Genomic DNA, 288,358 nt, shown 5'->3' with positions numbered 1-288,358 from the left:
TATGTATGTATGTATAACTTTTTTGTTTAAAGCAAAAGTCTTAAAAGGATAATGGATCCGATTTTAGTGCCTTGAGTAGACTGTCATTTTTATATGATAAACTTTCTTGGTCAGGTTAGATTACTTCTTTGTTTTGGCCTGGGCCTAAAATATTTTAAACGATTCATACCTTTTTTTCTCTTCTCTTTCTCTGCAAAACTGGAACCACGAAGTCCATTCAGGAATGATGGTTTTCTTCTGTCTTCTTGATTTTGTACCCTTCTTTCAAATATCTTCAGTCTTATCCCCACTTTCTTCTATGCCTGTCTGCTATTTTTAATTTTACTTCAACTTTAAAATCTTCTTGCCATTATTTCTTGACATTCTTTATGAAACAACTCATGTTAAGGTAAATTTAACTCCTTATATTAACAATTTTAAGTTAAAAAAAAAAATGATTAGCCCTAAAATCTGTACCTAGAATTTTATCACCTTCTTGGAAGCCACTAAGGCAGTGTCAGCTTAGAAGTGATACTACTGTTTCATGTACAGTATTAAGAAGCTTTAAGATTTCTTGGCTAGATATTCTTATAATCAGAATTACCAAGCTGAATAGTATTGCTAATTCTGTAGACACATAATTTAGCTTTTAATTTGTGCAAAAATACCCCCAAACCAAACCAACCAAACAGAAAAAGGCAATTTTTTTTTTTCCCCAGTATTAACCAGTGTGCATTCTTCAGGTATCTATAAACATTCCTGAGGTAATCACTGTGGGGTTTTAATAAACTTTTGGTTTTGTTTGTTGCTCTCCCTTCCCAATTCTGCAAAGCCAACATAATTTTGTTCTGTTTGTCTGTGATGTATTGTTTGATACAGTACTTCGTTTTGCAGACCAGCAATCCATGTACCTGTAGCACTGGTTATTTACAGACATTGACCAACAAGTCTCAGAAATATTGGCGCTTTATTCAGCCAACAATGTGTAACACTGAACCCATATAGTAAGCAATAACTGAAGTGTTGACATCAGTCCTTCAATTTATCATCATTTATCCATTGTCACTTTGAGCTCTTGGGATGACTGAAGTAACAAATGAGTTGTCTCTTCTCAAGCCGATTTTGTTCCTTAGGGAAGAACTTGTCCTTTAGCCCCACTTAAAACATCTTGATCTGGTGCCAAGCTAAGGTTTAAGTACCCAGTTTTGCTCTTGGCAGATTCTTTTTGCTCTTTTGTTCAAAGCCTAATACAGAACTCTGTAACTAAATTTTGACTGATGTATCTGCGCTGTATTTTTCGCTGAATTCCAAATATTTGTCCCATTGAAATTCCCTTGGACATTTTATTCTGAATGAAAGAACTTATTCCCACAGCAGAAGAAAAACTTAAAATGAAGTGCAAAACCATGTATCAGTTTTGTCAGGTGGTCAGTAGAACTGTTCACCAGTAGGAAAGAATGACCCCTTGTTGCCAATAAGATTTTGTTACCTGGCTTTGATTTAGTAGCAATTTAGTATTTATTAATATTTTTGAGATAGATCACAATATTAGGTTGTATAATTATTAACAGCACTTAATCATCAGCCATTTTAACAGAGCAATTCAATAGAATTTGTTACAATCAAAATAGCAACTTAGTTAAAGAGTCGAGAATGGCAAGGGTTGCCCAAAACTTATAGCAGTGCTGCACACAGATGGACGTTAAATCAAATCACATGTACAGACAGGCAGGCAAACAATTCTGAACCAAACTGCGCGTACACACACACACACAGGCTAACCTATGATTAAAATTTCCCTTTTCAAGAGTTGCATGCGTTACTCATTTTTATGTGCTGGCATTCATCAATGGGTGGTTGGTGAACCTTGTGAAATCAGGCCTTTGAGTCGTCACCAAATTGTCGATGGATGACCTTTGAATTCTGGTGAAATCTACGCTGAGAGGCATCCCAGCTCAGGGGAGATACTGGGTCACACAGCCTGCTGCAGTCCTGGAGAGCTCTAAAGCTCTCACTTTTGGATTGCTACTTATAGGATCTTGAGATGATCGGCTTTGGTCAGTATTCTCCATTCTGGCCAGAATTTGTGCTGCGTCAATCTGGTAGACAATTCAGACAACAGGTGGCCCAGGTGTGGCCAGAGAGTGCCTGATGCCCAAGTCACTGCACTTGTATCCAAGATAACAGCACAATGGGGTTTATCCTGAGATCTCAGAGTGGCCCTGGGGGGCCACGAAGCGGGGACTGATGGACAACGACAGGACACCTGCACCACCACGTCCCTCTCTAACTGCTTTTGGAAAGGCATGGCTTTTGACAGAACTGAGTACCACCAATTCTGGCTGACAACCTTTGGAACTAAACAAATTAGTCGTCTAGTTCTTGCTGCATCTAGCTTGGAGGTGAGAGAGCAGAGTCATATCCTTCCAAGAACATCACGTTTGGAAGGTTATGGAAACCAGGGGAGGTCTGCAGTGCCTGAAGACAGGCAAATGATTTACTCATCTTCAAAAAGAGACAAAAAGCCAAGCCAGAGAATGCAGTCTGGATAGATTCAGTTTGGGCCCTGGGGAAATCATGGAGTGAGTCATTTTGAAATGTTTCTGGCCATGTGGAGGAGAAGAAGGTTACCGGAAACAGTCAGCATGTGTTTACCGAGGGTGAATCATATCTGACATACCTGACTGCCTTGTAAATATTCTTGTATTCAGGTTAGGACAATACGGTCTGGAGGGGTGGAAAATTGGTAAAAAGTCAGTTGGTTAGTCAGCCCCAAAGGGTCATGGTTAATGGGTCATGCTTTACCTAGAGGTCCGTAGAAGGGGAGGACTGCTGGGGTCTGTACTAGGACCTATCCTTATGGTTTTATTGTTTAACACCTGACCTGGAGGAGGTAACGGAGCACACACTGATGAGTCAAGTGTGCAGATGACACCAAATTGGGGAGATAACTCAATATACTCCAGGACAGGATCTCCTCCAGAGGCATCTGGATAGGCTAGAGGAATGAGCCAACAGGGACCATGTGAACTGAGCAAGGATAAATGCCAAGTGCTGCCCCTGGGACAGAGGAGCCCCTATAACAGCACAGGCTGGGGACAGACAGGCTGGGAGCAGCCCTGCAGGAAAGGCCCTGGGGTTTGGTGGGCACTGTGCTCAGTGAGCAAAGGAGGCCAGCAGCTTTGGCTTGAAAAGGAGCATGGCCAGCCGATAAAAGCAGCCATTATCTCCCTCTGCTCAGCGCTCATTAGACCATATTTGCAGTATTGTCTCCCTCATGGGGAGAGGCTGAAGGACAAGGGTTGCTTCAGCTCAGAAGAGGGGGCACCTAACAGCAGCCCACTAGTGCCTGTGGGAAGGTTATCAAGGGGATGGAGCCATGCTCTTCACAGCTGTGCATGATGAGAGGATAAGAGGCAACTTGAAAAAATTGAAATGAGAGATTTAGACTGTATATGAGGAATAACTTCTTCCCCACGAGGACAGCTGATCAGTGAAACAAGCTGACTGGAGAGACTGTTCAGTCTCTGTCCTTGGACGTTTTCAAGGTCTGACTAGACAAAGTCCTGAGTAACCAGGTCTGAACTCAGAGATGGCTCTATTATGAGCAGGAGGCTGAACTTGATGACATGCTGAGGTCCCTTCCAACCTGAATTGTCTATGATTCTGTGAATCACTTTTTCAACATTTTTTTCTTATTTGGGTTTAACATTGCAACAAACTCCTCCCCTTGCCCCTGCTCTGGCTTGGACCTACCAACAGACTGCAGGCCCTTAGGGGAGTAACTGCTCCAAGTGGAGCTTTATGATCCACAGTCTCTCCAGGGATATACCTGCTGCAGCATAGACTTATCCACAGCCACAGTTGCTTTAAGGTGCACCTGTTGCAGCGTGGCCTTCTCCAGGGGCACCAATGCCTTCAGAGATATACCTGCTCCAGAGCCACAGTCACAGTCCCTTTAGAAATAAACCTGCTCCAGCATGGCCTGCATGTCCCTACAGGGGAGTACCTGATCTGTTGTGGCCTTATCCATGGCCACACACTTTGAAGTGCTCCAGCATGACCTCATGCACAGCCACCAATGCTTCAAGGTGTACCTTCTGCTGCATGGACTTATCCACAGCCACAGATGCTTCGAGGTGTACCTTCTCCAGTGTGGACTTATCCCTGGGCCATAATCCCTGCAGAGGTATATTTGCTGCAGCACAGACATAACCACGGCCACAGATGCTTTGAGATGTACCTGCTCTGGCATGGCCTTATCCACAGCCACAGATGCTTTGGGGTGTCCTGCTCCCACGTGGACTCATCCACAGGTCACAGTCCCTTCGACTCAAGTTCCCACTGGGGTTCCAGCGGGTCCAGTCCAGCAGCACAGAAACAGCAGCGATGCCCTGGCCGTCGGCCAGCCCAGGCGCATCACCATTGCTGTTATCAGAATGTTCCCAGGCCCAGCACAGTCAGATGATCAGCAGTACAGCAGTGCAGAGAGCAACGAAAGCAAAAAGCAGCCACTAACGAGCACTGGACTCGCATATACAGTAAGGCAAGCAAGGCCCATGGCAAGCACAGGAGCCTGCCAATTAATAGCTAAACAGCAATAACAGCTAAAAATTTGTTCTAGCACATTCCAATCAAACCTGTCATTATCTCGAACCCTTCAAGCACCATGCTGGGTGCCAGAAAGGACCGTTATGGTTTAACCCCAGCTGGCAACTAAGCCCCACGCAGCCACTTGCACATTGCTCCTCCCCTCCTCCCCTCTCCTCCCCCCCCCCCCCGCATTGGGATGGGGGAGAGAATCGGAAGAGTTAAAGTGAGAAAACTTGTGGGTTGAGATAAAGACAGTTTAACAGGTAAAGCAAAAGGCGCCCATGCAAGCAAAGAAAAATGAGGAATTCATTCACCACTTCCCATGGGCAGGCAGGTGTTCAGCCATCTCCAGGAAAGCAGGGCTCCATCAAGCGTAACGGTGACTTGGGAAGACAAATGCCATCTCTTTGAATGTCCCCGCCTTCCTTCTTCTTCTCCCAGCTTTATATGCTGAGCATGACGTCATATGGTATGGGATATGAATATCTCTTTGGTCAGTTTGGGTCACCTGTCCTGGGTGTGTCTCCTCCCAACTCCTTGTGCACCCCCAGCCTACTCACTGGTGGGGTGGGGTGAGAAGCAGCAAAGCCCTTGGCTCTGTGTAAGCACTGCTCAGCAGTGACGAAAACATCCCTATGTCATCAACACTGTTTTCAGCACAAATCCAAAACACAGCCCCGTACGAGCTACTATGAATAAAATTAACTCTATCCCAGCCAAAACCAGCACATAATCATGAAGATCAATACTAGCCATACAGATGCAAATCTTTTGTTTGGCTAAAGTAATTAGCTGTGTTCTTATGTTGTACAGACACTCACAAGAGAGTATTTAAAATGGAGATAGATATATATAAAATTAATTAATGTATTGGGATCTTGGAATAACATTACAGTTTCATGTGGAAACAGGAAGGTCCGTGCTGTGTAGTGACAGGAGCCTCCATTATAAGTGTCCCTGTATCGGCAGCATCTTTAGCTGAATCAGGTTAGACTCCCCAAACTGCTCTTCCGATCAGTTCTTATTGTTCAGCTGCCCACGGTTGTGACCACCTCAGCAAAACATGTAATTCATTGCTATTGATTATCTTAACCACTTAGAAGAACTGACCTCTGTTACCATTTCTGCAGGAACAGTTTCTCTTGACTACTTACAAATATTATTATATATAGTGTGACCATTTCTACAGCAGCAACCACCCAGGGGAGACTTTGGACACTTCATCCAGGATGTCAGTCAACATGTTTAAGCATACAAATCAAACGAGACAGAGTGGGAGCTGCCTTGGGGAATTATAAGAACTGTACAAAATTTCCATCTGGAGAAATCCTGTAACAATCAGTCAAATACTTGATACTGAAGGTTCAACCAATCACCTTGTTTCCAATTGATCTCAAACCTGTCCCTTATTTCATCTGTGCAGTTCCCAGATCCCAAGGATTTAATGACCTAGGTGCACTCACTGGGTGTACTGACTAGCCCAGCCCTGATACCCCGCTACAAAGTTGTAACTAAAGAACAAATGTGATCTGCATACTTATAATTTAAGCCTGATAGCTGTTGCCACACTTACTATATTAAGATATAAGAAGGGTAGGATACTGAGGATACAGTGCTACAGTGAAGACGATTGTTTTGCTCTGTATGCTGCTGAAGACTTTTTCCCTGTTATGTTATGGATGCTGCCGATTTTGAAGTGAGGCGAGGGGGTGTGCCTTTACACTCCTCTCCTTTCTGATATCAGAGTATATAAATGTCCTGCTTTTCAGCTAGGATAGATTTAATTTTCACAAGGGGCTGGGAGGGGACACAGCTGGGACAGGTGACCCAAACTGGCCAAGGAGGTATTCCATGCCATATGACATCATGCTCAGCATATAAAGGGGGCTGACTAGGTGTCCGGTCAGTGATCAAGTTGCATTGTGTATCATCTGTTTTGTATATTCTGTTGTAAGCATTGCTGTTGTTATTTTCTTCTTCCTTTGCTGTCCCAGTAAACTGTCTTTATCCCAACACACGAGTTTTACCTGTTTTCTTCCCATTCTCCTCCCCATCCCGCTACGGGGGGAGGGGTGGGGGAGCGGCCGTGTAGTGGTCAGCTGGGGCTGGGGCTCAGCCACGACGATAAACAAGAAATGGTGTCCCAGGTTCTCCATCACGTATGCATGCTTTGCTAAATGAGTTCTGAACAATTTGTATGTTATCGTACAATAAATGTAAGAAAGAAAACTTTTTATTGCTGCTCATTCAAGCACTTAGCATCCTCTTTGGAAGAACCAATATCCTTTCAACTGATTCCAAAGAGGTACCACATCATCACTCAAACCCCTCACTTTTTCTTCTGAAAACAGATAGTGATTATCATCTTACAAAGAGCTAACTAGACAGAAAGTCTGCACCATAAATAATGGTTGTTTGAGTTTGAGATCACAAACTTTCCCCATATTTCTGATGATATATCTATTTAGCTGTAACATACCAAATAACTATCTACTCTAGCTTTTGTTTGTTGTAGTTCCATAGAAACACCCATCTGGGAGTATTTCTTTGTCTTGTTGTTTCAGGGTTGGTTTTGTTTTTTTTTTTTAAATCTTACATATTCTGTGGTAGTAGATACTTACTAATCTTCTCAAAAGTAGACCTGCCTTAATATTCTAAAATTTGTATAGAGATTAATTTAAGGCTTTGCAGGTAAATATTATAAATAAATTTTATTTTAGCTAAATACTTTTATAATTTAATCTGATTCCTTTATGTATTTAACACCAGCTTAACTCAAAAAACCCTCTCCCAACTCTAACTGGGTCTGCATCTTTAAAAATGCAGCTATGTCCCTAGAACTATTTTCCATTTTCCTTTCATGCAATATGTGCATTCTGCTTTTGATAGCTTTTAGATGTTCAGCACTAAGCATGCGTTTGAAGAAAAGTTGTACAAGACTATAACGAAAAGAAGTCCATGCTACAGTTCTGTAAATCCTTGCTGGTTCTTTTTCTTTTTGATCTACACCAGCATACCAATAGAACAGATTGCACCTTCATACTCTTCATATAGTGCAATGGTAAAGCTAATTTCTGCTGCTTCATTTGCATTTTTTAAATTTTGCTTTCCTGCTCTTTTAAAGTGAAATGTAGGTCAAGAACTCTTAGCATAATTCCATCTTGAGAAGATTCAGTCTCTTCCCAAACACATTTTTTTTTTTTACTGTTTTATTACAAAGTCTGCTGCTCAATTCAGTTATATAAAAATAATATATATCTGTTGCTTTTGTTGTTTTTCTGCTACAATCTCTAAGCTGTCATTGCGAAAGGCTGTGTTGATTCACCCACGTTACATGGATAACCTTAGGATGTCTAGAACCTAATAGCCAGTGACTTAAGGCTTTGAATAAGACTTACAGAATAAAGAGGTATTGGTCATGACTGCTCCCTCTGGGTGCACAAAACATTTACACACAGCTGATTTCAATTGTACCGGGATTTTTTCCCTCTTGTTTGCAATTTTCAGCACAGTTATAGTGCTTCAAATATTTTACATTTTTCTAAAACATATCACACAATTTTAATGTTTTGTATGTACACTTTAGAAAGCTTGTTTAATTATTCTGGACCAAACTTTGTTACTTGTGTGGAGAGCATTTACTACTGCAGGTAGTTTTGCTGACTCAGGAAAAGGTGGTGTCAATAAATAAGGAAAACGCAGGACTACAATCCCCTAGCCCTTGTTGTTAGATGGGAATTTTTTAAAAATTATTTTCTGTGCTCACAGATCATCCTGGCTGATTGATGAAATAGTTTTACTCTGGTCTTGGTCTCCAGAGGTAAGTTATGAAATACTAAACCAGCTTTTTTTTTTAAATGTATTTAAGGAATGGCGGGTGTTCTTGCTTTCCCATTCCCATGGTGACCGTGTACGGTGCACAACAGAGAGCAGGTTCTGGCACATTGTGGATTTCAGAGACTATTTCTGTCAGAGTATCTCTTGTCAGCCAGTTCCCCAGGACTGTACAAATATTAGTTCAAAGAAACTAGCTTCATTTTCTTGACTTAGTGGGATGATAGGAAAATGTTTGAAAAGAAGAAAGCAGCAATACAACAAAGGTAAACTGGCAGTGAGACACAGTCTATGAAAACAGTGGGCATTCCAAACTTAAATATAATAAACTAAATGCTCTTTTTTGTTAAAATACATACTGTCGGTCACATATCTTTCATGGTTTTTTGGGATTTTTTTTTTTCCAGGTGAGTCAGGGTATGCAGTCTATGAATAATCCATGAAGAAGAATATCCATGTTTATTTTTGTCTCTGATTCAAGGGGTTTCGTGGTGCTCAGGACGTGAAGGTACCAGATGTCATGACCTATGCAAGCTGATAATCAAAAGAAGGCTGAAAATTAACTGGTTGAGTGAGATGTAAGGCACAGTCCTATGAGGTAAATACCTCCCTTCTGTTTCTCTGAGCATGCCCAAATTCCTGGGATGTCGGGGAAGATGATACAGTCAAAGATGAATGCACTTTAAATCCACACCATTTGTAGACTTTTTTTTTCACTACAACAATTACTTTTTTTAAAATTTTAAACAGTGTCAGAAATAAATTAATCATTAGGAAACAGGACTCCCTGAGATGACCACTCACTTCAAAAATGTTTGAAAGTAAGTTAAAAATGATTTTGTTCAACAAACTAACTTACTGTTATGGCTAGAGCCTTCCGGGATAGTATGACAGCTCATTTTCTGCAATGAGTAGATCCCTTTAGCTTCCTTTCATAGAAAGGAAATCACCTGAATTTCAGACACCTTAGAAGCAAATCTTAATACGTGCCCCCACTGGCTTGCAAGCACACAAATTCATCTCTGATTGATTAGGCCAGGGCAAAGGAAGCTGAGAAAGGAGGTCCTCTGAGGGCTGGGAAGATCTGATGTGGCCTTCTTTAGCTTGCAGTTGTGAAGCGGAGCAAATCTTTGCATCAGGTTTTCCCTCAGTAGAGCAGGAGACAAGGGATGCTTTGAGGACCTCAGCATAGATGAAAAGTGATGAATTCAGGTAATTGAAGCCAAGTTAACAGCAGAGAGATAGATGAAGTAGTGCTGGGGAGTAATTGACAATCCAAGAGCTTCTCTGTTGCGTATGTTTTTCCCTGCTTTAACATGATCTTTCAGAATTGCAATGCTGATTACTGTTCCCTATCACCGTCTCTGGAGATAAGTTTACTTCTGGTATATCTTTACAGGAAAATTATTTCCTCAGGTCCAATAGATGGATCTCAACTTTGATATTCCATTAGATGAGATTCCCTGTGGTGAAAGGGAGGACAATTTTGCTTTTTTCTCTTCTGCTATTAGAATTCCTTTCTTCCCCAAAAGAATATGTCTAGTACATGGTAAAAAATAAGAATGAATGTCATAGATTATAGACTGTGGAGTTAAAATACCTTTTAGTTGTTATACGAACTTTCAATTCCTAAAATAAGATAAAAGTTTCATCAATATATATTTCTATCATTTTAATAAAAAAAAGTTTTGATACTTTCAGTTTACTCTAGTTGTTACTAACTTTATTTACAATTTTTATTTATTCAAAACCACATACCACTCAGACCTCACCCAAGTGCAGGCAGATGGAAGAGAGTCTTGAATTTCCATCTTTTGTTTTATTTACAGTTTGAGCACAGAGTTGGAAATGATCTAAAGCAACTGCTCCTATTCTATTCCTTCTGTTTTAACCAATTTCATTTAAAAGAATAAATGTAAAAATCCTGACCATCAACCTGTAATTAAATTATGAACGTGCCATGAAATCAAGAATAACATAAAATTATTGATTTTTGTATTTGACTAACGTTTGAATGTACAGGTAAATCCTAGTGCTTTGTGCAGCTGATGAGACAATTCCACTTTACAGTTGGAAAAGTAATGAAAGGTGATGATGTGCCAAAATAATTGTGTCAGAGGATAAATGCCAGTCTCAAGCTTGAGCTGGTAAGGTACAATGAATTATTGAAGTAAACTATGCTGTAGGAATATTCATACTCTGAAAAACAATGTTGTAATTTTGAGTCTCTTCTGTATTTTTAGATGCCCAATGTAAAAAATGATGCTTCTCCAATGGAAGAATACAATATCTTTACGCACAATGTACAAAGCCCTATAATGAGTTAATAGGAACCCAGGATTGTAAGCCCTGTATTTTGTCATATAATTGTTTATTATTGGTACACTATATTTTCCTTGGACTTCATGGAGTTGAAAAACTTAATAACTGTTACAAACCTTAGCTTGACAGCTATATACTGAATGTTATTGCTACTACTGTTTATACTTCAAGGAATAAACTTTATGTGTTCAAAGCTACTGTAATGTACTTCAGGGAATGAGCTTTGTGTGGTCAAATCTGCCATAATACTACACCTTTCTAGAGACATGCACTTCAAATCCCTGGAGGGTCCCTTTAATTTCTGTTAACAGAGTATGTTCCAATACTCCATGCCATGAAACTTTATAATGATATATTTTCATAGCAATGAAATTTTTGCAGGTGTTACCTCTCAGCTGACTTTTCTATTTCTGCTGACTGAGGACATTTGACTACCACTGTTAATTTTCAGTAGTTTGTGATCACTAGAGAAAGAAACAAATATATCTTCAGATATCCTATTGATTTGTGCATGTGTGAAATTCTAGGAATAGACAAAAATACATTAAGTCTTTGAATGTTATTGCTGAAGGAATTGTATAATTAGAAATTGAACATTCAAGAAACTACTCTGAGCAGTAAAACTTAAAATATCATAGCAAGTACATGACGCTACTAGGAAATATTATTTTAACACGATATACCAAATTTTGATGGCATCCTAACCCTGAGGCATGGAGAGGGGGAAGATAAAAACTTCATTAAGCAAAAAGTTAATTTTTATGTGAAATGATATATACCCTTGTAAACTTTGAAAAGCTAAGGATCAAGCAAGATATTTCATTACGTAGTGTAGTCATAGCAAAGCTGCTCAGACGAGCCCTTTGCAACCTGGGTTCACATGCACTAGATATCTTCTTTGTGTATGTCTCAAAAACCCAACTGGATTCTAATAGTGGACAACAGATGTAAAACATGTCCATATGTATGTACGTATGGTCCTATCAGCCATCTGACATAGTACCAGTGAACGACTGTGGAGTCTTCAAAGCAAGCAGAAAGACACTCCTTTAATCCAAGTTTAATCTCATGAGAATACCTTTCTCATTATTGTAACAACAGTAGTCTTTTAGTTGTATGCTTCAGTGATTTCTGAGAGTAGAAAACAATTCTTGGCCAAGCTGGAGGTGAACAACATGAAATCCATAAGGAGTTTATGCAACACTATTTGAAAAATCGCGTATATGGCTGTTTCTACTCTGCCAGTTATTTTGCTATCTAGATGATATTAATCAGTGCAGTAATCCGTATTAATTATCCCAAGTACTGCCAAGTTAGGAAACTCTTGGTGTTATTGCAAAGAAAGATGAAACATGAAAACAAATTTAAAAACAAAAAAGTCCTCAGAACAGAGCACTTTTTTTTTTTTCTTCCTCCAGCTCCTTTTCTACTTCTCACATGTATAAGTCACTAATTAGTGTATCTCATTAATGGGAGACTTGTGCTTAGTAAATCTTTCTACATTGCGTAGGGGCTTGAGAAAAATTCATGTCAGAGAAAAGATTGCCTTTTCTTCCAAAAAAAATGTTAATGTATTCTATCTGCATGTTATAAAGTCCTGCTTATAGGTAACAAAAGTGACTTCAGTTTTTAAGACTGAAACAATATGTATCTTCAAGAAATAGGAAGAAAAAACACAGACATGACAAACCTACAGGCAAAGCTACCTTAAAAATCTTGTAAAATAGGAAGCTAGGTGGCCTATGATAAAATAGGGGCTCTGCTGCTCCATTGGGAGATAGAATTTGATGAAAAACTCTGGATGTTCTTGAATTCTTCAACGATAAGGTGTTGGCCCTGAGCAGTACTTTCCCCTGTGTTTAGTCATTGTTTAGGGAATTACTGGTCATTTAACAAGTTGTTGATTAAAGATATAAATAATAGAAAAGGACAACCCTGAAAACTAGCTGCAACTTCCTACTTGGAAACTGTTTAAAGTCAGCTAGGCAATTGCTCAGTTAAAAGCTTTTGATATGTAGTGCCTGTAAACAGGAAGTGAGATGAAATTTTCCAAGGAGTGTGGACTGAGTCAGATGTCATAACTAACATCAGTTAAAATAAAACAATTGCAATTTTCTTCAGTTTGTTTTTTATTCTCCCCACCCTTTAATGGATTTCTGGTGCTGAGGCAAGAAAGCTCAACCTGTATTGTCCTTTGCAAGCTGCAAACCATCTTTAATTAAGATCCTTTCTTATATCTTCTCTGTAGTATTTTGGCTATGACCAGAAATCTGGTTCAAATGATTTCCTCCGTTTCTTGTGTTGAAAGAGTCAGATTGAGGATGTTATTGTTCCAAGGATATGAAAACTTCCATTGCGTGGATTTTTGATACACTTCCGCTGTAATGTCAGATTTTAGGTCACCATTCCTCATAGCCCCATGACACTGATGTTAGCACAGACACATGCTGGTGCCACTCCGGTCTTGACATCAGTTTTTCAGCAGGTCCTGAACTGCTGATACAGAGTTTTTCCACCACTCTGAAGCTGAGAAGCCATCTGATGGTTGCAGCCACTTGGGAGCAACTTTTTCAAAACAAGCCAGCACAGAAAGGATGTGGGATGGAATGAAAAAGGTAAATTTGTGAAAACATCTCATTTGGCAGCATTTGTCTCTCAGTCTCTCTGGTTTCTAGTTCAGGGCTCTTCACTTACTTCTACTATGGAAGATGAGGTCTGGCACGAGGGAGCAGATGCAGTCCGTTGGCCTCTGCTCCCAAGCCCTTCATGCAGCACTCATGCCTGGGAAATGGGCCAGCATGTTACAGCTGCTTCCCAACGCTGGGAGACCAAGGTCAGCATCTACAGAGGACAGGAGGATGGTGAAAGCAATAGTTACCTCTATAAAGGGGATATCCTACAGGTTCAAGAGGCATCATGTGCCCAGATCTTAGTAAAGATCCAGGCAAAATTTGCCATCAAAAAGCCCTCAATTGTTAGCTATCTCCACTAAGGTTGTACTTCTTTAAATAAAAATAAATAAAAACCCAAACCAACACCCAACACCCCCCCCCCCCCACCCCCCCACCCCCCTAACCTTCTCATTTAAAATACAAGGGAAATGTTGAGCAGCAGACAGCGTACAACACTGGAAGGAATACTTTGGTCGTAGGTGGAGCTGGTCTTCCATTTGATTGCTAGACTAAATCCATGTAATCTGGGACGAGGGTGTCCAAAGTGACAGAAACTAAGGTCTGGATACCATGTTTTTGTCCTAGTAGTTTGAAAATCAAAACAGGGTAGTGTATCGATTCTTTTCAGGATCCTACTTTATTCTTTATAGTGCTAATAAACTTGGCATTTTGGAGAATTTTAATTGATGATTCTCCTTTTTTTACTCAATGGTGAGATATCTTTTTCTTTCTTATTTTCTAGGTACATTTTTGTATTAAAAAAAGTAGTTCCTTGGCCCGTATTCATCAAATAAGTGTCTAAAACAGATTATGAAAGAGAAACAGCCACAGAAGTGACCTAATGTGCTACAGTCACATACACAGATGACTGGTTTTAAATCTGGGAAATGCAGTCTGTTATTCTCATTCCTAGTTGAGTATTTTGTCACTTTAGTTCTCTGAGTGTTTCTTCCTGTATCATAATTATTGCTCCAAAGGTTTTTTTTGTGTTCTCCATTTTGTTCTGCAACAGTAATTATCACTTCACAGGGATGGTGGGGGTGGGGGAGGATGGTGAGAAATGCACAATTCATTCTCAAGAATAATTCTCACTAAGTGTAAACTACACTAAGCAGTTTCTATCAACTATTACAAAATTAAAAGTGACAGATTTCTAGCTCAATGGTTTATATTTTGGAATTTTTTTACCTTTGTATTCTAATTATGCTCCTCTTGCTTTGTTTTACAAGATTACTTTCATTTTATAACATTTAACTTCCCAGAACTCCAGCTAAGACGACAAGCAGTTTCTTAGGGGTGGTCTTTGCCTCCAAGTTAATTTGGTTTTATGCAGTCTGAGAATTTTAAAGCACACTAATTTTTAGAATGTATTTAAAAAGTCAAAAGTGACATCATCTGTCATCTGGAATCTGTGTTCATAGAGCTTTTCAGAAAAACTCTGGATTAACGCATGGAGGAATGGTTCTCTGGTGCCATGCAAATGAACTCTAAGGCACCCTGCACTGCAATAAACTATTGAACTAATTGAAGGATCAAATCCATATTTAATCTTTTTTATCTTGTTTATCTTTCACATATATATTGTAATCAACTCTCTGTTATAAGTTTATGTTATGCTGTGTATATAGGCAAATCCTACAGTAGGATAAAGGTTCTATGTTAAGCTTTTGAATAGGAAGCTACTCACTCCACATCAGTATCAATTTTATAGCCATATTAATCTACAGGTAAAGAGAAGCCATAAAAACTTAAATAGCAAGCACAAAAAATTCAGTAAAACACAAATATTTTTGCCAGTGTATGTCATGTTTCCCATGTGTTATGCTGGTGATGTTGGGGAAACTGTCATTTCACAGGTCAACACAGAGATGGATGTTTGTAAGCATGTATTAGACTTTGGGGGAAAAGCGTAATTATTTTTGAATTGCAACTATTCACTCTGTCTTTACGTGAATTTCTGAATTTATATTTTAACTTGATGATACTTCTTACAGAATTAGCTGTCATGGCTGTAGAACCATGAGGATTGTATTCATTTCCTGCAAATTATCACAAGGTGACAGGCAAATGTCCCAGGTATTTTCCCATTTGGTCCACAGCCATCAAGAGACAATGCAGGTGTGTAACCACACACAAGAGGAGCTGGATTTCCCTTAGAAGGTTCTTCAAGGCATCATACTAGCTATGAAAAACCCTATACATGCAGCATGACTTTCTTCCTATAATAATCTTTTAACATCACTGTGAATACTTACAATGGAGCTTTGTATTGTAGGGTTAAGAATCAGCACATCAAAGCATTAATTAGGAGGCTATACCACTGCAGGGACTCCAAAGTGAAAGGGTTTGACTCTGTCTTTGGTTTAAGTCTGTGTTATTCAATATGTACTCTTTGTTCAGTACTTTTTAATGCCTTAATTCCTCTAGGCTTCTGTGTTTCTCCCTGCACTTCATTACCACTGCTTGAGTTTGTTAGAGAAGAAACCTGTCTCCGTGTAAATAATACACCAAACCATTCATGAGTCAAATTTTCTATGCCACATCTTAAATAATCGCTGAAATGGGGTAGTGCTTTATATAGCTGGCTGGATAGTTTGCCTTTTTAGTTATTGTTTTATTGATTTCTTTCTTAAAAGGTAATGTAGAAAGCCATAACTTAATGTGTTGGAGCAATTTTGGCTAAAAAAAGGAAGAAGAAGTAGTTAGAAATAAAGTGGTAATTCAATGGAGATGTTTTATACATATTTAAATCATTTTAACATGATTAGAAAGTTCAGCTTTATTATAAAAAATAACTGCTTACCCCACAAGCATTTTCTTTTTAATTATTCATACATCCTCCCTCTTTGCTCTTTTCTATTTGTGTGGGAAGTTGGGTGTTTGTTGGATTTTCTGATACTCAGAATAATTTTCTGGATTCCTGTAACATATATTATGCATTAGCTGAAAATGCAGCTTCTGTGGCTAGTCAAGGTCTCTTAAGAATAAATTCAACTACTCTTAAGACTCAAGATAAGCAGTCTGGCTATGAATAGTCTCAAATGTTTTGGGCTGCTTTGATTTTGGTTAGACCCATCTGTATTATGAGATTCTGAGTACTGAAGTTGTTTGGCACTGAGATAGCAAAGTTTGGCTTGTGTCAGTTCTATCATTGCTTTATGCCAAATTGCCATCTCTCAGATAGGGAGAAGCTCTTAGTATTCTATCCAGCTTGACTGAAGGGATCGTCTGAATACTTCAGATGTTCCTTGGTTTTTATACTGTGATAAATCACCTGTTGTGATCTAAAAAACACTTGCAAGTGAAATCACTTCACCTCTTGTATGTGCCATATCAGATCAAAGTATTTGATCTGAAAGAGGATCAGCACTTATAGATATTTTAAGTATTCAAACTGATATTTAATTTCATTCCCCATGAAGTCCTATTAGTATAACTTTTTTCTTTTTTTTTTCTTTTCTTTTTTTCCCTTGAATAAAACTATATCTGTGTATGTGCAGCTGTGAAACTAAACTCTTTGCCAACATGTGGTACTGGAAAGTAGCACTGACTTCCTGAGACTGGTTCCACAGTGAGAAGCATCTATGCATTAGGTGCTTAGTACACAAAGATCCATAAAGCACATTTCTCCATTTAGCCCAGGCATCAAAAGCCACAAAACACCCCCAATATTTCATTATGAGATTGACATAGTTCAAAAAAAGAAAAATCATCAACTATAATAAGCCACAGGAAAAGAAAAGGTGAAGGTCATTTCATTGTTAAACCAAGAAGTTCACTTGGTATGATACTAGGAGGAAACCATGTTCTTTGCTATAAATTAAGGTAAAAAAAAATCTAATCCAGTGAAGCTCTTTTTTTGTGGTTCCCCCCCAAAAAAAACCAGCTCTCATGATCATTTGAGAACTGATGGAGTGAGCAAGATGGCCCAGCTAAGGACTAGGGAGGAAGAGCAGTACCACTGGGAGTTTCCTGTGCAGTATCTTGTCCATAACTGAGGTAAGTTTCTATTCCTGCAGAGAAAAGAAACCTCCACCTGAAAAGTCAAATTATGCTTGAAGGAAAAGTGGTTCTTTAGGGTGTGAAAATCCCATTCTGGTCCATGTAACCACAAGCAGAAGCTCTGAAGCCTCTGGTTAGTGCAGTATAAATATGGCGCAATAAAGTAAGATCAACAAAAAGAGACAAAGTTTCATTTTTACAACAGCTAATAAAGAACTGGAGACTCTAGGATGCAGACTTTGATTCTAAGATAAGGACTAAGAAATCCATAACTCTCATTCCAGGCTTAATCTTTCACTTTGCCATTGTACTTATATTTATTAAAGGGCAAAAAATCAATGCTTCTAGCAGTGTAGAGACGGTTGTACATCTGCACCTTGCTGGCTGAACAGGAGGGTATTTTTTTATTATGGAAGGATAGAAAGGAAGGCATAGGGAAGTTGCTCTGAGATCTTCCAATGCTTTGGAACTAAATATGGATCAGCCTAAAATTTTATTATATTGTCTGCAAGTCATCCAGCACAGTAAAATTATAATATTTGAATATATATATGTATGTGTCTCTGTATGTGTGGGTTTAAATAATTTTTTCATGCAGCATAGTAAATAAGGGATAACTATCAGAAACATTAGCAGTTACAGCTTGATATTTCATGTATAAAAATGTAATTATATAATAAATTTATATTCCAAGAACTTTTATTTTAGGAAAGAAATTTTGTTTCTGCCCTGAGCATTTCATTATTTTATAATTGGTTTTGCATATCTAGTAATTGCAATATTAGAACAAAACCTCATTTGAGAGGAGATTATTATTTTTCTTCTAAAAAGCAGGTTACTCTGTTTCAACTCCTTAAATACTTCAGCAAATTATATGGAATTGTAAACATAAATGTTATATGTCACTTTCAATTTTAAGAAGATCAATTTGAGTACCGGCAGTTTATGTTCCGTGGTAGGCTGCTCACAAAAACTTTTGCACAGATAAATGTGTAATTGGTTATTGAAGTAGGCTGAAATAGAAGGCACCCTTCCCTAGTTTGGACCCAGTAGTAGCATCATGTTCTTATATCTGCAGATATTACCTGCATGCTCTGTGGAAACCATACCGCTGGGATAGGAAAGCAGTGAAAGATATTGATGCAGATCCAAGTTATTCAATTGCATAAAACAGGAACGTGACATGATTTTGCTGATTGGTACAAGAGACAGGAGCAGGTCAGTTTAATTTATTTTTCAAAAGTTACTTTCTTGAAATCTTAGGTAATTGGAACTGCAAACTCCCCATTTTGTCTGCCTAGCTGTTCTTGTCTTTATTTCCCCATAGAGGTATGCCAATATCTCCTTAGAGTGCCATAAAATGCTTCCAGCTCCAGGGAGGATTCAGGGACTTCCCAAGGTGTCCTGAAATGGCAGGGGGTCAAGCTGCCATGGCACCTGAAAATCCTCGAGGACAAACTCACTTTTAGTTTCCTACTTTTATGTGTGCTTCTTTTGGGGTTTTCTGATATTAGAAGAGTTGGTCTTTTTCTTCTCTTTTTTTTTTGGGGGGGGGGGGGAATGAGCAAAGACAATTCTTTATTATTTTCTGCATGGGAAAGAGCAAGGTTGTAATGATTTTAGTTAGTATATTTGAATTAGAAGTTGCAGAAAATGTTGGACTTTTTTTCAGGCTCCTTAACATATTCTGAAGACACCCCAAAATAAATAACTCTGTGTGTGTGTGTATATATATATTTCATTCATGTATTACTGAGGAAGGGAAATCCAAGGCCTGGGTAGTTCTAATGTTGAGTTTCATCGAGAAACTGAGTCATGGGTTGCAATAGCATCAATAGGTGAGAAGATTTTCTCTGTAGAAGCTCTGTGCTTTTCCTTTCTTTACAAGCTGGTGGACTTCTGTGGATTCACCACAGCCCTTTTGAAGCTGTATGATCAGTGCTTGGCAAGTTAATAGATTGTATTAGCTTTCATAAGGATTATCCACAGTACTGGTGGGAGACTGCCAAGACACATCTCCATCTCTGTCAACTGCACGTAGTCTTTGTCTGCCATCTTAGCACTGAGAGATATGTTATGATTCTTGAGCATCTGGAACCAATATTTTCTATTTTAAATGTTTTCAGAAAAAAAGATGTTGAACTCAATTGACTGTTCACTGACTAGTCGCTTTAGCCTTTTTCAGCTTAGAACATCCTCTTCTGTTCAAATGAGACAACTACTTTTCCTTTCCTCAGTACAGTCTATTATCTTATTTTTATTTCCATCAAATTTCTCTGATTTCTTCATGTTCTCATAGAAACTTGGGCCATATCATCACTATGGTACAAGCTATACTGTTGACCTTATACAGTTTTACTCATATATTCATATATATATACACACATACATATGTATATGTAAAAATAGATAAAATAGATTAGTCTATGACATATCTACACTGTCTTGTTTCTGATTTTATGTTTGGGAATATTGTTTATATTACCTTTTAGTACAACAGTGTTTTGGGGCACTGGGGTTAGGCGTTCTAAATATAACACATTTACAGATTGTAGATCTGTAAACATAGACTATTCACTGACTCCCATATGTATGTTACGCCATAATGACTAAGCAAAACGATACGGTGTCATCACCATATACATACCAGTCTGTTTACTAAATTTTTCAGCCAACTTCTACATGTTGACTGCTGTTGATTCATCACACTAATGTATTAATTAGTGTTCTTCAAGCAAAAGGAAGAAAAAAAAAATTGCTGGTGACAACAGCTTTCAGGTACCAAGTGGCAAGCAGTGTGATAAACAGGTCATTGAGTGCTTTTATATGATCAGTGCACTCGTGACACAAGCTAACTTGGCAACATCGACTGAATAATTTAATCTTGTCATTTTATGAAGTAGTTTCCAAAATAATAAATTGCTGCAGCTCAGTAAGTTATTGAGCACTCTTCCCTCAGGAGATCGGTGGGTTTAAAAGAGTCTCCTACCTCCCCATGCCTCAGCAGTGACAGACAGTAGTGTCTTCATGAAAGCCTGCCGCTCTGTGCAGCATGCTCATGTTTTTCAGTTTACTGATTGTACAGTAGAGGCTTTTAGTATAATCCTACCTTTCAAAATCCATAAGCATATAGCAAAAAAAAAAAAAAAATTCTGTTATAAAGTCTATTAACATCAATGTTACCCAGTTGCCATTACAGCTCTTTGTGACATTTCTTAAATACTGGTAAGTAACTTCACTTCAGCTATCGGGAAAAAAGACCTGGTGTTGTGTAATGATGACGCTTGTGGAAACTGTTAGAGGAGAATTGCAATGCCAGCTCACCTGTGTGAAGGAACAGGGCTGCATTCTTAACAGGCAAGGATTTTTCAACACATGCTTGAAGCTTTTGCGCTCTGCTTAATGACAGCTTCTGCCAGATCAGCATGTGGAGGGGTACGTGCCCCAACACTCCTGCTCTTGGGTAAAAGAGTATCTAGGAAGTAGTAATGACAGTCAGCAACAGGCCACGGGCTAACTTCTTTCTCATGCCTTCTGAACGTCTACTTTTTCAGGTTTGAAAGAGAGGGCAAAGATGATAAATGTTGGATTCATTATTTTGATAATTCAGAAATCCCAGCGTATTCACTGTGAATAGTGTTTGAGGAAAGACTGCAACATTCCACTCAGCATGCAGAATTGGGAGCGGAATGGAACAGAGGTTTTCACTGAGTTTTCATCCCCTCATGTCCTCCCACTCTTCTCCGTGGGCTATGGCAGGAACCGACATAAGCCTGGACCTTGTGGACAAAAGCATCTTATGCTCATCATCATGACAACTGAGGCAGTGCAGGCTCTTTTGCAAGGAGCTTGAAAGGGCTGCCACATTACATTGGCTCCGATATGACACAGCCCATTTTAGCTGTAGAAATGGAAGTTCTCCTTCTTCCCTCCCTGCCACCGACCTGTCACACCCCCAAATGTCAAAGGGTTTGGGGTATTCTAGTGAGAGGGTATGGTAGTCACTTGTTTTGCTTGAAGATATCATGGTAGCTCAGCATGCTTGATATTCTGGTTTTGGAGAAATGATAAGAGACTATGTTGATCAGAACAACGGAAGTGTCTCATATAAAGGTAGTTTTCCAAGTAAAGTAAATAGGTCAATGCTGCTTTCTAGCTATATAACTTATTTTAAAAATTTTCCTGGAAGCAAGAAAGTTGCTGCTTAACAAAGAAAACATTTCCTAAGTGGTCAGGAGAGCTGATTTTTTTTTTTGATTTTTTTTTTTTTTATTCTTCTCTGAACAAGGAAATGACTGCTAGAAAAGAGAGAGACTAAAAATAACAGTTTTTATTTTCTCATTTGAACAGTCCTTTCTAGATTCTTTATGGACTATCACAGATTGCTGGAAGGAGATCTTCTGGTTATTCAAACTTAAAACTGTGTTAGTAATAGATGAGTATAAAGAACCAAGAGGGCTATCTAAAGAAATCTGTGCAGTGAATTTTGACTGCAAGAAAATGTTAACTGCCAAGACTTGGATTTTACTAGACTGGCCTAGGGTCACTGTCAGCAGGAACTGTAATGAGCAAGTTTGCTCCAGTAGAAGCCAGAAAAATATGGATTTATATTTATGCTTGTCCGGCATCAGCCATTAAGAGAAAGAGATGAACCTTACACTCTGAAAACATGGTGAGCCTTCACAACAAATTGAAATGGATACTAAATTGAGTCTGCAGAGCTTATTATTTGTTTAGCGCTAGAGGTGTTCATGGCACATTACGGACGTGTAAGAAGACGAGGTCCTTGCCCTAAGGAACTTGCAATCTAAGTTAGATAGCAACAGATAATAAATATAGAGCCTGATAGTGAATGAGCGAAAAGGAAGGACAGGATGCCAGATAAGAAAACGGGATAGTGCTCTCAGGGGAACATTCTTTTTACAGAGCTTTTTTGGGGGGGGGTTTTGGTTTGGTTTTTTTTGGGGGTGGTGGAGTGGGATGTGTGTATGTGTGGGTCTTTCATATATTTCTTGCAGGTTTATTAGCTGATTTGGTTTACCTTTTTATTTTAGGCTTTTTATAAAAGGTCCAGATCTGAGTATCTGAGTTAAATTATTTTATAGAAAAATACGTATTCAGGAGCAGAAGAACAAGACAAAATAAAAGCCACTTAGGAGGGAAAAAATCTTTTAATCATATACCTAAATTCCTTTTTTCCCCCTGAAAATACAGAAACATGACATTCTTTTTCTGTTTGGGCTATTTTGTAAATTCTTTGAGCTACAGAGGATCTTGTGTCTTACTTGCAATGAGATGCCTCTCCCTAATCCCTTTTTGAGTTTTATCTGGCTTTTATGTTTGCAACTTTCAAAGAAGAAAAGGAAAGGAAATGTAAGTTTATATTAGCTTGTGGAACAATAGGCTAAATCAGTATTAACCAAATTTGTTATTACAATTTAAGGAAGGGTGGAGAACATGCTATGATATAGAAGCTGAAAGACCAGTTCAAAAGCAGCAAAGATTTGGTCCTGTGTCCTGCCCGGGACTTATCCCGTGCCCAGCAGGAGCTTCAGGAGTACAAGCTGTTTCCACCACGCCTGCGTGTTTCTGTCACATCGGCAGAGGCAGGCTCAGCTCTGGGTCGAAAAGAGGGGCTGGCAGCTGCACAAGTGCCTGCTGCCTCTGCCCGGTGGAGGGTCTTTCCCCCTTCAGTAACTCTGCCTAGTCACAGGGCACGTAGGCATCAACCTGCTTGCTGTTGAGGCAACATAAACCTCTGCAGGAGAAGAATCACCGGAACGTTTTACAGGTTTCAAAGTTATTCTTGCAAGAATCTGTGATGCATTTCCACTATCAGTTGCGGTTTTGTTATTGTATGCTGCAATGAGTCATTAACCAGTATTTTTCCATGTAATGTTTACGATGGCTAACTGCAGGCTCAGGAGTTAACAATGCCTTGACCAATGTCACAAAAGCTGTCTTTGTAGACATAGAATCACAAGCTTTAGGCCAAAGACTTATGGTCTGACTTTTGGAATAATGCGGGCTCTAGAATTTATCATTGTCTGAAATAGAATATAGCACTTATGAAAAAAAACCTCCCCCCAAATTAATCACTTTCCACTTTTAATTTTAAAATTGTTAGTGACAGGAAGAGTCCGACAGTAGCTTTAATAAGTTATTTGATGGTAAATTTCCCACTATTTTGGTTATTGACTTTTTACTTTAAATTCCAACTAATTTTGAATCTAAATTTATCTATTTTCGATTTTAAATGCAAGCTGAATGAATCACATAATCTTTACCAATAAGTTTGTCAGATATATTTAACAAGTGCATATCAAGACATATACAGGAATTTGTACGACTGAATGGATTCATAGTCATGAAAATTAGGTAAGTGGGCAAAGCTGCTAAATTCTGTGATGTTGACTAATAACAGGAAAGTACCAAAACTGACTGCAAAACCTTGCACGCCAGGCTCAGACTCCTGAATCATCTGCTGATCTATCAACCAAAGGGAATGTAAAGTGGTATACATGGGAGAGAGGGTGGAATAATACCAACGCTTCACACATAAATATAGACCCTAAAGAGTCTCTTTTTCTCAGGAAAGAGATCTTGAGGTGACCAGGAAAATTATCTGAAAACATTTACTCAGTTTAACAAGTCAAAACTAACGCTAGATTTTCAGGAGAAGAAATTGGGACCAGAATGTAATTATTATGCCAGTATATCTATGGTGTTCCACATCTTGAAGCTGTACCATTTCCGTCACCCTTCTCAAAAGGATATAGCAGACAGAGGAAAGTAGGGAAAAGAGCAATTCATATCACAGAACAGCAACTGGCTTTCTTAAAAGCAGAGGTTACAAAGCTCAGGACTCTCTATTCTGCGAAAAGTTGGTGAATGTCTTTAAAAGGATGACTGTCACAGCAAACTTGGAACAAGTAACAAGCACTGCTTCTCAGCGCAGGTGAACTATTGGCAGCCGATAGTTTGCTCTGAAGTATTAAGTTTTAAAACAAGCAAAACACAGTGTAAAAGATTTTGTGAACATCCGTGGGACCCTTTGTCATGGGATCCCATTGAGAAGTCACAACCTGGCAGATGTAGGAAAACTAAGGTGGGTGATTGCTGCAGCAGGGGAGGAGGCAGAGAGGGAAAGGGAGGTTTTTTTCTCCTGGCAGTGGGGGAGTGGGGTACTTGCTGGCACTGTTTTGGGCTGACTGCAACGCAGAGAGACCTGGCAGGATGAAGAGGAAGGGCTAGGTTACTGCTGGGGTTGGAGATAACTCAAAATCCAGTTTTGCGTTACCTGAAGTCACACCACCTGCTACTGAATGTTCCACCCACACTGGACAATGAATGTGATAACAATATGTTTATTGTGGAAAAGCGCTACATGCTGTTCTGAATGGTTTCATATATATTATGTATATACACACACACAAATCTATCTATCTATCTATCTATCTATCTATCTATCTATCTATCTTGGGTTTTTTGGGTTTTGTTTTGGTTTGCTTTGGTTTGGTTTGTTTTTTTTTCCTGCAAGAAGCCTATTCATCTAGTTGTTTCCCTGTGAGTGGAAGGTGCACCTGGATTTTCTCCAAGGTAGAGAATATAGAAAGCAAACTTTGAAAATGAAACCTCCTCAGTCTGGTGTTGCTAAACTGTACCAATGAGATTTAGTGATGTCTTCAGACTAGCCACATGGACAAAGTGACACACTAGGTAAAGTTGATCAGGTTTATATTTGGAAGGCAGACTTTCAGAAATCATGGTCAAGGTCAAAAGTTTCTCTTTGGGAAGAGAGCAGAAGAGGTGGATTTGGAAAATGTTGCAGAGGGATTGCCAGCAGGATTTAATACAGTGTCAAAATGAAGGGATAAGAAGAGAATAAAAAAAAAAAATGACTCATGCTTACCCTCTTATCTGACATATCCTGCAATCTCACTCTGCTCTAAGGGGTGTGCGCTTCCTCCTGATAACTTCTCTTCCAAAGGACAAATCCTACCATCTGATTATAGGTTAGGTCTAAAGTAATTGACTTAATTGAAGCAATCCAGAGGCAGAAGTACAGAGTTGATGTTAATGGGATTCTTTCACACTTATGATATGATTTGGGATAGGAATTGTTCCCTATAGCAGGGACTACATGTGACAATACACAAAGACCGCCTAAGGTAATGTAAATCCATACAAAACCAGACGATTCCAGAGGCATGCTGTGCTATAAGGAAAGCTGTTTTCTCTAGCCTATGTTTCTCTATGTCTGCCTAGTACACCTTTTCTTTTTTTGCCAGATGTGGTAAGCACACTGACTTTGGAGTGGGGGGTTGTTATAGGTATGTGAACAAAACATGAACATCTGCACATCATACCTCCTGCATGTCGAAGTCAGTAGCTGCAAAAACAAGTGAAAACACAAGATACTATTACCTTGCTATTTCAGTTGAGGAGAGATGTGCGAGTGAGAGAATAGATGTGCACAATTTCCGGCTCATAACGCTTCTGTCTGTCCAACACAGCATGACCAGTGCTATGCTCCTTTTAGTGGGGATTGTTTTCTGACAGGCAGGGTCCACTTCTTCTTCTTCCTCTCCCCAGCTTTGTACTCCCCAGCCTTGTAAAATATCTAAGGTAGCTTGTACCACACCATGTGAGCTGTGATTAAAACCAGGAGGGGAATGATGTGACTAACAAGCTTTTAATTATGGAACCATCAAGTAGTCCTACAAGAGATTTAGATTATCTGGTATAATGACGATGACGATGATGAGTTTGATATGTAAATTACACTGTTTCACTAAATCTTGTCCTTAATAAAGCTGTGGTCTCTCCCCAAAGATTGCAGTCTGTAATTTAATGAATGGTTGGCATGCTTCTTGGGGCAATACACAAGACTGGAAAATGCATTGTATTTTAATATAATACAAGGCAATATAGATGTTGTAATCTGGCATTACTTGTTGTTGACAATTATCAACCTCATTTAATTTACATAATAAAAGTATGCTAAATGACTTTGAAATAGCAGTGCTTTCTGTGCAAAAGACTAGATAGTAGTTTTTTGATAAAAATAACCTAATTACTTATAGAAACAGTCTTTTAAGGATATTTACCAGTACACTTGCATTACACAAGGTTATACATCATTCATTTCTTACATTTATCACTTTGTTGTTGGTGTATGAAAAGAATTGTTTAATTTTGAAATAAAAGTCAGGAAATTATTATATTAATCTACCAGTTCTTCACTTTATTATTATTCTTTGTTATTTTTGCTGTGCTTATATCATCTGAAAAATGAAGAGACATTGGATCCTGAGGCTTGCCATGCTGGCAAAATTTATTGCTGTGAGTGATCTGGGATTTCTCAGTCTTTGACACAGGCGAGAAGAAGATTTTTACAGTGCAAAACTTAGGTATTGAATATTATGGAAAATATTTTGCCTTTTTGTGGTGGGGTTTTTTTTTCGGTTGGTTGGGTTTTTTTAATATATACTTTGAAACATATATACTCCTCTATATTGCATACATTCACCTATTTGCTGCATTGCAGTGTGGAAGATGGTAGCCCTAGCTGGTCTGTTCTCTGATGAATTACGGGACCAGGCCAAGGACCTCATGTGGCTTTACTCAGCTTGTGGATAAAGTTGCAGAGATCTTGCTGAGGTTTTTTATTTGTTTAAGTTATTGACATGATACTCACGAGTTTGAGCAACGATAATTTGAAACAAAATTTGCTGAGAGTGAACGTCTTTCCTTTAAGCTTGCCATAATGGTTGCTTTTATTAATCTTGTCACTTGGCTTCTCATCATTAACTTCACCCATACCAATACCTAGAAAGACTAGTGATCTAGGAGGCATTATTACCCCATATGTCAAACACTTTCCATCCCATCCTTTTCTTTCTTTTCCAAATAGTCCTCTTTTCATTGTTCTTCTTAGTTTAATTTTTAAAAGTAAATTTATTCTAAGAAATTGCACTTGTCTACTAAAGCACAGCTGTTTTTCTGAGAAAAAAAAAAAAAAAGGAATCACTGACATTTTTCCTGTAAATGGACCTCATTACACCTGCTCTATGAATACTTTGGAGGCATTGTTTGGTACTGTGTAATTTTTTCTGTGCAGTTAAAATTGTTAATGCTGAAATTATTATCCCTAGAAAATCACTATGGGCTAGCAGGTCCAGATTTTATTATACTATTGTGTATGCAAATCTAGGCTTAGTTTTATAGCAAGCATTATGTCCAGTGTCCACAAAACCCATTAACTATTAAAAATAAGGTTTGTAATAAACATCTTAGGTTATTTCAATAAAAGAAGATTTGCAGGAAACTATATCTTACAATATCTTTCTGCTGCTTAAGGTATGTTGTTGCTCAGCAACGGCATTTATTTGGACTATAGAATTAGATGGTAAATTAAAGGATTCAAAGGAATTAAACTGTTGTTTTCATGCCAATAAGTGAATCATACTAGACTAGTCTTTAAAAGTACCCCAAAGGATGCTGTATATGAGTGCTCCTTCAAAAGTTGAAAACTTAAGCACAGGAACAACATTTGCAATATAAAATAGAAGAAAGATGATTCTGGTGATTAGGTGTATAAATCTTGCCTTATTGTGGTAGACCTGACTGACAGAAGACATAAGTTTAGTGCTCCATACTGTCTCATTGAATTCTATGGCAATATTCCTATAAATAAGGGTTGCTAAGTCTGATCTTTACGTTTTTAGAAATTTATACAGTATTGATAACATAATAATAGTTATAATCAAGGCTATGAAAATTTCTTTTATATTTTAAAAATTATGAATTGAACTTGAAATATAATTTTAAGAGTCCTTATTGATACCTTCCATCTTAAAAAACCTGGCAGAGTAAACTAGTGGTTATTAATAAATTAATTTACTGGAATGTTGAGAATATTGGGTGTTACTAATAATTGTGCTTCCTGAGCGCAACGGCACTGAGCATACACAAAATTGAAAATATGATTCATGCCCCAAAAAACTTGCAATCTAAGCATATTTCAGGGCTGGAGACATTGCATGAAAAATAAAAATAACTTTGGCATCTATTTTCCAGTGATCTACCACTGAGTTCTGAAAGCTGAAATAACACTGAAATAACACAATGTGTGCACGCTTTCCTGTTTTTCTTCACACAAGTTAACTGAGATGTTTGGATGTCTGCTTGTTCAAAAAATTTTCCATACTGTGAAATATCTTGTTAAGATTGGTCTCCAATAATTGCAGAAAGAAAAAAAAAACATACCTCTAATGTTTCAAAGGCTAATAAGTTCAGTAACTGAATCTTTTTTGCATTTATGTGAAGAACATAATCTATTTTGATTAAAATCTAGGGAAGGATTATTTGTTTAATGTCTTGATTGTTTTTTGGAGTCAGAGGACAAGTGAACTATACTTCATTCTCCTGGAATTACTTATGGAGAGGCAGCAGATGCATGAGATTTGAGTCAGATTATCACCACTAGAAAATCAGTAACTTTCAATAATCAATACAGCTGAGCTTTCAAGTGAATATCTAAAGTAAGCTTTCAATTTCTATTAAAAATTTTAGCATGCATATGAGTTTTTATTAGCTTAAGTTATTGGGATGAACAGGATGTTAAAATAGTATTGCCCATTATTATATAAAAATTATGAAATCTCTAATAATCATGTCAAAAGGCAAAGGTTTCTGATAATTTTCTCTTTATTTGAATAAAAAGAAGGCTATGTAATCATATGATGAAGACACACTTCAAACTTTAAAATTACTTCTGAAGATTGTTTAGTAGTCATACTTACATAGATGTGCTCTATTATGCAGGCTCAAATAATATGCAGTGGGGTGGTAACCAGTATTTCCTAAAGATAATCTCCATAATCTAAGTACTTACAATTCTTTCATAGCAATACAAAGGAAAATAATATTGGATGCTAATTTAGATACTAATGAGGTTGGTATTATTACCAACCATCAAGGATTTATGAAAATATAGTCTGTCAAACTACCTTGATGTAGTTTTTTTTAGGAGGTTATGCTGCTTGACAAAAGTAATATTGATGTATTTGTCTTAGATTTATATAAGCAATTGACCCTGTGCTACCATGTATTTTGTTTAAGGAAGCTGATTGATTCCAAATCGACCTGGCACATAATCAGTGGATTAAAAGCTGGCTGACTGACAGGTCATAAACCAAAATTGTTAATGGGATATTAAGACAGTGCACTGTTATTGAGATTGTGCAGATAGAGCTTTCTGACACTATACTATAAATTGTTCTTATTAGTTATGCTGAGCTGGCAAAAAAGTAGAAGGTATGTAAAAGATGTAGTAGTAACTAATCTGATCTGTTTATTTGGAAAGAGGACTACAAACAAGCAATTAACACATACAAGTGCCAAGCAAAACTGTGTCTCAGTGAACAAAAAGTGGAGGCCATCAGTAGTACGAAAGGCTGCTCTGAGACACGGTGGCTCTGTGGGGTTCTTGGTCCTGACTTGGCTGATGAGCACCGTTCTAGCCTGTGGATGATATAATCAAACCTGCAGATTTATGGGTATCCATGACACAGGGACTCTTGAAGAGAGATGCAGTAGGTTGTATCCCTCATGTAATTGGAGAGAACATCACCAATGCGTATAGGACACAGATTTTAATGTAAAATCTGGAAAAACATAGAGGTTTTGTTGTAAATACACCTGTTAAGAAGCACGATAATCATGATTTCCAAACCACATATCCCACAGACAGTGCTGTGGAATATATCAGTGCAGTCCTCTTACAGCAGCATCATAAAATTAGAGTTCTTTGTGACCTTGAAACCGTTGAGGTGGACATTGTTTATTAAGTTGTTTACTTGTATTTAAAATTTGTTATGCTGTTATTGAATGTAACTGTAATTTTTGGTTGGAATAAGTAGATATTTAAGTGTGCTCTTTTAAGAAGCATTCACATGATGCAGCTGAAACTTGTGTTTTGTGGAAAGAATCTTACAGAGAGCAATGCTGGCTGAAACTCAGCCACTGTGTGAAGTAGGCTCCTTTTGAAGTCCATTGGTCGTAGTGTCCAGGGAAGAACATCTTCACAATAGTTTCCTCAGAGACATTTTTCTTCGTTTCTTTCTTTAACTTCACTCTTTCACAATATTTTGAGTTAAGCTAATAGCTCTGTTTTTTTTTTTTTTTAATAATAATAGTAATTACATCCTTACTAATACAGCCATGGATTTTGTCTCTTAATTTTGGAGTAGGCATTAAAAACCCTCTAATCTCTTATATGGTAATGCTTGTAATCGACACATTAAACTTGACTTGATGACTATGACTACTGAACATTAGGATGAGGATTACATGAGTAGTAATGGCATAACAGTAATTTTTATGCATCAGGAAACAATTTAAAATTTGCTTAAGAGTGGCTTCGCTTGTATTTTCCTTAAAGCATAAGCACACTTGCTCTAGCTGCTTTACTTGCAAGATCACATGCTAAAACTCCCTTGCTAATCACCATAAGCCCCCTTTTTAGACTAAATTCTAAACATTCTTTGATATTTTCTCTATATTTTGACTTTAATTTGTATAGAGCATGTCAGTAATACTTTGAGAGATTTCTGGGAGCAATGTGGTTTTATTTTAAACACTAATTTTATTTTGACCAGACCAAGGAGAAACTAATATATAGCTTAGAAATAAACAGTCTTTTTTTTTTTTTTCCCCCCCTTGAAGTAGGCATAAAACAGGCTTAAAGTTCTCTTGAGACACACTCTAGATCTTAGTGTGAGGGAAAATGTTTGTTTTCCTAAAGTTTTTAATTTTTTAAAAAATTAATAACGTTTCTCTATAGATCCAGACTGCATCTGTTCCAGTTCAACAGGTAGGAGAGAGACAATTATGCCTTGATTTGGCAAATACCATTGCAGTTTTTAACCTTTTGATCGTGCCTAGTGTTCATGACCACCATGGAATCCATATACTAGCATCTTTTGTGCTAGCGAAAAACATAAATGTAACAATTATGAGAGATACTATTCATTAAAAGATGGAACTATGTTGCTCGCCTAATATCAACATTGTGGGTAATACTAAAATATCATGGAAGAATAGTTTTTAATCTCATTTCAAAGCATCACGTACCATTTCTTAAGACAGTCCACGGATCTCAGCAGGCCAATTCTGAATCCATCTGATGCAAGAGGAAAGAATCCATAACTTCTTTTGCTCTTTGACCATGTGTTTTAAGCATCCTCTGTTTTAACCTTTTGTGTAACTCTGTGTGGCTGTAAGTAGATGGAAGACCTACCAAGGTACCATCACATTACTGATCTTTAAATTCTTTGTTGTTTTAGGAGATACAGCAGTGCTTATATACACAGGCTCAGATATACGCAAGCGAAGTTGCTGCTGTTCTCAAAATTTTGCTATTAAGAAAGTAAATTATTCCTGTGCAACAAATTCTTTGTCAAGTGTCTGTTGCTTAAAATAACCACTAGTAAACTTAACGCATCACTCTTGATTTAAGCAAGCCACAGCACTAGGGAGTGAAAATGGCATGAAAGTGACACTTCAGGTTTAAAAGGTTGATGTATTCATTCTAGTGCTGTGCTACATAGACAGCAGAGTAAATTAATCTCAGATGTAACTCAGATAGGATAACACTGAAGATAAAATTTGGCCTATTGTATCCAACAGTCTGACCTATTGTCTTCAATAGTCTGTAGTCTTTCTTTTATCAGATGTCTTTTAGTACAGACTGAATTTGGAAAGGTGAATTTTCTTTGGCAAAGTGCTATAGCTCTTAATTTGCATTGTTCTGCATTAATTTAACCTCCATATCCATGCACATGAATCTTTTGTGAAATGGTTTCTGTAAGCATCACAGTTAAGCATCTACTGAATAATTTGTATGCTCACGTGTCTATCTGCAAAGCGTTCACTTTTTTGCTGTATTTCATGTATCGGTGATATGTGACACAAATACTTAAGATTCTCTCCTCTGACTGAGTAGTTACAGCATTAATTTTCTAATGGAAAAGCGAGTGAAAAGTGAACACTGGCTATCACTGTGCGCGAATGCCACATTTCACTTTCAAAGAAGGCATTTTCATGGCTACCTGCCATCCCCAGATGCTTTTTCAGAAAAGCTGTTGTTGGTGATTTAAATCCCTTCACTAAATATCAGTTGATGCAGTGTTCTACAACAGAGGGAGACAATGGGGGTTTTCCAATGCCACTTTTTTTACCACTGATTACCAGAATACATTGACTTTTAAAATCAATATTGGATCAAATTCTCTTCTACCTAATTGTGTGTGTGCCTGTATGTATGGTATGAGGACAGGTCACAGTTGTTGTAAGTATTAGATGGAAATAGAAGAATCTCTCTCTTTTATTTCTTAGTGGTTGAAGCAAAATGTGCAGACTTTGGGGTATTCCACTACTGAGATACCGGCTTTTTATTTATTTCTTTTATGTGACACCAGAAAGAGTTGTTAGATTGCCAACCAGTAAATATAGCAAAGGGTAACATAAGCATAAACTGCTAAGTGTTTTGCTGAATTGGTCCTATTACCTGTGGTTCTCTAAAAGTAACCTTTTTCGTCTTTTAAATATTAACCTTTTAAATATTGATCATACCATGTAGTTCTGTGGTAAATATACATCTATCTTGTCTAAGGATTTAGTTTCTCTTACTGTATCCCATTATTTCTAGTATTAAAGACAACCATTGAAGAGCTGGTGTGGAGTAATACCTCTGTCCTCACAGAGATATGGTGCTTCTCCCCCTTTCCCTGTCCCTACCTTTATTGCCTGGACTTCCAGTAACCCCACCTGGCAGTTTCCGAAGGGCTTATCAAGTGATATGCAGCTAAAGCATCCAGGCAGCAGTACTAGAAGTATTCATACATACAAACATATAGATATAAGCCTGTAATTCCTTAATATATAAGCATATGCAAGTTAGTCTTTTAAACTAGCCACTGCCCACCAGGAGCCGGTCGCAGCGGGGGCTGGCAGGGCGGCAGCCGCAGCACCCAGACCCCCGGCAGCCGCTGCGGAGGGGAGCTCTGGGCTGCTGCAGTTACACCCCCCTCAGGTAGTGTTTGTTGTTCCAAGTATGCTGTAAAAGCTGATGGCTTAATCGGGATGAAGCACTCGTTTAACTTGCATATTTGTGATCCATAAAGCTAATGCTTCAAGTTTTAACTCTAAAAGAATGGAGGCTATACACTGAATGACACTAGCCATTGGAAGATGGCTGCTGGTACCTTGCTTAAATCTTCTCGAGCAGCATCTCTATGCAGCCCTTTAACTTTCCTTTGAAGTAAAGGTCAAGTATACAGTTTGCTTTAAGCCAGAAGACTCTGCACACACACATGAAGCTGTACTCATTTGTTAGAAGCATTTGTACAGTACTTTGAAATTAGAGTACTGCATAAGTGATTTGTTAAAAGTATTCACTGGCGTTAGTGCTCCCTCTTGAAAGGTGGTGGGTCCTTTGATGTCACGTGTAACTTCTAATGTGATTGTTGATACCATAAATGATCACAAGTGAAGAAGCTGAAGATGAAATTTCCTTTTCGGTGAAGTAGTTTAATTTTCTAGATGTGCCAGTAGTTACTTGAAAGCCAATTTTGTAGCAGAAGGTGAAAGAGCCTATAGTAAAAATCAATAAAGATCATGGCCTAGAGGTCTTCCTTCTCCCCCCAGGTTACAGACACCTTTTACATTTGCTCATGAGCTATCACTAAATGGCTAATCACTAAATGGAGGGATACTATTTTTACTTTGTTAATAAATCAGCAGAAAAATTGAGTATGTTTTTTCTGGAAACAAGAACAAGACCAATAATATATTAATTCTAAAATGGATTGCTCTTTCACACTGTAGTCCCTCATTCAGAATTTGATGTCATGTGACACTTTGAACGCCATTACACTCAGCCTGTGCTTGTTTACAGAATGCAAAATGCACTGTAAAATCTTCCTTAACATGGTACATATTAGCTGGGCATCACAGTAAATCAGGCTTTCCTACTTGAGTTTTCCTGGGAAGACAAAAGCAATTTCTCTGGCTATATGCATGAGACAGGAGTAAACAGATTTCAATTATAGAGTTTAAGTCCAGATCTGAACTTTTTTTTCAGTGGGAATAAAGATTACCAATATTTAAAATGGGGTTTTCAAGTCTCAGGCTAATTGGAGTGGTGTAGAGATGGGCCTCAACTAGAACACTCTAACACGATTAAGCTACATGAAAAGAAACATGTTAAGTTTGCAAAGCAGTAACTAAGTGATGAAAGAGGCTCAAGTGATGCATAGAACTGTCCTTTGGATTCTGCTTGAATTAGTACTTTGACTGACTGTATAATACTATAATAATCCTTTTTCCCTCTGACAGGAGTCCATCCTCATTCATTGCAAAAAATTTGCATGATACCCACTTGGTAGGAAGCTGTAAGAATTTTATCATCATAGTTCAAAATGTGGCCAAGTGCTTTATTTCCTGTAAATCCTGTTCTGATAGCAGGATGAATTAATTTTCTTATGGTCTTTGCTATTGTATTGATCATGGTTTTATCTGAGTGATCCACAAAAGTCAATAATTACCCTTGCAGAAGTGGACTGTGCTAGAAAAAAAGATAAGAGATTAACAATTGTTCGCTAAAGTGGACAAACCCTGATTTTTGTACATGTAAACTATGGTTTGATTGGCATCAAACTAGTGAGTAGAACTGAATGAAACTTTCTGTTCCAAAGAAAACATCAATATTTGGAAAATAATTGTTATTCTAGTTTAGAATGGAATACAGATTTGTCTATTAAAAAAGAAATAAAAATCTTGCAAGAAAAGAAAATTTTTATTAGTAAAATGTTCTGGAAAAATTGTCCTGTTGGATTTTCCCAAAGCTAAAGGGAACAGCCAGCTGCCCCAGCTCAAGAACGCTCCTTGAGTTGCCTTGCCTCCAGTCACTGAGCCAGAGATCCTGCGAGGCGTCAGCGCTGGTGCTGCAGCTGGGGGTTCCTGGGTTCCCCAGCCTGGTTCGGGTGGTAGAGCCCTGGCCTCACCCGGGACTCTCCCTGCCCCGATGCTGCACTCAGGCCGGCACCGAGCATCCTCAGGAGCCAGGATCTCCCTGGTTAGCCAGGCTAGGAGCTTGCTGAAATACGCCTCATCCCCTGCCTTGCTCTTTCTCTTGGGATTCCTTTCTTTGGAAACCAAGGCATTCAGGAGGTGTAGAAAGGAGATCCAGACCTTGGCCTGATCTGGTGTCCCCAGCTCCTGATATGTATGTTTAAACGTAGCTTGAGGGTTTCTTACCATATTTCACTGGCTTTGGAGGTGCACACAATGGTCAACCTAAGCCTGAATATCTCTGGGTACAGGGAAGTTTTCTGGCAATTACAGTTCCCAGACAATGCATAAAATGACATGGCAGTGAAACAAGAAAAAAATACTTTTATCAGGAGTACTCTTGTGTAATACTGATTTCCTTTACTGAATAAATTCTGTGAAAATTCAGACAGATATTTTAGCATTTTATATGTCAGTATTTCCACAGGCTTCATTACAATGTCTCTTATTGTCTAAGTATGAGGTAAGAGGTAATGATACTGTATATTGCTTCAAAGAATGGTCCTTCCAGCTGTGATTGAAATGTCTGTTGTGAAAAGTGCAGAGAAACAGCTGCACACTGAAGTGAGGATCCTCGGTTCTGCAGGAGGCGAATGCATTGGAACCACTAGTGGTGTGGGCTGATGGGCATTTCTGATAACTGCAAACTGTTTTTCAAGTACTGGTACAATTACTGAGTAGAAATCAAGGGTAAATTTGGTGTCTGTGGAGGGGAACATTCACCACTCAAGAGCTCTTACAAAATATTTAAATACCCTTAGTTTTTATCTGCCGCTTTAATTCCCCATAAAATACATTCTATCAGTACTTACCTGCCAAATATTGAGATGCCTTAGCTTTGTATTTTATATTAAGTTTTTATTTCTGTCAATTTGTATTTTAGATTGCAAATCAAGAAGCTTTCAAGATAGGTTTGATTAATTGTGGGCACAACGTGGCTTCATTTCTTTTTTATGTTTTGATGGTAATTTACCATGGCATAAAATTGCTTTGCATTAAACTACACTCATGAATCAAGAGTCTTTTCCATTAACAAGATCCATTTAAAGACTAAGCCCACCTACAAATCAACTATTTTGTGTCAGTTTCAGTAATTATTGTTTAGCAAGAACTGGTACAATGGCACCATGAATTACTTCAGTGCATGGATGATTTAGATAAATAGAATGGGAATATTAATACAACTGGTACTGTGCTAAATTACCTGGAAGAGGCCATGGTTTAGGGTCTGTTATTCTCCAAAGTGGAAAAAAAAAAAAAAGAACTTTAGTTTATGCTGCTTTAGATTGCAACAGTATTTCTTAAAAGGAGCTCTATTCATTAGGAAATAATCCAGGGCTACCTTAGCTTTATAGCTGGGAAGTAAAGTAATATCTAATGACTGGAGCCCCAAGGTGCTTTAGCTGCAATTTATGTGTTTTTGAAAAATATATATTTATAAAATATTTATTAAGTGTATATATATGTATATGTAGATATATGTGTCTATGTATATATACATATACATAAAATGTTCAAAGAAGCATTGTCTTGCTTATAAAGTTGTTTAGAAAGGCTGGCACATTAAAAGGAGATCAGGTAGCATCCATTGAGTTGATGACAGCTGTAAATAATGTATCTGTAACACATTTGATTTGAACAGCCTCGTTGAGATTATTGCAGTTGATTTCGATGTCAAAGATTTTTTGTACTATATTCAATAGTTGTGCATTATTTACAGTAGTTTGCTATGTCACATAACTGTAAATAAGAAAATTACCACATTAGTCCTCTTGTAATTTCCAAAATTTCTATCTGTCTTTGTCTCTGATTTCAGCAGATATAGTCAATATAACAGATGAAATAATCTGAAAGCATGGATGAAAATCAGACAGTAAATTTTTGGCTTTCATCAAGTACCCGAAAATCAGTGGCTGAGGCACTGGAAGTACTATTTTTGTTCCTCTCCTTCTTGCAAACTGCTGTTTTTTACTATCCATCTCTTAAGTTGCTCTAATGTATTAATGAATATGATTATAAAACATTTTACATTTGATGATTCAGAGCATATATGGCAAAATTCTGACAACAGAATTTGTCTTCCATCATAAATAATGGTAAAGATAGGACTGCTTTTTCAGACTGTTTTATCTCTGAATCTAACCTAAGCTTCTGTTCCACCTGTTGGATACTTTAGGAGGGTGGGCGCAAACATCACTGTTAGTTGCTTGGTTCACTTTCAAGCTCTTATCTGGAAGAACACTGGGAGGTTTCTTTTTGCTTTGCTTTGCTTCACTCAATTTCTTGTGTAGTTTCTGATGTCTTCATTCTCTGAGTGGAGGTCCAAGATCTAAAATCTATAATTTTCTGGCTTGCCTACAGTTGTTTCCAAATCACCAGAACCGAGATCCCAAGACTGAGGAACACTAAGGCCATATGTCCTGGCTGTCTGCTCAATATGCTTTATATATATATATGTGTGTATATATATATTCCTTGTCAGTAGACTTTGGAACAGCCTGATATGAGACCTGTCAGTCATCACATGAAAAATTGTGAGCTCAACCTTACCTTGCAATCTTTGTGAAATTAGAGACTTCCTTCTTGTGGATATACACATTTTGCTTATGAACTATTGGTGAGGCTCACAGATTGACACCTCCACAAAGCCTGCTTAATGCTGAAGGACGACATTGCCATTCTATTTTTTTTAAATTGGCCTCTTTGATGGCTACAAGAATTTCTTGGTAGGAGAAGCACATTGCTTTAGTATATGTCTCAATTAGGTTACCCTTACTGCTCTCAAAGGATTAACTGGGGCTCCCCTACCACTTGAAGTGGTTAATAAAACATATATCTGACAAGGAAATCAAGTCAACCAATCCCCCCCACCTAGGTAAAAGCTGTTAAGCACAAATTCTAAAAATTTTAGGAAACCCTCAAAAAACAACCGATCTCAGTGCCATCTCACTGTAAAATGAGATTCCTGAAGTGTATGACAATTAGCTATAAAAAAAATGTTCTCCAAAGCCTAATACAGAGCTGTGGGGTTTTTTTCCCTGAAAATGTTTAGCTGCAGTTAAATATGCCAAGTTGACATTTGCCTGCAATTACCATGGAGCCATATTGAGATCTTCACCCTCTGAAGAGAATTTGAATGACTACAGCATCTTCAAGGATAACAAGTCTTGTGCTCATCAATCTTTGTAGTGACTTTTGCTGTTGGCAACCCATGACTGGACCCAGCTCTCATAACATCTTCTGTCTTGCTTTGGGAGCTTGCATATCTTTTTCTGTGAAATAAAAAAAGTACAAAGTCCTGAATGAAGTTTCAATGAAGCATTATTAAATCGTAATGCCATTTAAGATCCTCACATAGTAGGTCCTAGTTTCATTCAAAGTTATTATTCTATGTCCTTTGTGGCAGTGTGACCTAATAAACTGTATGCATATCTAAATATTACCTAATGTAAACCACCTGAAAACTCTAAATCTGTGCATATTCTGACTATAACTGAATTCAGGACTGATCTTATACTCGCAAATTATGAGAGGGATGTGGGGAGAGAGCAACACAATTAGAAATTTTCTATTTTCTCTTCTGCCCAGGCATGCACAGAATTTTGAATCATGGAAATGACTTTTTCATTTACTGAAAAGTCAGACTACCTCTGTGGCAAAACTTGTTCAGCCCTTGTAATGCCTGCCAATAAACGTTTTGTCTGAAAGCAGAATTAGAAATATTAGTGGAATATCACTATCCAAGGAAACCTTTAACATTGGATTTGTATTGAAAAAAATAATGTCTTGGACTTTCCTAATAGATGATTGTCCATAGTGCTTGTCCATAACTTTACAATTCTATTTGAAGGGTAAAATACACGACAGCTGTTTCTAACCAAGGATGTTCAGCAGAAAGCTAGCAAACCTGCTAAAAACCTGCAGACATAGAAATGAGCTACGTAACAGAAAGATGACACACACTTGAGTAGGCAGGGGGTTACATTTTTAGAAAGGAAGGAAAACACAGTGGTACTAATTGCCAGTGTATAGTTATATCACCTATGTTAGTATATCTGCCAGGAAAAAATTTAGGAAGCATGCCTCCACTCTGCAGCCACATTCGTTGATCTGGAGATCACTAATAACTTCCTTCCCCTTGTCCTGATTAGTCGACATGAAACAGCAAAGCTAAATTCCTTACAATGTTTCTTGACCTCTACTTAAGAGAATATCCAGGCTTTACAGAAGCAAGCTGATAAGTGGTAGAATCAGTTGGTTTATGTACTACAGACTATGCATGATTTGGATTTCTTATTTTCCTCATCATAGAAATAGGAAGTACACCATAGTGATCCTCTACCTCGCTTCAAGAAGTTGTAGATAATATGTTAAAGATGGTAAACTGCTCAGGTGGTGATACACAAGCTGTACAAGTAACACAGAGAGATAATGCTCCTCATTTCTGAGCAGCACTTTCAGCACAGCCATCACACACTGAGACATTGACTTTTTTCCTAACGAGGTGTGACAAGACCCCAATTTGGCCAGATCCTTGAAGTGGAACCGTCTGCAACTTTTCCTTAAAGTGGGAGTGTTGAAAACCACTAATAGCTTTCCAATTACTAAAGCTCTGTCTTATTACAGCACAAGGAACAAGGAAACTTTTGAAATAGAGAGAAGTCAGATTTTCTGGGTGAGACATTAAAAGGTCTGACAAAAAAAAAAAAAATTACCCAGCCCCTACTTCTTGTATTCTTCTAGGATGAGTTCTTTCCTCAAGTCCTGATCTCAATCTAGCAATTTCCAACCAATTGTTGTTGTTGTTGTTGTTGTTGTTGTTATTATTATTATTATTATTAATTTTTCCTGTGCCAGGCAGTTGGTTATGTTTTTGCACCCCACTGTTTTAGGCAGACTTTATATCTCTGTTTGTCAGTAGGCTCTGTCTCCTACAGTCCAGAAGTTTTCCCCTAGCAGATCATGCTCAGTGGCTTCCAGCGACAGCTCCATCTTTCCTTCATGCAATTCTGCAGCTTCCACTGCTCTGGAACAAAACAGTGAGCAGAAAGCTTTCATTGCTGCTGGTGAGCACTATTTAAAAAAATAATATACCGTAAACTGTAATCAATTAAGGCCATGATGTACACTATATATGTCATTGTCAGAGAAGCTTTTATGGAATTTATAACTTCGTCTTGACTCTTGAATCAGCCAACACTAGTAGCACTAAGCTTCTTGTAAGCAGCATTTCATGCAGGTACACAGAGAAACTGCTGGAGCTACACCTGGCCTGCAGTGGGTTTATCACATCAGGCAGTGCAAATTTAGTGTATGTAGAGCATATGTGTTAAGTATTAAGAATATGCAAACATTACAGGACTTTTTTTTTTTTTTTAATTATTAAAAGAAAAATTCTTTTAGGAGCTAGTTATCCTGTGTTTTGGTTGGCTCTTCTGAAAAAGCTGTTGTGCGGTCATGTATTTTACCGAAATGTATTTATAAGGTCATAAACTAAAGGCATTGGACAACTGTAGTGGGAACAGTTTTTTCTTGACATTTGAGGGCTTGGCTTTGCAGCCTGCAGGACTTCACAATATTGTACTCATATCGTGCCTTCCGTGCATGAAGATAGTAGTTGAGACTTTTGACGCCATGTAAATTAATCAAAAAACATTGGTGCATGCAGAGTTTAAAGCTGAGGATGGAAGAAAGGAGGTATTAAAAGGCAAAGTGAGCTGCCTAAAGTGGCACATGAGGCTGGAGACAGTAGGTAGAATAAGAATCCATTTTTAATGTCATATATGATGAAGTTATCTCGGGAGAGAAAGTCCACTTGAGTCTTATTGCTAGCCTAGCTATTTCACCATAAAAATGTTTGCTATTTTCTATTTCTTCAATCCCCAAGAAACCTGAAATTTCAAAAAGTCCAGTATTGACACAGTCTCTCATTTTAGAGGAATACCTTTGCTGGTGAAATCATTCACTTAGTGAGGCTGTGTGACTTCAATGGCAAAATGGCTGGGGATCTTGTAGATTCACCCCTGCTGGTAGAGCCTGTTACAGACCTTACATACTGATGAGTATGGTGATTATTAGCTCGTGGGGCAAGAGCTGCCTGGGCATTGATTATCAGTCATAATGGGCTCCTGACCACTGTGTGCACTCTGCAGAAGGGGATAGAATTGGAGAAATACAGGGAAAAAAAAAAGAAAAAAAGAAAAAAAAAGGAGGTCTTTTGTTTATGTGCCTTTGTTGGTATGGGAATAGTTTTTTTGTTGTTGTTTGTGGGGTGGAGGGCTGTTTGTTTATCTGTTCTCAAAGCAGGGATTGTTCAGTGGATGTGACAGAAAGCCTCTCAGAAGCAGAGACAGAATTAATTTTTTTCTGTCCCAAGAATGAGGTCTGGGGCTGGTTCATTCCTGTCACAGAAAGGAGTGAGAAAGGTGGGGAAAAGGTACAGGACTAGGATCAAAAACTTTTGGGAGGGCCCTGCAGAGCAGGCTTTATCTCTTGCCTGTGGAGAGAAGGGAGAGGTGGCTGCCTTACATTTCCCTGCCTTTCCTTTCCCGCGCTGTGTGAGGGCAGCAGGGGGAGCTTTTTTTTTTTTTTTCCTTAACACCATGATATAGGCAAAGCAGAAAGAGGAATAATAATGCTCCTAGCAACTGTCTGATTTTGCTGTATTTAAAACTAATCCTAAGCAACTTAAATTTGAATGCATAACAGCAGAAGGTTTAAAATGATGGTGTGCCATTAGCGTAGGATAGGATAGGATAGGATAGGATAGGATAGGATAGGATAGGATAGGATAGGATAGGTACCAGGCTGTCCAGAGCTGCTGGTTCCCCAGCTGGCAATCTCAGCAGGGACACCAAGTACAGAATAAACCTCTCACCCCTAGATGTCTCCCCAGGTCAGACTTAAGAAACGGTGGCAGAATAATGTATAAAAGTTTATATCTGACATTAACCATTCTTACCCGTCCTACAGAGAAATATTATCATCAGCCACTTTCAGATGTTTGATGTAAACAAACGTTTTCCAAAGATACCTAGCTTAAGCTTAACTACATTCTCTCTATTATGACTTTGAGGGTCATCTGTGGTCACAGCTTTTCAGAGAACATTACATTTTAAACTTCTTGGGATCCTTGGCTTTCCTATGTAGCATAATTAGTTATACTTTATCTGTTGAGGATTTGTTTTCAGTAAATCGTTAAGATCATTCATTTCAAGTGTAAATGTGAAGCATGTTTCAACTTCTTTTCCTGTAAAAGGGACATATAGCCTGATAGCTCATTAAAATAAAACAAAAAATGCCACTGAGAACCTTAAAATTCATACTTTCTTTCTTCTCAGTGTGTGTGAAGAATGTTAAGAATCCACATTAAATCAGAAATTAAATGAGGAGAAAAATGTTTAATTCTGGAAAGGACTTGGATGTTGTCATTGCTGTAAGAACCTGAAAAGAATAGAATATCTGTCACTTTTCCCAACCAGTAAGTGTGTGGGGGAAACAATTTATATTTTTTAGCAGGAAGATCGATTTTTTGATGGCACATTGCAGAAGAATAAAGTTTAAGAATAGTGTTAGAATGTTAAAAACAAAGCAATAATACTGATGTCTGTTTCAACATATCAAATAATACAGAATTCTATTCAATTTACTTTTCCCTGTCTAATTAAGTCCAAACCCACAGCTTTCAAAAACATATCTGTTAAGTTAACTCTATAGTCAAATCTGAAAGAAATTTTCTTTCATGTTCTGCATGGTTCTCCACTTGCAGCAGGGTTAAAAATATGATTCTGCTTAATTAAGTGAGACCCCTCATCTAGGTTATTTATTCAATTGATTTCTCTTTGTGTGTAGCATTAATGGTCAGAATTTCAGATGCAGGAAAAGCCCTATACCTTATATTTCTCAAGGTTTAAAAAAAAGGGGGAGTAGAGGAGGGACTCCCAGTGCTTGTGAACCTTGATATTTTAGCCCAACTTTGCAATCAATATCTTAATAGCAACTACTGCAGCCTCGAGATCCCAAAGTGAGAGTTGGCATTTAACTAATCTAATCAGTTGAGAACATTTAGATCCGTGGAGTCAGAGCTATTACACTTTCTGAAAAACAGGATATAGAGTTGGAACAAGGGACACATCTATCATCAACAGCTGTGTCTGAGGTAGGGCTTTGGGTCTTGCAGATGCATTATTGCTTTACATGGTAAACTTTACGGCTAAATAAAGACAAGTTTATTCTATCATGAATTTTACTTACTGAGTGCTTCTTTGTAAGATGAAGGAAGCATTTATTTTTTTGGGGGGAGAGCCTTTTACTTCATTTCAGAGTTTTCCCAACAAACAGGAAAGTACATCATTACTGTTGTCTTAAACACAACTGGGGTTTAGAGGCTTATAGGTGAAGTGTTACTTTCCACATTTTAAGTAGTTTTCACTGATTAATTTTGATTTTATACTGTGTGCAGGAAAAGGATATCTTTTGTTTTATTTCTCTCTGCTCCCTTTCCCCTCAGGGTGGAGGGGGGACGGACAGGGTGGGAAGAGAAGTAAACCAGTTGTGTTTTAGTCAATCTTCCCTCTCAATGACTAGAAAAGTGCAGAGGAAAAGTGAAAAACTTCCTTTAATGGTACCTAAAATGAAGCTACAAATCTTTTGGATTTTAATCTGGCTCTAGGAAGACCAATATAAGGATCTCAGCATCAGTCTTCTGTTAGTATTTGACTGAAACAAACTATTCTGTGTATTCCACAGTGCACCTTTCCACTTTTTATTGCTTTTGTTTTTTGGGACCTGAAAAAGTTTGTCTAGGCCGTCTCTCTTTGTGTGCGTACGTGTCTGTGGTCATGTAGGCTTTTTGTTTGTTTGGATTTTTTGTGGGTATTTTTAGGATAGTCACAAGAAAATCCTGGCAGGCATCAGACAGTCTTGCCTGTCATTATCCAAATTTATTAATTTTCCATTTCTCTGTTCATTCTCTCTATAATTTGTCAGGTTAAAGATGTAAAAGGTTTTCAGAACCTTGTTATCTAGACTTCATTGTGATGTTGTATTATACCTCCCTCCTTCTGCTAAACTCATGGGGAAAAGTATTAACCAAAAAGGAGTAGAAGGACTAAAATACATATCTATTTTTTTCAATCAAACTCATTGTGCAGATGTGTATAAGATGTGCCCATTTGTGAAATATTCTAATTTACTCAACTGAAATAGGCTTGATTTCTGAGCAAGCAGAGTTAACACTTTCTTAAGCTGTACCTAAGAAAGAGAAAGGATATAAGTTTTAAAAGAGTTAGTAAAATGTAGAACAACAAAAAGTCCTTTAACAACTCCTCAAAGCTGTATTTTTATATGTCATTTCATGTCAAATTACAGTTAACATTTTCCCATGCACAAAATAAATATATGCAAAGTTGCATACTAGCTTTCAATATAGACCGGGGTTCTTCTAATTCAAAATCAAACAGCATTTGACATGCTGGCATTGTGTTTTGTTGCTCTGAGGCAATAATTACTCTACTGTCCTTTGTGGCTCAGGAAAATGTTATAACCCAAGAATTAACAGACTACATGTTGATTATAATTTCCTGGTTAGCAATGCCCATGCTGGTAAGAAGAATAGAAATGTAATGAAATTCTCCTTCTCCTGTTGCAGCATGCCAATTGGAGGTCTCATTTTCCAATTCTCAATGATAGACTGCTTTCACCTTTTGTGTCCTGTTCTCAACAGGACACAGTCCTTGTCCCATTTATAAGCTTTCTCATTCAGCGCTACTTTATTTCCAGGGATTTTAGGTCAATATGTCTTTACCTGTGATCTACAAAGTCAGAGTAGTCAGCAGATAGGGTCAAATGAGGAAGCCAGTCAGTTTAGCCAGTTCTAAGGTGCAGGTAAGGGAATTTGATTACCAGCAGCAAAGCCTTATCTTCCACCAGCTATTCTCCTTCAGCATTTTATATCTGTGTGTGCACATGTGTATGTATTAAATAATCTTTTTCCTTGGTCTCTTTAACATTTTTTTGTGTCAGGTGAATGATCCAGTCTTTCTCCCTTCAGCATGTCATAGATCATAGACTCATAGAATCACAGAATGGTTTGGGTTGGAAGGGACCTCAAAGACCATCTAGTTCCAACCCCCCTGCCATGGGCAGGGACACACTCCACTAGACTAGGTTGCCTGGAAGAGTTATCAGAAAACAACCCGTCCTGTCTAGTTTTGCCAACACTGTTCTGTTTACCACTGCTTTGTGGAGATATACGTCACCTAGAAGGCTTAACAAGTCTTTCCAAAAAGCTTTTTGATGTTGTTATTGTATTTGTCTAAAGCATAGGCATTTTTTGTGTGAATATGAAGACATCATAGTCATCTTCCTTAGCTTATTATAGTAATTAAAAATTAATAAAGGAAAATTCATTTGCATATGTAATCATAATTAATGAACACTTCTACAACATGTTCTCATCCATATACCTTTTAACCCAACAGACTACTTCCTCATTTTCTTGGGCAAGTGAGGTGTTGTTTTGTGGGTTTTCTTTTTTATTATTATTATTATTTACTTTTTTTTTTCTGTTCTACAAGATTCATTTGATTCTTGTAAGCAAACATCAATGCCACTGTTAGGTATCAGGAACTGATTTTGATTAATTGATTACTCCAAATGATTAATTTTTCATTTGAAACAGTCTATGTTATTTGTTAGCCTTTATCATTAGATGATCTCACAATTAAAGCTCAAACCAAATTTATCGTGTAAGTTCTGCTATATATTAAGATCCATGCAGAGTTTAGAGGCAGGTTTTACTTTTCTACAGCAATTAATCAAAAATGCTGCAACCTTTGGACTTTTTCTCCGTAGTCCCAAGTCACACAGTGATTTTTGCAGCTTCTTCTGGTGTGACTGCATGATTCTTGAGTCTGATTCCTGAAATGTAAAGTTTCTGTTACTTCCTGCTGATAAATCTACTGGAAGCATACCTAATGGAAATAATTATATTAATGGTTAAATAATAAAATTCATTAGAGAAAAACCATGCTAACTAGTAGCAAAAATCAACCAACAAGGAAAGTTTAAAACGTGTAAACTGCTTCTAGATTTAAGCTTGGAATCTGTCTGCCAATTGTCCTAGGGCTGACCTCTCTGGGAAGACCATCAGCATGGATTTCCTAATGCTGGTACTGAAGAGTGGCACTCGCCTGACATGAAATCATGCCCTTGAGCTGATATAAAAGGCAACTGGAGCATGATCCATTGCTCCGGAGACTTTGCACACACATGGGTGAGGTGAAACGCAGCAGGCTAAAGACTGTGCCATGGCCCTGGAAAGAAATGAGGAAGGAAGAAAGGAGCAATTGGCTCCAGCTCTATAAAAGCAGTTTAAAGTCGAGACAAGGAGGGAACACCCACTCTGTGCCCGCGTCCCCGTTGCTACTGAGGGGACATATGCGTGCTGTGGGGCTGCAGCAGGTTTTGGCACTGGGCGTTTGGAGCATGGGGACTGCGGGGTGCAGCACAGCTCCCTGTCCTGAGGGTGACGGCACCCTGAGAGCGATGATAAACGCTGGACCTGACACGGGGCTCTTCCGCTGTGTTTTGGTGTGGTTATATAAAAAGAGACCTAATAGACCTTATAAGAATGCATAGCGTATATTTTATTTCCTCAGGACAGGGACAGTAAAAAGTCGTGAAAGTGAATATTTGAAGTCTTTGTATAAATATTTTCAAAGTGTTAGTGGAAAGAAATTAAAACCCAACAACAACAAATAGTATAATTAGAGAGGACTTTGTGATGCTGCTTTTCTGCGGTGGGGTAAAGCGCACTGGCAATAGTTTGAAACTGTGTATGTATTTTGAAACCCCTAGAGGGTAGGGCATACCAACGTTAATGAGAAGTTGAGCTATACCAGAACAGGTTGATACACTTATGAATTGTTTTGATGTGTAACTGAAGTTTCACAAAGTCAAAATGGGAATGTGTTCTTCCATTTGTATTAGGATTTACAAACTGGAAGGAGAGGGCTAATGAAAAAAAAAGAGGAAAAAAAAAAGTGGTATTGCAGGAAAGTACAGCTCATGTGTAGTTCTTACCTGCTGCAATTTTGGCATGAAGCCTATTGAAAAGTATGGCCTAAGAATTATGTTGTACCCAAAAGTGAAAGCTACTGTAATTCATAGCCCTTTCAGTGATAAGAACATCAGTCTGTGAGCAGATGCCCACCATGCTTTGCCTTTTGCTATAAATATTTATCACTTAAATGTTGCCTGTATAATTTAAAAGGCCAGTATAAAAGGCAGTAAATGAATGTGCACAGCTTCAGCATCAAGAAGGTTAGTAAACAATATAATCCTCAATTTACAGATGTGGAAACTGAGGTGTTACAACCTTGCTCAAGCCACAGTCAGAATCAAGGAACCCACCGGGGCCAAAGCTGTTAATTTATATACGTATATTTTTCCAGCAGACTCAATGCACACATAAAAATACCATCAGATTTGACATAGTAGAGCTTTCATCTTTCTCCTGTTTTGGCTGTCGGGCTGCATTGCAGTCAGGGATGCATTTTATGCATGATGTCAAGGAGCTGCATATGACACAAAGTGAGTTGGATGATGCATATGTAAAAAAAATAGTTATTCTGGAATTGCTCCCTACATAACAGCACTTTTTTTCTGAAGTTTAGCATCTAGAGAGGAGAACTGCTTCCAGACAGCTGTGATGGTCAGCAGATTGGGAGGGTTTGTTTGTTTGGGGTTTTGTTGTTGTTGTTGTTATTGTGGTTGGTTGGTTGGTTGGTTGGTTGGTTGGTTGGTTGGTTGGTTGGTTTTTTTGAGCCAACAAGCCCTAGGAGGCAGGAGAGTGCAATAAATGTAAAAACAGACAGATAAAGTGGAATTCTTAGTTTCTTGGAGAATTTTATTCCCATCTTTAAGATTAGTTTAACACCCTGCTTTGTACTTAATTTATTTATCATAAGAAAATGATGAAAGACAGTTAGCAGTCATCCCTCCTTTTTTCACCTTTTTTATTTTACCTTACTACTTCAACTATCATTTCAAAATGATGTATAATAAAAAGACCTCTATGGTTGATAGATGAATTTTTTAGCCAGTGAAAAGTAATGAAATTCCTTTTTACCTTAAAACTTGCAGGAAAATGTTTAAATAATTCAATTTATTTAATTGAGATCTAAATAATTAATATGTTCTTGTTGTTCACCTTTATACGCATTTCTATTACTGCAGCAATTTATAGGGTGGAAATTCTACTCTCATCTTTTAATTTTTTTTTCCTCTCTCTTTATTTGGCTGGATTCTTTTAACTGAAAGACAATCCCTTCAACAATAAATTATGAAAACTTTAATAAAGAGGAAAGCTAGTTAGATATTTAAATGTATAAATCTCACTCATCTGACATCTATTGTGTCATTTTATTTGTGACATCAGGTTTGCCTGTTTGGAATTTCATATTTCCAAACAGAAGAGAATGTAAGAGTTCTAATTCAAAGCATCAATCACAGAAAATGAACATAACCTAATGTCACTGCTGAATCAGGCCATCAATTTATTGCTTTGTAAAAGCAATCAGCAAGCTATCAAGCAATAAAGTGTATGAGATAAGTGCTTCTTTTGAGACAGCACAGCCATTGACAATGATATACTGATGGAGAATAGCAACTATTTTCCAGCCTAGTATGCCTATTACTTGTTAAAAGCTCTGAACTGTTCAACAGATGTGAAATATGTTTCTTATTATTATGGACCAATCTAGTTTGTTTAATAGCCTTGTATGCCACTTAGATTTGCTGTCTTATTTAATGAGGTTATATTTGCACTCTCTGGCTCTTTTGTTTTAGCTGAGGAAAGTATGACTTCAGTTTTTCACTCGATTTCCTGAGGAACAACGAATACCTGGACAATGTTTTGTTTGCTTATTATGGAAAGTGCTACAGAGCAAATTGCAGAGCCGTTCAAAACCTGTCACCATACTACAAGGACAAATATTTTACACTGCGCTAACAAGATGCAATTGAGTTTTTCATAGACATCTAAAATGCACACCTTCTGCTTTACTCCCATCTCCTGTTTGCTTGTGATAAAAGAGGGAGCTAGAAAAAGAGTAGGATAGCATATAGTCAGCTCACCTGATCTGTGCTGATGAGGGGCATATGTTATATAGGCATAGTGAACGCTGCAACCGTTATCTGCTCTAGGCAGGAGGTCTAGAACTAACAATCTCATCTGTGTCATCGATGCTGGGAAAAGATGATGTGGCCTCAGGGACAATGAACTGTTAGAAATAAAGCATTAAAAAAGTCTTTGCTACTCTTGATAGGTCCTAAAGGATTGCTGTAGTAGTTGGTACCACATAGTTAAATTTACTAGCCTGCTATCAGAAGGTCTGATGAGATTTCCAGCAGAATTTTTAATCACTTAACCTTTCCCATTGCATTAAGATCAGCTGTCAGGGGCCTCCTTTCTTAATGATTAATAAAAACCTCCATTGTCTCCACATTTTCTTTACCTTTTAAACTCCAGTATATTTCTAGAACAGTTTTGTATCCCAGGGAATTCATAGTCACATATTAAGACCATATATTATTTGCCTAAATGCACAATTTTAAAAAACTCAGTGACTGGATTAACCCACTATTTTATACTATCGTTTGGTAGGATTTAAGTTGGGGGTTCTAGATAAAGAAAGTTTAAGTTTCTCAGTTATAAATAAATGAAGGATTTTCCCATATAATCAATTGATATATGGATTTGTTGACTTTGAAATCAGATGGGGGTTTTTATTTTTTCCTGTATATTCAACTCCCATTTACAAATACAAAGTAATTAAGCATCACAAATTTCCTTTGAGGATAAACAGTATGTTTATTAAATTGATTAAAAAAAAGAAAACTGAAGAATAGATAGTTCTTATAGTAGTATAGTGAAGGGTGGCAGACTAGGAATAGGAATCACTGATCCCCACTCCAAGTCCTTTTTCTCCATTGGCAAGAGTTCTTAAAATACACTTTTTACTGTATCATTCAAGCACTGTCTTATGGTACATAAGGTGACATGGCCAACAGCTTTCTCATACTGTTCTTTCTCTCTCTCTCTCAGGAAGCTCCAGAAATTTTACATTGAAATGTGCAGTGTTCATACTGTTCATTTTCTCTTTTTAAAATAGAAGTGCATAATGCTATATATCTATTCTAGGGAAAGTAAGGTCAGATATATGCATTTTGAGATTCTGCTGGAAGTGATGGTTGCCTTTGCTTTCCATATGATGTCATTCATCAGTTTTTCGCCACCTCTCAAGGAAATTTTATGTCTTGTACAAATGACTTTATGGTTATTGTCCACAACTCTTATCCCTCAGTGCTGAATCTCCTGTTTTGAGTTTCTTTACCATCCTGCAAAGATACTGCTAATGAACACAGGAGTAGAAAATACTTCTATTGTTATAACTCTGGGAATGAAAGTTCAATAAATAAAGGTAATTAAAATGACATTTCCTTCCACCTATTTAAAATTTCTATTATACATGTGCAATTAAATAGCATTGCATTACTTGAATATCTGCTTTATAAAACTGATCAAGAGACTGAAAAAATAGAAAGCCAAACACTAGGCAATTTTAAAAGCAAGGTGTTTTTCCTTTCTAACCCATTCTAACCAAAAGCACCTCTCTTTCTCCCACCATTTAGCTTCTCCTCTATAATTTCCCTGTTTTAGGAAGAACTTACTTTTGAAACATAAAAAAACAGGACCATTTCATAGGTGACTACCAAGTACAGATTTTAGAAAACACTTGTCATTGAATAGGTTCTCTGTTTTCACAATGCCTCTGATTCAGATTTAAATTTCTAATTGTTAACTAGGTAACAATGTTAGGTAAATGACAGTTAGCTAAGACAGGCTTTGAAAAGCTTTAAATACTTTAAATACAGGACACTTTGAGGTCTTGAACAGCTGAGTCTGTCTTTGCCAACAACTTGGGCATTTTTCGAAGTTATTGCTCCATTCACCCATGACTTTCTGGAGGTAAATGGTTTTATCAAGAGGTTGACTGGCTGAAGCAAGTACATTAAATACTGTGGCTTGATGTCAGTTACCTTCCTGGAATAGAGAGGAAGTTATCCAGGAGTCTTTAAGTAGTATCTTTTAAAATGTTCTTTCTAAACCTCTAGATACAAATCTGAGCTGTGATTCTGTGACCCTAAGTACACTTTGCAGTCAATTATACTGTAATCCATTTGTCAAAAAAAAAAAAAAAAGAGAGAAAAAGAAAAAATTTTAAAAAAATCTATTTTTAAGTATCCTCTATGGGATATCACTACTTTTATTCCATTTCTTATGTTTAACTGTATCATTTATGTTTCTGCTTGATGGCACAGGGTCAGCTAAATTCACACTGTACACCTTTTTAGCTTGTTATGTGTTAAGAAATCTTATTAAAAACTTAAGTATGCTTTTGCTATATTATTGTTTGAAACTTCAATAATGAACATGCTTGTGACCCTAGGACTAGGAAGAAGATTTTGGAGAAAGAAGTGGGAAAAAGTATTGCATATATTCTTTGACTCCAATGCTATATTTTCAAAATACTCATTTTCCAGTTTTGTCTGTTTTCAAAAGGTTTACAGGGCATACAAAAGTCATTCTCTTTCAAGAATTGCAATGCCTACACAAAGATATCACATATTGGCTTAGCTTCACTGATAATTTAATACTTGCAATTATTTCTTCTGTAGACATCTCCTGATGTTACTTGTCTTTTCAACTTTACATTAAACACTAAAATCTAATGGGATATGTAAACTGGTAATGCTTATCTTTGTACTGTCAAGATTTGGGAATTTTTGCCTTTTCCATGGAGAGGCCAAGTCTTTGGAGTCTACTTGTCCACTTCACAAAAGAAAACCAGTTTGATGGCCTGATGGTTGGTGCACCAGTAGATTTATTTATTTACTTATTTTTAACTACTTCTGCATATGTGCTTGAGGAAATTAGGCTTATAATGAAAATAAGAAAATAAACATATCTCTTGCAAAACAAGTATTACTGAGCACCAAATGAGTGGCTTCTGGCTATTTTTTTGCTTGTGTTACATATTTAATGATCTCTTCTGGCCTTAAATCTACAATGTCTACAAAAATGCTTTAAAAAACCCTTGATTTCTTTAGTTTAAATATCTTCAAAATAAATTGAAAGTCCTACCGCAGAAAATTAAAGAATGATGTTATTAAAACCAGCAGAGTATCTTACTTCATAGGAAAACTTAAATTAGTAATCTCTTAAAGCTTTTAAGGAAGGTTTCCATTTGTTGCTCAATGGAGTCATGTTTTTGAGACAAACTAAGTGAATCCACTGTCAGACATGCTATGAAGAACTAGATGAGGGAAGAATGCTTTCAGCTTATGCAATGATCCATTAAAAAGTATAAATGCTTGCAAACAGGAGATACAGAAGAGCTAGGGAAATTAAGTTTCACTTCAGCTATAATTTTAGGAGGCACATAGGAAAAAAGGGAACTTGATGTGGGAAATGGTGCACAGATTGAGAAGAATTATTAACAAGAAAACAGAAGAAACTTCTAATTTATGAATATTCTGCCTGTCCCTGCATGAGAACTGAAAATATAATTGGTTGTCAGTAATACATGCCCCTGTGCTATTCATTATAAGAATGTATGGTTCATATGCCTCATCTATAAGGTTCTGCAAAGAATATGCCCTCAGCACAGAGCTTCGCCTCATTTTATTGTTCAGATTACAGATAGCTATGCTGTAAACTTTGGAGGTTTCTGATTCAGTTCACTGTGCTCCAGCCTCCAGAATAATCCTTTCAAAACCACCTGAATATATGCTTCTAATTTGTATAATGCAATTGTGTACTACAGCTTTCGCCTGTTTTCCTGGGAAATTTTTGATGCCTCTTTGTTTAACTACTCAGCTTTGCAATAAAATAGCAGAAGAATTAGGTTAAACAGTTCTACAGTTTTAGCAATAGGCATTAGTTGCTCACAAATGATGAGGCCTTCACTTTGTGAAATGGCTTTCCTGGGAGCTAGCTTTTGCAGAAAAAACGTCACCTACTCTATTCCTCTGTAAACCTGGTCTTGTGTATGTTTCAGAAAGCCCATACTGATGCAATCAGAGGCCTCATTGTAATATGGTCTGTAACAAATTTAGGTTAAAAATGATGGATAGTTGTACCTCTGGGCAAAACAGCAGAGTGAGCACTTATGATTCCTTTCGGGCAGTGGGGCTTTTTTTTTTTTTTTTTTTTAAATAATGATTCTAAGACAATGGAGTTATTTACTCCCTATCAGTCTTACGAAATCTCTTTGCTTATCCTTAATGATCAGTGTAAGTGCATCATTCATGTAATATTGCTCAATAGTCACAGAAGCCCTGCACAAAGGGAATAATTTCAAATGATTTTGAGTAATATAAAACCTAACTTGGAATTCCGCAGCCTGTTCGCTCACCCCTGCTAAGAGTACTGAATCAGCGAACTAGTTAAGAGTTAAAGTAGAGGTACAAGCAACCACATAGCCTGTTAAACAGACTCCTTTTAAACACTTGCTTTCTTGACCATAAGTGCCACTAAAACCAAAGGAGTGAGGATAAATTAGGTTGTTCTCCATCCTGATGAGGTCATCTAGAGCACTTGTAACTCAGGGGTTTCTTTAAAAAGTGCTCTTACTCAACACCTGCACTTTCCCAAGGAGACGCCAGCCAAGTTCATGTATTTGTCCAAAGCTTCTTCTGCTTATTACACTTTTGTCCTAAGATTTCAAGACTGTAATTTCTTATCTTGTATACCCATTTCATAAGTGTCATAGAAATCTTAATCACCTCTATTAAAATTAGATAAAAAGGTTTGTAACTTGGGATATTCTTACAATTTGGAAATCTATTTTTAAAGAGGGATTCTTTTCCTGTAGTCATGGATACTCCTCAGCAAATGCTTGACACCCTATTCACTTTGTCCTCTTTTTGAGGACAGTCAATGCATTACTATTATACCTGATACCCTTGCAACTGGTAGAGGAAAAATCACTTTAAATAGCCATTTTCTACTCTGAAGAAAACTATTATTCTATGAATAGACTTAAAAAAATCAGAACCCTGCTCTATAAGTACTTTTAACACAAAAAGAGAGAGACTGTATATAACATGGAAGTTGTTCAAGAATTACTTGCTGATATAGATGCTCAGCAGTCTGAAATTTGTACGGTATTTGTATATTTTTTATCAACTTTTAACAGAGATTCACAGGGTTTATTCTGCAGCACTAAAGCATGCTAAACACAGTTCTCATCAACTGTATGAGCAGGTGATTTTCATCATGTCTTGTAGAACTTGTGGTTGGATCTCAATAAAACCTCCTTTATGCCCTTGATTACCTTTTTTCAGGTTTTTTTTCCTGACTGAAATTTTTGAGAGATGTGTTAGTGGCGATTAGATTCTCATGCCTTACCCACATTGTACTTGCATACAGAATTTTTCAGATTTATTGACAGATATCCCATTTTGAAGATAATTTATATTTGCAGTAAAGGTAAAGTACCCTGTTGTATAACAGCAGACTTAAGTGATTTTGAAAAATGTAATATGATGCCACAGCTGTCACATCTCTAAACAGCTTCTATGCCTCATAATAAATGACTGCTACTATATTTAAAGTCAAAATAATTATGCGCCTGAGAAAATGGCCTGTGGTAAACAAACTTCTATGGCATAAGGAGAAAAGCAGACGTCTAGTTAGAAAATTAAAATTTCATAATACCTAGTATGCTAGATAGTCACAATTCTATATTCACCACTTCACCAGAAAATTATAATGTACTTATCTTAAGATATTTTTTCATAGATTTATGAGTCAATGTATTTTTCCTGGGAAGGTTCAGTTAAGTTCAGGGAAAGGGGAAAATGATTTTTCACCTTTTCCTTAATCATTTATACTTGTGATTCACTTGTGATCGAAATGTCTGCATCGTTTATTTGATATGTATCTATATTTTACTGAATCATGTCTAGAGCCTAACCAACAAGACATTAAAAAGTATTGTGGTGGTCACCTCTAGATTCCTGTTTAAGGTTTATCTTTTTTGATAGTACCTCTGTAATAAAGCATTAGAAGTGATATTTTTGTTCTTCCCCCCGCCATTCCTCTCCTGAGTAAGAAACCTTGCTCAGAATAACTGCTTTTTAATAGCTATCAACTAAGAGCCTAAGTAACCAATTATCAGAGATTAGGACTGACAGAGACAGGTAAACCAAGACTAGGAGATCTATTTGTGAGTTGAGTTTATTTGCTAGAGGTCTAATTATAATTGAAGATAGATACAGCTTTAGTAGTTACAGGTTTTTGTAACATATCTAAAGTAATTACTTCTTTGAAACAAATGTGCAGGAGTGAAATTTGTGCTACTGCAAGGTCTTTCTTCATTGATGTATCCACTTTATTCTACAAGGATTTCTTATCTGTTCACAAGATTGATTTGAAGACCAACATCTGCTTAAACACTTTGCTCAAGAGAGAAGACAAGTGTTCACTTAAAACTATTTGGAGAAATAGCTGAAGTTTAGCAAATTTAATATACAGGAGATATTAGAGGAAAAGTTGGTGTTTGGGTTTTTTTTGGGGGGGGGTTGGGGTTTTTTGGGGTTTTTTTTTTTACAAAATGCAGGAACAAATACTTTTTCTATAAGAAAGTCATGTTGGAGATGTGCTTTGGTGTTTACAGCAGGAATATTATCTCCTTGACAGGGTGTCTATATTGACCTGGCCCTTAAGAATTATGAGATGCAGATTTTATTATTCAGTGGAAGGCAGATCCCTTTCGTAGATGTTTTTTGCTTCCTCTTAGATGTGTTGCGTGCAGAATTTCTGATTCTCAAAAGACCAAACAGGGCTGTGGAGCTGGCCCTGCTCTTCTTCCGCTGAGATCTCACGGGTTGAGGGTGTAAGAATCAACAACTCTTTGTTATGCACAGGTGCACTAGCTGATTTAAAAAGACCTGAAGATGTGTGTTAGAGCTTTTATAAGAGATAGACACAATTATAAATATTATGTCAGAAAACTTTTCCGAGGATCTGGGTCTTACTCAAACCCAGTTAAAGGGAATAGCACTCAGAGAGCAAATTTGATAATATTCAAAATAACTACATGTGACACAATGAAACTTCACTTCTAATAGAGCATCAAAACAGGCAAGGGTTGTTTTTTTTCTGCCATAGCTTGCTCTTGTATTGCTTGCAGATGAATTCCTATTTATTTATTTATTTATAGTCACAAAGATCCAGTACTGAAATACTGAATGATCACTGCAAATATTAACCATCAAGAACATTCCCAGATACAGATTTCTCGTGGTCCTGACACCTTAAAATTGAGCCATGTAGGTGCTGTTATGAACATATACTATTTCCAGCTGTTGAGGATTAATTCTGGTAGGCAGCTAAGCCCCACACAGCCAGTCCCTGAGCACTGGCAGCCCTGGCCAACCACCATCACCACCTGCCTCTCTGTTTTATTGCTGAGCATGGCATCGTATCATATGGAATATCCCTTTGGTCAGTTGGGGTCAGCTGTCCTGGCTGTGTCCCCTCCCAACTCCTTGTGCACCCCCAGCCTACTCGCTGGTGGGGTGGGGTGAGAAGCAGCAAAGCCCTTGGCTCTGTGTAAGCACTGCTCAGCAGTGACGAAAACATCCCTGTGTTATCAACACTTTTAATCACAAATTCAAAATATAGCCCATACAAGATACTATGAAGAAAATTAACTCTTATCTTGACAAAAACCAGTACACTGGAGTTTCCTTTAGGTGCATTTCCTTATAGTTTGGGGGTTTTTTTTTCAGAAAGTAGCTACCAATTAACACTGTTGTGGTTTAACCCCAAATCGTAACTAAGTACCATGCAGCCACTCGCTCACCCCTCCCTACCATAGTGGGATGGGGAGGAGAATTAAAAAAAAAACCTCATAGGCTGAGATAAAGACAGTTAAATAAGATAACAAAGGAAGATAATAATAATAATAACAACAGCAGTAATAACAGTAATAACAATAATAACAATAATGCAAGTGATGCACAAATGCAATTGCTCACTGCATGTAAAAGGAAAATAAAACAATCCAATGCCCAGTCTGTTTCCAAGCACTGATCCCACCTCCCAGCTAGCTTCCCCAGGTATGTAGGAAACATGATGTTCTATGGCAGGGAATGTCCCTTTGGCCAGCCTGGGCCAGCTGTCCTGGCTGTGCTCTCCCAGCTTCTTCTGCATCTGGCAGGGCGTGAGAAGCTGAAAAGTCCTTGGCTTAGTGTAGGCACTGCACCTACCCAGCAACAACTAAAACATCAGTGTGTTATCAACATCATTCTCATACTAAATCTACACCACAGCACTATATCGGCTACTAGAAAGAAAATTAACTTTATCTCTGCTGAAATTCTTAGAATGCTCAGGAAGTAGTGGATATACAGAAATATTAGAGCCCTGGGAGCAGTGTCTCCTTTCAATCTTCACCATTTCCCAGAATTTACACAAGAAACTCAGCTGTATTTCAGATGCAAACCTGAAAAAAATTTGTCTCATTTTGAATTTTTTCTGCTTAATCTTGTGATTCTTCAAGGCAGTGGGACTTCCAGAGTGCTCTTTCAGGTAATTCATGAGGCAATTGCAAAGCTCTAGTTACTCAGGCAAAGTACCAGCTTCCTCTTAGCTTGATTAAAAATAACTGAGCTTTAGAATCTGATTAAATGGTCCTTTGATATACTTCTTTTCCTGAAACCTTAATACCACCTTTCCCACCTTTTCACTTCCAACATACCCCAAGAATTTCCGTACATGATGAGTGACAGAATCAAATTTTATTTCAAAATGGAGAATAAATGAGACCTGTGAAAGCAGACTGTAACATCTCTTGACCTTGCAAAAAACGTGAAACTTATCACAGGATCATACAGTGGCAGAGATTAAAGGTACTTCTAATTCTCTAAATCAGTTCTGAATCAAATCACTTTTAGATTAGGATCTTATGTATATATGGTAGAGCATTAGTCTGATGATGGTTAGTCCTGATGATCCTGATCTCGTCTGTGCGTGGGAGCAGCAGCACACTGACCAGGGAAAGGAGCTGACGTTTAGCCATTGGGATGGCCGGTGGCAACGTGGTTCCCATTTGACTAGATGGCATTGCTCCTATTCTAAGCCAATTGCCGTTAGAAATCACTCTTGATTGCACGATGCTCATCAAATTTATTAGAATTCAGAATGTTCATGATATTATGGCTTTTGTTGTTAATATTTAAATTCAAATCAACAGTGACCCTAATGAAGCTTGGATTTCTAACAAATTATATGTCATTCATCTTCCCCCATTTCCCAGCCCCCATCAGGAAAAGCACCTCTTTTCCTTCTGTCCCTTATTATTCTGCCAGGGAATAACCTCAAATCCTCTGACCAAATAAATTCCATTATATAACCAATTTTGGCCTCATTCTCTTGGTATCCAGTATTCTAAACAGTTAGCAGAAGTTCAGCATAAGTACATGTGGAAAAAAATTTCCTACAAAATTTGAAACAAATGGGATCAAAAGACTACAATACCTCTATTGAACAGTCTTATAAACTTCTTATTTTGATGTTCAATATTGCTTTAGTATTTCTGAACTTGTTTTTATCTCTTTTATGAAATGAGCATTTTTAATTATGATTTTTCTGCTGTTTATTGGTGTTGTTCAAAACATTTATTAACTGGAAGCAAACTGAGTAGTAGAAATGATCATGAAAAAAAGGAATTGCAAAGAGCTTCAAATTCATTTTAAAACTTAAAAACATAGTAAGGAAGTTTGCTGAGACATTGTGAAAATGTAGGAAGGATTTGTGAGGAAAGTAACCTGCCTTGGAAAACCAAAGTAGGTGTTTAAAAAATGTGGGAAAATTCAAAGAGGGAATTCAAATTAAGTTCTATTATACAAAAGGGCTTCAAATGCAGACTCAAGAGCCCGAGAGTGTGTGGTCAAGAAACAACATTCAGCTGAACACAGAAATGCCCAAGTTAACAAAATTTGCTTTTGCAGAACAATGAATGTTTTTTGATAACTTTGAAAAAAATAAAATAAATATGGCTAGCAGGATAGATATTTTTAAATTTAATACTGTCTTAATAACTTTTAAACCTGGTTCTCATTACTCAAAATTTTATAAATACTTTAGGGCAAAGCTTGATACGTAGTGGAAATTTTCTTAATGCAGACATTAAATACTTGTATTTATGAATATTAATAGTGTCTGAGTAGCATCAAAGCTTGCTTTCTTTTAAAGTCTGTTTGATAATAGGTTTGTAGTGAATAGTTCCTTATTTTCTTAACCACCCACTCCCTCAACACATGCAGAACCTCTCAATCTTTCTTTTTGTCATGTTTGCCTCCATCACAGACAAATACAGGCTCTGTTAGTTTTTGTCATGAAACGAAAACGGTCATATTTGCTGAAGCAGAGTTTAACCAGTGATATTTATCTTAAACTATTGAAAGCCATGCAAAACTTCCCATATCATTAGTTTTGCAGCTTTGTGTATAGACATAGAAATTCTTATACACAATAGAAGAACTGCATTTTGGAGCCTTTCGACAGGTGTTAACAGTAGACAATAACCATGTTTTTACCATCTACCCTGCAAATAATGCCTAAGAGTAATCTTAAAGTATGATCATGCCTCAAGTATTTTAAATAAATAAATAAATAACCCAGAGGAAAAAAAGGATAAGTGTGTTTGAATGTTATTGTTACCTAATGTCTTTGGGTAAAGGAAGATACTCACTTTCTTTTCAGGTTGTTGTAGGAGAGATCTATCACGACCCTGTGGAAACCACAGAATTGCTGGGAATGAAGGGCTAATGGTCTTCACTTTAAAGGTCCTTGTCTACCTTGCGACCTTCTCTGGTCGCACAGATAACGTGTCATAATATAATGAAACACACAGTAGTAATATAAGGTTAGCGAATGATCATTAAAGTCTTTGCAGCACTGTTATTGTTATTGTTTGTGTCTGTATCTTCATGATCTACATGGCTGTTTGTTTTGGTTTTTTTTTTTTTTTAAAATGCTATATCGTTACAGCGTTAGAAATGTTCATTGCACAGTCATAAGATAAACATTAATCAAACAGTCCTTATGAAATGTTATGTCATTATGTTCTGATTTACATAATGGCAAGTCAAAGAAATGACAAACTGTCTAATTAACAGTCTTGTTTTAATACTAGCTGGTACTGGAAGAAAGGCCATTACATCAGTTTCGTCAACATTTGAAGTTTTCAGGAAACAAAAGTCATCTTTTCCTGTTGCTCAAACTTTTGAGACCATCATCCTGACTTCAACCTGCTGTTAGGCATTGCACAAGTTCTACTGGGAAGACTGTTGAAGTGTTATATTCTGCTGTCCTTTCCCTCTATACTGTAAAATGGAATGTTTCCTACCATGAAGCTATTGTCTGTTTCCGTACAGCGCATGTTCCATGCGTGGACATTACTTTATCGGTTGTTCAGGTAGGATCCAGCGAATGGGTCACTGAACTTGTACTCTCTATTAAACTATAAATAACTGAACAGGTTAAAAAAGTCTGTAATGCAGCACTGTCTAAAATGGAATGAAAGACAACAGCATAGATTATTCATGCTGCTTTTTTTACCTGGAGGATTTTATTTTTTTTACAGTCACTTTCCAACAAATTGAGAGCCTAGAGGAGGAGGACATCTTGCATTAGATTTTTAGATTATTAGCATAGTTTACTTTGATGGCTGTTTCTCTTCTTCTTCCCTTTTCTCTTGAGTTGGAATTGCCCACTGTGAAAAGCATCTTAGTTCTGGCTGCAAGAGAGCTATGCTATTTCCTGGCCTTTTAGTCAATCATCTACCATTCAGGGGAATCAGTGCTATTAAGAACTGCTCTGGTGCTTTGACATTCAGCTCTAAAATGATGGGGTTTTTTGGTTGTTGTTTTGAGGGGGGTGGTTAACCCTCACTGATTTTGTAGCTCTTCACCTGACTGTAGATTTGGCCTTGAAAGCCAGTGTGACAAATTATTAAGGTGTGTTAGACACGGTAGGAAAATAGCACTTATTGGATGAATGCTGGAGAAGGTAAATCTGGTCCTGGGGGGTATAAGCTGAGACAAAACATGAACCTAATGGTAAGTATATTCAAGGGAATATATTCCTTCCTTCCTTAGGCTGAGGTAATGTGGCATCTGTGACTACCTTTCTTCTTATAGTTCAGATTCCAGTGGTGCATGCTCTGGCATGCAGAACAACCAGTAAGTATATTTACTTTGTAACAGTGTTGGATATAAACAACACTTTTCTCCTACTTGGTCTTTCTCTTTGAGCATGCTACAAAAACTCCAGAGGAAGTGTTTTTAAAATTTGCTGTCTCAAAACTGTAGAAGTAAAAGGCAATGTTTTTTCCTGCACTGAAAGTCTACTTTCCTTGAACTTTACTTTTTTTTTTTTTTTTTTAGAAAAACCATCATATTTTAAAAAGGAAAAAATCCTTATGTAGGTACCTGTGTGCTATTTGTACTACTGCAGCTGCCTGTATGCTCTGCGTGTTTTTTTCAGTTAAGTGTCTTCTGATCTATGTTCAGAGGGCAGCATAGTTTTAAGTTCAGTGAAGTTTTGATAAAGTTCAGGTGAATGTGGAACTTTTTTTTGGTGTTATCCCCTGTTTTTTCTTTGCATATCAAACCTCTTCCAAACACAGCTCTAACTGATGAGTTTTCATGGCAGTGAATGGAATGTAATGGAAACAGGAAACCTGTTGCAGAATTTATCTTCTCAGTCAATGCAAACTCTTGCTCCCAAGAATAAAGACTCTTCCTTCATGCTAGAATGCTCATAGTAGTTAACATGGCTCCTTTTACTGACTTGATCAATTTAACCTGGCTATAAAGACGATGATGACTTTAGTGGGCATTTATTCCTCAAGCATTTCTCCAAACCCAGGTCAAAACCTGCAGGTCATAAGACTGTAATAATCTATCGTGCCTGCAGGATTGTGCAAGTAGGCACCAACTGAACGCAGTCACTAGGGAAAGCAGAGTATCTCTTCCTCTATATGGTCATGTTTCTTCCACTTAAAATCAAAATACTTGATGAAAATGTATATTACACTTAAATTCAGACACTCTCTAACATTTTAATGTCTGAGGAGGACACAAAACTTTCTGCTCTCTGTCTCTCATGAATGAATGAACAAAACTCTCAGTTTTTTTGTTTTTTCTTTTTCTTTTTCTTCCAAAAAATATTTATAGCTCAAGGCTGGCCTTGTGTCCAAGTGACTAGAGTAAGACTCCAATATATTGTGCATGTAATGGCACAAAATGATGAGCTGCCAACATATACTATTTCTAATGTAAGTTTCAGAGGAAATCTTTCTTATTAAAAGAAAGAAAGAAAGAAAGAAAGAAAGAAAGAAAGAAAGAAAGAAAGAAAGAAGAAACAAAATACCAAAACCCCCTGTTCTTTACATCTTTAAGAAACACTGCTGATCCCTATTTAGATTCCAACCCACTACATACATTTCCTGGCAATTTCTTTGTCTTACTAAGACAGATACAGAAAGCCATAGCTACAGATGCTGGAGAAGGAGGACAAGAACAGACTTTGCAGCTTAAACATCTTTAGGTTTTTTTCCTCCTTCCTGCTAATGTACCCTCAAACAATGCCAGGTCCTTGGAAAGGAAGCTGAACTTGAAAGAAATGTATTCTTAAACCATTTGATGCTGTTGAACCTTTTTGTTTGCCAGTAGTGAGTCAAGTGGACAAATGCGAGTTGTTTTCTGAATTAAATTCAGAGGTCTGTCATATGGTCCGTAGAACCTCTCATTTTCACTGCTAATATATATAAATTGTTGCATAGTGAGTAATAGGCATCTTCAAGTTTCACATGAGCAGATAAAAGCTTTTAGTTCTCATTTTTAAACTTTACAAATGTTTTCTATGGTCCTATGAACTTTATAATAATTTTCAGCATGCTAACTTGATTCATCATGATTCATTTACCCAGGCAATTGTGTTTGTAATGAGCCTGTGTTTATATATTTCCTGTAAACACAGAAATCAGTTTCTCATAATATTTATGCAAAATATTCTCAGCATCCGCACATCAAGACACTTCAGTGAACTGCCTCTTTCTCCAATTACAGGGCTTTCAGCTATATTTGTTGGAAATGCTGTGCAGTTTATCACCTGCTATGCAGGATCACCATGTAGTAGAAAAAAAGAAACCTCTTCTTTTCCCACTGTAGATCCTTTTTTATTTGGATTGAATTTCACACTATAGAAGAATATTGCTTTTTTCTTTCTTCAGTTTTGCTTTTTTTTTTTTTTAACTCAAGTTCTGAAAACAGTGGAAAAAGTGGATGTTCTGGTTTAAACTGTCCAAGGAACTACAGATAAAGGTTTATATTCACAGCAGGAAATGAGAGGATATATTTTAATGGATCTGTCCAGATCACTGTTAGAAGTCAACAAAACAAACCTGTATGGAACAAAGCTTTTTGGCCTTTTTAACAAAATGGTTCTACTGTTGTCTTGAATGAGATACATGAATAAGATTTGATCTATGGCTTGTATGTGTGGGTATTTTTCTGGCGTTTGGTTGGTTGGTTGGTTGGTTGGTTTTGTTTTAACTGACCGTGTTCCTGAACAGTTATCTCATTGTCTAACAGATCTAGGAAGTCACTAAACCCTGGTTTACTGGATCTGGCAGCAAGAGGAAAGTCTAGACTCTAAACAGTTCCAGGTAGCACCTGTCAGAGGAAGAGGATGGTCAGGCTCCTACTTACTGTAGATAACATTTTAATGGAAAATATATCCTGGATCAGACCAGTCAGCACTGCAATATGAACTTGGTTCCTTTTCCTTTACAAGACAGTAAGGATATAATGGAGTTGAAGTTTTGAGAAAAAATTCTCCTTTCTTTGCTCAGGACTATGTGAGGCCATGTACAGATTTTGGAGAAGGGAAAGTTTATTTCAGCCACAAGTTTTACAAGCTAGGAAAACTGAACTTGAATATTCTTTCCTGGCTGTCTGTTAGGTTTCTTAGTCTCTATAGGCTCTTGCTTTTATGAGACTAGGATAAGAAAATTGATTATAGTCAGTTTAATTATCTATATAAAGAAGTATTTTGGATTTTATCTCTTTCATCTTCCTGATGGTAGAAGAAAACCAGTTCTCTTGCACAGAGAAAAAAAACAACCATATTTTTACTTTTAAGAACTTAATCTGGTGTTGCTTCTTGTTAGGAAAGTTGTATAACTTGCACTGTGCAACAGCCTATGAAAATGAAAAATGAACAGAGGGAACTGGAAAATGTCCTGCTGAAGTAAAATCACTTGCAGCACCATGAGCAAGTCTTCACATGCAGATTACTTGTTTCAAGCTGCTTCTCCTACCCATCCTGTTCTCTCTGAAGGAAAAATATGTTGAAGCTGGAACTGTTGATGTCCTCATTCTCTCCTCTCCTCTCCTCTCCTCTCCTCTCCTCTCCTCTCCTCTCCTCTCCTCTCCTCTCCTCTCCTCTCCTCTCCTCTCCTCTCCTCTCCTCTCCTCTCCACTTTTCTTGTATTTGCAAGAACTTGGTCTTTATTAAACCATTAAGGACTATTGGAACAGAACTCTTTAAGGTCTTTTGGACCTCAGCTCACATTACCTTCTTTTCAGTCATTGGATTTTCATGACTTCACTTAAGCCCAGGTTTCCTGCCTGCCTTGTACTAGTGTGTTTAGCTCTGCTCGCCTGGCTATACCCATGTTGCTTTACCTAAACAGCCCACGGGATGTTCTTCATTTAGACCTGTTGTAGGTTTAGGCTGACCTAAGCAAAATCAGAGTGCAGCTGAGGTACAAAACTGGGATCCGTACTCTTCCTAATGCTCAAAATGTTTTCCCCTCTCCTTCAAGAGACAATCCTTATTTCTACCTTCCCTTGGGTTATTTTGTTTGGGTTTGTGCACATGGATGCATTCTTTTCCTTCTGGTGGGAAGTGTTTATTTCAGTACCGTTCTGTTTCTTTCTTCACTTCTGCTTTGATCATGTAAGATGTAAGTATGATAATACATTTCCGTAGCTGTACCTGCAATGCACCAGATGGACTCCTTGTGCTGAACTGTTTGTTAGTCCTGCACTCTGGTTGTTGGAAAAAAATGCCCATATTTATCTTGTTTATTTTGGAATCTCACAGAAATGTATTATCTATTTCCTTTGTGTATTTTTTAACCTGTAATTTATAATCTAAGCATAAACTTCTCCAGACTCAATGCTTTCAGAATGCAGGGTCAAATATTTTTTTTTTTTTTTTTTTTGGTGAGCAAAATACTAATTTGGAGACACTGAAATGTTTCTCTCAAGAAAAAAAAATGATCATGAATTCATTTCAGAAAACAATTCTGAAAATAATACTTTGAATTTTCATATTTCCTATGTACTGAGTTTTCTAATGAAAATAACATTTTTCTTCAGTAAAAAAAAAATTAAACATCTTCAAATCTTGAAATTAACATGTGGAGGGGGACTCTAATTACAAAGTTCTACAATTAATTGCTTGCAGCTCGCTCTTTCTTTCTTTCTTTCTCTTTCTTTCTTTCTCTGTTTCTCTCTTTTTCTTCTTTTCTCGCTCTTTCTTTCTTGCTGTCTTGCTTTCTTGTTTTCTCGCTTTCTTGCTTTCTCTCTTGCTTTCTTTCTTGCTTTCCTGCTCTCCTAGCAGGATCTTTTCTTTTCACTCTGTGTGTGTGTATGTGCATGTATATTTGATTTGACTGAAATTTCTAGTTAACTGAGAACTTCCTTACTTGCCCAGCACTGCCTAGGACTGGAAGAGATCTTGAGGACTGTAAATTCTCCTGCTAACGTGAGATGCTACATTATATAATAATGGAAATATCCTGTGCTAAGGATGATTCCTTAAGACCAATTTCCCTCTTTTTGTGGTTTCTCAAAAACTATTGCTGCTGAAGACCTCAGAATCCAGGTGGTGTTAAAGTTAAAGTTGGTCAAAGTTTGCAATTCACATAAAGACTGTAAAATATTACTTGAATTCTGTTATTTTTTACTACCTCATTGTGTTTTCAAAACTCAGAACAGAAATATTTTCTTTAGCCACTTGATGGTTCAGAGTAATTTTAATGGATGCATTACATCATTGCCTTTTTACTAGCATTTTCCCACTATATTTCATTCCTAATTTTTAATTTTATTTCTCTCTCTTCTGGGATGAGCGTCCTTTAGTTTTGTTCTCCTCTTTCAGTCATCACACCTTCAGTTATGTCATTCCTCTGTCTTTGGCCAGGCTAATTCACGTCTGGTCTGGAGACAGTCATACTTAGCACCTTGCAGCGTGTGGTTTTTTTCCCCTTTTTCTTTGCGGAAGTGTTTGGGTTTTTTACATTTCTCTTTTGACTCTCATTCTCATACTCGTGCCCTGTGTTCTGCTGTAACATTCAGCCCTGAAGATTATATCCTTACTGTTCAGACTATAATAAATGTGAAAACTTTAACCTGAAAGTTAACCTGAAAATTTTAGACTGAAGAAGGGACAACTATGCTGTTTATTACGATCTCTGTAATGCAGGGTATCTGCTCTGAAGAGCTTACAGGTGATGTCAGTTCTGGAAGCTGTGACTGATGGACAATGCTGTTGTGTTCATGCACTGCCTCCTCTTCAAAGGATATTTCAGCACAAGTAAGACAAAGTCAGTATTAATGGAACAAAAATTTGTGGTGTAATATAAAATGGTTGCACTAGTCATCTGCATAATGATGGGATGTTTGTATTTCATATCTGACACATTCACATCTTTCTTCAAGACAGAGAGAAAATGCATGAAAATTGCATCCAAGCGTAAGCAAGCTAGGGACTTGCCCATACATTTGAGAAATGAATAACTCATCAGTCAGAAAACAGCTTAAATTCCAAAAAGGTCAATATCGTATTTTCACACTTTGTCAATACTTTTAGCAAGAGGAAACCAATCATAACTGTGTTCCAGTTAACGATACTTTCAATTGCTTCACTGATACTGTCTGAAGAAGGACAGAAAAGTTTACAAGCAGTACTTCCTGAATAGAAAGCAACTCATCAAAGATTTTAAATGAGTGGTCAGAAAGTGTGAGCAAATGTATATGCAAAAATTTATTCTATTGTTAATTTCATTCAATTTACTCTCAATAGGTTTAATCATATAATGCTTTTTATTCATAGCATTTATTTAACCTTACTATAGCTGGAAGGATTTCCTCTTCTCTAATAAAGTAAATGAAGACTGAAAATAGAAATGCTCATCTAAAGTGATCTGAGCTAGATGTGTGTCAGAATAGCAACACTTAATGAAGTTTTCTCCCTGTGCCAAGGAGAGGATCTTTCTAATTATGTTGGAATTTTTCTGTAATAATCAAAAGATGACTGTCTACTATTCTGATGTCGTATTGTCATTACTGTCAAGAAAGTAATTTCTAGATGAGTATTCAAATGTTGCAGATAAGACAGCTTAGTTTGCAGATTAAACTGTGTGGAACATGCCCTGTGTTTAGGAAGTTGTGACACTGATGTTAGGTGATCTTCTTCTTCATAGAAAATATGAGTAGTTCATAAGTAATCATTAAAACAACCACATTTCTGATAGTCTGTGATTTGACCTATGTTTCACCATCTCAGGGTATTTTTTTAAGTACTGATTGCTATTTGTTCTGGTGCTAGGACGATGTGGGAGAAAAGGATATGCTGAATTAGGTGTTCTGAAACCATTTGGATTAGGTCTAATCCTGTGCAGTTAAAGTCTGAAGAATGGACTGATTTGATCTTATTGATCTCACTGATGATCTTTACATTCATCTTTGTTGTGTAATGAAGATATTTATTAATGCCTCTCTCTCTAGTTCACCAAATAACTCTCTGTGGCTTGCACTTTCCCCCTACCCTGTATTGCTCATTGCTGAAATGCTGCGTGTATTCTGGCAAAACAGCATGCACAGTTGCAGCTCAGTAGTCTTGTTATGCTACAAGTTGTTTTGAAGAAAGAAAAAAATGCCAGTATAAGTCAAAATACTGCCTATATAGCTATAGTATGTTGAACTATTAAACATTTCTCATCCTTACTTTCTACAAGGCAGAGCATCTGTAATGCAGTTTCTGAACCTGCCAGTATTAAGGAAGGTGGTGCATGGTTGATCACAGGACAGAAAGCAATTGCTGCAGACCCTGTAGTCTTTGTGTCAACTTTTTAAATTGATGTCAGGTAGCCTCTCTGACATGCTGCGTGCTCCTTACTGTAACTGTTTGAATGGAATAGGATCTGCAGTTTTGGCATGCAGTTGTTGGTACACTTCACAGTTACATAAGCAAGATGTAGCTTTTCAGATAAAAATTAATTAGGACTACATAAACATCTTTGAATGAGACAGTGCTGAAATTAAAAAAAAAAAAAATCAGTCTCTCTCCCTGCAATTCCCTGTCTGTACTTCAACTAAATATTTAACATTGCTATTTGACTTCTTTAGGACATCAATTGATTTTAAAATCATAAACCTCTAGTTGGCTGATTGAGCTCCATGACACTAAAGAGTATTTCAGTATGGCTTATAACGTTGACCATGCTAACAAGGTATGGTCCTTTAAGAAAGAAAGGCCTCAGAGAATGTTTGAATCTGTCCTGGTTTTGGCTGTGGTAGTGTTATTTTTTTTTTTTTTTTTCTCTAGTATAGTGTTGCATTTTGGATTTAGTATGAGAATGATGTTGATAACACACTGATGTTTTTAGTTATTGCTAGGTAGTTGCAGTGCCTACACTAAGCCAAGGACTTTTCAGCTTCTCACGCCCTGCCAGGTGCAGAAGAAGCTGGGAGAGCACAGCCAGGACAGCTGGCCCAGGCTGGCCAAAGGGACATTCCCTGCCATAGAACGCCATGCTCCCTATATACCTGGGGAAGCTAGCCGGGAGGTGGGATCACTGCTCAGAAACAGCCTGGGCATCAGATTGTTTTATTTTCCTTTTGCATGTGGTGAGCAATTGTATTATTGTTATTGTTATTATTATTGTTGTTATTACTATTATTACAATTATTATTATCTTCCCTTGTTATCCTGTTAAACTGTCTTTACCTCAACCCACAAGTGTTACTTTTTTTCTTTTCTATTCTCTCCCCCATCCCACGGAGGGGGAGTGAGCAAACAGCTGTGTGGTTCTTTTAGCTGCCTACCGGGTTAAGCCATGACAGAATTAGACTAAGGGAAAAGGACAATGGTAGCTGAATGGCGCTGTCCCCAAAACAAATGCTTTAACAGGAATAGCAACATAAAAGATCTCATGTGTTGAGGGCCATATAAAGCAAATGTACCATCTAGACATTATTCAGCCTGCCTATATTGATAAGATGGTACATAAAAAAAAAAAAAAAATTCATTGTTATGACTTTCATACCAACAGAAAATAGCAACAACAGTAACTTAAATATTTTATACCATTGGAGGGAACTTGATGAGTGTCTTTTTCATGTTTTGTCCTTATTTTTTATTTGTAGTTTTATTATGTTAACATATAATTTTTCATCTCTGACCTAAACCACACTTTTTGAAGTGATATTGTCTCTACTTTAGATATTTATTAAAGAAAAAATAATTAAGCCATTTATTCAAGCTAATATAATGAATTAGTGGCAGAGTCATGAGAGGAAAAAGAAAACTAACCCCCAAAACCGGGTAAATTGATTCTCCATCCAGAATACTGTTCATTTTAGGCTGAACCCAATCCTTGCCAAAGTTTGCCACCTTGAGCCAAATCATCTATCACATTGAGTTGGTGAGAAGGAAAAACATGTATATAGAAAATGCCACTGGGATCTGCAATATATATTGCAAGAGTCCGTTGAAGTCAGTAGGTCTTTCATAATCATCTAGAGAGAAATGAAGAGTTCAGTTTATACAGAAACCAACACATTTTTATCCAGTATGGTAATTCACAAAATTTGTTCTTGAAAACATGAGTCTATGTCACAAGAATGAATAATGGCCATTTTGCTACCCACCGCTGTCTTCAGGCCCATCTGCCTTCTATCTCTTATTTGTAGGCCACTCTGAGGAGAGCAAATTTTTTTAACAACTATTGTTTTTTTCCATCAACTTCTGTTCACATTATCTCTAAAGTCCCAGATATTTATTTCTCTCATATAAACAGTTTCACAGAGAAATATGTGGAGAACCTATTGTCAACAAAAAATGAATAGTGGTGGGGTTTTAAATTTTTTTTGCCTTCAGAAATATCCTTTTAATTGTTAAAATGAATAAAATACTCCTAAGAAATGAACTGAGCATTGGCTGTGAAATCTAGGAAGATTTTGGGCATGAGGGAAGATGTATAGTGTATGCGTGCGAGGAACAATTAATGAATTAACAAACACGTTGGTTTTATTTACATGCAAAATATTGGAAAAGTACTAGAAGCTCTATTCTGACTTGATATCGTATAGTGCCTTGGTTTACTAATATGATTTAATGTGACACTGCACAATATGATTAATCACCTTGCAAGTTAAGCCAGGCAGTTGTCAAAGGAAACAATCTCCCTTTAAAGATATATAAATGCAAAAGGATGGCTGCCACCTATAACAAACAGATTTGAATATCTTGTTTTTCTTCCTGTTTCTTGCTAATGATGAACACTAGTTGCTCACAAATGAGCAATTTTTCCTGCTACTTTCAAAAAGAAGCAGATAGCGAATAATTGGTCTTGGGACCAGGGCACATCTATAGAGCTGGCAAAGTTTCAAAGGAATTGATTCACAGCTATTATTAAGGAGAATAAAAGAAAAATAAAAGTCTTTTGCATGATCACTCTGTTTCTGTGCTATACGAATAGAACGCAGATTCAGTGTTGATAAACTCCACTATGAATGGCAAAAACAGGCAATCTCAGTAAAGTGAATTACAGGAGCCCAATGTCTCTCAGGATATTTTCCATATGTGAAAATTAATGAACCATTATCGATCAAAAGATTGTTAGTTTCAATGTTGAAAAAAGGATATATTTAGTTCTATTTAAGTCATTGAGAGAGCTCATGAGACGGCATTACCTAGGAAGGTGATGGGACACATCTCTCAGCCTCTGTGAGACTATATGTAACAGTCTAGTGCTAGAGCCATCTCTAGATGCACTCACTACAGCCCGTGCAGGCAGTGTTGCCCAACTGAAGTGTGCTTCTTCACACAAGCAGTACATCTGCCTTCACTTGGAAGCCGGGGTTTTTCAAACAATAAGGAAGGATGTACAAATTCTCTGTTTTCACATTACAGCAGCTGCATGTGTCTGCTGTTGTATGAGAGCAATTAAAGCCTGGCACAGTTGCCTTTTTTCCTGATGTTTATGCATTTGCCTTATTGTTCCCTGTATTTAATATTACACTTAACTCTGTAGTATCATAGTTCCTGTTTTGCCAAACTTGAAGCAATTAACTGATTTTACAGACCTTTAACCTATCAAAGTACAGTTTTCACATAATCACAATTCTACCTAATAAGTAAAAAGTGATCTATTGTAAGTTACCTTGTAAGCTTCTTCTAGCTAATCCTGTTCTTTTACTCCTCACACTTCATGGATACCCTTGTGCGTCAGACACCTTAACAGAATTGTAAGCTGTAGTAAGGACAGCAAGTAACATTCAGTTAAGTGTATCTGTAGGGTATTCCAAGAATATGTTTGCTACATTTTTTCTCTTTTCTATAGTCTCTTTTGCTAAATGAGCAAAATGGGCATTTCATGTCACCCTACTGATGAACTGTATATTTAGCCCATCATAGACAGGCTTTAATTACTACTAGCTCAATGGACTTTATTTTGTCAACCTAAATGGGTAAGTTACATTGCAAGTACTTTTCTGAAGCAGGCTGATTACAATTATTTTAGTCAAATTATCCTGGACTCCTGATGATGTTGAGGATGACTGAATGGCAAGGAAGTCTTGAAGAGCAGACATGTGGAGGATGTTGCGGGTTAACCCCGGCTGGCAACTAAGCATCACTTAGCCAGGTATTCACTCTGCTCCCCCCACCCAGTGGGATGGGAGGAGAGAATACAAAGAAAAAACCCAAGAAAACTCATGAGTTAAGGATAACTTAATAAGCAAAAGGAAGAAGAAGAAAGAAAGCAAGTGATGCAAAGTCAACCCCTTACCACCTCCCACAAGCGGACCAATGCCCAGCCAGTCTCCAAGCAATGGCCACCTACCCAAATTGTCCCCATCCCTCCAGGTTTATTGTTGAGCATGATGTTATATGGCGTGGAATATCCCTTTGGTCAATTTGGGTCAGCTGTCCTGGTTGTGTCCCCTCCCAGCTTACACATCCTCAAAGTACTTGCTTCAGGGGCAGAGTGGGAAAAAGATAAAACCTCGATGTTATGTAAGAACTGCGCACCAATAGTCAAAACACTGGTACATTATCAACACAGTTTTAGTCACAAATCCAAAACATAGCACCATATGGGATGGTATGAAGAAAATTAACTCCACCCCAGCTAGACCCAGTACAGAGGAGAAGAGCAAATTTTATTTGCAATTGTGGCGCATACAATAGGATAGTCCACTGTACTTAGTGGAATGTTAAATATGTTGGTAGATTTGCAGAGAAATCACAAGAGAAGATGCAATCTTTATACAGCAACTAAATATATAGGTGATTATTACTTGCACTATGACTTATTTTTCACTCTTGCTCATTTTGAATATACAGTTTTTCTTGGGCCTACCTTTCCTCCTCCCCCAGCCCTTTTCAATGTTTTTCTTTCTGATCTTTGCAAAATTTTCCTACATTTCTTTCTCTGAATTGTTTCTTATTACTTATTCCTAACCCCTCCAATGAACTCAAGCTATTGAAATTACCCTAATGAGCTATTTTTTCTATTACAGGTCTTCTAAGATTCAATTAGCTCAGTTTGTGTGCGTATGCATATATCTCTTTCAGTCAGTGTTTCAGGCTACTTACTTCAGCAACTACCTTAGAAATTCTCTTACACATTTGAAGAAGCTATGAGAAAAGAAGTTTACCTTTTAAAATATCACATATATTTTAATATTACCATTAGTAAATCATTCCTTGTCCTCATGTCTTCATTATGAATACATTTTATAGGGTAATCTGTACATGGCTGATTGATTACTTTTTTTTCTTCCTGCTCCAGAGTTATGTATCAGAGCTTTTTATATTTAAAAAAATACAATACTAACTTAACTGTAAATATTTTGCAAACACTAATTTTTATGAATTTATGGAGCAAATGGATTTGTACCCACCTGAGTGTGCATAGCATTTGTAAATCCATTAAAAATGAGCTAAAACTACTTTCAGATGAATTTGCATCTCATGATTTTAAGATCTAAGATTTTATGAGCTACTAGAGCTAGAAATTAAAGCTGTAATTCATTAGAAAGCTAAAATATCAGTTGATCAATATGATAAAGAACGCATTAGTTGTTCTGATACACATATTGGACCTTCAATGAAGAACTGATCAACAAGCTATAACTAAATCTGGTATGCAGACTGTTGTAACTGGAATTCATTTTAACATGTTTAAGGTGAAAAGAAGTATTCCATTGACCTAGAATAGGTTTCCAAATGTGGTAGCTTCTCAATGTGAACAAACGTTAACCTCTAGATAATAGATTGCAGCATGAGGAGGTCAACTTTCAAACAAATGCAGCTATCTCTTCACCATGTATATACTCAAAAAGGAATTGAGCAGGCTGATAGTTTTCTTATGCTGTAGTGAGCACCCATGGGGCAGAAGCACTGACTTTTAAAAGCTAATGTGGTAAAGCAGTAGCAAGATTACGTTTTAAGCTAAAAAGTTTTACATGTCTACAAACCTTAATTTCTTCCAGTTCCTTCTAACTCTCTTTCCTTGGGCGGTAATGATTTCAAATCTGATCTGCCTTGGATGTCAGACTTACGCAGCCCATTGCGTCAGAAGGGGTCTCTGTTCCTGTGAAGTAGTCCATACTTTTTTGCAGATAACCATGAAACATTACTGGGAACAAGCAGGAATGGCTTTGGGACTAAAGTTGTGATGGATGGTTCAGAGTCTGTAACAGATAAGTGGACAACTGAGGAAACACTGATTTTGGTTTTGATATTTTCTTCTGCTTTCAGGAGTAAAGGCTGCTTTCTGTTGAAAGGCTTCAGCCAGAAAATGAGAGAAATAATTTGTTTCTTCATTCACATCATCTCTTTTGTGGCATGGAGTCCAGTACTGGGACACTTTTTCCTCTGTACATATTTTGCTTTCTGTCAGTGAGAGGAATCTGTTTCACTTCTAATCTTTGAGTGTGAAGTGCTATAGAAGGTACAGTTTGTGTATCTAATTCAGAAGATGATACAATTAAAAAATATGGAAATCAAGCTTTTCAATTCAAATTGTTTGATCCCTTTTGGATGTTGACAAAAGTCATCTGAGAGCCATAGGCACAGCTTGTCACTTTTTATCTTGAAGTTCCTTCTCATTAAACAGTGGTAAACTAAATATAATATGCAAATAATATTTTAATCAGGGATTAGAATCCAGGATTTTTCATCCCTAATGAGTTTATTCTCATGATTTCTCTCCAGTCTAGCAAACCTGGATTTTCATTTTCCTTTAACAAGAGCAGAGTTCTCTCAGGGAAGTCACATCTGTGACTAGGACAGTGCATCCTCTCCGAAAAGAGTGCTCTATCTGTTCGGTTGACCCCAGTGCAGATCTCTGAATAAAAGGGCCTATGTTTAGGAGAAAAAAAAGAGCGAGGAAAAAAAAAAAGTGTGATCCCTAATAGCTAGTATTATCCCTTTAAGAAGGATATCTGTGTGGAAAGAATTGAGTTTCTTTTTTCCTGTGAGTATTCTTTTTCCTGTACACTGTATATGCCTCATTGACTGCATATACAAATAGGGAGCAAGAGTGGACTGCGGATAGATGTTTATGTCACCTGAAGCTCTATAGTGAGTGGAAAGAGACAGGTCCCCATAGAGCACAGTTCATCTTTTCCTAAGATGGTTAACTAAATCTAGCAAACTGTGTTCTAGAAATGCCTGATTTGCTGCACCGACTATAGAGAAATCTGGACGAGCAGCTTAGAAGTAGATATATATACTGTGAATGCCTACTGCTAGGTGAGATGCATCTAGCCCGCTGAAAGGTTGGCACCAGGCAGTTCCCTGCCCAGGATGCTGGCTGCCATGAGCCAGAAAAAAACGAAAAACAACAACAACAAAAGAGCATAATAAAAAAAAGGAGGGGAGGGGAGAACCATTTCTTTATTTTAGAGTGAAAGTTTACTAGACATATCACACTTCCTCAGAAATTTCAGACATCAGTGAAAAATAAGTTACAATGTTTTTCTGCTCAAGGAAAATAATTTGGAGCATAATTCACAGCTGTGTAGGACAATTACTGAGATCGATTGCATACTATAGATGCCTTGCTATAGTTTGCGCTAGTCTTTCCTACTGTGCTGATTCCAAGTGAATTTGCTCAGCTGAAGGATACATGCAATGCAGAAAGATTCATCTCATTATTAAGAGCTTCATTCCTGATTTAATTTAACCACGATAATGATATATAGCTTGAACCTGCACACTAAAATTGTCTGGCATGAAAGAGAGAGTGGGCTGAAAGAGAAGTCATAGCTGTGTGAGTGAGAAGATAAAGGAGGTAATGGCAGTGTTGGCAGATTTTATTTAATCAGTGTGAGGAGAGGGAATACGGAGTTAGACGAGCCCTGGTTAGTGTTGACAAGAAAAAGGAAGGAGGGTGAATGGATCATCCATCCATAAAGAAGATTAGTGTGGGGCTGTACTTTCAGAAATTAAACTTCTGTCCTGGGTGAGCAGGGGCCCTTTCCCTGGACTGAGTTTGGGCTGCAAGCAGGGAAAGAGAGATTGCTGCATCAGGGGGCCCTACTCTTTCTTTGGTACCTGCACTGTGCCACCTCTACCCCCTTTTTTCCCCTGCATTTGGATGTCTGGCATAAGGTGGGAACATAAGAGGTCACTGAAATGGAGTTGTATTATAAATGAGTCCTTGGCAGGAAAATTTGGGGAACCAGAGATGACCTGTGTCTGCAAAGAAATAGAGAGGGAACGGGTATTGGAAATGAAACTGGGTGGGATCAATGATGAGTGGTTCAAAAACTTTGGATCAAATACTTTAAAATTATTTAAAACTTATGTTTTAATAAGCAATTTAATATTTTATGTATAATAATGTTAATAATGACTAATTCCTGTCTATTTTTTCCGGTAACGAGTTAGGTACTATAAGCCATCCTTTCCTTCTAGGATAGAAAAAAAAATTGGAACAATGCTGAGTGCTGGGCAACATCCTCAGTTTGCTGAAATTTTGGAAGGGATTCAGAAAAATAAAATAGCAAAAAGATCAATGGGAAGAACAGGTTAGGAAGGCAGAGGAATTTCACAAGCATATGCCCGAGTTGTTCACAATCTGGAATTTCCCACAGAACAGCAATTCCAGCAACATGGAATAAATATTTGAGCTAGAGTAAAAATGGAAAATATTCAGACCGAACAATGGATTCTAAGCAATAGATCTCTCTTATCAAAGAACTATGTGGCCTGTTTGTCACATTCAGACTCCGATGACTTTTGAATTTCAGCTGTTGTATATTTGATACAGATTGCTGTGGCTACGCTGTAGATCAGAAGTAATTCACAGACCTCTGAACAGATTTAGATAATGTTTGAATTCAATAAAACAATGGTATTTCAAGGAAAAGTATCAAAACAATGTATTCAGAGTTTCATTTGATCACACATATGCATTATTATTTGCCCAGCTTTAATAGCTAGAACATTCAATTTATTTCTCTAGCTGTTTTGTGATTTTGTAATACTATTTAGTTCTTTTTCAAGATAATGGCTTGCAACATCTTCAATCCATGTGTAATGAACATTTATTTTTAATACTGTAAATGAGTCTTCAAGGCAGTGATCAGCATATATTATGTCAGTAAACATTCTAATTTTCCTTAAAAACATTTGAGTCACTATTTTTAAGAGGGAGAATAATGTCGTATATATAGAAAGTGAACAGTCCTCCCCTACTCTTGCATGCATCTGTCTGGACATAATACTTTGTATGTCTAATGTTGTGTTACTGACGTTTGATATGAAGCAAATTATTATGCAGTAAAATTAGAACAAATTGTGTCATTGTTTAAATGTAGATATGTTCTAAATTATGCAATTGCATCTGCATCATAGGACACCTGCTTGCTAATTTCAGATGCAAAGTATTTAATGAATTTCTATGTAAACTTAGCACAAGTTAGCACTCTCTCAATGCATTATAAATTGCATGTATTATTTAACAAGGTCCAGTATGAAATGTTTACTAAAACATATATGTGGAAAATATTGTGCTCAGTCAAATTAGATGTGAATGGTTGAGTTGATTCACGCAAATTGTAGGATAGGAACTGTGTCCTTTAAAAACCAGTACGCAGTATTTTTTCTAGCGATTACTCTTCACGCTGGAATATCTTTGCTGATCTAAAGCTTCTTTGTAATGATATGTTTGCATCCTTATAAGAACTATGCCTAGCAAAAACTGTTTTAATTTATTGTGATTTACCAAAAAAATACAATTGTGTGGTGGGTTGAGCCTGGCTGGGGGCCAGGTGCCCACCAGAGCCACTCTCTCACTCCCCTCATTCACTAAACAGGGGAGAAAAGGCACAACGAAATGCTTGTGGGTCGAGATAAGGACAGGGAGAGATCACTCACTAATTATCGTCACGAGCAAAACAGACCGAACTTAGAGAGGGAATTCATCTAATTTATTACTAAGCAAAACAGAGTAGAGGAATGAGAAAATAAAATCAACTCTTAAAACACCTCCCCCCACCCCTCCCATCTTCCCGGGCTCAACTTCACTCCCGGTTTCAACCTCTGCCCCCCCTCAGCGGCACAGGGGGACGGGGAGTGGGGGTTACGGTCAGTTCATCTCACGGTGTTTCTGCCGCTTCTTCATCCTCAGGGGGAGGACTCCTCTCATCGTTCCCCTGCTCCAGCATGGAGTCCCTCTCACGGGGTGCAGACCTTCAGGAGCAGACTGCTCCAGCGTGGGGTCCCCCACGGGGTCACAAGTCCTGCCAGCAAACCTGCCCTGGCGTGGGCTCCCCTCTTCACGGGTCCACGGTCCGGCCAGGAACTTGCTCCAGCGTGGGCTTCCCACGGGCCGCAGCCTCCTTCAGGTGCCTCCACCTGCTCCAGCGTGGGGTCCTCCACGGGCTGCAGGTGGAATCTCTACACCCCCTCATCCTTCCTCCATGGGCTGCAGGGGGACAGCCTGCTTCACCATGGCTTTCACCACGGGCTGCAGGGGGATCTCTGCTCCGGCGCCTGGAGCTCCTCCTCCCCCTCCATCTGCACTGACCTTGGTGTCTGCAGAGTTTCTTACATCTTCTCACTCCTCTCTCTGGCTGCAAAAGCTCCCCCCCTCTAAGTGTTTTTCTACTTCTTAAATATGTTATCACAGAGGCGCTGATTGGCTTGGCCTTGGCCAGCGGCAGGCCCGTCTTAGAGCCGGCTGGCATTGGCTCTGTCAGACACAGGGGGAGCTTCTAGCAGCTTCTCACAGAAGCCACCCCTGTAGCCCCCCCGCCACCAAAACCCTGCCACGCAAACCCAACACAAATTGGTATCATCAAAATGAAGAATTAGTCTGGAAATAAAAAATGTGTTTTTTAAAATAAATTGATCAGAGCAGAACTTTAATTAGTTGTAAATGTAGATTGCCTTAAGATGGCAGGTTGATGGAAAGCTTTGCAGTATGATGTTTAGACAGTATTTTGAAGACTGTTTCTTATCTTAGCATTGGACATTCACTTTGCATAAAATCATTTTACATTAGGACCTTGATTAATCCATTGATTTAATTCTTGATCGCAGACTCTTTTTTTCATTCTTGAAGCAGTTGGTTGCTGTTTTCACTATGTATAATTTACTTTTCTTGGAACTGAACTTGGCCTGATAAATAGGCTGTGGAAGAAATCAGTGGTGTTATCGAAATAAAGTATTAGTATTTGGCTGATTTCTTTTGACAAATTTATAGAACAATAGACTTTTTACAATAGACTTTAGATGCAGCCATGCTGAGGATGGAAAATGTGATTACCATTTTAATGTATAATAAAAACAATAAACAAATCAGATGTGTGAATTTTGATTGCAGTGGGCAGTAGAAGAAGAATGCATCTTGGGGCTTTGGAACTGTGTAGGGAAAACAATAACTAATTACTGATTAGGTAGTAAAGACCTGTACTTACCTGTACTGGGATCTCAATTATATGGTACAGGGAAGCAAATGATGAGTCATTCTTCCCAAAAATGTTCATGCTTAGATTTAATAGCTATAATCATCTCCTTTCCCTCCTTTAATACTTCTGTGGTCAGAGGCTATTCAGGGCTCAAACTGCCTTTCACCCTACTCTAATCTGTAGGTGATAGCACTGATCTTTCATCAGTGAGGCCAAACAGAACCAATGGAGGGAAAAACAGGTCTCCAGATGTTACTTTTTTATATAATTTTGATTGTCAAGGTAATGTATTTCTTGACAACACAATGCGGTATTTATCTTTATCAGAGCTCTTATTTCTCCTTGAGACTCCTGCTAACAAATTTTAAATTAACAAATTTATAATGCCCCTGAATAGTTTGGATACTTACCTCTACATCCAAATGCCCTTTTCCTCTTTAGCTGTGTGAAAATGCATAAACTGCCAATTAAATTAGCTCCTTCAAGTTTTCTGGGAAAAAAACAAAACCGAACAAAACAAAACAAAACAAAAACCCCAAAACCCAAACCAAACCAACAACCAAACAGCAAAACATCTGCTGTTATAAATAAGAATCAGTATGCACCTTTCTGAAATTGGACTTTACAACTGATATGTTCCAGTAAGAACAATGGCATCAGGAGGAGTTAGTGTCAGATATCCACTCATTTCACCATAGAGACTCTAGCTGTTGTCATACATTATTGCTGCTGTGTTTAAAAGTTTTGTATGTTCACCTAATTTATGTTATTACAATGTATGCTACCTCTGAGGTTAAGGTGGCATGGGTCAGAACAAGAATTTCTTACTATGTGACTGACAACTCCTTAGTAATAGTATTTATTTTACTTATATTATGGTAAGACTGAGATATTTGTGACTTCTGGATTTCCATCTGTTTACTTAGGAACATGTTATGCTGCAGCGTTTAGCAGCCATGTGTTATTCTTCTAGGTTGCTTATTAGATGGAAAAATATTGGGTCCTCGCTGGTGAATATTCTAAATATTCTTGTGTATGCTAGCATTAATATAATAACTGTGCATGTTGCAGAACATAAATTGCCCTTCAGTTACATTAGAATGCATACTAGATCAGTGTTAAAAGTCTGCATAGTGTTCAGGTAATGTGTGCAGATATAAGATGCATGTTGAGGAGCATGTTTTGGCAGATCAGAATTACCAGTCCAATTATCATTTATTTTATGAGGCTTTCCTTTGTTTTCAGCTAATTTATAAATGGGTTCCTGTAGTCCTAAAACACAGGACTAGAGCTCAAAGAGTATTTTAAGGCATTACTTGATTTGTATAGCTAGGGTTTATGAAAACATATATTGTCTTTGCAACTACTGTGCACGGTATCTCATTATGTAGCAGTGCTTTTTAACATATATTGTGATTGCAAGTACAGGATATGGTTTTACAACAGCAACGCCCACTAAGAATTTGAAAATTTTCATGTGAACTTTCACGTCAAAAATGGCCGAAGCAAATATATGCTCTCACAGGTACAATCCACTTGGTAGTAGAAACAAGTCTGACATCTCTCTGGGGGTAAACACACGGAGTTGGTAAGAAATATAGATGTAGATGAGCGTTTCCTAGTTTCCAATTTTTTTTTACTTAAGTATTATTATTCCTTTAGTACAGGCTCAGCATTAATACTTATACTGCATCACTTAAACCCTCATGCACACAGCTTCATAATAAAATCCTTAAGTCAGTCAAGTAATGAAATAAAACATGACAAAACATGGTTACTTATTCTGATAGTAATAAGCTGGATTTTTTTTTTTTTTAAAGGCATGTAACAAAACTGTTTCGTGAAGTCCTACTTTTGATTGAAAACCTAATTGTTTAAATATATTTCAGTTTCAGTTCTAGTATGCCTGTTATTTAGCACCATAGAAAGCTACCAGGCATCCAGAAGAAAAAATAAAAGCACATTTGCCTCCTCTCAGATATTTTTTTTTGCCAACAACAAAAGGAAAATCTTATATTAAAAAAAAAAAAAGAAAATAGATCATTCTAAAAGAATGGCTTTTCATGTTTTCATGAAGAAGTATTTATGCATTTTAAAGAGGAGAGCAAATATTTTCTTACATGAGGGCATGCAATTTTTTACTTTTTAAAAGGATTTTCTCTGTCTTACAGCTATACTGACCCATGTTTACATAGCCTTCATTACATTTTAAACCTTTCTTTTTACCTTAAAATGCATTTATTTAGGATCTTTAGAATTCTTCTGTCATATTCTTGTTCATTAGTTTCCATGTGGCTTCATAGTTATGTCAAGTTTTCACCACACAAATTGTTTGCCCAAAAATACCTAAGAAGCTCTAATTCCCAGATGTTCTTTTCCCTTTTGAGAGGAAACTGGAAAGGTTGTAGTCTTATTTTCCTTTTCCTTTCCTTCTACTGCAAATAATAAGCATGCCTGAATCGCTACAGCAATTAAGCACTCAAGTTTTTTTCGGGGACTGGTTTTATACACTTCTCCATGGCATTGTGTACTAAATTAAGTACATACTTTCTCATCCCTGTGGGTTTTTTTTTAGACATCACACTCATTTTTGTAGCTCTTTGGGTCATCCTGTGCAGTCCATCGCTTCATCCTGATCAAATATTCTTCTATTAGTCATAGTTCTAACAGAATGCTAGAGACACGCTTGGTTCTTGGCAGGACTGGGTCATCATGGAAGGAAGGCTTAGTTATCTTCTTCCCAAAGAGTTCCTGGGATTGTGAGTCTCAAGTACAGGGAAGTGTTTAAAGCTCTGAGAAGAACAATTTTTAATGCAGATTTCTTTCTTGACTTTTTCTACTGAATAGCATATTGCTGATACTGCTTTTATTTTCTTCGGAGGTACTAAACTACCTGAATTTTTCTTAACTTTACCACACCTTAACCTGTAGAAGATAGTACGTACATATTGAGTAATAGAGGGTGATAGAAGTAAAGTAATATTAATGGAACTGAAATGATGACTGTATATTGTAAGAGCACTATTAGGTATGTATGCACCAGGAATTTAGACTTGCACTTCTGACAAGGTGCAAAACAACATATATAAAGCTAACACAATATACAAGGCATGTGTCAGTCAGATGCCTTTCCAATAGTCATGAAAGTGAATGTGTTTGCCTGCATGAGATAAAATGGCAGGAATTAAATGTAAAGCTCAAAACCACAGAAACCCTTAACATATCCCTGTGTGCAAATGCTCAGTATTAGTAGTACTTCAAGTAAAGAAAAAGATGCTAAGTTTCAGAGCAAGGTGAAGAGAACCGACTACTGGATTAATCCTTCAGAACGAAAGCAGTAAAGTTATTACTTTATTGAGCAGTGAAACTTTTAATTGCAGTACCGCAGAACACATTTTATATCATTAGCATTCCTTATCGCTGATGTTTAATTTAGACAGATTTATGTAATTGTGTGGTGCATTGGATTGTCTGGATTCTGTCAGATCCAGCCATAGATGAATATTATGACAGTCCAACAAATTTGGGCTCTTTCCTGTCATTTTAGGTAGTAAAGTGAAAAGATCTGCTGACTTTTAGTGAATTCACTTCTCTGCTAATTGCCCCCTGAGGAGTAGAGTGTCAGCAACAAATCCTACCAAATCTTGCATAATGATTAAAAATGGAGAAACCAAGGCAGCTGAAGTAAAGGTCACTGTATAATCTCCATTTATTGAAACAAATAGAGTTAATCTCAGCACTCCATCTCTTGTAGATATCTTGGTGTGAGGTTTTTGGGGGTTTGGTTTGTTTTCATTTTTTTTTCTTCTGTTCTCAAGAACTGAAACTTTCAAATTTTTTTAACATTGGGCTTAATGTTGTGTTTATGAGCTTTCTGCATTGATAATAATGAGATGTTCATGCCCTTTTCCTTACATGAAAATGAACTTTTAAGCAAGGCTTAATTATACTTTTATTTATCAATCACTAGGGAAACAGTGATTTAGAGAAAAGAAATCTCAGTGGGATCTAGTGCACCCTCAGCAAGTTTGCCGACGACACCAAGCTGTGTGGTGTGGTCGACATGCTGGAGGGAAGGGATGCCATCCAGAGGGACCTTGACAGGCTGGACGGGTGGGCCCGTGTGAACCACATGAAGTTCAACAAGGCCAAGTGCAAGGTCCTGCACACAGGTCAGTGCAATCCCAAGCACAACTACAAGCTGGGCAAGGAATGGATTGAAAGCAGCCCCAAGGAGAAGGACGTGGGGGTATTGATTGATGAGAAGCTCAACATGAGCCAGCAGTGTGCGCTTGCAGCCCAGAAAGCCAACCGTGTCCTGGGCTGCATCAAAAGAAGCGTGACCAGCAGGTCGAGGGAGGTGATCCTGCCCCTCTACTCCGCTCTTGTGAGACCCCACCTGGAGTACTGCATCCAGCTCTGGGGTCCCCAGTACAGGAGAGGCATGGAGCTGCTGGAGCGAGTCCAGAGGAGGCCACAAAGCTGATCAGAGGGCTGGAGCACCTTTCCTATGAGGACAGGCTGAGAGAGTTGGGATTGTTCAGCCTGGAGAAAAGGCGGCTCTGGGGAGATCTAATTGCGGCCTTCCAGTACCTGAAGGGAGCCTACAGGAAAGCTGGTGAGGGACTGTTTATCAGGGAGTGTAGTGACAGGATAAGGGGTAGTGGGTTTAAGCTGAAGGAGGGTCGATTTAGATTAGACATTAGGAAGAAATTCTTTACTGTGAGGGTGGTGAGGCACTGGAGCAGGTTGCCCAGAGAGGTTGTGGCTGCCCCATTCCTGGAAGTGTTCAAGGCCAAGTTGGATGGGGCTTTGGTCTAGTGGAGGGTGTCCCTGCCCGCAGCAGGGGGGTTGGAACTAGATGATCTTTAAGGTCCCTTCCAACCCAAACCATTCTATGATTCTATGATTCTATGAAATATACATGGTGAGCAAAGATATTGCAGAAGTATATAGTGATTACATGATGTGGTCTCCTGTACCATCATAAATTTGATTGGATGAACAAAGTAATGTTATTAACATTAGAACAAATATGGAATAACTACAATCATGTATATACATGGAAAATACTGTCTGAAGAGGCCTTAGTTAAACGGTGTTATTCAGATATCCAGAAACTGTTGCAATGCAATGCTGTTTCCCAGTTTCTATACTTCTGTGGTTCTGTGCTGTTGTTTCAGTTTTAGGTAAATAAAAGTGGGAATTCTGATTTGTCAGGATCTTTTTTTTTTTCCTTTTAATTAGAAATTTTATTTGAGTTTGAATTGAACCAAATCCAGCAGTTTTCAAAGCTTCACTGAACTGAAATTTTCAGGAAACTCTTGTTTCTGGGGGAAAATTATTATTGGTTTCAAAATGGGAAATAAGATCTCATATTTGGGGGATAAGGGGTTTTTGCTGGAAAGCATTTATTTGAATTTCCTTGCAGCCTGGCAAGACTCATTCCCTGCTACTGGATTCTTCTAAGCCTGTCTTAGAAGGCAAGACTTGCTGAGCTGCTTGGGAACCTTGTTTTACTTTAACCTGAGACCTTGATGGACCCAGTAGACCTTTCAATTTGCTAATTTCATGCTGATTCAGTCATTCTGAACAGGCTAAACAATTAATAAGGCAAACATTAAACTTCTGAAAACTGAAGGTACAGAATATAGATACTAGCTGGATGACTTGGAACAGAAAGCTTGCTGGAGAAACTAAAACGTAAATTGTGCCAGCACTACTCTTAAAATGATTTCTTGGCTGGTCTAGTGTGCCTTAGTTTGAATGTGGTTCCTGAGGACCTCTATAACCTTGTAGACATGATGACTCATTTTTTATGTTACCCCATCACTGAACTCGGGATCACCACTGAAACTCAGGACTGGCTGGCATCTGCCTGTTGTAGCCTGTAATTGTGAAAGACTACACTGCCTGCTTCTTTTAAATGCAAATGTTTCCTCTCTGTGACTCACATCTCCCACTGCAGGTTTTGTCCTCTCCTTTCATCTGTTTTAAATGTCTGTCTTAGAAGTTTTGTAGGGGAAAAATATTAATCCCATCTGGAATCATGATAGGTACTGTCTGTACGTGTGCCTAGTCTGGTGTCCAGTGTGTTTTTTCAGAAGAAATTCAGAACTGTTTTCAGAACAATAGAACAAACAAATTTCAGAACAGCAAATTTCTTTTAGGAGAAATTTCTGGGAGTACTTTTCTCATAGGCACATACTCACTCAGGACCAGCCTGCGGCTCCCTTTCTCAGGCAATATCATCTTGGGGCTAACATGTTTTTTCTGAACAAAATAGCTCCCATACAAAGTATCTGTTGATGACACTGGATCCTGTATGTTTCACAACAGCCAATAGATACCATCAGTGAAATCTATATGGATTATGATTTTTACCAGTTCCAGGAAAGCACAGGTGTCCCTGCTGTGATACATGCTTCTGAACTGCAGAGCAATCTTTGAGGCTGCACTTGTACTTTTGAATAAAGTGAGGGCAAGGTCTGTTCTTTGGCCCTTGTGACACAGATATGATCTTGACCTTTCAAAATACATGACACTTGATCCTGGGTCTTTATTAGGTTGTTTGGAACTATTAGTCCTATAATAATACATACAAGCTCCCTTTCTCTCATGCATAATATGTACATACACAGATATATATATATATATATGTCATCGTGGAGTTTCATATCCGTGTGTGCTGGGAGCAGTCCGTGGTATGTGCTGTTCCACTGATCAGGTGTTGCTTTGCTGCAAAACCATGCCAGGCTCCACGCTAGCAATGGAGCGGGACGGACAGACGGCAGAGCTGTGACTGAGCCTGTCTGGCTTACTAAGCAGCATAGACACAAACTCACTGGTAACTCTGCAAAGTCAGTAGCTACTGCTGTCCAGACTCCAGCCAGAGTTTGTGGCGTTAGGATTCTGCGATCCTTCCCGTGGAGCTGAGCAGCACTTTGTGCCCCACCTTCTGGGGCTGGGGCTTTGAGGAGAAGAGCTGGGGCAGTCTGGCTGAGCTGCGGTTCCAAATCGGACTTGCCAGGCAAAGGACTCTCAGAGGTGAATAGGTGGCTGGTTGCTCTGCAGGTGACTAGCGGGGGTGCTTCCCTGAGAGGCAGCAGCTCGGTGCTGTCGGGATCTGCTCTGTCTGCACCAAGTCCTGGCCAAGCCTGTCAGCAGTTTATTGATCTCAAAGTATATTAAATTAAACATTGCAGGCTCTCTGAATCAGCAAGTTCAGCTTTAATTGTATTTTGTTTAATTAAATCCTGTTAAATAAATTAATCTTTTCTGCAGTATATTACTAGGTGGGGTACATTTTAGGTATCCATAGCTGTAAGTACAGTACTGGAGAGAGCTAGTTTAAAGCTATGCTGGTTTAATAAAGATCTTTATTTTTTAGGGTTTGGGGTTTTTTTGTTTTGTTTTACTGGTGGTTTGGAGGTAGGGGGTTTTCTTTGTTTGTGAGTTTTTTGGTTTTAGTTGTGGTTTTTTGGGGGGGGTTAGTTTGGGGTTTTTTTGTGTATGTTTTGCTTGCATTGAGCTCCTGTTTTACACATTTCCATGTCATCCAGAGGCTGGACAAGTGTACCACAAGACCAGCAGTGGCAGCTTTTTCAGACCTGTCAGTGTGTAATTTTACATTTATTAGTAGTTCATTTGAAATGAATTATTTCACTGGGACTATGCATGTATATGACTCTCTGTAGTATAATAACTATTAAACAGTTCTTTGCCACATTTTGGAAGGTGGCAGAGCATTTTCTGTGTCATACAATTTTGGGCAATTTGGAGGGCTCTTTTTTTTGTTGTTGTTGTTTGTTTTTTTTTTTTTGTTTTGTTCCCAAAGCATTCTAAGATCTTTAGATGAAAGGCAGTAGAGACAGTCAAAGCATCCATGCCCACCACCTCCAAAGGACCCTTCTGTGAGAGCCTTTCTTGGCCTGCTAATGGCTGGCAGGGACCCAGCGGCTGTGTAATGAGCTGTGTGAAGGGCAGGTAGCCCCTGGAATTACAGAAGAGAATTGTGACAGAATAAAGCGAAAGATGAAACTCCTGTGACCTCTGTTCATGAAGAAAAAGACTGCAGCACTTGCTTATTGTAGTCTGGAATGAATAGACTGGATCTTGACCTTAATTTTAGTTTTCTTCAGTTGGGGGGAAAAAAAAACCGTATTTTGACTATGTTTAAATAAGAGAACAATACTATTTCCAGGCATTTAATAAATGGGAATGTTCTTGGCCAGCACAAAAAAGATTATACCAGGGCTGGCGCTGCAGTAACCTCTTTATTGTTTGAAGTCACAATTATTCTCTTTCAAAAGGATGTAAAACTTTCATATTCAGAGTTTCAACACAGCAAAATGACTGATAAAGCAGATAATACTAAATAAAGCTGCACTGTGGGACAAATATACAGTGCAAGAAGGATCAAAAATTAATGGTCTAAGGAGGTCTCCAGATATTCTAGAAAAAATATTCATAAACCCCCCTCCTTTTTTCTTTTCTCAAACAGGGTTTTTTTTTTTACATAAGTGTAATCATCTGCGATAACAAGTGATCTTCTAATATTATTTACTGGGAGGGAAAAGTAATAAAACAAAAGTCCTAATGCGGCTTTAATGATGAAAGTCAATGTGTCCCCACTGGACTTAGTGGTGTTGCATCAGTTTTATCAACTGACAAAATGGAAAATAAAAACATAAACCCTATCATGTTTTACTTTTAAAGAGGCATTTATGTATATTGTCTTTTATAATGTATTCTGATGAATGTTTTAAACCAGATTCTGTTCAAATACAATTGCAAATGGAAAGCAAATTCCTTTAATGCAGCAGCACTATATCAGTTTAGAAACATGATTAGAAACCATTTGCTAGACTTTAATCACTCTGTGGTGATAGCTGTTATATCTGCCATGCAGGTCCATTTTTACCCCATATACTAGAAAATTTTTAATTAGAATTCTCACTGTGATTTAGTCAGTTTTTTCTGCCAGAGCAAATCCTGACTGTTGATGTAGATCTTTTGCGTAGGTGTGATAGTAATGTGGCAGGGCACACTGGGTCTGCAACTATTTCTCTGACAAAATATTACAAGGAAAGAGAAAATTGAATGTGACGAGTGGAAAAATGCTTACTGTCTTTATTGTGACAACCTTGGTGTGAGATACACCTGGCATTTGTCAATGCAGGTCATAACTTTTACAAGATTTTTGTTTGTGATCACATTTACTGTGTATTTACTGTGCTAAGGAAAAATGGATTATCCTCCTGTTTTATACATTTCCAGTTGGTTCCTCCATGACTGCAATGAAAAGAATAAGTTATGTGCATATCTTTATATGTCAGAGTGTTAGGAAGGAAGGAAGTGCTGGGCCAAATGTTTCAACATGGAACTTCTGACCTTAGAGAGACTACCTGACAGTAATCATCATTTTTGTAATTATCACTAACTGTTGAGCTTGTAGTCTTCATTTTCTCTTACCTTTTGGTCTTCGGGCCTTCCTGTGTGTTTGTACTTAGAGATGCAGTTTTAAAGTATAAATTTAAAATAGCGAGGAGCACAGAGGCATACAAAGAGTAAGGTCAGAATTTCTGCAGCTGATAAGTATAGAAGGAAAAAAAAATCCTAAACCAGTATTTACATATTCTATAGAGTGCTACACCGTCAGCTAAGTAGTTAAGCTAAATTCTATTATACGCTTCAATGCAATAAATATGTTGAATTTGAATTATTTTTTAAGTTCATGTTAAACACATTATGTGATTATGGAAGAAAAGAATTGCTGGATTCTTCACCAAATTCTTACAATGACCTAAGGCTTGTTTCAAATGGGAAAAGAATTTGGCCAAAGTCTGCATTATTACATTATTTTTAAAATTCCAGTGTCGTTCAAGGCCAGCAAGATTCTCCTCAGCTGTTTTTGTGTTCAAAAATGGAGATGTCATTGCTATTCCAGTTCAACTGTTGAGTAATACAAATAATGCAAAATAACACAAACCAAAGTTTTTTTAAAGGAGGTATCTGTGGCAGATTTCCAGAAAATTTTGTATGAAGGAGATGCAAATATTAAATATCAATAATATTCCTTTAGTTCTGATTTTTTAGGGGAATAACTTCTGTGATTGTCTTGATTTCCCCCCCCCCCCCATTCACACCACAAATGAAAATGATGATGGTTATTGTGTTCCTAAAATCTTGACACTTTTTTTTTCTACTCTGTTGTACTGAATTAATTTCTGTGATGTGAATAGAATTATGTTATCTTAAAACAATTAAATGATGTTGCATTAAGATGTTGGAAGGTTTTTACAATAATAATGCCATGTCATTGAGAATATTTGGGTTCTGATTTTCTCTCTCTTGCCCCTGCCTTCATTTCAATAATAGATGTGTAAATATCTAATTTTGACCCAGCCATAATATGTAAGAGGATCAAACTCTTGATGGTTCATAGCTGATTGCTTCATATGTAATAGAAATAAGAAATGGAGTATTATTCTAAAAATCGTACCTGTATTAAAACTTTCTCGTAGCACAATAAAAACTCCCAACACAGACATGCAAAGAATAACTTCAGCCCCATTAAATATGTTTTCTGCAATGGTGTGGTTGAATCACTGCATCCTTACTCACAGAATGTTATGCTGTACGCCTAGAGATGGCATTCAAGACTTATTTGGCAAATTAGCTGATGTCTTTGTTTTTCAAGTTCTTAGATGTTGGAAACCAGCTTCGCATCAGATCTATGTTACTTCTAAATGAATTGCGTGGAAGACATAGTGGACTTCATTAAAAGTTTTTGCCTAGGATGGAAGACTGCATCTGCAGAATGATATGGGGGTTGTGATATCTCACAATAACTACTTTGCCCTAAACTTCAAATATTTACTTCCTGGATTCAGTTCCCATCACTGATTTTTTTCTTGTTGCCTGAAGAACTCTTCTTGAACACAAGAAATTCTTAAATTCTCTAAGTCCTGTGCAGCTAGGCCTTGATCTCATCAGACTTCTTAGGATAACTATTCTTTCCATTGCTTGATTGTGGTCTGAGAGCTTAGCTACTAGAACAGCCCCAGCAAAAGCCTTGGAAGTAAACAGAAAAAGGGTATGAAAATGTAGTTGGCTTACTCAAATATTTTAGTCTGGTCTAATCAAATAGGATAGCATAGGATAGAATATGCATCTATCTCCTGTGTTCCAAGTGAATGGTCAAATTCCAACTAGGTAAATCTTCCTTAATTCTTCCCTGGAAGCTGTTCCCTTCTCTCTGAAATGTAATAGGAAAAGAGTATTTGTGACTCTGCATGCTGCACAGATAGATGAAATAGACTGCAGGCCTTGTAGTACATACACTGCTATTAGATATTAAGTATTTATTGACATAGGCTTAGGATTTGAATCCTAGGAGTATTGACTTCTAGCTATGGGCTGTACTACACAACCTGCTCTCTTTGAGGATCAATTAGTATTTAAATAATCAATACTTTAGGTGATGGTTTAAAAGAATGGGGCTCTCTCCAAGTCTGAGAGAACACAACAGGAGTTTTGGGACTACCTTTTCTCTGCAAATTAGTCTTTTCCATGTTGATTCAGGCATGGTATATCCTGTGATGGAAGAAAAACTGAGTTGAATCCAGTTTTCTGCTGCTTTGACAAACGTTTTGAGCAAGCCTTATATTTCCTTCTCTTTCTGTTCTATTTTGAAAAGAAGCCTTCAATGAAATTCAGAGGAGAAAAGGAATAGGCGTTTCATTCACCCGAGGACTTCTGTAGGATTCTTGTATGAATTCACTCCCCCTACTACCCACCTCCAGCCCAACATTCATTTCCAAGAGTACTCTGCATACCTGGCTCTGGGCTGTGCAGGGGCGATGGATTCTTCTTTCCTTCCAGTTGGAGCTGAGTGATTTCATACAAAAGAGATTCTTTGAATTGCACTGAAAAAAGAGAAGCCATCTGTGCTCAGAGGAAAAGAGGCAGGTTTTTTATTCTAGGAAGAGGTTTTATTCTGTCTTTTACACTCATGCAAGCATTTTGCTTTAGACTTCAGCAAGTACTCTAGGTGCATAAAAATCTCATCTGTTATAATTCATCCAATCAGGAAACTAAATTTTAATGGTGGGCCCTTAGTATTTAAAACTAGAAAAGACCATTAATTGTAAGCTCAGTCACAGAATGTCAATCAAGATTCCCAAACATCAGGTGTACATAATTTTTCTATTTGTATACAAAACTAGATCCTCTTATCCTTGTTAAAGAAATATCAAAAAAACCTTTCTGAGGAGAGCAGATGTTTTGTGCTAAGGAATCTGTGCTACACATTAAGCTGTTTAATAGCACATTGTGTACAACAGTTGTCTCCTAGGGGTGGACTCCCCGCGGTTCCAAAGCGTACGGCCCTTCCCTTTAGCTGCATGGAACCAGCCCTCCTCCAGAAGCCTGTTTTAGACTTTGCTGCTTTCTTGTCAGCCAAATATCTTCTTACTGGAACCATCACGACGAGAAGCATGATGAATTTTCCTCATTGGGATGGCAGTCTAAGTAGGTGTACATTAAAATTCAAATGGACAAAATGGCTGTAAGGATCATGTAGATTTCATAGAATCATAGAATCGTTTTGGTTGGAAAAGACCTTTAAGATCATCAAGTCCAACCATTAACCTAGCACTGCCAAGTCCACCACTAAACTATGTCCCTAACCACCATGTCTATGTGTTTTTTAAATACCTCCAGGGATGGTGACTCATCCACTTCCCTGGGCAGACTGTTCCAATGATTGACAACTTTTTCAGTGAAGAAATTTTTCCTAATATATTTCTGCACCTGGAGAAAACAGCTGACAGTCCTTCTAGAAAACTTGTCTCCATTTTATTTTACCTTAATTGTGTAAATTCCCAGTTAACTTTCTTAGTATTTCTTTCATCTAAGTGTGCATATGTTTGCATTTTGAAAGGAACTGAAGCATTTCAAGATTCAAGGAAATCATAGAGGAAAAAAGCTGCTGTTACATTTGTCCAGATGAAAATAATAAACTAAATGCTTTCTATTAACAAATTCAGCAAATCACTTCTCAAAACTAATTTAGCTAATGTTCTATTGAAAACACAGAGTATTTCAGTCATATAATTGATTATAATGGTAATTAGTTTATTGCCAGATACTGCATGTCCAACTCTTATTTTCCATTCATGCTTATATTTCAACTAAGATGCTAAATATTTATAAATACAAGCTGTCTCTGTTACAGAAATATCGATAAACAATTTTCAAGTCATCCCTTTGTTCATTCTGTCACTTAATCATACTCAAGAAGCAAAATATTTTTAGATACAAGCTGTCTCTGTCAGAGAAATTACTTTCATCTGATGCTCTCACTGTTGCGTTCATCAGGGAATCACAGAAGTGGAGAATGCTCAGAAGATGCTTAAATAATAAAGAGCTGTGTATTGCAGCAAGGAGGCCTATTTTTTCTATCCCAAGCCTTCACTCTGAGAGTTTTTCTGATCAGGACATTCCTTTTGAATTCCTTGGTTTACATTTCCACAATGGAGATCTGAACCCATTATACCAAGTTAACACTCTGTGTTGGGTTTGCGTGGCAAGGTTTTGGTAGCGGGGGGGCTACAGGGGTGGCTTCTGTGAGAAGCTGCTAGAAGCTTCCCCTGTGTCTGATAGAGCCAATGCCAGCTGGCTCCAAGACGGACCCGCTGCTGGCCAAGGCCAAGCCAATCAGCACCTCTGTGATAACATATTTAAGAAGGGAAAAAAACACTTAGAGAGAGAGAGCTTTTGCAGCCGGAGAGAGGAGTGAGAAGATGTAAGAAACTGCAGACACCAAGGTCAGTGCAGATGGAGGGGGAGGAGGAGCTCCAGGCGCCGGAGCAGAGATCCCCCTGCAGCCCGTGGTGAAGGCCATGGTGAAGCAGGCTGTCCCCCTGCAGCCCATGGAGGAAGGATGAGGGGGTGTAGCGATTCCACCTGCAGCCCGTGGAGGACCCCACGCCGGAGCAGGTGGAGGCACCTGAAGGAGGCTGTGGCCCGTGGGAAGCCCACGCTGGAGCAAGTTCCTGGCCAGACCGGTGGACCCGTGAAGAGGGGAGCCCACGCCAGGGTCAACCCACCACACACTCAAAGTCTTCACTTGGTGAAAGAAGCCCCTTTCTGTCTTTAAGCTATTTACTATTCCTGGAGAGGTATTCCAGCAAAGGGACATTAGCATGCAGTGCTACACCCTGCTCTGCTCCGAGTGCCTGCAACTCTTGTAATTTGTCGAAGATACAGGTCAGATGGATTAATGCTGAGCGACTCAGGTTCTGGAGTTGGGGGCATATTCCAACCGCAGCGGGACTTGTCATGAGATTTTCTTTTTCTTTCTTTCTTTCTTTCTTTCTTTCTTTCTTTCTTTCTTTCTTTCTTTCTTTCTTTCTGTGTAGCTCTGACACTGGCCTACACTCTAACTGAATAAAAACTTCATTATGATTATCTGTTTCTTTCTAATGATGAAAATGAAGAGTAATCATGAAGCATGACACATTACAATTTCTAATATGATTACCAATGTAGTTCTGACTGGAACCTCTCTGCAGCACAAAGTCTGATATATAAATGAACCAGACTAAGATTCCCAAAGACAATTTCTATTATTATATAGGGTATCTACTCTGAGCCTTGTGTGTGTGGTTCATACCACGTTTAATTTCTATCAGTAGCAGTGTGGTGGAGAAGGAAGGAAGGTTCTGACACTATAGCGTAGGCTTCTAAGCATGTGAAAGAGTATTGCAATGCAATGTATTTGTAAGTAGTGATAAGAGCAAAGAAAACACTGACAAAATAGCATCGCAGGTGAAATCAACAGAATGGCTGAAACAAGTAAATCCAGATACCACTAATTTATTAAATACTCAGATGGGTTTATTTCCTGCTGCTACCTATGATGTTACCACATACAACAGTGCAAAATGAAAAATAAATACCACTACATTTTATATGCCCTCAGCTTTTCTTAAAATTCATTGAGCAGGTCAGAATCAGAATATAAGACTTTTGGCAAGGCTAACAATCGTAGAATTACAGGGTGGCTGAGGCTGGAGGGGACTTCTCCGGGTCATTGGATCCAACCTGCCTACTCAAACAGGGCCACCCAGAGCCAGCTGCCCAGGACCATGTCCAGATGGCTTTTGAAATTCTCCAAGGATGGAGACTTCACAACCTCTCTGTGTCACCTCCTAGAAACATTGACCCAGCTCTCATCCTAGAGGCAAGATCCTCATGAGTGTATTGAAACAAAAATGTGGATTAGGCTGTTCTCAGAATTGCTCTCCAGGAGCATTAACAATCTGGGTTTGCAGATTTAAGGCTGCCTTTTGGCATAATGCCTTTCACTGACAGGGTAACACACAGAGAACATTTTGCCTGGGTATTAATGCTCTTGAAACTTTTTTGTGAAACGAACTGAATTTCAAGGTCTTTACTTCCCCAAATCCTTTCTACAGAGTCTTCTCTTTTCTTCTACTGAAATCTCTGTGAGAGGGGGAAAAAAAAAGGGGGGGGGGAGAAGGGAGAGACACTGATGCAAAAATAAATATCTCTAGGAAAATAAAAAATCCACTGGCTGTAATTGCTAATTATCTGACTGGGCTAAGCCATGTCCCAGTGTATTCCCTTACTACACATATATATATTTCAGAAGGTTTGTTAAAGAAATTCACCTGGTTTTGTCTACATGGTATGCCACAGGCATTTGTGAGCTCATTCTAACACATGCAGAGCTGAAAAAAAAAGTCATGACTGTACTAGTATCCAGAGACTCTTGGGCACAGAGTCTATGAAGGTAAACCACACCAAGAAGCAGGGTATTTTACCTCAGATTTGACATGCATTAACATGTTCACATAGCTCTTGGATCAAGGATGGCATGCATTTGATCAGATGCTCAGAGAATGGACAAAATAGTCCTATTTTTACTTGACCTGTAGAACCTGGAGATTCTCTAAGAATATATATTTGCATCTCTTTGGAGGGTTAGTTTACATGTGAGGTTTGTAGCTTGATAGAAAGCATCATTACTACATGTAAACTCTGTACATGGCTTAGGCAAGGTAGAAAGTTTATTGCCCTCAGAAGCTTCTGGTGTTTGATTAGACTAAAGCAAACTGCTTAACAAAACCCGGTATTTGAACTAGAGTTGCTAATATGTACAATGCTGAACTACGTTTTATTTAGTGTTGTGGCTAGCAACATGGCATTTAGGTGCTTTTCATAAGTTTTGGCAATATTTAACTGTCATTCTCATCATAACCCAAGAATAGAAGAAAAGCAGTACTGAAACAGAATCAAATGTCCTCATCTGGTCCTATCATCAAAAGTAGGTGCCTAAGGAAGACTATAATAACAAGGAAAATGTGAATAGTACCTCCTTTGAGTATCCTGCCAGCCTTCAAACATTTGTGGCTAAATAACTTCCTGCACTTCCCTTCCACTTCTTGGGTACCTCATAGGTTTTGAGAGAGAGATTGTGCATCACATCTTATGGTTCATCTGTTTCATCATCAGACCTCTAAGGCCTTGGATGAACATTATCTGCTTCTAGCCTCTCATTGCTGTCTGTTTTGTCTGTAACTTCTCCTAGCTTCAAGTTGAAACACATCTTCTGAAATACTTGTGGAAAAGAAAAAGAGAAAAATAGAAAGAAAAAGAATGTGGGTAGGGTGTTCTGGTGGGAAAATCTTTGCGTGTCCTTCCGCAGTGAACATACCCACAAAGCATCTATTCAGCCTTCTGCTATGACTTTATTTTCCCTGGTAATCTGTGGGATTTGAAGACTCTCAGATTTCTTGCTCCTGATGTGTTCGAAGAAAGATTTATTAATTTTTATGTATTTTGCTAGTTGTAACTCAAGCTCTTCTTTCACCCAGCTTTATGGAGTTTTTTATCTTTCCAGATATTACTTCTATTTTCTTCATTTGGACATGATTTCAGTTTTTTGAAGACTGCTTTCAAATGACTCCCTTGCCCCTGCCTTTTAACCATGCTTGCTTCTTTTCTCAGGACTTTTATGAGTAGTGTAGATTCCCTAAAAAGTCTCCATGATGCATGTAAGGTTTTAATTCCCATAACTGACCTTTTAACCCCCCCTTTTTTTTTTTAACACCAAACTTTCATATTCTTAAGCTCACATGGCATTAACTTGTGAAGACACAGAAGCAAAGCTTCGTTTTTATTTAATGAATTAATGCGTTTTAAGTGAGAATTTATTTTCTTTTGCTTATCTCTTTTGACTTGATCTTTTTAGGGGTCAATGCCACACTGCTATTATTAAATTATAGTGATGCTGAGGAAGGAGGATGCTCTCAGATTCTGGGGCTTTCGCTAGTGCACAGTTTCTTCCCCAGACAGCGCATTAGGACCAGTTACAGCACATTTATTAGTCAGCCGTGACTGACAGTGTATCTGCAGCTGTTCTAGGTGTACAGAAGATGATGACTGTTAGTGTCCCAATGGGCTGCCTATTTGTTTAACTTTTAAAACATAACATATGCTTTATAATGCTTTGCTTCAAAATCGGATTGTATGTGGGAGATGGTATTTTTCAAAAGATTTAAAGACCTCTAGGGAAATGTTAAGAAGGAATCCTAAATACTAAGAAGGTTTCCAAATGACACATTTTGTTTCCAAAGTTCAGTTTCCATAAAGTAGCAGTGAAACTCATTAAATCACTTATTTTTAAATTTATCCTTGGGTCAAATAGCTGTTTCCAAATCTTTCTGAACCACCATGATGCAGTAAAATAGCAGGGATTTTTTTTCTGTCTTTCTCTAATAGTAAAATCAGTGGTTTTGTTCGGTAACAACTGCTGATGAAAGTGGGATTTTCTCCTTACATTCTATCTTAAGAAAAATACTGTAAGTCAGTACAGTGATTTGGATTTTATAATTCCAAAATTGTTTTGGTTTTAGTCCCTATATTTTGAAGACTTTTTTTCTCTTTCTGTTTTCTGCACAGGCATACATACCATTGGGGGAGCCATAAGGCAGTTTCTGTAAAAAGATGAAAAAAATGATGATTTAAGATGACCAAAATAAATATAAATACTCTTACATTAAACTATTTTTTATTCTTTTGCATTACATTAAACAAACAAACAAATAACACAACTGTTTAATATTTATTTGAATACAAAGTAACACAAATATGGTTGATTTTAAAAGAGGGAAAAATCATTATAAATTTACATTTGTTGTACTACATTAAATGTGTGCAGCTTTCTGTTGGTAAACCAGAAGGTATTTGAATTAATATCAAGTTTCCTGTAGAAAAGGAAAAGATAAAATAAAAAAAAAAATTAAAAGCTGCAATTTTTGATGCTGTATTCTGCTTGTGAAGTTAAATGCTGCAAGTAAAATTTCCTATATAGATTATACTAACCCAAAGAAAATAAATTGTGCTGATAATAAACATACATTTTGTAATCGTTCTAGTAGTCTACTATGTGGGGACTTTTGCTCATATTTTTAAATAAGAATTTTAATGTTTTCTGGCTGCATTTGTTAATGAATTTTATGGATCTAACACATAAATTTGCCTCTAAAATTTGCATAGGTATTTTACCCTGACCACCTCAGATCACACAGGAAAGTTATTGCCTGTCTGTTTTTCCACAGGGTATTTCTGTTCGATAACCTGTCTTGACTTTGGCTAGGTCACTACATGAACTTTGGTAACAGCAGCTAATGAAAGTTTGTCAGAGGTAATGAAAGACTGGTTTCCATCAGTAGATCTCATCATTGAAAACAGATGGCAGATTTATTTATTTATTTATTATTTATTTATTTATTTTCCAAATGCATAGAAGGAAAACAAGTGAGGATCTGGATACTATTCCAAAGGTCATGCTCCAGACTCAGACCTAACGGCTTCCCTGCACTTTGTTGCCCAGCAGAATGAACTGAACTAGGGTTCAGTTCTTATGTTCTTAATTTTTCAGTTACATGTAAGAGAATATATTAAAACATGCAACCTAAGTTTGCCATATTTTTCCTTCAAAATAGATGCCATGTTTCCTATCAGAATTAGTCTCAACACTTATCCGAAATTTTAGTCATGGTAGACTTTCTAGTAGTTCTTCTACTTGAGTCTTAGATACTTTTGTAAAAAGTATTTCAGTATGTTCTTTAGAATGACACCTATTCCATTTAAGTTCTCTTAAATCATCTTTACACTGCAATACCATATTGCTGTCTTGTAGTGGTAATTTCATAAGATATAATTTCCTAAGAACCTTTTACTCCATAACACTAATAAAGTTTGCAACCAATAATATTTAATATTTATTATCAAATTAATTTAAATAAATTTCAATAGTGGTAGTCTATATTGACATTGGGGGGTTTTAACACGGAGGTTCAAAATAAAAAATTCCTATGTGTGTATATATATATGTATTTTTAAAAAAAGTCCAAATTTCAATGCAAACCACCAATACCTTTGTTTTCCTCTCTTGTGAATCTTTTGTATTCTCTGATAGCAAGCTTTCTGAAGAATTTCTAACATGTTGCAGATGAACAACTGTCGGCTTTATTGCTTTCTACTATGCTGGATCAAACAGAAGAAAACTGAGTCTAGGTGAATGCAAAACACTATTTTACCAATTAAATTAAACTCTTTTATAAATAGAAATCATCACATGTGAAGCATTATACAGCTGTATAGAATGTATTTTACAACAATAAACTTGTTCTTTTCAGAAGTTCTGACAGAATAAAATGGATTCAGAACTTAACAAAACAGTTGCAATACCTTATACACCTTGAATAATTTCATCCCTTTTAAGAAAAGATTAAACTTTAAGGTGGAAACTTGGTTGCCAGCATACCATATTATAGCTAAAGGGCTGCACTAAAACTGCAGCCAAAGTCTTCACATTATGAGGGCTCCTGTAACTTTTGCATCAGAACCTTCCTCAGAGCGAACATGACCCACCTCTCATTCTCTGCAGTCTCTCAGAGCCAAAGGTGTTCCATTTTAACATCTTTATTCTTCTAAAAATTGTTTTTCTCTGGTTGATATGACCATAACTCATACAATAATTTTAATGTAATGAAAATTATAACACTTTAAAGCAATTGAAACTATGAACACTGAATTATTTTGCTTAGGTCATTGAATCCTTTTTCTTTAGTGCTTTCCTATCAAAAAATCAAAAGTTCCCATCTACTTTGTGACTCACCAGGAATATTAAATGATGCTTACTTTATTTAAGATATAGGTGGTTACTTGTTTAACTGACTAAATATCCTGATGGCGGTGAGTTTGCATACAGTGTAAGAAAAATCTTACAAAAAAATATGGAGAGCATTGTTACACATTACTTTGCATTGTCCTAAAAATCTATTAGAATTTTAGGCATTGAATCAAATAAACTATCCCCGCCATCACTACAAGGTTCATTTTAATATTCTGTATAAACTCAGAGGACCATTTGTCTTTTTAAAAGATGAAGTTCTCTTGCAATAAATTTAAATGTACAGTGTGAATTATTTATGTATCAGGCAGCTTAACTGTATGATTCTATTTTTCTCTAAAGGATTTTCTCACTTTAATGGAAGTTTATAGGTAAATGAAATATCCTTCCATCCATAGGTTTCCAGACATCCTTTTGGTCATATATGTACTTTGTTATGCCCAAAGTGGAACATTTCCAATTTGACTGTTCACTAGAATCTATATTTAAAAAACAAAAAATAAAAATAATACATTCACAGTAAATGCATACATGGGTGAACCAATGTTCCCTTCCATATTCCCACTTCTGGGAATTCATGGAAGTACTGTTCTAAAAAATGCTTTAGTACTGACCTTTCCTTCTGCTGGGATGTTGCCTTTTGTACAGGTTCTACTCATCAGTGAAGTTTGTGTGAAAGAAGAGATACGGGAAAAGCTTCATGCTTATATTTCCTGTAGCCTTGGGATATGCTCTTATTACAGCTTCTAGGGATGTGTGGATACTAAAGACCAACCACCGGCTGTCTGACAAGTCTATAAATGGGAAAACTAGCTCGTGATTCTCAAAGCATTTGCTCTGTCTTATTCTAATACTTCTTACCATGAAAGAGAAATACTAGAGAAGAACAGGCAGGTACACAGCTATTCCGTGGAACTTAGAGAACTTGTTTTACCTGACCGGTTTTACCTGACCGGTTTTACCTCTATGTTAATCTCCATGGTTCTTCTTTAATTATGCATACACCTAGGATTTCGTCCTCCTCCTTGCAGTACTAGCAATGATTATCATTCCTAGTATCAAATTATGCCTTTGGCATGTTATAGCAGTTACTGGTTATAATCACAGTCGATGTTGATTGCAAATTAACTTGTTTCTAAAAGTCATAGTTGTAGATATTACAGCCTGACTTACTAACATTAAAAGGTAGAAGTAATAATGTTTCTGCAAGAGGCTTGACACATTACGGACTAACTAATTTTTACCATCCATCAAAGCACAGTTGTTCTATTTATTATCTCTTTTTCCCCCCTTCCTTATCTTTATTTTTTTTTTAAATTTTATTAAATTCTTAATTACTCTTTTTTTATTGTTATCACTTATTTGCATATAATTTGTCTCAATTTGTAGTCCAATTTTCCAGTATGATACGTTATCATGAATTTTTCATCTCTGTGCTTTATTACATATAAAAGAAAATGACAGTGATCATTAAATAAGTTTCAAAGTATTAATAACTATTTAATACTGGTTCCTTTAAGAAAATGTGTTGAGTAACAAAATTCAGTATTTTAAAATTGGGGAAAGGGAAGTGTAAATTTAAAACTACATAAAAATCATTACAATCTCTATTTGATTACGACAGTACTGTTCCAACTGGGTATTGTATCAAACTGTATAAAACAATATCTTGCCCAAAAATACAGCAGTTACTTTGTAACCTCTTGCTTAAACGTCTGTTTCTGCATGTGTGTGTGTTGTATAACTCAAGTGTATGTCCAGATAATACACTGTTAATTCACAATCTTGTTCATATTTAACATAAGGGTATATATTTTGATTCAAAAAATCATACAAGTAAAGTAACATTTATTCTTTCTTTTAATGCTGTATGTAGTAATAGGGAAATACTTAATAAAGTAGAACTTGAAATATAGCTCAGCTACTCTATTCTTCTGCTAAATGTTGAAGCTATACCTACACTTTGGCTACTCCTAGCCTTTGAAATCTAGTAGAGATTACACCTCCTCAACCATGCTGCTGCAATGTTTCCCATTCTCATTGTTAGAAAGCTTTTCTCAATCTTGAGTGCAAGTTTTGCTTTAATGAAGGCTAGTGATTACTATTTGGCTTGACTTTGGTGGACTCGGGAAAATAAAGTATCACTGGTAGTTCTGTAACAACCCTTTTAACATACTGTCGTGGTTTAGGCCCAGCCGGTAGCTGGGTGCCACGCGGCCGCTCACTCACTCCTCCCCCAGCGGGATGGGAGAGGAGAAGTATAACAAAAGGCTTGGGTCGAGATAAGGACAGGGAGAGAGATCACTCACTAATTACCGTCACGAGCAAAACAGACTGAATGTAGAGAGGAGATTCATCTAATTTATTACTAGGCAAAACAGAGTAGAGCAATGAGAAAATACAATCAAGTCTTAAAACACCTCCCCCCACCCCTCCCATCTTCTTGGGCTCAACTTCACTCCCGGCTTCAACCTCCTCCCCCCTCAGCGGCACAAGGGGGCAGGGAATGGGGGTTGCGGTCAGTTCAGCACACATTGTCTCTGCCGCTTCTTTGTCCTCAGGGGGAGGACTCCTCTCAACATTCCCCTGCTCCAACATGGAGTCTCTCCCACGGGCTACAGTCCTTCACGAACTGCTCCAGCGTGGGGTCTCTCCCACAGGGTGCAGACCTTCAGGAGCAGACTGCTCCAGCGTGGGGTCCCTCCCACAGGGTCACAAATCCTGCCAGCAAACCTGCCCTGGCGTGGGCTCCCCTCTTCACGGGTCCACCGGTCCGGCCCGGACTTGCTCCAGCGTGGGCTTTCCACGGGCCGCAGCCTCCTTCAGGTGCCTCCACCTGCTCCGGCGTGGGGTCCTCCACGGGCTGCAGGTGGAATCTCTACACCCCCTCATCCTTCCTCCTTGGGCTGCAGGGGGACAGCCTGCCTCACCATGGTTTTCACCACGGGCTGCAGGGGGATCTTTGCTCTGGTGTCTGGAGATCCTCCTCCCCCTCCTTCCTCACTGACCTTAGTGTCTGTAGAGCTTCTTACATCTTCTCACTCCTCTCTCCGGCTGCAAAAGTTTTCCTTAACTCTTTTGTTTTTCTTCTTAAATATATTATCACAGAGGCGCTGATTGGCTTGGCCTTGGCCAGGGGCGGATCCATCTTGGAGCCGGCTGGCATTGGCTCTGTCAGACACAGGGGAAGCTTCTAGCAGCTTCTCACAGAAGCCACCCCTGTAGCCCCTCCCGCTACCAAAACCTTGCTACACAAAACCCAACACACGTACCCTACTGTTACCCTTCTATCCCACTCTCTTTTGTTCTAGTCAAAGCTCCTTGCCCAAACAATATTCCTTTTGAGATGATTTAAAACTACTGCCTTCCTTTTCCTGAAACCCAAGTTTATTAAATCTTTCTTGAACTATAATCACAGTTATTAGAATTGTTATATCCTGTGTTTTCCATCTGACAGTCATACTAGCACAGCCCAGAAGAATATTTGTTGCATTTGCAGAACATGAAGTTGCTGACTCCTATCAAGCCTGCAATCTGCTCTAGACCATGACATCCACTTCCTTTGGTGTCTGCTAGATGCTCCTAATTTTGTGTTTGTTCACTTCTAAAGTGTAGTACTTTGCACTTATTTTTATTGGATATTATCTTGTTGATCTCAGACCTTTGTCCACTCCGTCAGAATGATTTTAATCTTGTAATGAAGAGTGTTTGCAACTCTATCTATCTGTTTACCATCTATGAATGGTCTAAGTGCTGCCTTTAGTTCATCATTCAGGTTCCTAAGAAAAATGTTTCCAAGGATTGAGCTGAAGGCCTTCTTGGAATATAAATTATAGAAGCTCCTTCTGTAGAAATGTTTTAACCTATTATACATCTATTTTTTAGTGACTGAATGTGAATAGGGGGTTATTTTTATCACTTCTATGGAAGGATGGAGTGTCAAAATCTTTATATGGCATTCTCATTTCTGCTGCCTTTTGTCTTATAACACTACTCTAGTTACCCTATGGATGGAGTAAATTGGATTTTGCTAAGGGTTGTTTTGGTTTGTTTTGTTTTTAAATCTCCCTTACTATTCCTTTACTTTGAAATGAATATATGATGTTTGGTTCCCATTCTCTGTCTCATTACAGACTAAAAGTAACTGCTTGATAATTCCTCATCATTCTACTCCCCTCCCACCTTTTGAAAGATAGCCACTTTATATCTGCCCCTTTCCTGGTTCTTAGTGACTGATATTATAGCCAATGTTATGATAAAGAGATTATTTTCTCTACCATTTTGTTATCACCACAGACACAATCACTTTGTTTAACAGATGCTATCAGAGTTGGTATTTGCTCATTGGATATTGTTATTGTCCTCAAATATCCAAATTGGAGTATTTGACCTAAAGCACTTACAGATGAGTCGAAAGGATTTTCTTGCACTCTACAATGGAAAGTAAAATATTCATGCTTCTTTGTATCGTACAAAGACACAACAATTTACTCATTATTACACCCCTTTCTATCCAAATAAATCTCTTCTAAGAATTACCCAATAGTTAATTCAGCTACTATCTGCCAGAACATGTTAATGAACTCCTCTTAGAATGTACTAAAATTAACACCATGTTGGTAGCTTATTGGTTTTATTCACCTGGAAAAAACATTCTGTGACACACTTGTGATGCAAGAGACATTATTTTCCTTCTTCAAATGGGAAAATTAAGGCATAGACTCTGCAGTGGGTTGTCAAAGATCGCCTCAACAGACCAGCAACAGTGCAAAGATTTAGACCCTTCATATTCTGAATTCTCTTCTTCTGTTAAAACTAGAAACTTACCCAAATCAAGAAAGTATTGTTGTATTTGGGGATCCAATGTTGCAGGTGCTGTGGGAGTCTCAATTTGCAAAACACGGTAAATCTATAGAAATAGATTTACAGAAATCTATAGAAATAGGAACAATTAGCAAAAGCATAGTAGGAGGCTGGTTTCCTTCAGATAGTGACAATATCTAGGATGTCTTTTAAAGTTTTAAAAACTTACTATCTCTCTTTTTCATGTTAAGCTCTGTGGATGTTTTTCATGATAAGGTCTGAGTACTACCATTTAAAAGGAGTGTCTGAATGCAAGGGTAAGAGGAGAAGAAAGTGGGATTCAGAAATAATGGCTTATGACACACTTATTAGTATCACAGAAACCTCTACGTACCTTTTGAAGCCCTGCTGACTTTAGTGGCGATTTCTGTAGTCTTTGCAGCATTACAGTGTATGTAATAAGAAACAGTGAAATAATCCCTTAAGATAAGAAGGTATCTTGTCCAATCCAAATCTACTAAAAAATATGTCTATTTCTTCTTGGTTGAAGATAAGGAAATCTTTTGTTTTCAAGTAAACTAGTGATATGTTTCACAGTTAATGCTCAACAATTTTTGATGGTTCAAATATTTCTCAGAGTTTAGACACAGTGACCAAAACCCAGAAAACTGAAGACTTCAGGTTCCTTAGAAGAGAGAGATCTGCTGAGCGCATTAAAGGAAATGGATCTCTTCTGGTTTACTGACCCTTTCTGTGTGCTATGACAAATACAGGAAAATAACAGCTTTTAACAGCTGTATCATCTAGGAATAATATAGCTGACAGTGCTGTGCCTGACTTGATCAGGCTTTGGTCTGCACTCCATTAAAGATATGGGACATCTTTCTCTTAATTTGACATCATGTGTTTTTTTCACAATCAGTGATAAGATTCAGGTTGTGGCTTTCACTGTTAGTCTCACTTTATTGGATAAAAACCTGTACAAACAATAATTGTAACATGGAACATCTGTAATCTCCAATTACTTTGTAGGGTTTTGTACTATTTGGTAATCATATTCCTTCTGCATTGCAACTTCTGCTATAAGTGAAATACACGTATGCCTGTTAATTTTTGCCTCCATACTGATAGCAGTATACAAATAAGACATATATTATCCAAATGTTGGCACAATTTGAATAATGAAATATGTAGACAGAACAAATTTTAATCAGCTATCTGCTCAAGATTAGTTTACATGCTTTATACTCATTTTGTTGCCTTCAAAATTAACTTAAAATTAACTTATTTATTGAATTTACATAAGAAATTGAAATAGTTACTTCAGAAGGGGCCCTCGTTCATAGTAACTCTCAATAATTTCTATATCTTGTTTCCATTTAAAGATTTTATGCTGTGTTGATGGTAGATTGGAAGCTAGAGTTGAATAAATTGTAACTACAACAGTAAGAAACTTTTAATTACTTACTTACCATATCATTTTAAAATGTTTTTAAAATTATTATTTGACAGCCTTATTAATCTGTAATAGCTAAAAATTGGCCAGGGTTTAGAGTTCTTTTCACAGTTTTAAAAAGCCACTTACTACTAAGCAAATAATCTAGAAATAATTTAGGTTATTCCCTGTGTTGGGTTTGTGTGGCAAGGTTTTGGTAGCGGGGGGGGCTACAGGGGTCGCTTCTATGAGAAGTTGCTAGAAGCTCCCCCTGTGTCTGATAGAGCCAATGCCAGCCGGCTCCAAGACGGGCCCGCCGCTGGCCAAGGCCAAGCCAATCAGCGCCTCTGTGACAACATATTTAAGAAGAAGAAAAACACTTAGAGAGAGAGAGCTTTTGCAGCCAGAGAGAGGAGTGAGAAGATGTAAGAAACTCTGCAGACACCAAGGTCAGTGCAGATGGAGGGGGAGGAGGAGCTCCAGGCGCCGGAGCAGAGATCCCCCTGCAGCCCGTGGTGAAGGCCATGGTGAAGCAGGCTGTCCCCCTGCAGCCCATGGAGGAAGGATGAGGGGGTGTAGCGATTCCACCTGCAGCCCGTGGAGGACCCCACGCCGGAGCAGGTGGAGGCACCTGAAGGAGGCTGTGGCCCGTGGGAAGCCCACGCTGGAGCAAGTTCCTGGCCGGACCGGTGGACCCGTGAAGAGGGGAGCCCACGCCAGGGCAGGTTTGCTGGCAGGACTTGTGACCCCGTGGGGGACCCACGCTGGAGCAGTTTGCTCCTGAGGGTCTGCACCCCGTGAGAGGGACTCCATGCTGGAGCAGGGGAACGATGAGAGGAGTCCTCCCCCTGAGGATGAAGAGGCGGCAGAAACACCGTGAGATGAACTGACCGTAACCCCCACTCCCCGTCCCCCTGTGCCGCTGAGGGGGGGAAGGTTGAAGCCGGGAGTGAAGTTGAGCCCGGGAAGATGGGAGGGGTGGGGGGAAGTGTTTTAAGAGTTGATTTTATTTTCTCATTCCTCTACTCTGTTTTGCCTAGTAATAAATTAGATGAATTCCCTCTCTAAGTTCGGTCTGTTTTGCTCGTGACGATAACTACTGAGTGATCTCTCCCTGTCCTTATCTCAACCTACAAGCATTTCGTTATGCCTTTTCTCCCCTGTTTAGTGAATGAGGGGAGTGAGAGAGCAGCTCTGGTGGGCACCTGGCCCCCAGCCAGGCTCAACCCACCTCATTCCCTCCCATCTGTCCCTTTTTTTTTTCTTTTTGGAGGGTAGAGGGGGGAGGGGTATAATTTGCAGAAATATTAAAAAAGTTACCAAATCCATGTTTTTAATAATTGTGGTGGGTTGACACAGGCTGGAGGCCAGGTGCCCACCAGAGCCGCTCTCTCACTCCCCTCGTTCACTAAACAGGGGAGAAAAGGCATAACGAAATGCTTGTGGGTCGAGATAAGGACAGGGAGAGATCACTCACTAATTATCGTCACGAGCAGAACAGACCGAACTTAGAGAGGGAATTAATCTAATTTATTACTAGGCAAAACAGAGTAGAGGAATGAGAAATAAAATCAACTCTTAAAACACCTGCCCCCACCCCTCCCATCTTCCCGGGCTCGACTTCACTCTCGGCTTCAACCTCCTCCCCCCTCAGCGGCACAGGGGGACGGGGAATGGGGGTTATGGTCAGTTCATCTCACGGTGTTTCTGCCGCTTCTTCATCCTCAGGGGGAGGACTCCTCTCATCGTTCCCCTGCTCCAGCATGGAGTCCCTCTCACGGGGTGCAGACCCTCAGGAGCAAACTGCTCCAGCGTGGGTCCCCCACGGGGTCACAAGTCCTGCCAGCAAACCTGCCCTGGCATGGGCTCCCCTCTTCACGGGTCCAGAGGTCCTGCCAGGAGCTTGCTCCAGCGTGGGCTTCCCACGGGCCACAGCCTCCTTCAGGTGCCTCCACCTGCTCCGGCGTGGGGTCCTCCACGGGCTGCAGGTGGAATCTCTACACCCCCTCATCCTTCCTCCATGGGCTGCAGGGGGACAGCCTGCTTCACCATGGCCTTCACCACGGGCTGCAGGGGGATCTCTGCTCCGGCGCCTGGAGCACCTCCTCCCCCTCCATCTGCACTGACCTTGGTGTCTGCAGAGTTTCTTACATCTTCTCACTCCTCTCTCTGGCTGCAAAAGCTCTCTCTAACTTGTTTTTTTTTCCTTCTTAAATATGTTGTCACAGAGGCGCTGATTGGCTTGGCCTTGGCCAGCGGCGGGCCCGTCTTGGAGCCGGCTGGCATTGGCTCTATCAGACACAGGGGGAGCTTCTAGCAGCTTCTCACAGAAGCCACCCCTGTAGCCCCCCCGCTACCAAAACCTTGCCACACAAACCCAACACAATAATGTTGGATTTATATCCTTTACATCCCAGCTGAACACTTTCCTTTCTGCTCGGGAAGCCAATATACTTAGTTCAGTAGCAGTGTTTAATATATTAACAAAATAAAGGATCAATCACTGTTTAATTTCCTCTAACCAACTGTCATGGACATTCATTGCTGGTTCCAGCAGTGATTCAAAATGCTGCTCATCAGCCAGGTTGATCTTTATACAGCAGAAAAACTCTTTTAACATGGTATTCCTCTTCTTGTATCCACAACTATTATCTTTCTTTTAGTTATCATTTTGGGGTCTAAAACTTGACTTTGAACTACAGAAATGTTATAAGTTTATGTTCTTGTTATTTGTCTTTTTCAGATTAGAAGATCTTAAGTGTAATCACTGCCAGAGTTTCATATGCCAGTTTCTGAAGCATACCCCTATCTGTGCTGTGCCCTTATCACTTCTGTAGTCTTTTCAAGTTAGTCTACAGATAGATCTTTTCTATTGTACAGTGTAAACAGTAGGAGAACAATGCAATTATCCGTACTTTCCCTATGACTATGTAGAATTGAGAAAATAGGTCTTTCATAGCTTTAGAAAATGTACACTGCTAATCATCTCTGGAAAATTAATAAAATACAAGTATGCTTTTGGGAGCTACACAAGACATGCTGAGAAGTCAACAACTGAGTAGGATGAGAAACACCATAAACTAATTTCACAGATGTATTTATGAAATACTCCATCAATCCCCAGTTGGCTTAATGTGTGAACACCTGTGATAGAGACAAGCAAGGTAGTGTTTATGAAAACATTAAAGAAAAAGCATGCTGATGTCTTTATACTCAACTGTCCTAGGTTGGAATAATATATCTATATTATATTGACATCCTGAACTTATTCCAGTATTTTTAGAACGAATGGGTTGAATCCCTTTCAACTTTGATAAGTACTGTCTTACTGAGACTAAAATAAATAAATAAATAAAAGCTATAGAGCTAATATCCTGGATTTTGGGAGAGCAGACTTTAGGCTGCTCAAGGCACTAGTTAGTAAGATTCCCCGGGAATCTACTTTTTGAGTGTAATGGGGTCCACAAATGCTGATCACTTTTTAATAGCTATCTTTTAAGTGTGCAGGAGTAGGCAATTCCAATGTGTCAGAAGTCAAGCAACAGGCAGAAGGCTGGCACGGTTGAAAAGTGATCTCCTCTGAACTTAGACGGGTAGTATGTGAACAGTGGAAGTAAGGTCAGGCTACACAGGAGGACTACCACTCCAGGGAGAGAATTCGTATAGCCAAAGCTCAGTTGGAGTTGAAACTGGTCAGTATTGTGGTGGATAACCAAAAAGGGAGCATTTAAGTACATTGACAGCAAAAGGAGGGCTAAAAAAACATTGGTCTATTACTTGATGAAGTTGATCACCTTACAAATATGGATGAAGGTAAAGCAGAGACATCTAGTGCCTTCTTCACTTCTGTATTTAATACCAATGATGGGCCCTGGGACTCCCGGAGCCCTGGTTTGGAAGACCGTGACTGGGAGAGTAATAAGCTCCCAGTTGACTTTGAATTGGTACAGTATTTACTGCTGCAACTGAATGCACAGCAGTCTATGGGGCCCGATGAAATGCATCCCAGGGTAGTGAAAGAGTTCACTGATGTTATTGCAAGACCTACCTTAGTTATTTATCAACAGTCTTGGGAATCTAGAGAGGTCCCAGTCAACTGGAAGCTGTCAAGTGTTATTCCAATTTTTAAGAAGGGCAGAAAAGAAGGCTATTAATTATAGGCCTGGCAATCTCACTTTGGTGCTTGGTAAAAATATGGAGAAGATTATTCTGAGAGTTATTGAAAAAAACACTTAAAAGACAATGCAGTGATTGGTCAAAGGCAAGATGGATTCATGAAAGGAAAGTCATGCCTTACTAATTTGATATCATTTTATGAGAAGGTTACCTGCCTAGTTAATGAAGGGAAGGCAGTGGACATGGGTTTTAACAAAGCTTTTGATACTGTCTCTCACAGTATGCTTCTGGAACAAAATGTCCAGCATCTAGCTAAACGTGCACACAATATCATAGGTGAACAATTAGTGGAAGGGTTGGGCTCAAAGAGTTGTAGTAATTGGGGTAAAATCTGTCTGGCAGCCAGTCACTAGTGCTCTCCAGAGCTCAAATTGAGAGCCAGTTCTCTTCAATATTTTTGTTAAATATCTGGACACAGGAGTTAGGTCACACTAAATAAATTTACTGAATCATAGAATCACAGAATCATAAAATATCCTGAGTTGGAAGGGACCCATAAGGATCATTGAGTCCAGCTCCTGGCTCCACACAGGACCAGCCGAATCAGACCATATGACTGAGAGCGTTATCCAGACGCTTCTTGAACTCAGTCAAGCTTGGTGCTGTGACCACTTCCCTGGGGAGCCTGTTCCAGTGCCCGACCACCCTCTCAGTGAAGAACCTTTTCCTGATATCCAACCTAAACCTCCCCTGTCGCAGCTTCATTCCTTTCCCTCGGGTTCCATCACTGGTCACCAGAGGGAGGAGATCAGCGCCTGCCCCTTCGCTCCCCCTCGTGAGGAAGCTGTAGGCCATGATGAGGTCTCCCCTCAGTCTCCTCTTCTCTAGGCTGAACAAACCAAGGGACTTCAGCCTCTCCTCATACATCTTCCCCTCTAGACCGTTCACCATCTTTGTTGCCCTCCTTCGGACACTCTCCAATAGTTTTATGTTCTTTTTTGTACTGTGGCGCCCAAAACTGCACGCAGTACTCGAGGTGAGGCCACACCAGCACAGTGTAGAGTGGGACAATCATGTCCCTAGACCGGCTAGCAATACCCTTCTTGATACACCCCAGGATACGGTTGGCCTTCCTGGCAGCCTGGGCACACTGTTGACTCATGTTCAACTTGCTGTTGACCAAGACCCCCAAGTCCCTTTCAGCATGGCTGGTTTCCAGCATCTCATCTCCCAGTCTGTATGTATAGCCAGGGTTGCCCCTTCCCAGGTGCACAATCCGGCACTTGCCCTTGTTAAACCTTATGTGGTTGGTGATACTGGAGATACTAAATTAGGAGAAGCCATTGATTCCCTTCAAAGTAGAGAGTCCTTACAGACAGATCTTGCTAGATCTGCTGGATACTCACCAATCACATGAAATTTAACAAGAACAAATACTGGATTTTGCACCTGGGACAATGTAATCCTGGATGCCTGGATGTATGTATAGACTGGGGGACAAGAGCCTATAGTGCAGAAAAGGATCTGGGAGGGTTTGGCTGATGATAAGCTCAATATGAGCCTATGACGTGCCCTGGCAGCCAAAAGGGCCAACTGTGTCCTGGGGTGCATTAAACAGTTGAAAGAAGTGATAGTCCCACTATACCTCAGCATTGGTGCTGCCTCACCTCAAGTTCTAGGTGCACTGTTGGACTCCACGATATGAGACGGATACAAAAATATTAGAGTGCATCCAAAGGAGGGCAACACAGATGGTGAAAGGAGTGGAAAGCATGAGTTATGAGGAGCAGCTGAGGATACTAGGTTTGTTCAGATTAGAGAAGAGGAGACTGAGGTGTAACCTCATTGCTGTCTACAACTTTCTTATGACAGGGAATGGAGACAGAGGTGCTGATTTCTTCTCTGTTGTCCAGTGGTAGGACAAGAGGCGATGGCCTAAAGCTGCATCAAGGGAAGTTGAGATTAGGTATTAGGAAAGAGTTCTTCACTGAGAGGGTGGTCAATCACTGGAACAATCTCCCCAGCATCATGGCCCCAAGCCTGTCAGTGTTCAAGAACTGTTTGGACAACAGTGTTAGATATATGGTTTAACTTTTATGTTGTCCGGTGTGGAGTCAGAAGTTGCACTCCATGAACCTCGTGGGTCCATTCCAACTCATGATATTCTATGATTCTATGATACATTGTTCTACATACTTATTAATTTTTTTTTTCCTATTCAGTGATTTGTACTTAGAGATTTTTGAGTGCTTCAGCATTAAAACACCTCTTAGATCAAGAACTTTTGATGTATAGTCACAGGCTGTCTGGAAAAATCCAATTGCTAAGTAACACAATCACAGATCAGCTGAAGATTGAAGGCACATCTGGAGATCATCTTGTCAAACTCCCTCTGTTCAAGCAGGGTCACCTACAGCAGATTGAAAAGGGTCATAGTCAGGTTTTGAATATCTCCAAGGCCAAAAACTCCACATCCTCTCTGGGCAACCTGATCCAGTGTTGAACCAATGTAAAAAACAAGTGTTTCTGTACATTTAGATGGACAGATATGTGTTTTGATTTATGATGGGTATCACTGAGAAGAGTCTGACTCCTTTGTCTTTAATGTACACATCAGGTATTTATAGGCATAGATTTCTTATCCGTTTGCCCCCTGAGCCTTCTCTTCTCCAGGCTGAACAGTCCCAGCTCTCTCAGCCTTTCCTCATGTGAGAGATGCTCCAGAATCCTCATAATCTTTATGGCCCTTCACTGGTCTTGCTCCAGTATGTCCATATCTCTTTTGTACTGGAGAATCCAAAACCAGACACAGCACTACAGGCGTGGCTTCACCAGAGTTCAATTAAGAAATAAAGCTGAAGGACAATGAACAAATTACATAAACATTTGCCCTACCTGAGCTAAGTTTAGTTCCCACCTTCTGACATGAAATTGCCTGTGAGAGAATACAAGCTGCCTACCTCTGACAGACATTTTGAAACAGCTGCAAAAGAAAGTACATGAACTAGCAGTTGTCTTTTGGGGGAATCAATATGTAAACTTCATGCCATACTGGTCTGTTTTCAGCTCTGCTTTGAGCTGTATCAGTGGTTTGTGGTGTATCAGCGTGCTAAGAAAAGAGACATGGCTAAGGGAAAAGCAGGGTCATTGTTTCCCCAACTCATTATATTAATCAGTCTGGCTTATAGGAAGACAGAACTGTAAGCTATCAGACAGAGAAGATCTTTAAAAAACTCATAGTGGCAAAAGCTTAATTCTATTTTCAAGACACTATCCAACAGTGGTTTCCATTCTCTGATTGTCTTTTTTGTTTTCTTCCCATCCTTTTTGCTTTCAGCACAGGATGGCAGGCTGTCTTGCAATTGAATATTCGTTGATATACATTTTTACCCATCAGCAATACAGATTTAAAAATCAGTGTTAACTGTCAATTTTGTTGACGATGCACAAGGCAGAATAGAGCACAGCTTGTGGTTTTACAGCTTTTTGTCAGCAGTATTGACAGCAGTAAAACCCTGAAGCAGAACCTACACAGGAAGCAGATATGTGCACTAACAAGATGTTATTTTTAGAGTTTCTTTTCTAGCTCATAGCTTTTTACTGGCCATATTTTAATTGGTCCATTGCCAACATAAAAAAATATAATGTTTTATAGCTGTAATCAAACATTTGGGAACTATCTGACCCAGTAATATAATTCCCCTTCTGTCTCAATACAAGTACATCTAATTAAATATATTCCAGTCTTCTCCCAATAACAGACATTATTCAGCTTTGACCAGTTCAAAGGTCTTACATTAAGAACAAGGTTTTGATTATACAGCAAAAAAAGTAAGAGAAGGAGGAGAAGCTTACATTTTAATGATTTTCAAACATTCTTATTTCTTCCAAATTATATTTAAAAAAGGGTAGTTATAGAAGAAAAAAACCCAACCAAACAAACAAAAACCCTCCACTTCTTAAACAAATATTTTTTTCTCTTATAAAATAATAACTGCAACTTTCTAAACTTTTAATGAAAATACTGACTGGGGTAATATCATGAAGTTTTCATTATGGGCAATAGCAAATTTTAAGAATGAATGGTGATGCTATTAGTTTCCACATAATTAATAACTAAATATCAAAGTTTTAATGAGAAGTGGTTTTGTGAATCATTAACAAATCTAATCTAGAAATCTCACTTTATTGCTTATATCTGTTAAGCATCTGTTTAGCCAACATGAGAATCCATATGTTATGACCATGTCTACAAACCTACTTCTCTCGAAGAGAAGGAACACAACAGTGAAAATAGTTTTGCACATTTTCACATCATAGCTCTAGAACTGTTTATGTGGATATGATGGGTCCTAGGATTCTTTATTCAGTAGCGGTGAGGCCACACCAGAAGTGCTGTGTTCGGTTCTGGGATCCTCACTACAAGAGAGGCATGGACACAGTGGAGGGAGTCCAATGATGGGCCACAAGATAATTAAGGGCATCTCTCCCACGAGGAAAGACTGAGGGAACTGGTAATGTTTACCCTGAAGAAGAGAAGGTTCCAGGGGATATCTCATGAATGTTTGTAAATACCCGAAAGGGAGGGTGTGAAGAGGATGGAGCCAGGCTGTTTTCATTAGTGCCCAGTGACAGGACAAGAGGCAATGGACACAAACGGAAACACAGGAGGTTCAGTCTGAACATCAGGAAACACTGCTTTACTGTGAGTGTGACTGAGCACTGGCACAGGTTGCCCAGGTGTGCTGGTTTTGGCTGGGATAGAGTTAATTTTCTTCACAGTAGCTAGCATGGGGCTATGTTTTCGATTTGTGCTGAAACCAGTGTTGATGACACAGGGAAGTTTTTGTTACTGCTGAGCAGTGCTTACACAGAGCCAAGGGCTTTTCTGCTTCTCACACCACCCCACCAACAAGTAGTCTGGGGGTGCACAAGAAGGATGATCTGACCCCAATTGACCAAAGGAATATTCCATACCATATGGTGTCATGCTTACCGTATAAAGCTGGAGAAAGAAGGAGGAAGGGGGGAATGTTTGGAGTGATGGCATTTGTCTTCCCAGGTAACCATTACACATGATGGAACCCTGCTTTCCTGGAGATGGCTGAACACCTGCCTGCCCATGGGAAGTGGTGAATGAATTCCTCATTTTGCCTTGTTTCTGTGCACGGCTTTTGCTTTACCTATTAAACTGTGTTTATCTCAACCCACAAGTTTTCTCACTTTAACTCTTCCGATTCCCTCCTCCACCCCAGTGCGGGGGGCGGGGAAGTGAGAGAGTGGCTGCGTGGGGCTTAGTTGCTGGCTGGGGTTAAACCATAACGGTCCTTTTTGGCACCCAGCGTGGTGCTTGAAGGGTTCGAGATAATGACAGGTTTGATTGGAATGTGCTAGAACAAATTTTTAGCTGTTATTGCTGTTTAGCTATTAATCGGCAGGCTCCTGTGCTTGCCATGGGCCTTGCTTGCCTTACTGTATATGCGAGTCCAGTGCTCGTTAGTGGCTGCTTTGGCTTTCGTTGCTCTCTGCACTGCTGTACTGCTGATCATCTGACTGTGCTGGGCCTGGGAACATTCTGATAACAGCAATGGTGATGCGCCTGGGCTGGCCGACGGCCAGGGCATCGCTGCTGTTTCTGTGCTGCTGGACTGGACCCGCTGGAACCCCAGTGGGAACTTGAGTCGAAGGGACTGTGACCTGTGGATGAGTCCACGTGGGAGCAGGACACCCCAAAGCATCTGTGGCTGTGGATAAGGCCATGCAGCAGAAGGTACACCTTGAAGCATCAGTGGCTGTGCATGAGGTCATGCTGAAGCACCTCAAAGCATATGGCCATGGATGAGCCCATGACAGATCAGGTTTACTTTTGAAGAGACTGTGGCTGTGGGTCAAGCCATGCTGGAGCAGGTATATCTCTGAAGGTGTTGGTGCCCCTGGAGAAGGCCACGCTGCAACAGGTGCACCTCAAAGTGACTGTGGCTGTGGATAAGTCTATGCCACAGCAGGTATATCCCTGGAGAGGCTGTAGCTTATAGATAAGTCTCCTCTTGCAGCAGGTACTCCCCTAAGGGCCTGCAGTCTGTGGATAAGTCTAAGCCAGAGCAGGGGCAAGGGGAGGAATTAATTACAATGTGAAACCCGATGGTCTGGTCCAAAGGGACCAGGAATGGAGATTGTAATGGAAATACCTTTAAACTGTTGTAACCCATGATTTGAGTTGCATGTTATAGGAATTACTATAGCAGGAAAACCTGAACCAATGGAGGACAGGTCTTACAAGAAGCAGTGCAAGTGCAGTAGTGACCGGACCTGAGCTGTCTTTGGTGCCCAGTAGCTCAACGCAACACACCACCTCTCCTGTCCTGAGTGACCACCATAACAGCTGGAGCCCAAAGTCATGGACCAAATAAACACAATAGACATTTTGTGGACATTTGTGGACACTTATGGACATTTCACAGGGGTGGTCCATAGACTAAGGGAATGATATCTGTGTATTATATCAAAGGATAGGAAGGGTGGTGGTGGTTAATGAGGATGTATTGGATAGTGTAGTATCTGAGCATGATGTACATTGTGTGGAATAACGGGTGGAGAATGTGCTGGTTTTGGCTGGGATAGAGTTAATTTTCTTCATAGTAGCTAGTACAGGGCTATGTTTTGGATTTATGCTGGAAACAATGTTGATAATATAGAGATGTTTTTGTTGTTGTTGAGTAGTGCTTACATAGAGTCAAGGCCTTTTCTGCTTCTCACCCCACCAGCGAGTAGGCTGGGGGTGCACAAGGCGTTGGGAGGGGTCACAGCCGGGACAGCTGACCCCAACTGACCAAAGGGATATTCCATACCATATGATGTCATGCTCAGCATATAAAGCTGAGGGAAGAAGAAGGAAGGGAGGAGGGGGGGATGTTTGGAGTGATGGCATAATTCTTCCCAGGTAACCGTTACACATGATGGAGCCCTGCTTTCCTGGAGATGGCTGAACACCTGCCTGCTGATGGGAAGTGGTGAATAAATTTTTTGTTTTACTTTGCTTGCGCATGTACATTGTAATTTACCTAGTAAATTGTCTTTATCTCAATCCATGCATTTTCTTACTTTTCCTCTTCCAATTCTCTCCTCCATCCTGCTGTGGGGGGACTGAGTGAGCAGCTGTGTGGTGCTTAGTTGCTGGCTGTGGTTAAACCATTGCACCAGGGAAGCTGTGGAGTCTCCACCCTCGGAGATATTCGAAAACCATCTGGACAAAGTCTTGGGCAACTGGCTCTAGGTGACTCCGATCAGGGGGATTGGAGAAGATGACATCCAGAGGTCCCTTCCTCTGGAGATCCTTTCTCAACCCTTCTTTGATTCTGAAGTTTTCATCAGATTTTCCTAATATCTTCCATTATCATTTCAATTTTTCTTCAAAGTTCAAGCATCAAGTGAAATTTTCACTGTTGAGGTATCTGCTTCTGAGTAATGACATTATGATCAAAATAAATTAAAAAAATATGGTAACAATAAAAAAGAACAGAGATGAGAATCTTAGTGCACAAGGTTAAAGGAAAATATATTGCTTTACACGAAGGGAGAGAAGGAGAGAAAGGAGAGAAGGAGGAAAAGAAGGAGGGAGAAAGGAAAAACACAATAATAATATTTAATCAGAAGAAAAAAACCTTTTGCCCAGATTTGTTCAACCACAGCCCCATAGACCAAAGAGGTCAGTAACCTGACTGAAGCCCCAAGGGTTACATGGATGTCACAGAGCAGAATGTCACCCTGCTCGATTTGTTAGGCACGCAGATGGTGGCTGTCAAGAGCAGACTCCGGAACAACTTGTACAGTACAGTAGCAAGGCAAGCCACTAATCATATATTGCTCAGTTAATCAATCATTCACCTAAAAAAGAACAGATGGCACAATTCAGAAAGATTCAAGTGTACAAAAGGGCTCATTGGTATTTCTGGCCTATCCTCGCAATCTATAAAATAGACTTGTCTGTTTTATGGATTGGTTAGCTGTTCACCATCAAATTGAATTCACTGTCATGCTTATCTCTTTAGAAAGATAATTTGAAATGAATGTATCACTAATAAATTCATTATCCATAAGCTCAGATAAGAATGAAAGTCAATAATAAACAAAGCCAAGCTAGACTAAAGTAACTTTGGGAGTCCCTGTAAGAAATTAATAGTGATCAGTTCCAACAGTTCTTACAGCGATAACACAAAGATGGGTGGTGGCCTTAACTTGATGTTATTGCCAGAGAGACTGCAAGGTGCAGCACACTGTATGAAGTAGTCCATCAAAGCCCTAACATAAGAGACTCTGGAATTTGATTTGGAGCCTCAGTTCTAAAGCACTCCCATGAAAGTTATTCAGGCTCCTAAAACTGATTCCAGACATGTCCAGAATTAATTCAGTTTCACAGAGTATACTAATACCTGTCTTTCCTTCATTATCATTGGGCTTCACACATAAACTGCAAGTCTTGGTAAAGTAGCTGTTCTATAAGTAAACTCTCAGATGTAGTAGTGTACAAAATGTGATGGCAAGAACTATTTGCCTTTAGTTTGATGAAGTGGTTGCCACGTCCCCATAAATGACATTTTATGTGAAATAAGCATTCGTCGAAACTTCTGAAACGGACAAGGATCCTACTCAACCACAAAGAGCAGAAAGCTTAAATTAATTATTAAGTCATGTTCATTCTCATACCTCCTCTTTATCTGGGAGGAGGAAACCAGGAATAAGTTATCCTCCCACGATTAATGAGGTTTCACCATGCAAAGTGAAAGAACAACCTTAGATTTCTTTGTCAAGGGCACTGAATTTGGACATCCCATGTCTTACTATCCTTTTGAATTGACCTATGAAGGAACATCAGTGGCTCCAGCTACAAGGTAGATCCAGCCTTTGTGTTTAGAAAGAAATGTCCTGAGAACTTCTGGAAAGTGTATGTGGCTGTGGGTCCTGCCTGGATGTCATAATATCACTAAACAGAGAAGGTAAAATCTGTGACAGGTGGTCAGACTAAATTTAACCAATGCCACTGCCTCATCTTAAATAGTGGCACAATAGTAAAAGTTGGGGGGGGTTGTTTAATTTTGTGGCCTTTTTTTTAGAGGCAGAGGCAAGTAAGTTGCCATGCTTCCCTTAGACTCAGTGACACATGAGGTACTTTTAGTCCTGTGCTCCTATGAAGTCAATACAAACCTTTCTCTGGACTTCAATGTATAATAGCCTGAAATCTTTACAAGCAAGGTGGAAGGGGAGATTGAAAGTTGGGTGTTATGTAGTGTAACCCTTCTTCAGCCCATGTTATAACAATTGCTCACAACCATATTGCCCTCTTTTCAGAAAAAATGACTTGCAAGGGAATACATCTAAAACCCGTATCAATAAGACCAGAGGTATCATATGATTTGTAAGTGGGCCATTTTTCAATGTATGTTCTCTGATAAGAAGTGTTGATTCAGTATTGCTGGAACACAAATATGCCAATATTTGGGAGCCTAGCTATCCCAAATGCTATGTGTTGAGTACTAAATTGTGCCCTCCAGCTGTATATATAGAGGCCAAAAGAGAGCAAGAATATGTTAATACAAATTTTAAATCTATAAATTGAAATTTATTTTCTTTATTAATTAATATTTTCTTCCAAACAATGACCTCTAATATGGAGGTGGTAATAGAAAGGTTAGAGTACAAAAGATGCTACCATTAACCCTGTAATGAAATTACTTCAGCTGTCAATTTACAGTTTGTTCTGATATCATTTCATAAGTCATAACTGTATGTCTGAAAATAGTTTTTTCCAAAACTTAACATTGCTTGCAATAAGATACTTAGTTTTTCACCCACAATCTTCCTGACACCCTGATACTGTTTGCATATCTCAGTGTATTTTAGCTACTTGCAAATGAAAGTGGAGAATGGATTTTAGTCTTTTCCTTTCTCCTTTTTTTATACTTTGTTCATCTTCTAGGTGTAAGCGCCTTCAATTACAGATTTCTTCTAATTGCCTAACTGCATTTTGCAAATCACTCTCAATGAAAGCACATTTTTCATGGGCTTTATTCCCAACCAAACTACGAATAGTCACTGGAGCAATTAATCAATAATATAATTTCCTTCTGCCACATCAGTTCTTCTCACTGAGGTCTATTTATGAATTATATTGTTCTAGTCTGAGGTCTATTATGACTAGAGTAGAATAAATGGGGAATCGTCTTTCTAAGAGATTAACAGAGATTTCTCATTGACTTTTAGAGACTTGAACCATGGCCTCACTACAGTGTTGGAATCTGGCAGACCAGTTTCTGTTACAATAACTTCTTACCAAGAAATTTCCTAGGGCTTATTCTGGACTGGTTAGACTGAACAGCTACTGCCCTACTAAATTTCTGAATACTTTGTATTACATGAGTATATATTACTGTCCCTATGTGTGCTACAGTACAGTCAATTAAAAATTAAAAAAAACCCCCAAAACCAAAAAGCTTATCATAAAACTAAATCCATATAAGTTTCACGCTGCAGTAAGTTACTGATGGAATCCTGATTGCCTAACTTTGATATGTAACTCAGATTTTGCCTTACTGAAATTTAGTCACCTGGCTAGTTGCATTCTCTTTTTTCTCCATAGAGACAAGCAAGAGCCGCAGAAGGCTTGTGGGGAGTTTATTCAACCTTGCTTATGATGAGTGTCTCTCTTTTCCAATAAGGATGCAAGAAATGTTAGCTCCTCTCTTTCCAGCTGTGCTAAAATTTAAAACACTTTTCAGAAGAATGCTCTGGCCATGTTGCCACTTTTTACCCCTCCTTCTCTAGGATGAGCAGCTATACAGGCAGGAATACAAGACTACTTTTTCTAAATCATTTCAGGAATGCAATCTAGCAATCACGCCATAGCTGCTAAATTCTTTTTCATTTCACATCTCTGTCTCTTTTTCTGTATCCTCTTCCCCCTCCCTTTCATCTGCCCAACACAATTCTAAGATCAATTCAATTCATGGCACACACTTTGATCCAGTCGTGAAATGTATTGTATTTCTGTCTTGTGTTACTTCTTGTACTAAATCTGAGTACGCAGCCTGGAAAACCTGGACAATGAGCAGGCTGGATTAACCACCTGGAATGTGGAGAGTGTCAGGCACATAAGTACAGGCAAGGTTTGGGCAGACTGGATCTTACTTTCTAAGAAAGCTCATGAAGATGTATACATTTGCCATAGGAAGTTACATGTGAAAGATGCAGTACATCATTCTTTTTTTTTATGGTAACTATTAATCACTGTCACTTCTATATGAGATAAGAGACAACCTATTTACTTCACACTTACACAATCCTTCTATGGCTCCAAAGTATCACGTTAACGCGCTCTAGCAATCACCGTGTAACTCCTAAGTGCCTTTTCAAGTCACACCTTTCTATCTTTCTTTTCATCTACCTTACACAATATGAAGATTAGTTCAACTCATGGCAGACACATTTTATAAGGCTGCAGAAAGTATCTCATCTCTATCATGTATCACATTTTGTATTAAACCTGGATACAGAGTACATTTTAAAAACATATATGATTGTTTATACATGTCCTTTTCCATGAATATTTTACTTTACATATAAGATACTGTCATATCTTAATCAAACTTTTTATAGATTTTTTTTTTTTTAAATCTGTAGCCAGTAATTCCCTTTTTTAGTCTCTCTGGTCCCTCTTTTGTCTTACAATTGGATGAATGAGAGGAGTTTCTGCTGTACTAATGAGACTTTGTGCTCAGTTACCAAGCTGCCCTGAAGTAGATGACTCATGTTTCCTAGGCTGTTTCCTGTTGTCTAGTGTCCTGGGCTCTACAGGACCCTTTATGCCAATATTTTTCCTGTAATCTTGCTCTTAAAGATAAGTTAGTTTTAATACATATTAACAAAATTAAAAAATGACATTATCCCTATTTGATTCAGTGCTTCCTTTGTATATATATGTATATTTGCCCAGAATACCATTTTCTCTGTTAGTTCATGGCCTTCTATGATGGGGTTACAGCATTGGTGGATAAGGGAAGGGCAACTGACATCATCTACTTGGACTTGTGCAAGGCATTTGACACTGTCCTGCACAACATCCTTGTCACTAAATTGGAGAGACATGGATTCGATGGATGGACCACTCGGTGGATAAGGAATTGGCTGGATGGTCACACTCAAAGAATTGTGGTCAATGGCTCAATGTCCAAGTGGAGATCAGTGACGAGTGGTGTTCCTCAGGGCTCAGTACTGGGACCGGCACTGTTCAACATCTTTGTTGGCGACATGGACAGTGGGATCGAGTGCACCCTCAGCAAGTTTGTCGACGACACCAAGCTGTGTGGTGTGGTCGACACGCTGGAGGGAAGGGATGCCATCCAGAGGGACCTTGACAGGCTGGAGAGGTGGGTCCATGCGAACCACATGAAATTCAACAAGGCCGAGTGCAAGGTCCTGCATGTGGTTCAGGGCAATCCCAAGCACGACTACAGGCTGTGCGAGGAATGGATTGAGAGCAGCCCTGAGGAGAAGGACTTGGGGGTGTTGGTGGATGAGAAGCTCAACATGAGCCGGCAGTGTGCGCTTGCAGCCCAGAAAGCCAACCATGTCCTGGGCTGCATCAAAAGAGGTGTGACCAGCAGGTTGAGGGAGGTGATCCTGCCCCTCTACTCCACTCTTGTGAGACCCCACCTGGAGTACTGCGCCCAGCTCTGGGGGCCCCAGTACAGGAGAGGCATGGAGCTGCTGGAGCGAGTCCAGAGGAGGCCACAAAGCTGATTGGAGGGCTGGAGCACCTCTCCTGTGAGGACAGGCTGAGAGAGTTGGGGTTGTTCAGCCTGGAGAAAAGAAGGCTCTGGGGAGATCTAATTGCAGCCTTCCAGTACCTGAAGGGGGCCTACAGGAAAGCTGGTGAGGGACTGTTCATCAGGGAGTGTAGTGACAGGACAAGGGGTAATGGGTTTAAGCTGAAGGAGGGTCGATTTAGATTAGATGTTAGAAAGAAATTCTTCCCTGTGAGGGTGGTGAGGCACTGGAGCAGGTTGCCCAGAGAGGTTGTGGCTGCCCCATTCCTGGAAGTGTTCAAGGCCAGGTTGGATGAGGCTTTAGGCAATGTGGTCTAGTGGAGGGTGTCCCTGCCCGCAGCAGGGGGGGTGGAACTAGATGGTCTTTGAGGTCCCTTCCAACCCAAACCATTTTATGATTCTGCTCTTTTCTCTATTATTTTTTCGGTATTTCCTCAGACTCTACAGGTAGAGCATCAGCATCTACCTGTAGATGTAGCATCAGCACTTGACAGAAATGATAACAATCAGAAACACTCTGTGTGTGAAGATTTTTCTCTCTAGGCTGCATTAAAAATGGATTATATATTTTGATGTTGTTAAATCTATTATCTATTGCTACTAATGCATATCCAGAAGGATGTGAACATTATTCCCACAGTGGATCATAACAGCAGACACCTTTGCATGTTTAGTACTGGTAGACAATATATGGTTCTTGCATACAGGCTGTTTAAGTGAGGGAAAAAGTATAATTAACACTAAGATAATTTGTGTTTTCTTTTCACTAGCTATTAAGTAGTGATTTTTTGCCAGCATTTCTGTAGCATAGTCACCATAGTCAGTACCATATTCATATAAATCATGTGAGGTTTTGATTTAAAAGTTTTGGGGGGGGATGGTATAAATCTCTGTGTTTCGAGTCACGTTTCAGTAAGCATATTTATAAGGAGTTAGACCTCTGATTTCTTTAATGTCATGCATAAAGCAAAGTTTAAAATGAGCATGGTTTTACCCAGAAATACACTTCAATAAAGAATACTACTGAAATTCTAATCCATTTGAGATTTAATCAAATAACACACATTATATAGTTATACATCATGTAGAAACCACAATCCTGTCATTATCTTTAATTGTTTTCTTCAGGCTTCAAGAATTGGTTTAAAAATAATTCCCTGAACTGCAGGGGTTAGGATGTTTACTTCTACATGAACTTTTTTCCTAAACAGATACAGTAGTTGAATAATTGTTTATGTTTTTTTCAGTGAGTTAGTTGCATATTAGCATCACTTAAGAAATAATAGATTTTGAAAACCTGTAACATGATAGTCAATCCATTTTTACAAATGTAGCTGTCCCTCAAGATATCCAACTTTCATCTATGTTCTCAGTTCAAGCAAAATGTATACCAAAGGTCGCCTTTCTAACCATTGAATTAATCTGTAACCATAGAAACAGCTGAACTGACCGCTAACTGGGATATTCATCCTGATAGAGAGCTCACCAATTCTGTAGAGGCCCAACTGTTTGAAGTTCAGCATTTCATGTCCACAGAAAATGTGATGGACTCTAAATGTTTTTTTTAAGGACAAGGAAAAAGTGGATACATGTATCACCATGTGTTCTCACAATGATACACTTCTCTAGTCACTGAGTTAGATAAGGTTTCCTGCCTTTTCACCTTTCCTCAAATGTTCATAAAGTACAATGATATACACTTTGATTGTGAAGATTTTATAACATGAGTTATATTCAGGGCTACTTAAGATTGGGGTCAAAATTGAATATGAGTACTTTTTAAAGAGTTTCTATGAAAATAAACATTTTTCTCTTCATATTCTACCAAGTTTCTACTAAGGACTTGTTAAGGTGATATGTTTAAAATCTAACATTCAAAACCAATCTGTGTTTTCCCATTTCAATGAGAAATGGTGGTTGATGGTTCAGAAATGCTGAATTTTACAGGATCAAAGCTCTACTCTGCTGGGGACTGACATTCAGGTTTCTTCCTTTTTGAAAAAATAATAGTAACTGCATTTTTGTTGGTTTTTTGGTCTTGTTTTGGGGTTTGTGGGTTTGGTTTTTTGTGGGGTTTTTTTTGGTTGTTTTTTTTGTTTATTGTTTTGGTTTTTTTGTTTTGTTTGGTTTGGGTTTTTTTGGTTTGTTTTTTTTTTTTAAGACAGAGGTGTCTATCTATTTAGGAGACACACTTCTTAAGAAGGTTTATTTGTTGGTTTGTTTGCTTCTTTTGTCTAATGCAGATGCTTAAGTTCTAGAGATGTGCTGGCTTTTGGATGCAGACTTGTTGCTATTACCTAAGTCTTCTAGATACAGAATATCAGGATATATTATTTTAGACTGATCTTCAGTACAATTCACTTCTAAATGTTACCCAACTTAGTGATAGTTAGGCTGGATTCTTCAGAAGTTTATAAAATTATCTTTGAATTTCTATTTGACTCAGAAACTCAAATAGTGCAAAAACTGGAAAACCCCCACAATTTAATACACAGCTGTGTTTCTGGCTTCATACTGGGTTATCAAAAAAAGGGCTACAGCTTGTCATGTGGTTTTACTCAGGGTCTTTTATTTTTGCAACAAGGTAAAAGTCATGCACCTGATTAAGAAGGAAAAAACGAAGAGTTCATTTGAGCATGAGGCAAAGCTCAGGAAAAAACTTCAAGTCTTTTCATGTGGTTGCCAAAAAGGATCATAAGGAACTGGTCCTCTGAAGCACAGACTTATGTATGTGTATATGTGTGTGTCCGTGCCTGTAAATGTATGCAAAATGATAATTTCTTACAGTTAGAATTTTTTTAAAATTTGTTTGCTAAACAGGCAGGTTCAATAGGGCTGAATTCAAGTATACTGAGCTGGCTGTAGTACGGGGGAAACTAACATCTAGTTGTTCCCCGTGTGTGTTTTTGAAGGTGGAAACTTTTACAAATTCTGTTGTTTTGGCAAGGGAGGAAAAGAGCAGTACTGAAAAACTGTGGCATTTCAAAAAGAAGTACCCATAAATAATTGAACACAAAATAAATACCACGGATATTTGCCAATAAGCTTGTTTCTATCCTGAACTGTTGAGATCCCCATAATTATCACAGTTATTACTATGAGATACAGCAGTTATGAAAAACTTCACTCTTGACATGAAGTTATAAAAGAATTGACTAGGAGGCATTTATTTTATCCATGTGGGAGGTATAAACTCTCACCAAATGATGGACCTTAATTTAAAATGAGTTTATCAATATCAAAGAATAGTCTCTAATATCAGAGCGTATTCTTGAAACATCTCTCTCCCTTGAGTACTTTTCGAAGGGGTTTAATGAGCAACAGAGCATGAGATTGGTTTTCTAACTCTGATGTCTAATTTGATGCTTCCAATTTTTCTTATTCTTATGATTTATTGATGCAAATTGAAGCCCCATTCAGGGTCTTTACATACCTCCATGTCAGACTTGGAACCATTGATCACCTTCATTGGCCATCATAGGATGCAGGAATTCAAAATCTCTTTTCTTGGGGTTTGTTTGTTTGTTTGTTTAATTAGTATTATTATTATTTTGGTTTGTTTGTTTTGGTTGGTTGGTTGGTTTGTTTCTTGAGTAGAAACAAATGAAAAATTTGCCTGAAAAAAAGCGACCTAGAAAATATTTACTCAACGTTTTTATAACTGAAGTTATTAAACAAAGAAGAAAAAAAACCCTCTTGGTTTTCATGCAGTTAACATTTCTACAATGTTCAGAAAGACAGAGTGCAAGGTCAAAGACTAAATTCAGCTCACCAATTTTATACTGTATGACTGCAGGTCATAAAATCAATCTGGACACTGCTAAAGCTAAAGAGAGTAAAAAAGTAAAAGCAATAAAATACATACAAGTGGGATTGCTGTCTAGGTGCCTAATAGCCATTTCACTCAAAATAAACTTTGCTGGCTTGTTGTGGTTGTTTGAACTTTCAGAATGGGAACAGTACAAAGAGCTCATTCTGATAAAGGAATGGAAAACCGACAGAATGGATCCACACAATTAATAAACAGGGGAGCAGACTACTCAGCCTCCCGTGTCGAAGAAAAATTCCTGATTACCCTAAGAACTTTGTCATTAAGGTGAAAAACTTTTAAGTTATAGGTCATGTGAGATGCATATTATATGGGAAGACTAAAATTTCTGACAGGAAACTGAGCGTTAGTTCCAGGGTTACTTCCAATAAGGAGTTTGTGAGAATGAAGAGTAAACCCAAAGAGAAAGCAAAACTCTCTGTTAAATGTCATACATAGGGTGAAATCCTTCAAGCTTCACAGAATCAGGTATAATAAAAAATTAGTCATCAGTATCTCAGTTTGTCTAAGAAATTGGAATTTCCAAGGAGGCACAGATAATCTATTGAATTTAAGGTCAGAATTAAGGCCTAGGTGCTCAGGGAAAAGGAATCTCTTACCTGACAATTCTTTGATATGCACTTAACTTTACCAATCTTTCTCTGCGGGTCTGAAATATTCCACACAATTTCTGCTGATTAGAAGTATTTCAGAGCTGTGTGAATATGTCTGAAATGCCTCTACTATCATATGTTCATAGATGCACTATGAATTATCTGCATTTTTCATCTTTTCTCTTGCTAGTCCCCATGAGTATTTCAAAGTAGCTTATCTGTAGGAGTTCTTATTAAAAAAAAGTTACCAAAGTACTCTTGTATAGCCTCTGGTTGTAGTGTCACACTTAATTTCTGAACCTTTTTTCATTTGATGCATCAGTTAATGGGGAACATGCTCACATAATCATAGAATATTCATTACTATGCTTTTTTCTCCTTGCTCAAGAGGCAATCCAGGTCTTTATAGAATGGTTTTGTTTTGGTTTTATCATAGCATATTGTTACCCTAATAGTGTATTATAGTTACTAACTTCTATTCAGAGCACGTTTATGCAGGATGAAAATTTTCCCCTTTTTACACATATGAAAGTGCAAGAATGAAGAGTAACAGGATAGCAGTCTTCATTTTTCAATAGATTTTCTATCAGGAAATAAGGAATACAGCTTGTCTGCCTGTATCTAGTACATCACTCAAACAAGGAAAGACTCATTAAAAATCTACAGCATCACCTACAAACTCTGTAATTGATACAGAGGTCAGTTTACCAGAACAGAATTTAGTGGCTTTAACTCTGAAAATTCCTCATCTTTCTTAGGTGCATATCTACCAGCATGTGAAAAAATTAGCTGGAGGTTCTACAGGGAGCAATGGTCATTGCTATACAATAATCCTTCTGCTTTGAGCATTAATGAGACTTGGTTCCTCTAGGAAAAAAATAGCTTTCCTTGAACTCGCTTGAACTTGCTAGAATTTCTCTTCACTATTCTAGATACTGTCTTTAAGACTGTTTTATATGTGCAGCTCCTCCATCCTCTTTTGCTTGTGACTGTATTGTTAAAGACTATGCAGGTTATGAAGTCTTTTTTTTCACTCAAACTCTTGACTTTACAGTATGAATGTATTAGAAATCATTCTTTCTTTTGCAGATTTTAGAAAAAAATAAAAAAAAACCTTAGGATCATGTGATTTTTTTCAGTAGTGTTGATACATTTAAGGCCTCAGCTACTTGATCTGATGGTGTAACTACATTTTTGTGCATAAAACTGTAGAAATTGAAGAAGCTGCTGCCCCCACAGATTAGTTCCTTCTATCTACCAGGGTTTCTGTGTCTGCAGTTGAGTTGTATGTATCAATTGTATGACATGGTTTGAATTCATATCAATGTGAAGTGAATCACAGTAGCTTTTACCCACTTTCATTGTTGTTTCAGTTACTTGTGCACAGAAGCAGACATATGTAGGGTTCTGTCACAGGTCAGTGACAAACAGCCATGGGGCAGTAATACTGCAGCCCTCTCAAATATATGTCCTAATTTTGTGAATGAGAGGCAGATGACAAGGTATCTTTCAGAATGAGTTTTGCAGACTGTGTTTATAAAGCTTCTTCCAGGAAGTTGGTTTAATTCTGCCTGTGCTCCAGGCCAATGATCAGCTGTACAGAAGTGTAGAAGTGTAAAAGTGCACACTGATAAATCTGAGCTTGTACTTCCGGCCTCTCAGCACTGCTGCCAAGTCAGGTATGTTGCCATACAGATAAATGGTTTCCAGGTGCTTTAAAGTATAGGCAGATTGATTTCACATCTTCCTGGAGGATGAGCAGGACTCAGTTGCACCTGTCTGCAAAAATTTGTGTCTACCTGTAGATACTACTGCTGTCCTCTCATGTCCACTCCCTGCAGCTCAGGCTTCCTGCCCCTGTTCTGGTATAAACCATACTCTCATCCTCCAACTCTTTTTTCAGTCTCAGTATACTTCTGATCACTGTGCCAGCTCCTTACCACTATCAATTTGTCTTTTATTACGTCCATATTTTAATTGGAGAATGACCAATGCAGACAGAGGTCTATCTTCTCTAAGTTACGTCTCCTCCAGCTCTGTGTTATTTTAGTATGACTTAAGATCATCACTTGTACCTGATTTTTCTCAGTCCCCATTTAAAAAGTATTGAGCATAAAATATGCTCTGATTTCAGAGAACCTTGAGGATATTATTTTCAAAATCTAATGGATCTCTGTTGTACTTGTGGTAAAAAATTATTCAGAGGTCTGTAGATTCAGGTGGATCTTTTAATCTAACAAAAAAGACTTTTCTCTTTTAGTCTCTGTTTCATGACATAAGCATATTAAAACTATTTTAAACCCCCTATATTAATAGTTCGTAAATATGGCAGACATAACATCCTTTTCATTCAGTCTTGCTTTGTTCTTAATATGACTGAATTATTTCTGTTGAAATAAATGGAATTTTCTTGAAGTATAAGTCTTTCACAGTTTCAAATGATTCATGTTTAAAAGGGTTAAATATTATGAAAAACTGAACAAAACATCTTAATATAAAAATATGCAATAAAAGGTATTTCTTTTTCTATTAACATGGGCCAGATCTTCCTCATTTTATTTTTTCAAGCGATGTCTTTGCTTTCAGCAAAAAAATAATAAAGTTATGGTAGAACAAGAAATTCACATTTGGTTCATATGCATCACAAACAGTGATGTTTTTGTAACTGTGATGTTATTGCTAAGCCACTATCCACCATCTTTGAAAGGTCGTGGAGAACAGGGGAGATGCCTGAAGACTGTAGGAAAGCCAATATCACTCAAGTCTGCAAAAAGGGCAAGAAGGTACACCCAGGAAACTACAGGCTAGTCAGCCTCACCTCCATCCCTGGAAAGGTGATGGAACAGCTCATTCCGGGGCTGATCAATAAGCATGTGGAGGAAAAGAAGGTTATCAGGAGCGGTCAACATGGAATCACCAAGGGGAAATCATGTTTTACCAATCTGATAGCCTTCTATGATGGCATGACTGGGTGGATGAGGGGAGAGGACTGGATGTTGTCTACCTCAACTTCAGCAAGGCTTTTGACAGTGTCTCCCATAACATCCTCATAGGTAAACTTATGAAGTGTGGATTAGATGAGTGGACAGTGAGGTGGATTGAGAACTGGCTGAACGGCAGAGCTCAGAGGGTTGTGATAAGGTGCACAGAGTCTAGTTGGAGGCCTGTAGCTACTGCCTGTAGCAGTGTGCCCCAGGGGTCAGGTCTGGGCCCAGTCTTGTTCAACATATTCATCAATGACCTTGATGAAGGGACAGAGTGTACCCTCAGCAGGTTTGCTGATGATACAAAACTGGGAGGAGTGGCTGACATACCCGAAGGCTGTGCTGCCATTCAGTGAGACCTGGACAGGCTAGAGAGTTGGGCAGAGAGGAACCTAATGAAGTTCAACAAAGACAAGCATTGGGTCTTGCACCTAGGAAGGAATAACCTCAGGCACCAGTACAGGTTAGGGGTTGGCCTGCTGGAAAGCAGCATTGCAAAGAAGGACCTGTGAGTCCTGGTGGACCACAAGCACTCCATGAGCCAGCAGTGTGCCCTCATGGCCAAGAAGGCCAGTGGTATCCTTGGGTGCATTTAAGAAGTGTGTCCAGCAGATCGAGGGAGGTTATCGTCCCCCCTCTACTCTGCCCTGGTGAGGCCACATCTGGAGGACTGAGTCCAGGTCTGGGCTCCCCAGTTCAAGAGACAGGGAACTACTGGAGAGAGTCCAGCTGAGGGCTACAGAGATGATTAGAGGACTGGAGCATCTTTCTTACGAGGAAAGGCTGAGAGAGCTGGGTCTGTTTAGCCTGGAGAAGACTGAGAGGGGATCTCATCAATGCTTATAAATATCTAAAGGGTGAGTGTCAAGGGGATGGGGCCAGACTCTTTCCAGCAGCAGGACAAGGGGCAATGGGCACAAACTGGAACACAGGAAGTTCCATCCGAACATGAGGAAAAACTTCTTCGTTTTGAGGGTGACCGAGCACTGGAACAGACTGCCCAGAGAGATTGTGGAGTCTCCTCTGGAGGTTTTCAAAACCAGCCTGGAGGTGATCCTATGCAACCTGCCCTAGGTGAACCTGCTTTGGAGGACTAGAGGATTGGACTAGATGATCTCCCAAGGTCCCTTCCAACCCCTACCATTCTGTGATTCTGTGATTCTGTGTTTCTGTGATTCTGTGATTCTGTGATTCTGTGATTCTGTTCACAGAGAAAAGATTATATCTCGAATTCTCATATAAAACTATGGAACAGCATGATTTAATGAGATCTCATATTGTTTATGCCTCTTCTACGCCATACCACCCTAAACTTAGACCTAACTTCAAAATTAAAGCTAAAATTTCATTTGACATGTAAATGAAGAAAGTATATTGTAGATGTATTAGCTTTCACCCTCTTCTCCCCCCAAAATGTGAATGATCTCATTTGCAAAGCTTGTTCATTCTTGCTCATTTCTAACAAAATTCTCAACGTGTCCTTGGATAAAAGCAGCAGAGAATGCCCCCCAAAAAGTTTTTAACACAATTCCTGTTGAGTTTAAAAGACATCTTCCTTAAGTAGAAATTGTTTAACTTCTCCTATTTGCATCGTTCTGAATAAATTTTCCTTGCATTTCTGCTGTAATTTTCAAGGAGGTCAATGGCAAAAATATGCAAATGCCAGAAAGCTTTGGTATTACCTCATCAAGAGTGAAAGCCTGAACTTTATTTCAGTGACTTTCATATGTCATTACAGCTCAACTTTCCCAATAGGAAAAATATAATTAAAAATAAAGTTCATAAGAGCCAAATAAAACCTAGTTAATCAAATGAAAACATCCCTGCCTTGTAACCTTACCTTCTAAAATTACTGACAAAACATGAAAAGAAATTTTGACCTCTCGCCTTTTGCTTCTTCAAGTCAAACAATTTGTTGCTTGTTTACCTCAGGAAGATTGGTTTCAGGCTTAAAAAGCAAAGATCTGTATTATGTAAATCATACTTTACAAGTTTTGCTGTTGTTGTTGTTCCTTTTTTCCCTCCAAGTCACCAAAGAAGACTTAGGAGGTGATCCATGGGCCACCATCAGAGTAATTAGTACTCAATTAATCAATATATATTTAGTTATGTATGCACTGATATTCATAGGTGTTGTGGGTTAACCCGGGTAGTCAGCTAAGCACCACCCAGTCGCTCACTCACTCCCCTCCAGCAGGATAGGAAAGAGAATCAAAAGAGCAAAAGCAAGAAATTACCCATGGGTCAAGATCAAGACAGTTTAACAGATGAACCCAATCTGCACATGCAAACAGAACAAAATAAGGAGTTCATTCACAACTTCCCATTGTCAGGCAGATGTTTAGCCATTTCCAGAAAAGCAGGACTTCATCACACTAACAGTTACTTGGGGAGACAGATGCCATAGCCACAAATGTCCCCCTTCTTCCTTCTTTTCCCAGCTTTTATTGCTGTGCATGGTATGGGATATCCCCTTGGTCAGTTGGGGTCAGCTGTCCTGGCTGTGCCCCCTCCCAGCCTCTTGCCCACCCCTACGCCTCCTGGCTGGCCAGGCAGAGTGAGTAACAGAAATGGCTGTGATGCTGTGGAAGCACTGCTCAGCAGTAGCTAAAACACTAGTGTGTTATCAACAATGTTTTGGTCAGCGGTGTAAATGACAGCACTGTGCAGAATGCTATGAAGAAGAAAATTAACTCTGTCCCAGCCAGACTCAGTACACAATGGTTCCATACTCTGATCACACAGCTGAGGAAAATGAAACCTGTTGACTGTACTTTGTAGCATAAATTAACATTGTTACCTATACATAGATTTGGGGGATATATAATGACTCTTCTTGAGAAGAAAAATAAAATCCAAATATATCAGTGTGTGGAATGTCCCCTGATGTAACTGTTACCTGCCTCTCCACTATTCAAAAACTACCAAAACCAGAAAGAGAAATGTAACTCTTTTATTTCCAGAGTACATTGATCCAATAATCAGAGTGTGTTATTGTTCTCCTACTGCAGCTTGGTCTCCCTTGTTCAGTATAAAATAAAAGCAATCCATGCACCCCCGTCCCAAACAGGAAGCAGTGTCTCTTCCCTCTGTCCAGACCCCACCACCCATCAGTGGGGGTGGTATCTGCTGAAGTTTTCTGAACCACGTGTTAATCGCTACTGGTATCTGTGCCACAAACTCTGACAGCCACGCAGCCACCTGCCTTGTACACAGCCAGGGCAATGGTAAGGAAAAGCACAGGAATATCATGCCAAATAATAATAGGTCTATAGATGAGCAGATTGCAGCCATTGAGCACTCTGGGCAAGGCTTGTCATGCCCCGTGTGGGGCTCCATGTAACCTCAGAGACTTCACTGCCCTTCTTCATAGCCCCACATTTTGCTGTATCCACCTACCCTGTGACCAAAGTAATGCCCACACATTTATTAAGACTTACATACATAAGCAGATTACAGCCAGCTTCACTGACCAACCAAGAATGTAGGATAGTTTGATTTTGCTTAGGGCTCCTTCACGGCGAGCAAAGCCGAACGACCCATGGGGTAAATGGGAAATGCTGTTGTTTGCCTGACACAGCATGACCTGTGAAACTGTGGGAGCTGTGGTGCACGTCTTAGCTCTAAGATCTCAGGCCTCCTCCAAAGAAAAGACAAAATAAGGGAGCAATTTAGGAAGTAAGACATGAGAATATATCTGCTCAGTACAAAGCCCTAAATCTGCTACATTTGAGATTGCCTTAGACCGACATCTTAAAAAATCTTTTCATAATTGTGTCTAACATGTTCTAACATGAATACCTCCTTTGAATATTTTATAATATTATCTGCTTCCCTGGTCTCTCAGGTGGTGTACTTGATGTCAGCTGTAGGTTTAAATCTAAACAATAATGATAAATATTGCACATTTCCAGTCTGCAGAACAATAAATGTCAGCTGCACTCAGACTGTAACTCAAGACAATTAACTGGAAGACAAAAAATTGCTTTTTCTTTCCCCTGCTGCCAGAGCTGTAAACTCTTTGCCAAATTGCCTTTATAAGAATTTAACTTCCCTACTGATTAGTTTGACTCACATTAATTTAAAAAATATCTCCACTACAACTTACTAGGCTATAAAAATATCCCTTTTCCTAGCATGAAACCTTTGTGGTTGTTATTTTATTTCAGTTTAAAGTTGTTTTTTTTTTTTTTTAAATAAATAAAAATTTATGAAATCCCAATAGAAATAATGTTTCGGCTTGATAATCTCCTCATCAAAATTTCCCTCCGGTATCTTAAGGTAGTTTTTAAGGGGAAGATTTTTTTCCTCCTCCAAACCTATTTTAGCCACAAAACTTATGCTTACAAAGGGAGAAAATGTTCCACTTTACTGATTCCAAATCTAAGCTACATTTTCTTTTTCATTTTGAGACTATATTAGTCCTTTCTGACCATTCAAAGGAATAAAAAAATTGTTTCCTGGCTGGTCATGGTCTTTTTCTTTTTTCGTTTGGTGATTGAAATTAGTCATTAACAAATTCAAACAGGCAGTGGAATCATGTTTTGTGTGCATCTCTGTATAAAGCTAATAGTCAGTGCTTTGGAATAAACAGAGTAAGGACAGCAGAGAAAATTCAAACCATAACTCCTGATAAGGGAATACAGGACCGAGTTAGATAGCATGATGAGAAAAAAATTATTCACCTTTGTCATTCAAAAGAACTGGTAGGGGCACAGATGTACAGGAATGACAGTTTCAGTTTGGCATGCTGAAATCTTTGGAAATTGAGGAGGGCGATCAGCTAAAAGGAGTGGGCTAATTAGTTTGGACTGTAGGCTCAGAGGTGGGCTGGTGGCCTTGGCTGAAACGACACAGCCAAGCAGAAGGCAGGGGAGGGAAAAGAGACTGAGTGAGTTGGGGGAAAACTGGAGAGCTGATCAGGTCACTGGTTAGTTGAGTAATGTGGCATTTGATATTTTTCTGTACTGATATGATAAACTGGGCAATCTCTTCTCTAAACTAATGATGATGTGGTGCTTGCACAGCTGTTCACATCTTTTTAGGGCTATTTTTCTTCTTCTAGAAATAATACAGCAATGGATTCAACATCTTCTCTTTCCACGGTTTTCTTCATCTTAAGAGACAATGTGATTATTTTGTAACATCAAGCTAGTGTGTATCTAGGAATAAAGTACCACGTATTTTACTGTCCTTTAAAGACAATTTGACTGGTTTCATTATCCTGCATTTACTACTTATCAAACCTAACTTGTAAATAGCAGTGTACTTCATCAACACTAGCAAAGCTTGCATAAATAACAAAGTTATGAGTCTAAAAAGATAATTACCACAATCTAATGAATCACATAAATCATTTATAATGAAGGGAAATAAACAACAACTCAGAAATGAACACATTAATAACTTAGGGTGGGGTTTTTTTTCAAAAGCAATGAGTAATTTAATTTATATGGTGTGTCCATAGACACTACAACTGGAATTTTATCAGTGAAATAATTAGTAGTTAATCTAAAGGGATAAACATATCTAGCAGAGTCCAAATTGAAAAATGACTATTAAACCAATCATTAAACTAAGAACATTACTATAAAATTATAGTAAATGACCAATATGCTTATAAAGAAAATTCAACATCTTGAAGAGATCATTTACCAAACATAGCATCTCTCAGTCCCCTACCAAGCGCTCCAAAATTATTTAAAAAAAAAAAAAAAATTACAAAATGGGAAATGGAACCTATTTAAATAAAAATTTGCATATTGACGAGGGAGAAATAATAATACAACAACCCCCAAAACAACAAACAACCCCCACCCCCCCAAAAAAAACCCCTTGGGATTCTCTTTGAATACAGTTCCATTTAGGTAGGTTGGGTGAGTATGACCTGGGTATGACTCTAGCTGACAGAGTTTTTGGGTCAGGGTCATAATGTGGCATAATGATGGTAATTCAGAGCAGCATCTATCTTCCTCAGTGAGGTAAAGAGATGGTAACCAGATATATACAAGTACAGTAGTGATATTGAATAGTTGGTGGACTGCTTTTCAAATATACTTTTTTAATGTATATAGAGAAACCAGTTTCAATGTATATTAAAAGATAACTGGGTTTTCAAAGCATTTATGGATATTCAAAAGGAAACACTAAAGTAGTTGTGCTGGTTTTGGCTGGGATAGAGTTAATTTTCTTCATAGTAGTGAGTATGGAGCTGTATTTTGGATTTGTGCTGAAAACAGTGTTGATAACACAGGGATGTTTTCGTCACTGCTGAGCAGTGCTGACACAGAGCCAAGGGCTTTGCTGCTTCTCACCCCACCCCACCAACAAGTAGTCTGGGGGTGCACAGGGAGTTAGGAGGGGACACGGCCAGGACAGCTGACCCCAACTGACCAAAGGGATATTCCATACCATATGATCTCAAGCCAATATATAAGGGGCTGGAGGAAAAGGAACGAAGTGGGGGACATTCAGAGTGATGGCGTTTGTCTTCCCAAGTCACCGTTACGTGTGATGGAGCCCTGCTTTCCTGGAGATGGCTGAACTCCTGCCTGCCCATGGGAAGTGGGGAATGAATTCCTTGGTTTGCTTTGCTTGTGTGTGCGACTTTTGCTTTACCTATTCAACTGTCTTTATCTCAACCCACGAGTTTTCTTACTTTTACTCTTCCAATTCTCTCCCTCATCCCACCAGGAGGTAGTGAGTGAGCAGCTGCGTGGTGCTTAGTTGCCAGCTGGGGTTAAACCATGACAGTAGTAAAACATTTTTAACTTAGGTATCTTGAAAGATTATAATAAGAATACTATGCTAGAGTCTCTAAACAATTAATAGTATAGGATTGCTATATTACATGCAATAATTTAGCATATTATTTTATAGTGCATGATAAAATTGTATATTTAGAACACTAAAAAATGTATCTTGTTCTGATTCACTTGTGTTTATTAATATTTATGAATATTTATTATTAGATTTATTGTCTCCTTATCTATTTTAGTTATAAACCTTATCAACTTTCTATATTACTTTGCCTTAGTAGCCATTAAAAGATCAGGTTTCTTGAAATACTGCATGTTACTATTTACTTGAAATCATAAATGGATTCGTCATATTCTAGTTCAAATTAGACAGGTGATCATAATGTGTAACTAAGTCAATCTGTTAGAAAAGAACCGTCAGGTATTACATAGTTCCTGGTGACTGTTGAAATGCCAAGGAGCTCTCTTCAAGGTGTGAAACCACAGTTAGGCAGATTGAGAAATTTCAGGGGTCCTGGAGAGCATGAGCAAGTGTGTCAGTGCTACTCTGACGTTTCTGTCACTTCAGTCCAGACAGCACGGTGTAGGTAGGAGACTGTAGGCAACATTCTGAAACCTATAAAGTGTGGAGATCTGGAGTAACTGAGCAAATCCCGTACAAGTGCATTACACTGTCACTAGTCCAGTTGAAACAAGACTCTGATTTTGTGAGCTTCAGTTGCAGTGATGACCAACTCATCATCTCTGCTTTCCAGCTCCAGTCACAAGCTGCCAGACTTTGTTGTTCAGGACAAAGTTAATCAAGGTTTTCACTGGGTGTAGGATGTTGCTGATGCTTTATTTTACTTTTTCTTCATCCAGTTCAGCTCTTTTGTCAGAAACAAGAATACTCATAGGTGTTATTTAAAGATAAGTGTAAGAAACATACAAAGTATTGAATTGCCTTTTTTTTTTGGGGGGGGGGGGGGAGCATTTAGGTGTTAGGTTCATGGTGTTAATACAAAAATATAAAATATAGAATACTTTTTTTTTTCCCTCCAGCACTGGAGGAAACTCCTTTTTTAAAAAAACAGGAGAATAAAGATCTCAGCTTACAGGGTAACTGAGCATCTATGTTTCAGCACCCAGTAAGTGTCAACAGATAAATTAAAATTGGCAGAGGAGAATGACTGGCAGCATATCCAAACAATTCACAAAAGACAAAGGGGCAAACCACTCTCTGTAAAATCCTTATGACTGCCAGATGTCATTCAGGTTTGTATTTCATAGCTCATGACAAACATTATTTTTTTCCTGTTCAGTAAGATAATATGAGTTTGTAACTCTAGCCACAATTACCAGCATTAAAAGTAACAATGATCTTTGAATTCTATGTAAGTTATTTTTGATATCAAGTGGGCTAATGAAAGCTGACTGTCATTTCTAATACACAGTATTTCTGATAATAAATGTAACTATGCTGGTGAAAATTTAAGATAAATACCCATCATGTAATCCATTATCTCAGTATAAAAATATTTCAAAAGAAAATGAATCTTTATTCAAAAGACCTCAAAATGGCTTAACTGGGTACAAATAGATAGGCTTTTTGTGAAGCTTCCAAGGGAAAAGCTTATTTTCACCCTGATGAGTAAGTTAGATTTTATTTTAGTATTACCTGTACAGTTCACTCTAAACGTCTGTCCTTATTTCTTCTCAAAGAACCTTTTTGGGAAATTAGTGAGGACCTGATCAAACATGACATTTTTTTCAGTTCATTCTCATTATTCAGATCGGTGGTCAGTGCACAATGATTCAGTCGTACTTTTTGTTATGAAAGTTTTTTGTTCTATTACAGCATCCAATGGCTGAAATGTCCTAAAAATAAATTCTCTCCCTAATTTGTGACATGCCATTTTAAAATCTATATAAATTGTTCGGTACAAAAAAGGTTGGTGTCTGATGTAGCAATCTAGCTGTCTTGCCACCACAAATACATATTTATTGTTATATTAATCAATTTTAAAGATATCTGTGCTTTAAAGAACACACATTAGCTTTGCACTATATACTGTGGGGAGAGAAAATGTCACAAAATAAATTGTTCATAGGAATAAGAGGTATGATGTTAGCTTATTTTTTTCACTTTCAATGCTATTAGAAATTATAGACATCTCACAGTTTCAGTTACATGAGGACCAGATGGCTCTGCTTTGAGATAGTAAGAAATACAATCCCAAGACAGAATTCAGCAGATGTCTAGGCAACAGCTCCAGCTGACCAGACAGGTTTGCTCTTTCTCCACTACACACCCGGCTAAAGCCAGGAACAAGGACAAGGGAATAAACCACAAGAAGTATGGCTACCAAGCAGAGAAAAATATTTAAAGACTTCAAACAAAGAAACAAAAAAATTTCCAATCCATTCTACTTGTGATTTTCTTTTTTTTTTTTTTTTTTTTTTTGAGAGGAAAGGAAAGGATAGAAAAATGGCATTGGCAGAGAAGTAATTGGATTTTCTTTCTTAGTAAGAGAGAAAAGAATATTTTATTCTGATGCAGGTGTTTATTTCTTGGTCACCTGCAGTAACTGAATTTAGATAAGTATAACTGCTGCTTTAATTAAAAGTATATTGTCAATATCTGAGTAATATTCCAAATAGGTCTTCAGCAGGCTAAAATCAGCATGTCTGTTGAGCCCAATAGCATTTTTGGGTTTTAAACTATTTGAGGATCTGCTGACACCACTTATATTTAATTTCTGATTGGTTGTGATTATATAATCAATGAAGAAAAGACAGATTGCACTTTTGTTTCTGTGACTGACATTATGAAAGAAATCAAAACCTAAATAACATAACAGCTAGAATACTGTAGAGGCATTAAATAAAAAAAAAGTAAAAAAAAAAAAAAGAGGGAGATTTTGCAGTTAAAACAAGACTAAAACCCAGGAGACTTGGTTTTACTCACAGTCTTCTTACTTATTCACTTTGTAACTCTGAGCAAGTTGTTCCCTTCCTCTCCATTTCAGTTTCCTTTACTATTGGACATTTAACAGATAGGATGAGGGCAAAATTAAGTTCAGTAGGGTCTATATCTGCTTGTCCCTTCCCAGTCCAGCTATATCTCATGAAAGCATTCCATACCCACCAAGCTCCTGTTGCTCTATGCTTCATATCATGGTTTTCATGGAAAGGCAACACGAGTGCATCTTCCAGGGCGAACTCATGAAGTACTGGTCTAAATGAGCTGAGAAACTGCAGCCTTAGGATGGCCTAGATGCAGGTGAATATGCTTTGAGAATTTTGATTGGAAATATGTAAGGGATAATATTTTAAGTATGCCCCACCCATAAAAAATGCAAGTTGTTTTTGCTGATACGGAGTGTAATATTGTTCTTCCTGTTCTCTGTGCAGAAATAACATCACAAAGTATCTCTGTGGCAGACCTTTCATGGCAATCCTACTGAAAAACCCAATGGTGAAAGAATCATGGATAACAAAACATTTTCTTACTCTTATTGTTGGTCCTTCCAAAATAGTCTGAAGTTTTTTGGCAGTGCCTCTACAAAATTATGCAATTTCCACTTGCTGTCTTTGAACTTCAGTTTTCTTTGTAAAAGTTTGACAGAATTTGTTAGTAGTAAACTCTTATTTGTACATTTTCTTTGGAAGAAAAATTAAATCACCCTTGAGCTCTGGATTTTATTACTAAATTGCCTTATGAGGAGGGATCAGTCCAGTCAGACTGGTTTCAGCCTCCTAAGCCACCTGTGGTTAGTGGTATTACACACACAGGATTTCATCCTCATCTCACATGCATAGACACATATTACATCAGCATGATTGATTCCTAAATTTGAAGTACTATCCCATCCCAACAGTTTAGACACTCTAATTGGAGTGATTGAACCATGGGCATAAACCCCCCAAAAAGTGACATCTTTCTGAATAGATGAGACTTTACCAAATGTATTCATAAACCCTATCTTACACAGAATCGATTGTTTGTCACTATTTGTAGTGTGTTTGATATTTAATATTCACTAACACCTGTAAATGTATATATCTATGTATATGCATTGTGATGTAGCTATCATCTGATTTTATCTGTTTAAAGACTCCCGTTGACCTCAATAAACTTTTGAGCCATACAGGAACAGTAAGGACTGAGATGACAAATGTCACACAGGATTGTAAATTGCAACAAAAAAAAATTATTTATGCATACAAAGCATTGCATCAACAATCTTTATAATGTCTTTTCAAGGCCTGCGGGATCAAATTTGCCTGGGCAGGGGTCAAGCATTTGCCTACACTCCCTGGGTGCTGTTGGGTTTTTCACTTTTCTGGTAGAGAGATAACTTTACTGTCACTGTCTTTAGATCATATTTTGGTTGCCGTGATACCACCATTCCTTCTCTTCTTTCTTTCTCCCACTGTCCCTGACCAACAGAAAATGAGATGGGCAGTTGTCCCATTTTCTACAATACCAGCATCCCCCAAAGTAGAAGTCTGGAAAACCCTGAAAAGAAAAATGCAGATCTTGGATTATTTGAAAGATAGGGCATGCTTGGTAGGGGAAGAAAAGAAAAAGTCAAGGCAGTGGCTTATTTATGGAAATATGGATTCTGACTTTCACAGGAGAAGGTATGATAAAGAGATGCTTGCTTAATAACCTTTCCTATTTTTTCCTGACAGTAAAACTGAGGCAAAAATAAGCACATAAAGAAATCAGTGCTGATTTAGCCCAGTGTTCCCTTGAGGAGCTTAAGACTGGGAGGCAGATAAACAGCAAAAGAGGACAAGAGCATATCTCAAATTCTCACTTGCCTTTCAAACAATGTTTCTCCTTATTTGCTCACTTTTATAACTAATTTTATCTTTATTATTATCCCTGTCTTCTCATACTTCATATGGACTGGGAAAATCACCAGCGAATTAATAAAAGTGGGAGAAAAATTTCCAGGCAGGAAACAATCATGCAATTTAAATTCTAAGACGGTGGGTTGCAGAATCACTGGTAATCATAGATTTTGTTAGAACAATTTATTCTACATAAACTCCCAAAAGAATGTAGAAGGAAGTACCTGAACTGTCTTTCAAGTTTTTATGTAATATTGAGAATATATTTGATACTTAACCTACTCTTTTCAATAAAAAAGAGTTCTGATCAATTTACTTAAGTTTCCTCCCCTGTGTAAGGGAGCCCTATAGCAATAAAGAGCAATTTAGATGTAGCTGGATTTTGATCCTCTCTTTGGTAAATTTGTATATTACCATATGGTACTTACTTCTGTGTTCCTGAAACTACCTGTAGGAGGAGAAGCAAGGTCAGGTGCCAGATTGACCACTGTGGTCATAGACAGGCATTCATACGGCAGCACGGCTTCAGCACACGCAGGGCTGTTTAAGGGGCAGGCTTTGTGTGGTGACAAGGATACGAGAGCTGTTGTGAAAGGTCGCGTTGCCTGGGCATTGCAAATATATCAAGGACCAGAAGTAGAGGCTGCAGCTGGGACACTGACAGAATGGTGGAACAGTAAAGAGAGTGGTGTGTTGGAGTTATTGGCCTCCCCACCATTTAGGATTATGTGACTTCCGTTTTAATAATTTGAAGTTAAAATTAAACAGGAAAAAATAAGCTAATTATGATACCTAGTAGTAATTAATCACGTGTTTGAAAGTATGTTGCCACTTAGTTCAAGAGTTCTGTTTTGTCATAGGATGGCTTAGAAGCGGTCAAGAAGAACTAGATTAAACCTTGGTTTTTGCCAGGCAATGTTGCTAATCTTCATTAAGCAATCAATATATGTGTATAAACTTATTTCTTAACAAATATCTTTTCAGAGCTGATCTTCTTTCAGTCACTAGGACTTTTTATATTCAATTATTTTTTCTTCTTTATTAGGGCATGATTTGACAGATCTTCACAATAAACTCAAGTCCCATGTTACTTACAACATTCTGAGATACAATTTAATAGTAATTGTAAAAAGTATGCCACTATTTCAGAGCCCTCCAGTAAGATTATTCTGGATGCAGGCAGGATTATTATTTTTTTTTTTTAAATGCAGTCCTGATGGGAAAAAATCTGTAAGTGAGCAAAGACTTTTTTGTCTCAGCTGCACAGACAGGCATAGCAGAATTTTGATGTCTGGCTAAGCTCTGTTTGCAGTTCAACAAGAAGCACTAGATCATTTCAGCAAGATTCGCTTTGTTAAAAATCGCAGCTAATTACCATCTTTCAGCATGACCCTCGGGTATAAGTGATGTGAGATGTCAGTAAACTGTATGTATCACTTGCCCTTTTTCCAGATAATGCCACAAGAGTAATACATACTGTATTACAATGGGAAATGCTTCTCCAGCCCTTTTGAGCAGTGGGCTTCTTTTCTGGGTAGGGTGACATTCTTCACAAACACAGTTCCTGGAAGGCTCAGCAAAGATGCACGTAGATGCCGACTGTTAGCATACCTTTTATAACTTTATTGTTTGCTGGAGCATGAAAGATCTAACAGGTTGCAAATGATCATCCCTGTAGATAGGAATTGATCAGAAAATTCACAACCTGAGGCCTGTTGTCGGGGAATTACTGTACAATGTCATTCACTTGAAACCAAGTGAGTTTTGCTATAAATGAGCAAGAGAAGAAATATTGGGCTTTGTGAGAGCTAAATTGCATTGCATGGTGGCAGTCAGCCTGTCAGTAAATGAGATTAAAGCAATTCCTATTGTATAGATCTGTCCAGAAACATAATCTAAGAGAAAATGCTTAGATGAAAACTGTAAAAACTGCAGTTAAACTGTAAATCTAATCATCATCGATTGGCTGAAACTTTAGGTTTTGTGCACTAAATTTTTTTCCCCTTTTTTTTTTTTTAATAGGTCTTACAGTAGGATTTGGAGGGAGCAAAAACAAAATCATCATTGATTTTTCTTTTTAATCTAGAGCCTACAAATATTTACAAATTATGATTCTTTTCTTTTTTCCTCTGTTTCTAATTATTTCCTTTCAAGACCTTCTTCAGTGTCAGCATCCACACATAGTTAAGCTTTTATAGTCTTCACAATACCAATATTGTCAGATTTATGTTTTGATTACACTATAACAGGTCAATACTTTTTTCATAAAATATTTCTTTTTTTATAGAAATATTAATCACAACATTGAAATTTGACATTAATAAGAGAAAGCATAAACATAATTTTAACTGCATGATTTATACTCACCTGTGAAGTGAGTTTGTCTCTGCAAAATAACATCGAGGTTGTAGAAGGTTTTCAGTAGTAGACCAGCTCTGTGCTTTATGGATTTTTAAATCATTGTTCTGAGTTTCTCTACGTGGATATATTACATAGTTGATTCTTTATTCCAATATTATATGTGCAAGTTGCAAATTCAGTATACAAAAACCAGAAAGTATCCAGAATTAACAATGACCCTTCAACATTAATTTGCTGACCTGCAGCTGAGCCAAATAAGAGGACATTTCATGTGATTTTTCATTCATGTTATAAATAATACTGATTTTTTTTTTCTTCCTTTATTCATTCTGCCTCTTGCATCTGAGGATATAAATAAGTGTAAATTAAGATTAGAATAAAATATAGAGTTGCCTTCTGGGAAATACTGAGCTGTGTTCTTGGCTTTGAAAGTATGACATAATGGTTATCAGAGCATAACTGAATATAGACATTTGACATATTCACTCCAAAAAATAATGTGACTGAAAAAAAGGGATGTGAATCTGCCAGATCAGTGGGCTAGGTTTAGCTTGTGTCATCCAGTGTTGGCTGGAGAATAGTCTGAAGTGGTGGACTACCACAGAGACAGAAATAGAGTGCTGCATGGTGCTACAAGATGGGCTGATGGAATTGATCATCTTGGTATAAGCCAGAAATGGGATGACAATGTTTTATATACCAGAAAAACTGGAGTAAGAAGGGACTAATGTCTGCCATAAATTACAGCAGATTCAGGAACAGTGAGTCAAAGAAAACATCCAGAAGGAGCTGGGTCTCCCAGATGCTGAGAACCTAGTTGCCACTTTCCTACTTTTTTGAGTACTGCCTAGCTTGCTCCTTCTGAAAGTCATAAAGCGGTACTCAGGCCTCAGGTTTTATTCCAAGCATCATTTGACCTTGGAGGCAGTTTATGTGATGTCTGTGAATAACAGACATTTCTAATTGGTGGCAGATCTCTTGTAAAGACTGTTGAAAGTGAAGAGGAAATTTAAATCGCAGTGTTAATTTGTGGCAGAGGAATGATTTGGCATGGAGCGAAAAAAGAACCAACTGCAGGAGGTTTTAAACTAGCTGGAAGCAGAAACACCAGAGGAAGAAGGACTCCATGTAAGGGAGGGAAGACTCCCTTGCTGATGAGATAAGAATCAGCCACAGCATTGTCTTGTAAGGATCATGGAGAGCAAGTGCTCAGGGGTTATTTTTAGTCAGCAGAACTGGCTCGGGGGGGATGAACTGAACACTGGCTAAGGTGTTTGATTTCTATGCTGGTATAATTGCTGTGGATGCAGATGGATGTAAGGAATTGGCTAGTGCTGCATCTTTACAGACTCCTTGGGGAACCACTTCTGGCAGTAAGAGTCTATCCAAAGCATTGTTCATTAAATCTCTTTATAGTTAAGCCCAAACATGTTTAATTTGCCTCAAGAGGTAAAATAAAAGTTCCCCAACAAAAGCCAGAAATACAGACTTTTTGTTGACTTCAAAGGTTTTAGAGGTCAGGCTTTGGCAACCAAACCAACCAAGTCTTTGGGCATGGGAATAGGCTAGCTGGCTTTACAGTAGCCTGTCACATGTTTAAATAGAAATAAATACCTAAGTGATCTATTATGTTAGGAAAGCTGTACAGAGCTTTGAACAAACACTGCTCTATTCTCCTGTACTGAAGAAGATGGTTGTCACAACGTCACTGTAGTTGGTGAGAATTCAGAGCAGTTCCTCTCTACAAGGAGAGGACCAATGCTTAGTTTAAATCTGGTGACCATCTTACCAATTCAACATCTGACATTTTATAATGTTTACAAAGTCCTGAAAACATGAAAGGTTTTTCTTATTTAATTCAAAGTATTAATTTCATCAGGCCACCCACATGCAGTAAAATAGGTAACATGAAAGAGAATAATAGTTATTGAAGTACACCGTACTTCGTTTCTGAATTCCTTCTATCAGTTAAATTAAATATATAACAGAAAAAACACACTCTGATTTTTTTAAGAATAAATGATGAAATAATCTGCTGAAAGTAGGGAGATAATTTTGTGCCAATATTATTGCTTTTCTGTATTCTTTTGCCAATTTATTATATTCCTGCTGTTTCAGCACTGAGTCACATAGGGAGAGATTGAAAAATCTGAAAGACCTTAAATTTTCATTCACACATCATTGTCAATATGGTTCACTATTAAACTGTAGTTTTAAAATTTAGAAAAAATTTACTAATGGCCATTTTACTTGTGCCTTAAGTCAACACGGGAATCTTAGTGCATTGCTGGAAAGTTAAATTTCTTTCCAATAAAAGAGAGACAATAAAAAGTAACAAACACAGTACTGAAAATAAGACATTCTCAGAAACATTTTTCTGGTGTGGTTTTCTAGCCTGAGTTTTACATTCCCAAAGTAGTCTTACAACTGAGAAGAAATGTTGAAAACCATTTGTAATCATCAGCATGTAGAAAAGAAGCTGAACAACAGTCAAAGAGGTAAAATGTCTCCTGCTACTTGAGAACAGGCTTTTCAACTAGAATAATGGTCAGATGTGAACTGAATATTCACAGTATTTAAATCCTTTCTGCTTGAACAAAAGCAACAGGAGGTCAAGACTAATTTCCAGGACAACATGATATTTTTTAATGTATTTTTATACATCCAACTAATACAAGACTTTTCACCAGTGATGAAAACAGCCTCTGCCATGTAGTACCTGTAGATGCCCAAATACACTAAAGTTGTCTGCCTCTTTTCCACTGTACCTCAATGCTGTCTTCCCTAGCAGTTTATCAGGACAAATACCCTTCACAGGAAACACAAGAATGGAGAGCAAAGCAGAAACATGTTGGGATTACTTTGATATTTTTTTGTAGTTGTAGCAACCAAAATGTGAATAAAGCTGCATTCTGCTGACAGACTTTTTGTGAGCTGTTCTTCAATATCAAAATACAGTATAGGACTTCAGTGCTGATGAGACACTGAACACCTCAACTGTCTTGCTGTAGTCACCGCAAGCTTCTCAGCTCAGTTCTGCCCCTAGATCCCTAGCATGCCCTACAGCTGGCATTGCTAGTGTCAGGACTCTGTCTCATGAACTCTCTCATGAACTCTGTCACCAGAGGACTGTTTAAGAGCAGACTCCCTGCTGAAACGCTCTTGAGAACAATTTAATTCAGTTTCTGTTATCAACAGAAATTTTCATCATATTTCTCTCAATGTTTGTAGCTGAACATAGACACATACTTCAAACAGCCTGTACACCAGGCCAGTTTTCACTACAAATAGACCAAAGGTATCCTTAAATATGATGGACTTATCTCCAGTTTGCTTGGGAGACAGAGAGGATGAGCCCACAAAAGGAAAAGAACTTCACAGATTCACAAAATCACAGAACAGTGGGGGTTAGAAGGGACCTCTAGAGATCATCTAGTCCAACTCCCCTGCTAGAGCAGGTTCACCTAGAGCAGGTTGCACAGGATTGTGTCCAGGTGTGTTTTGAATATCTCCAGAGAAGGAGACTCCACAGCCTCTCTGGGCAGCCTGTGCCAGTGCTCGGTCACCCTCAGAGTAAAGAAGTTTTTCCTCATGTTCAAATGGAACTTCCTCTGTTCCAGTTTGTGCCCATTGCCCCCTGTCCTGTCTCTGGGCACCACTGAAAAGAGTCTGGCCCCATCCTCTAAACATCCACCCTTTAGATATTTATAAGCATTGATGAGATCCCCTGTCCGTCTTCTCTTCTCCAGGCTAAAGAGACCCAGCTCTCTCAGCCTTTCCTCATACGAGAGATGCTCCAGTCTCCTACTCATCTTTGTAGTCCTATGCTTATTATGCTTTTCTAACTCTGCTAATTTCTATCTTAGTCCTCCAACATCCATGCCTGGCAAATTACCATGTGGATTTTTGTCAGTTGGAAGAGGATGCATGAAGCTACATAATGCACATAAAAGTAACATATTGTATTCAGGAAACTATAATATTTGGGAATTTATTCAGATTCCATATGGATTTAGATCCAAATACAGAGAAATGATGAATTATATTATGAAAATAGTCTTTTGTTTTAAGTTTCCCTTTACATCAAACACAAAACACAGTGCTACTTAGTAATTTTTATTTGGCAGACTTCGGCCTGGAATGTGAAATAGACAACCCAAAGAAGAGGGCAGTACTGCTTCTTTAGCACAGACGCATGTACTTAGAAATGTTCTTTCATTGGCATTACATTACATTTGGTCACAATAGTGCAAAGCTACTGCCAGAGCAGACTAAGCAACAGCATGCTCAGTTGATGAGATATGCCAATTACAGAATCAATTTTTCTGTCATTATGACTCCACTGGTGAGCATTGGGTATGCTGTTTCAGAGGTTTAACTATTCCACAAGGTGATTAATCAAAATAAGTGATAACTGACCCATGATTAAAAATTAATTAAAATTGAGACTATTAATTACACTTCCTCCAAAAGCAAAGAAATAAATAACAGGTGAAGTAATAAACAGTACTGAATACATTCTTGACCTACAATTAGTCTTTGCATACTTCTGAATATTGTCCTATTAAGATCCCTTAAAAAAACAAACACAGTGCAATGCTATGAGGGAATACGGGGAACAATTAGAAAAAGTGGTCATGGGACGCAGGAGTATAAAGTTATTCTGAAAATGCAGTATAACAAAGAAAATATCAAAGAACTGGCAAGAGACAAATGCTAGTCTAAACAGAAAAGAGTAATGAGGTAAAGGAAACACATCTCATAGAACAATAATTTCTGAAGGAAAGAAAAAGCAAAGAATCATTCTACTGAGATTTGACTACATCAGGGAACTGTGTGAGATATTAGGTTATTAGGTACAAAGGCTGTAGAAAGGACAAACAATGGTAGGAGGAATGATAATCTTTCTAAAGAAATAAATGACTTATTCACCAACCAGACTGAAACCTGGCTGTTGGTATTCCTCAGAGCCCTATTCCAGGAAAAATAGTGTTTGCTGTTAACAATAATTTCTCAGCCAAAACTTGATTTCACTGCTTTGCTTAAGCATTTTTCATCATTTATTTAACATCTCCCAGTCTCAGCTGTTTTTTCTTTGAATAACTAGTCAACATGATCCAAACAATAGATTGGAAACCTGAAAGCATTTTATGTACACAGTAAAATACGTATTTCACTGGAATAATGTGAAAGAAATTAAGACTGGCTAAACAACAGAAAAATATTCTTGACTTCGATTGTAATGTCTCCTAGAGAAATATTTTCATTAAAGTAACTTAAATCCCTGACTATCCTGAAGGTCTGTTTGTACCAATTTGAGATTGATACTGCAGTAACATGGTGAGTCAAGACAACTTGTGACCATTATTTAAAGGTCAGATCCTGTTTTCTCAGTGTTCAGTAGTAAAAATGGTAATGTAGCAATGTATTCTGGGTACAGTGGGTAGTTCTCTCTAAAGCTCAAAGCCTGACAAAGTTCAAGGAGCTCAACAGTCTTAAGCCCCAGTTACCTAGCAGACCACAGGCTTTGGGCACAGTAACTAAACCTCAGGCAGTATGGATCTTCTTACAACAAGGATAAGATCCGTACTGTGTGAGACGGGGCTTGCTTGGAGGCTTATCTGAAACCATGGAACAGTTGCTCCTAGACAGCAGGTCCAACACAAAACACGAAGTACAAGGTGCTGTCCTTTGGCCTGTCTTCTCCATGGTAAACATAGAACAGTGTGAGCACTTTGCTTGTTCTTTCATCCCTCTCCTTCTCCTCCCTCTCCTCTGAATATCAGAAAAAAATAATAAGTAAATGGCATCTGGTATGAAAGCACAGAAGAATAAGAATGTACATATGGAGGGAGAAGCCTTTAGTGTTTTAGTCTTTCAAAAATCCTGAAAAACTAACAATACTGGGCGGGGGGGTGTAGGTAGTTAGGGCCCGGCGGCCGGAAGATGTCGCGCTGTACGGAAAGATAAGACCCCTCTCTTAGTAGCCAATAGTGTTTAATTTACGACGTAGGCAGACGGATGTGATGTTGTAAACCTAAGCTATATAATGCTCCGTTGCCCACCAATAAACGCCATTTGCCGTCCACCACATTGGTGTCTGTGAGCTAATGGACCGAACGACCCGGGGTTGGTCGTCGTGCCGTTCCTGAACCAGGTCGTCACGCCAACGACAGGCAACAAGTGGTGCCGAAACCCGGGAAGCACTCGCCTGGAATCGGGTGAACGGTGGCCGGAGCGGCAGGACCAGCCCGGCGGGGAGGACGCTCCCGGACCAACAAGGAGGATGGAAGCCCTTGTGAAGGTCGTATCTCAATTACATAAACAGTGGGGGATTGATTGTAGACCTAAAGATTTTACTCTCGCAGTTGCGAGACTTTTACAAATTGGGGTCATTGACCAGCCGGTGGATATTCTCCACCCTGAAGTGTGGGAGAAGTGCACTAGAGCGTTAGCCGAGGAGACGATGTCCTCGGGTCGTGGGAAAAACCTTAAATCATGGGGAAAAGTGGTACACGCCCTGCAGAAAGCTATACAAGAGCAGGAGACCTGGAGGGCAGCAAAGAGCTGTCTGCTGGCCACTCCGAAATTAGGAGTCGGGGCAGCCACACAGACTTTGCTCCCCCCAGACGCTGATGATTCTGCTAAGCCTAAAGATCTGCAAGAGGGCGACACGTCCCCTCAATCCCCAAACCCCGACCCGCTTACGGAAGGACAGAAACGAGCTAAATCCTTCTGGGGTGCGCTAGCCGAGGAGGCCAGAAGCACCGCAGAAAAATCAGAATCTAAAGAAATCTGGACTACGCCACCGCCCTACGCGCCCCAAGATGGCGCCGAGCACAAAGAAGAAGGGCAGGGCGAGAATGCCTCGGGCGGGAACAGGGAGGAAGCGATAAAATCAACAAGCGCACACAAACAAGAAGGGGAGGAGAACGAGGAGGAGAAAAGCAGCGGGGACGACCGGGGAGAGAAGGGGGGCGTGAATAAGGGACGGAAACCCAGTCAGAGCGGCTTTCGAAAGAAATGCCCTCATAGGGCAAACACCCTGTCGGTCAGAAGGCGAGGCGGGCCAAGATGGCGGGAACGACCTACCCGCAAGGGAAGTGGGCGGGGCCGGAGCCCGACAAAAAGGTACCGGAACCCGGAAGTGACCAGTCAGTCGAGTTCCGACTCCGGATCAGACACTTCCTGGGACGAGTGGCTTACAAGTGATTCGAACTTAGAGGAGAAGGAAACGAAGATAAACAGAGTCAAGGGCCAAAATATTCCTATCCAAATTAAAGAGGAACCAGGAGGGGGAGAGATCCCTCTCACGGACTGGAGAAAAATAAAGACCGAATGCGCCGACTGGGCCCCATCGGCCGCGCTAGCATTCCCAGTCCGGGTGACGGATGGGGGTCAAAGGGTCCACTCGCCAATAAATCCTAAGGATATACAAACAATTGTTAAAGCAATTGCAGATAAAGGGCTTAATTCTGCCTTGGTTTCCACCCTGATAGACGGGATTTTCGGAGGAGATGACATGCTCCCATTCGATATAAAACAGACTTGCAGACTGATCTTTGACGGGGCAGGAATGATTGTTTTTAAACAAGAATGGGAGGACAACTGCACGAGGCAACTAGCCCGAATAACCGGGGCGGACCATCCACTACACGGCTCCAGCCTACAGCGGCTAATGGGTACAGACCCAACAATGATTACCCCCCATGCGCAAGCCCAGGGCTTGCGGGCCCACGAAGTTATGACAACTACTCGTGCGGCCAGAGAAGCTATCCGTGTAGCCTCCAGAGTTGTCGCCAAGCCATCGCCATGGTCCACAATAAAACAAAATGAAAGTGAGAGTTTTACACAATTTGTAGATCGCCTCCAGGCAGCGATCGACTCCTCGACCCTGCCTGTGGAAGCAAAAGGCCCGGTCCTTGCAGACTGCTTACGTCAACAGTGTAATTCGAAAGCCAAAGAAATCTTACGGTCCCTGCCAGCGGGATCAACTATCGCGGACATGATTAAACGTGTCGCGAATGAAGAACATCTAGCCCCGATTCAAGTTGCCGTTCGCACCGCAATAGCCACTATGATGGTATGTTCTAAATGTGGCCAGGCAGGCCACATCGTAGCAAACTGCCCTTGGCTTAGGGACCCGTCAACGCTGCCCGCCCCGCGTCAAAATCGACCCAGAGGACCGTGTTGGGCTTGTGGAAAGAAAGGGCATTTCGCCAGGGAATGCAGATCTAAACGCCAGGGAAACGCAAAGGGGAGGGGGCACCCGGGCCGCACACAGCCCTCTCCCACTTGGGACATAAGGCGGCCCAATTATGCCAACCCCGAATGGGGCGAAGCGCTCCCGAATCCACTGCCCCCTCGACGGGCGACCGACTTTATGGTTCAACCGACGATCCAGCCGAACCCGTCCCTGCCTCAGGGACAGCAACTACCACCCCTCGGGGGCGAGACCCCAGGGTGGCCCTGACAGTAAGGTGTGATAACCCGCCAGTGATATGGGGAATCTGCTCCCTCTACAATACCTTAGATGGCACCACCATTAGCGTCCCCTTTTTGATCGATACTGGAGCAGATGTTACCGTTATCCCCGAAACGAACTGGCCCCCACACTGGAAATTGGAAGATGCCCCCTTGGTAGGTGGAGTCGGAGGATTAACTCGAGCTCGGAGAAGCGCCCAATTAATAGCAATTACGCTTCACACAGAAAAAGGACCAGAGAAAACCATCAACCTTTTCCCATATGTCATGTCAGGAGTCCCACCCCTGTTGGGGAGGGACGCTCTGGCTCTATTAGAAGCCAGGGTGACAAATTTACCATAAGGGCCACTGCTACACACCCACTTCTGCCAATCAGACTGACGTGGAAATCATCCGACCCAGTGTGGGTCGAGCAGTGGCCCCTGTCAAAGCCTCGAATGGATGCTCTTCTTGAGCTAATCGACTGCGAACTACAGCGAGGCCATATAGAGCCCTCTACTAGCCCATGGAACACCCCAGTTTTTGTAATACCCAAACGATCGGGTGAGGGGTTTCGCCTCCTCCATGACCTACGTAAGGTAAACGAGAAAATTCAACCAATGGGTCCCGTCCAAACGCTGTTACCTATGAACTCTATGATACCAGAGGGACAGCCTTGCGCTGTTCTCGACATTAAAGACTGTTTCTTTTCGATACCCCTGCATGAGGAGGATAGAGAACGATTTGCCTTTTCCGTCGTATTCCCAAATAGCCAACGCCCCAATTTACGCTTCCAGTGGAAAGTATTACCCCAAGGAATGATTAACTCGCCTACTATCTGCCAAATAACGGTAGATCGGGCACTGGCACCGGTTCGACACAGCGACCCGACAGCAACTATCATTCAATATATGGATGATATTTTGATCGCCGCACCGTCAGGGAGTCAGGTAGACCAGCTGGTGTCGACAGTTTCAGACACTCTAAAAACAAACGGATTCGAAATCGCGACTGCAAAAATTAAAAAAGGACCATGTGTAAGTTTTTTAGGAGTAAACATCACGAACTCCTACATAACCCCTCCCCAAATGAAAATCCGTCGGGACATCAAGACGCTCCACGACATGCAACAGTTAGTAGGATCCTTGCAATGGCTCCGCAATATCGTCCTGGTCCCTCCAGAAACCATGTCCCCCCTATACGACCTTCTGAAAGGCAAAAACCCATGGGAACAAAAAACTCTAACGACAGAAGCAATGAGCTCTCTTGACTTTATCGAGCAGCAGATATCGTCAAGCTCACTCGCCAGATGGAAGCCAAATGTATCACTCGATCTATATGTACATTTTACGGCAGGGGGGGGAGTAGGGGCACTGGCCCAGGGCCCCCCTGAAAAAGCTCAACCAATACAATGGGTAGTCCTGGGAAAACCATCACGTGCATTCTCCCCAGGAATCGAGTGCCTTGGTAACCTCATCATGAAGGGCAGAAAACTCGCCCTAAGACATTTAGGTATTGAACCTGCCACAATATACCTACCCTTCCGCAAACAGCTCCCAACGCAATCAGTAGCAATGTCAGAACATCTAGCTGTAGCCCTCGTCGGATTTGGCGGAGAAGTCCGGCATGCCAGAAAGCCCCCCTGGACTCAAATGCTGAAAATCGTCGACATCGACCTTCCACAGAAGGTCATGGACCGGCCCCAGCCGGGACCAACAGTCTTCACAGACGCATCCTCAGTAACCTCAACTGCGGCAGCAGTATGGCAATCAGAAGGAGAATGGCACCGTATCAAAATGACCGATCGTGCGCTTTCAGTTCAACAGCTGGAAGCGGCGGCAGTGGTACTGGCATGCGGACTGTTCCCAATGGAACATCTCAATATAGTAACCGATTCAATGTTCGTGGCCAAGCTTTGCTTAGCCATGTCAGGACCCGGTGTGTCGACATCTATAATAGCTCTAATGCTAGAAGAAGCGCTTTTTTCCCGAAAGGGTACCATATCGGTCATCCACGTTAACAGCCACGACCCAATTAAAGGCTTTTTCCAAACCGGTAACGACAAAGCAGATGCCGCTGCTAAAGGATTGTGGACGCTAAGAGATGCCCGCCAGCTACATGAATCCCTCCACATTGGAGCTAAAGCACTAGCAAAGAGATGTGGAATTTCAGCCACTGACGCGAAACACATAGTAGCCACGTGCCCCCATTGTCAAAAAACACCTCTATGGTCTAGTGGAGTCAACCCCAGAGGTCTCAAAGCCTCTGAGGTGTGGCAGACGGATTTTACGTTCTGTCAATTACTGAAACCTCGAGCGTGGCTAGCGGTGACTGTAGACACGTATAGCGGGATGATTGTAGCTACACAACACCTCAAGACCGACTCCAAAGCAACCATCCAACACTGGCTGACAGCCATGGCTTGGCTTGGCGTCCCTAATCAGATCAAAACAGACAACGGTCCAAATTTTGTATCCAAATCAGTCCAAACATTCGCTCTAAAATGGGGCATTACCTTAATACACGGCATCCCGTATAATAGCACGGGGCAGGCCATAGTCGAACGAGCAAACCAAACTTTAAAATCTAAATTAGAGGTATTAGCAAAAGCAGAAGGCTTTACCAACACTGTTCCCCCAGGAGATCAGGCGCGCTTACTAGCAACTGCTTTATTAGCACTAAACCAATTCCCCAGGGGAGAAGAGGTAAATAGTCCCACCCAAAAACATTGGGCCACTCGGGCATTAGAGGAAGGCCCGTTAGTCATAATTAGAAATGAGCTGGGAGAATGGGAAAAAGGATGGAGATTAGTCCTTACAGGGCGAGGATATGCCGCAGTCAAAAAAGATGGAATAGTTAAGTGGTGTCCGCTTAAATCTATTAAACCAGACCTCCAGAATAAAACTAATGAAAACTATGAGTTTTTGTTCACAGGACCGGATTATTGGACGCCCTCGTAACCCGTACACCCCGGTGGCAAAAGAAGACGACAAGCCGACAAACACCCCGTCCGAACCTGAAAATTCCGCGCTGGGAGAAACCAAACAACGACAAATTAGCCCCCGCAGGGGGGGGCCGCGATGCCTTTGTGTGATTTTGATCCTAGAGCTTGTCACCATAGAACAGGTAAAATCAGGCCACCCCCATCAGCCATTTAAATGGTCCCTCTTCCGATTTGAGGATCACCAGATTATCGCAACTCAAATAACATCAGGTGCGCCAAGTTTCACTACCTCTCTGTGTCAGCTTGTCCCGAGAGACCGGTGCTGGGAATACCTAGGATTTTATATGTGTCCTAGCTCTAACCCTGGGAAGGCATATTGCAACTCCCCTAACCAATATTACTGTAGCTACTGGGGGTGTGAGACCATAGCCCCTGCTTGGATACCGGGTAGTGGTAGAGACAAATACCTAAAAGTCCAATGGGGTCCATATGGGTGCATTCCACTGCAAGCATGGCGAGGACGCGGAAATTGCCAATACCTCTTCTTAAATGTTACCGAGTCCCGAGAAAACAGCTGGTTACTTGGAAAAATGTGGGGAATAAGATACACAGAACCAGGGACAGACAGAGGTGGTTTAATCATCATAAAAAAAGAGGTTGTCCCAAATGATCCATGGCCAACAGGCCCCAACCAAGCAATTGGTAAGAGAGTGGTCCGGGCTATTCGCAGCCAGGACTACATTATCAGAAAGACCAACAACCAGAAAACGTCTACCACGCCACCCACCGCCGAAATCCCTTATGGAAATCCTCTTTGGAAAATGATGCAAGCTAGCTACCAGGTATTGAACAAAACTAATCCAAACCTTACAGAGCATTGCTGGTTATGCTACGGAAGAAAACCACCCTTTTATGAGGCTGTAGGAATAACGGATATGCCTTTACAGTCAAATGGCATAAATCCGGCCCAATGTATTTGGGACGCAGAAAAACAAACCATTACACTGACACAAGTGGTGGGAAGTGGCATGTGTATAGGCAAAGTCCCAGAGCACAATAAGCAACTATGTATTGGTAAGGCACGGTACAGAACCCCTGCAAGGTGGTTAATACCGGTCAAAAATGCCAAGTGGATTTGTTCCACTGTTGGACTTACACCTTGTTTGTCCTTGGAAATATTTGATGAATCCTCAGAATATTGCGTCCAGGCGTCTATAATCCCTAAGATCTTTTACCATCCTGAAGAATATGCCTACAACTCATATATTACCCCAGCACATCATCTGTCAAAACGGGAGCCCTTTACAGTACTAACGATAGCTACTCTAATGATTATAGGAGGTGCAGGACTAGGCACAGGAGTAACATCCCTGGTACAACAGAGCAAAGAATTCAGCGCCCTGAGAGTGGCAGTAGATGAGGACATGGCTAGAATTGAGCAATCAATAACTGCACTAGAACAATCAATTAGATCATTATCGGAAGTCGTGTTACAAAATCGAAGAGGATTAGACCTGGTTTTCTTACAGCAAGGAGGGGTGTGCGCTGCACTAAAAGAAGAATGTTGTGTATATGCGGACCACACAGGAGTAGTGAGAGACACTATGGCCAAATTGCGAGAGGGATTGGAAAAACGAAAAAAGGAACGAGAGGCACAACAAGATTGGTTTACATCATGGTTTAACCACTCACCATGGCTGACCACCCTGATATCTACCTTGATAGGGCCAATCGCAATGATCATGATGGCACTGATCTTTGGACCCTGTCTATTGAATAGAATCGTGTCGTTTGTTAGAAGCCGACTAGAGAGTGTTAACATTATGTTAGTAGAACGCCAGCAACTGCTTTAAGAATAGTGAGTAGATATATATATATAAGAATAATAAAAAGGTGTGCTCAGTGTTACCCCCAATTATCCCTGAAATTATCCCAACTTACACCCCATTACTAACGGTTACCCCTAACTTCCACCCGTTTAACGTGCCTTATCTTTTTCTTCAAATTTATAACATATAAGAGTGTCATATAATATAGAATAACGATAGAGATAGACCTTATTCTTAGAATTGTTATATTTTAACTAATTACTTATGCATAGGGAGGGGGGAGATGTAGGTAGTTAGGGCCCGGCGGCCGGAAGATGTCGCGCTGTACGGAAAGATAAGACCCCTCTCTTAGTAGCCAATAGTGTTTAATTTACGACGTAGGCAGACGGATGTGATGTTGTAAACCTAAGCTATATAATGCTCCGTTGCCCACCAATAAACGCCATTTGCCGTCCACCACATTGGTGTCTGTGAGCTAATGGACCGAACGACCCGGGGTTGGTCGTCGTGCCGTTCCTGAACCAGGTCGTCACGCCAACGACAGGCAACGGGGGGGGTGGTGCTGGGGGGGTGAGGAGGGAAAATACCTACACAGGCTCTAAAATGTGCCTTTTTCAAACATGATTTTTATGAGTTCATTAATGTCTGGAGCTTGGGTGATATATGCTTTTGATACATCTGAGCATCAGTGAAAGTGATTTAGACATCTAAATACAGAATAACTGTAAGCTCCAACCTTGAATGTTGGATCAGGTATCATATTAAGATATATGAGACTTTGTAGGTTACAGAAAAAAAAAAAAAAGGTTGATGAAGAAATAGTAATGTTTCACTATAGATTCTCCAAGAAATATTTTTTATCACTGTTATTACACACAGAATCATAAACCTTTTGTTAATCATAGAATCATTTAGGTTGGAAAAGACCTTTAAGATTCTCAAGTCCAACTGTTAACCTAGCACTGCCAAGTCCACCACTAAACCATGTCCCTAAGCATCACATCTACATGTCTTTTAAATACCTCCAGGGATGGTGACTCAACCACTTCCCTGGGCAGCCTGTTCCAATGCTTGATAATCTTTTCAGTGAAGAATTTTTTCCTAATATCCAGTCTAAACCTTCCCTGGCGCAACTTGAGGCCATTTCCTCTTGTCCTATCGATTGTTACTTCGAAGAAGAGACCAACACCCACCTGGCTACAACCTCCTTTTAGGTAGTTGTAGAGAGCGATAAGGTCTCCCCTTAGCCTCCTTTTCTCCAGGCTAAACAACCCCAGTTCTCTCAGCTGCTCCTCATAAGACTTGTGCTCCAGACCCTTCACCAGGTTCATTGCCCCTCTTTGGATGTACTCCAGCACCTCAATGTCTTTCTTGTAGTGAGGGGCCCAAAACTGAACACAGTACTCGAGGTGCACCCTCACCAGTGCTGAGTATGGGGGGGACAATCAGTTCCCTAGTCCTGCTGGCCACAGTGTTTCTGATACAAGCCAGGATGCTGTTGGCCTTCTTGGACACCTGGGCACACTGCTGGCTCATGTTCAGCCACCTGTCGACCACCGTCCCCAGGTCCTTTTCCGCTGGGCAGCTTTCCAGCCACTCTGCCTCAAGCCTGTAGAGTTGCATGGGGTTGTTGTGACCCAAGTGCAGGACCCAGCACTGAGCCTTGTTGAACCTCATACAATTGGCCTTGGCCCATCCATCCAGCCTGTTCCGATCCTTCTCTAGTGCCTTCCTACCCTCAAGCAGCTCATCACTCCTGCCCAACTTGATGTTGCAGTTAGTTCTGGCAGAAATAAAGCTGGTAGCAGTCTGCATGTGCCACACATAGTGCTTTGTAGAGTGAACACACAGAATATCTAGTGCATCTGCTAAACTTATAGAAGAGGCACAGTGTACGAGACATTCACAGTATGAACATGACATCCAATGCTTATTTATTTATATTGTAATGAGAAAGTTCCCAACCAGCTGCTGTGATCAAGCCTCAGAAACCATCAGTGACATGGCTGGAAATTGATCGGGCTTTTGCTAGCTGGAAATAGAAAAACTAAACTAACAGAAATAAAACAACCTTCGAAATTTAGTAGAATGGAATGTATTCCTCAGTTATCTCTTGAATGTTAGAGAAAACACAGAGCACTTCAAATAAACATAGCATGACTTCAATTTTTAAATAGAAGAGTCATAAAAACAGTGTATTGATTTTTGCAGACATTTAAAGAGTGAAAAAAAAAAATCTTTCTTCACACATATTCATGTACTATAGTTCTCCTTTCTATATTATTCTGTTGGGTTTGCGTGGCAAGGTTTTGGTAGTGGGGGGGCTACAGGGGTGGCTTCTGTGAGAAGTTGCTAGAAGCTCCCCCTGTGTCTGACAGAGCCAATGCCAGCCGGCTCCAAGACAGGCCCACCGCTGGCCAAGGCCAAGCCAATCAGCACCTCTGTGATAACATATTTAAGAAGAAGAAAAACACTTAGAGAGAGCGAGCTTTTGCAGCCGGAGAGAGGAGTGAGAAGATGTAAGAAACTCTGCAGACACCAAGGTCAGTGTAGAAGGAGGGGGAGGAGGAGCTCCAGGCGCCGGAGCAGAGATCCCCCTGCAGCCCGTGGTGAAGGCCATGGTGAAGCAGGCTGTTCCCCTGCAGCCCATGGAGGAAGGATGAGGGGGTGTAGAGATTCCACCTGCAGCCCGTGGAGGACCCCACGCCGGAGCAGGTGGAGGCACCTGAAGGAGGCTGTGGCCCGTGGAAAGCCCACGCTGGAGCAAGCTCCTGGCAGGACCTGTGGACCCGTGAAGAGGGGAGCCCACGCCAGGGCAGGTTTGCTGGCAGGACTTGTGACCCTGTGGGGGACCCCACGCTGGAGCAGTCTGCTCCTGAAGGTCTGCACCCCGTGAGAGGGACTCCATGCTGGAGCAGGGGAACGATGAGAGGAGTCCTCCCCCTGAGGATGAAGAAGCGGCAGAAACACTGTGAGATGAACTGACCGTAACCCCCATTCCCCGTCCCCCTGTGCCGCTGAGGGGGGGAAGGTTGAAGCCAGGAGTGAAGTTGAGCCCGGGAAGATGGGAGGGGTGGGGGGAAGTGTTTTAAGAGTTGATTTTATTTCTCATTCCTCTACTCTGTTTTGCCTAGTAATAAATTAGATGAATTCCCTCTCTCAGTTCAATCTGTTTTGCTCATGACGATAATTAGTGAGTGATCTCTCCCTGTCCTTATCTCGACCCACAAGCATTTCGTTATGCCTTTTCTCCCCTGTTTAGTGAATGAGGGGAGTGAGAGTGCGGCTCTGGTGGGCACCTGGCCTCCAGCCAGGGTCAACCCACCACAATTATCCATACTGTTTTCTAACCATGGGGAAAGTTGCAGCTACATTAAAACAAGAGTTGGAGCACAGTCAGAATTTCGTAAGATTTTTTAAAAACTTGTGGATATTTTTTGTTTTCTATGAATTGTTTTGGTTTTACTTTTTTTTTCAGAAGCAAAATGAAAATATGCAGAGATTGTTCTTTAGCTGCTGTTCTGGCACTTGATTTAAGTATAATCTTCTGCCTTCATAGCTCACATATTTAATATCAAAGTCTACTTGTTGCCTTCTCCATTCCTATAATTAAAAATATATACAGAGATGCCTACTACTGCTTCTGAGTCCCCATATTTTAAAGTATTTAAAAGCTACTCTAACTCACTTGCTACAATGGATTAAATCCCATTGGCAGTTGTAAACAAAAATAACTATCCCATATATATGTACACCTTTCAACCATTCTGACTGTTCCTTCCTAAGCCATTTAGAGACATGATGTGGTGCTGACATATAAGTTCCATTTAACCTCTATCTCAGCTATAAAGCTCTCACACTGGTGTGACTGCACATCAATTAGCCTAACTGGAAATAAAACCTTATGGTTTTGTTGCTGATGAAAACATAGGTGATGTCTCTGATATGACTGTTATCAACCACAGACATATACTTATTTATCTGTAGCTACGCTGTCTGGAGCTTAAGTGCAGGAAGTGACTTCTTCCTGAGGGGCTTTCAGAGTGATTTGAGAAAGGCAGACTGCACTTTTAGTTAGCCCTATCACGGATTCCTCGCAAAAGTGACACTAAAGCTTGGTTTGTTTTGTTAGTATTCCAAAGCGGGTAGAGCAAGTCCCCAGAGTCCAGGTAACCTGTGGCAACTTATCCCAAAGACTTTTGTGCTTGTTAATAACAGTTAGCTTCTCTAAAGAGGATACTGAGTTACAGAAGGCCTCTTAGAAAAAGCTGAAAAAGAGACAAGGTGTTGAAACAGATGGAGAAAGGAAATCCATAGCAAGGATAGCTATAGCGTAAATTGGAAGATGGTTTAGGAAGAAAAGAAGTCCCAATGAATCCCAGGTTTTATGTAGGACAGACATAGAGGTGAGATAATGGAAATGGCAAAGGCTGAGGTATTTTTCCTTAGAAAAAAAAAACCAAAACACCACCACCACCACCAAAAAAACCCCAAACAACCACAACATGGATTTTTTTAATTTTTTTTTTTTTTTTTTTTTTTGCTTGTACAAATACTCTTTATCATAGAATGAGCTATGCTGTGATAGTAATAGACTGACAGGTGATTACTGTCATATCCAAGTCTTTAATCTCTGAAGATCTATGGTTGGGTATTAGCTGTTTCATGGCTTATGTATATAATCGTTGCAGTGTTACCATTGAATAATTTTATTCAGCAGGAGGAGAATTACACCATGACTTTATGAAATGCTTCCTATTGCTTATGGAAGGTTTTGTATGAAACCAGTTGACTCTATAATCTTTTTCTTTTGCTTCTTTTCCTTTTTTCTTTTCTTTTCTTTTCTTTTCTTTTCTTTTTTCTTTTCTTTTCTTTTCTTTTCTTTTCTTTTCTTTTCTTTTCTTTTCTTTTCTTTTCTTTTCTTTTCTTTTTTCTTTTCTTTTCTTTTCTTTTCTTTTCTTTTCTTTTCTTTTCTTTTCTTTTCTTTTCTTTTCTTTTCTTTTCTTTTCTTTTCTTTTCTTTTCTTTTCTTTTCTTTTCTTTTCTTTTCTTTTCTTTCCTTTCCTTTCCTTTCCTTTCCTTTCCTTTCCTTTCCTTTTCTTTTCTCTTCTCTTTTCTTTACTTTTCTTTTCTTTTTTCTTTTCTTTTCTTTTCTTTTCTTTTCTTTTCTTTTCTTTTCTTTTCTTTTCTTTTCTTTTCTTTTCTTTTCTTTTCTTTTCTTTTTTCTTTTCTTTTCTTTTCTTTTCTTTTCTTTTCTTTTCTTTTCTTTTCTTTTCTTTTCTTTTCTTTTCTTTTCTTTTCTTTTCTTTTCTTTTCTTTTCTTTTCTTTTCTTTTCTTTTCTTTTCTTTTCTTTTCTTTTTTCTTTTCTTTTCTTTTCTTTTCTTTTTTTCTCTTCTCTTCTCTTCTTCTCTTCTCTTCTCTTCTCTTCTCTTCTCTTCTCTTCTCTTCTCTTCTCTTCTCTTCTCTTCTCTTCTCGTCTCTCTTCTCGTCTCTCTTCTCGTCTCTCTTCTCTTTCTTTCCTCTTCCACTTCCTCTTCCTATTCCTCCTCCTCCTCCTCCTCCTCCTTTCATTATTCTGGAGCCTTCTATTCTTGAAAGAAAAGGTTTAATAGCACAGTCAAGTCACATAAATAACACATGCAAGAGCTGTACAGGTTACAACTCTGGTAAAGTATCTCAGTGCTGGTGTTCAGCATCCTTATTGTCCCTGATACTGGTGAGCAGGGAGGGATTTCCACCCGCATCACATTGTCTGAGCGTCTTTCTTTTGAGAAAAAAAAAACAACAAAACAAACCAACAAAACAAAACAAAACAAGCAAAGCAAAACAAAACAAAATATCACACACACCCCAACAAAGAAAGAAAGAAAGAAAGAAAGAAAGAAAGAAAGAAAGAAACAAACAAACAAACAAACAAACAAACAAACAAACAACCCAGCAAAGACATCAAAATTATTTTCACCTTCAGTACAAGTTTAAATGTTCAGAACTCATGGTTCTGGAGGTTGAGATCTATTGCCTTTGGAACATTACCATAACTATCTCAGTTGCTTAAACTTCATGTCAGCGTATGGGTAGGTGTACCATGTAATAAAAACATTGGACAAATAGGGTATAACATTTCAATGAAATAGCTTTTGCAACACCTACAAAGCTCATCCTTTTCTGTGAGACAGATAATACACCCATATATACACACAAACATACACAACTGCTAGAGTGAACAGCCATTTTTAGTGTACGTCTGGGGAGAGGATGTGATCTAACCTCCAAAGCTTTTGACTTCATTGTTGTCAACTTTTCCCTTGGAAGCTAAACATTCTCTCTCAAAAGAAGGAAAAGATATGAAATTCTGTATCTTCTGAAATATAAATGCTTCAATTCCTTTTTGTTCAAATATAGATTTAAAAAAATAAAAAGTAAAAAAAATCTCAGCACCAAGACATGTTTAAAAAGATACAATCATCTTAGTAGGAGAGAGTAAAAATGCTCTAGTGGCATTCTGTGTGTCCTCATCTTCTTACAGTCATTTCAAATTCTTTGTAGAAATTATTCTGAAGATGCATTTAGTGACTCCCATTATAATGTGTCAGCACATATACCTTTGGTAGAATTTTTCTGGTAGATGTTGTTTTAATTCAAACATTGGGTTGTGGAATATCAAGACTAAAATAGTTAGAGGGGTCTTGCATGGAGAGTTTATGTCTGTGCTGCTCTGTCCCTCTCTCTTGTCTCTAGAATCCAGTAGACCTTTTATCTCTTAAGGACCAATATTCTACTGCCTGCACAATATTTTCTCGCAAAGCTTGCATTTCTGCATTAATAAGGCGATTGTCAAGAAAATGGCAATTGCAAATATGTGCAATATAGGTTGTGCAATAAGTAGGTAGAACATATCTTCCTGTATTTATGTATAAGAATGGTCAGAGAGTCACAGATATTGTCTTTAAACATTTTCAAACTCAGATGATAGAGGTTAAGCACATGTTTTGTCTCCTTATCAAAAGATCTGAGACTCTGTGGTGGCTTAAGCTTGGCTGGATGCCAGGTGCCCACCAAGCTGCTCTATCGCTCCCCTCCTTAAAAAGACAGGGGAGTAAAAATATGGTGAAAGGCTTGTGGGTCAAGATAAGGAGAGGGAGAACACTCCTCAATTACTTTCACAGGGAAATTAATTTAAATTATTGCCAATCAAAAGTCAGAGTAGGATAATGACAAATAAAAACAAATCTTAAAACACTTTCCCCCCACCTCTCTCTTGTTCCCATGCTCAACTTCACTCCCAATTTTTTCTACCTTCTTCCCCCATGTGGTGCAGAGGGATGGGGAATGGGGTTTGTGGTCAGTTCATCACACATTGTCTCTGCTGCCCCTTTTTCCTCCTGCTCTTCCATTGCTCCAGCATGGGGTCCCACCCAGAGGAGACAGTCTTTCACGAACTTCTCCAATGTAGGTCCTTCCCATGGGCTGTAGTGCTTCAAGAAATGCTCTAGTTTGGGTCTTTCCACAGGGTGCAGTCCTTCAGGAATGGACTACTCCAGCTTTGGTCCCCCGCAGGGCCATAGGTCCTGCCAGAAGACCTAGTCGAGCATGGGCTCCTTGCCATGGGGTCACAGGTCCTACCAGGAGCCTGCTCTAGCTCAGGCTTTCCATGGGGTCATAGACTCCTTCAGACACATCCACCTGCTCCAACGTGGGGTCCTCCACAGGCTGCAGAGTGGATCTGCTCCACTGTGGACCTCCATGGGTTGTAGGGGGACAACCTGCTTCACCACGATCTTCTCCATGAGCTGCAGAGGAATCTCTGCTCCAGCACCTGGAGCACCTCCTCCCCCTCCTTCTTCATGGATCTTGGTGTCTGCAGAGTTGTTCCTTTCACATCTTCTCACTCCTGTCCTCCAGCTGCAGTTGCAGAGCAGTTTTTTCCCCTTCTTGAATATGTTATCCCAGAGGCGCTACCACTATCACTTATGGGCTTGGCCTTGGCCAGCAGCGGGTCTGTCTTGGAGCCGGCTGGCATTGGCTCTGTCAGACACAGGGGGAGCTTCTAGCAGCTTCTCACAGAAGCCACCCCTGTAGCCCCCCCGCTACCAAAACCTTGCCACATAAATGCAAAGTTCTTGTAGTATCTTTTAAGATGTTTTTTTCAATGTCACTGAATGTGAACTTTAAAAACATATATTTTATCAATTCTTACTCTCTGGTAGAAATACAAATTAAATACAGAGTAAGCTGATAGTTTATATTTTAACATATTTCTTTTTCCTGTAAGCTGAAGTGTGCACAGTCAGAAATTAAGTAGAAAATTGCCTTGGTTTGGCATAATTTTATATTACACAGAAGTAGACTCTTGGAGATGATATGCAGCTCAATCACCAGTACAGTGTAAGGACTTGTAATAGAAACGGTCTTGTTTGGTTGGGGTTTTTTGTTTGTTTGTTTGTTTTCCTTTAATATAATTAACTTAAAGAAATTTTTATTCTCCCATCTCACTTCCATACTTTCAATTTTCTCAAATTCTGTTTCTTGTTCTGTTTGATTTTGGATTGTTTTTCCACATTAAATTTCCACATTAGTATGTTTCCAGTTGGGTAATTTATGATGTGGTGGCAACAAGTTTTTGTGCTAATGATATTCCTACTTAATTCATTTTGACTAACTAAACAACATAAGAGTTGAAGGAAGCACCTTGTAGGTTAATGGCAATATCATGTTGTTATTTGGATAAACCATATTGTTGAATAAATAAGCCACTAACCCTTCTTTGCTGCAGTATGACGAATTTTATTCCTGTTAGCACTGATTTTATAGAAAACAAGATTGAACTCAATTCTTATGTTCTGCACACAAACATGCTTTATTTACTGAGAAATGGCATGGAATATTTTGCCACATCTGACAATTTATCATGCATGTAGCTGAAGTTCTCAATTTAATTTGAGCTTGTATTTCCATCTCTAGCCAGTTGGTCCCTTCAATTTGTAAACAGTCATGTCCAGTCTTCCATTCAAGAATGACAAAAAAGAAAGAAAAAGAAACCAGCCCTTGCAGCTAGTCAGTTTCAGTAACAAGGCTACAAAAATATTAATGATAATGTCTTAGAGCTCTTTACTACTCTTTAAATTAGAATCAAAACTGTAGACTTCGATGAGCAAAGCCATAAAGCCTGCAGGTGAAGATTATTAAAATATATTTTTTCCAGCAAAATCTGTCTTCAGTAAAATCACTCTCAAACAAAAATCTAGGTTAGTTTCATATATGACAGCTTATAATGACCCAATCATTTTTCTCTCCTTTCTTTGGTACAAATATCACTAATAGTAGTTATTGAAGTCAGCCTTAGAAATTCAAAACCTTGAAATTAATTTTAGCTCCCTAAAGGCTGTATCTGACTAATTCTCAGAGCTATGGAAAATTTGCGGCCTCAAACCAATTTGTAACAGTAGTATTAGAACAATGTAAAAAAAGAAGTCTTTCAATACCATTGTTAGAAAAATTGTTATTTGTTCACATTCAGCAATTCAGCTGAATAGCTGTAATTATTACTGATTCCTAATAGTATGACATCTCGAACACACTTTAAAAATCCCACCCATTTCACAAAGCAGTCAGCTTTAGCACCTTATTTTCAGACTGCTTGTATTTAAAGAGGAATAAGAATATCATTATGTAATGTATACACACTTCTATTCTAAATGGATCAAGTTTTCACAGGGACATAATAAAATTATATCAATTGAAAATTTGTCCAAGTGAGTTTATGTCTGTCTGTCTGTCTGTCTATCTATCTATCTATATCCTCATTTTAAAAGACCTTTTTTTTTCCACTGGAAATTGTAATATTCTCAAGGTAGTTTTGAGGTGAATGGCCAGGTTTAGGTTAATATTTTGGATTCATTACTTTAGCTTAAAAACAAAACAAAACAAAAACAACAAAAAAAGAAAAAAGAAAAAAGGAAAAGGAAAAGGAAAAGGAAAAGGGAAAGAAAGAGAAAGAGAAAGAGAAAGAGAAAGAGAAAGAGAAAGAGAAAGAGAAAGAGAAAGAGAAAGAAAAAGAGAAAGAGAAAGAGAAAGAGAAAGAGAAAGAGAAAGAGAAAGAGAAAGAGAAAGAGAAAGAGAAAGAGAAAGAGAAAGAGAAAGAGAAAGAAAAAGAAAAAGGAAAAGGAAAAGGAAAAGGAAAAGGAAAAGAAAAAGGAAAAGGAAAAGGAAAAGAAAAAAGAAAAAGAAAAAGAAAAAGAAAAAGAAAAAGAAAAAGAAAAAGAAAAAGAAAAAGAAAAAGAAAAAGAAAAAGAAAAAGAAAAAGAAAAAGAAAGAAAAAGAAAAAGGAAAAGAAAAAGGGAAAGGGAAAGGGAAAGGAAAGATGCCAAAGAAAATTTATTTCCCTGAAGTAGCCAATTGACCTCTCCATCTGAAAAACATATAAGGTCACAAAAAAGACATTAAAATATTCTCAGTAGGGCATTATATTGAAAGTCCTCCTTCAGAGTTCCGCTCATTAATGGACTATTTAACTCCATTAATTAGCTAGTTGTTGAAAATAAGCATGTAAAATTATGATATGGAGACCAAGTTCCAGAGGACATGAACAGAGGCTATATAGAATTTTCAACAGCGATGTTGTCCTGGAGAGAAGAAAAATCTGCTTGAGATAGGCATTGTCATTTATCCAGGCTCTTCATCTGAATGGTGATAGCTTTGAGGAGCTAGCTATGTGGAAGACAAAAGGATTGCTCCTGATTTTTTTCAAAGTCAAAACTTCACTAACAGAAAATCTCAGTAGAACAAAGCCCATATATTTCTCTGCACTTCTCTTCTTTGCTTACCTTTTATGATCCGAACAAAATGGATCATTCATAAGTAAAAATCCTGCCTTTTCTTTTATGAAGATGAAACTGAAACTCTTCAGCTAGGTTCTACTAGAACACACTACTTTCAGGGATCTGAAAAGAAAAGGCTGTTGCATCTCCAAGGCCATAAAGGCCATTACGGCCTGATAATCTGATTATTAATGCTCTATTTTAAGTGTTGGTAGAGACAGTGGTTAAAAAAATTATTCTGAGTTGTAAGAGAAATTCCATCAAAGTCACTGGCACTTCAGTGAACTTGATTCACAAGGAAATTGTAAGAGCCAAATGCTAAACATAAATCAGCAGATATAGGCTGAAATTTGCCTTGCCCCACTGAACTACAGCTCTTTTAGTAAACCTAAACAGGCTTACATAAATTCTACATTGTCTCAGATGTCATCAAGAACCATTTGGACACTGCTAATAACTAATATCTTTTTTGTTAATTTAATATGTACTTGAACAGATCTTGCTCAGAGTAAAGAGCACTAAGAAGCAGGCTGGCCCGTTATTTGGGGAGTATTACACCCTCACAACTCGAAAGAAGGAACCATTTAAGACTGGAATTCTATTCATAAAGCTCTTGCCTCTACAAATTTGTGTAGCTTTGCTTTGTGAACTAAAAACACAACTTTTTTTGTTTAAATGAGAAGTTAAAAATGTTTTGACCTTTCATGGCAAGTTTGAGTTGGATGCACTTGTATCTTGTGGGGGTTTGAACTACTGAAAAGAATAATTTTTAAAGGTGAAAAATACCAAGTTAACCTTTAAATTGGCAGCTTCAGTGTTGATTTCAGGCTGAGAAAAATGAAAATAAGAATGTTTATTTTTCCAGAGTGGAACACCTTGCCATTGCCACTCATAATATGCATGTTAATTTATTACCCCTGAGTAATCCATCTGTTCTTCATATCTATGTTCTTTATATATAACTCCTTTTGTTACTGGTAAAATAAATGACAGAAATAGCTGTGATCTTTATAGCTTCTATTTATACTGTGTCAACAGATCAAAACTCCTACTGGGCTTTTAATGAGGGGAGAGCTTAGAACAGACAGGGAGATCTTAAAGCGTATTTTCTGTTTATGTATTAGTGTTTCTCATGTGCTAAAAGAAACGAGACAATCAGAGTGTTTTACTGTCATGCTTCTCAGTTGAAAAGTATCCCACATAGTATTACTCATGCCTTTTGTCTAAGGAGCTTAGATCTCCTTGTTTGTCCTCTGATTATCCCCCTGCAATTTCGCATTTTATTTTTCCATCTTTTTATTATCTCGAGACAGCATTATTAGAGCATATCAACTCATAATATTATTCTTCTGATCATTAACTGTTTCTGAAGACATTGGTGTATATTGTGCTCTGCTTTAAGCATCAGATTTAAAATAGAGCTATGTGCCTGAAAACAAAGATAGTCCTCTAATGTGTTGTTCAGATGTGCATCTAAGCAGGTTAGACACCTAAAATCTGCTGAACTCATTTATATCAGCTCCTTGGGATGCTTCAGAAATCATTTTAATATTATCTAATAAAATAAAAAGTTATTAGCTTTTAAAATGCTGTCTGGTTTCAGATGAGATAATTTTCTTCACAGTAGCTAGTATGGGGCTATGTTTTGGATTTGTGCTGGAAACAGTGTTGATAATATAGAGGTGGTTTTGTTATATAGAGATGGTTTTGTTATATAGACATGGTTTTTGTTGTTGCTGAGCAGTGCTTACACACAGCCAAGGCCTTTTCTGCTTCTCGCACTGCCCTGCCAGCGGGATGGCTGGGGGTGCACGAGGAGTTGGGAGGGGACACAGACAGGACAGGTGACCCCAACTGACCAAAGGGATATTCCATACCATATGACGTCATGCTCAGCTTGGGGAAGAGGAAGGATGGAGGGGGAAGGGGCGTGGTGGTGTTTGGGGTGATGGCGTTTGTCTTCCCAAGTCACTGTTACGTGTGATGGAGCCCTGCTTTCCTGGAGATGGCTGAACTCCTGCCTGCCCATGGGAAGTGGGGAATGAATTCCTTGGTTTGCTTTGCTTGGGTGCACAGCTTTTGCTTTACCTGTTAAACTGTCTTTATCTCAACCCACAAGTTTTCTCACTTTCGCTTTGCCAATTGTCTCCCCCATCCCAATGCGGGGGGCGGGGAGGAGGGGAGGAGGGGAGGAGCCATGTGCAAGTGGCTGCGTGGGGCTTAGTTGCCAGCCAGGGCTAAACCACAACAGATGCACAGTTGCTAAACTGGGAGATTTGATGGAAAACAATTGGATAGTTGATATGCGTATGATACACTTGTGTATCAATACATGTATGGATGGATATGAATATAAATAAGATTTTTTGACTAAACCAAAAGTGGTTTAGGTCAGTCAAAATGTTGTTCTGCAAAGCAAAATAAAATAACTGTTTAAGATTTTGATTACGAGAAATCTAAAGATTTTTTTTTACATTTGAAATTAATATTTAACAAAATTCCTAAAGAAAATTTTCTTCTGAAAAAAATTACCATAAAACCTGAAAATTGCTTTTGGGTTGGTTTTCTCTGAGGTGTGGCACAAGAAATTTTTACTGAATTAAACTCAAATTAGAAATTGTTTGTAGCATCCTTATTAAAGGATATATCCTTGATAAAAAAAAAATAATCATCAAAGGAAAAGTATTCACGTGGATCTTTAAGCACCAAAATACCTTTAATAATATGGCTCATGCCACATGCACTCTAAAAGATTCAGAATACAGAAATGTTTTCAGAGCAATTATATCTTCAGGACAGAAAATACTTTGAATGTTGAATTGTAGAATTCTACAGATATTGGTAGTGATAATATATTGAATGTAATTTATTTTTTTTCATGCAAATTAAATTTTGACAATTCACTTAACTGCACAGTTAATTAAGTCAGGCGTTCGTATCAAATACTTTCAGTACTGTTGCTGAATGGCTGGGAAAGCAGCCTAGCTATTTAATTGTCAACAAGAAAGGCCCCAGTACTGAACTCTTTAATTAGTTTTTGAAAATTAAGTGGTATAAAATGAAGGATTTTTTAAAAAATTCTATCTGTGTTATTTGATATTTTTGTCTGGCCTTCTTCACACTTATTGACTTGGGTACTTTTCTATACCTACACAGATGTCTATGGTAGTCAACTGCAGCATTTAATGTCTTAAGAAGTAATTGACTGGTCAGTTGAAAATATGAGTAAAAATAAAAAAAAAAGGGGAAGGAGGTCCTTTTTTTCTTCTTCTGCCTAACATGACTGAAATATTGTTCTAAAGAAGATTAATCTCAACACTGGGAATTTTAATTTTGCTTCTCTTTTGACTGTAACTCCCTAACATTAGTTGTTCAATTTCAGTACATCGCCATTCATTCTTCATCAAGGAAAATATAGTCTGCACTAAAAAATGAAAATAAACGTGCAATTTCTGTATGGCTCTCTTACCTTCTTCAAGTTCCACCAAGGTATACAGAAGCAATTTTTTATCTAAAGGACACCCACATATGAATATGTTTGTTTCTGCCCAGAAATAGGCATATATAAGAACATGGGACCTTCGATGGGTTCTGTAATCTATGATCTGAAAAGGATATACACATATAAGGAACTGGATGTTTAAAAGAGAAAAGTCCACAAGTTAGTTAAATTGCTGCTTGGTATGCTTGGTATAAAGAAAAATAAATGAGAATAAACCAGCAGCCAGAGGATCACTGCATGGGAGACACAAGCAAAAGGACTTTCCTGTGAATGCTGAGGCAGATGGAGAAAGTCAGCCACGGCATTGTCATACACATTGTGCAGCTTTACAAAGTCACTTCCAATATGACTGGATGGGCACTGCCAGCCTCCCAGCACAAACCCTAGGCTGTCATTTCTGAGCATGTACACTATGTTGAGTCAAAGCTGGAAGTCTGTTGATATGAATTAATATGGAGATTTTATGGGAAGTCCTATGGGCCAGTGAACACCCCCTCTTGAGTCCACCCTATTGAATGTCTAAATCACCATAAAGTTTGAGGTTTCTAGCATTTATTCCACAACCCTTACTATTTTTATAATTATTTTTGTGTTATGATTTGGCTAACTGCATCATTCTTCTTAAAATATTAATGTGGGGTATGCTTTATCATTATATTTTTGATCTAGTATATAATGAAGCTTCACTAATTTATGTGAAGCTGTCCACCTATCAGGACAGGCTGAGAGAGTTGGGATTGTTCAGCCTGCAGAAGAGAAGGCTCCAGGGAGATCTAATTGCAACCTTAGCCAGTATCTGAAAGGGGCCTGCAAGAAAGATGGAGAGGGACTGTTTATCAGGGAGTGTAGTGACAGGACAAGGGGTAATGGGTTTAAGCTGAAGGAGGGTCGATTTAGAGTAGATGTGAGAAAGAAATTCTTTACTGTGAGGGTGGTGAGGCACTGGAACAGGTTGCCCAGAGAAGCTGTGGATGCCCCCTCCCTGGAAGTGTTCAAGGCCAGGTAGGATGAGGCTTTGGGCAACGTGGTCTAGTGGAGGGTGTCCCTGCCCACAGCAGGGGGGTTGGAACTAGATGACCTTTGAGGTCCCTTCCAACCCAAACCATTCTGTGATTCTATGATTCTATGAATTCTTTAATTTTGATCATTAATAAAGTAATAATCCAAATCCTCCTTCCTTGTCTCCAAAACTTCCTCATAGTAAACACTCTGTTGAAGGAACAAGATGGTGAAGTGACAAAGATGTAACAAGGAAAAAAATAGCTTCCAAGTTAAAAAGAGTAACTTGAAACATGTGTTTTATGTTTCCCTTGCATTCTGTTGGGCAAGCTTATAGGGTCCCCAGGGATGACAACTAATAACTTTTGAATAATCACTTGGAAGGATCAAATTAGACAGAGGTTGTTTTCCTCAGGTTGCAGCTCCACCACCTTGCTGTATCTGCAGTCCATTAAGAATATTAAGGCTGTTTAAATTGCCCACAGCTCTTATGCCCTTTCCAGCTGCCATATTTCCAACTTCTCAGTTCCTTAATGCATCTTCATTCTTACTTTATGTGACTTATATTGCTCTCATATATTTGTGTTGGTTTCTTTTTTCTTTATCTTCTTTCTCCAGCTTTTCTATTTCAGTTGTGTTAATATAGTTTTTTGCACTTTGTCTCTTCTTTAATTTCCCTCTTTTTTTTTTTTTCCATGGTTTCAGAAATGTAGTTTGATCAATAAGGAAGTATAAAGTACTTGAGAGGAGGGAAAGACATACATATTTCAGTACAAAACAGGAAAATAAAGAAAGATTAGGAAAGTCAATTTGCTCTGGGAAGATATGAGTTTTCCTCTGTGGATAGAGGTGAATAAATTTAGAATGGAAACCTCAGAAAAGAGAAAAATAAAAAATAGATAGTGAAATGCCATTGAGTGAAAAAACTGCATGCAATCCACAGAACCCTTGTTCGTTCTGTAGTATAAGAAGTATTGCAAGCAATGATGTTTTCGAGAAGAAGAAAAGAAAAACCACAGAAATATGTTTCATGTTAAGATAAATTTGAACATAAATTCTCAAAGTGAGATTCCATTTAAAGTAATGATAAAGTAAATCTTAATATTATCCATTTTTCAGTGATTGGGTACACTGTTAAGACTAACCACTTTACTCTTGTTCCTATTTTCAGCTGAATAAGCTGGCAAGGTCATTGTGTTCCTTGGAAGTAGAGGAAAGTCACCAAAACCAAGACACTATGAATCAGACTGCACAGATTGCTTGTGCATTGCTGTTTAATCATCCATCTTATCTGAGAGGAGGGAAATAACATCCTGTGTGAGTGCTCTAAAAAACCCACCTACAAGGAAGGAGCTACACCTATCAACAAATGATTAAATTTGAAAAGAACAGGTAAAACCAAAAACAAAACAAAAAAATGACCCCTCCCCAAAACAGTTTCCAAGACACTCTCTTCCTTTCTGTTTCTGAAGAGGAAGGGACAATAGTGTTTACTTGTAAGCTACATGTTTTAGAAAACAGAATTTTTTGAAGACAGAATTTTTGAGATTTCCTGATAGTAGGGGAAGGGAAACAAAGAAATTAAAGACTTAAAGGAAATTGTTGTGCAAATTTTACAAATCTGCAAATATTTTTAATAATGAGAAGTTGTGAAATTAAAGCTAATACAAATCTGTCTATAATGCACAAGGGATGGTGACTAGTCATTTTTTTTCAATATTCTTACAGTATACTGACTGAAAAAGAAAGCATTAATAGTCAAAAACAATTCTGTTTTTATTTTGTATTATAGCTTATTTTTAAGAATAACATGTGAGTCAAGGTTTTGTTTCAGTTCTTAAATAAAAATACTTTAAAATGCATATAGTAGAACTACCTATCTACTAAAATTATGATATACTTAATTTTCTCTGGTTTTTTTTTTTTACTTTTTAGTTTCTAGTGTAAAACTGTGGTCAACCTAATTTCATGAATAAAGGGCTACATTTTGCATCTCAGTTCGCCAGCTTGTCTGATATAGGCCATAAAATATGTACTGCAAATTCTGGACTAGTAATAATGAAAACTTCTGGAAAAGATAGCCCCCTTCAAAGTGTGAGTCAGGTTAGAAATGAAGTGACCCATTTGCATGGTTGCTTGTTTTGAGGGTGAGGAAGAGACTCATGAAGAGCACACAGAATAATTTTGTATTAAAAATCTTTGAGTGGTCACTGTCTCATATTTTATCTGGGAAAAAATCGTGTTGCACGTCTCAGCAATACTTGGGACATGTGGATGCCATTTAGCTTTTATTATCTGCTACAAAGATGATTTCACATCCTCCCCTGGCAGCTTGTTCCATTACTTAAGTGTCCTAACAGTTATAGAGGTTCTCTCCCCTGATATTTAACCTGTATGTTCCTTAGTAGAGATTGAATCCAAAACTGCTTTTTAAGGTTTTAAACTCATAAGGTTACTTTAGTCTTTTTCAGCTTAGAACATCCTCTTCTATTCAAATAAGACAAGTACTTTTCTTTTTCTCATTATGGTCTATTATTTTTATGTCACCTCTTTTATCATCAATTTTCTCTGATTTCTTCATGTTCTCATAGAAACCTGGGCCATATCATCACTATGGTACAAGCTATACTGCTTAGCTTATACAGTGTTACGCGTATATTCACATATATATATACACACACATATATGTATATGTAAAAATAGATAACATAGATTAGTTTATTACATATCTACACTGTCTTGTTTCTGATTCTATGTTTGGGAATACTGTTTGTATTACTTATCAGTATAACTGTATTTTGGGGCATTGGGGTCGGGTGTTCTAAATATAACACATTTGCAGATTGTAGATCTGTCTCCTTATCACATTACCAGTTTTCATAGCTTCACAGGTGTGGTGGGTTGACCTTGGCTGGACACCAGGCCCACCAAGCCACTCTATCACTCCCCTCAGCAGGACAGGGTGGGGCAGAAAACATGACGGAAAAAAACCCCAACTCGTGGGTCAAGATAAAGGCAGTTTAATAAAGCAAAAGCAAAAGTGATGTGCAGAAATAAAGGAAAAGAAAAGATTTATTCTCTACTTCCCATCAGCAGGCAATGTCTCGCCACTTCCCGGGAAGTAGGGCTTCAGTACACATAGCCATTGCTCTGGAAAAAAAAAAGTTGGAATAACGAATGTCCCCCCTTCTCCTTTCTCTCAGCTTTTTGTTGGTGAGCAGACATCATACGGTATGGAATATCCCTTTGGTCAGTTTGGGTCAGCTGTCCTGGCCGTGTCCCCTCCCAAGATCTTGCCCACCCCCAGGGTACAGGTGAGGGGAGAAATGTTGGAGAGACAGCCCTGGTGCTGTGCCAGCCCTGCTCAGCAGCAGCCAAAACCCTGGTGTGCTACCAACACCTTGCTGGCTGCCGATACACAGCACCGCACGGGGAGGGCTGCTGTGGGGACAAGTCGCTCCATCTCAGCCAGACCTAATACAAAACTTCACCTAGCTATCCCTTTCTTTAGAAAAGTTATCCCCAAGATTTTACATTAGACACATATGCACATCTGCATGCCCCCCACATGGAGTGGTTTTGTTAGTATGTTTATCTCACCAATCATTTCTTTTAAGAGTAACATGATGGCTTTAAAACTTCCCAGACATGTGGAAATTAGGTTTAATAACATGCGTGATGCAGATGATCTTGAAGATTAGAGGAGTAGAAGGTAAACGAAATGAAATAGCACAAGACAGGTCTTGGACAGGAAGTAAAGGGAGAACCAAAAATTTTGTGCCACCTAGGTAATGAGTTGAGACTGTTCCAGAGAATGCTGATGGCAGCACGACTGTGTCCTGTGAATATGACGCAGCCTAAACCAGAAAACAAACAATTCTAAGATGTGCTGAATGAGGCATTTCAGCAGAAAAAGGCTTAATTAGTGCAATTATAAAAGCTCAGATGAACTTTTCTGAAGTATTATGTTCATCGATGTTTGAATACAAAGTAGATTCAGAACAGAGAGACTAGAGCAATGGTGAGGTAGGATAAACAGAATTTAATGCCTGTAGACACGTAGTCAACTAGGATAATCCAAATTTTGTGCTTGAACCGTGCTGGCTTTCAGGCTTCCTGGGACTTTGCTTTAATACACACAAACAACTTTAAGTTGTGTATATTAAGTATATTTTCAAAGAAACAAAAATACTTCACTTTGTATTTTCCATTTTCTCCTGAATTTTCTCTCAATTGCAGAAAACAATCCTTTGATGAGAATAATTCACATTCATTCCAATAAAACATTGTGAAGGTCATGGTGAGTAATTTGAAAACTGAGGGAAATACAAACTACATGTGTAATTCTAGGTTATATTTAATATAAACTTCCTCCAAGCTCTGGGGATAATAAATTAAGCATGATGAATTTTATGTTGACATTTCTGTCTTTACGCAGGTGGGTTTATTTGTAATTTGATTTTATGGTGCCATTCAGGAAATGGGGTCTTTTCTCCTTCCTTGAACTTGTTTAGGTTATAATTACTATAATTTTCATTATTTATTAAATTACTCCTTTTGGGTTGAATGGTGTTTTTCATCACAATATTCTGATAAATGTTGCAAGTCACCTGATGAAGTGCCCAGCTGGAAAGCAGCTTTGCAGAAAAGGACTTGGTAGTCCTGATGGACACCAAGTTAAATATGAGCCCTTGTGGCAAAGAAGTGTGGTAAAACAGTATCCTGAACTGCATTAGAAGTGTTGCCAGCAGGTCAAGGGAGGTGATCACTCCCCTCTATCCAGCACTGGTGAGGCTGCACTGGGAGTGCTGTGTCCAGCAAAGGGCCATAAGGATGATTAAAGGTCTGGAGCATCACTCACATGAGGAAAGGCTGAGAGAACTGGGACTCTCCAGCCTGGAGAAGAGAAGGCACAGGAGGATCTTGCCAATGTGCACAAATACCTGAAGAGAAGGTGCAAAGAGGATGAAGCCAGATTCTTTTCAGTGATGCCCAGCGACAGGACAAGAAGCAGTGGGCACAAATTGAAACAGAGGGTTCCATCTATCTGGGAACACTTTTTCACTGTGAGGTCAACTGAGCACTGGCACAGGTTACCCTGGGAGGTTTTGGATCCTCCCACCTTGGAGATATTCAAAAGCAATCTAGAAAAGGACATGGGCAACTGTTTGTAGGTGGCCCTGCTTGAGCAGAGGTGGTGGACCAGATGACCTCCAGAGGTCTCTTCCCACCTCAACCATTCTGTTATTCTGTGATAACCCACTTATGCATGTACTTAGGAGTAACAACTCTGCTAGATTTAGAATCTATTTACAGAGATTAGTTCTGCTATTTTGTAGCGACTACACATGGCACATTAGTAATACTGATGACAGACATGGTATTTCAAGTACTTTGTCCAAACCACTCTGTCTTTTTTGACATTTTAAGGAACGTGACTTGTCACAGATTGTCACTTTGACTGCTTCATTGCTTTATTCCTTTCCCTCAAATGACTATTAACAGTCTATACAACAATTTTAACTCATTGCTTATTAAGTTTATGTCCAACTGAATAAATTATTCCTCAATGAGCATTAAACTATCCTTTGGTTATCTGAATAACCAAGCATGTGAAAATAAGCTCAGTGCTTGTAATGGGTGCCTTGATTTAAGGCTTATCTGTGTAATTTTATTTTACAAATTAACTCTATGTATATACATATCTTTACATACCTTCTAATAATAATAATAATAATTAGAAAATGTTAGAATGCTGATAATCAAGAACTCAAAAGTTAGGAAAAATTCAACAGAATTTCACATATCTGATTGCATATATTTTCACCATGGTGATACATTTTTAATGATCCTATTCCGTAGTCTATTTCACACAATATCATTCATGGAATAATTATTTTTCAATCTTTATCTTTATTGTCTTCATGTCTTTCCCATGTACTACCTACTTGCCTTCATATAAATTACCACAAAATACAAAATAACTGTGGATTTGGGGTTTTGTGGTGTTTGTTTTGGGTTTTTGGTGTTTTGTTTGGTTTTGTTTTTTTTTTTTAATGACTCTTTTTCAGGTGCTTCAACTTCAACATTCTTATTCCTTTCCAAAACCTATCTTCAGAACACCTATGTAAGGTGAAGAATTATTATCTCCATTTTCTATAACAGAGGAATTAAATCAAAGAGAGTTTAAAGCTCAAATTGTTAAAAGTTTCTAATGTTTTTTAACACAACAGTTCCATGGTAGCATTATACAGTACTTAGTGTTCAGAGCAGAGTTTTCAGTCACCAACATCAAAGAGTACACTGCATTTCTGCAAGTTATACCCCAAGAACCTAAAATTAAATAGCAACCACCTGTGAAAACATTTTACATGAGTTGTCTTATATCACAGAGGAATCCCATAGCAGACTCTATTCCTTCAGAATTACATTATTCTATAAGGCAGTCGTTTCACACAGCGCCTCCAGTTTCCACGAGAAATTAAATGAAAATATTTCTTCTGTGAAAAACCTTTTCTTAATCCAAATAAATTGTGTAGATTGACTGTCTTAAAAGGAAAGATGTATTCTCCTGAGCTATATGCACAATCTGAAAGGTGCTCCATATCATTTAGGTGCAGCAGGGTGGACCAGAGAGGGGAACAAAACAGAGGAAAATTTCCTGCAATCTGCTTGTGTTACTTAAACTTATTTTTGGTTGAAAATAACACAGAAACAATTAGTTAAGAGCGCTGAAATTCTACTAATCCCATAGGTTGTGTCCCCTCCCCTTTTACAGTTCGCTGAATGCCCATACCATCAGCTAATGAAAAAACTTATATGCAGAAAAATGTCAGACATTCCCATTTTGTATGAGTTTTCACTCATCTGTAACCCTTTTTGATACCCATGGGAAGGTGATAATTTAGATGTGCTCTTTAGAGATTTACTCCATGCTTCTCAGATCTACTCAGCCTTCACTCATTTTCTTTTCCACTTAACTCACATGCAGTCACAGGCATGCAATCAAATAACCTAACATCATTCAAAACACGATCTCTGTATTATCATTCCCATTGATTTTCCTCCCCTGACTGGAGCAGCTTGACACTTTTCATAGGTGGCTAACTTGAATTGCTCCTCATTCCAGGCCTACCAGGTTAACAGCAGCAAGCTCTCACACTTGGAGAGCTTTTCTTTGTTAAAGCTCTCAAATCTGAAGAGCAAGTTGCTTACCACAGCTCCCCTAGTGAAGCAGTTTTTTATCTGTGATCAGAAGGCAGCTGGTACCTATCTTCCCATTTGGTTTTGTCGCTGATGAATTACAAATGTTTAACTCTCGGGGACTCGGCTAGCCGATTGTTAAAAATCTGACATAGTGTAAAACTGTCCAGTCAATACCTTGCTCATGTGCTTAATAATTTCTTAGCTCTGTGTCTGTTCTTATAACACTGTTATATTAAATTTATAGCTATAGTCTGACATTATGAATTTAATTAATTTGGAAAATGTGCAGGACACGTCAAGTACTTTTAAATCTGTGTTAAAATGCTGTTACTGTCTTATAAAACACCAAATGATTTTCCTCCATCCAAAAAAACCTATTACAGCAACTCTCATCGTTTTAAAATTATTCTCATGACTGTCATTCTCTGACCTATAACTGTTACACAAAATCTTATTATATTGGTGATATGGACTTGTTTAATGGGCTTATACTACTCGCAGCTTGGTTTAATGTCTGCAGTTATTTATCGGTTGTTAAAGCTCTATTGTTCTGTCCATGTGAAAGCTGTTTTACAGAGAATGTGGCAACTGTTTACTGTCATTAATGAAGCAAGCATGAATGCAGAGACAGTAGGCAAAATAGTGTCATTTCTGAGCTGCGTGATAGCTATAGGAGTGTCTTCAAAAAAACATTGTCTATTCTCTTATCCGCTGATACATTTTCTCGTGTGTCTGAACATCAGGGCAGAAGCCAGTAACTTTGGTAATGACAATGGAGGAAAAATAAACTGGTCTGGATTTAACTATCACAATAAATTAATGATGTTTAGGTTTGATACACTGATCAAGTAAGTGTGAACCCAATGAACAGAATAAACTCTTCAAGGACATTGACAAATAGGAACTGATCAAAAAGTCTTTGTTACAGATTTTCTCTTGTATTTTTCATATTATTTCAACCTTTTCTGAAGTAAGCACTTCTTGATTTATTTTGTTAGAACTGTTTAGAAAGACACCTTGATTTTTTTGTTTAATCTGATGAGAAAGAATGCTGTAGTTCATTGAAAGAAATGTTAGGTAGGATTAAACTTAAGCTAAGGTAAATTTAAAAAAAAAAATAATTGTTCAATGTTTTGCTAAAAATTAAAATGCTGTCAGAACCAATACTTCTTATAAAATAAATCAGTACTGTTAGTTGAAATTCCATTTTTACACGGTGAATGAAAACAAACTTAAGCAAAAAACCTGTAGTTGTAAAAAAACAATTGACAAAATCCGACTTTCAGGCTTTATTTTTCCTATTTGTTATGCACTAAATTCAGGGTAAGTTGAAAGAAGAACAAAATTATGTTTTATTCATTTTAAGAAAGCAAAGAAATCCATCATTTTTTTTTAATTTGCATAATCCTGAAGTCTTTGTATTACATTTGAGTTAAAATACTAATAAAATTGGTCTGCCTGTTCCTATGTAAATGGGTAAAATTGTTGTTTTGAAAAACTTTTATTAGAAATGTTTGAAGTAAAAAATTGCTTGAAAAGTTTCTGTGATTATTTTAATAGCAAAGGAACTCCCAGCTGCTGCTCTTAATGAAGTAGGTGACTAGTAAGATGCTTGTGGCACCAAAGAGCAAAAGTATCTTTCAGTGTTAAATGTAAAATGACTAAATAGTTTTACTCTGGGTCTCCTCTTTAGTGCTAATGACAGCTATAGGAAAGCTATCAGTTATTTATGTGGAAGCCAAATAATTTTTTTTCTTCTATTACAATTGTTCATTAAAAACAACCCCTCTGAAATATTTTGTTACTCACTGAAGGACAAGAATGTTGTCTGGAGGATATCCCAATCGCGTGCGCACACACACTCGCCCTATGATTTTCCCAGGGACTAAAATGAGACTGAATAGCCTCTTGTTTCCTGGATCATCTTGGTTTCCCTTTTTGAAGATAGGTGCAACATTTGCCTTTCTGCAGTTGTCAGTGGCATCTCTAAGCTCCACAACCTTTCAAAATTGATAGAGACCTGGTAAGAACATTGGCCATCCTTCTTGGAATCAATCATGAAGGTCTTGCATGGGTCAAAATCTTTCCAGTAATCCCTAATTTAATTCTCATCCACTGCTGGTCATTCTCCTCCTTGAATCCTGCCTCTAATCAGAGACACCTGTGAGACCTTGCCAGCAAAAGCTCAGGCAAGGAAGGGACTGAATCCTTAGTCTTGTCTGTGCCTACGGTCACTAAATCACCCTCCTCACTGAGCAATGGGCCTCTATTTTCCTTACTCAGCCTTTTGAACTAATGCAGTGGTAGAAGATCTTCTTGTTATCTTCAGTATCTCTTCCAAGTCTGAATTCCAGCTGAACTTTGCTTTCCTGATACCATCCCTGTGTGACCTCTGTAATGCTTTTAAATTCCACTTTTGCAGCATGTCCCTGCTTCCATCACCTACAGACTGCTTTTTTGCATCAGAGCTCAGGCATGACATTCCTGTTTAGCTAAGCTGGTCTCCTCAAATGTCTTGTCTTCCTCAAACGTCTTAGAAAGGACTGTGGAAGTACAGTGACCAACAACTCAATTATAAGGCATATAAAAAAAATGTTTTTAAAATACCAGAAAAGGATTAGTATTAGGAGCCAGAGAAAGCATCTTCCACAAGTGGGAGAAATTGTCATTGCTTAGCAAAAAGCCATAACCTGTTCCTTCCCCTTTCAACTTTGTACAAAGTGAGAGAAACAGGAGCTCTGATACAGCTCTTATATCTAGTGTGAAGGAGGATGAAGGAGGCTAGCTGGCAGCAGAGGTCTGCCTTGGGTAAACCTATAAAGGAGGAATGATCAGCACTGGCTGGCTTACTGCCTGGTATTTCCCAGATGTTAAATATAATGAAGTCATACTACCTTAAAATCTTGTTCCCTGTGTCTTACCTTTCTTTCTCCAGTTTCAAGGGCAATTAATTATATAACAGGAATTAAATTCAAATTTCATGTCTTGGTTAACTGAAACTAAGAAAGTTATCATTGCCTGTTAAATTTTATAGCCCTTTTCTGTAAGAAATTACTTTAAATGAAATGGCAATTAAATGTATGGTAAAATGTTAGGATAAAGTAGATCTTATAATGGCCCTGTCATGGTTTAACCCCAGCCAGCAACTAAGCACCACAAAGCCACTTGCTTACTCCTCCTGGTGTGTTGGGGGAAAGAATCAGTAGGTTAAAAGAGTAAACTTGTGGGTTGAGATAAAGACAGTTAATAGGTAAAGCAAAAGCCGCACACACAAGCAAAGCAAAGCAAGGAATTCATTCACCACTTCCCATGGGCAGGCAGGAGTTCAGCCATCTCCAGGAAAGCAGGGCTCTGTCACACGTTAACGGTGACTTGGGAAGACAAATGCCATCACTCCAAATGTCCTCCCCTTACTTCTGTTCCTCCAGTCCCTTATATGCTGAGCATGATGTTATGTTGCCCTGAGGAGACGGACTTGGGGTGTTGATTGATGAGAAGCTCAACATGAGCCAGCAGTGTGCGCTTGCAGCCCAGAAAGCCAACAGTGTCCTGGGCTGCATCAAAAGAGGTGTGACCAGCAGGTCAAGTGAGGTGATCCTGCCCCTCTACTCCGCTCTTGTGAGACCCCACCTGGACTACTGCGTCCAGCTCTGGGGGCCCCAGTACAGGAGAGACGTGGAGCTGTTGGAGCGAGTCCAGAGGAGGGCCACAAAGCTGATCGGAGGGCTGGAGCACCTCTCCTGTGAGGACAGGCTGAGAGAGTTGGGGTTGTTCAGCCTGGAGAAGAGAAGGCTCCAGGGAGATCTAATTGCAGCCTTCCAGTACCTGAAGGGGCCTACAGGAAAGCTGGAGAGGGACTGTTTATCAGGGAGTGTAGTGACAGGACAAGGGGTAATGGGTTTAAGCTGAAGGAGGGTCGATGTAGATTAGATGTTAGAAAGAAATTCTTTACTGTGAGGGTGGTGAGGCACAGGAACAGGTTGCCCAGAGAGGTTGTGGCTGCCCCCTCCCTGGAAGTGTTCAAGGCCAAGTTGGATGGGGCTTTGGGCAACCTGGTCTAGCGGAAGGTGTCCCTGCCCACAGCAGGGGGGTTGGAACTAGATGACCTTTGAGGTCCCTTCCAACCCAAACCATGCTATTATTCTATGATTCTATATGGTATGGGATATCCCATTGGTCAGTTGGGGTCAGCTGTCCTGGCTGTGTCCCCTCCCAACTCCTTGTGCACCCCCAGCCTACTCACTGGTGGGGTGGGGTGAGAAGCAGAAAGCCCTTGGCTCTGTGTAAGCACTGCTCAGCAGTAACAAAAACCTCTTTGTGTTATCAACACTGTTTTCAGCACAAATCCAAAACATAGCCCTGTACTAGCTACCGTGAAGAAAATTAACTCTATCCCAGCCAAAATTAGCACAGGCACACAGAATAGATACTGACCAACTGATGTTACAGTCCTTAAATGAAATAGAAACATAGCGTCACTGAAATGCTTCTGGAAATCTAAATTGGAATTGTTCTTATCTTTCTAAACCAAGACAAAGAACAATCATCTGCAGAAATTACATTGTTCTTGTTGAAAGGCTGACAGACATAGCAAATACTGTAATCCTATAAATTTAATATATATGCCATTAAAGACACATTTCCTACTGCTGATACTCAGCAGGACACTACATGATGTGCTGAAAGACCATTTCATTGCAATATTTTGAACTGTATGAAATTATTAATTTACAGTATGCAAGTTAATGAAATCTTTTTGAAAGATTAGCATAGTATGTTTTAAAGTTTAAGCATCCAATGCAGTTTTGTAGTACGATGCATAAATGAAATGTGCAAAGAAAATCAAAACATTGACAACGAATGCTAAAGTAAATTTATTTACTATTTAGTTTGAATGAAGCAGCTTTAACAGTTTGCCAATATTTGCTAGAAAGCTGGCAACACTGGAGCACTGCTAACACACCATATTGACATCCCAAATATATGCAGCACCAAACAGCATCATATTTGTTGTATTCCAGGGCTGCTGTAGTATCCCAAATCCCAAACTTGTTGGTACAACTCTTGTCCATGTGGACCAGCCAAGCCTCACTGTCCCTCAAAATGATCTCTTCTTGTTCCTGTTTTTTTCCTGTTCCTGTTTCAAAAGCTGGAGCAGTACATTGTCCATAATGTATGTATATTGCTATGAAAGTAATCTCTGCAGACCAGCAGTGTGGAGGACTAGCTGGCATGGAGACACTAGCAGTGTTGACAATAAGGGACTGGAGCTTGCTGTGCTCTTCTGGCCTTCCTTGTGACCAGCAGGACACAGCTGCCAGGCATGTGGGCAGAAAAGGCAGTACCTGAAGTCAGGGAATGAATGCATGGAGAAGGGCGACTGAAGGAAAGGGAACCCACAGATCCCAGGTGAGTGTGGAAAAAGGTCTTAAAGTCCCCAACTTGCATTGCCCACCGTGCCAGGCTCCGGGATCACGTCTCTGCTTTCCATTGGGACCGCACTCATGAGGACCAGGAAGGGACAGACAATACCATTTCTTGTTGCAATTCCCACAGATTTTATTCATTGTTCATCTGAGCACGGCACGTGATACATTGCAATACTGTAGTAAACTGGCAGGTTTTGTCAACTCTATGAAATTTTCAGGTGATATTATCTATTACTGATTTACACTAAGCCGAGAGCATACCCATGGATAGATCTAGAGAACGAAATATATCTATGATAAAGGTTTATGCCACAAACTATAGAGTAGAAAACCATGACATCTGAATAAATAACATGTTCATTTGTCAGGTGGATTTTATTACCATTACTTTCATTGTTAGTAGAATGTAAGAGACTCACTGGTATACTTAGAATAACATTTCTTGGCTTTCCATTGGAAGCAGCTCATTTGAGTGGAAGTGAATTAGTTTTTGCCCAGTGAAAAGTAAGTTGCTATTTAAGAAGCTATATGAAATTGCTTAATCACTAAAAATAAGTAATCTGAATCTTAACCGTTAAAAAAAATCAGAAATTTTCCACTTCTTGAGGAATCTTTTAGTCATAGAGAAGTGATTGTATTGTTACAAAATGCTGAATCTACTTGATGAATTTGGATTTGCCTGGAAATAAATGTTTCATATCATTGTATTGTATCAGTGGGTCGATAAATGATTTGTGCTTAGAGTGAACACCATCAACATACATGGCCAAAAAAGGTCATCCCAAAGGATGGAGAAACCATGCTGGGATTTAATAGAAGAGAGGCTTATCTGTTTCCAGCAACCTCACCAAGGTCATTTGAATACCTTAAACTCAACATTTGCATGAATAAGGCTTAAAATGGTCAAGAAATAAGTGTGCTTGTCAAGGAGAAGAAGGGAAGTCCACAGAAATTCCCTGGTTTAGAAGCCAGGATTGAGCCAAAATTCATACAGAAGTAACAAGCAAAGATGAATTATACAGACACAATAGAGAGAAAACCAGCTTAATTTTACGAGAAAAATGAAGGATAATTTATTTTGTGGTAACCTATTTTTGTCTTTATATACTCAGGTAACACATTTTAAATCAGGGGTTTCAATTGCTGGCCCTATGGTCAATACATATCCCTGTGACATCTTGCACTAAACCAACCAACTACTTGCCTCTTGATATACTCACTTCAACAAATTCTTACCATGAGAAACATTACACTTTCCTTATGATAAAAGGCCACCAAAAAGCAGGGTTATGTAAACTGCATAGCATACAAATTGTAATACCACAGGCACCTAAGGATCACTATAGATTTAGGCAGAGATTAAGACCCAACCTAAGCCTATGACAGTAAAGATCCCTTTCCAAAATAAATTATTTTCTCAATTTGGTCTCTTATTTTTGGAAAAAGGATTGCTACCTTTTCCCAAGGAAAATTATTTTTTAATACATGCATAGACAATCATAAAGGATAAAAAAAGAGATAACATTCTTTTCCCAACACAGATCTCACCTGTTTTTTGAAGGGTAAACTAGAATGTTAAAAATAGGAGGAAACAAACTAGAGATGAATTTTGGTCTGGATTTTTGTAGCTGCCGTTGTTCTTCAATGACAGACTTTACACTGTTACAAACTCAGAGTAAAAATATCAAAAAGTAAAGTTCAGTCAATTGCCCCTGTAGCTGGGAGCTTTATTTCAGTTTAAATGAAATAACTCAAGTTCATTTCTAAACTGCACCCAAATATTTTTTGCTGTAGAACTATACATAAGAGATTAAACTCCTGAAACAGAACAGAATGATTCTAGCTATTAAATTCTGTTTTAAATGCCCTTGTGGTCCCTGAACTTTTGTTGTTGTTTTGCTTGTTTGGTTTTTTTTTTTTAATTTTCACTCAAGAATTTCTGAAGTACTTTTCTGTCTAAATCCACTTTACTGCTGACAGAAAACATTATAACCTCATTATTCAAGAGGGCAAAGGACTGAAAACAACAGAACTCGGACCTAGATGCTGTGTTACCTAAGTTATGACAGTATAGGTGAAGGAGTATTAGGGTCAGGAGGGTGAATTAGAGCAGTATTTGTTCTATACTTTTAAATTCTATGACTGTATATATATATATAATTTTTTCTTAAAGAGTATACCACCTTGCCATGTCATTTAGTACTGACATAGTGGTTTCCAAAAACATTGTATTCTTTGTATGCAGAACTAGCTTTCGCATAGAACCACCTAAAACTTAGGCATAGCTTTGAATATTTGTTAATTAGTTTGATTCTCCCCAGTTGTAGTTAGTTAGTTGGTTAGTTGTACATGTGGAAGTATACATGTGTGGGTTTGGTTGTGGACTTTTGCTTTAATCATTTTGTGGGTTTCCTATAACACTTTTGAACCAGTGCTTGGGAAGCACTGGATGAAGCAAATTCTGAAGTCTTGGTGGCTTCAATTTTTTTTTTTCTTCATATTTTTAATAGATATCGTAGCATGCACCACAGAAATTTGGCTGAATCCACAATCATAAAAGTTATCTGAATCGAAGTTTTACATTACCTCTTTTCCATTCCCGAAGACTCATATAATGTATGCACACTGTCATTTTTTTTTCTAAAAGTTTAATGGAATATTATCCAAACATGAGATGAGAAAAGCAAAAATTTTAGAATGTCCTTTACTCTTCTGTTTTTCTAGTCTTTTTGTCCCAGGAATATTTTCTCCCTATAAAAAATACTTCTTTAACATAGAAATATTAACACCTGACACCCTTTCTCTATTTCATTGTTTTGAGTAACACTCTTTCAGCACTGCACTGTGTCCAGATGATCCTCTTAGTTCCATGAAGAATAGAAAGAGCAATCTGTCTGTTATTTTGTCAGGCAACAGGCATTCTGGCAGCCTTACAAAATAGTCTTTACTCAGGAGAATACTACCTGCATGTCACTGTCTCAAGTGATTTAGATAGCTTACAGAAGCATCTCAATTCTGAACTGTTTGAATTTTACTTATAACTAATAAGACTATATCGGCCACCAAAAATAAACTGTTTGTGAACTAATTCTGAGATAAGATGAAGCTTGGACTAAGTTGGAAAACTTTCTAGTCAAATCTTCATAGAAAATTGCATTTCTATCTTAATTTTCTTTTTCTTTTGATCTTCACTTTTGATCATCCTCTATACTTGGATTATTCTTATGTTTTTATCAAAAATATTTTGTATGTTGTCATGGACACTTTCAAAACATAAAGCCACAGTTACAGAAAATGGCAGAGAATTAATTTTTAATCACCTTTAGTGTAAATGGAAACACTAAAGAAAAGCTCTTCCTTCTGTTCATCATTACACAGTCAGTAGACAAAAAGGTAAAGCAAAAATAATACTTTGTGAAACAAAGCCAAGCAATACACTCAAACTATTAGTCAGGATTTCAAGATATTTCATTATTCTCATTTAGTGTTTATTTTGACTGTAATGCATAATAAACCAAAACAAACCAAATTAACTAAACTAAACTAAACTAAACTAAACTAAACTAAACTAAACTAAACTAAAATGTTATTAGGAATGGTTTCAAATTAGCATTAGCTAAAATGCATTTTTAATGTCAAAATATTCCTTCTTTTTGCTATAAAAAAACATTTTCTGGAAAGATGATCCTAAAAGTAGCTAAAATGAAGTTGAATATATTATGGTGTCACCATCAAATAGGCTTTACCAGCAAGACACCAGTAAGTAGCATAAATTACTTCAAATAAAATATCTAGTAAAGCTTTCAAAACATTTATGAAAATATCCCATTTTGTACGATGGGAAATATTTTCAGACCACATCATTTTAACATGTGTGTCTGTACTATTGAAACTACACACAAACAGCCAAATTAAATACAACCCATACAACCAAGGTATTTACAATATTTTTTTCTTTTAGATAATTTAACATAATTGCTCATTTTATGCACACATGCTTTTTAGTAAAGGATAAATTATCTAAGATTTGGAAATGACACAATCTACAACCTCTGCTTTTTCTACCAGCATTTATACTGAATATTTTTTTTAGAAATATTAAAAATACTTGTGCATGTTTCAAAACTAATTATAAATGACATTTGGAGCTTTTATTCTGTAGGGCAGTTTACAGGATGTGACCAAGGACACAAATGAATTTAAATTAAAAGCAGAAGAACTCTTCAGAAATGAGCCTTGCAGACATAACAGTTGGAAAATGAATCATTGTTATTTGCTTTTAATAGTTTAATTTAAAGGTCAAATTCTACTTGCTCTGCTACTTTAAGCAATATAAATCATGGTTGCATGTTCTTTCTACTTCAAATGTGTGCTGCTTTGCATTGGCAAAAGTTGGAATCTGATCCTCTTCTCATTTTGACACTAAATTAGGAATAAGTAATGAAGTCCAAAAATATGTATGGGCTGTTCTAAAATCGGTATAATTCAGAGAATAATTGGTGCAAGGACAGTGGAGGATACACAGTGGCTTTTGCTAGTTTTTGTTTTTCAGTGCTTCAGTTTTACAGTTTACATAACATGAGTTCACTGTAGACATTTAGAAACATTTATTTTAATTAAGGTAAAATTTCAGCTTCTCTCAAATTTTTGGCTTTTTCACAGCAAATAATTTCAATGTGGTGGATGTGTTACTGACTGTAAACCTTTCTATGACAGACAGTGTCATATTTTTGTAGAAACAGATTGTCCTTCAAGAAAAAAAATAATACTTTGTCAATCAGTGTTTGTTATAAGAAAACCTAGTAATTGTGTTCTGCCATCATAAGCAGAAAGGAAAAATGGCAAAGGACACTATTATAAGGTTGCTTTAGTTTTCGAAGGTGGTTATAAAAAAATGTTGACAATTTATGTAATTGGTATTTGCTTTTAAAAAAATATTTTAAGTTTGAAATGACAGTATTGGGACATTGTTTTTCCCACAGATGTTTCTTCTTCTGTTAGCAAATGTAACCAACAAAGGTTGAAGACATTTTAAAAAATGTATCACTGTGATGAATCTACTACAGGGATACAAAAAGTTTCTTTTTGTGTATAGAATGTAAATAACTCATAGAGGGTAAGATTATTTAGTTTCTGGTTAGGGAATTTTGGAGAAGATACTTGAAATAATTTCAGTGATACCCATGTATTGAATATAAATGGAATCACTGGAATTCTGTACCAGCTGAGTCTCAACAATCATGGGAGAAGTTTGTTTAGATTCTCTTCCCAAAGGAAGAAAAAAATCCTATTTCTTTTGCCACTTATGCCTTTAACCAGCATTCCCGCATGCATAGGAGCAACTGATAGACCAGATATGAAATGTTTATGGAATAATAAATACAAACATTGTCAAGATAAATCAAGGATAAGATGTTAATTAAATTGAGAACTCAACAACTTTTCTGCAGTCAAAGAGACTTTCACTGAATGCTGAATATACCTAAGATGTCTTCTTGTTTATTTTAAGTTTCTATTCTTTGGATGAAGTATTTCAGCATGCGTTCAGAGGAGGGGAGCTTGTCAAACAACTGGGGCAACGTCCTGACTGCCCTTATTGTTTCCTTCTTTTTAGAGTTTGACGCTGTTGATGTTCACAGTAGTTACTGATCACTTTTCACCCAAAATCAGACATAGACTCCGTTGTAGGTTTCTGCCTCTTAATACTGACAAGTAGAGAAGTAACTGATATGAAGTATTTAATTAACTTTGCTTTTGCAGTACTTAAATAGAATTTCTATTTATGTATTTGGTCCCTTGCAAGCACTCATAGACACAAATTTTGTGGATTGATTTGTCAGCAGTGTATTTCAGGATTAGGAAAATCTTATTAAAAAGCTAGCAATGTAAATCACAGCCTACATTATTAAAAAGTTAACAATGTAAATTAGAATTTACATATTGACAAAGCAACCTATTTCCCTGGCTATCAATTAAACACACATTGGTCCTTATTAACAGGTCCATTAGTCTTCATATACAGACATTCTTGCCTTAATCAGTTTAGGCTCTCTGTTTAAATTTTGAGAATGATATATTTTCCACCTTTACGTAATACATACTGGCAATGAGACATATTGTACATTCCAACGACTTTTTTCCTATGAGTGTTTTTTGACCCTCCAAGCAGGGTTGTGAGACTGTAGTTGAGTATTCAAAACCTCTTCATAGACTGAAATACCCAGTCCCTGATGAAAACTTGTTAGCTTTAAGGTGCTTAGATACTTGCTTTCCATCAGTCTGTTCAGATTCAGATCAGCCTTGAGAGACAGGGGATCTAAACTTTGTTTTAGAAACCTAGCAATACCAAATGGTTCCTTGAGGGATTCTCATAATACACCCAACTCCCATCAATTTAATTTCTAGTACTATTTCCATCTCAGCATATGGATTTGAAAGTTGGAAATCCACCAAAGCCACAAGCAGATGTCTAAATTACTTTTGAAGCAAATGCCTGAGAAAAACACAGAAGACAGAACAGAACAGAACAGAATAGAATAGAATGGAATAGAACAGACTATTTCAGTTGAAAGGAACCTACAATGATCATGTCTTCTAACTGCCTTTGGTCAGTCCAGGGTTGACCAAAAATTAAAGCTTAACAACGGTGATAAGGGTATTGTCCAAACGTCTGTTAGCCACTGACAGGTTTGGGAAGTGTAATGGATTTGTAACAAGTGCCAACAGTCATCAGAGAGGTCACCAACTCCTTATATCGAGAGTTAGTTAGAAAAGAGAATAACCATATTGTGGTAAAAACAGGGGTTGAGTATCTGCCATGTCAGCAGGGCTGCTAATCAACAGCCAGGAGGCCGTAGAGCATCTGTGGGAAAGCACAGACGTGCCTGGCTGGAAGATTCCTTCTGGCAAACATTGCTCACAGGGAAACCACATGAGACTTTACAACATGGAAGACGTATAAAGAAGAGGGAAAGATAGGAGCATGAAACCTTTCTCATGCTCTCTTTTGGTTTCTTCTGGCACCACAGGAGGGAGTCAGATTCAAACCCAAGGGGAGAAGCAGAGGCAAGGTAGTTCCAGCCCCGATGTTCCTTGGCACAGCACAGCAGAGGCTACGCTGAAATCTCTGCCATGGAGAGCTTGGTCAGCTCTTGTTCTGCACCAGGGATATGGCAAACTGTCTCTTGGATGGTAAGGACAGAAGACATGCAAGTTAAACTATGACATAGATAAATCACTTAATGTTAAATAGAGTAAATCTCTTTAGCTCTCCACACCTTTACATTAGAAGGCTACCAAAACTGCTGATAGTTTCACAAGTGGTGTTTACTACATTTTAGGCTTGTGATCTAAAACAGAAGGAGAAACCCAAAGGAAAAGAGAATCTAAACTGGAAATACAGCACATATCTACAGGGGCTACTGCTTTCGAACTTTCTAAGGTGCAAACTGCATAAAATCATTCTGAATCCATCAGGCCAAAACAGAGCTGGAACTTTTTGCATCACAAATGTCAGGCTGAATTTAACATAATTTCAGCTTCAGTGAAATTGAATCAGAAATTAGGTGAACATGACTTTTGGTCTACATGCAGTACTAGCCACTTATTATATCCTGCTTATTAGTTTTCTGTAGGAGTGAATTCAGAAAGCACTGTTGAGTTGTGTTGAAAGAAAAACAAATACAGTAATTTAATCTCACTCAGCCAAATAAAAATATAGTTCTTCATGCACTTTTATGCACCACAAAAACATGTTCTGATATGCCTTGTCATTTTTGAGACTAGCTTTGATTGAATAGCTATTCCAAAATTAAAATCAACAACTTTGAGAAAGTTATCCTCCAAATCTTGAATAGCATTCCTTGAATCTAACGCAGCAAAGTTCCAATGTCAATGATAAAGTATATACATAACCTTAGACCAGAGTGCCAATTAAGTTCATCAGAACTTAGAAACAGAAAATTATAAAAACATTAGTAAATTGTTATTACTGGGGAAGTAAGTTTATACTAAATTTTCTGAAAAGTTATTTTTTTGCTTTCTTTATGGCTTGTCTTGTGTTGAAGAATACACTCAAAAAGATTTTTACCTGAGTGGCTGTGAATGTGGTTTGACTCTGATTATAGTTACTATAAAAAGTTACAGGTTAGAGATGCAAACAGTGGGATGTGGCCCTCCAGCAAGAAGAAAGGAAAAGGGCAAATGAGAAAAGAAAGGAGGATGGGAATAGGGAGATAAACCTGACAGAGGGCTTGTAGTGGAACAGTGTATTTGGAGCAGATGGATAGAAGTGACTGACCACAACCTGTGGAAGAGAGAACCGAGACCGGAAAGTGGATCATCTGTTCTTCCTTCTACGTTGTTTTTATTCCTGTTTACTTGGCCCTTTACATATAGGTAGGTTTAACGCACACACGCGCACACAGACACCCACACACAAATATTTGTTTGCTTTTTAACTCTGAGTTACAGTGGGATTGCTACATGTGGTGTGCAATATCAATGAAGTGCTGTACTTCAAGTTTTAAAGCAAGCAACATCCAGCATGTTGTGCCACAGAACTCATTCATCTACTGCTAACCCATCTGAATTATTTTACTGTCAAATGATATTATTAATATTTTTGATGACAAATTCAAGAAACCAGGGGTTAGTGTGACTGAATTACAGCAATGCATATTTTTTTCCTCAAAATTTACTGTACTGAGAGCTATGTACCATCTCGGGCAACAGTGAATACATATATTGTGTTTAAAATCTCTCCAAACATCTGCAATCATTTCAAAAATATAAGTAACATAATTGCTAGTAGATTTTTAAAAACATAGCTGAAACACAGCTGAGGTCCATACAAAATGCTAGAGTTAGGAATATTTTAATGAAATATGTTTCTTTATGAAGTATATTTTGAGCCATGGAGTGATTTGTAAGATACTTGCTAGGGAGACAACAGGCTGAAGGTACAGGTCACTGCTCTGCCCAGTTCAGGTCATTCCTTAGTCTCCAAGAGTTTTAAAAGTCTCTCTTAATGATCCTTATCAGAGATATGCCAGTTTTGACACTGCTTTTTTTGGTCCACAGAATAATACTTTAGGATTGTATCTGGGAAGTGGAGGGTAGATGTTTAGTACCCTACGCTGTCTTACTCGGGTGGCTGCAGAACAAACGAACTGAACTGGGGACTCCCGCATGCCTGCTGAATGCCCTGAATGCCAACTTGCTACGTAGTTTAATTGCCATTCTGGGGCTGACAGCTTTCTCCCTCCAAAAAGAAGTAACAGTCCATTATTTCACTCTAATATAGACTGGGAAAAGCATGGAAATTGAGAACATTTCCGTAGGAATGCTAAACACTCTATTTGCTGTAGTGTATATTTCATATAGGCTGTCTTTTTCACTACCATGGTAAGCAAGAAATCAATATGAAAGGTGCAGTAAAAGCAACTTTACACACAGGTTGCAGGCTAAGTAGGAGGGCTCACATCAGCATTTCTGAAAATGACAACATTCTCACTTGTCAGTGTGTGCAGTAACAGTGAGAAATCCATCTGGCAGTGAAGTTGGTAGAAAATGGATTTCATAGTTTCTATGGAAATTTTAAAATCTTGTGTGTTCTCTTCAGACTGAAAGTAATTTTCAGTGGGAAATAATTAAAGGAAGTGCAGTAATATGACATTTTTGCATTTGTAGTCATCCACAATGGTAACAATAGCATTTTAGTTAGGATTTTTTGATATTCTGTCTTAATTTACATCATCCATTTTTATCATATTTGAAAATCCCTCCACAAGTCAGTGGGCCAGCATCCTTACTGAAAACTAGTATCACTTCTCACTTCCAGTGGTGACATCTCATGTTTTTGTATGCCATCATCTGGTTGTTTTATCACATCCACTTCCAGATTATTCCACCTCTCCTCAAAACTGTCAACTCTTGTGCCCCAAGCATCAGTTGCACTGATTTGACACCTGTATCATATATAAGCCCCTACAGTTTCTCCTCTATACTGCAGGTATGCATACAGTAACAAGTAACAAGCAACGAGGCCTGTTCTCTGCTCCTGGGTTTCACGCGTGAGAAGCACTTGGCTGATCTGTCATCTGCTGTCAAGAGCAGTAGAGAGTCTGTAGAGCTTCTCTCTATTCAAAGACTCAGTCCCCCATACGGAGACCCACACAGAAAAAGGGAAGAAGTATTGCAGGAGGAAGCGGTGAGCTCACTGTCATGACTAACAGTGTGCGCATCTGTGTCTTACCCCTATTCACAGCACACAATTTGCTGCCTGAGTCTCATGTGGTGGAACGTGACAGAGCTGACTGGTCCTCCTGTTACTACCACTCATGCTTTTGTAAGTAATTCTGTTAAATTTACTTTACTAATAATCTTTGAATTAATTTTAATTACTTCTCCACTATATCCAGGTATTTAAGGCCTGTGTCTACCTTTAAGAAAATTATAAGCTGCACTACATTCAAAGGATGACTAATCACACTCTAAAAAGGTTTAAATACTTCTTTGAACCTGACCTTAATTTTTACGCTACAGTAACAACCATAAGTGACTACTCTTCTCTTTACAACAGCCTGGGAAAAACATTCTGCAAGAAAAGGCTTGAGGCATTTAATTATCAGGCTTTTCTTCATGTTATCAGAGGGAACAAGACTGTTCTTGCATCTTCCGTCTACACAGAGTTCCTGTGACAAGCAGTTGCTCAGAGTCTAGAATTTAACTGTTGGTCCCTGATACACTAATATCAGGGGAGCTCTATAACCAGCTGAACCAGGGTTGACTGCAGCTTATCTTAAAATTCCTTTTAAAATGTTAGCACCACTATAGAGAAAAAAAATCAGTTAAATTTACTGAAAAGATAATACAGTTCCATGCTTGGTAATTAAGTATTTGTACAATATGACAGAACATCCTATATTTCATGTTTCAAAACAAGAAGCAGCATATAATCATTTAGCCATGCACATACAGGTACACAAATGTAGCTACACTGACAATACTGTGTGTAAGGATATTGCTTTCTGCCTATGGTGGCAGGTAAATATTGTGATTTAATTTTTGTTACAGTTATCCAACAATTCCAGTAATAGTACATGTGAATCAAATAACCCATCCATAACACTGGCCTGCCTTTAAGTATTTTTAATGGATTATGTTTTAAAAATAGCTTTGATTAACCTTGCATAGAACCTACGCTTCACGGTCACCCTTTTTTCAAGGTTGCATTTGTTTGGATCTCATTGTGTTGACAAGGTTACACAATTGCACCATCGCCTTACAGTTTGGAAGGGAACACTTCCGTAGTCTCATTAAAAGGATTCTGAGCATTCACACCAAAGCCTGATTTTATAGTTACAGCACTAGCAAAAACTATTGCCTGAAGAATATAGCACTGCTTTGTTGATTTCCCCTTACCCTTCCTCTTTGAAACTTTACTGATTTTTTTCTCCCACAATGTATACTTAAATGCAATTTGATAAGATCCAGAGTAATTAGATATACTATTCTTGTGCAGAAACAGTAAAGCATAATTTTCAGCTATTTGTTCATACCCTGAACACCTCTCAACCACATTTTGAAACTAAAATAACTTACCTCGCACCCCTAACCTTCATTTTATACATCTTTGCAACACATAGGCAAAAAGATCCTCCTTGCCTACATCACAGTGCATTTGAAGGTGTTATCCAAACCCACGTGTCACATCCCAGCTTTAGCTGTTTGCTCAACAGAGGCTGTCTGTGCACACACCGTCTGCACATGCTTGGATGAACAGAGTCCAGTGCAAACACATATTTAATAATAAACTTATTGAGTCCAGGACTTTGCACCTTTACTTAAAAAAGCATACTTTAGTTTCTTCAGTGGTCCACCTGAGTATTGAAGATGGACAACAGTGCATCAGAGAATTGCCACAAAAAGGGGAGTTGCTACCACCGGAGACTCCTCAGAGAAGAAAGAAGAGGTTTTGCTACATTTCCCATTGAACATAAGTCTCTCTGTAGCCCAATATCCAAGACACATGGGATCAGAAGGAGGAAGCACACCTGTATCATATACACAAGTACAAGGTAGTTCAAAGTTGTGTAAGTGCAACCCTGATCCCATCCTCATTGTCAGACTGACCAGCTGGGGAAGAGGAAGGCGATGCACATTGACTTCCTTGCACTGCATAAAACAGATTGTAACAATCCATTTCTTGAAATATTCCTGGTATACTGCAAATGCAATATCCTTAACTAATTATCAGGTATTGGATATGCTGGGGCTCCTGGTTATATTCATTGTCTGATAGAAAATAAATAAATAAGCTTCAAAAAGTAAACATACAGATTTCCACATTTGAAATGAGTCCCCATGCTCTTCTATCTTTTTACTTCTATTCACATTGATTTCAGTGGAAACAGAATTGGTCCCTTGATAAAGATAACTAGAGACCTTGGTCTTCCTGCTGTCCATTTCTTTAATATGTGAATGACTAAAATAAGGCTATAACACCTTTCTCCTGCCTCTTTCCACCTCAGTACTGAGGCAGGTACTGGCAGAAGTCATTAGTTAATAGTTCATAAACTTTTTTTCATTAAATTTAAGTTTTCCTGGGTTTGTAAGTTAGTCATAAATTTTTCCTGTGGAGTAAAACTGGCCCACAAAGTCAGCCAGGGAACAGTTAATAATCTATTCAGTTAAAAGAAACTCAGGGAAAGCTGAGTGAGGTAGAAAGTATGCCTGTGTTTATCTTTATGTAGGGCTAAATATACACACATACACAAGCACTAATGCACACAGTATAAATAACAGGTATGTTCTGATTTAAAGTGTCAGAATGACAACCTCTTTAAATTCTTTTAAATGCTTCAGAGGAGCAGAACCTGCCCATTTAGATATTCAGTGGCATGAAAAGTGCTAGCTGTTGGACGGATGAATAAGATTCATGTTGACAGCTATTTATAGCTCTTTTGGCTGCTATTTTTAAATGGGGGGATACAAATCTGTCTGTGTCAGCCTAGATATTTTGATTCCACTATTGCAGGTGATGGTTGTAACCTATTACGCATGGTAGATGCTCAATAAATTAAGCACAGTGTCATGACTGAGGATTACCTTTTCTGTTATCAGCGCAGACTGGCTGAAGCTGCTCTGCAGAGTGCAGTTCACAGCCATTAGCGTATCCTTCTGTGGCTTTTGGTTAGATCTTGACAGCTACACTGCAACTGTCAAGTTTCAGTCCATCTTCTACAGTTTCTTTCACCAGCTTGGAAAGCGTGTGTCAAAAGCACATCCGAAAAAATGTTAATTTTTTGTAGACTATTGTTTCTATGATTTGCAGAAGAGATTCTGATAGATCTTCATGTTTAGGAAAGTGAAATTCAGTGATGGAAAAGACCTAATGATTTCCTCCTGCAAACAACTTTTTCCTGCAGTAGTATATTTACCAAGACAACTTTTATTTTCTTATCTGTCATTAAAATTTGCCAGGCAATATGGTTTCCAAAACTTACTATAAGTGAATATTCTATGCCAAGACATTTTTGCTGATATCCAGACTATATTTCTAAAATATTTATTATTATTATTACACTCTTTGGAATGTTATGTTGTATTGTGCTAAACACTTCCCCCTCCTCCTTCGTGATTGTACCCTTTGGACATTGCGAGTCCTAGTGAGTTTAGAGAACACAGCACACAAAACATCTGTTTTCACTAACAGCTTAGGTCAGTGGCAACAGGAATATTCTGCACTCATGCAGCAAGAAACATCTTTCCTCTCCTGCTCTCATAGACATATAAAACCTGAACGTACCAACAACAAATACTGTCAATATACAGGGCTGCCACATGGGTTCACAGACTAATATGTGAAAATATCTGTATTTCTCAATGGGAAAAAGCCATTAAACCCTGTTCTTTGTCAGACATATGCAAATACTTTCAATATATATATTTTTTCATATTTTCTTCTTCTGTTACTCTGTATGTGTATTTTGCACAATACCCATAACCATGGCTTGTCAACATATCGACTTTTGATATATAAACTTTCCTCACCAAGTGCTTCCTCTGAACCTGGCTTTCATATTGGCTGGTGGTGTATTCAATCAGTGAAACAAAATCTCATGTACAAATAAGAGGACTCATTTGCATAAACAAACAAAACTAAGAGCAATCTGGAAAAAAAAGCAAAAAATGTGTAATCACAACAAGTAATCAGGCCGATCAATCATTATGAAGTCCTTCAGATTTACCCTGGATCTAAGCCAAATTCCTACAATGCCTTCATCGAAGTCATCTACCTAAAGTCATTTGTTCTGGCTTTACACAGAGGAATTTGCTGTTCGGTGTGATCATGGTGTTGGAGTTTGGCAGCAACCCATCTTGCTCAGCAAAATTTATTAGGAATAGGAAATTTTAAAGCAAGGCAGGGAAATAATTACGTGTAATTTAGTGTAAACATGCCCATTCTGAGGAGGGAAATGCTCCTGAAAAAAAAAAAAAAAGAAAAAGAAAATTAGATCTATGAATTTGGTCTTGTGGGTTTGGGTTTGTTTTTTTTTTTTTACTATTGTAGAAGTGTCTCTGCACTGCAGTTTAGTGAAGTGATCGTGTAGAGTCCCAGTTTGTCAGTAATTGCACTAGCTAGTCAGCGTGGAACTGGTTAAAAAGCCTCAGTACGAGGACCTGTCTGAAATTGTCCTCACTCTGGTATTGTGCCAAATTAATACATTTATACTGCTTTTGAGACAAGCTGCACAGTGCTACCTGGACTCATTAAGTCATCTGATAAGCTCCCTGCCCTTGATACCTGCTTGTCGCAGGGCAATTAAGGCTCTGAAACCAAAAGATCAATTTGCACAGAAAGTGATGCTTGAATCAGACAAGGGCCAGCACAAGGAATATTGAGTTCTACTATCCCTCTTCCACATAAAAACAGTATTATAGCTACAATTTCTAATCTTATTATTAATGCTTTAGTTGGACACAAGCGGTACCTAGCCTAACACTCACAATGACCACACACGCAGTCACACGCTGGCACCTTCACACATTAGCTGACCCTTCACTTCATAGCTGTGTTGGGTTTTGTGTGGCAAGGTTTTGGTAGCGGGGGGGCTACATGGGTGGCTTCTGTGAGAAGTTGCTAGAAGCTCCCCCTGTGTCTGACAGAGCCAATGCCAGCCAGCTCCAAGATGGACCCACCGCTGGCCAAGGCCAAGCCAATCAGCGCCTCTGTGATAACATATTTAAGAAGGAAAACAAAACAGTTAGAAAAAGCTTTTGCAGCCGGAGAGAGGAGTGAGAAGATGTAAGAAACTCTGCAGACACCAAGGTCAGTGCAGAAGGAGGGGCAGGAGGAGCTCCAGGCGCCGGAGCAAAGATCCCCCTGCAGCCCGTGGTGAAGACCATGGTGAAGCAGGCTGTCCCCCTGCAGCCCATGGAGGAAGGATGAGGGGGTGTAGAGATTCCACCTGCAGCCCATGGAGGACCCCACGCCGGAGCAGGTGGAGGCACCTGAAGGAGGCTGTGGCCCGTGGGAAGCCCATGTTGGAGCAAGCTCCTGGCTGGGCCTGTAGACCCGTGAAGAGGGGAGCCCATGCCAGAGCAGGTTTGCTGGCAGGACTTGTGACCCCACCGGGGACCCATGCTGGAGCAGTTTGCTCCTGAAGGTCTGCACCCCGTGAGAGAGACCACGCTGGAGCAGTTTGTGAAGGACTGTAGCCCATGGGAGAGACTCCATGTTGGAGCAGGGGAATGTTGAGAGGAGTCCTCCCCCTGAGGATGAAGAAGCGGCAGAAACACCGTGTGATGAACTGACCGTAACCCCCATTCCCTGCCCCCTTGTGCCGCTGAGGGGGGAGGAGGTTGAAGCCGGGAGTGAAGTTGAGCCCGGGAAGATGGGAGGGGTTGGGGGGAGGTGTTTTAAGACTTGATTGTATTTTCTCATTGCTCTACTCTGTTTTGCCTAGTAATAAATCAGATGAATCTCCTCTCTACGTTCAGTCTGTTTTGCTCGTGATGATAATTAGTGAGTGATCTCTCCCTGTCCTTATCTCGACCCAAGCCTTTTGTTATATTTCCCCTCCCCGTCCCGCTGGGGGAGGGGTGAGTGAGCGGCCACGTGGCACCCAGCTACCAGCTGGGCCTAAACCACAACAGTAGCCACCACCTTTCCAGCCACCAGAAACCGTGGGTGGCAGCACCCACGCACCACCCAGCTGGTGACTGGGAAAGGGCTCCCATGCTGATGACATGGGGCAGCTGTCACTGACACCACATATGTCTCTCTGGAAGACTTTAGGATTCAAGGGAAGGCCATGCAGACACCTCCACACCAGGTCTGCTGTCTCCACACTATAACAGGCCCTTAGAGATACAAAAGTAAAAAAAAAAACCTGCAAACACAAGGAAATGCTGAATGCAATCTAGTATTTGCTAGTTGGTTCATAGTTTCAAACTTAAATACTCCATTGAAGGGCTCTATGCAATGCATGGCCATATTCTTACCTTGGTTTTGTTTGCTTTAGGCCCACAGGATTACAACTACATGACTAAGAAATAATTATGCAGTAAACATGGCAATCATTTCATTTAACTGTATCCGTGTAGAAATCTGACTTATTAGCTGGTCATTCATGGTCCCTCAATAACAATCAATGAATACCTATTTCCTGAGAGCATTTAATCCAGCCCTACAACAGGTGTTTACTTTACAAGATTTGTCATTTGGCTACGGATAGAGTCTTACTTGGATCAAATGCCAGAAATTATCTGGTGAGACAATAAAATTAGGTGATTTAAACTTTACTCTTGTACAATTATTGCTGGGACCTGTTAGAATGGAAACTTCCCATGTATTAGAATTTCAGAATAAAGGAAAATATTGTTTAGGATAATAAAAAAAATATTTTGTGAAGACTTCAGTTTGATTTCATGAGGAGAACAAGGGAACTAATTAAAATTGAAGAGTTCCTGGTGACTATTCAAGAACTATAAACAGTGAGTTAAATAAAACCCAGTGACAAGGAGTTTGTTTACGGATAGTTTTAATCCTATGGGGAAAAAAAAATTAATAAAATTTCTTGTCATTTCTTTAAAGTATGCCAGTTACAATCAGTGGCTTCTTCCTTTCGCTCCCCCCAGATTGTATCTTTTGTGTAGCTGTTATTGTTATATAGGTTTGTAGAATAATTTAGACTGGAAAAGACTTTGGGGGGTCAGGTGGTCAAAACAGGACTAGCTAAAGGGTCTTGTACAGCTGAGTTTTGAATATCCCTAATGAAGGAGGTTTCAGAGCTGCTCTGGGCACCTGTTCAGTGTTTGACTACCCCCATGGGTGAAGGTTTTTTTCCTTATGTCAGGTCAGAATTTCCATTGCCGCAAAAGGCAGCCGTTGCCTCTCATTCTTTCACTGTGCAGCTTGGGAATGTCTCTGTCTTCTCTGTAGCTGCCCATTAGCCAGTTAAAGACAGCACTAAACTTATCCTCAACCTGCCTTCCTCCAAACTCAGCAAATGCAGCTCCCTCACCCCCTCCTTGTGTGTCACTTTCTCCAGCTCTGAACATCTTAGTGGCCATGCACTGAGCTCTCTCCAGTTTTTCTCTCTTACATGGTGAGGGTAGTAACTCTGGGCAGGGGGCTCCAGATGTGGTCTAATAAGTGCCAAATAGAGATGATTAACTTCTTCCCTCAGCCTATTGGGTGCACTTTTACTATGCAGCCCCTACTACTACTAACTAGTAAGTTAGTAGTAATTAGTTAATCTTCACTGCTGCAAGCACACACAGCTGGCTCATGTTTTACTTGCTGTTTACCAGGACCCCCTTGTCCTTTTCTGCCAATCTTCTACTTAGCCAGGCAGTTCCCAGCCTGTAGTGCCATATGGGGTTATTCAAATCCATGTGCAGGACTTCACATTCATCACCTTTGAGGTTCATTTAATTTCTCCAGATTCTTGATATCTATCTAAATGGCAGACCAACCCTGATGCATATCAGCATTCCTCCTAGGTTGTTGTCACCAACAAGTTTTTTTGAGGATGTATTTTGTCCCATAATCCAAATAATTAATGAACATGTTATACTGTATAAATTCTATTACCAACCCTTGAGGAACACCGCTGGTAACCATCTGTTTAATGAAGAATTCACCCACTTCCTCTTCTGTCTCAGGATCCACCAGAGACATTCACCATTATACTTCCCTCATTGGCTGTCCCTCTGATCCTGACTGTAAGTTCTTGACCAATTCATCACCCATTTCATAGCAAAGGTCTGGACAAGTGAGCAGCTCACAGCTACCCCCATATCTTCTCCCCTCTTAAAGACCTTGTATACATCCAAGCACTCCAGCTATGCAGGCTGTCCTACGGTATTATCATGTTTCCATTATGTATGTTCCAAATATTATCATGTCTCTGTGACTGTTCATAAACTCTTAATTCCTGCTGCATGGGTTTTTTTCCCATTGTGTGTTTGTGTGCAGGCACTAGAGCTGGGCCCCTAGTTGTGCCATTTCCCTAGAACAAGTGTGAGAGCCTTCTCCACCACGTTTTCCTCCAGGCGGTTCCTCCTTGCTTCTTATTCCTCAGCTTCTCTGAAACTTTGATCTCCCCCTTCCAGTAACTTGGTTTAAAACCCTCAACACTGGCTTAGCAAACCTGCTAACAAAGATGCTCTCCTTTTTTTTTTTCTACTTGTATTCAGTCTCTCCCCAGTTATATTCATTGTCTCCCCAATAGTCCTCATTTCTTAGAGAAAGTCCTTTAATCATAAAAGTCAAAGCCCCGACTGCAACGTCAGCCATCCAGGCAACATGTTGACCTACCTGCAGGATGCAACCATTCCTACCTGATCTTCTACCACTGACTGAAGCAATGTATTTTTCCTCTATAAATTATATTGAAAACCAAGCCTATTATAAAATTTGATTTCTGCTAAGGGAAAAATATTCAAGGTTTTAATAAGTGCCTGATCAGTGGTTCTTGTGTATTTTTTAATTGAAACAGCATTTAAACAACTTGCTTATGGTCTGTGAATCACCATGTCAACTGTTCTTCAAGGCTGTGGGGGAAAGGTGGTGACAACTTTCTTACCATTTATAAACATTATGGTGGTACAAACCTGCAGTTTCACAATAATTATTAAAAAAATTTTTAATCTGCAATATTGATACTAAAACCATAAATATTTTGACTTGCATCTTTTGTGCAAATTTATAACAAAGTCTTTGAGTTTTGAGTGGACTTTCAGCTGGGCCTGAAATACACGTCTAGCAATTCTTGAGCTCCATCTGATACCAATACTTTCCACAAGGTCTTACTTGCTTAAAACATAGAAATGTGGCTTTAGAAGTAGTTTTGCAGTTGCCTTGGTTTCATTCAGATGAAAGAACATCTATATGATAGATATCTACATGGCCTTTTTTGTAAGAATATGTGACTGGACTTTACCAGTGCTACTGACTGGCACGATGAATGCTAGATAAGCTCCCAAACCCGCAGACTGTGACTGAGCTGCAGAGGCAGATACTTTAAATAGCATAGTTTATTTACTCAGTGACAGTCTGACAGTAACTGTGGCTACCTGGGGGTTTTTTTGTAGGGTCTTTCTCTTACCTTGCTAATTTTTGGCATAAGGACAGGCACTTCAGTAATGTCTGTCTAAATAAATGCATCTCTGAATAACACTTTGGGAAAATAGGAGGTTTATGTTCCCTAGATTTACTTCACAATTTTCGTGATAGCAATCTAATAGGTTTGAAAAGGTCAATAATTATCATATAGATGTTCTGTTGTCATAATGGCAACATGTTATCACATTCCATCATGATTGACTAGGCTTGAAAAAATGTCTTGTATTAGTATGAAAGGGGGTTTGAAAATCCTCATCATTCACTTGTTTTTAATTAGAACTCTTTTTATCAATCCTGACTTGGAGGCATCACTTTAGGAAAAAGAATTGCTCTCACTCTCTTTACTCAGTATACTGCAAGAATAACAAATATTACTAAAGCTAATAATTAATGTCATCAATGTATTCTTAGTCAATTTTATTTTAAAAATAAACTTCTTCCAGGGAGTTATAGGTATCATTTTATTATTCATAAAATGAAAACAGTGTCAACACAGTTTGTATCTGTCAAACCATGCAGGAACAGAAAGCAAAGCATGTTCTGCCTCAGAAACATGAAGGTCTGTGTCTCTTTTCTTGTAAACACTATTGGACATATGTCAAGTTAAAGAAGTTATGAATTAGCTCTGTGGAATGATCTATAGAGTTCAAGCATGCTAGGGACACTGCCTAAACAAATAAACCTACTATATAATAAATAACTGCTGATTTGGTTTAAATATTTATATATATACATGTATATTTATTTATTTTTGTACAGATATGAATATAGATGTTATTCTATCTGAAGTTTCACTTTGTGTTCTTAATTTTAAAAAGAACTCTAAATGTATATGCTTATTTTGCCTTTTTTTTTTTTTTTTTTTTTTTTACATTTAGTCCCAAGTTTCTGATCTTTTAACATCTCCCTTGCCCTCCTTTCCAGAAATCTCACTACAAGTGCAAGGAAATTTCACTCACCCCTCCCAATTTCCCCTCCCCAATTTCACTCACTTTTCCCCCCCTCTCTCCAAATTAAATAAATCAGGCAATGGCTGTTTCAGCAGCTCATGGTGTGCATTGACCTAAATGATATCTGGGATTCTGGCATGGCACGGTTGAAGGGGCACCGTAGCTGTTGCTGCTGTATGAAGCTGGTAGACATGATAAGGAGCTTCAGTGGTGAGGAGGTTAAAGATGGTAAGCAAATAACCTGTCTTGCTAATTTTTAGCTGCTATGTGGTGGGTTGAGCCTGGCTGGGGGCCAGGTGCCCACCAGAGCCGCTCTCTCACTCCCCTCATTCACTAAACAGGGGAGAAAAGGCATAACGAAATGCTTACAGGTTGAGATAAGGACAGGGAGAGATCACTCACTAATTATCGGCACGAGCAAAACAGACCAAACTTAGAGAGGGAATTCATCTGATTTATTACTAAGCAAAACAGAGTAGAGGAATGAGAAAATAAAATCAACTCTTAAAACACTTCCCCCCACCCCTCCCATCTTCCCGGGCTCAACTTCACTCCCGGCTTCAACCTTCCCCCCCTCAGCGGCACAGGGGGACAGGGAGTGGGGGTTACGGTCAGTTCATCTCACGGTGTTTCTGCCGCTTCTTCATCCTCAGGGGGAGGACTCCTCTCATCGTTCCCCTGCTCCAGCATGGAGTCCCTCTCACGGGGTGCAGACCTTCAGGAGCAAACTGCTCCAGCGTGGGGTCCCCCACGGGGTCACAAGTCCTGCCAGCAAACCTGCCCTGGCGTGGGCTCCCCTCTTCACGGGTCCACCGGTGCGGCCTGGAACTTGCTCCAGCGTGGGCTTCCCACAGGCCACAGCCTCCTTCAGGTGCCTCCACCTGCTCCGGCGTGGGGTCCTCCACGGGCTGCAGGTGGAATCTCTACACCCCCTCATCCTTCCTCCATGGGCTGCAGGGGGACAGCCTGCTTCACCATGGCCTTCACCAGGGGCTGCAGGGGGATCTCTGCTCCGGCGCCTGGAGCTCCTCCTCCCCCTCCATCTGCACTGACCTTGGTGTCTGCAGAGTTTCTTACATCTTCTCACTCCTCTCTCTGGCTGCAAAAGCTCTCTCTCTCCAAGTGTTTTTCTACTTGTTAAATATGTTATCACAGAGGCGCTGATTGGCTTGGCCTTGGCCAGCGGCGGGCCCGTCTTGGAGCCGGCTGGCATTGGCTCTATCAGACACAGGGGGAGCTTCTAGCAGCTTCTCACAGAAGCCACCCCTGTAGCCCCCCCGCTACCAAAACCCTGCCACGCAAACCCAACACATGCTATCATCCCAGTCTCGCTACAGAGGTGGCCTGGATTTTTGTGACAGATGTAGAAAACTGTATCACACTAAAGTGTAACGCTTCAGTGGTATATCTTTTGACCTTTCAATGACTTGAAATCAGTCATTTTAAGGGAGCTGAGATTCCTGGATCTTTCCAAGGGTCGGTCACAAGATTCCCTACTCTTCTCTTTCATAGAGATAACCTCACAGCAAGAGGATTTTGGAGGCATCACTGTGTTCTTACTCTATAAGCAAATTACTCTCTCATCATGTCTGACTTTGAGCAGTATGGATGACTTTGCCAAAACTTTCAATAGTAATATAAATTTTACCAAATGCAAGTCATTAGTATTCAAAGCTATGTTATCACCATTTCTAGCTGGCAACACTCTCTTTTTCTTGCTAAATAAAAGTTATTAAAGAAAACATAAAGAGCTCAAATTAAAAAAAAACCAAATCCCTGAAAAAAGAAAGAAAGAAAAAAAAGAGCTTGCTTTAGGGCTTGCTACAAACTCCACAGATTTAGCAGTCCTTTCTTTGTGTTGATCAGCACTTGTGTCTTTGGATGCTGCCTGTTGTTGGCAGTGACCGCCTGGACAGAAGACCTACAATAGATTGTGCTCAGCCTCTGCTGTGAGACAGAGGTATTGCTGTGCCATAAGGCTGACTGAAGCAGGGCTTCTGCAATCAACCAAGACCACAGCAATGGTCTTTCACGCCTTCCTTCAGATCTCAAAACAAAAGGAGAACAACATACAAGGCAAAATAAATTTCATATTTATAAATTTGAAGTATTGCATATTAATTCACTCATCTGCTCCAAATAAAAAGCAGGGCCTGACTGAAAAACAACAGCAAAACCACTCAGTGCTTGCTGTGCAGAAACGAGCATGTGACAAATAGTAGTTAATAATAGGGAAATGGCTGCAATAACGCTAAATGAAGTGATAATGAGATTTCACCTGTAATATGGGTTATAGGACCGATTGTCCTGTATTAAGAAAATCATTGCCACACCAGAGGCGAGTAATGGAGGTTAGCTAGAAATTGACAAAACGCTAATCTGAAAATAGAGACAAAAGATTAGAGTCACTTAGCCAAGGAAATATGTGCGTAAGGAAAATTATTCAAAAATATCTGAAGCTGTGAAAGGTAGACAGATTGTTTGCTCTCATTTGTAATGACATAGGAGCAATGGGACCACAAGATAGACCTGAAAAGCAAAGAATAGGCAATTATTGAAACATACTTTTCCAAAAAATTAAGAACCTATTGCCAGAGAAAGTGAGCAAAACAAAGAATCTGAAAACTAGAAAATTGTAAAAATAGTGAGAATAGGGTTTGTCTACAGAGTTCATGGTAATATAGGTAGCATTAATTGCCGAGGATTGCTAAATTTTCTTACTTAAATCTCATGTCTCATGTTAACTTTCAGGCTTAAATCTCCTGCTTAACACTGGGATAAGACTAAAGGCAGAGACAGATTATCTCATTCTGTCTACTACAGCCTTCTTTAGTCTTCCTTTGAAGCATCTTTTGCTAGCTCCCATTGGAACAGGAAATTAGATCTGAATTTGAAATCTGATCAAATTTTTCTGGTCTTCTCATCCTGCCTTGTATCTTTTCATTCGCAGCTAAACTATTCAAAACTATCTGAGGATCTGTCTCTCAGAAGCATAAAGTTAAAGGAACAAAAGACAAAACAGCCCATACACAAACTTTCCAAATATGATTGATTCTTTTTTATAAGTCAACTAAAAGTCTTCTTATGAGTTCGCTTTTCATTGCAGAAAAAAAGATGGAATTTGAAGATTCTATTCTATAAAGCCCTCTGAAGAGCATCACAGTTCTGTGCAATAATCTATAACTGTATTTTCATTGTAGATATCTTTTATTTTATAGTAGCATTTTATATTCCCTTGAGTCATGAATCAAGCACCATAGGCAAGATTCATCTGCTGAAGATGAAAAGAAGCAGACAACACCCCCCTGGAGTCCATAGTTGATATTCTGCTTCAGACATAGAAATTGAGTAGTTATCTTTCCAGAATGAAGACACTTATTTAGCACTATTATGCACAATTATTCTCTCTTTTAAAGTAAAGCTGACAGACCAAAGTCTTTGTCAGTTCTTGTGAGATGTAATTTTATATATATGTTTGTGCGTGTGCGTGTGCTTTGAATCACTTTTTGTCTAGAAGCAGGACAACATTTAGAGTGAAATATTTATATTTTCTTAAGTAAAGATGGTTTTACTTCTCTTTCCTCCTTAGTTGATCAGATGCAGTTTAGATTAATATATTCAAAATGAGAGGTTTCACAAATGACTATCAGACATAGCCTCAGTCAGATTTATTATAATTTCTAACACTTGGTTAAAGAAATTAAAGCTTCTGCTAATAGTCCAATGAATAGGTCTATCAGCCCACAAGCACGGTTATTGGAGCTGCCTTGGGACTTTCAGTCCTCAAGCCACCTGGAAAAGAGGCTATCACACAGAAAATATTCTGAGACTCTGGGAAAAGATATATAGAGTGCACTGTGTCTTTGTGTTCCCCTAGCAGCTGCTTACAGAGTGGTAATGCAATCTCAGAGGAGTCTGCCTGCCATTTCACTTGTAGGGTGACTGAAACTATCACAGCTGCTTCAGCGAGATAAATACAGAAGAAAAGGAGGGAACAGAATAAGTTAACCCTTCAGTGATATAGCTGGAAAAACCTGTAGAAGTAGATGTAGAAAATGCAGAAGCAGGAAAATAGAGAAGGCTTCTGAGTGAACTAGTCGCTGTAGGAAAGAAATCTCTCTAGAAATGCACATACTAAATGATGATGTTGTGTGAAACATGACACATTTTCAGTGCTTATTTACTCAGAGATACCTTTTTTTTCCTGGAGATTTACTTACATAGTGGCTGGTGAGCCATGTTTTAGTGTGGAAAGGAACCAGTACAACCTGAAAAATTCATGTCTGTAAATAGAAATCAAACAGGAAAAAAGCCCCAACAAAACAAGCAAACCAAATAACCAAGAAATTTAAGAGATACTTTTCAATGTATATCTTTTTCTGTTTAAATGATCATTGTCTATTCTACAGAAGTCCTATGTATTTTGAAACATCAGTGCCTCAGTGAAGTGCCTAATTAACTGATTTATTTCTATGGTAAACAAGCTTTCAAAGTCTGACATTGCCTACCATGGAGAGATGTTTGGATTAAAAAAAAAAAAAAAGTTGCATAATTAATTCCATGCACTTTGAAGAGCTCTCTGTTTGATTTATAATAATGACCTCACTGGATTGAAGAGCTTGGGCTACTGTCAGTAACATGTTTTGTTCTCCAACGAGGATTCTAATGTAAGTTACAAAACCTCAATTAGTAGAAAAATTTAAGTTGCTTTCCTTTGCTAAGCAAAGATTGTGTCATTCAAACCAACTCAACGTTTTGTGAAAAACCTCTCTCTCAATATTAGTCTTGGGAGGATATAATCATACTCCCCATAAAACAAACAAACAAACAAACAAACAAACACACACACACAAAAAAACCCCACCACCAAAACCCACAAAAACCAACCAATCAAACAAAAAAACCCAAACATATTTCTTAAATGTCATACTAAAAATATATCATGTTGGCGATTCTGAAGGACAGTAATGATTTGAAGAGTTTGCTTCATAGCATTACTATTCATCTGCTATAGAAGTAAACCTCAATAAATGGTCTCTGCCAAACTCTTCTCAATATTGAATACCATGCTGACCTTAATCCTTTGCTCTTCCATTAGAGGAAAGGTGTTTTCTCTGTCTCTTTAAGAGCCTCAAACCTATTGTAAGGACCTGTCAAAGAGTAACACATAAGCAGAAAACCCAAATAAAGAGAATTTCCTCAGCATACAAGTTTAGGTAAAAGATTGCTGAGGGAATTTCTGAAATAGGCAACATTTTGAAACATGTCCTTGCTTCTAGATCTTATCTACGTATGGTATCCTTTGCATTTGACTCTTTCTAATGGATCTTTTCCTCTCCCTGCCCATAATAGTTGACATTCATTATTTGTAATCCAGAATCAATGGTTAAATACTTGATTCCTCATGTTCAGATAGTACGTGAAAGAATTCAACCACAAACTTACACAAATCTCTTGGAAAGACTCTAAAGCAGTGACTACCTTATGACTGTTGATCAGCCAATTTTGATAATGAGATATTACTAAAGTTTCATGTCACCATTGTTCTGATTCCTTGGGAATAAAAAAAAAATATATATATATATATTTAAGGAAATTTGTATGCACTTTTTTGAAAAAAAAATTTATTTTTAATACTCAATAATTTAAAGGAAATAGAACACATTGATCATAGTTAGTACATTTTATTAACATTTGCTGGTACTGTCAAAGTGGGTAGGAAACACTTTTGGAAGATGATGCAAACCTCTTTCCCTCCAAAAAACCCCTCTAATATGGAAAGCAAAAAAAGGTCACTTTCTTATCAGTCTCCCTTGTGCACCAGATATCAGAGTACAAGCAGAGAAAGTTACTGCTCCTTTTCTCTAGGACATAGAAGAGGCATTTTAAGGTCACAGTAGCAAAAAACAACAGGTAGACGCGATCACAGCTGTACATCAGGCTAGAAGTTTTCTTCTTCAATCACAGAGTTCCTCAGTGAACAACCTGTCATTCAGGACTTTTCAAGTGTGACAACTATGTTTGTGATCAATGAGTGAGGAGTTGAAACAGGCACATGTACAACTACAAGTGGCTACAGTTAGCGAATAGGTAATTTCTGGAGCTAGAAGAGTCAAATCTGCAGACTTCCACTTTAAAACAAATGACTGAACTCAAGGTCTGCTTTTTGTCCAAGATATTTAAAGTTAGTGAAAAAAATTGTCTTAGAAGTAGTAAAGAAACTGCACATATATATTTTAACTACAGAATGTATGTAACATATATGTTGCAAAATAAAAGCTCATAAGAGCCTGCCACAATTCAAACCAGTCAAGTATTTTCAAAATAGTGCTGTCAGGCTACTAGCTGGGTTGGATTCTTGGGTGATGTAATTTGCCATCCCTTCACTGAAGTCAACAGCTTTACGCTGACTTAAATCTGTTGGGGAACTGGCCCTATGCCACATTAACACAAATCACTTTAAGGATTAATTTTGGTTTACAGGTGTCAAATATAATTTTTAGTTCAAGAAGATGGCCATGAGTCTGACAGGTTTTGACAATAAAAGTTAATTACAGGCAACACATGATGAAACAGAAGCATGAACATCTGATTTCTGCAAACTCTAGGGGCTACGTGGTTGTAAATGAAGCACAGTGAGAAATCACTCAGCCAAAATGCACGAGAGAATATATCAATTATGAATCTAACCACAAAATCATGTCTATACAATTTAGTTATCAAAACAAATTAAAGAGTTTTAACTAAGACACACCTCCTAGATTACTGTCTTTTAACCCGGAATAGACTGAAAACCATTCAGTGTTCTCTGTACTGGTCCACTGAAATGTTTGTAGTTACTTTGCTTGGAAACTTGACAATTAAGGTGGTTTTTGTTGCTGCTGAAGTTTTGGTCTCACTGAACTGAACAATGGCTAATTACCAGCTCCTGTGAAAGGAGAAGAAAAAGAGAGCATCCTTTTTTTGGACTCCATACTGTTACATGAGGCTGAAACAGTAGGCACCTAATCCACCAGCTTGTATCATGGAAGAAAATGGCTTTAGAAATATTTTTATAAATTCAATGTGTGTTTCTGTGTGTTTGTGTATGTGTGTATGCACATGCATATGTATATATATGCTATCTATAGAACCCTTATGGTTTCATGGCACTACCTGCCCAGAGCAGTCCTAAGCTAATGCAAAACCACAGAACCACCTATTTGGGCTCCCTTTCCACAAATTTTATTAAAAAGGAATTATATGTCACAATAATACAGTCCAGAACTGTTTTTATCTCAGCCAAAAAATGGAATTACATCAATAATGTTGCTTAAGGGTAAACCAGCCAAGACAAACTTATGTATGACCTATGATACTTGATTTATTTGACCACAAAGGCAAGTGTCAGGGCACTAACAAGCCTTCATTGCCCTGACGAGCCTCACCCAGGTGCTTCCCAACAGGTGCTCCCTGCCCAGGGGCATAAAAAGACCCTGAGCTGTGTTGTAGGTTGTCCTGTCTCCAGCAGTCCTGGTTTGGCATGCCAGACTGACCCTGGACCTGATGCTACCTCACCTTGTGTGATGGTCCCCAGCCGTGTCACTGTGCCCACCCTGGCTCTGCTCAGGTTCTGTGGGGCTGCCCCTGCCTGGTGGGTCATGGCCGTAGCCCGGCTTCCCTTGCGGAGCAGCCCCCTGCTCCCTGACAGCAAGGCAGATGAGACAGTGGGTATGCAGTAACTGCAGTACATAATACCCCCTCTGTGTTGGAGAATGAGGGGAAAAGAGATAAAAAAATAACAAAAGCAAAGTTTTATGCCTATTTTTAGTAGATCTTTAGGGACAGTTCATTGAATCACACAAGATGAACAGGATCTGAGGTCTGGACTAATATCTGAGGTCTAATGATGATATTCTCAAATCTAGAGACTACATCTCTCATAATACCAGGTTAAGAAGACCAGAACAATACAGTTTTTGTTGGCAGCACTTATTCCTGATGAGCTGTTTCTCCTGTTAGGTCAGAGCAGGCATATTCCTCTTCAATGCATGTAAAAGACCAGCATCCAGGGCATTGAATATTCTGGTGTGTCTCCAATCAGAAATTACAACCTGTATAGTTAAAGCTGTGCAAGAAAAAAAAGGGTTTCATCAAATCATTTATGGTCCTGGCTCCTGAAAAATTTTATGTCAGTTTTCTAAATAGTAGAATGTGTATGGAATGCCGTCCTTAGAGATGTCCAGCAGCTGATAATGTGGCTCATAGTGATAATTGCATCATACTTACTTCGTCAGAATTGTAGCTAGAGAGGATGCTTCCTCCTGTGATTCAGCTGTTATCACTTATATCCCAAGGCATAAAGTTATCTCCCTCAGCTCTTATCATTTTATGCTAACTGCAGATGATTCATATTTCTGACGTTGTCATGCTTACCTTATCAAATTTATCAGATTTTTAAAGGTAAACAAAAATCTGTCATTTTTTTTGTTCATCTTGGTTCTTTTGCACCTTACTAACTTAAATAGAAGAGGCATTATTTTATTCTTTCTATATTCAAATAGAAAGTGTTATAGAAAGAATTAGTCTTCACATTTCTATGGAATTTACTTTCTTGTTTTCACTCTATGTTTGTTGAAAATGGAATAACAACAACAGAATATGGTGGGTTTATTTTAGAACCATAGCTTTAGAACTGATTTCTTCACTTATGCTCCCACCATTGACATTGATCTTGGAGTGTTAAGTGTCTTATACAGAATGTGAATCTCAAGTACTTTCATGATAATGTCCTTTCGTATTGCTAAAGCAATCGCAGTAGGGTATCCTTTCCATTTGATTCCCAGTATATGTGAGAATCAATCTCTGTGAATCAAACTGGCCACGATATATGTAAAAGACAATTATCTATCATGTACTTGTATGCCAAAAACATGGAGAATGGAACCTTTCAGCTGCAAAAATGTTGTTAATGCACAAAGCTAGCACATGGTAGTAGGTGTCTCATTCTTTACATGGAGTGGTCACCAGAAGGGGATAATTGTGACAATGGATAGCACTAAAAGTGATCCAAGACTATATTTTTTTCTCTAAGGAAGTATTTCTCAATCTATAATCTATTTAATAATCTATTTTTGATTTTTGAATTTTTTTTGGTACACATTAAAATAATCTATAAAAATCTGGATGAGTAATGAAGATAGGTGGAAAATGTAATTTTTATGAAGTTAAAAATCACAAACAAAAAAAGCGTCTCAAAGGCATGTCCCTAAATATTAGGTTATTCATAAACATTCACCATGTGATAGACTAACTTCATGTCAAAAACAAACTAAAAAGTAAAAGAGTTTAAATGTAATCTTACGAAAAAAAGTGTCTTCTGAAATTCAGCCACTACATCACTAGAGTAACATCTCATTAAATGAGAAACAGCAAAACACCAGAAAAGATTGATAGCTATAGATGAAGCTGTATTCACTAAGTTACAGTGGCTACATAAGTTATGAATGGTAGAGCTACAAATGAATAAAGCAGTTATTGTAACTATAAAAACTACACTACCATTACAAGACACTCATTTTGTTTATTCGTTATTTATGAAGTATAATTTTAAGGATAGTTTTTACTGTCTAATAATATTAAGCAGCATAAAAAAAGAAGTATTTGTGAGTAGAAGTGTGTCATGAATGCTCATTAGCTCATAAGTGTATTTCTAGAATGATGCACCTAGAATATATTAAGTAAATATGTTCATGCATCTGCTTGATCTGAAACACTAAGAATAGGTGGGCAAAGTGTGTTGAGATATTATACCTTCTGTGTAACTAATTCTTGAAATTATTAAATACATTCAAGAAAGAAAATAGGATAAAATTTATGGAAAAAAAAAAACCACCCTAACTTTATAAAAAGTAAAATATTTCTCTTACAACTTAAATTATGTTGTTATTGCAGAAAAAAGATACCACTCAAATTCTGTTCCAGGCTTTCAAAAAGCTTCTGTACCTTTGTCATGTGCCCACCTATGTGAATCGTGTCACAAAAGTGTAGAAGAGCAATATCTGAGCTACTTCAGGAGCAGCCCAGCAATCATAAAGAGGAGTCCGAAACAGCCTTTATTGACATAGGGTTGACATAACTTATGCCAGTTAACGTGTTTGCAGAATATCACTTGGCACTTGCTGACAAGCAATGCATCTAGGTCTTGAACCTTCTTTCTGTCTTGTAGAATGCTTTCAACTTCTCCTTTGCTGTGGGGGGAAAAAAAAGCGATTGATTCTGACAAATAGCCAATTTCTACTGCTATCACTAGGATGCCAACAGGTAAGAGCATTCAGTTGTGAAGTTCAACAGCCCACTAAGTTCCTGCATAAAATCTATTATTTTAGTCTATATTTTTTAATCTTCTGCTGGAACTAGAAATACTTCTTGTAGTAAGGCCTCCTACTTTTGTGAAGTTTGTTTATTGCTCATCTTACCTTAAATACTCGCTATTGTCAGCATCTCTTGGTCTCTTCTGGGGTTTATGCAGTGATTAATATTTGTTATTTGCCAATTTGTTATTTGTCTGACAGAAGAAATAAATGAAATAATGCAATCTACAAAGAGCTTGCAACCTGAATACTTTTTGAAGAGAAACAAAAGCACTTGGGACCAATGCTTTGCCTTAAGAATTGAAATCCAGTGCCCTACTCACTGAATCCATTGACCTTTTTACATTCTTCATACTTGGCATGCATATGTTCAGTTGAATGTACAGCCACGGATCTTTAAATGCCTGATTTTATTGTGTTATTCAGAGGGACGGCACAGCATTGAGGGTTTTCATTGGATAGTTAGGCATATTAACTGTTCTAAATCAGATTGGAGGTGCTTGATTTTATCAGATTATTCAGAATTTTATAGTATTTGTACTTTATATGTTCACAGCAGTTCTTTTATTGACTTCCGTTGCACCCTGAAGCTTTTTGGTAATTTTGCTAATCAGACTGCCGTTGTTTCAAATTAGGTACTCTGTGCCTGACTGTGAAACTTTGGCTTATATGCCAAGCATTTCAGGAATAAAATCCATTTGTCAGGAAGATTGTTTTGTTTTTCAGAAGACAGCTGTGAAACTCACTGGAAAACTGGATCTCTCCACCCATGTGTTGTGACAGGCTCATATACCAGATACTATATTTTTCACCATCTCATAGGGTAACAAGATCTCCAGCCTGTTGATGATCATTCTCCATAACAGTATGTTCTTTAAAGATTAAAGATATTTTAAAAGAAACCCACCTTAATCTCAAGAATTTAACGTTTTTGTTTATTCTAGCCTAAATATGATAGAAATAGTGTAATATACGCAAGCACAAGCCCCTTGAAGTTACCATGAACTGGTGTTCAGCCAAAGTATAATCGGAAGTAGACACCAGAACTGGCTAAGAGAATGTGCTATAGGAGAAAACTGGTGCAGTTGTGATATGTCTTCAAAGTCTATCCTGAAAGTTAAGTACGCCTGGTAGAAGTTTTGCTAGCTGGTAGGTGGCTTTTTGTCACTTGGTTTGAGAGAACATGTCACTACTCAAGAGCTTCGTGGAGTGATTAAATAATCTCTCAGAGGACATTCTCAGGTAGAAGTAACATAAAATTTGACTTCATGCTTCAAATCTGATGTTTTCTTGCATAGTACACTCAGCGTTTGCATGCATGTGGCAAGACTAAGTCTAAATTTTACTTAAAGTTGTTAAGAATTTTGAGAAAGCATGCTGCCAAAATCATTGGTAGTCATGGATATAGAAGGTTTCAAACAGTGCATGTGCATGAAACAAAATATCACCCACTTGTGAACACATCAGCAGCTTTTTACTCCATTTGATTCCCTGGATTGGTGATCTCTTCTGTGGTGCAAAACTCAGCTTCCCACATAGGTAATAGGGAAGCTAAGGTTTAGTTCATAAGGACTAATTTTAAAACCTGCAAGCATTTTCTACTTTTTTCCCTTTCCATTAATTTTATTTTATTTTTTCCTTTCCTTTTTTTTTTTTTTCTTTTTCTCCCAAGAACCAAGGTCACATCAAACCAGGTATAAAAGAGTAGTGAAAGAAATCCTTACACAATCAGTGACCACTGAGTAATATATCCCTTAAGAAGCCAGCTGTTGCCTTTGTAGACGTTACTATTGTCACAAACTCCAGCCTCTCACTTAAATTGGAAAGTGGGGATTTCTAAGGATGGGAAAACTTGCTATAATTTCTGTTCTGGTGAAAGCTCCTCCTTATTGAAATGTTATTTGGTTTTTGACAGGTAGGTCACAAGTGTTATCAGCAGAAATTGGATTCTTTCTTTTCTGCAAAAGTTACATCTTTTTTTCTAGAATTTCCGCTCTTATAGAGACTGCTCTTTAGCACTGGATTGCTCTGAAATATTTAGTGTTATTTTTTAGTCTCTGGAAGATCCTTTCTAGACAGGTGGGATGTCTCTGTTATAGTAACAGGAAACAAATCCCAGAGCACTAATCAAAAGACTTTAGTGCAATCCGAGAGTCCTGGCTTTAAGTAGGAATATTTTACATGAACCTTTGCTCTTGAAGTTATATCAGAGAAAAACTGGCAGTTCTGACAGATGAACCTGTGAGGGTTTCTGCTTGTGACTGTCTACCTCATCAGACTGACTCACCACCTGTCTGTTATGGCAACAGAAGAAAATGATTGTCACGTATCAGAAGTCAATGAAACATTAGGTATGTAGGAAAAATGATAATTCTTATAAAATAATAGATTTATTGATTTACTCTTGTGCAAGTGTCATTAAGATCCATATTTTTTACAAGAATCACTTTAGGTGCAGTTTTGTACTGGTAGTCAATCAAGCCTGCAACTTATGTAAATAGACATCTACATGCTACAATTTGTGTGACTGTATATTCTTGGATTTACCTGTAGGCACAAAAGTATGCCTGCAAAATTGAAAACTGGGTTGACATAATTTAAAATAGTCTGTAGAAATTGAATCATTACACATAACTTAAAAGGAAAACTGAAGGACATTAGTGTGTTCAGGTCAGGAGGTGAGGACGGCAGAGGTGGAGAAAGGAAGGATAATCTCCAATTCTAAATAAGGACACAGCTGTCACAGGAAATTTCAAGTGTAATGGCAAGGATTTTTAATAAGTCTATTAAATCAGAAGAAGTAGCAATCACACTTTTTTTAAGCTGTAGATCCCATCTTTTCTGTTTTCTAATTGTATAAAAACCTGGGTAGCTAAGGTGTGCAAAGCTTTAAGATGAATTTTGAAGAAGTGATCAAGAAAACATGCAATCACATGGATCCTGCAACCTCATGACTTTCTTTCATAGCACAAATTATTTTATAGAAAAAAATATAGTATATAATTCTGTTTCAGTTTAATATTTGACATAATATTGCACAGAGGAAGTATTAACAAAAATGAAGATCATGCAAAGACTTACAAAGCAGGTGAAAAAGTGGTTCTAGGGAATATAAAGCTATGCTCTGCTGAAAGAGCAATAGGGTTAGAGGAACGTTTTTGATGACATTGTCAAGGATGGAGGTTTGGTGTATTTAATATTCAAAGTGATGGCATGGACAGAAGTAGTAGAAACTTGGTGATTAAGAATATAGGTAATGACTTTGATAGATAATAGAACTACAGTGGAGGATGGGATTATTATGCACAGAGAACTGGATCACTTTATATTATGACTGGAATACAATTTACTGTGCAAGGTTAGGTTATAGTATAAGGTTATGTTATTACAGCCTAAAATCACTTTTCTCAACTTTTTTAAGTGTAAATGAGAAAGGAAGGGTAACTCCTGGATATTAATAACCTTTCATGGGATGGTCATTATACAGTGTGCAAATTAGACATAACTTTAAGGGGATTATCAGGTAAACTAATTGTAATAAAGGAATTCTCACTGGCAATATTGTATACAGTTCTGACTGTGCATTCAGTGAAGATTGATTTGTACTAAAATATGTGTAGCTTTGTACGGACTGAAGTAGAATTTTTTTGAGAGTTTATTTTCTGAAATGGTATATGAATGTCTTAAATTCCTTTATTTCTCTTTTGTGTTCTTATTTTCTTGTTAAGTTACATAATTCATTATTTAGGAAAGGTGCTTCAAACATGTAGTGTGTTCTCCTGTGACTGACTTAATGATTTCATATATGGATGACTCTTCGGAGCAGCTTGCTTTCCAGATAATTCAGAGAGAAAAACCTCATGCTATCTTTCTCATCCAAAATTTTTTCAATGGAGGAAAATACAAGGGTTGATAAAAAATTAAAATTTATTTATTTGTTTATTAGTAAGAGTGACTGATTAAAATACAACCTGAAGCTGAATAAAACTTAAATTTTAGAACTTTCATAGAATCATAGCATGGTTTGGGTTGGAAGGGACCTCAAAGGTCAGCTAGTTCAAACCCCCCCTGCCATGGGCAGGGACACCCTCCACTAGACCACGTTGCCCAAAGCCCCATCCAACCTGGCCTTGAACGCTTCCAGGGAGGGGGCATCCACAGCTTCTCTGGGCAACCTGTTCCTGTGCCTCACCGCTCTCACAGTAAAGAATTTCTTTCTCACATCTACTCTAAATCGACCCTCCTTCAGCTTAAACCCATTACCCCTTGTCCTGTCACTACACTCCCTGATAAACAGTCCCTCTCCAGCTTTCCTGTAGGCCCCTTCAGGTACTGGTGAGCCACAATTGGATCTCCCCGGAGCCGCCTTTTCTCCAAGCTGAACAACTCCAACTCTCTCAGCCTGTCCTCACAGGAGAGGTGCTCCAGCCCTCCAATCAGCTTCGTGGCCCTCCTCTGGACTCGCTCCAACAGCTCCATGTCTCTCCTGTACTGGGGCCCCCAGAGCTGGGCGCAGTACTCCAGGTGGGGTCTCACAAGAGCGGAGTAGAGGGGCAGAATCACCTCCCTCGACCTGCTGGTCACGCCTCTTTTGATGCAGCCCAGGACACGGTTGGCTTTCTGGGCTGCAAGCGCACATTGCTGGCTCATGTTGAGCTTCTCATCAATCAACACCCCCAAGTCCTTCTCCTCAGGGCTCCTTTCAATCCATTCCTCACCCAGCCTATAGTCGTGCTTGAGATTGCACCGACCCACGTACAGGACTTTGGACTTGGCCTTGTTGAACTTCATGTGGTTCGCAGGGGCCCACCTCTCCAGCCTGTCAAGGTCTCTTCTTTTCTGACAAAAGAAGAAAAATAGAGTAAACCAAGAGCTAGTATTACCCCCCAAAAACACTCTTAAAATGCCATCCCATCCAATAGTTCATTGCATTATCTAATTACACTTCTCAAGGTTGTATCTTACAGTATCATAAACAGACATGCTGGTTCTTCAAGTTCAATCCCATTGTGAAGTAAGTGGCCCGATAATTTATTCCAAGCTTAATTTTAAATTCCTTTACTGTGTAGTTCCTGCTGTTTCTGCTGAAGTCTGTTCCTGAAATCTCAATATTTAAGTGGCTGCAAATTTTTGTCTGAAGTCCAGCCTAAATTATTAATGGTCAGCTTGTGCACATTTGTTCTTATGCTAACATTGTCTTTTATCTTAAACTACCCTCTTTCTCTTTTTTACTTCTCCTGATGTGTCAGTGTGGTTTTTGTTAGGGGTTTTTTGTTTGCTCATTTAGTCGGTTTGGTTTTGCTCTACAAGGCAAGTTTCTCCCATCTCTTCTTATAAAATAGTCTGTGCTGTCTCCTCTTTTGCCAGTTGTAAGATGAGACATTCAAGTGAATGAAACTGACTTTTCTCATCAGGTTGAAATCATTTCAATAACAGATATTTTGTAAAAAGGAGACATACAAATAAGTCATTAAACCTAGAGAAATATTAACCAATAAGTATTTATTTATATGTTTATTATACAGTAAATATAATACTTTTGCTTACAACCTGGAAAAAAAAAGTTATCATACTTCAAATGGGAATACTGGACCTTTATTTTCATGTATAAACTAGAAGAAACAATCTTTTCTTTCCCATACTGACACTATCTAAGGATATGTGAAGACAGATAGTTACCTTACCTTACCTTACCTTACCTTACCTTACCTTACCTTACCCTTACCCTTACCCTTACCCTTACCCTTACCCTTACCCTTACCCTTACCCTTACCTTACCTTACCTTACCTTACCTTACCTTACCTTACCTTACCTTAATTTTATCCTGTTGCTGAGGCCATATTTATGCTGCTCTACTGGTTCTTTCCTCATCTCAAGGCCATTTTTTGTAGAATAGACCTCTTAGCTGAAAATGGAAAACAGCTCAGCAAAGGTGCCCCAAATGGAAGCACTCCTTCCTCACTGCAGGCATATAGGAACCTTTGTTTTCCCCCAGTCCTGTATAATGCTGTGATGCTGCTGCGCTGTCTGACTTATCCTGCCCCATGACACTGCCATCAGCTCTCCATGCCTGTCACATGTGTGCTGTCAACAGCCTGTGACATTGTCATATTGGCCTGCTGTCCATTTGGATCCCTGGCCAGCGATGCACTTGGAAATTTCAGCCTGACCACTAGTATTGACCTGTGGGATTGGAAAATGCCTAGAAGGAGCAGGAGGGATTTACAGTCAAGTAGGAAAATTAATCACCTGGGAAGAAGCACCTAGTTCCCAACACCTAGGTGCTTTCTGTTTTCTCCCAGATCACTTGGTTTCCTCATCACGAGAATGATGGCCCAGTTACTGGTACCTCCTCCCCTGCATCTCCACTCCCCTCTTCCCTTTTACCCTTTCATCAAACAATAGCGCCTGAGAACTGACTCACCGCAATGGCACCATTATAGATGGTGGGGCTATACGTCTGTCTCTTTTACAGCAGGAAAGTCTGTCTGTAATAATTCAAAGATAGAAGCTGTTTTACGTAGCCATGTACAGATTGGGGAGCTCTGGGTGTGGGACCACAGGACTGCCTGCTTCCTATGGGTACAACCTCAGGGTGTTTAAAATACTGCAGTCCTTTACTTTTACCTGGCAGATTAACTGGATGCCTTCAAGTTTAGAAGTGCAGTCACACAAGGAATGGCATGGGATTCAGTTCCCAAGACTGTGCAGACAAAATCCGAAAGTCTTGCAAGAATTAATATTGAGCTCAGACAATGGAGGTACACAGAGAGAGTTTCAAAACAGAAAATTAAATATGGGTGACTTGTGGCTTACGCTAATGCACTAGCCATTGCATCACACTTCTCTCCTTAACAGCCTTCAGAAAATTAGTCCTTACCCACACACAAAAAAATACAACTACTAGTAAAGCCAAACAAAAAAACCCGATTTTTAATTTCACAGCATCTTTATTAAATTTCTGTAGTGCAAAACAAATACGCAAGGGAGAGCTTCATCTCAGTATTAGGGAGAACTCCTTTGGATGGCTCTGTGGTCATAAATACCTGTGTCTGCAGTAGATCTAGTGTGGTTTTCCTTCTGCATAATTTCAGGAGATCATTTAATGGGCTTAGTGGGAAAAATGTATGGAATGGCATTGCTAAGTTAAAATTTCCAAGAAAATATTACTGAACATTCTGTTTTGTGAGTACAGGGAAATAATAAAGAAGGTTGCTTATAACTCTAACTGCTATGTTGTAATATAACTTGTTATTTCATGAATAACTTGCCAGGAAGAAAGGTTTATTTAATAAGTAATATCACGCTGCCTGTCGCATCTTATTATAGGCGTTAGTATATGGTACATATCTGCAAAAATAAAAAGCCCATAACTAGAGTATCCAAACTGAATCTGCAGCTAATCGTCTCTATGTTTTGGTACTTAAAGTACTGAATTACAAATGAAATTGTAGGCAAAAAGTGATGCCTGCATTTTCATGTAACAAGATTCCTTCAGTACCCATGAGATTCATAAGAAATTAGATGCTATCTGAAAAGCTAGGATTTGTAATAATGGCCAAGATATTATGAGGATTAGAGGAATTTGAATGAACAATCCCTTAGCTCATGAAATAAAATGATAAAGGATAAAAGGTAGCGTTAACTGTTCAGGGGGCTTGGCTATGTACTCTACTGCAGCTGCACCAAATTAAAAATCACCCACTTGATCACTTAACTAAACACAAAAAAAACCCCCAACAACATGAAACCAGGAGTCTTAAGGTCTCACAAGCAGGATGTTAATGAAAATAAAGCTATTAATTGTGCATTTACATTTTTGTCTTCATACTGGCCTGGGTAGAGACTGTTCTGTAACAATTTTGCTTCTGTGTATTTTCAGACCAGTTTAGGATTATTATTTTTTTTCATGAAGGCCAATGTAAAGCCTCATATGGCTAGTTTGGGGGAATATATTTGTCATAAAGCAGAGTCTCACAAAGGATGTGTTAAATGTTTTGAAAAGTGTAATTAAGCTAGGCTGCCAACTTATGTACCATCATTTTATCCCACTTCATCAAAAGTAATATCAGTGGCTCTTCAAATTAGCTGAAGCATGGAATAGTGACCAAAATCCTGTGCTCTACTGGCAGAAATGATAATATATTGCAGCATACTGTACTTACCTTCTTACATTGCCTTTAGCTAGAATAGATCCAGGGACCACTTGTCTCCTTCCTCAGAGTAATTCAGAGGGCAGCAGAACTCAGGACTTTGTGACTTTTGCATAGAATGGAGCTGAAAGAAGTAACTTAGAGGTGATAAATTTCTTCCCAGAGGTCAGTGGAAAACCTCCCAGTCCAGGACTTCAGTTTGGGCTCTGGTAGGCTGTTACAGAAATTGTTATTATTTGATTTTAGATCGATATTTATCAGACACTTTAAAAAAATCTGTTTCCCATGGTGTGCCTGTAAAGATATAAGCAGAGTGAAGTTCATGGTAGTTTTTCCTTTATAAAGTATGCCATGAAATTACAGAAACATTCAAAGCCATAGGAAATATTTGATATTACACTAATATATTAGTAAAATGCCTATACTACCTTGGATATTTATTCCCAGACATAAGCACTGGAAAAAACACTATTTAATAAGTAAAACTTCCTGTTGGCTTAGAAACTATTACCTGTTACAGGGGCTCTGAATTGTCAAGTTTATCATGCAGCTGAAAAGGCCACGTATCCCCAAAGAGCACATAAAGTCTGGAAAGCAACAAGACAAATCCTTAACTACAACAGCAGAGTAAAATCTTACAAAAAGGAAAGAAACCACATTTTCTTTGGACAAGACTTCTTTGAAAACTTAGATACACAGATTATTAATAACAATTATTTGTTGACCTATGTCTACTGATGGAAAGAAAAATCAAAATACCAGACACATGATCTGGTATAATAAACATGTCTTGGACAAATGGATGGACGGATGGATGGATGGATAGATAGATAGACAGACAGGGGATGGAAAAATAGATGTAGCTGATACAGAGACATGCATTCTACAGGGAATGGTTATGGAATTAATTTCTTTGTGATATACTACCATCATTATTTGTCATTTCAAACCAATTTCAGATGTTTACATGTCTTTTTGTTTGAACATCACTCAATCAAGCCTTGCTCCCATGGGTTACTGGTCAAGGACAGTATTCAAGCATAGAGTCCAATATCCTAAAAAAAGGCAATGAACAAAACTGAAACTGGTAACAGCCAGTATTTTGCACCTCCTTTCTGCAAACTTTCCTGGGTTTTTCTGCTTCATTAACTGAACCTGGCTGAGTGAAGCCTGCTGCCCTGTGGTGTTTGCTGCTTTTCTCTTTAGTGACAACTAAGGACTTGTGATTCAATGAAGAACCATGGAAGAATGGCATAATGTTAGTACTGCCTGGTAAACCAAAATAACATTATAGGGGATCACTATTTCTTTCAGCATCCTTACACTAACGTTGAAATTGTAATATACACTCCAACAGAAATCTATGGGTATATGCTGCTCATACAGACTCCTAAATACATGCTTATAAATTACCCAGATGGATCTAGCAATAGAACATGAAATAGCCAAGTATTTGAATATTTCATTGCTCAAATGTAATTTGTGGTAGCCTGATTTATTTGGCATTGTACAGCTTATACCTCATTCATGTGAAGGATAGGTGTATTTAATGATTGGAGAATGTCTTCTGTGTGAGGTCGCAGTTGGTAATATAGAGCTCACAGACAAAAATCTCCAAATGGGCACAAAAGGAAGCACAAAACAGAGCCCCACTGCTAGAACAGTTGCTCAAAAGTGTCAACGGCATGCACAATCTCAGACCACAACAACCGTAAGACCAGTTCATTGATTTCATGGGTAAAATTTTGAAACGGCAGAAAAAAAATCAACCTACTTTAATAAATTTTGTTCAAGAATGCAATGGGAAGAGTTTTAAGACTCTTTAACAGAAAAACCTGAGGACAAACATTTCCTTGGAAGCATAAGCTTGATTTCAGCTTATTAGAAGTGAGTAGAAACAGTATGTGTGATTGCACACAGGATAGGATTTTGGAAGTTTATATTAATAAAACACGTTTTAATAGTATTATACATAGAGAAATATATTCAGAATATTTTGTTAGATAGTCTTTCATAGGTATATGCATCTTAAGTAATAGAAAGAGATCCAGACTTTTGTTGATAAACATTTTAAGAGAGCAAAATAGAACAAGCATGCATAATTTATAACACGTACAAATTATATATTATAACCAGTAAGAATTTTAAAGAAAATGCTAACGCAGGATAGCAAGGGAGCAGCGAAAGGAGTAGAAATAGCCAGTGAGGGCAAGCAAGGAGGGAAGTAAAAATAGATTTGTAAAATATACAAAGCTTGGCTTATATTAGTCCCTGTTCAGTGGCCCAAAAATGTATTCTGGACTGCTGCTGTAAAACCAGCAAATTTTAGCTGGAAACCACTGAAACATTTATTTCAAGAAAAACATTTTGTTGATTTTCGAAGTTCCTTTAATCTTCTTTATTCTACCTTTTTAAAATATGTTTCAACTTAAAAATGCAAATTCAGTTTTGGTGAAAAGGTCATTGTGTTTTGTTTCTAAAATAAGAAAAAAAGTTTTGACTTTCCAGAAATGCATACATAAATAAATAAGCCCCATGTTTTTAGACAAAACATCTTTGCCAGTTCAACCTTAATTTGGGAACAGGTTTTCTTCCTTAAAGCTGCAATTTTCTTTAAAGCTGCATTATTTTATCTTTTTTTTCAATACATGCCTTATGTAATGGAGGTTGGGCAGAAATGTTCATCTGTATTAATCTTTAACCCTGTGCTATATTACCTGCCTGGAGTCAATCCAAAGATTTTTACAGCTGACTTCAATGTGCTTTTTGATCAAACTCGGAGTTGGGAAAGATTCCTGAATCAAGGTCTTCAAAAGCAATAATGTTCAAGGTAGAGAACAAATTGTGAAGGTGAAAAATATAAGGACAACTGAGGGAAAGGGCTGGTAGTCTGGGGAAAAAAAAAATTCAAATAAAGAGATCTAAGAAGCTCTCTCATGAGAAAAATTACACTGGAGATGGGCGATTGCATCTAATAGTAAGATGAATAATTTACTTATTTGATTTATTTCATGTTTATACAGCATAAGCATGGATTTATTGCTTCTTGTGTGCAAGAATTTTTTTAAACAATTAACGGTTCTTAGGTTTTTCATACTATGAAACAGATTGTTTTACATTAATAATATTCTGAGTCTGAGGCAAGGAGTGGTGTTTTCAAATTTCCTCTTCTGTATATAATTTGCTACTCAAATTCTGTAGAATATATCATCTAAGCCATGAAGTATTTCTGAAAACAATGACAAGTCTGTGATCCAGTAATGAAATAGTAAGATAAGTCTAGGAATGATCCAAAACATATTAAAGCCTATTCTGCCGAACAGCACAGAATTTGGCTTGAGCTCCTGTAGCATCAAATAGAATGAAATAAGAGACGATGCTTAATTGCAAAGGTACCTCTGCAGCTGTTACAGAATGCTGTGTAGAAGACGAGACACTCTGTTTAAAACAGTGCAATTAAGATGCAAGAAAAGAAAAATAGCACCTGAGCTACCATTAGTTTATCACTAGGACCAATGCATGCACGGAAAAAAGCTACAAGTTGTAAATTGTAAAATGAATCAGGAAGTTAAGTGAATACAGCCTTGTTTCACAAAAATGATGGCTTTTGGTGAATCCTGTGCTTTTACAAGAACATTGCATTGTGGTAGTGTTATGCTATTTTAATATGAGAACTTATACAACACATAAATAAGGTACAAAAAGCTAAGATGTTCTGAATAGTTTATCACGATTATGAAGAGTATAGCAGAAAAGAGTTGCTTAGAGAACCTCTCGATTTTCAGTATGGAAAAAGGCACTTTTGGATCAAGCCATTTATCTTTGGTCTATTTAACTAGTTTTATTGTCAATCACCTAAAAGTTATACAGGTGAGAAGGCAATATTTGAATTACTTTAAAGATGGACTGTAAAGAAAAAAATCTTTGTTTTGATGAAATCTCATTATCTATGAAGTTACCTGTTATTTCTAGCTATTAGGAAAAAAAAAAACAAAACAAAACTTAATATTCTTCCACACTGTCAGTAGTTTCCAGCACTGAATGCTGTAATCTTTCGAAGTCAGTCAGTCAAAGTCTATAGGTCTTGAAATGAGTATTCATTTGTTTATTTATTTACTTATTTTCATTTTCTCCTATCTATCTCAACCAACCACTATGAAACAAGTTGGAATAGCAGTAGATTTTCTGTGGTCAATTTACTCTTAAATAAGAAGCGATATATACCTGGAACCCCATTTCTGTCAAAGTGTATTACATTCTTTTGCTTTTACATTTACTTTCTTTCCCACTTTCTTTATATACAGTTCATATGTTTCAGGCTGGCCTGGATACTGCAGATTGATATATTTGGCTCTGATTCTAGATAACATTTAATCTTAACTCAAATCCCAAACCTATTTAGGAAGAGGACTGACGTACTTCCTTAAGGTTAAGTGCATGCTTGTGTCCCCTCCATGAACAGATATGAACTTAAATGCATTCCTGAATCAAGGCCAAGGATGCTGAGGGTTTTTTCTTTGGCCTCACTCTAACAGAATTCAGTGAAATAATTCTCAAAATGTAAAATGTATGTGTGAGTGCACACATAAGCAAATGCACACACATGCTGCTAACCTTAAAGACCTTCAGATCAGGATCTTAGATGAAATACTTTGAGATATCCTTCTATGCTTATAAATTGTTTTATTCAACAGATTCAACAGGGAATGAAAGGACTGCTTACAATGTTCCAGGCTTCTTCCCAGAGTTGCTCCATAGAAAGGCAAGAGAGGAAACACTGATGCTGTTACTTCCACAGTGCAGAAAGAAGGATGTACTAGTGCATTCATTGAATTTGGTCTCTGCTTCATGTAGGTAGGGCATTTCCAAATCAATATGCAAAACTGCTTTCATAAACACATCTTGCATAAAAAGAAAGCATGAGCACATATTTGGTATTCCAGTTAGGTGAGCTTTAGCAACCAGTGAAGAGAATAGACAAAGGATTCTGCTGAATATTGTTGTCTTGCATATTTATCCAATTCTCTATTTTCATGATAAATATAGTCAGAAAATATCCTATGCCACAATGCAAATACATTTTTCTCTACAGTACTTATCAGCTCAATATCACAACTTTAGTCTTTAGACAGATTTATGGAAACTCTAGAATTTATATCTTTTATGCCAGAAATGTGATTCAGGTGGGATATATTTTGTGATATTTCAGGTGTGGGGGAGGGTGGGGTGGGTGGAAGAGGCAATTGAGAATAAATGGAATATGAGCATTATGTAATGTTGGCATTTCTTAAATAAGTGAAATGTAATTTTATTTATTTGCCTAATATCTGGATGTGCCAGATTTCTTTAGAAAGTTTTTGGGTTTTTGGTTGGTTGGTTGGTTGGTTTTATTTGGGGATTTTTTGGGGAGGAGGGTGTGGAATAGTTCAAAGAAGACTTTCACATCTTTATTTTTACTCTGAAACTTGCTTTTTTTTTTTTTTTTTTTTTTTTTTTTTTTGGCCAGTATACTTTTGTCATTGTAACAATTCACATGATTTAATGTAATTATTATTTACTTGGAAAATTTGGACCAGAGACTTAAAATATAACAGAAATTCATCAGGAGACAGCAAAAGACCTGAGCTCTGGAGGACACCGACAGTAGCAGTCTATAGCACAGGGAGCCTGGACATTTAGCTTTACATAGAGTTACAATAACCCAAGCTAGTGAGAACCAAATATAGGTAGTGCCTTTTTTCCTTTGTATGAAGCTTTTTAGCAAATTAAAATTGAAATAAGATCATTTTACACAACAGTGCTATCTAAACATACAAACCTAGCAAGGAATGCAAGCACAACATTATGGTGCAACCACTGTAAGGAAAGAAATCCTGGACTGGGAGGCAGAAGTAGGAATTGGCCAGCACTGTGAAAATATTCCCTTTTTTAATTGGCATTCAATGAGCACTGATTCAACACCATGTAGAAACAGTTGCTCTATCTGGAACCTCTAATTTCATGCATTTTCAAAGTGACTGCTGTTGCATTTGCTGAAACTGAAATACATAGATGAATATTGTTCTGCATGTTCTTAACATACCATTCTAGTATTGTCATAGAATCATAGAATCACAGAATGGTTTGGGTTGGAAGGGACCTCAAAGATCATCTAGTTCCAACCCCCCTGCTGTGGGCAGGGACACCCTCCACTAGACCAGGTTGCCCAAAGCCCCATCCAACCTGGCCTTGAGTACTTCCAGGGAGGGGGCATCCACAACCTCTCTGGGCAACCTCTTGCAGTGCCTCAACACCTCCCAGTACAGAATTTCTTCCTAATATCTAATCTAAATCTACTCTCCTTCAGCTTAAAACCATTGCATATATTCATAGTCTTGATAATATAAATTTTGTATATTACTTTGTTGGGTCTGGCTGAGATGGAGTTACTTTTCCCCACAGCAGCCCTCCCCGTGCTGTGCTGTGTATCGGCAGCCAGCAAGGTGTTGGTAACACACCAGGGTTTTGGCTGCTGCTGAGCAGGGCTGGCACAGCACCAGGGCTGTCTCTCCAACATTTCTCCCCTCACTGGTAGGCTGGGGGTGGGCCAGATCTTGGGAGGGGACACAGCCAGGACAGCTGACCCAAACTGACCAGAGGGATATTCCATACCGTATGATGTCTGCTCAGCAATAAAAGCTAAGAAAAAAGATGTTGGGGGTTGGGGGTGGGGGTGGGCATCCATTATTTATGACGTTTATCTTCTGGAGCAACCTCTTCGTGTACTGAAGTCTTGCTTCCCAGGAAGTGGCTGGTCATCACCTGCTGATGGAAAGTACAGAATAAATCTTTTCCTTTTCCTTCGCTTCCACATGAAACCGTTGCTTTTGCTTTATTAAACCACATTTATCTTGACTCACAAGTTGGTTGGGTTTTTTCCATCTTATTCTCTCCCTCCCCCATCCTGCTGAGGAGGGGAGTGATAGAGTGGCTTGCTGGACACCTGGCATCAAGCCAGGGTCAATCCACCACAATTACATACTGTCATGTGAAACTAAATTACATAAGGTTAATATAGTCATGCCAGAAATGTAGGGTTTTGAACAAAACCAATATGATTTGACAGAAATATCTTACCTGCACAAGATTATGTTGCACTATAAATCTCTGTCAACTGTCATGGGGAAAAAAACCCAACAAAAACAAACAAAAAAACCCAAGACAATGAGGATAATCTGCGTCTTTCGGAAGACAAATGAGGAATGATTTGAAATTCCACCTTTACAGGGTGTTTTGATAATGAAAGCAATCAGTTAGTTTTGGTCCCATGAATATAAACCTCATTTGTTTAACTGAAGTTTATTTAACAAACACAAAGCATGTGCAAACTCTAATTTAGGCTGTTTCTTTTTGGAATGAAGTCACAGATCATGTTAAGATTTCTGATTAATCTAGTATGTCTTATCCATTAAATAACAATTAAAGAGGAAAAGATATCTCCTTTTTTCCTAATAGAGAGCAAAAGGAATTGGTCTTGATGCTATAGAGAAAGTAATAAATATTTACAACTTGTCATGACCTTTTATATATCTCTACTGTATTAGAGCCTACTGTTCAGCTGAAAAATATGCTTTTTAACTCCCAGCATAGATTTATTAGGTACTATGAGATGTGCTCCACCATCGCAAAGCCAAAAATAGCACATTCATAATGTCACATATTCAAGTGCTTCTGCAGTCTCAGAGGATCTTTCTTATTGTATTTTGGCGAGTGAAAGATTTACAAGCACAACAGAAATGGCCTTTAAAAATCCCAGGTATTAATGACAGTTTTCTGATAATAGCTTTATTGCCTTCTATTAAGAACTTTATTACATCAGTCTAATACAATACTACTATATTACTGCTATAATACAATATGATGAATGAGTGCTACCTCTCCCATATTGCATTAACACCATATTAAGTTAATCGAATGCAGTCATAGCTTAGTATGATGGATGAGATGCACACTATTGTCAGCAATTATGTATGAAAAAGAAGTCTGTAATTCCTATATTTTCCCACATTTGTTCTATTGAAGATACTTATATGTAGTTCCCCAAAACATTCTAACACCAGTTGTTTTTTACAGTGCTTTGTATTTATCAAAGCACTAGAAAAAATAAGTGCCAAAGTCTTCATTGAGAAATAAGCAACTGAGAGCTAATGGGACTTTCTTCATGTTGTTGTGCAGGTTAATTGCAGTGCTGTGAACAGAACTTGTACTTCTGAACTCAATGGCTACTGCCCTAGGTATTGGTGTTATTGACTGAAAGAGGAATCCCACTGAAGTTACTGAGATAAAAAATGTGAGTTCTTCTTTTAGCATGGTCTTCCTTCATGGTTTTTTCCACCTCATGAGCAGGCAGCATCATACAGAGGTACTTTAAGTCCAGAAGACTAATTCATATCCAGAGACCAGCAATGTGCTTTTCCCAAGTTATAATGGCATTATGTCATACACTATGATGTAGTATTGTGCTTCATAGGTTTATTTTTTCTCTGAAAGTAATGAACATTTGTAAAGATTGGCATTTGCATTAAGGACACAGAGGCCATTAGTGCAGTAAGATAGTGATAAACATGTGACAGTGATAAACTTTAAGACTAAGAGCTATTACTGGGGAGCAATGTGTATTCAAGTGGATGGAGAGGCTACCTGTCACAGCTCTCAGTAATACTACAGTGAATGAGCTTCTGCATATTACAACGTTTAAAAAGCAATTTCAGAAACAAATCTGGAATTTGTGAAGCTATAGTAGAACAGGAACTAATACTAATGTGTGTGCTTAATTTTAAATGTGCATCTTCAAGAGGAGCATTCATATACTTTGGGTAGCATCTCATTCACACAGTCTACTGAAATTAGGGCCACAGTAAAAAAAAAAATTAGTTAAAATACAGACAATTATTCACACTGAGGTACAAGTTATTAAATATATTCAATATATGTTGTTCTTTTTTGCACTGGAATGAAGAATTTGCTCAAAAAGCAGATTTCAAAATTACACATGCAATATTTGTAGAATCTAGAGCTGAACATGTCTATGTCCTTGAAAATGTACATTTGTATCATTTCGTAACTGTTATCTGACTAAGAAATCATCCTATCAATCAATTATTCAAAAGTAGCAGACACCAAATATTGAGAAAAAATGATAGAAATAAATATTTACATGTAAAAAAGACAGCAAGAATTTCAAACACATTGAACTTCATTCAGACAAGAATTTGATATTTGCTCAGTGTTCAGCATCAATGTTAAAACCTTTCAAAATTGTGAAGATTTAAGATCATACTTAATTGCTTTGTTGAATCAATCCATGTTTTCAATTATTTGATATTAAACATTTCAGTATTCAATTTGTAATCATTAAAAAAAAAGTAAAAGTGATTGGCTGTCTATGTATAATTAATAAATTCACAGAAGTTATGTATATTTTAAAAAAGGAAAAATTTCCAAATGCACCAGCTAAATGACTCATTATAGAGGATCCTTGCCACTGTTATCTGAAGGAAGAAAATTTGTCACACAAGATTTGGATATTTCCAAGAATGGAAAAAGGAACCTTTTTAAACACATAGCATATTGGTCTTGCCATAAAAATTAACTTTAAATGTTAAATTTTTTATACTTTTGACAATTACCTCTAACAGGACATCACAAGGTCTAGATTTTATCCAAACCAGCAACTGTCAAGCATTCAAAATGAGACCTCTTATAGAATAATTTTTATTTATTTTACAAAATGTTACTTTGTTATCATTATACATTGCTCCATTAAGTATTCTCCCTAGCAGCTAGCATTAAACCTCATATGACTGAGTTGATAATTATTACAAATGATATAGAAAGTGGTTTAACCATGACCATTTATTAAGTGGGAAGAACTAGTGGATAACGAATACCCAAAGAAATTATTTTTGTGTAAAGTAGACCTTTCCTGGGAGGCAGTGTGAGTTGGAGACACAACCTTGATCACAGCATTGCATTCCATTTCAGGGTTACTTTTCTGAAAAGTACTTTGAAAGGCAGGTTAAAAAACAAAGCCACAGCAAAAAAATTCCTATCAGAACAAAAGACTTTGTGTAACGCAGTGTTCTCCCTTTGGAGAGGGATTCAGAGTAAGAATGCATTGAAAATTTGAAAAATGTCAGCTATTTCAGTAAATGCACTACTGACAGGCACTTAGATACAAGATTTAAGAATACGTATAGTGAACAGGGTAGTAATGCAGCAAATGACATTATATTTCAGGCCATACCAGTTCACGGAAGCCTGTAGACCTCCATCTCCATCTATACTTATCTTCATAAGAAATCTTGTGCTCTTTTTAATCTCAGATTGTTAATTTTCTGTCAGTGACAAGATACACATAGGCAAGCAAGCAGTATGGGAAATAAATGTTCTTTGAATTTATGATTTTATAACATAAAGACTAACATCAGTACCACAAAAACTGCCAGAAAAAACCCTGTGTCCAGGTCTCCTATTAATAAGCCTACCCTTGGACTAGCCTATCATATTTCTAGGCACTCTTTTAATTTGACAGTAAGTAAAAAGGGAATAAATGTATTCTCGTTTGCTTTAAAAACTATAAATAGATTTTTAAAATCATTATTGTATGTAAAAATAATAATAATATTAAAAAAAAAAGTAGAATAGAAGGATGAGAGAAGGAAGAACAATTTCAGTCACACAGATATAGTCATTAGCTTTTTTGAAACCATAGTAAAATTGTTTCATGCCTGCATCTCTGGATCTATGGATAATCATTAACCTAATTCTGTTTGGTGTAGATTCTCACTGCATGCGTTGGGAGTTAACACCTTGAGTATCAGTAATTGATGCGAGAATACTTCTCTCACCTTACACATTTTCAGGTGAGCAGGAACGATGTTACAGGGAGATATTAGCAACTAGACCATAGCATAATTTATTGTTATTTTTAAATCTAGTCCTAGTGTTAGTAGTTTTAATAGCTTTTCTGTTTTAATCAGAAAATAATTCAAGTCAGAACATGATTTAGATCCTTCCCAATATTTCACCAAGAATCTTATTTTCCAGTTTGAAATGGTTTAACAAATTATCTGAGCAATGGTTCTAACTGACTGACAATGATATGTCACAGGCAAGACCAAAGTCATTTTACCTTATAATGTATTTTTATATCAAGGTACTAATAATTAACTAGCACATTCTTTTTTTTTTTTTTTTAAATCTAATTTATGAAACTGTAGACATTTAGCAATTTTGGAAAGAGGGGATTCAGCCTTCTTCTGGAATCAGATGTATGACAATATTAAGAAGGGCTTCAACGATAACCTATTTTTTAAAAAAATCTCTTTGTTTTTCTCTCAGAAAGATGCCAGCATTGCAGAATGGTGGTGTGTCCAGAAACAAACTTTAAAAAAATTGGTTTACGTGTTCATTAACTATATGCATATTAGTTTTGTAGAGTACTATATGAACAGATGTGTGCAACAAGTAATAACAGTGAAAAGAACCTATTAAAACTTCAGGATAAAATTCATTGGGCATTCAAATGAGCGTGGGTTTGACCTCCAACTTATTGACCTTCTTTTGGCAGTTGTGTTGTAGAAGGCTAGAATCTGTCCCTCAGGCGAACATGTCAGGACAGGGCAGCTTTTTTGCAAACTACCTCTAAGAATCCTTTTTTCTCCTGGAAAACCCAGGGAAAGCAACTTTTCTTCCTACAGGTGACTTCCATCACTTCAGGAGATGCTCCTTCTCCATGTTTGATGTCTTCATGGAAGTGATAGTGTTCCATTTTCTCACATGAACAGGAGCTCAGCATGGACAGTCCTACTAGCGTAAGAGACAGCAGTGCAGGAAAGGAAAGGACCGAGTCCAGTCCCTTTCCAACTTCTCTCCCTATTTGGGGATCACAAAAGCTCTGGAAGAAGCTCTAGGGAAGTGATGGAGGCAGTTTTGGAGTTAAAGCAGGTTTAGACAGTATAGAGTAGTACACTTGACTAATGCCAGTGCTTGAAACCTATGGTAATGCTCAGTGTCACATATATTTAGAATCACAGTAGCACTGTGGTAGAGTGATATTATGCATCACAAATCTAAACAGAGAAAATGGGTAGATATACTATGGGAACATTCCCACTGCTGAATCAGAAGCGTTCAATGTCCCAAAGATGCAGAAAACTAGCAGGTCAGAAGAGAAGTGGTGCCAGTTTTGCTCATCTACATTAGTCTCCAGTTTCAGACACTTCTACAGACATACTTAACCTTATAAAAAAAGGAATGGACCTGCCATCCATTGTGTGATGTTGAAGTGAGGTAATGAAGTGTAAAACTGACTTAGAGGTAAACTGATATGGGTAGTAAACAACCTGTCCCTTCCATTAGTACATGGACAGATGCTTCATAAACATGTAGCTTGCTCACTTCAGCTGTGTTAAAATTGAGGGTATTTCACTTGCTATCGTGCAGATTTCATAGGCATCTTTCAGAAATGGCAATGGAGGGGTCATACAATGTTTTTCAAATGCAATATGATTATGTAGTGCCTTCATGTGGTGAGGCCTGATCATAAACACATTTTTAAGGTCCAACACTATTCAACATTTTGTGGAGGGTACTGAATAGAAAATAAGATTTTCTTTTTTTCTTTACTTCTGTTTATGAAGAAAACTTAAGGAATTTTGTTTCAACACTCCAAAGACTTTTTTTTTTTAATGTGAATCTGTACTGAAGGTTCTATATCATTCTTTCCAGAGCTGAGTTAATTTTCCCTAAAAGCACTTGCATCTATAAGTTTTTAAATTTTCCTTTATATGAAATAAAGAACATGAAGGCCAAGATTGACTTTAACATTCTGTGCAGATACTTAGAAGTACAGCAAAATATTAAAAGCAAGTCCCTCAACCACACAGCTTCCATAAGAACGGTATTCTAAAAAATTATGTTACAGTGTCTGAGCTGGTTATGTCATCCTGAATAAAAGTTGTACAAGATTAATTTGTTCTTACTAAAAAATATGCTGATCGTCATTTTCGCAGAGTATGCCAAATAGAATAAAGCTACTTTAAAGATGAATAAATTTTATCCCTTGCACCAGCTTTGCATCTTGCATCCTTAAGGGCTATTCACCCTGAAGATGGGCAAGTGGCTTTGCTGCTGCCTATTCTCTCCAGAGATTTTTTCTGTGATGCGGCAGCTGTAAAACGTACTAAGTTTTCCAAAACCTGCACCTGTAGAGAGTGTGAAGGGATGCTGTAGATCTCCTGAGTGTCACTGTAAGAGCTCGTCTCCCGAGAGCAGCTCCCTCTTTGAGGGTTGTGTGAGTTAGACTCTGAAAGGCAGTGCAGTTTCTTTCCACTTGGAATATAGCTGGGGCTGAATTTAGATAAAGCTCTTGCTGTATTCAGCTTTCACTGAATTACCTAGTATAATTTGATTCCTGATCGAAAGATGACAATTTGGCCTTGGAAATGCAGGAGAAATGTCTTTTTAAACTCTTTAGTTGAATGCATGTCTCTTTGGAATATTACCAGTTTTAATATGTACTTGCAATTATTCTCTGGCATTTAAATCCATTTGGCTCACTCTTTTATTCTTCTTGTGAAATTCTTTTCAATCTGAAACATACTCTATAAGGTCTTTACAGTGAAATCCTGTGTACAGAGTTAACTGACAGTAACAGGTATTTTAAAGACCCACCAATGGCACATGAAAAACTTCAAAAATAATTCCACTTAGAGTTATTTTAGAACATATGCATTATATTTTGTGAAATTCTCTTTCCTTGTTTATTATGAAGAACATTGGCATGTAAACAAAATCTATGCTCATCTGCTTCTGTTGCTTATTTCTCACCTTAAGATATAATCTTCAGTTTGAAGCCTTATGATTATAGTATCTTCCTTGGACGTGTTTATTATGTCACAAAGGTAGGTTTATATCTTCAAGCTGAGAAAGAACAGATGAAACCTTAAACATTACAGATTCTGTTGATAGGTGGATATGCCTAGCAGTGGAAAAGGACAAGAGAGATGATACACAGGAACTGACATAAAAAATAAAATAATAAAATAATCTGTAAGAATGGTCAATCAATAATACTATACATTGATTTTATAATTAATTTCAAATTATTCTGAAAATGTATTTGAATTCTTTGTAGAAAATCTTAAAGGCATTTTTAGGGGTGCAATGCAGCAGGTAAGTGACCATTTAAAAACACTCACTGGCACTCATAAGAAACACAAGACAAACCAAATGAACCAACGAACCAACCAAAAAACAGACAAAAACCCCTACATGATCTTTAAGGTCCCTTCCAACCCAAACCATCCTATGATTTTATGAAAAAAACCCAACCAACCAACCAACCAACCACCATAGAAAAGCTACCTAGCAACATTTCAAAAGGAAAGATAAATAACATGATTATTAAAACTGGCATTTCATCAAGGAACCTTGACTGACACTGTTGAGTAAAAAGAACTAAACCATGGTGTATCAGCTTACCAAAATAATCATACCGCTCCATTATAAAAATCAATCAAATACTAATATTTAAAACATATTATACATATATTTGATTATAAGCTTTCTTCTGGCTTTGGAGAACAGTTATGACTTTAAGGCTTTCAACTAAACTATTTCCTCTAGAAAATTACTTTATATGGACTGTAATATTACATAGATTTTTTTTTTTTGCACCCTACCCTTATTTGTTTCATTCCGATTGTTATATTGATTTTTCCTCCATTTCAAAGCCAGTCTGAATTAGCCACTGTTACTAGATAAAAGCAATTTTGTCATCCATCTGGAACCCGTACATTCTACATTTTTACTGTAAAAAGGTTTCGGAGGAATATAACCAGAAGCATGTTCTTACTGCTACATGGATTTGACATCTCTGGGAAAGAGAGGGTCTGTTGTTTTTCCTTTTACCTCATAAGGTGGATACAGAGACCTAGAAAGGTTGGGATATCCAGATGCCTTTCACAGAGCTGAGAAAAAGGGACAAGAGACCTTGGGGTATTCTTATGTCCTGCACACAAGTTGCTGGGACACTCTTTTACTTAGTGGTATCTTTTTCTTTTGTGATTTGGTACAGGGATAGAAAATGAGTTCTCTGATCTTTCAGAAAACTTATTACTAGGTTATATGGTATAGAGCAATAGCTTTTTTTTGTTGGAGCCAAAACATATATTTAAATGTAAGACTACTTACATTTTAATTCATTCAAAGAGAGTAAATAAGAATGTCTCCATAATCTAGGCCTTATAGCATTATCCTTCTGACATTAAATATCTAGTCATCTTCTAAAAAGTTATGTTTATCAGAAAACATTAAAAGCAAGGGACTTGCTGTCACATCAGATTTGATAACCCCGTGGATATATTACCCTTCTCCTGGGACAGGTAGTGAGAAACACTCTTGTAATTCCTTTAAGTCATAACATTTGTTTTGATAATTCTACCATTTTTCTTGATTATTTTTTTTTTAGAAAAAATATAATATTATTGTGGTTATTAAAAACAAGTGATGATAATAATAGTAAATATCCAGTGTTACTAAAGCAATAATTTGATTTAATGGGACTGAACTCAAATATCTTTATATCAAAGGGAGTGAAAGGTTTATGATCTAATCCTTAATGAGTCTTTTGAATTATATCTATTGTAAAATGATTTAATTTCCGAGTCTTGTACTTTAGAGAATCTCATGGAATAACTTATCAAGAACACTACAAAGGTTGTAGTCTTATCCATGAGCTGATCTGCACTGTTAAATTTTAACACTGAGAAAGACAATTACATCTATATTATGTATTTTATACATGTATAAAGAAAATGAAATGTTCTTTAGAACATTATTCCATGTGATATATTTTTATGAAAACTAGTTGCAATTTTAATTAGCTTGTATCCCCTTGAGATCTGACAGATCTAAAGAACAGAGTCAAATTCAGGAAAAGATGTTCTGGTTTTCATTAAAATATAATGATACCCTTAACACTTCTTGATTCTTTTCACAGTCAAAGACTAACAATAACAAATTAGGAAACAGTACAGATTTTTTTTGTTCTGGGATGAAAGAGAAAATTTGACTATGAGAACAGTTATTTTATATAAAAGGTAAACATGTTTCATTGACAATGCAAACATTTTAGACTGTTCTGTTGAAAGATAATTAAATATTCTGTCCATTAAAAGAAAATCCAACTATCTTCTCAGAAAAGAAGAAAATTTCAAAAGGTAAGATAATGAATGTTATTCTTAAAGACAAGTGCATGATTATATACCTTTTAAAACCAGTCTCTCTTACTGTTTTGTATAACGGAGGGTGAAGCTCAGTGGACCCAAGTTGATACACCGGAGCTTGTAGGCACTGCTGCAGTTAAACCAACCAACCAACCAACCAACCAATCAACCAACCAACCCTCAGTAAATGACTGCATTGGATATTTGTTCTCTGTGTTTCTAAGGATGACATTTCAATTTCTGACATCAGGAGAATTAATATTCTTTAGAAATATCTACAGACTGATGTACAAAGTCTTTTGCTCATCTACAGCTATTTTACAGGGAGTGGCATATCAAAATTCATTTAAATGTTGAGTAACTGTGCTTCGGTTCAGAGTCCTGTATAGCTCTCTCTTTGGGTGAGAAAGAGTGTGTTTCACAGGTTGGTTTAGTCTCTCTGCTGAGACGAATAACCAAGTGACACCAACTAACTAAATACAATGACTGATTCCTATTTTAAAATGATATGGTTATTATGCAATTCTAAACTCTATGACAAGTCAAAGACCGTTACAGATATAATCTGTCTTATTTGTAGTTTATTATGAACTGTATATTATATTCCCTTTAAAACGATGTGACTGAGTATCAGAAAGTAATAAATAAAACCTATATGTTTGCCGCCTTGTTGTTGATCTCTGGGTCACCCTTTTATTTGTGTTCTATAGTTTCAGGTTACTTTGAGTTTTCTGTATTTAAAAAAAAAAAATAAAAAACCACCCCAAAAAACCCCAACAACAACAAAACTTTGTTCTAGTTTTTGTTCAGATTGAAACTGGCTTTGGCGTTTAGAAGCCCTGTTAGTATATGCTCACTAAAAGGAAAAGATCTATCTGGTTCCCTCGTAAAGCCAAAAAGAGCTCAGGGCACTGACACTGTATGCTGAGACACAATTTCCTAATCTGCATATGCTTGCAGCTAGATACAGTGGTTGCTGATTAATTTGTTTATAATAACCTGGATAGACTGATAGATAGAACATTTAAGATTTGCTTACTAAGACACAAAAAGAAAAAGAACACACCAAATATCAACCAAAAAACCAAAAAAGAACAGGAATAAAAGCACTGCCATATATGAAACATTCTTCATTCTAAGGAAATAAATAACAAGAATTATAGCACTCTGCCATCCAGAGAAAAGTACAGTCAAAATGAAGATTGTAGAAAATGTGGAACATGCGGGAAAAATAGCAATACTTCAAACTGACAAATTTCTGTCTTGTGTAAAAAGTAAAACTAATTAGATTAATCTAATAGAGTACAGTTTTCTCACCATTTTCAAAACTTTTTTTTTTTTTTTTCTGTATAGACTATAGTTTAGTACAGGATAGATGCTTTTATACAGCTAAGCTATGTATTGTAGCATTTTACCTTTCCATTGATTTTTAAGATAATGAAAATATGCCTCCAAATTCTGCAGGCACTCATCTCACAGGTTGCTATGCTATTGCTAACTATAGCCACTGGCTTTGGAGACCTTACTGAGACAATCTTCATTTTTCCCACTTTAACTGACTATCTTAATAGTCTCACTTGTTTGGAAGCACCTTCCAACAGAAGAATATCCTTTACTGTACACTCTAAACTGGGAGAAGATTTGCGAACATAAGATTATGGAATTGTGGTGGGTTGACCCTGGCTGGGGGCCAGGTGCCCACCAGAGCCGCTCTCTCACTCCCCTCCTTCACTAGACAGGGGAGAAAAGGCATAATGAAACGCTTGTGGGTCGAGATAAGGACAGGGAGAGATCACTCACTAATTATCATCACGAGCAAAAGAGACTGAACTTAGAGAGGGAATTCATCTAATTTATTACTAAGCAAAACAGAGTAGAGGAATGAGAAATAAAATCAAATCTTAAAACACCTCCCCCCACCCCTCCCATCTTCCCAGGCTCAACTTCACTCCCGGCTTCAACCTTCCCCCCCATCAGCAGCACAGGGGGACGGGGAATGGGGGTTACGGTCAGTTCATCTCACGGTGTTTCTGCTGCTTCTTCATCCTCAGGGGGAGGACTCCTCTCATCGTTCCCCTGCTCCAGCATAGAGTCCCTCTCACGGGAGACAGTCCTTCACGAACTTCTCCAACGTGAGTCTCTCCCACAGGCTACAGTCCTTCAAAAACTGCTCCAACATGGTCTCTTCCATGGGGTGCAGACCTTCAGGAGCAAACTGCTCCACCATGGGTCCCCCACAGCGTCACAAGTCCTGCCAGCAAACCTGCCCTGGCGTGGGCTCCTCTCTCCACGGGTCCACAGGTCCTGCCAGGAACTTGCTCCAGCGTGGGCTTCCCACGGGCCACAGCCTCCTTCAGGTGCCTCCACCTGCTCCGGCGTGGGGTCCTCCATGGGCTGCAGGTGGAATCTCTACAGGGGGACAGCCTGCTTCACCATGGCCTTCACCACGGGCTGCAGGGGGATCTCTGCTCCCGCGCCTGGAGCTCCTCCTCCCCCTCCTTCTGCACTGACCTTGGTGTCTGCAGAGTTTCTTACACCTTCTCACTCCTCTCTCAGGCTGCAAAAGCCCTCTCTAACTGGGTTTTTTTTCCTTCTTAAATATGTTATCACAGAGGCGCTGATTGGCTTGGCCTTGGCCAGCGGCGGGTCTGTCTTGGAGCCGGCTGGCATTGGCTCTGTCAGACACGGGGGAAGCTTCTAGCGGCTTCTCACAGAAGCCACCCCTGTAGCCCCCCTGCTACCAAAACCTTGCCATGCAAACCCAACACAGGGACGAAGAACAGAGATAGACCTATGTCTATATTGATAAATATCAGAAAAAAATTACAATTGCAGAGATTAATACTATGAAAAATAACAACACCATGCAACTATTTCAAATTTTTACACAGTAATTCTTTTTTTTTTTCATTTTTCATACAATTGTATGTCTTTTTCAGCTAAGGAAAACACCCCAATACTTACCTGTTTTCCACTTTTTATTGTATCTGTGAGTGCCATGTCCGCATATGTATGTGCATACACACCCTTCTGTGTCCCTCACTTTACTGCCCAACTGCATTGAACAAGAAAGCTGTGAAAGTTCAGCCTGGGCTGATCTCCCATTTCTATTAGGAAGTATGGAGTTTGATATGGACTTATGGAATAGTGTGCCATGTTGCAAAAATGTGGATATCTGTGTTTACAGAAGCAGGGACCGGCCATTTTAGTTGAGAAACTAAAAAAAATATGTGTCATTCCCAAGCAAGGTATGAAAAATCTCCTTAAAAAACCCCAACCAAACAAAAGGAAAAATTATTTAATTGAAGTTCCTTTCCTTAGCATCATAAGTTCTGGCATGTTGTGAAGGGGAGTCTCATAGGCCCAAAGATATGCTAAAGAGATCATCCTCCTGGAGGGAAAGTGAATGTGTAGGTAAATGAATTGTCTTATTCATACAAGAGTGTCCCTACATTAATTTATGGTTATAATATTCATGCTTCATCTATGACTGTTTCAAATTAATATTACCCTTTTTTTTGTCTCTTGTTCTTTTAAATAAAGCATAATATGTAAAAGAACATTTGCCATGTGGATATGAAAAGTTACCTTGTCATGTCCAACTCATGTCCATCTCAGGTTGACATTGTTCTGAATTGTAACATGCTATGAGGTCTTGAATGTCTAAGACAAAACTATTTTCCATGAGTAATACCACAACAAACCCTATACTCACACAATGCTTCGTGTAAGCCTGAGACAGAGACATCAACAAAGACAGTTTTCAACCAAGGGCTTGCAAATAAAGAACATATTTCTCATGATTGCATTGACTCTGACTGAGCCAAAGTTTTTCAGTAGAAAAGAGAAATTTTAATCAGATAAAATTAAATTGTCCATTGAGGCATTTCAATAAAGAAATATAAAGTTGAAACTAGATGTGTATCATGAATAAATAAATACTGCTAAGAGCTAAGAAAGTGGAAACTCAAAACCAAGTACTGATCTGTAATATTGTTTTGTACCTATTTTAAGAATTGATAAGTCACCTTTGAAGAGCAATAGTTTAATCATAAGTTCCTAATGGTAAATGATATATTCCTTATTCAAACATTTTCAAAATTCTTGATACTATATGAATTCCAACCATAAATGGAACTCAAGTTTTCCTTATTACTGTGTGTAATAAAAAAATAATAATTCAAAAGACTTGTTTTCCAAGTAGTTTACTGTAAAAGCAGAGGATTGTGTTATATTCAGGATTATCTTCCATTTTGGTTAATATGGTGCTATTAAACACTACATTTCATTTGGTATCTTTATTCATATAAAATGTCATGCTTCAGTCTGTCTGTGCCAATGCCTGTCTTTTATAGAGCAGGGGAAGGGCATGGAGTTTTGAGTAAGAGAGAAGGGATGAGGGCTGCTGATGTATTAGGAACCAACAGGGAAACACTTGTGAAATGCCACAAAGGAATTAGGGCATGCTCCTCTAATAAGGTGTTATGGTCAATAGCACAGCTGAAGTGCCTCTGTACCAATGCACACAGCACGGTAACAAACAGGATGAGCTGAAAGACACTGTACAGCTAAAAAACTATGATATCCCTATCACTGGAAAGTGGTGGGATGAATCCGTGGTGGGCTGACCTTGACTGGCCGCCAGGTGCCCACTAAGCCATTCAATCATTTCCACTCCATCAACAGGACGTGGGAAAAATACAACAAAAAGTTTGTGGGTTGAGATAATGACAGGGAGATGACTCAACAATTATCATTATGGGCAAAACAGACTTAATTTGGGGAAATTAGTTTATTTTATTACCAATTAAACAGAGCAGGATAGTGAGAAATAAGAACAAATCTTAAAACACCTTCCCCTCACCACTCCCTTTTTCCCAGGCTCAACGTTACTACCAAATCTTCTGCCTCCTCCCCTCTGAGCAGCACGGGGGATGGCAAATGTTGGTTGTGGTCAATTCATAACACTTCACCTCTGCCTCTCCTTCCTCCTCATGCTCTTCCTCTGCTCCAGACTGGGGTCCCTCCCATGAGAGACAGTTCTTCATGAACTTCTTTAATATGACTCCTTCCCATGAGCTGCAGTTCTTCAAGAGCTGCTCCAGCATGGGTCCTCTCCACAGGGTGCAGTCATTCAGGAACAGACTGAGCCAGCATGGATCCCCTGTGGGGTCACAGGTCCTGCCAGAAAACCTGCTCCAGTGTGGGCTTTCTGTGGGATGGGGCTTTCTTCAGGGCACATCCACCTGCTCCGGTGTGGTGTCCTCTGCAGGCTGCAGGATGGATAGCTACTCCACTGTGGACCTCCATGGACTTCAGGAGGACAACCTGCATCACCATGGTCTTCATTACAGGCTGCAGAGGAACCTCTGCTCTGACACCTGGAGCACCTCCTCCCCCTCCTTCTTCACTGACCTTGGTGTCTGCAGGGCTGTTTCTCTCATATCTTCTCACTCCGCTCTCCCAGCTGCTGTTGTGCAATTTTTTTTATGCCTTCTTAAATGTCTTAAATCTTCAGTGTCGCTGATGAGCTCAGCTTTGGCCAGTGACAGAACTGTCTTGGAGCTGGCTGGAACAGGCTCTGTCAGACATGGGGGCGGCTTCTGGTGTCTTTTCACAGAGGCCACCCCTGCAGCACCTCCACTACCAAAATCTTGCCATATAAATCCAATACAGAATCACATGACTGGAGCATTGCTGTTGATGGCTATAAACTATTTAGAAAGGACAGGCAAGGAAGGAGGGGTGGCCCTCTATGTAAAAGAATGAATTGACTGGGCAGAGATGTCTGTGAAAAAAGAGATGAACAGGTTGAGAGCTGTTAAGGGCCGAGCCAAAAAAGGAAACCTCATGGTTTGCTTTTACTACTGATCACACAATCAAGGGAAGCTTATTGATGAAGTGTTCTTACTTCAGCTACAGGAATGAACATGTTCACAGGTTCTGCACCTGCTGGAGAACTTCAATCACCCTGATACCTGCTTTTCCAGCACAGCAAGCTGTAACCAGCCCAGGAGACTCTTAGAGTGCATCAAGGATAATTTCTTAATCCAGGTGATAGACAGCTTGATCAGAGGAGATGCATTGCTAGACCCATTGCTTACCAGTATGGATTAGACATATCAAGATTGGTGGCAGTCTGGGCTGCAATGATCATGCCCTGGTGGAATTCATGATCTTGAGAGATAAGGGCCAGGTGAAGAGTGAAGTCATCCTGGGAAGAAGATACACACACTGCCCAGATGTCTAGGGATGGGATCAGGAAAGCTAAGGCACAGTTGGAGCTTAAATTTGGCAGGGATGTGAAGAATAATAATAACAGCTTCTACAGATACGTTGGTCAGAAAAGGAAGACTGAAGAAAATGTACCCCCCTGATAAACAGGAGACAAGAAATGGTGTCAGTCAACATGGAGAAGGCTGAGGTACTCAACATTTTTTTTTTGTCTCAGTTTTCATTGGTAATCTCTCCTCCCACATTTTTCAAGTCCCTGAACCTCAGGGCGGGGACTGGGGGAACAAAGTTCCCTACATCATAAGAGAAGACAGAGTTTGAGAACACCTGAGGAACTGAACACGCACATATCCATGGGACCTGACGATGCATCCCAGGATCCTGAGTGAATTGGCTGATGCAGTAGCTAAGCCATTCTCCATCATATTTGAAAAGTCATGGCAGTCAGGCAACATCCCCAGTAACTGGAGAAAGGTAATATCACACCTGATATTAAAAAGGGCAATAAGGAGCACCCTGGGAACTACCAACCAGTCAGACTCACCTCAGTGCCTGGTAAGATCATGGAACAGAACCTTCTGAAAGATGCATCAAAATGTATGGAAGACAGGGAGGTGATTAGAGGCAACCAATATGGCTTTACAAGGGACAAATAGTGCCTTATACAATGGAGTGGCTGCATCATTGCAAAAGGAAAGAGGTACTGATGTCATCTGTTTGGACTTCTGTAAGGCCTTTGATACAGTACCCCATAACACTCTTGTCATTAAATTGGAGAGATAAAGGTTTCATGGATAGACTGTTAGATTGATAAGGAGTTGGCTGGATGGCCACATCTAAAGAGTTACAGTCAACAGCTCAATGTCCAAGTGGAAACCAGAAGCAAGTGGTGTCCCTCAGGAGTCTGTACTGGGACCATTACTGTTTAATACCTTCATTAGTGACATAGACAGTGGGATCGAGGGCACCCTCAGCAGGTTTGTGGGTAGCACCAAGCAGAGTGGGGCAGTTGATAATGCTAGAAGGAAGAGATGCCATGTAGAGGGATCTTGACAGGCTTGAGGAGTGGGCCCATGTGAACATAATGAAGTTCAACAAGGCCAAGTGCAAGGTCCTGCACCTGAGCCAGGGCAATCAATACAGACTAGGGGATGAGTGGTTTGAGAGAAGCCCTGAAGAGAAGGACTTGGGAATACTGATTGACAAAAAATAGGACATGAGCTAGTAATGTGCACTTGCAGCCCAGAAAACCAATCGTATCCTGTGCTGCATGTAAAAAAGCATGACCAGCAGGTCAAGGGAGGTGATTCTCCCCCTCTACTCTGCTCTTGTGAAACCCCACCTGGAGTACTGCATCCACCTCTGGGGTTCCCAGTATAAGACAGACATGAAGCTGTTAAAGTGGGTCCAGAGGAGGGCCACAAAAATGACCAGAGGGCTGGAATGACTCCTCTAGGAAGAAAGGTTGAGAGAGTTGGGGTTCTTCAATCTGAAGAAGAGAAGGCTCCAGGGAGACCTGATTGAGGCCTTTCAATATGTAAGGGGGCTTCTAAGAAAGACGGAGAAAGACTTTTTACCAAGGTCTGTAGTGATGGGACAGGGGGTAATGGTTTTAAATAAAAAAGGGTAGATTTAGATTGGAGCTAAGGAAGAAATTCTTTATGATGAGAGCAGTAAGACACTGGAACAAGTTGCCCAGAGAAGCTGTGGAAGTGTTCAAAGTCAGGTTGTACAAGGCTTTGACCAATCTGATCTAGTGAAAGATGTCCATGGCAGAGGGGTTGAAATTAGATGGTCCTCGAAGGTCTCTTCCAATCCAAACCATTCTGTGATTCTGTAATACAGCTATTCTGTGTCATTTGGGGGGGGGGGGGGAAACAAAAACAAAAAAAACAACCAAAAAACACTAAAGCAGATGACTCTTCACTTTCAGTAGTAACAATGAAGTACTCCCCATCTCACAGGAATATTAGGAAAAAAATCATTACCATTGCATAATACAAAAAGTACTGTAACTATATCTCATGCTTTGACAGCTAAAATTAATGTCCACACATAGCACAGGGATTTTTACTGTATAATGTCAGTTAAGTTTAAAACAATCCATCTGACAATAGCTTTTCCAAGTAGTTTTAATCTTCTAATAATAAGATTTAAAACAGGCTTCACTGCTTGTCTACTCAAGTTTAATTGTGTTCATATTTGTGCATTTATTTATGACATTTTGTCAATGAGTGAAAAATAATTGATAATTTACAAGTTAGAATGCTTTGAACTGTAAGTGATAAATCAACCTTAAATGGGAGTAAAGGAGTAAGTTACCTTGAGAATTGTGTATTTCTGATCAGGTAGGTAAGGTTGCATTAAAAGCGTAAACTTCCTTTTGAAACTCACTCTCTGAAAATCCACATGAAACAAATATTTTCTTCCTTTCCATTATTTACTTGTGAATAGCAAACACTGCAACTGATTAATAGTACAGTTGACTTCTCTCAAGTTATTTGATAACATTCAATTATTTCCCTTATGTAGGTTTCCATGGGGCTGCTGGGAGATAAGTGAAGCATGGGAGCACAAGGACTTTCCTTTAGGGCATTGTCAGAGCCCAATACATTCTGACAAAGCTCTTTTAAATATTCTACACGTGGAGGGTTTCATGCTTATTACCAAATTTTCTTATTTGAATGTATTTGATAATATACAGAATTTTTATTTATTGAGGGATACAGCTGTGTACTTAAATCACAATACAGGTACAAATTACACTTACCAGAATATGGCAGTTGTAATTTACAGTAGAATCACAATACAAAATATGATGCTTATTACCAGTCTCTATAATATTCCCACTGTCATGATGCTAGGCATCCCCAGGCACCAGGAAGGAGTATGTGAGTTGAAACTCACCCAATCCCATTTCTTTTTTCAGTGTTCTTTTGGGTTTTGTTCAGTTTTCATACTCTGCTGGGCTGAGCCATGTATGGCACACACACTCACACCCTACTGTTCTGGATAAACCAAGAAGACACTTGCAGTCTTTCTGTTAACTCAGGAATTAACAGTTACAATCAGCTGATATAACACGTTAATTCACTCAACAGGTAAAGTCAGTTGATCCATTCAACTGCTATAGCTAGTTGTCTAATGAACTCAGCTGATGTAGTTGGCTGGCCCACTCAGTTTATGATGCTGTTTATCCAGACCAAGGGCCACCCTTCATTCCCCTTTGTGTTGAGATAAATTCAGTTTTCTTTGTGACAGCTGTGTCAGTCACGACATACGTTCTTCCCCAAGTTTCATGAACATACCTTCTGTGTCCATCTCCTCAGATCTTTCTTCCATTTTAGAGGTACAGTGATCAAGCACAAATCTTCTGGGATTATCTTAGAATCATAGAAACATTTTGGTTGGAAAAGACCTTTAAGATTCTCAAGTCCAACTGTTAACCTAGCACTGCCAAGTCCACCACTAAACCATGTCCCTAAGCATCACATCTACATGTCTTTTAAATACCTCCAGGGATGGTGACTCAACCACTTCCCTGGGCAGCCTGTTCCCATGCTTGATAATCCCTTCCGTGAAGAAATTTTTCCTAATATCCAGTCTAAACCTTCCCTGGTGCAACTTGAGGCCATTTCCTCTTGTCCTATCAATTGTTACTTCGAAGAAGAGACCAACACCCACCTGGCTACAACCTCCTTTCAGGTAGTTGTAGAGAGCGATAAGGTCTCCCCTCAGCCTTCTTTTCTCCAGGCTAAACAACCCCAGTTCGCTCAGCCGCTCCTCATAAGACTTGTGCTCCAGACCCTTCACCAGCTTCATTGCCCCTCTTTGGATGTACTCCAGCACCTCAATGTCTTTCTTGTAGTGAGGGGCCCAAAACTGAACATGATTCAAGGTGCAGCCTCACCAGTGCCAACTACAGGGTGACAAACCCTTCCCTTGTCCTGCTGGCCACAGTGTTTCTGATACAAGCCAGGATGCTATAGGCTGCCTTGGCCACCTGGGCACATTGCTGGCTCATATTCAGCCAGCTGTTGACCAACACCTCCAGGTCCTTTTCCACCAGGCAGCTTTCCAGCCACTCTGCCCCAAGCCTGTAGAGTTGCATGGGGTTGTTGTGACCCAGGTGCAGGACCCAGCACTGAGCCTTGTTGAACCTCATACAATTGGCCTCGGCCCATCGATCCAGCCTGTCCAGATCCCTCTGTAGAGCCTTCCTACCCTCAAGCAGATCAACACTTCCGCTGAACTTGGTGTCATCTTCAAACTTACTGAGGGTCCACCCAATACTAGGCCCTGGAGAACACCACTTGTGAGTGGCCACCAACTGGATTTAACTCCATTCACCACAACTCTTTGGGCCCAGCCATCCAGACAGTTTTTTACCCAGCGAAGCGTACGCCCGTCCAAGCCGTGGACAGTCAGATTCTCTAGGAGCATATTGTAGGAAATGGTGTCAAAGGCTTTACTAAAGTCCAGGTAGATGACATCCACAGCCTTTCCCTCTTCCACTAAGTGTATCACCTTTTCATAGGAGATGAGGTTAGTCAAGCAGGACCTACCTTTCATAAACGCATGCTGTCTGGGCCTGATTACCTAGTTGTCCTATACAAGCCATGTGACAGCACTCAAGATGGTCTGCTCCATAACCTTCCTCGGCACCAAGGTCAGACTGACAAACCTGTAGTTCCCCAGATCGTCCTTCCAGCCCTTCTTGTGGATGGGTGTCACATTGGCTAACTTCCAGTCAACTGGGACCTCCCTGGTTATCCAGGACTGATGATAAATGATGGAAAGTGGCCTGGTGAGCACTTCCACCTGCTCCCTCAGTACCCTTGGCTGGATCCCATCTGACCCCATAGACTTGTGTGTGTCTAAGTGGTGTAGCAGGTCACTAACCATTTCCTCTTGGATTATGGGGGCTTCATTCTGGTCCCCATCCCTGTCTTCCAGCTCAGGGGACTGGGTACCCGGAGAACAACTGTTACAAAATCTTGCAACAAGATACCCAAGCTTCATATCTAAAATGGGATCAAAGGCTTGAGCCTAGTTCTTCACCATGTCATTAACAACAGGAAAAGATTTAAAGTGAGATGATATGATCCTACCAACAAGGAAAAAAGGCACTATTATAGTGAAAAATTTAATGCTTGAGAAAATGACAAAGCTAAAACTCAACAAATTTAAGTAATCATCTCAGCAAGTTACGGACTTTAGACATGTGTAGACAGATTTTTAATAGTTGCTTGCAAAGGACTGTCTTAATGCTCATTTAACATAGTATGAAATCCATAAAAATAATGTAAATTTCAATTGAGGAGCTAAATTAGGGATTACAGTTAGATTTAAACCAGCCTGTGAAATACATTCATATCTAAACTTATTCTACGTCAAACTACTAAGCACATACTACTAAAACCAGTGCGAAATCCTTGTTGCAGCACTTCACTTCCAGGATATGGATGACAACATCATCAAAAGCAGTAATTCTGAAAATATATTACATGAGACCACAGAAGGAGGTTCACACCTAGTCAAAAGAGGCTAAGTAGCTTAGCAGTGTTCTCACTTATAAATTGGAAGATAAGAACGTTCAGTTACCTGCAGGAAATTATAAGGACTGAGAGTAGACTTCTGGTTAAGAAAGTTTGGATACCATTGATCTATATGATTACCATTCATTTGGTTTTGATATTTCTATTTAATTAAACATAAAGCATAACAAGCATCTCAAATAAAAATGAAAGTTTAAAATGCCCAGAAAAACATCTATCTGAAAAACTGATGTAGAAGAAATTAGGAGAAATAATTTGAAATATAATGCTATTTTTATCACTTTTCTGTTTAAAGCACCTATTTGAAACCAAATCTGAATAGCTGTTTAACAAAGTAAACTCAAGACTACTCAGAAGTGTTTCTCCAGAGATGTGACAAAGAATTATGTCAGTAGAGAAGTTAATGTTCTTACCTTATTTTAGGTATGAAGGAGTGAAAAGAACTAACAATGAAAAATTACTTTGACATTTCAAATGGTTAGATTGAATTTATATTTTGAGCACTGTTTTGAATCTCTGAAGAATACTGTCACACAATAATTACATGAATGGTATATGATGTACTGTGTTTGATGACAAAAACTGTATGTCTAAAAAATGAATAATTTTAATATTATTTATTTTCATAAGGACAAAGCCCATACGAAAGAAAAAGAAAAATTATTTCTGATAATATTTTTGGTATAAGGTTCATACAGTAGCAGTGAGCCTGTATTGTCCAGGTTACTCATTAGGCATAGAAAATAACCTATTATTTCATGCACAAAATACAGTACCTGTCCAAAATTGCAGTGAAGTAGTTGTACATAATGGAATCCATTTTGGAAAAAAAAAAAAGCAGTGAAAAAAAGAGGCTGTAGAAAAGGTCATGCTTCAGCAGATTTAAGATGTTGCAGCCAAACATCTTAACAAACAAGGTTATCAGACAAGATTAATAGGAAATTTGTCATTAGCATCTCAGCGACTAAATGACACTACTTGCAGAGAAAGTCATAATAAAATCCAGTTTCTGGAAGCTACATCCAGACAAAATGAAATTAAAAGTCCTGAAGCAATTTTAGGAAGGACTTAATAGAGCAGTCCAAGACTGACTTGTTTCATTCAGGCAAAAAAACTTTGCAGAGATGTACCAGATGTGCTACAACTTCATTAAAAGAACTGAATATGGTGGGTCCTCTTCTTGCTAGGCAATTTCTCTAGACACCAATTTAAACACAGTAAAAACAGAATAAAATGTTGGGCTTCTCAGATTAAACGAATTGCTTTTTAGAAGAGATGTTAAAATCAGATGTAAGTTATTCGCTCGAATATGTTTCTGCATGTTTGAAATTATCCATTTGGACTCATACTGAGAGAATAAATGTAGTCAAAAAAAGGGACTATGACTTCAAGTTGTCCTTGCAAGATGCATTCTTTTGACAATAGAGCTGACAGAGTGGATCAAATCAGAGTTTCTTCTAGTCTTGCACCCTATTTAAGACAGCAGCCAATAATGGATATTCAGGAATGCGAATATGGAAGTAGTAACTCCTTCCCAGAATAATCTCCTAAACTTCAGCAATTTGTTGCTCAGACACTCTTGTATTTCATAGCCCTGAACAGATTTTTCTTCAGGTCATTTGTGCAGTTAGCCATAAATTGTAGTAGAAAATAAGCTGCATAACAAAATCACAATAGCAACTCTTAGTGTCTAGAATAATACCAGTTTGCATAAGCTACATTTGGGGCACAAATTTTTCAATTATTTGCTTTAAATGGAAATTACTGTGTCATCTTGCCTATTAAATTCTAAGCTTCCATTTGCTTCAGGTTCAAATGCTTGTATCTTCAATAGAAAGAAATATCATGAATATTGCTGCAAAACAGTATTAGAACAGCTCCTTCAAAAAGTCTTGAATTCTTTGTACACAACATTGTCAAAAATGTCACCATTGGACTTCTGGCTTTTGGCAACTTCCCTCTTCAGGAGTCTACATAAAAGATAATAGTGTTTTCCATTGCCCCTATATTTTATATTATCGATTTAAGGGTTTCTTACTTTTTCCCCCCAGAGAAACTGGTTCAGAATTGGCTATTGTCATAGTTTAATGATCCTATTTCTGAATCAAGAATTTCTAACACGCATTCTTCCCTGCATGATTGCCCTTCCTACCACAGATGGCAACCTGAAGCCAAGGGAGACATGTTCCAGGTTTTGAAGGAAAGTTGAGATAGCAAAGATGACAAAAACACTGAATTATGACACTGTGTTGGTTTTGGCTGGGACTGAGTTAATTTTCTTCATAGTAGTTAGTATGAGGCTAGTCAAAGTTTAACTAAGAAGAGAAAATTAAAAAAAAATAAGATAATAAAGATAAAGAAATAAAAATTAAATGCAGCAAATATAATTGTGCTGGTTTGGGCTGGGATAGAGTTAATTTTCTTCACAGTAGTGAGTATGGGGCTATGATTTGGATTTGTGACCAAAACAGCGTTAATGACACAGGGATGTTTTGGTCATCGCTGAGCAGTGCTGACACAGAGCCAAGGCCTTTGCTGCTTCTCACCCCACCCCACCAGCGAGGAGGCTGGGGGTGCACAAGGAGTTGGGAGGGGACACAGTTGGGACAGCTGACCCCAATTGACCAAAGGGATATTCCATACTGTATGACATCATGCTCAGCATATAAAGCTGGGAGAAGAAAAAGGAAGTGGAGGACATTCAGAGTGATGGCGTTTGCCTTCCTGAGTAACCATTACACATGATGGAGCCCTGCTTTCCTGGAGATGGCTGAACACCTGCCTGCCCATGGGAAGCGGTGAATGAATTCCTTGTTTTGCCTTGTTTCTGTGCACGGCTTTTGCTTTACCTGTTAAACTGTCTTTATCTCAACCCACGAGTTTTCTCACTTTAACTCTTCCGATTCCCTCCCCCATCCCACCATGGGGGGAGTGAGCGAGTGGCTGTGTGGGGCTTAGTTGCCAGCTGGGGTTAAACCACAACAGTCCCTTCTGGCACCCAGCGTGGTGCTTGAAGGGTTCGAGATAATGACAGGTTTGATTGGAATGTGCTAGATCAAATTTATAGTTGTTATTGCTGTTTAGCTATTAATTGGCAGGCTCCTGTGCTTGCCATGGGCCTTGCTTGCCTTACTGTATATGCGAGTCCAGTGCTCGTTAGTGGCTGCTTTTTGCTTTCGCTGCTCTCTGCACTGCTGTACTGCTGATCATCTGACTGTGCTGGGCCTGGGAACATTCTGATAACAGCAATGGTGATGCGCCTGGGCTGGCCGACGGCCAGGGCATCGCTGCTGTTTCTGTGCTGCTGGACTGGACCCGCTGGAACCCCAGTGGGAACTTGAGTCGAAGGGACTGTGACCTGTGGATGAGTCCACGTGGGAGCAGGACACCCCAAAGCATCTGTGGCTGTGGATAAGGCCATGCCAGAGCAGGTACATCTCAAAGCATCTGTGGCCGTGGTTATGTCTGTGCTGCAGCAAATATACCTCTGCAGGGATTATGGCCCAGGGATAAGTCCACACTGGAGAAGGTACACCTCGAAGCATCTGTGGCTGTGGATAAGTCCATGCAGCAGAAGGTACACCTTGAAGTATCAGTGGCTGTGCATGAGGTCATGCTGAAGCACCTCAAAGTGTGTGGCCATGGATAAGGCCACGACAGAGCAGGTACTACCCTGCAGGGACTGCAGCCATGCATAAGGCCATGCTGGAACAAGCGCACCTCAAAGCAACTGTGGCTGTGGATAAGTATGCCACAGCAGGTATACACCAGAGAGACTGTGGCTCACAGATAAGGCTCTTGTTGGAGCAGGTACACCCCTAAGGGCCTGCAGTCTGTTGGTAGGTCCAAGCCAGAGCAGGGGCAAGGGGACAAATTCATTGCAACATTAAACCCAATGGTAATGGAAATACCTTTAAACTGTTGTAACCCATGATTTGAGTTGCATGTTATAGGAATTACTATAGCAGGAACCACCTGAACCAATGGAGGACAGGTCTTACAAGAAGCAGTGGAAGTGCAGCAGTGACCCAACCTGAGCTGTGGTGCCCAGTAACTCCACTCAGTGGATGTTTTGTGGACATTTATGGACATTTTACAGACATTTCACAGGCGTGGTCTGTAGATTAAAGGAATGATATCTGTCTATTGTATCAAAGAATGGGAAGAGAGGAGTGTGGTTGATGAGGTTGTATTGGATAGTATGGTACCTGAGTGTGATGTAACTGATATGGAATAAGGGGTGGAGAACGTGCTGATTTTGGCTGGGATAGTGTTAATTTTCTTCATAGTAGCTACTATGGGGCTCATATTCCCAAATCATTTTCAGGTATAGGAAAATCCTACCACTCTTCAATGTCTTTTTACGTTACAAAAGCTTTACCCAGGGTTTCATTTAGATATTTGAAGAATATGTCTCTGTGAAATAATGCTTTCCAAAAGCAACCGTAAATTTGTTTCTTTAATACTAAACCAAAGTAAAATAACGGTTGATTAGCAAAAAAGGAAAAAAAAAGTACCGTAAATGTGAATTTGATACCTCAGCTCTACATGAAAGATGTTCTACCATCTTTTCTTTGAAAATCAATAATCTATTAAGTATGTACAGTACTCTGAACTTCCCTTGTGACTTTATATTCCTCAAAAGAGCTAAAAATGGATTTAATGCATAGTTTCTTACTTGCAGCTATAGATTGCTTTTCAAATCTATACAGCTCACCTTTTCTTCTATGTTTTCAATTTTACTTCCAATTGTTCTTTTTTATTCTACTTTGTTCTACCAAGATGAACACTTTTCAATATTCCATGCATAAGTCATTATCCCTTATTGTTACTCAGTGGGTCCTTTGGCATCTCTAGCTTAAACTCAGTAATTAAAAGAGCTCAGAAAATCCTTAGCCTGAGCTTTCCAAAAGACAGAAAAAAGTGAATTATTCCCCCAGTGGCTGCTGCTGAAAGGAGAGAAGGAAATTGAGGAAACAGGACGATTAAACTTTACACTGCTACCTCATATTTTATTAAGCGTGATCAGAGAATACTTGGCTAGTTCACTACCATGGGGAAATTTTTCATGTAGATTTATAGCAGTAGTTCCTACTTTTAATTGAAGAATTAAGATTTTAAAATATATAATGATTTTAAAGTGCTGCAATGTAAAAACCTGTTCAAGTAACCAGCTCTCATCTCAACAGAATCTATGATGCCATTTAAATTCACATGGTGAAACAGAAAGTGACTGGCCACTATTTGAATGAGTAGCAACCCCCAAAAGCTAAATATTAAGTACTTCAATAGATACTGCTATTCTAAGTTGTAACATGATTATTTAAGCCCTTTCACAGGAGTAAGTGAATCATCCTATTTTCTTGTCAATCATTTCATTTAATTGAAAACATTATTTTAAAACAGCCTAAACGAGACACCTTGGGAAGAAGACACTATGTTCATCTGCCTTTTGTTTTATTTCACTATAAGAACTAAGTAATAATAATGCGGCAAATAATATTTCATATTATTTTATGCTCAGAATGGCACAGGCAGCATAGAGATTTTCAGATCCCTTGGATATGATATTAATCTCTTTAGATAGCAAATTTAAAAACCAGTTTCATTCTGGACTCGGCTCAGCGGGACTGCACATCTGCATAGAGTTAAGCATGACTGTAAGTGTTCCATCAGTATGCAACAAATTTCAGACTACAGTATATTTCATGGTGTAAAATACCATAAATCAGGTCACTAAATAATTCACCAAATTTTATGCAGGATTAATAAATTTCTTCTCTGTATGACTTTTATTTTTGGCATACTAAATTCCTGGTACACTATGAACTTGATTTTATACACTGCTTTACTTGTTAACTTGAACTATCGTGTAGTCCAACTTTGCATTACTAGATGGACGTAACATCCACTCTGTAGATGAAACCAATTTTTATATAATAAAAAACTCTTTCAGATTCAAATAATCAATATATTTTGACATTTTATTAAGCTTAGTTAAAGGTTTCCCTACTGATATAACCCCTTAAGACGGCTGAGAAAGGACATGTATTAATACCACAGTGTAAAACCTAGAGGTAGAAATTATCCAGTATTGAAGAGGACTTGGCCATATCAGGTGACCTAAAATGAGTATTACTTCAACCACAGTTAATGTGAAGACTAATGCTCAGTAAAGTAATAATTTGTTCATCATTGATTCATTACCTTGTGATAGATGGTTAATGTGATTCAGAAGTCTACTCATGTTGTAGCTTTGGTCTTTAATGCTTCAATGGACCAAATTATTGTAAGATTTAGTAATTGCTACATTGCCTGTACCACAGAATGCAATATAAAATGAAAAACTGCTACTAGCCATTAGTACTGATATTAATCTATCCCTACCTGTGCAACTGAAGCAAAAGCCCAACTAATCAGAATGTTTTCTCTCTAAATAGATATTTGATTTCAGTTCCTTCTGAACTCACTTTTTACCAACTCTTCCCAACTTAGGTAGGATCTATCCTACAATGAAAATGCATAATAATACAGTCTGGAAGCAAGACAATCTATTATAAATATTATTATTACGAATATCTTGAGATTTTAATTCTTCATTAGACTTTTAGAGTAATTTAGAAGACTGTTCAAATGAAAAGCCTCTGTTAAAATGTGTGCACAAAATGAGAAATTGAAAACTTTTATTGACTATGAAATATTTGTTGAATTTCGTAATTTGTCATTGATAGGTATCAGGACAAAAATGTTTGTTTCATGTAGTTTCTAACAGTCATTTTAATCCTATTTCCTTTTTATCACACAATCCTCTTTTACTGGCAACTGGCAAGACAAATTCCATATCTCAAATTAAATGTTAAATTGTCTGCTTAATTTTTTACACTAGAAAACATCTCAAGAGTGTCATCTTTGTTGTTATTCCTGACTTTGTGTTTTTTCTACTTCTAATCTTCTATGTCATGACTGTCAAGAAAAGAAAAATTTAAAAGAAGGCTACTATGAATCATGTGGATTAACATGTAGATTGATTGTGACCTCTGAGGGGAAAAAAGTGTTCTACAAGGTCCTACACCTGGGTCGGGGCAAACTCCAGTATCAATATAGTCTAGGGGCTGAAGGAATTGAGAGCAGCTGCTGAGAAGGACTTGGGGGTACTGATGGATGAAAAGCTGGACACAAGCCAGCAATATGCACTTGCAGGCCAGAAAACCAACCGTATCCTGGGATGCATCAAAAGAAACAATCCTGCTTTACAATTGCAACTGAAGAGCCACAGTGTATGTGAATACACAAGGTTAAAAAATAGATTTCTCATCATCCATGTGTGTCGTGGTTTAGCCTCAGCCAGTAGCTAAGCACCACACACAGGTGCTCGGTCACTCCCTTTCGGCAGGATGGGGGAGAGAATCAGAAGATTAAAAGTGACAAAACTCATGGGTTGAGGTATAAACAGTTTAATAAATAAGGGGAAAGCTGTGTGTGCAAGCAAAGCAAGACAACGAATTAATTCACCACTTCCCATGGGCAGGCAGGTGTGCAGCCATCTCCAGGAATGCAGGGCTCCATCATGCATTATTTGGGAAGACAAATGCCATCACTCTAAATGCCTCCACCCCTCTCCTCCTTCCTCTTCCCCAAGCCCCTTATAAGCTGAGCATGACGTCATATGGTATGGAATATCCCTTTGGTCAGTTGGGGTCAGCTGTCCCAGCTGTGTCCCCTCCCAACTCCTTGTGCACCCCCAGCCTACTCACTGGTGGGGTGGTGTGAGAAGCAGCAAAGCCCTTGGCTCTGTGTAAGCACTGCTCAGCAACAACAAAAACATCTCTATATAACAAAAACCTCTCTGTGTTATCAACACTGTTTCCAGCACAAATCCAAAACATAGCCCCATACTAGCTGCTGTGAGGAAAATTAACTCTATCTCAGCTGAAACCATGACAATGTGTTTTCTAGGTCAGGTGGAAACTCATGCATTGTGCTGGACTAGGTCATTGTCAAAGTGAAAATTCACAAGACACAAGGAAATCCAGAACTCTCTTGTTTAGATGTTTGTATGGGTTCTTGCTGAGCAGTAGCAGTACTTGCACTGTAATTTTCAAAGGATCCTGAAAGACTTAATGCTCAGATCTGATGAACTCCAGCAAAAGCTGGAAATCTACTTCCCACTATCTTATATGGTTTCATTTGTGCTACTTCACACAGATCACTCGCCGGGTACCACATCTGGATATGGACCAAACTTCAGATGACTCAGCCCCACACCATAACAAGACACAGAGGTGGACCAGTGCTCTTCCTTCCCTTCCCCATCAGCACCCATGCCTTTGTTTCCAAGAAAATGGTTACTGTCTTATGTTTTGAACAGGTACCAGTTTGGCTAATTGGAAGGAGGCATCTGAGAAGTACATTACGTAACAACAGACATATCTAGACACAGACTCTAAAAATGCCAGCCTCAAAGTTTGTATTAGTTTTCCCCTTTTTGCACCAGAGGGAAACCGAAGCTGGGACATTTGGTTTATCCCAGTTAGGAAGAATAATTGATGCTGTGTCTAGCATAATTTATAAAATTCTGTTTATTCACAAAAATCATAGAACCAACAAATCATTTAGGTTGGAAAAGACCTTGAAGGTCATCAAGTCCAACCATTAACCTAACACTGCCAAGTCCACCATTAAACCATGTCCCTAAACACCACGTCTACATGTCTTTTAAATACCCCCAGGGATGGTGACTAAACCACTTCCTTGGGCAGCCTGTTCCAATGCTTGACAACCCTTTCAGTGAAGAAATTTTTCCTAATATCCAATCTCAACCTCCCCTGGCTCAGCTTGAGGCCATTTCCTCTCATCCTATTTCATCCTATGAACATAGGTTTTCATTTCTGGGTGCAGACTGCCTGCCTCAATTAAAGGCAGCAACTTGTTTCAAAACCTCTCCTCACTCAAGTCCTTGAAGGAAGGTTGATCAGGCTGTATGAGTTGTTTTGTCTCCTCCTGTTCACTAACACATATCTCCTCTCCAGTAATATCTAGTTGAATGAACTCTGGCAAGAGAGTTCAAGTTTCTGAGCAGTCTTATAATTATGTTCATTTTGGCTGGAAATATGAGTGCTACATATACCTTAAACAGGAAAAAATGATAAAATTTCAAAAAACTTCAATCTAGTGTCCATGGTAGAGTTACTTATTTATTACTATCACATATATTAAAACACAATGTCTCTTGGATTTGAGATCAGCTGATATAAATACTGGTATTTGAACACAGTCTCAGATAAACTTCTATTCATGAGAAGATTTTTCATATATTGTTTCAATTTCCTTTTTTTTTTTTCTCCCTCCCTAAATGCACTAATAATCTATAATAAATTAATAATAAAATAATGTATGCCAGAATATATAATCCCATGACAATGTCTATTTACGTGCACCATTCCAGTCTCTGAGGTACATAGCATGCATTATTAAACACTGAACAAATATGTTTTAAATTAATATCTGAAATTAACTGCATCTGTTAAGGTTATGTTTTGCTATATTTCACACTCTCTGTAATTTATTGTACATATAGTATGAACTCTAGAGTGAGAAAGGATAAGAACAGGAAGTGTATTAAATACATATTTCATTGCACACAAACCTAAACAATATTTTAATTTAAAGTAACATTCCTAAATGTTTTAGTGCTATGTGCTTCAAAACTTAGAATGGCAAACTGCTTGTCTTCTCATACACTGTATTAAACAAAAACCAGAACAGAAATATTAAAAAAGGTAATTACGTTGTATTTTAAACTGTTCAAAATATAATATGATATGTAGACCATATTTTTTTCTGTAATCTGTGGACTTGACAGTCTTATTCTGAACCAAATTTTGATTTTGCAAATCGGGTTTCTGTGTCAGTTTTCCTTTCACTAGTTCAGGCACAACTAATAACATGACTGACCATTTTTCTGGTTAAAATTAAGTCACAATTTAGCTGTTCAGCATCTCACTAATCATGGTGGCAGAATTTTTACATTAGATGGAACAGCAGTATCAGGCTAAAACTGCAATACTTGAGGCAACGAGATTTTTAAGTAGCTAGAGAAAATTCTTCTTCCCAAGTGAGAACCACACAGTGACTTTTCTTGTACTGCTGTCAATACAGTTGTCTGTAATTTCAGGGGCGGGGGCAGGGGGAAGAAAAAAAGAGCAGAATAACTTTCAACACCATTTCCATTACATTCGGTTCATATTTACAGGCCAGAATGAACAACAGCAAAAAAATATTGATGAAAATAAAAATCCTGATTCTGAGAGTCCTGTCTGAAATTATACTTGTATGGGTAAATTTAAATGTACTTGGGTCTTCATATTTCCTGAAGTGATACTGCAAAGGATGTCAGCAGGACAACAAACATCTCGGATGCTGTCTGAGCTCAAGCACACTGATTCAGCAAGAACAGCCTGACACATTGAGCTATAGTAATTTCAGAAACTAAAAACTGCTTATTTAAAATGAAATTCCACCTCTTGAATTATTCAACAATAATTGATTAAATTGGGTAGAGAAACCCTCACTAGCACTCACTCACAGTAATGAATTAGAAATAGAAAACATTGTCAGAATAAAGGTATAAATGCAGCTAAATTTGCAGTCAAAAGTACTTTGCACTAAACAGCAAGGACTGTGTAATTGGATAGTGCAATCTGACAGCATGTGAAGTGTAGTGAACATGGAAGATCCATCTAGTGTTAATTGTGCCTAGGAAAGTAATTCTTATGAATAGCCTTTCAAGTCCAGGTATTTTTATAAGGAAAATTGATCATGGCATTTACATTCTCATCTATTGGCATTGTGTCATAAAGAAGCACGTTGATTTGAAAGATGAATCATATGCAGTTTTTCTGTCATGATTATTGATTATCTTTCAACTTATAAAGACTGTATAAGGTTATGAAGCACTTAGATTTATTACCTTTATAGATCTATCTTTTCTGTGGTGATGAAAGTAAACATAAATCTCTGTTTTACCAAATGATACAGTAAACATGATTGCTTGAAAGAATTAAAAACACATTAAACTTAAAGAACTAACACTCACTGCATTTTTTTTTTAATGTTAAGTAAGTAATTGGACAAATATTTTTAATATGCTGTTCTGCTTTGAGGAGCTTTAAAATATTTTTATTTTGCATTTTGCCAGAATGTATAGAAACAGTACTTAAAAATCAATTGCATGTAGAAGCCTAAGAAAAGTATTGGGGTTTTTTCTGCATTGGAAGTGGGGTTGGGAAAGATAAGTAGGAAAGAAAGGGGACAAGAATAACAAAAAAAGATTGACAAAGAAGCAAATAGAAATCACTGTCGACTGAGTTGTGCTTGCTGAGCATCTACTAACGATGTTCAGAATTTATAACCATTGGCAAAATGATACACCTGCAAGCATATATGAATCCTACAAATGCACCAAAGAACAATGACCAATTTTGGGTTGATAGAGATTGTCCATCTACAGAAAGCCATCCCTTCCCTCTGTACCTCTGAATGCCTTCAAAACTATTGTAATCATTTTCACTTAAACTGAGTTGTGTCAGCAAAACTGTTTAAGATAAGATCATTTTGACTAAAATTAATTAAGTCTCAATGGCGGCCGTGCATAGGTTGTTGGGAATGACAGATAGTGGTGAACAGATGGGTGGCTCCAACCCCCTCAGATGTATCCAGAAAGCTATGGCTGCCCACATACTCAAGAGGCATTCCTAAAAAGCAAACCTAATCCTAGCCTTACTTTTTGCTTAACAATCCTTTTTTATACTCCGTGGTACATTCATCATAATGGCATCACTCTATTCCTAATCCTAATTTAATCCTCATGGTACAACTAGAAAGTGATCAAATTGGTACTTGTATATCGTATTAGTATACGCACAAGTGTTGTTTGCAGAGGATTAAGAGCTGTTCTTGCCTGATATTGTTTGTAGGTGCAAAGGAGATAACTGAAATGCTGAAAAAATGTTCATTGTTGATCTGGACAAGCAGCAAGCTTTATTCCTCAAGACATCATTTATTTTTAAAGCATTGGAGAGCTTTACAATCTTGAGGTTTTTACCTCTTGATCATCCACAAGAGTCTGGTTCTATTCAGTAGAGAATGAATGCATCTAAGATCCAATGGATAAATGGTGACTCCTAGCTCAGACAGGTTTTGTGGGCTACAATTCCAGTTCTCCTAAGAGCTCAGCATCACCCTTTGTACTGACTGCCAGATTCAGCCAGAGTGCCAAGAACTGCAAAGGCCGTGGACAGTGAAGTGACATTAAATCAAGCTTGAAACATGCTGAAAGATATTGCACATAGGAAATCTGATACAGAAAAAATAGGGAAATATTTTGTTTAGTAGCAATCTGCATAATGTTATGTGAATACTCTTCTGTTAGAAGCTAATATGGATTTCTGTTATATACATCAAGAACTTTTATCTGCTGGAAAATCTTTTTTTTATGGAAAGTCCCAGAATAGCATTGGGGTTTGAAGTGAATGTGAAAGTTGTGAGTGAAACTTTTTGCTAGCAGTTCCAAAGTAAAACATATTTTTCTTCTTAAGAGAGATATTGTCAGCAGGCTGCTTTTATCTAACATCAATCTGTCTATCTACTTATCTATTTGTCTGTCTGTCTATCTATCTATCTATACATTTGTATGTGGATGCATTTATTGCAGAAAGTAAAAAGTACTTCAATAGTGGAATAATTTAGAAATAGAGCAGGTTAGTGAAAATACATGGCATACCTTTTATTACTGTTGTCATTACTAGTATTTTAGAGATTAAATAAATTACTTAAATGAACCCATAAAACTACATTTATAACATTTGTTAAGCATGTCAGAGATGCTTAATATTTCTGTTAAACCTTTTCATTAGAAATTTAGTTAGAATTGATATTTCCTCTCCATTTGTTTCCAAGTTACATTCCTCAACTCTAAAACATGCCAACCAATTTACTGCTACTTTCTTATAAAACCTCATTTTTAACCTGATACCAATACTGGTTTGACCTTTTCCATAACCTTTCAATTTCCCATAAAAGTATTTGAGAAAGTAGCTTTGCTCTAGCCTTCAACTACCTCCCCCACACCATTATCATCCATCTTTTTCAATCTGGATTTGGTCTTAGCACAGCAGAAAACAACCCTTCTTCATGTAAGTAACTATTAGCCAGTGATTGCTATATAGCAGCCAATACATTGTCTTCCCCCCTTATCTTATGTGTCTATCTATCTATCAGCAGCTGCTAGTAAACTTCTCCTTTTTATCAATGTCAAATACATACACAAAGACTGACTTTACAAGTAATCTCAGCTGTTTGGAAGACAAACACTAAAGTTATCAGACCTCTTTCTAATATTCCTAATTTATGTTCCAAGATGTCATGGTTTAACTGTGGTAGGCAGCTCAGCCCCAACAGCCACTCATTCCTCCTCGCTGCAGTCAGACAGGAAAAAAATTAGAAGGGTAAAAGTAAGAAAACTCGTGGGTTGAGATAAAGACAATTTAGTAGGTAAAGCAAAAGCCGCACACATAAGCAAAGCAAAGCAAGGAATTCATTCACCACTTCCCATGGGCAGGCAGGAGTTCAGCCATCTCCAGGAAAGCAGGGCTCTGTCACACGTTAACGGTGACTTGGGAAGACAAACGCAATCACTCCGAATGTGTGTGGTCATTGTCTTCCCCCTTCTTCTCCCAGCTTTATATGCTAAGCATGATGTCATATGGTATGGAATATCCCTCTGGTCAGTTGGGGTCAGCTGTCCCGGCTGTGTCCCCTCCCAACTCCTTGTGCATCCCCAGACTACTCGCTGGTGGGGTGGTGTGAGAAGCAGCAAAGGCCTTGGCTCTGTGTGAGCGCTGCTCAGCAGTGACGAAAACATCCCTGTGTTATCAACACTGTTTTCAGCACAAATCAGAAACACAGCCCCACAACAGCTACTATGAAGAAAATGAACACTATCCCATCCAAAATCACTACACAAGAAAAGTTTTCTGCATTTCACTGGTACAGATATGCTCCATATAAGGATATTCCTTCCTGAAATTCTAGTGTAGTTAGACTAAATGCCCCATGATTCTCTTCAGTTTGATACCAAATTGGCCAAACAATCAATAACTTCCACAGTAAGTATGAAGGGATTAATGCCTACTATAAGCATATGATTCTGGTTTCCCCTGCAGTAACTGGAGACACAGAGGCACTGCAAGTCACCCTGTCCTAAGCGAATGGCAAGAATTCCTTTGGAGATGCTTGTCCATTTCCTTTGATGGTGCAAGGGGTCTAAGTAATCAGCTTAGACAATTAGACAGATGAAGTTAATCTTATCCTTCTCACTGTGCAGCTTTTGATATTTCTATTAATCTTGGTAAAGTATGAATGCAACGCACAGTAACACCTTAGTACCTTAAGAAGCATCATCCCGTCCAGTTTCTTTCAGGTGTCACGTCTGTGAGTTTTCCTGTCTAATTTTCATCTTTCTCTTTTTAAATCATGTTACTGACTTTCTAGGTAGAAGAGTGAAACCACTATTTCTGAAAGAGTTTCGCTCTGAAGTATCTCTGTAACATTTGACAGCTGTGATGCCAAGTTACTTCAGTAGGTATCAGAGCACAACAAGTGTTGCTAAAGTAAATAATTATTAATTTGAAATATACATAATGGAATAAACAGAGAATTACATATTGGGGCTGATCTGCTTGATGTCTTTCCTTCTCTGAAATGTAGTTATTTTATAACTGTCCTCATTTTGTCTTTATTTTATAGATCACATCTTAGATCCTATGAATTGAACAAGTTCATTTCAATGACAAATTCCTGCTCAAATTAAACTTGGTCACACCAACTTTCAGATTGCATGACAACATTAGAAAACCCCTTCAGAATACAGTTTTTATGACGGAATCAATAAAAAATTTAATACATGTGTATATACTTGGCATGCCCAACACATGCAGTGAGAGAGATTAGACATTTCAGGTGTTGGTAAAGGTACACAGGACCTTCCCCTGCCTCATCGTACATTGGAAAAACTTCAGCTTAGGCAATTAGGCACCTTACATTATTCACAATGGATTTGTGGTGGTGTGCCATTTATAAAAATTTAGTCTCAATCCAATTGCTACTACATGCAGTTTATAGTATAAAAGCCAAAGAATTAATATGTATTAAGATTGTGTTATTCTTTCGACAATAGGAAAGGTTCCTAAAGGTCACAGTGGAAGAGCACTGATCGTGCAATGTTGAAAAATTTGTGCCTGTTTCTGTGTGGTTTCTCCTGCAGAAGGTTTCATTCAGGGATTTCTGCTTTCATAAGCTGCCTATCTGGCACCTTTCACTTTCCACATGGAATGTCATTACATTCCCTGAGATATGTTTGTTTAATCTTCAGCAGTCCATTATTTTTGCTGTAAGCAACATAAGCTATATGAAAAGGTTAAATATAGTAGAAGCAAAAGGATTTATACCTAATAACACTGTCAAATATTTATATCTGGCTGAAAGATTGCTTATTAAGTTACTTAAACTCATTGAATTTCTATGGAATAACTTTGCTAAAATATAGATTAGTGCATAGGAAAAAAATAATCAATATATGTATAAACAAATTTTTCATCTAACCATTTCATCAACTACCTATCGTTCTTCAAATGTCTGATCTGCTAAGCAACATGAAGAGAAAAAAAAATAAAAAGATATCAGTTTTCTCAAAACTTTTAAGCCAGTGACATTCACAAAAGTGACTTTGTTGTTATTGTAAGAACAGAAGCTCCTGCCAGAGTACATCCAAAGGGCAACGAAGCTGGTGAAGGGTCTAGAGAACAGGTCTTATGAGGAGCGGCTGAGGGAACTGGGGTTGTTTAGCCTGGAGAAAAGGAGGCTGAGGGGAGATCTTATCGCTCTCTACAGCTACCTGAAAGGAGGTTGTAGCCAGGTGGGTGCTGGTTTCTTCTCCCAAGTAAGAAGTGAAAGTACAAGAGGAAATGGTCTCCACTTGTGCCAGGGGAAGTTTAGATTGAGTATTAGAAAAAAATTTCTTCCCTAAAAGAGTTATCAGGCATTGGACGAGACCGCCCAAGGAAGTGGTTGAGTCACTATCCCTGGACATGTTTACAGCACGTGTAGATGTGATGCTTAGGGACATGGTTTAGTGGTGGACTTGGCAGTGTTAGGTTTGCAGTTGTACTCAAGGATCTTCAAGGTCTTTTCCAACGCATGATTTTATTCTAAAAAAAAAAAACCCCAAAGAACCCCCCAAAACCCCTCTTTTCTTATTGTTAGGTTCTTTAAAAATCCTATATGCATTCAACTGCATCATCCTATAGACAGCAATATTTATCTTCTTTTATTTTTTTTCTTTTTGCCACAAATCTGTCTGATGGGGCTGTTTTACAGTTAATCTTCTGAAGTTACCTGAAAACCTTTCCTAGTCAGAAAAACCTTTGACTTGGCACTATGTATTCAGGTGATCTTCCTTATAAGCAAACACAACACACAGCCATGACAATCCATATGTTTACAAAATGACTACTAGGATTTATATGAACACATACTGAATATCTTGGCTTTTCTTTACCCATCACACCTTACAGAACACAGTATATAGAAAGTGTTTCAGTTCCCTGCTGAGTCATATGTTGAAGATAATGGACAAAAATAGTGAAAGATGAAGTACCATTTCTTCTTAAGTGGATTTAATATAAAGAAGCAGTTTAGTTATGCTATTATAGTTTGTTATACCCAGGTTAAACAGTTGATTTTATGTAAGTGCATCCATTTGAATACTACAGTCAATAAAGCACTGAGCTGAGCTTCAGTCCTGCTTAATTAGGAGGTATATTTTCCTCATAATAAGTATACATCAACAGAGAAACCACTAAGAATTTTGGGTTATAAACCAAACCAAACCAAAAAACACAAAACAAAAACCTTCCTAGTAGTAATCATACAGGTTTGTAGTATGAATGAAGTACAGTTTTACTGAGGAAAAAGGATCACCATGCATGTTATTGCTTCTTTTTAGGTATGTTTAATTAAAAATGACAAAAAAGCTGACCATACTTAGATATCTATTTTAAAATTTGCTCATCAGATATGCTCCAATTCAGAGTACAATATTTGGAGTCTTAAGTGACTTTCCTGTAGAGTCATACAGTGACCATTCTTTATCTTTGTGCTCCTATTTTTTTTTAATTTTGATTTAATGAAAATTAAAGTGAAAATTTCTAAGTTTGGTTTTTTTTTTTTTTTCGTTTCTCCTAAATCCTTATCTACTTGGAAGAACAGACAGAAAATGCTATCATGGAATAAACTGTTGTTTTGCTACTAATTCCAGATTCTTCTGGTTAGTATAAATTAGTTGTGCATGCAAGGAAAAATTTTTAAGAAAGCCTCTTATGGTGCATCCATACTTTTTTAAATTTAAAAAACAAACAAACAAAAAAACCAATCAAAAACCTCAACAAACTCTTTGAGTTTACTGCATTTAAAAAAATGTCTTTAGCCACCACAGAGAAACCTTTATCAATGGGGAAAGAATAATTTTATGCCTCCTCACATACCCAGATCTCTCTCTGACAGTTGATACAGGAGGCTGATACAGCATTTTGTTTTTCCAGTCTTAAACAGACTGAATGTTCAGGCCTTGTTAAAGGGATTTTCATAGCACTGTTTGAGACAGATGTCCAGACATCTCCTTTCTGGCCTCTCATCTTTCCTTTTCAAGTATCCAAAATGTCTTTTCCAGAGCTGTTTTCTTCTCTTACATTTCTGACTGTGTCAGCCTTTTTCATATTTTGTTATATCTACATCTATCTGTCCTAGGGGGAAGAAAAAAAAAAAAAAGTCAGTCTGGTTCTTGTAACAAAGAGTCATATTTAATGAATTTAGCAGAGTTCTTTGACAGAGTGAATGAGTATGTTCTGAAGCACAATCCAGTTAACCTGTTTTGCTTTTTCAAGTCATATTATTAAATATAACCTGTCAAGGAGAAAATAGAGGATATTTTAATTGATTAATAACCAAATAAGAAGTAGGAAATAAAGAAGACAGGGCTGATGATCTGACTTCAATCATATGGTGTTCAACACATTTATGAATATGTTTAAAACATTAATTATTGCAAACTGACTTCTTAAATGAATCAATGTTATTTACAATAACCCAAATTGAAGCTGATGAAGGAGTTCTAGAAAGATCTCGTTATATTAATTGATCAGGAGATAGAAAGACAGATGTTTTAGATAAATTCTCTTTCCCTATTCTCTTTTCTGTGCACCTAATACTTTTTTTCTCCCAAATTAACTTTCATGCCTCCTCTCACAATGCAGTTTGGAAAGTCTGATTCTTTTCCCTGCCAAGGTTGAGATTTTTTTCCCTTCAAATAGGGTTCATTGAAATAAAGTTCTATCCTTTTCCACATTTCCTTTCTTCATTATCTCACTTCTTTCATCGCCGAAATAATATCCCATGTCCTGTTTTGTGTTTTACAATCTCATCACAGAAGGGAGAGAGGGCAGAGGGGGCAGTGTATTTTATTATCTATTTGTAAAGCATGACATAAATTCACAGTGCTACATGCTCAATATTTAATAAACATGTGATACCATAAAATTAACAACTCATAACCTTGCCAAGGTGCTCATTTGGCAGAAAACCTAGACTCAGGTCCAGATGGGCTCTGCATTATGAAATCACTCTGTTATCCAAATTTTGATAGAAATGCCCAGACTCTGTATTTTGACACCCTGAACAGCAACTGTTTTTGGCTTGTACCTCTGTTCCCAATACAACAGTTGATGAAGAAATGGCAGATTAAGTTCTCTCTCTCCGTGTACTTCTGTATCAACCAGCCAGAAATTCTTCATCAGGTACACGTGATAAAAAAAATGAGGTGGGGAATAAAAATCATAACACATTGTGTACTTTGTTTTTTACATACATGCATTCCGTGGAACTTTGACATAGGCCAAAGGTAACTAAAGTAGGAGTGCTATCACTTGATGTTCCCTCTTTACTTATTTTATATAATTAAGGTAGAGAGAGGGATGCCCAAAGAAGTATGTTTCAAACCTTAGGTAGGCTGGACTGTCCCCTAGAGAGATCTAGCACTCTCCATTACCTATAGAAGAAACCTAGCGACAACATTTCTTGCTCAAATGATTGCCTAAATTTGAGTGGGTTGAAAGTGTCCGTACTTATCTGGATGACTCCCTGCTAGTATAAAACTATATACATGGCATTTCATTAAAGACGAAACTTGCTTTTCAATCATTTTATATTTCTATATTAATGCAGTTTTTCCAAAATGCAAACTAAACCAACAATTTTCATGTTCCAATATAGAAGGTTTTTCTTCTTGACATCAATAAAATACACTCAAATCTTGCACACTAACTGCATCACAGTAGATGCAGTAGAAAATATAATTCTTGTATGAACAAAAAGAAGAACAACTTGCAGACCTTCAGTAGTAATGAGTTTAGATGATTTACAGAATCAGAATGATTTATTCAGTTCCTTTGTAATTCTATCTGTACAACTCAAAGAAAGACACTATGACAACACAAAGATGAGATAAGGAAATAAAAACAGAATTGCTAAAAATAGCATGTAGTAAATTTCAGGAAATAATTGAATATGTAACGTAAAAACTGGATTTTACTGAGGAGATCCAGAGTTCAAAGAAACTTTCTTGTTCAACACATTCTGCATGGTATCTTTATACCATGCATGTACAGTGATAATTTGAACAACTTGGTTAAATCTTAACTTATGTATATGTAAAGCTGACTATCTCTTCCCGAGTCCCTCTATTGACACAGGAATATGAGGAGCTAAAGTACCTCTGTGGTGCGCCGTAGATGTACAGCTTTGTAGGAAAAAGAAGGACACATCTATAATTGCAGCCAGAGGTATAGCTTTAAGATGGGTCAGCTTTAAACTCTCTTCTGCCAATCACCAATGACAATAGTAGTGAGAGTGAGACTGAGAAAAGCTGATGTGAGACAACAACGTAGCATCAGGTAGGGTTATACTAAATACTCGCAGTAAAGTTGTGTGCCACCACATGCTCATTCCTGACGGTAGCCATGACAGCTACAAAATGCTATGGTATTGGAGGTGTCTACTTTCAGTCACACTGCCTAATGGCAATGGGAATATGTGCAAGTGATATAGCTGGTATGCAAAAAATAAAAAATGCTATATAGTTATTGGATATCTGTTACCAATAAATAGATATCTTGATACAATTTTTGTTGACTTTACTTCTAAATTATTTTAAAATACTTTTTTTTTTTTTTTTGCACAATGGAAATTACCTTAAAACAATAAACAGAGATGAACAAAACCAGAACTTTGTCCTGAAAAAGTAGAGAACTACAGTGTTTTGTGCACAGTGTGCTGTTCATAATTTTATTTACTTATGTAGAAAAAGAGAAAAAAAAGTGGAAAAGAACCCCTCAAATAATGATAATTTTGAATGTCATTAAGTACTATCAAAGTTCCAAGTATCTATGTTAACAATAGTAAATAAAATATTGTTGCAAAAAGGCTTAAAGTTTTAAATAGAGATAAAAAGAAACAATTGAGAGAGAACAGAAGAGCCAAAGATAGTGATATAAACTTTTTCTAATAGCTGGGAGTGATGATTTATTGGTATATCTTAATAGTTAAGTCTGCTATTAATAGTGAAGTGAGAAGGGAAATGATAGAAAGCAAGATCATAAGTGTAGACAGAAAAATAATTTAGGAGATATTTAGAAAGAAATAATCTTAAATGTGACTAGCTAGGCTTTTGACAAAGAAATTATAAATTGTGGTATAGGTGAGAAAAATGGCAAATGGACAGAAGGGAAATGTAAAGCACAAGCAAGAAAACAGTGCAAAGATATATCAGGGAGGTTTTCAAATCATAATCAAAGTTTAACTAAGAAGAGAAAATAAAAAAAAAAAGATAATAAAGATAAAGAAATAAAAATTAAATGCAGCAAATATAATTGTGCTGGTTTTGGCTGGGATAGAGTTAATTTTCTTCACAGTAGTGAGTATGGGGCTATGATTTGGATTTGTGACCAAAACAGTGTTGATGACACAGGGATGTTTTGGTTACTGCTGAGCAGTGCTGACACAGAGCCAAGGCCTTTGCTGCTTCTCACACCACCCCACCAGCGAGGAGGCTGGGGGTGCACAAGGAGTTGGGAGGGGACACAGCCGGGACAGCTGACCCCAACTGACCAAAGGGATATTCCATACCATATGATCTCAAGCCAATATATAAGGGGCTGGAGGAAAAGGAACGAAGTGGGGGACATTCAGAGTGATGGTGTTTGTCTTCCCAAGTCACCGTTACGCATGATGGAGCCCTGCTTTCCTGGAGATGGCTGAACTCCTGCCTGCCCATGGGAAGTGGTGAATTAATTCCTTGGTTTGCTGTGCCCATTAAACTGTCTTTATCTCAACCCAGGAGTTTTCTCACTTTTACTCTTCTGATTCTCCCCCATCCTGCTGTGGGGAGAGTGAGCAAGCGGCTGCGTGGTTCTTATTTGCTAGCCAAGGTTAAACCATGACAATAATCTTAACTCATGATAGTATTTTATTTCATTTTATATCTTTTCAAGCTCTTTTGATGATGGAATCTTACTTAGGAAAGATAATGGGTACTCCCTAGCATACTGTATTTAATAGGATTTTACAGTAAGAAATAATTGAGCACTATGACAAGACCAAAGTTTACAAGTTAAAGATAAGAAAATGCAGTATTTCAGAGTCTCTAATTTGAAGATAAGCAGGAAGTCTAATGAACAGAAAACCAAGGCTGGAAGACTTTTGTTACACCCAGATTATTTCTGACATCCCAGGGGTTGGAGACATTGTCTGCAAACAAATCTAATCCTAAGGAAAAAAATATTTTGACATGATCTTTCTTTATTGCATTAACTACCTCTCTTGTCATTTTTTGTGGAAGTTTTTCTTTTGTTAATTTTTTTGGTTTGGGGTGGTCATGGTAATAAATTGTATACATGAGCAGTGAGTAGCCTTGGGATACATGGTGTCTGACCCACATCCAGCCATGTTTTGGGCTGCATTTTGAAATGAAGCCAACATTCCTTATTACACTTCACCACATGTATCAGTCTGATGGATAAAAGGACTATTTAGAATTTACATAACTAAGGGTGGCTGCTGCTCTCAGGTCTCTTTCAAAGTGCCATCAAGACACAGGACATTCATCTGTCCCTTAAAAAGTGAGGCACTTCTTTTGTTTTGGGATGCTTCATTCATTCTGTAGGATGGAAACACTGATGTGATGGGCTTTGAGACATGCTTTATATTGTTAGTATGCTGTTTCAGAAAGACACAGAATATTTGGGGTGTTAAAGACAATTTTGTCATAAATAATGTGGGTTTTTTTTTCTTCGGAACTTATTTTTTCATTAGGGAGAAGAACGTAACCTTACAAAGGAGATGATGACATACTTATTTGTATGTTAAGTGAGCTGCTTTGGAAATTCCAATTTCATATTTAAATATTTTAGAACTAAACATTCATATCCTATACTAATTAATACATTAATCATCCTATATCAATATCTTGTATTAATTACGTCCAAGTTACTTATCTGATGCCATAATATTTTATAGACTGTAAAAATGGAAATATTAAAACATGGAGATTCAAAAACCTCTGTATATTTAGTGAGGTATTTAGTGTTATGGGAAAAAAAGCATTTAAAATATTTTACTTCCATATATATGGTGTATATGTACACCTATATGTAAATTTATATGTATTTTAGATGTAGATGTAGCTGTATGGTGAAAAATAACAAAAATGAACTAAATATTGGCATCACAAGTTTAGGAGATTTTTTTGTGCTACAGATTGTTTCATCAGAAGTAGGAAGGTGGAAAGGAAATGAAGAGACAAAGGTCCAATTCTGGCATAAATCAAGAAAGCCCCTGCAAGGGGGGCTGCAAGCCTCTAGTATATTTCTGGCTCAAAGTACTTACCAGAAGGACTGATTATAAGCCATACAATAGATATGCCATCTATGTCTAAATATTATTTCTCTGTGAGAGACAAGTGGGTTCACAAGAAACAATCACTTTTAAAAACAACAACAAATTTTAAAGATGTGTGAAACACAAAAGTAGAAATAATAATAATAATTCTATGTAGTTATCCATAAAAGAAATATTAATCTTGTGTAGCAACTGCAGAAAATCTGTCCTAAGTAGAGTTATGGTTAGTCTATAAAAGTACATTTCCACAGTTTCATTCGTGACTCTTGGTAGTGAATTAGGTACTTTCATAGTTGGTTTTTTTTTTATTCTTAAGTTTATTCTCCTTCTTTCCCTACATGACTTTCTAGTGACTTCCTTGTCTGTTTCTAAAGAGCAGTTGGAAAATGCAGTGCTAATTTTTTATACTATTTCCACTGATTAAATGGTCATTCTACTGCTCTCAGAAATAACCCCAGTGATGCAATGCCGTTACAGGGAACCACACTTTGACTGAAGGGGAGTAATTCAGACCCTCCATGTATTTTGGCACAGGTATTCATGAGAGGTAGCCAGAACTTTAGTAAGTAAGTAAGAATGAATGGTTCTGGTTTTATGAAAGAAGAGGAGCTGATAGGAATGCTATGGTCTGAGCAGTACAAGCCAACACTGTGACAACAACAGGGCTTTCAGGTATGGCCAAACAACTTGGGAGCACAGGTTGCATTCAATAAGCAGACTTGTGAGTCCAAATGTCCTAGCCTTTTCTGGAACTGTTCTCCAAATACATCTCTGAAAAATTGTTCTGGTCTTTGGGCAAGCTGTGGAAACAGGCACGTGCTGTAAGAATACGACGCACTGTGAATTCTAATAATATGCCAAGCCAGGAAGATATAGGCAAAAATTATCCAAGTGCAATTTCAGTGGAAAGGAGAGCCCTCTGGACTCAGTTATTACTCCCTCTCAGGTGAGCTATGAACTTGAAAGGTGCTGCAGAGAAAACCCATAACTTCCTAAAAAAATAGTATGGGAAGTCAGCCTCATAGGACATGATTTAGCAAAGAATATTTTTGCTAGTATATTTTATATGAAGAACTGGAACAAGTATTACCATATATACCAAACCTTATAAAGAAACCTGGACAAAAATATCCAGGAGTTTGGGTTCTTTCCCTTCAATATATCTACTGCAAATCTGTTCTTTTCATTCCTCTTCCGTGTATGTGGATGATTTGGGAATTCAAATGCAATTACTCCATGATTTGGAAAAATCCTTTCTGAAGTTCTCAAATCATATGGCAGCCTCTGCATTCATAAGAATATGTGGCAAGAGAATGAGAAGTCATTTTTGTTCAGGTCTTTCAAGGAATATAAGTTTTATATATCCTAGCTCTTAAATTAGTACAGCATGTAAGACCTCACCCAATATGGGTAGGCAAGCAGTTGCTGTAAGTAGATTGCCAGCCTACCGAAACATTTTATAGTATCATCTGGAGTGCACTTACTACTGCATACAAGCTGGCTTTGTTCCAAAGAATCCAACAATGCCTATTTATCATCTTGTTATTGTGAATACAACAAATGTCACCTTAATTATTATCATAATTTTTAATACTGTAGCTATGAATGTGTATCTTCCCCTTTCAGTTAGTTAGTGCTTTCAATTCATCGTGTGTTAAAGCAAAATTACATATTTTGTCATAAGATTTGCCCTAATATGGTCTTTTTTCTCCATTTTCTGTCTTTGTCCTCCCTAGTGAAACAGTGAATTCTAAATAACCATCTGTCTAAATCGTTCTCCTCATATAGGTAGAGCTGATTTATTTACAAGACACATCTTGGCAAGCATTCTTAGATTTCACCTAGGGTTTCAGGAAAACTGGGAGCTGTTTCATAATTCACAGCCATCAAGTGAAAGTACTTTACATTGCTTTGTGTTGCCTGCACAGGGTATATAAAATATTTAGATGCTACAGCAGGGTTTGGAGAGGCAGTTCTGTCACATCGGTTTTGGCACTTTCTATTAAACATGGTCACAGCAGACAGTCAACACTTAATCCTCAAATCTGTATTTTGAGAAAAGAGACCTGGAGGCAGAGGAACCCAAAAGGAAGGAAGGAGTAAAGAAAAATATTATCATTAAAAAGACCAGTGAAATTAATAATGACTGATTTTTACAGATATCAAAACAGTCAAGCTTTTTTTTTTTTTCTTTTAATGTTATGTCCACTACTTTCTGTGGTAGTAGAGACAGAATACCACAACATGTGAGCACGGAGATGTGCATGGAATCAAGAATATTTGATGCAAGGTTAAACTCAGAGTGAAGATGAAGTCTTCAGAGCCTCATAGAAAACTGAGCTCCACTATTTTAAGAGAGAGAAAATGATATTAATAATTATCCAAAGACATACAGGGTTAGTTTGCACAGATCTTTATGACATGATCTATTAGCCATAACCTGGGGACAACTATACAGAGCCCAAAGCTTATGGGACATTCATGCAAAATGCAGTCTGGAGAGTCACGGAGTACTAAGATGTAGGTGCCAGACCCAGGCTGTTGCTCCTATGGGAAAGGACACAAATTCAGAGGAATGAGACTACCCTGGGGAGCAGGAGGTAAGCTGAGAGCTCAAAAAGACATCTTGTTCCTTTGGGCAAGATGGTAATAACCAAAGTCTCTAGGAGGGGCTACTGCTTCTGTCACTCGATGATGCTTCAAACCATTCATTCTTGCCTGGAAGCATCAGTTAGTTTAGTGTATATCCAGGGAAAGCAGCTGCCCCTGGTAGTTTGCTGCCCTGGGTACTGGTTTGCCTAGTCAACCTAACCAAGACACACGGCATGGCCCTGGGAATGACCGTTATATTGTACATTAAAGTTTAATATTTTCTGGGATGTCAGGAGGTTAAGAGTATGACACTAGGGACAGGGAAGTTGCAAAGCTGAACATAAGTGGAACTTAAATGACCTTTGGAAACTGTGATGCAGCAAGGAATTCCTTGTGGCAGGAAGAAATTTAATCAGAGCATACAAATAGTCAAAGGGTTGTTTAACAATGTTAAGACAGATAACAATGGCAACATCCTTTAATTCAGGATCTAACTGGTAGACAGAAAGTGAAATAAAATTTTTTCATGTTTTAATAACATGTGCTAGACCTATTGTTCCAGAATAATTTAAGTAATAACCATGATGTATAGATCTTTTATCGAGATATTTAGTGATATATAAAACTGTGTCTGAAGCAAACTTGAAATGAGTATCAGCTCCTTTAAGCAATAATCAGCCCTTCAGAAATGGTTGGATGTGGTCTCAAATTTTATCTGTAGTGACAGAAATAACTAGTAATTAGAGTTCATTTTGTAGGTAAAGTTACTAGTGAAGGCTGAAAGGATAAACAACTTTTAATTAAATTTCCCAGAGGAGAAAATTTGTTATTTTTTTTTAAGCTAAAATAGATTGAAGTCCAGACAGCCACTTCTAGCTAGAAAAAACTAAATTCAGATTGGTGCATTAGGGTAAAGTAAACTAAATAATGAAAGAATCTTGAACTTTGACTAAATTCATTGAATGTATCTGAAGTATCTCCACACAGGAAAAGGTACGTTGGTTTCTAGTTCTCACGTCAGTCTAGTATTTCACTCTACTTTAGTATTAAAAGCCCTTATCAAAATTATATTTAGAACCAGAATTTCTATTTAGCCTCTGGAATAATAGTTTATTCAGAAGAATGGGTACAACAAGAAAGGAAGGAATATATTTAGGGGTTTTACTCCCTTTTCAAAGGAAAATATGCATGGAAAGGGGAAAAAGTAGAAAAGCAGGGACAGTATCCTTCACAACAGGACTGATAATCAGCCTTCTTCAAATTTATTAGCACCAAAAAAAGCTAAGTAACTCATATGTATACATACATATATAACAATATAAAAATATATTAAAATATATAATTTTTGTTTGTTTGTTTCCAAAAGAATAGTGCAAGCATACATTGATCTGAGTTAGGTAATTGTATAAAATATAAATAACATGTTTATATACAAGAAAATTTCAGTCTGGGATTTAAACACTGTCCCAGTGTACAACACCTCAATATAGGTTATCAATTTATTTCACATTCTGACAGACCCAAGAATTCTTCCTATTTAGCATTAAGACCGCTGACAATATTAAAAGTAAAGAGAAAAGGAAGAAAGAAAAAGACAAGAAAAAAAAAAATCCATTTCAATACTGTCTCAACTGGGTTTTAGGTACTAAAGGGAAAAGGCATGCCAGATCCAGATCTTTCTATGCGTGCAGCTGTAAGATTGTAATGTCACTTGTGAGCTGGATCCTGAGCTCTGAATCTCTAACACTGTCAGGACAACTCTGAACAGAAAAAGAAAAACTTGGAACTTACCAAAATGGAATACAGAAAGAGGTATAATTTTACTTTTGTTTTTGTAGGCTCATGTTTTACAAACCTTCCGGTATAAGTCCAGGAAGATTTCAAGGCAAGTGGCCAGTATTCAGTGGGTGACTATAAGGGAAGTTTTTTTTAAGTCAGTACATAGTCATCCATCCTTACAGGATGGCTATCTTAAAACTGTTTAGCTGTGCTATATTTACCTTTACAGGAACACTCTTGCAGTCTCAGCATTCCAACATATCTTCTAAACAGGTTCTCCAAAAAATCAATGGGTACACTCCACAGAATGGTGAGAGGGGAATTAAATATTTGTAACACAGTGGCCTAAGCAGAAAAGAAATTTCCTGGGGGCCAGTATTAGTCAGGTAAACTCCTTTGGTGATGGTAGAGCAATGAAAAGAGACTGAACCTGAATACAGATAGGGACTACTGGCCGCTCAGGAAGAGCTGTTTCAGAGAAGTAGCTTAAAATGTCTCTATATATGCTGATGATCTTGAACCCACTTGTTTGTCTGACACAGTAACGTTCTTAGAACTATTCTTTCTAAAGGAATACCTCAGTACTGCAAACTAAGCAAACATTATGTAGACCTTATAAACGAAGTAATTCTTAAGAGTATATAGTACAGCTTTTTGTGTGTGTGTGTGTGTAAGAATTAGTAAAAAATATAGATAATCCACTCATTGGCTTATTTTACTACAGATTTTAAATGACTTTGCATTTTCCTAACTCCAAAACAGAGTACAATTCCAGCACTTTATGCAATCATCTTCTGTGTCTTGCACACATGTTTATTCAAATTCAACCTGATACTCAGCTCTAGCAAAGTGATATTAAATCCACTAACATTCCAGTAGTGATAATGGAGCTATGTCACACCTGATAAAGATCTTTGCAATATATTAATTAAATTCTCTATTAGCTGATGGAGGACAAGTACTCATACTTGACATGTAGATTTTTTTTTTTTTTCATTTTGCATGCCATTTAAGTGGAAAAAAAAAAATGGCTTAAATCCAGGTATTCATTAGTCTATTTTAACAGGAAGAAGGATTCCAGCACAATATAGAGAAACTTTCAGACTGCTGGTACTAGGAGTCAAAGCATTCAGGAGACACTGGTGACTGAAAATTATATTCCTAATCATATATTCTATTTTCATTTTTCCTTTTCCTTTGTGTCATGAATTGTAAAATATCAGCACTTATTTTGAGGTCGCACAAGTCAAGGCTAGCAGAGGAGTAGAGGCTTCCAGCAGGGATGATGGGTCAATCAGACACCTCTAGTCTCAGCATGAAGCTTCTGCTGCAGCAAACGTAAAGCAGTCTTGGCCTGGAATTTTCCCAACAAACTAATGGGTTTTATTGGAGTGACAGGCTATTATTTTTTTTCTCTGATCTTTTACAAGAGAAAGCATAAGTAATTTTGTCTAATAGGGAACTGTTTAAAGTTCCATACTGGTAAAATGTCAGTACCATCTAAGCAAAACGACACATCACCTTTTTGTAACAAATGATGTTTTTTATTAAGATTCATTTTTTTCTGTTTCTTGGGCACTGTGATAATATATTATATTTGCCCTTGAAAAGTCTGTTTAGGTGCATGTAATTTATTTTCTGTTATATACAGTTTAACGAGGTGAATCAGAAAATGAAAATACATACTGATTTCTGCATTTGGCATAGCATTAATAATGAAGTAGAGCAAGTTAATCACAATCTATGAGAAGCAAATCTTTAGCTCTAGGCATTTTTCCAGAGGCATACAGATTTTTGAGTCCTCTGCAAAAACACTACTACAACACCATTCGTCCTCAAAACCTACCTTTGGTGTAAAGCAGAATCACAGAATCACAGATAACAGAATCACAGAATGGTTGAAGTAGGAAGGGACCTCTGGAGGTCCAACCCCCCTGCTCAAGCAGGACCACCTAAAGCCGCTTGCACAGGACTGTGTCCAGACAATTGCTGAATATCTCCAATGATGGAGACTCCACAGCCTGTCTGGGCAACCTGTGCCAGTGCTCAGTCACCCTCACAGCTTTCAGATGTTCAGAGGGAACCTCCTGTATTTCAGTTTGTGTCCATTGCCTTTTGCCCCATCACTGGGTGCCACCAAAAAGAGCCTGACTCCATCCTCTCGGCATCTTCCCTTTAGGTATTTCTGCACATCGATAAGATCCTCCCCTGAACATTCTCTTTTCCAAGGTAAACAATCCCAGCTCTCTCAGGCTTTCTTCATACCAGAAGTGTTCCAGTCCCTTAATTATCTTTGTGGCCCCTCACTGGACTCTCCAGTATGTCCATGTCTCTCTTGTATTGAGGAGCCACACAGTACTCCAGTTATGATCTCATCAGTGCCGAGTAGAGGGGAAGGACAACATTCCTCCACCTGCAGGCAATACTTTGCCTAATGGAGCCCACTAGCTTTTTTTTTTACAGCAAGGGAACATTGCTGGCTAATGTTCAAGCTGGTGTCCACAAGTACCCACAGGGCTTTTATTGCCAAGCTGCTTTCCAGTTGGTCAGCCCCCAGTATACATTGGTACATACGTTTGTTCCTTCCCCTGTGCAGAACTTTGCACTTCCCCTTGTTGAACTGCATGAGGTTTCTGTCAGCCTGTTTCACCAGCCTGTTGAGGTCTTCCTGGATGGCAGCACAACCCTCCGGCTTATCAGCAACTCCTCCCAGTTCTGTGTCACTTGCTGAGGGTATACTCTGCCCCATTGTCCGGATAATTAATGAAGCGGTTGAACAGGATTGGACCCACTATTGACCCTTGGGGTACACCGCTAGTTACCGGCCTCTGACAAGACTTTGTGCCACTGAACACCATTCTCTGGGCCCAGCCATTCAGTTGGTTTTCAACCCATCTCACTGTGCACATCCAGCCCATACATCAACAGCTTCTCTATGAGTATCTCACAGAAGACAGTGTCAAAGACCTTGCTGAAGTGCAAGTAGCTGACATCCACTATTCTCCCTTCATCTATCAGGACAGTAGAAAATTACCAAGTTTATCACAGTAGAAGTTTACCAAGTTGGACTTCCCCTTGGAGAAGCCATGCTGACTACTTCTGATGACCTTCTTGTCCTTCATGTTCCTGGAAGTGGTTTCCAGCATTAGCTGCTCTATCGCCTCCACAGGGACTGAAGAAGATAGATTCCCCTTCTTGAAGATAGGAGTGACATTTGCTGTCTTCCAATGACCAGAAACTTCTCCCCATCATCATGACTGTTCAAACTGAGAGTGACTTCACAATGACAATGGTCAGCTCCCTTGGCACTTCTAGGTGTATCCCATTGTGACCCATGGACTTATCTATGTCCAGTTTTTAAAGTGTTCTTCTAACCTGATACTCTTCCACCAAGGCTTAACTTTTCATTGCTCCAGGCTTTCCTCCTGGTCTCTGCAGGCTGGTATTCCTGACGGCAGGTCTTGCTAGCAAAGTCTGAGGCAAAGAAGGTATTTAGGACCTCAGCTTTTTCCATGTCCTGTGTCATGAGGGCTCCTGCTCCATTCAGCAGCAGGCCACATTTTCCTTACTCTTCCTCTTGTCACCTTTGTGTTTATAGAAGCCCTTCTATATATGTTTGCCTTTGACATCCCTTGCCAAACCCAATTCAAGTTGGGCTTTAGCTTTTCCTAGCTTTGTCCCAGGATGCTCAGATAGTGTCTCTGTATTCCTCCCAGGTTACCCATCCTTGATTCCACCCTATGTATGCTTTCTTTTTGTCTTTGAGTTTGGCTAGGAGCTCCTCGTTCATTCATGCAGGCCTTCCAGCATTTTTGCCTGACTTTGTAATTGTTGGGATGGAACTCTCCTGAGCTTGGCGAAGGCGATCTTTGAACATTAACCAGCTTTATTGGGCCTCTTTTTCCTCCAGGGCCTTATTCCATGGCCCTCTTCCAAGCGGAAATTTGAAGAGGCCAAAGCCTGCTCTTCTGAAGTCCAGGATTGTGAGTTTATTTTTCATGCTGCTCTCAGGATCCTGAACTCTACCATCTCCTGGTTACTGCTGCCTTTGGTCTTCACATCCCCAGCAAACATCTCCTTGTTGGTGAGCATGAGGTCCAACAGAGCATCCCTCTTCATTGGCTCTTTTATCATTTGGAGGATGAAGTTATCATCAATGCACTCCAGGAACCTTCAGGATTACTTATGTCTTGCTGTGTTGTTTCTCCAGCAAATGCAGGGGTCGTTGAAGTCCCCCATGAGGACTAGGGCTTGTGAAAGTGAGGCTACTCCTGTCTGTCTATAGAGGGCCTGATCTAATTGTTCTTCCCTGCTCAGGTGGCCAATAGCAGACACCCACTTTAATGTCACCTTTTTCCTGTCCTTTTCTTAATTCTAACACATAAGCTCTCGGTTCCTCATCCATCCCCAGGCAGAGGTCCATTCACTTCAGGTGCTCTCCCACATAAAGGATAACTCCCCCTCCTCATTTTCCCTTCCTGTACTTCCTAAAGAACCTGTATCCCTCCATTGCAACACTCCAGGCATGGGAGCCATCCCACCACGTCTCCATGATCCCAACAAGACTGTAGCCCTGCAACTGCATACAGATCTCTAACTTGTCATGTTTATTCCCTATACTGCCTACGTTAGCATACAGGCACTTCAGAGTGGCATGCACTGACGCATACATAAATTGCATATAGTGAAATTTAACAGGAGCACAGTGAACGTGTAGATAACAAGTTAAGATAGAATTGCAGCTAGCTCAGAACTGTGCACCTCCCACTTTTTCACTGTGTCTCAACAGCTATGTCCTTGCTCTATATGCTTGTTGCATCCATTTGTTACACCCACTCTTTGAGACTGTAATCTCTTTGAGGGAAAGAATGTCATTTCTATACATTTGCCAAGGTCTGTTGGCACCACTACATTATAAATGTTTAATAATAGAAACTGTGAATACAAAATAAAAACCTACTACAAATGTAATCTATAATGTAATTTAAATCTGATTCTGGACCTTTACATGCCACTCCTTGTCCTATTTATCATTTAAGTACTTCAGAGAGGGCAAGAATTTTTCCCAGGAGCTGAGCAATGTGACCAAACCAGGAATGAGACCAGCCATTCTGCAAATAATGGAGCTATGGCCAACACAGAATGGTAAAATACAATTTCAGTGGATTCATTTGTCCTGAGACTCGACCAGGATAGTAGAGGAATGTGGTGACCCAAAGTGAAAAGCATGAGGCACCAAATTTGATTCTGAAAATGTGACTTCAAACTTTGAAGAAAACTTTCTTTTTTTTCCTCAAGAAAGAACTTACAGGAATGTCTGGAGAGATATCAAAAGTGCAGCTGGTCTCTAAGCCATCACAATTGTTTCTAGGCTTGCTGGTTTTATAGCTGACCCTTTTGTAATGCTGTTTTAAAATAAATGGTAAAGAAGGTGGACCTGAAGAATTCATTGAGTACCTGAGGAATTCACTAAGGACCTGACTTAATTCCTATCCAACTGAGAAGCAAATTTCTTAACCTCAAGAATATACATCACAAATACCAATCAATTGAGTCAACAGATACAGAATATGCAGGCTCGTTTCCCATTCTTTCCTTTTCTGGGATTTCAGTATTTTCTACCATCACTAAAATCCTCACATGGTAGAATTTGTTATTAGCCAGATCACAAGACAGTACTAAATAGGACAAAAAGATAGTAAATGAAAGGAATATACTCATTAAATGCCTGTCAATCATTTGAAACATAATCTCAATTATAACAGTCTTTTCTATCAACTAGAGATGTAATTGTCTGCTTGATGAGACAAAGGGAGGGGCCCTGATGATGTGCCATGCTTTTCACAGATGATGTATGTAAACATTCCAGATTTTTGTCTTTTCTCCAACTTGCAGAATACAGCATTTTTCCATTGAGAATAATTCTTACACTAAACTACCAAATTATAGTTAAATAAGAACAGGATTTAGCTATCAGAGGTGTTATGTATTTACCAGGATATTTTAAAACAGTATAGAAACGCATTTATCCTGGTTTACCTTCACCCATTTACAGCTCTTGTAGTGTTCCAGTTTAGAGTCTCCTTCCAACAGCATCACTGACTTTTTCACAGGACAGGGTCTGCAACTGAAATTATACAAGTTGCTCAGTAATAATAATACATATTACATATTTTAGGCTCTCCTGCTAATGACTTGGCCGGATGAATTCCAGTTCAGATATTTGGTAGTAAATATACATCAATAAATTCATCAGTTATACTATGGCAGAATGTGTTTGAACTTATTTTTCATCTTTTTTAAGGAAGAAAAAAGAAAGCCTACATTTCTGTTCTTGTTTAAAAAAAAAAAAAAAAAAAAGTCAGAGGGATGTTAAGAAGTAGATTCTATACCAAGGGGAACGAACACTGGTTGGTTGGTTTTTTTCTTATTTCACTGATATATTTTACCACTTCTATAGTCACCCGAGGATTGTGTTGTACACACATACCTCATTCTTGACTTACAACACTGGCTATTTCACATCTCCCTCTCATCTGCAGAGAAAACAAGCTTTGAAGAACACTTGCAGTTTTCCCCATGCCAGAGGTTAGTGCACCATCCTTACTAGATCAAAATGCTCACTCCACAAAATATACTCCAGGAGTTTGTGCAGAAAGGTGCTTTCATTCTTCCAACGAAACCCAACCTTTTAATATTATTCTTTATATTCAGAATGAGTGTGTGATCCTGTAGAAATGGTTGTATACATATATGGCTAAAATACTGCTTTATTTTTCACAGGGCATTTTAAAAGTATTTGGCCTTTGTGTATGAAGGTCTCCATGGCACTGGTGATCTCAAGGCAAGTATCAGAAAACCAACCAAAAGAAAAAATCAGGAGATACAGCTTGTCGTGGTTTTACCCCAGCCGGCAGCTGAGCACCACGCAGCCTCTCGCTCACTCCCCCACATCGGGATGGGGGAGAGAATTGGAAAAGTTAAAGTGAGAAAACTCCTGGGTTGAGATAAAGACAGTGTAATAGGTAAAGCAAAAGCCGCACACACAAGCAAAGCAAACCAAGGAATTCATTCACCACTTCCCATGGGCAGGCAGGAGTTCAGCCATCTCCAGGAAAGCAGGGCTCTGTCACACGTTAACGGTTACTTGGGAAGACAAATGCCATCACTCCGACCACCACCGCGCCCCCACCCTCTCTTCCCCCAAGCTCCTTATAAACTGAGCATGACGTCATATGGTATGGGATATCCCTTTGGTCAGTTGGGGTCAGCTGTCCTGTCTGTGTCTCCTCCCAACTTCTTGTGCACCCCCAGCCATCCCGCTGGCAGGGCAGTGCGAGAAGCAGAAAGGGCCTTGGCTGTGTGTGAGCACTGCTCAGCAATAGGTCCATAGAACAAACACATCTCTGTGTTATCAACGCTGTCTCCAGCACAAATCCAAAACATAGCCCCACACTAGCTACTATGAAGAAAATCAACCCTCTCAGCTGAAACCAGGACACAGCTGCTCTTCCTTTAAGTCAGGAACTGGTTAGGGGAAAAGCGTACAACATTTCTTCTACTCCTGGATAATGGATACAATGAGGCATTAACTAATTTCAAGTGGAGACCTTTGAAATCTATCCCTTGGAAACTTTTTCCCCTCAGGACCCCCAGACCCTGTCCGCATATAAACTATGAAGAAAATATGTAACTAATTATCAAGCTATAATTTTTATTTTGTCACTATCAGGTTTGATTCAGATGCCTAAACAAGGTTTCCAGCACCATTTACAATGCTCAGGAGTGTCCAAGAATATTTTAGAGTTACCTACTTGTTATCAGGCAGCTGACGAACAATGCAAAAGATCTCTGGGGAGCGCATCTCTTCAGATCCGTATCTGGCTGGAGGGATGCAGGG

The sequence above is a fragment of the Grus americana genome, chromosome 2 (assembly GCF_028858705.1).
Source record: "Grus americana isolate bGruAme1 chromosome 2, bGruAme1.mat, whole genome shotgun sequence".
In the NCBI taxonomy this organism is placed as follows: domain Eukaryota; kingdom Metazoa; phylum Chordata; class Aves; order Gruiformes; family Gruidae; genus Grus; species Grus americana.
Note: the sequence above shows the minus strand (reverse complement) of the source record.